The 288,358-nt window shown below is 40.0% G+C and overlaps 7 protein-coding genes across 19 annotated transcripts; 5 read left to right on the top strand and 2 right to left on the bottom strand.

Annotated features, from left to right (window-relative positions):
• The first annotated feature begins 45,183 nt into the window (after nt 1–45,183).
• On the top strand, nt 45,184–69,979 carry gdpd2 (glycerophosphodiester phosphodiesterase domain containing 2). Its single transcript, XM_072663426.1, has 15 exons — nt 45,184–45,370; nt 51,287–51,498; nt 53,996–54,099; nt 54,200–54,293; nt 55,691–55,750; nt 56,089–56,187; nt 56,316–56,409; nt 58,007–58,146; nt 58,699–58,781; nt 58,887–59,046; nt 59,151–59,351; nt 60,309–60,445; nt 60,945–61,092; nt 66,783–66,865; nt 67,218–69,979. Exons 2-15 carry the CDS (start codon nt 51,412–51,414, stop codon nt 67,285–67,287), a joined length of 1,560 nt encoding a protein of 519 aa, XP_072519527.1. The 5' UTR covers nt 45,184–45,370; nt 51,287–51,411; the 3' UTR covers nt 67,288–69,979.
• A 3,455-nt stretch (nt 69,980–73,434) lies between these two features.
• On the top strand, nt 73,435–169,519 carry dlg3 (discs, large homolog 3 (Drosophila)). Of its 7 annotated transcripts, XM_072664095.1 has the most exons (24): nt 73,435–73,781; nt 75,990–76,121; nt 83,474–83,559; nt 88,884–88,994; nt 127,874–127,927; nt 128,320–128,370; nt 129,829–129,953; nt 131,500–131,669; nt 133,108–133,244; nt 133,987–134,133; nt 136,458–136,630; nt 148,153–148,309; nt 149,720–149,822; nt 155,123–155,237; nt 159,059–159,235; nt 159,636–159,711; nt 160,318–160,417; nt 162,798–162,839; nt 163,554–163,604; nt 163,719–163,820; nt 163,925–164,097; nt 164,252–164,361; nt 165,952–166,043; nt 166,315–169,519. In XM_072664095.1, the coding sequence occupies exons 1-24, from the start codon at nt 73,766–73,768 to the stop codon at nt 166,419–166,421; spliced, it is 2,607 nt and encodes an 868-aa protein (XP_072520196.1). In that variant the 5' UTR covers nt 73,435–73,765; the 3' UTR covers nt 166,422–169,519. The 7 variants fall into 7 exon arrangements, with proteins under 7 accessions (XP_072520196.1, XP_072520201.1, XP_072520195.1 ...); XM_072664100.1 differs by lacking the exons at nt 73,435–73,781; nt 75,990–76,121; nt 83,474–83,559; nt 88,884–88,994 and adding exons at nt 97,012–98,788; nt 137,488–137,634 and having other exon boundaries at nt 133,987–134,131; nt 136,474–136,630; XM_072664094.1 differs by lacking the exons at nt 73,435–73,781; nt 75,990–76,121; nt 83,474–83,559; nt 88,884–88,994 and adding an exon at nt 97,017–98,788.
• Nucleotides 169,390–179,609, bottom strand: tex11 (testis expressed 11). 2 transcript variants are annotated; one of them, XM_072664092.1, is made up of 30 exons: nt 179,471–179,609; nt 177,917–178,933; nt 177,557–177,672; nt 176,675–176,759; nt 176,486–176,565; nt 176,250–176,330; nt 175,982–176,131; nt 175,716–175,796; nt 175,536–175,621; nt 175,229–175,286; nt 175,059–175,154; nt 174,779–174,860; nt 174,580–174,658; nt 174,321–174,472; nt 174,052–174,137; nt 173,795–173,932; nt 173,607–173,709; nt 173,400–173,524; nt 173,164–173,249; nt 172,929–172,982; nt 172,778–172,818; nt 172,532–172,618; nt 172,259–172,329; nt 171,994–172,110; nt 171,414–171,486; nt 171,134–171,283; nt 170,888–170,996; nt 170,647–170,767; nt 169,996–170,163; nt 169,390–169,719 (listed from the first exon to the last, which is right to left on the bottom strand). In XM_072664092.1, exons 2-30 carry the CDS (start codon nt 177,942–177,944, stop codon nt 169,648–169,650), a joined length of 2,775 nt encoding a protein of 924 aa, XP_072520193.1. In that variant the 5' UTR covers nt 177,945–178,933; nt 179,471–179,609; the 3' UTR covers nt 169,390–169,647. The 2 variants fall into 2 exon arrangements, with proteins under 2 accessions (XP_072520193.1, XP_072520194.1); XM_072664093.1 differs by having other exon boundaries at nt 175,982–176,101.
• A 1,879-nt stretch (nt 179,610–181,488) lies between these two features.
• Nucleotides 181,489–239,708, top strand: kdrl (kinase insert domain receptor like). The gene is made up of 30 exons (XM_072664091.1): nt 181,489–182,024; nt 193,905–193,989; nt 196,148–196,338; nt 198,962–199,083; nt 200,264–200,423; nt 201,488–201,624; nt 201,777–201,948; nt 202,288–202,408; nt 203,239–203,405; nt 204,414–204,570; nt 207,609–207,729; nt 211,862–211,967; nt 213,234–213,521; nt 213,745–213,891; nt 214,069–214,197; nt 215,161–215,267; nt 216,146–216,281; nt 217,010–217,114; nt 219,674–219,787; nt 219,884–219,972; nt 221,015–221,168; nt 222,260–222,357; nt 222,990–223,112; nt 224,062–224,173; nt 226,157–226,256; nt 231,183–231,288; nt 232,433–232,554; nt 233,845–233,923; nt 234,442–234,542; nt 237,857–239,708. Exons 1-30 carry the CDS (start codon nt 181,961–181,963, stop codon nt 238,032–238,034), a joined length of 3,891 nt encoding a protein of 1,296 aa, XP_072520192.1. The 5' UTR covers nt 181,489–181,960; the 3' UTR covers nt 238,035–239,708.
• Nucleotides 239,709–252,479: 12,771 nt separating this feature from the next.
• cdx4 (caudal type homeobox 4) lies at nt 252,480–255,325 on the top strand. The gene is made up of 3 exons (XM_072663272.1): nt 252,480–252,915; nt 254,665–254,810; nt 255,092–255,325. The coding sequence occupies exons 1-3, from the start codon at nt 252,480–252,482 to the stop codon at nt 255,323–255,325; spliced, it is 816 nt and encodes a 271-aa protein (XP_072519373.1).
• Nucleotides 255,326–257,640: 2,315 nt separating this feature from the next.
• chic1 (cysteine-rich hydrophobic domain 1) lies at nt 257,641–262,756 on the top strand. The gene is made up of 6 exons (XM_072663273.1): nt 257,641–257,783; nt 259,068–259,122; nt 260,033–260,188; nt 260,531–260,587; nt 261,007–261,066; nt 261,249–262,756. The coding sequence occupies exons 1-6, from the start codon at nt 257,641–257,643 to the stop codon at nt 261,297–261,299; spliced, it is 522 nt and encodes a 173-aa protein (XP_072519374.1). The 3' UTR covers nt 261,300–262,756.
• Nucleotides 262,757–263,581: 825 nt separating this feature from the next.
• On the bottom strand, nt 263,582–285,364 carry lnx2b (ligand of numb-protein X 2b). 6 transcript variants are annotated; one of them, XM_072663533.1, is made up of 10 exons: nt 285,136–285,364; nt 276,245–276,804; nt 273,355–273,545; nt 272,182–272,378; nt 269,348–269,749; nt 268,429–268,563; nt 267,077–267,251; nt 266,744–266,987; nt 265,523–265,681; nt 263,582–265,351 (listed from the first exon to the last, which is right to left on the bottom strand). In XM_072663533.1, the coding sequence occupies exons 2-10, from the start codon at nt 276,637–276,639 to the stop codon at nt 265,216–265,218; spliced, it is 2,034 nt and encodes a 677-aa protein (XP_072519634.1). In that variant the 5' UTR covers nt 276,640–276,804; nt 285,136–285,364; the 3' UTR covers nt 263,582–265,215. The 6 variants fall into 6 exon arrangements, with proteins under 6 accessions (XP_072519634.1, XP_072519633.1, XP_072519632.1 ...); XM_072663532.1 differs by lacking the exon at nt 285,136–285,364 and adding an exon at nt 277,962–278,220; XM_072663531.1 differs by lacking the exon at nt 285,136–285,364 and adding an exon at nt 277,962–278,220 and having other exon boundaries at nt 276,245–276,801.
• Between the last annotated feature and the right edge of the window lie 2,994 nt (nt 285,365–288,358).

Genomic DNA, 288,358 nt, shown 5'->3' with positions numbered 1-288,358 from the left:
AAAACTGTGTAGATGGATCTAAAAATGTTGCTGTGGGTGTTGCTGAGGGTTAGTCAAGTAGATTACATCGAGACCTGACTGACCATAGTGTCTACAATAAATACTGAAAACAGGACAATAACTGATCTGGGTTGATCATTCACCAGTCATCTTATCCTTAGGATGGCAACAGCTTAACCCTGAACAGTACAGTAAGCAAGCTGTGATCCTGTTGGTTAACAGGACAGTTGGCATTTGTCTCAGGGACATAAAACACCCTTGTGAGTATGCTGGCTACAGAATTTATAAATAAAAGGTTACACACATTAAATCACACCTAGTTTCACAGAGACATAGTGAACCAAGGTGGTTATCAGTAAGAAATTCATGGACAATGACTGCTTCAGGTGCTAGAGATGGTATTCAACTTCCCAAATTCGATACAGGAGCTGCTTGTATTTGGAAAACCAGAATTTGTAACAATTTGAATAAGGTTATAATTTGTCAGAATAAATGATAAAATGACTGGAATTGAGTAAATCAGGTAAATTACCCAACTGCCCACTATCCAGTTCACTTAACCTGACTGGTGCAATTTAGAAGAGCCAGTCAGTCCTGGTGTAGCACCTTCTTGATGTTCCCAGCGAGAATGACAGACCCCAGGCTTCTCTGATGTAGAGGACCAGACGTTCGTGAAAGCTCTCCCGGTTGCCTATGAAGTCAGCGCAGACGCACCTCTCCCACAGTGGAGCGTGAAGAGCTTGGTAAACTGCTCATTTGCTCGTTGTTTGGAGGGCGTGGGCAGTGAAGACGATGATCCCTCCCCCAAATGGTGTCACACATACAAGCATGCAGGAGTGTTCCTTCAGAATCAATATGCACATGTGAAAATATTTGAAGGCAACCAAAGGTGCAATTGCTCTGTCCAAGAACCCCATATACCAAAGATGCAAACATGTCCACATTAGATACCACTTATTCTGGTATGATGTAGCTTTGAAAAGGTCCTTTAGGCACACTCTGAGGCAGCCTATGGTGTGCATGCCAACTCTCCCCACCATTTACTGGTTTTCCTACCCTTAGGATGACCAGTAATGAGCCCAGGAGGGTAAACCGTAAACTCATGGAGCAGGTTATGTTTTGATCCGGATTGAAAAGGACCATCTTTGGGAGAACCTGCGGTTACTAGGACTAAAGGACACAAGCAAAGAGGAGGACTAGTGAAAAACAAAATAAATAAGAAAAGGCAGAATTGACTCAGCTTCTGATTAGGAGAGAAGCAGCAGATGAAGAAAGACAGCTTTGAAAAGGACACATTTACTCAGATTCCTCTCCCAGAAGGTGAATTGCGGATGTAGGTGGGTCTGAAATGAACAGTGTAGATGGATTTAAAAGGTACAGTGATCTGTTGCTATGGGTTACATTACAGTAACCCATTAATTACAACCATTAATGTTAGTAGGAATAACAGCGCGTGACTGCTGTTGAGTTTTGTAACAGTACTGAAAAGGAATCTTGGGTGGTTATTGCATAGAGGAGAAATGATTTGGCATTAGGTTTTTGTATTCTGCAAGAGTATGAAAACATTCAAGTCTGAGAAAATCTAAATTTGTCACCATTAATATTCGCAAAACGACTATAGAAAACAATCAATGCCTTATCAGTAGAAATCTAATTCTGATAAAAAAAAACCCCTCAAATCCACCAAGAATATCTAGGTTTAGGAAGACTATAGACTGTAACAAGCAGGAAATTGTGCTGCTTTTTCAAAACCGGAGCCTTGCCTGCCATTTTAAGACCAAGCATTTCAAAAAGCGGTTAACAGATCATCCTCTACTACTTTAACAGACTCTATGGATGGAAATGTACAAAAGGTTACAGCCATGTAATAGGAAATGGTAGAAACAGATATAGCTTTGATTTTTTTTTTTTTTTGTTACAAGATGTTACAGAACACCAAACCCAGACTAACAAGGAAATGGCAGATACTGATTTCCATGGGGAGAGGCATGTACCCCCCTCCCTTCTGCCAACAGCTAACCACGTTCATCAGACTCCAGAAAAGGTTCAGAAGTCTCATGATGGCACTCAAACACAAGGAGAAAGAGGCATGGTACAAGCACATCAGTATTTAGGTGACTGTCAAATATTGTCTGTGTTCAGTGTTCAGTGCAAGAGAATCAGTCATTGCCCAGCGAGAAGAGCATAAGGCATTGGCACCCTATACACCACATCAAAACCACATCAGTACTTGTCTGTGTGAGCAGGCAGCATGTACCGTCAGCCACCAGCAGGAGGCCCAGCCAGCAACGTATGAAAGCTGGTGGGGTTGGACCAAAGAACTCCAAGTCCCAGAATCCCCTGCAGTAATCAGGGGTGTAGGAGGGTAAACAAGATTAAAAATTGGGAATACACAACAAGGAGACACTTTCTGCAACAGCAGATGTTAAACCAAGACACACTTTGATGCAGATTACTGCACAGTAAGACCTTGAGCTGCACCACATGGACATTACAACAGCCTACTTGCATGCGCCGACGGATTGAGCGATGTGTTCTGTTTGAACAGGATCTGAGTTGTGTACAGTCTCTGGAACATACTTATGAGTGGGGCCTGCCCCACACACACACACACACACAGGCTCCTTTGGACCAGTTTTGCATTCCACCAATGTCATATCACACTTACACCCTTGATTCAGAGCTGTATTCATAAGGGTTTGCCTTGTTTAACAGTGAGCCAATGTGGTCATTAGTAAGAACTTCATGGACAACGACCGCTTTAGAGGACAGAGATCATATTTAACATCCAAAATTCAATGCAGGAGCTGCTTGTACTCAGAAAGCAGAAACAAAATGAAGCCTAATAAGGTTGTAAAAACTGATTAAAGCATGCAGGGGACAGAAAGTCACAATGCAGGGGTTGAAATGAGCTACCATGATTTTACTTAATAAAAGCAGAGAAATGACCGAATGAACAGTTGGAATCATGTAAATCACATAAGACTATCCGGTTTACTAACCTGTCTGGTGTGACTGGGAAGGGCCAGTCAGTCCTGGCGGAGCACCACCTCAATGCTCCCGGAGAGCAACGGACCCCAGGCGGCTCGGGTGAAGCTCATCTCCGTGGTAGAGAACCGGGCGCCGCTCAAATAGCAGCTGCTGGGAAACAGGAGACCGTGGCGTTATTCTTGGGGCCCAATATTAAGCGTTTTACAATACTCTAACAATGAGAACACCGCCCTGAGAAGTTGTCCGCAGTGCAGGTGCAGGTGAAGTCGAAGTGCGGAGGACCTTGAACTGGTTAGCAGAGGTGAAAACCGGGTGTTACTGGAAACCTCGACTTCCTTGAGAGACGCTGACACTCCCTGGCCCTCTCCGGTGTGGAGTAGAGGCGACGACCACCTCTGGTACTGAGACGACCATGTTGGAAGAGCCCCAGGCTTCCTCCGGCCTCGTCTACAACAGCAGCTCTGATCTGCCGGTCCAGCTGAACGAACTCCAAACAGAGAGCTCGAGCCTCTGCGGTCACCATGTTCCTCAAGAAAACAGAAAAAGATAAAACGCAAACGACCGTTAGTGAGACAAAGTACTGTACAGGAAAACAGGTCGCAGAGAGCACAAAGATTACAACACCTGGCAAAGACAAATAAGACAAAGTTAACATTAAAGACTATAATATAGGGGCGGCCGCGCGACGCCATGTGTTAAATCACGTCTCACGCTTTCGAAACAGGACGGCATCGAAACAGCGGCTCGGAGTCTCTTTTAAATGCCGTCTATCACATGATCGCAGGACGCGATGATTAGTTACGTCACTGAAAAGCAATCATGTGGCAAGGCGCGTCAGTTCCCCGGGGAATATCAATTGAAATGTGTATTTACATAAAATATATATATATGTAAAAGGTGTGAATTTGGATGACTTTCATTGACAACAAAACATGCCCATAGCTTCTGCTTTAAATATCAGTTGTTTCCAAACCGACAGAAAAGAATAAAAGTCCGTAACACCTCCATATTTGAGGGGATTTAACTGGAGACGTGAAATTATCACGTGACATTTAAGTCTATTCCCGTTTATTTCTGTGTTCAATAGATGTACAGTCTACATGCATATTCAACAGTGGAATTTTTGCACTGACTTAATAAAAGAAGACCATCACTGTATGGTGCTCTGGTTTCAGTTTGGGTAAGGTTTATAGACACACGAGTGAATCAGGCAGTGGTGGTGTAGTGTTGTATTTGTACAACAGGTGGCACAGTAGAGCTGTGAAGCCGAGAAGCTTCGGGCTACTTTGGCTTCAAATGTGATCAAAAGCCTGGCTCTGTCCATCCCTCATATAAAGACCTGACTGGGAGTAACAAGCAGCAGGAAAGCATGGTAAGACCAGTCAGGCGGAAGTGACGTGTCTGTCCAGTAGAAACAGATTTCTTCTAGTCTTCAAGTTTTCATGTCACTTCCTGTCTTTTTAATATTTAGGACTTTCAGCTGAACACTGACGTCTACACTGACCACCAGAGTGGACACAAATCCCTCAAAAAACATATTTCTGCATGAATGGGTTGATTGATGACACTCACATTTGTAAATGTAGGACAAACCCTGTTAGATATAGATTTTTATAAAGCCTCAGCTCAGCAGAGCTTAATTTTAATGAGGAATTATTATATTATCTGACAGTTACAAGCACTATGTCCAAATTTTGTGGACACCCCTTCTATTGAAACGCATCAAGTTCCACCTATTGCTGACACAGATGAACAAATGAACACACAGAGTCCTGTATGTCTAGCCTTTTTAGAGAAGTATTGCCAAAAGAATAGAGCTCTCTGGAGCAGATGAACATGAAGCTACGGGCACCATAGCTACTACTGCCAAATGTGGGTTAAAGGAGCATAAAGCTGGAATGAGGGCACTCATGGTGCCCATTACTTCTAGGCTGAGTTGGGGAAACTTTGAACTTGGGGTTGGGGATAATGCAGGACAGTTCTTCATTCATGCTGAAAGACACAACACACAACATTCTGTCCAGGTTCCAACTCCTCCTCCAGGCTCCAACGCCTCCTCCGTTCCTATACGAAATATTAATAATATAAATGTTACCGTTGTTTGGAAAAGATAAGACATAAGGACGTTGTTCTAATAAAGTCTACAGTAAGTGTAGAAATGGAGATCCCTGCTCAGCATTAATGTGTGTTAATGAGAAACTGATTCATTGATTGTGTGCTTCTCTCTGGAGAAGTTGTGATAAAAAGGAGGAAAACACTACCCCAGTTTGGATCTCAGCCTGTTCTCTTCTTACAACAGAAAACACACATGATCACACAGACAATTCTATAAAACAGTGGCCAATTGAATAGTTTATTAACAATTCAGCTAAAGGCACCGCTATTGAAGTCCTCCAATAGCAGAGCCTTGTGTGTACTTTTTGAACAGAATGCTGCAGAAGTATTGGAGCGGAATAAAAATATTGCAGCACTGATATTACAAAGTACTACGAGTATTTGAGCAGCATGAGAATAGAGCTTTCTCACTGACTGCATTCTTTAAACTGAAGTTTACATCGATGATCATTAAGAAATATCTCACATATCTTAAAGCTGAATCTCAGCCTTGCTAATCTGAAGGGAGGCCAAAGCATCTATCTCCTGGTTTCCTGAATCACTATGGGCTGTAGGAGCACATGTTGTAGCTTGATCACCAGCCAATGGAGCGGGATTTTCCCTTCAGAATCAAATCCAGTCTTGCATTGTGCCATCTTATTATTTATTTACTTGAAACAAACAAACAATGTTCAAAACATGTTCAAGTAAAATGAATACAAAAACAGTGCAAGTGTTACAGACATTACAAACTTGTATCTTTCAAATTAAATTGTAATTTAATATGAATGTACTACATTTCTATTTCATGTTATTCTCAAAGGTTTTAAGTTGTATCATTTAACTTTGTTTAAACAGCTTAACAAATTCAAGATCTATTTCACTGAAACTGTAAATTACGTGACTGCACTGGTTTTTAATAATCTTCATATTCAGCAAGGAGGTAAGTTCGCAGATGGTGAAATAAGTTCATTGTCGAGCTGTCTTTTGCAATCGTCAATTGCAACTGATTTTAGACATGGTTTGCAGAAGGCAGTCTTTTGAGAAACCTCTGTTTTCATAGCAAAGCCACCTCTAAGCTAGTGAGGACGAGCCAGGTCTAGCAACTAAATCTAATGCTGCAGACTGGCAGGGTGATGGTGCTTGTGTTTTGTCTTCTGCTAGAAATGAGTTAAACTGCGCTAGAACATTAGCTTGTGTTGTGGTGAACTTGTAGGCTATGCTAGCGTGTGTGCACATGCACAGTAGTCTATCCTATCAGGCAAACATGTGCAGTGAATAAGTGAGTGACATACTCAGTTATTTTAACGATGTGCGAACAATTATTAAGATATTATCGTAGATGATACATCACCTGGAGCTGTACTCTTGTCAACTTTGTCAGGATCTGTTGGAGGAAAATACAGAAAATATTTAATAGGATTTTATGACTTAACAGTTGGGGCTTTCACAACCCCATTTGGAGTCACATCCTCACATCTCTCCTGGCACCATGAACAAGCAGGATAACTCTGGAGATGGTGCAGAACAGATGAGGAACACACAAAACTTTGATTATTTACATATTAGTAATGAACTAATACTGTATATTACCTATTTATCCATGTTTAAAACGGGATTAAATGGGATGAGCCAAGATACAACACACAGGACAAATAAATCACTTAGTAAATCAATTCAAAAACAGTGTGGAAACAACAAATAAATAAAACATATCAGCTGGTCTTCTCCAACCGCTTAATGCTGCCCTGCTCAGCTTTAGTGCACCCCTTACAGTCTTTGTTTAAACCACCAAGCAAATTGTGCCCAAGAGAGCGTTCAACCTTAGCCAAAGATGATCCTTCATTTTTTGTTGATGAAAATACAACACAACATTTAGCAAATAAACAGATATACAACTAATAGATCTCGGGGGTGTTTTTTTATTTTTACAGAGCAGGATTCTCAGTTCATCCAGAGAAATTAAGCCCAGGCGGTCCAGCTTGTCCAATAGGAGAAGAGCTGAGGGACATTCGTATCCACAACTTTGAGCTCAACTTACTGGGTAGCAGAGAAATGCTGCTTTGGGAAACAGCCTCCCTGCAGTTCTTCCTGTGAACCTTGATTTAACAGTCACCAAACCCACAAGCATCAGCGGTTTGATCATTCTGCTTACCAAGTGCCTTATTATGAACACCACCAGCTAGCTTCCTCAGACACACAACCACACCCGCAACCCCTGGTGCCCTGTAAAGAGGAGTGCAACATGTACGTCCAAACTTATTCTTAAACTTATTAAAAAGACAATTAAAGTAAGTTTTAAGGCTATTGCATCAATGATAAAACCAAGTCACTGATTCCAGTGCAGTTTGACAACACAGGGTAAAACAAATCTAAGCTAAAATACACATTTATACAAAATAACTTTTCAGTAAAACGAAAAATGTAAAATTCAATATTAATTTAGGGAACATAAAATGCGTCAAGTTCACTTTGTAATAAAACCGACCACCTTCGTAATTCTAAGTTTTAAGACCAACACATGCAAAACCTTATGTCTGTTTTGACCATTGTTCAACTTTTGACGGTCTGAATCTGGCAGTTCTTTGAAGTTTTAAAATGAACCAATTGAAATGCTCCTGTAAAACTGGTATTTTGGATTACTGGGACATGAATTTCCAACTTTTTAATGTGACAGAAAGCAATAATTAACAAGAAAACCATATTCAGTTCATTTAGTTCTTTGCAAAGTCAAATAAGTACTTAAGAAATACAATAGGAACAATATAAAAAGATCTGGCATGTTTCAATATTAGTCATTCTTTTATTAAGTCTCCACCTGCTCTTCCAGTAGCAAGCATGAGGTGATCTATTACAATCTCTGGAAAAAATGTGGAATTCCTGCATCTAATTACTAATCAATAATTGTAATCCCACAAGGCCCTTGCATGGCCTTCAATGTGCATATACTTAAACCCTTCAAATCTAATTTATATTACATGCTTTGGACAATTCTCAGCCCAGCAGTGACGTTGAGGTGTTCAAAGACTCTAGGAGCACTGCTGTGTCTGATCCACTCCAGCGCAACACGCACAACTAAACACAACACCACCATGTCAGTGTCACTGCAATGCTGAGATTGACCCATCATCCAAACAATACCTGCTCTGTGGCAGTCCTGAACACTGAAGAACAGGATGAAAGAGGGTTACTAAAGTATGCAGAGAGAGATGGTTCTATAATTCAAGACTACAAAGTTCTTATATCTGGTTAGTGGAGCTGATGTAACGGACCATGACAGGAAAACATGTAATCTTTTCCCATCACAGGAACATTATTCAGATTTTAAAGGTTTAAGTATATGCAAATTCAACAGAGTATGCAGAGAAACAGACGGACTGCAGTCTGTAACTATAGAACTACAAAGTGCTTCTATATGGTAAGTGCAGCTGATAAAATGGACAATGAGTGTAGAAACAAGGAGGTGATGTTATGTTATGTCTGAACAGCATAACCTTACAAAACACTAGTCTCACAGGACCAGATCTGATTTTGTAATGAGAGCATCTAGGGACTACCCTAATCAATGTTGGGCTATACGTGGATGGAAAAGTACACTTATTAAGGTGGGAAATTTTAGTCAAATTTCTAAACCAAATGTAGTGACTGAAAGGCAGAGCTCAAAGTAAGAGGGTGATGACTGCCAGTCAACAATCTTGTCATTAGAATGGCTGAAAAGTCCTGCCACAAATGTTTATACATGTAGATGTATGACTTTTGCTGATTATACGGACAATGCATGTGGATACAGAATGTACTTCATTAAGCAGCCGGTTGGTATAGACTGCTGTGGACACGGTCTTCTGTGTGACACTTCCTACAGCATAGGTACAATTATGGTTAAGGTTTTGTAAACCAAATGGTTTTAGTCAGAGAGGAATACAGGCATATTAACTACATGAACCTCATACCATTAACTAAATACAGATTGGACACTCAAACGTTTTGAGGTTGATGAGCATACCTGCACAGAATCTTCCTGGTCATGAACAACATCTGTCTCCTCTTTATGAAACATTGCATGGTTTAAAAAAAATACCATGAACAATCCAGGTTATCTCCTTTTTGGTGAGCTATTACTGTACACATACCCGAACTGAAGTGGGCAGATTCTGCTTAGCTGGAGAACTTCCTGAGAAGTTAGAAACCATAGTGAAATCAATGTAATACTTACCAATGTTGCTCTGACCTTGCTACAACTTGAGTTTCTCAGGTGGGACAGGAAGAAGGTGTGTTCTTAGCTCATGGTCTACTAAAAGACCAAATTGCAGCCACAGTGCCACAAAATATTATTCATACAAAACATAAAAGTGGAAAATAACAGATTTATTCTGAAATTCTTGAGTACATCTAAGAATATAAAAATAGCATAGAATAGCATAGCATATTTATTTTATTCAAAAAGTTATACTGTCATTTCATACTCACTACATGTAAAGTGACTTACTTAAAGCCTTTTTGTGTTTTTCTTTTGATCAGTATGACTTATAGCTCATGAAAACCAAACTTCTGACTAGTATTTTCATTTATACACTCAATACTTGGGGATGCTTCATCCACTAAGTACTGTATCAGCAAGCAGAGTAATATCATGGCCAGCTATGTCTGCTGCAGGCAAAGGAAATTGGCATCTCCATAAAGCGTGTCGGCAGATGGAAACATGCTCTACAATATCCTGGTAGACTTCTGCACTGACTTGATATTAGGAATGCGGCAGTTGTCCCTCTCCTGGAGATACCAGTGTGTGGTCTATTGCCAGATGTACTGACACCAGCCTGAGCATTGTTTTTTTTTCTGGTGATTTACAGCTTCATTCTTGTTTTCATGTTCTTACAAGGTTTCCAATATCAGAACAATTGTATACTGATCACCTGATATTAGCACGAGGCTTTAAAAAAAAACAATGCAAATGAAGGCAAAACCGAGCATATCATCGCTGTCCAATGAAAATGAACTTTACAGGTGAAGGCAAAACTGTTTATAAAATTGAACTGCTACAAGGTTCAAACCATGGAGAAAACAAAAACCAGACAGAAATGGAGATTGTCAGGCTGTATATGTAAGAAATATTAAATACCAATATCTCCCTCTAGTGGATAACTGTGTAATTATGCCCTCAAAGTTCTTGAATCAACTGTAGTCATCCCTATTGCTTGTGCACCCTTTCCTACCAATTTTCCATTACTACAGGACTCTGTACAGCCAGCCTTTTCAGCAATGGCCTTCTGTGGCTTACACTTCTTGTGAAGGGTTTTGCTCATCTTCTGGACAACTATGAAATCAGAAGCCTTTCCCATGATTGTGGTTGCTTATGCTGACCTACAGTTTGAGTAGTAATTTACTCACATTTAAATGAAATATAATAATAACTGAACTTTTGAGCTATAAGCCATACTGATCAAAAGTAAAACAAAAAAAAGGCTCAATTAAAACTCAAATCAGTCTTTTGTGATTCGCTACACCACTAATGCAACATTTTAAATTACCACAGACATACAGACGTGTCTTAGTCACAACTGGATGAGGTCTCATGATTTATCATCTGAGAAAATGGGTTCTAAAATACACTAACCACACTGCTCCTGCGAAAGCTATTGTCTGAAAAGAAAAGTTCTACCTGAAGGTGTCCAGCATTAACTCTGAACTAGTCTGCAGCAAATGTTGAATTCTAGGCCATAATAAACTGTATACTGTCCTTCACATTTTATTTTGACCTCAACGGCTGAGAGAGTTGAAAGCAGAGTGTCAGGTCTATCACCACCTGCACAAGTTTTGCATCTGTGTTCAGACTACTCCTTTCAGAATAACTACAGTCTGTAGACATTTGATTGCATACTAATACTGCAGAACTTAAGGTTATGTCCGGAAAAATTAGATTCATACTGCCGTTTTCACAGTTATAGCCTCATTACTTCATTTAGAATATGGGGTGTCGGTTCAGAACTCGCTAAAGCGTTCACTTCAGCCATTCTCCATCTTTTCAGATACTGTGCACTGGATACCATTTGTGGTTCTGAAAATTACATCAGACAACAAATGAATTAAGAACCAGATTTACATGTAAAACAAAGAGTGCAAACATCTAATGTAAAGCCATATTTCACCAGAGGCAGGAGGTAACCAAATCCATGTTTCTTAACCCTGTTCCTGGAGGCAACCAGCATTTTAGTGGTTTCCCTGCTTCAGCACATCCCTCTGAAAGAACTCATTAATAACCTGATGAGTTAAATCAGGTTTGTTAGGAGAAGAGAAAGCAAAAAAAATTACAGGGCAAGGTGCCTCCAGTACCAGGGTTAAGAAACACTAATCTTAACCACCAATTTAAAGAAATAGTTAAAATATACATTACACAAATTTCCAGACGTAAGACAAATCAACATTTTCCTTCTTTAGTTTAGCACTGGAGCTACAAGTCTAACGTTGCAAGAAAACACTGAACAATATTAACCCAAAATCCTCTTTTCTGTGAATACATCCCTTAAACTACCCTCAACCTGTTCAAACCACATGCAGGTCTTCATTCAAGACCTCCAGTAGACTTGTCAGCGTAGTGCAGTACACAGTATGACTGAGCAATACAAATAAACTAAACCAATCTGCAGAAATCTTACACAACACGACTGATCCTGGGTCAGTATTCATGACGTACTTCCATAATCACGAGTCAAGAGCAGCAATCCTACTCCTAAGACAGTTTGAGAACACAGACCCAGACCAAAAAGGCTGCCCACAGCACTTAGCTCTGTAGTGATGTTCAGTCATGCTGTCCTAAACCACACTGACAAGTATACACAACCTTAATGAAGACCTAAATGCACTTTGAGTGGGTTTTAAGGAAGTTTTTACTGAAACAAGTAGGGTGAGTATTGACCTCTATCATTAGTTATTAACAGCCTCACAGTTCCACCGTTAAATTAATTAATGAGACCAGATATCTGATATGAGTTGATACATATGGGGTAAAGGGACAATTGTGTCATTATTTTCTCCCTAAATAGGTTTACAGTCATAAAATGATTAAGGAAACCTTACAACTTGGAAAACTGTTCATACATTGGAACATTAAATTAAGTTGGGGTTGCAATAATACTTACTATTTTGATATGTCTACTGTTTAAGCACTGCCAGTATGTTGTGGCACAGCAGTCTGCAGTCTGTCCCAAATCCAGTCAGCTTCTGAAACAAATACTTCTTAATAAAATGATATAGTTAGATACAGTTAATTTAAGGTATCTGCTAATGCATGTCAGTGTTTAATAAAACCCAGAAATGAATATTTACCTTAAAAAGCCAAAGCTAAAAAGACCCAAGTATGAGCAGCACTACCACATTTTGCCCCTGCCTACCAATATCTAGATAAACAGCAGCTTCTATCTAGCTAGGACCTAGTTAGGTTAGGAGGACTACTTTCAAATATTGTAGCTAAAACAATCATTACTTCGTTTCAAAGCACAAATGTAACGATAATATATCAAACTCAGCTTATTCACACTTATTCACTAAGTACTAATTAAACATAGGAGCTAAAGATTAGTTAAACATAGCTACTGCAGCTCAGCATCAGCCATCAACTCGAGCTAATATTCACACTTCAGTCAACAACATTAGCTGAAACAGCTGACGTCAGAAAGCGCGCGCTGACGGATTAATCAATAAATAAACGTTAGTCAACTTTTATCGGGGCCTTTTCCAACAACGTGCAAAATACGATCATTGTTTTAGAAACGTTAATGCTTCCTACGTTTCGAAGTTACCGCCATACATCACCAACCAACCGCCAACATCTTTAAGCACCTGTTTCCTGCGGCCAGCTAAACTGCTCTAGCACCATTTAACGTAGATAGCGCTAGCAAGTGAGTTAGCTCCTACTGCTGTACAGCTAAAATACATACACGTGCGTAACGATAATACTAATATATCAAATATTCGTTGTACGTTTATGGTCTCATATATGGTAAAATATCAGCTTAAAAGCAGCTAGCTGACATTAACTCAGCTGGTTGTATCAGGAGCGTCTGTCCTGGGCGCCTCCTTGAAGCAGACTGACAGACTGGAAGGGGCGTTTCCGGTGACAGAGCCTCGCTTTAACAGAGCTCGACTGTAGTTTCGTATTTTGAGCAAAGCTGGAACAACGATGAGGAAAGCAAATGGGGGATTAGTCCATTATTAAAATGCCCAGAGTTCATTATTAAAATAAAATATATCAAACGGACATGCTTTTCATATTTCATTTACACAAAAATGCTAAAGCAGCTCATTTAGATCATGTTTTAAATAATGTACACTCACACATACTGCTTAATCAGCAATTCATTTAGAAAGTCCAGAATATGTTGCCACGGTCTCTTCTATGCAGTTTCATCAAATGATTTATTTTTATAACAATCCACATTTAGTAAATCATACATATTTAGTAAATCATACAACATTTTATTTAGTTTTTATTTTATTAAGCCTCATCATAATCGGCTTCCTCTTTTCCTTCTTACTGTTATTGTTTGTAGTACTGGTTCTGTTCTCATTACTGTTAGTGTTAGAAATGAAGCTGTTGGACGTTAATAAAAGATCACCAATAGACTGAATTGGCTGAAACCACGTCCACCAACATTTTAAAAATGTCTGCAAAAACAATCGGACTATTTTTAGACCTATTTTTCTCACTGCTGAGGTTAATGCAGCAAAAGTGTAAGCGCACCATTTTCATCTCTACCAGCAGACCTACAGAAGGCTCTTAAATTCAGTGATGCTTCAACGTGTGTCGCGTGTAATATTACAGTTATTTATGGTAAATTGTCCTTTGATGGTGTCTTTGTAATAGGCCACCTGCATGATGAAATGGTTCTGTTGATTTGAAAGGTCAAACACACACTAAACACTGTGTCCTTGTTTCTTCCAATTTTATTTAATTGTCGTTTCCATGCATGACGTGTCCCAGCTGACAAAGTCTGGACTTTACAAAGTCCAGGAAAGGAACTGGAGCATTAAGTAATAAATATATATGAAGTAAATTGACACTGTAGAAGAAATCTGTCTCTATTGGACATACACGTCACTTCCGGCTGACAGGTCTTGCTTGCTCACCTGGGCTGCGTCCAGAAACTTCTGCTACTCGTCCTCCCCAGCCAATCACAACTGTTGCATAGAGCAGCACATATAAGACAATTCTGTCCATTTAACTGCGATAATTGAGAATTAAACTTCTGTTCTTTGCAGAGAAACAGTAAACAGTATAATCTAAATATAGCCATATATAATATAAAACAAAATAACAAAATAATAATTATTATTATTTATATAAGTTGAGTTAACTGCATAAAGAACATTTAAGCTCAGTTCCAATATATAAGCCAGGTGTAAAATAAGCAGGAGAGCATGTTAGTTTATCTAAACTCTAAATGTATTCATTTATCATTTGTTATTATTGATTTGCTGCTCATTGTCACTCTGGGTGTGCACGCAGGGATGTCACTCCAAGACTTTCTGGGTAGGACAGTCTCATGTCTCCTCTGCTGGAAGCCGCTTTAAGGGGGATTTTAAGAGTCTCCTCCTGTATTTGGACAAGCGGCAAGGTGGCTCCACAAAACCAGTTAGAAAGGATGAAGGAAGAGGAGGATCGGTAGGAAACAGCAGTAACGTTAGGGGTTTCTGGACGCAGCCCTGCTGTTTGATACTCCCAGTCAGGTCTTTATATGAGGGATGGGCAGAGCGAGGCTTTTTAACGCATTTGAAGCCAAAGTGGTTCGAAGCTTCTCCGCTTCACAGCTCTACTGCGCCACCTGTTGTACAAATACAACACTACACCACCACTGCCTGATTCACTCGTGTGTCCATAAACCTTCCCCACACTGAAACCAGAGCACCATACAGTGATGTACGACTGTGTTTCTTCGTTTAATTGAATGTAGTTTTATCTACATTTAATTAAATGTATTTAATTTCAGTATGCAATTCATTTGCTCTCCTTCTAAACAAAATGGACCACATTTGGTAATATTTGATAATGTGGAAAATTCCACTGTTTAATCTGCATGTAGACTTTATATCTTTTCAACACAGAAATAAACAGGAATATACTTAAATGTTTTATTTCAGGTAATTTCACGTCGTCTCCAGTTAGAAATCCTCAAATCCGGAGGACTTTTATTCTCTTGTGTCGGTCTGTACATTTATATTTTATTTAAATAGTTTAGTTTATACTCAGCTCGTTGCGCTCGTGTTTGCGGGACACTGACGCGCTTGAAGCGTGATTGCGTTTCAGTGACGTAATGAAGCTTCGTTTTCAGTGGTCACGTGATCGCCGGTATTTTAAGCGAGAAGCCAAACCGCTGCTCAGACCTGATTCTACGCGGATCGTCCAACAAGCCGCCGGCCTTTATAATCTTTGACATTAGTGTTGTCTGATTTATCTTAGGTAGCAGAGAGCGCAAGGATTACAACAGCTGGCTGTGTTTCTGTACAGTACTTTTTCACTCACTATTGTTTGCTTTTCTGTCTGTGTTTGAGGAACATGGCGACCGCGGAGGAGCGAGCCCTCCAGACGCTCTGCACGGAGCTTGGTAGCATTAAAGCGTGGTCGGCAAAAGTCGAGGACCTCCTCCTCCTCCTCCTCCTCCTCCTCCTCCTCCTCCTCAGCTCTTCGATTTTGCTTTAAGCTGCTCTGGCACCGAGGACAACTCCTCAGCGGGGCAATGTTGGATGTTCTGCTGTGAACCCTTAAAAATATCAGGCCCAACGAGCAACGCCGCGGTCTCCTGTTTTCCAGGTGCTCGTGCTTCCCTTGGCGCTGCGGCAGCGTGACTCCTTAAGCACCGTTTGGACAGACGCCAGGATCCTCGTCTTCGGCCCCTGTCCACCTACCGGCGAGTGAGGAGCCGTTTACCCAGCTCTTCCAGCACTTCACCGCTTGCGTCCGGTCCTCTACGACAGAGAGGCTTCATCCGAGCCCCCTGGGCTCTGTCGTTCTCTCTGGGAACATCGAGAAGGTGCAACACCAGGACTGACTGGCCCTTGTATGACTGACCGCTTGTATTAAAAAGTAATCAGTGTCCCTCCTAGTAATTCAGACCAGTCCTGCAGTATCGAGTCTGTCTGGTTTGTAACTGTAACTTCAGGAAATCATTTTTAACAACCTAATCAGAATTGAAGCAGACTGCTCGGCCTTCCGAGCACAAGCAGCTCCTGCATTGAATTTGGGCTGTTAAATATATAATCTGTAGCTCATCAAAAGTCATTGTCAGGTCCTTACTGATGACCACCTTTGTTCTATGTCTCTGTTTACAAATGGGCAGCACTGAGTGGATCTATGGCTCTGAATCAAGGTATAGGTGTTGTTGACGTTGGTAGGGGACATCAAATCAGTCCATTTTTAATGGTCTTCTGACCGCAGTGTTATAAAGCCTTTATTTAGATACTGTAGCCAGCACACTCAAGGGTGTTGGTATGTTCCTGAGACAAATACACAGCTGTGATCATGTTAACCAACTGCACCAGAGCTAGCTTGATGTACTTTGTGATTGAACATTTAAACAAGCAAACATTCACCATTGAGAACCACACTACTCCGATTATGTTGCTGCTGCTATGCTAAGGGTAGGGCAACTGGTAAATGATCCACACAGATAATCAGTATCCTCTAGGTTCTGTGTAAAGCAGTTTTCATCTAGATAATCATGCCACGTGTTCCAGACTGAGGGTATGCATTGACTTATTCATTGACTTTGATGTTTTCGTTGCCTTCGTTGCCTCTTTTAAAGCTCTGTGTTGCATTACAGAGCCTGTAACAGTCGTCAGTATTGGTCAGAGGGTGATCTTCAATATCTGACAGTCACCTAAATACTGATGTGCTTGTACCATGTCTCTTTCTCCTTGTGTTCGAATGCCATCTTGAGCATCAGTTTGAGACTTCTGAACCTTTTCTGGAGTCTGATGAACGTGGTTAGCTGTTGGCAGAAGGGATCCTGATGAAATGGGTTGAGGATCTAATCATTGCTGCCAGTAACAGACTTGCTCATTGAGGTGAAAAAGATGCCAACATTCAACATTTTCTAGGTACTGAAATGAAGTCATGGAGCAGTAAAGGAGTCAAGTACACAAAAGTACTAGAACAATTTACTATGATGGACTGTAAGCCAATAATCAGTGTAACAAGTAGAGATCATTTTGATTTGCCAAAGGGATCACAAAGCAACAGGTAGCTCTTATGTGAAGAGCCAGGGGGGAGCATTGGGTTCTAATACTCATTGCAAGTTCTTCAAATGTTTGTATAGATTTATCCAAGATGTGCATGTTTTATTCCTTGCAATGAACTTGCTCTTCATATGGACATTGGGATAAACTTGACACAGAGGCTGCAGTGGAACAAAGGCATCATTCCTGAATTTACTCACAGTAACTCAAGCCAAGGACTTCCCCGGTTTAGACTTTACTTTCACAAAGCAAGACCCAGGATTTACAACACAAGTACGAATGAACCCTCAAAAGAACTGGCAGTTTATGCCTTCAGTGGGTTTGTGGAATAGTAAACACCACAACACTTAGCGGACGGCACTCTCCTCTTTCTTTTTAAGCTCAAGACATCGTACAGAGTTGTGACTGTTACATTGTGATTGTTGGCCCATTAGTCAATTGTTGCAATACTTATTTGAGCCAAATAGACACTGGATTGCAGTGAAGCATGTAATTGGGTCCTTGAAAGGTACAACTGATTATGAATTGTGGTACAAGAGTGGTGAGAAACTGAAAGTTGAGGCACACAGTGGGGCAGATTTGGTGTTTTAGTCCAATTAATACATGGGCCTCTTACCTCCTGCTCAGTGTACATATACATTGCCATATATTCTGCTTGTATAGCTACTAAATGCCATGGACAGTGATCAATAAGCACCTGTGAAAATAGCTAAAGACAACCAAGGTGCAATTGCTCTGTCCAAGAACCCCTTTGAACCAGTTTCATGTCCCCATCAATGTCAAAAGCACACCTACACCCTTGATTCGGAGCAATGTATCCATTATTCAACTCAACCAACCACATCAAAAATGAAACAGCAGAGAGAAATGGGAAAATCCTACTGGATATAAAAAGATGCAGGCTATTAGAGAGCAATTTACTACTGTGGTGAGGAAGTAGAGTCCCCACAAACACCCCCAGGCCCTCTCCGCTGTGGTAGTGGAGACGACCCAGCCGCACCTGTAGTGCTGAAAGCCTCCAGACTCGTCAGCACATCTGCTGGTCAAGCCCGACAGTCCTTGCAAAGAGTCTGGAGAGCTCTGGTCACCATGTTTCTCGAGAGTAAACAAACAGTGACGAACGACAGAGCAGCAGATAGCACAAATCAGACATTGAGCTTTCAAATCAGGACTGCATTGAACAGCAGTTTGGAATCTCTCAAAATACCAGCCATCACCTGATGGTTCGTAATTATTGTTCAATGCCCAGCAGTTACATGGTCCTGCGGTAGACCAGAGTGCAATGTGTGTTGTACATCAAACGGTACAATAAAGCATTCGGCATATACAGAAGGGGTCCTAGAAGGTCTCCAGGCCAGTCTCTGCATGCCTCTCCCTTGACCACAAAAGGTCATTAAATACATACGCCGATAAACATGAACTCCAGCTAAAACGCAGTCCTTTAGCTAGAACTGTGGGGATTTTATCCAAAATATAAAATCCAACAGTCCATCAGTGTCTAGTCAACATATTTGGTACACAGGACAACAGATCTTGTTCCACCCTTCGAACCCCACCTCCCCAAACACCACAATTAAGGATTGGCTTTTCTGTTTCTTGTTGCAATGTGTGTTATGGTGTTGCAATGTGTGTTAAGGTGTTAATGGGCACAATTAAGGGTAAATTAAACCTAAACCTGCATACATGCGCTCAGAGTTGAAACTGCACGAGTCAAAGCAGTACATGAAGGAGTACATACTGACCGAGCTGGTACCATTAGACCCAGTGTTTAAAAGAAGGTTGTATATACACGCTGCTGTTTACTGAGGATTACTGAGGTTTTCAGGAAGTACAGACTGCAACATAAGGGTGACCCTGTAAAAGCTATGGAGAGATTCTTGGCTGATTTATCTCCATATGGAACAGTAAATTAGGATCTAATCATTGCCACCAGTGATCATGACTTACTCATGGAGGTGAAGAAGCCAACATTCAACAAGGATATAGGAAAACTGCCATTTCTAGGTACTGATTTCAAAGTCAAGGAGCAGTAAAGGAGTCAAAAGTACACAGCTAAAGCACTAGAACAATTTAGAATGTCAGACTGCAACCAAGGTCAAGTCCCTATAAGCAAAAGTCAGTGTAACAAGTAGTGATTGTGTTGATCGTGTTGATGGTTTATGTAACGGCATGTACAAGAACTGATCCAAGTTGGACCAACAGTAAATTGTCACAGTACTTCTGAGCCAAATGAACACTGGACTGCAGTCAAAAGCATGTCATGAGGTCCTTGAAGATTACAACTGATTATTAACTGAAGTACATTAAAGCTGTATGAAGTGTCCACAGCTAGAAGAGGTTCAAACTTACACTCAAGATGGCGCTCAAACAGCGGGAGACAGTACACACCATCAAGAGAGATAGGAAAGCGCCATCAATGCATAACACAGTCTGGAGAGGTGGGCAGCCATTGCTGCAGTGCCCTGGGAGCAGAGAGGGAGAAGGGCCTTGCTCAAGGGCCCAACCGTGACGCTTACCCAGCCTGGTTATCAAACCCGCATCAAAGCCCACTGCTCTGCCTGCCGAGTCACCACTGCCTCCCCCAAAAGGTGTCTTAGCAGTGATGGGCTTCAAACCCACACCACTGAAGCGACTGGAGCCTTAGTCCAGTACCTTTGACCAAATCAGCCACACCAACTAAATCAGTTTTAGGTTGCTACAATCAATCAATCAACGACGACCCTAATTTTAAACTACACATTTACCCCGACTCCTCACCCAGAAAGGAGGGGGAGGGGGGTGTTGGTGTGCTTTAACAGACTATGGATCTGAAACATACAAAGGGTTACAGCCATGTAATAGGAAATATGCAAGTAAGGGAAATATGCTCATAGTAGAAACAGATATAGCTTTGATTTTTGAAGTAAAAGTCCAGACTAACAAGGGAATGGCAGATACTGATTTCCATGGGAAGAGGTGTGTACCCCCCTCCCTTCTGCCAACAGCTAACCACGTTCATCAGACTCCACTAAATGTGGATTGTTATAAAAATAAATCATTTGATGAAACTGCATAGAAGAGACCGTGGCAGCATATTCTGGACTTTCTAAATGAATTGCTGATTAAGCAGTATGTGTGAGTGTACATTATTTAAAACATGATCTAAATGAGCTGCTTTAGCATTTTTGTGTAAATGAAATATGAAAAGCATGTCCGTTTGATATATTTTATTTTAATAATAAACTCTGGACATTTTAATAATGGACAAATGGACTAGTGGATTTTTAAGGTAAAAAATAATTTCTGGGTTTTATTGAACACTGACATGCATTAGCAGATACCTTAAATGAACTGTATCTAATTATATCATTTTATTAAGGAGTATTTGTTTCAGAAGCTGACTGGATTTGGGACAAACTGCAGACTGCTGTGCCACAACATACTGACAGTGCTTAAACAGTAGACATATCAAAATAGTAAGTATTATTGCGACCCCACTGTCACGCCCGCGCCACCGCCCCAGGGGCGGTCTCGGGCCGCGGCTCACAGGCGATCAAGAACTCCCCCTTCAAAGTCATGTCATGCTTAGTTATGCTCTGGACTTTTATGTTTAAAAGGACACCCATCGTCGCCATCTTGGTTTTAGGTGGTGTTTGTCATGTGTCTGTTCATCTTTTGGTTAATGTGTATCACCTGTGGGCTGGCGTATTTAAGTAGGGCTAGTGTCAGCTGTCGGGGCCGAGGATTACTCTTAGTGCACTGCATGTACCCAGGTTATTGAGTTCACGGTAGAGACTCACCGTTCAAGTATCGGTTACCGGTCTAGTCTGTAGAGTCCATCCTCGTACAGAGGACTCTTTCAAGCTAGCTAGCTTAGCAGGGAAAGCTAACTAGCTAGGCAGTTCTCGTCTCAGGGTCCATTAGAGAGCTACTGCAGGTCTGTGGTGATCTCTTGCCAGGCTTCTTGGGTTCAGCGAGCTTTGGTCCAGGAGCTCTGGGAGTGAGCGACTCTCCAGCTCGTTTCAGCAGGTAGCTCTCCTCACCGTTGGACCGGATCAGTCGTCTAGGTTTGGCGGCTGACTCCTCACGCCCTCTAGTCTTGTAAGTTCAACGCGCCTGACTAGCGCTACTCTATGTCTTAGTTCATAGTTTCCCCAGGCTCGGCTTGGAAGTTTGTTTTAGAGTAGCGGTATTGGCTCAACCCCGGCAGCTAGCACAGCCCTAGTGCCTCGACAGCCCCAAGTGTGTTCTTTTGTTTTGCCCAGTATTGTTTGTCACGGTTTTGTTAAGTTACTCCTTATCCCTCATAATCGTTGCTGCATTTCTGTTTTGTTTTCGGTTTATTGTTCTCAATAAACTCCTCGCTTTGGTCTATCCCCTGTGAATGTTCTCCCGTCATTGTCAGACCGAATGAATCATGACACCCAACTTAATTTAATGTTCCAATGTAAGTTGTAAGGTTTCCTTAATCATTTTATGACTGTAAACCTATTTAGGGAGAAAATAATGACACAATTGTCCCTTTACCCCATATGTATCAACTCATATCAGATATCTGGTCTCATTAATTAATTTAACGGTGGAACTGTGAGGCTGTTAATAACTAATGATAGAGGTCAATACTCACCCTACTTGTTTCAGTAAAAACTTCCTTAAAACCCACTCAAAGTGCATTTAGGTCTTAATTAAGGTTGTGTATACTTGTCAGTGTGGTTTAGGACAGCATGACTGAACATCACTACAGAGCTAAGTGCTGTGGGCAGCCCTTTTGGTCTGGGTCTGTGTTCTCAAACTGTCTTAGGAGTAGGATTGCTGCTCTTGACTCGTGATTATGGAAGTACGTCATGAATACTGACCCAGGATCAGTTGTGTTGTGTAAGATTTCTGCAGATTGGTTTAGTTTATTTGTATTGCTCAGTCATACTGTGTACTGCACTACGCTGACAAGTCTACTGGCTTGAATGAAGACCTGCATGTGGTTTGAACAGGTTGAGGGTAGTTTAAGGGATGTATTCACAGAAAAGAGGATTTTGGGTTAATATTGTTTAGTGTTTTCTTGCAACGTTAGACTTGTAGCTCCAGTGCTAAACTAAAGAAGGAAAATGTTGATTTGTCTTACGTCTGGAAATTTGTGTAATGTATATTTTAACTATTTCTTTAAATTGGTGGTTTAGATTAGTGTTTCTTAACCCTGGTACTGGAGGCACCTTGCCCTGTACATGTTTTTGCTTTCTCTTCTCCTAACAAACCTGATTTAACTTATCAGGTTATTAATGAGTTCTTTCAGAGGGATGTGCTGAAGCAGGGAAACCACTAAAATGCTGGTTGCCTCCAGGACCAGGGTTAAGAGACACGGATTTGGTTACCTCCTGCCTCTGGTGAAATATGGCTTTACATTAGATGTTGGCACTCTTTGTTTTACATGTAAATCTGGTTCTTAATTCATTTGTTGTCTAATGTAATTTTCAGAACCACAAATGGTGTCCAGTGCACAGTATCTGAAAAGATGGAGAATGGCTGAAGTGAATGCTTTAGCGAGTTCTGAACCAAGACCCCATATTCTAAATGAAGTAATGAGGCTATAACTGTGAAAACGGCAGTATGAATCTAATTTTTCCGGACATAACTAAGTTCTGCAGTATTAGTATGCAATCAAATGTCTACAGACTGTAGTTATTCTGAAAGGAGTAGTCTGAACACAGATGCAAAACTTGTGCAGGTGGTGATAGACCTGACACTCTGCTTTCAACTCTCTTAGCCGTTGAGGTCAAAATAAAATGTGAAGGACAGTATACAGTTTATTATGGCCTAGAATTCAACATTTGCTGCAGACTAGTTCAGAGTTAATGCTGGACACCTTCAGATAGAACTTTTCTTTTTAGACAATAGCTTTCGCAAGAGCAGTGTGGTTAGTGTCTTTTAGAACCCATTTTCTCAGATGATAAATCCATGAGACCTCATCCAGTTGTGACTAAGACACGTCTGTATGTCTGTGGTAATCTAAAATGTTGCATTAGTGGTGTAGCGAATCACAAAAGACTGATTTGAGTTTTAATTGAGCCTTTTTTTTGTTTTACTTTTGATCAGTATGGCTTATAGCTCAAAAGTTCAGTTATTATATTTCATTTAAATGTGAGTAAATTACTACTCAAACTGTAGGTCAGCATAAGCAACCACAATCATGGGAAAGGCTTCTGATTTCATAGTTGTCCAGAAGATGAGCAAAACCCTTCACAAGAAGTGTAAGCCACAGAAGGCCATTGCTGAAAAGGCTGGCTGTACAGAGTCCTGTAGTAATGGAAAATTGGTAGGAAAGGGTGCACAAGCAATAGGGATGACTACAGTTGATTCAAGAACTTTGAGGGCATAATTACACAGTTATCCACTAGAGGGAGATATTGGTATTTAATATTTCTTACATATACAGCCTGACAATCTCCATTTCTGTCTGGTTTTTGTTTTCTCCATGGTTTGAACCTTGTAGCAGTTCAATTTTATAAACAGTTTTGCCTTCACCTGTAAAGTTCATTTTCATTGGACAGCGATGATATGCTCGGTTTTGCCTTCATTTGCATTGTTTTTTTTTTTAAAGCCTCGTGCTAATATCAGGTGATCAGTATACAATTGTTCTGATATTGGAAACCTTGTAAGAACATGAAAACAAGAATGAAGCTGTAAATCACCAGAAAAAAAACAATGCTCAGGCTGGTGTCAGTACATCTGGCAATAGACCACACACTGGTATCTCCAGGAGAGGGACAACTGCCACATTCCTAATATCAAGTAAGTGCAGAAGTCTACCAGGATATTGTAGAGCATGTTTCCATCTGCCGACACGCTTTATGGAGATGCCAATTTCCTTTGCCTGCAGCAGACGTAGCTGGCCATGATATTACTCTGCTTGCTGATACAGTACTTAGTGGATGAAGCATCCCCAAGTATTGAGTGTATAAATGAAAATACTAGTCAGAAGTTTGGTTTTCATGAGCTATGAGTCATACTGATCAAAAGAAAAACACAAAAAGGCTTTGAGTAAGTCACTTTACATGTAGTGAATATGAAATGACAGTATAACTTTTTGAATAAAATAAATATGCTATGCTATTCTATGCTATTTTTATATTCTTAGATGTACTCAAGAATTTCAGAACAAATCTGTTATTTTCCACTTTTATGTTTTGTATGAATAATATTTTGTGGCACTGTGGCTGCAATTTGGTCTTTTAGTAGACCATGAGCTAAGAACACACCTTCTTCCTGTCCCACCTGAGAAACTCAAGTTGTAGCAAGGTCAGAGCAACATTGGTAAGTATTACATTGATTTCACTATGGTTTCTAACTTCTCAGGAAGTTCTCCAGCTAAGGAGAATCTGCCCCAAGACAGAAGTGTGTGCCCACTTCAGTTCGGGTATGTGTACAGTAATAGCTCACCAAAAAGGAGATAACCTGGATTGTTCATAGTATTTTTTTTAAACCATGCAATGTTTCATAAAGAGGAGACAGATGTTGTTCATGACCAGGAAGATTCTGTGCAGGTATGCTCATCAACCTCAAAACGTTTGAGTGTCCAATCTGTATTTAGTTAATGGTATGAGGTTCATGTAGTTAATATGCCTGTATTCCTCTCTGACTAAAACCATTTGGTTTACAAAACCTTAACCATAATTGTACCTATGCTGTAGGAAGTGTCACACAGAAGACCGTGTCCACAGCAGTCTATACCAACCGGCTACTTAATGGAGTACATTCTGTATCCACATGCATTGTCCGTATAATCAGCAAAAGCGCCCTGTGGGCAGAGTCATACATCTACATGTATAAATATTTGTGCAGGACTTTTCAGCCATTCTAATGACAAGATTGTTGACTGGCAGTCATCACCCTCTTACTTTGAGCTCTGCCTTTCAGTCACTACATTTGGTTTAGAAATTTGACTAAAATTTCCCACCTTAATAAGTGTACTTTTCCATCCACGAATAGCCCAACATTGATTAGGGTAGTCCCTAGATGCTCTCATTACAAAATCAGATCTGGTCCTGTGAGACTAGTGTTTTGTAAGGTTACGCTGTTCAGACATAGCATAACATCACCTCCTTGTTTCTACACTCATTGTCCATTTTATCAGCTGCACTTACCATATAGAAGCACTTTGTAGTTCTATAGTTACAGACTGCAGTCCGTCTGTTTCTCTGCATACCCTGTTGAATTTGCATATACTTAAACCTTGAAAATCTGAATAATGTTCCTGTGATGGGAAAAGATTACATGTTTTCCTGTCATGGTCCGTTACATCAGCTCCACTAACCAGATATAAGAACTTTGTAGTCTTGAATTATAGAACCATCTCTCTCTGCATACTTTAGTAACCCTCTTTCATCCTGTTCTTCAATGTTCAGGACTGCCACAGAGCAGGTATTATTTGGATGATGGGTCAATCTCAGCATTGCAGTGACACTGACGTGGTGGTGTTGTGTTTAGTTGTGCGTGTTGCGCTGGAGTGGATCAGACACAGCAGTGCTCCTAGAGTCTTTGAACACCTCAGCGTCACTGCTGGGATGAGAATTGTCCACCAACCAGAAATATCCAGCCAACAGTGTCCTGTGGGTGGCGTCCTATGATCACTGATAAATGACTGGAATGACCCACCACCCAAATAATACCTGCTCAATTGGGGTTGTGAGCATTTAAGAACAAGATGAAAGAGGGTTACCAATGCATGCATGAGACGCATGGTTCTATAACTGAAGACTTCAAAGTTCTTATATTTGGTTAGTGGAGCTGATATAATGGACCATGACAGGAAAGCATGTAATATAAATTAGATTTGAAGGGTTTAAGTATATGCACATTGAAGGCCATGCAAGGGCCTTGTGGGATTACAATTATTGATTAGTAATTAGATGCAGGAATTCCACATTTTTTCCAGAGATTGTAATAGATCACCTCATGCTTGCTACTGGAAGAGCAGGTGGAGACTTAATAAAAGAATGACTAATATTGAAACATGCCAGATCTTTTTATATTGTTCCTATTGTATTTCTTAAGTACTTATTTGACTTTGCAAAGAACTAAATGAACTGAATATGGTTTTCTTGTTAATTATTGCTTTCTGTCACATTAAAAAGTTGGAAATTCATGTCCCAGTAATCCAAAATACCAGTTTTACAGGAGCATTTCAATTGGTTCATTTTAAAACTTCAAAGAACTGCCAGATTCAGACTGTCAAAAGTTGAACAATGGTCAAAACAGACATAAGGTTTTGCATGTGTTTGTAATAAAACCGACCACCTTCGTAATTCTAAGTTTTAAGACCAAGTGAACTTGACGCATTTTATGTTCCCTAAATTAATATTGAATTTTACATTTTTCGTTTTACTGAAAAGTTATTTTGTATAAATGTGTATTTTAGCTTAGATTTGTTTTACCCTGTGTTGTCAAACTGCACTGGAATCAGTGACTTGGTTTCATCGTTGATGCAATAGCCTTAAAACTTACTTTAATGGTCTGTTTAAGAATAAGTTTGGACGTTGCACTCCTCTTTACAGGGTACCAGGGGTGCAGGTGTGGTTGTGTGTCTGAGGAAGCTAGCTGGTGGTGTTCATAATAAGGCACTTGGTAAGCAGAATGATCAAACCGCTGATGCTTGTGGGTTTGGTGACTGTTAAATCAAGGTTCACAGGAAGAACTGCAGGGAGGCTGTTTCCCAAAGCAGCATTTCTCTGCTACCCAGTAAGTTGAGCTCAAAGTTGTGGATACGAATGTCCCTCAGCTCTTCTCCTATTGGACAGGCTGGACCGCCTGGGCTTAATTTCTCTGGATGAACTGAGAATCCTGCTCTGTAAAAATAAAAAAACACCCCCGAGATCTATTAGTTGTATATCTGTTTATTTGCTAAATGTTGTGTTGTATTTTGATCAACAGTGAAAATGAAGGATCATCTTTGGCTAAGGTTGAACGCTCTCTTGGGCACAATTTGCTTGGTGGTTTAAACAAAGACTGTAAGGGGTGCACTAAAGCTGAGCAGGGCAGCATTAAGCGGTTGGAGAAGACCAGCTGATATGTTTTATTTATTTGTTGTTTCCACACTGTTTCTGAATTGATTTACTAAGTGATTTATTTGTCCTGTGTGTTGTATCTTGGCTCATCCCATTTAATCCCGTTTTAAACATGGATAAATAGGTAATATACAGTATTAGTTCAATACTAATATGTAAATAATCAAAGTTTTGTGTGTTCCTCATCTGTTCTGCACCATCTCCAGAGTTATCCTGCTTGTTCATGGTGCCAGGAGAGATGTGAGGATGTGACTCCAAATGGGGTTGTGAAAGCCCCAACTGTTAAGTCATAAAATCCTATTAAATATTTTCTGTATTTTCCTCCAACAGATCCTGACAAAGTTGACAAGAGTACAGCTCCAGGTGATGTATCATCTACGATAATATCTTAATAATTGTTCGCACATCGTTAAAATAACTGAGTATGTCACTCACTTATTCACTGCACATGTTTGCCTGATAGGATAGACTACTGTGCATGTGCACACACGCTAGCATAGCCTACAAGTTCACCACAACACAAGCTAATGTTCTAGCACAGTTTAACTCATTTCTAGGAGAAGACAAAACACAAGCACCAACACCCTGCCAGTCTGCAGCATTAGATTTAGTTGCTAGACCTGGCTCGTCCTCACTAGCTTAGAGGTGGCTTTGCTATGAAAACAGAGGTTTCTCAAAAGACTGCCTTCTGCAAACCATGTCTAAAATCAGTTGCAATTGACGATTGCAAAAGACAACTCGACAATGAACTTATTTCACCATCTGCGAACTTACCTCCTTGCTGAATATGAAGATTATTAAAAACCTCGGGAGTCCGCTGCTCACTACAAGCCGAAATCAGCCAAGGACCCGTTTGAGCATAATATGTTACCAGTGAATTCTGTGGCCTCAGTGGGTACTTTTGAGATTTCTACTTGTATACAGTCACACATGCTGACTGCGCTGTTTCTTTAAGAAGTATAAAGGGGTGACAATGTGCTGCTGCCAAAAAGTGTGCTGCTATAAGAAACGGTGCAGTCACGTAATTTACAGTTTCAGTGAAATAGATCTTGAATTTGTTAAGCTGTTTAAACAAAGTTAAATGATACAATTTAAAACCTTTAAAAATAACATGAAATTTTATTTTTGATCCAATACTTCTGCAGCATTCTGTTCAAAAAGTACACACAAGGCTCTGCTATTGGAGGACTTCAACAGCGGCGCCTTTAGCTGAATTGTTAATGAACTATTTAATTGGCCACTGTTTTATAGAATTGTCTGTGTGATTATGTGTGTTTTCTGTTGTAAGAAGAGAACAGGCTGAGATCCAAACTGGGGTAGTATTTTCCTCCTTTTCATCACAACTTCTCCAGAGAGAAGCACACAATCAATGAATCAGTTTCTCATTAACACACATTAATGCTGAGCAGGGATCTCCATTTCTACACTTACTTTAGACTTTATTAGAACACCTCCCTTATGTCTTATCTTTTCCAAACAACGGTAACATTTATATTATTAATATTTCGTATAGGAACGGAGGAGGAGTCGGAGCCTGGAGAGAATGTTGTGTTTTGGTCTTTCAGTATGAATAAAGAACTGTTCTGCCTAGAAGCCTACTCAGCCTAGAAGTAATGGGCACCATGAGTGCCCTCATTCCAGCTTTATGCTCCTTTAACCCACATTTGGCAGTAGTAGCTATGGTGCCTGTAGCTTCATGTTCATCTGCTCCAGAGAGCTCTATTCTTTTGGCAATACTTCTCTAAAAAAACTAGACAGGACTGTGTGTTCATTTGTTCATCTGTGTCAGCAATAGGAACTTGATGTGTTTCAATAGAAAGGATGTCCACAAACATTTGGACATAGTGCTTGTAACTGTCAGATAATATAATAATTCCTTAATAAAATTAAGCTCTGCTGAGCTGAGGCTTTATAAAAATCTATATCTAACAGGGTTTGTCCTACATTTACAAATGTGAGTGTCATCAATCAACCCATTAATGCAGAAATATGTTTTTTGAGGGATTTGTGTCCACTCTGGTGGTCAGTGTAGACGTCAGTGTTCAATTGAAAGTCCTAAATATTAAAAAGACAGGAAGTGACATGAAAACTTGAAGACTAGAAGAAATCTGTTTCTACTGGACAGACACGTCACTTCCGCCTGACTGGTCTTACCATGCTTTCCTGCTGCTTGTTACTCCCAGTCAGGTCTTTATATGAGGGATGGACAGAGCCAGGCTTTTGATCACATTTGAAGCCAAAGTAGCCCGAAGCTTCTCGGCTTCACAGCTCTACTGCGCCACCTGTTGTACAAATACAACACTACACCACCACTGCCTGATTCACTCGTGTGTCTATAAACCTTACCCACACTGAAACCAGAGCACCATACAGTGATGATGGTCTTCTTTTATTAAGTCAGTGCTTTGTTCTCATCTACAAAATAGCCAGGTTTGGTAATATTTGATATTGGTTTGCGTTTTATCTTTTTCTGTTTTCTTGAGGAACATGGTGACCGCGGAGGCTCGAGCTCTCTAGGCTCTCTGTTTGGACCTCGTTCAGCTGGACCGGCAGATCAGAGCTGCTGTTGTAGACGAGGCCGGAGGAAGCCTGGGGCGCTTCAAACATGGTCGTCTCAGTACCAGAGGGGGTCGTCGCCTCTACTCCACACCGGAGAGAGCCAGGGAGTGTCAGCGTGTCTCGAGGAAATCGAGGTTTCCACCAACACCCGGTTTTCACCTCTGCTAACCGGTTCGAGGTCTAAGCCCAACCCAAACCTTTGTGAAGCTAAATCTAGCTCAGTCTTAAAGCACTAGGCATGTCTCTGGCTTCTAAGAAGCAGCACTTTTCTGCTCCACAGTCTGTGGTCCTCCTGAGCCTGATACACTTTTCTGAAAGCTCTTTCTACTTATGTGGCATTGATTTAGTGGAATTCAGTCTTCACTTGGAAAACACTCCAGATCCTCTTAACTTGTTTTAAATCAATGTTTGATTCACTGGGGTTCACTAATGTTCTTGGGACTCACTCAGTTTTAACCCTTATTTTTTTATTTTAAAGGCAGAACTGTAAGCGTTTCTCATGCTGACTTTTCCAACTGCTTGTCTGAAGTAGTTCTTTACCATATTCTCCACTTGCCACCCTTAACTCTCATCAGCTAGTGTTCCTAAAGCTTCCAGATTTAACTCTTCCTATCTCACCTGAAGGATCTTGTGTAACAGATCTGCAGACTGGGCTATATTTTAACCATGGCAATGTTGTGAACTAACTTATTCCTGCAAATTAATTTAATTTTAAATTACTACTAACTTGTTTATCAGCAGCTGTTCAGCTTTCTCAATGTTGATGAATGCAAAATTACTAATACTGCTAAGTCTGTATGGGTTATGTTATACCCAGCATAACTGGTGCTTGGAATCTCAAGACAAATGTAAAGAACTTTTGGTTGACTGTAGTAAGTCATTCTCAACTTCTTGGATCTTGGTGTGCTGACTAAAGCAAGAAAATTTGACCATAGTCCTATTGAATCACTACACTGGTTAAGTTAAAATGCCCAGTCTGAACTCCAGTTTTGGCTCCACAGTATTTTGGAACTTAAACCCTACAACCCACAGGATGCTTGCCTACTGTCAGTTCTTCACCAAAAAAAAGCCATGGTGGTGAAGAGCTTTCTATAGACCCCTCAACTCTGGAATTGGCTTCCTGTTGCTGTTCTGAACTGTTTAAATCTAGATTGAAAACCTTTTTGCACAAGCTACAAGTTAATCAATCATTGTACTGTTCACCTTAATGTAGCTGCTTACTTAACACTGTACTGCTGATTCCATGTTTTTGTTCCTAAACTTTTAATAGCCCCTACACCAGTCTACTTTCTAAACCTTTTCTTCTCTCCCCATGTGCTGTCTGCTTGCTTTTGGTGTGAGTCCGTCCGAGTTTCAATACCGGCGCTGGTCTACCCTCTAGATCAGCAGTGTCCTCTGTAAGCCCCATGATTGTGCTGTGATCCTGCCAGCCCTGGGTTCTTTTGTTTGTTTCTGTATCTTTCCCATGTATTGATGTCCTGTCCTGGTACTGCCAGACCTGGCTCTCCACTACCCTGCTGCCCACTGTAATGCTGTGCTCTGAATCCTTACATTAATTCTCCTTTTACTTGATTGTTGTGCATGGCTGTTTACCTGGGTGGACTTTCACATTTTACTCCTTTTATGGCTTTAATGGTTGGACATTACATTAGCTGTAGGAATCACTTATTTTATTAATTTTATTGTTCTGCTATCTGGTGCTGATCAGAGAAGAATGGGTTCTATTTGGTACTTTCAAATGTACCAAGAGATTGCTGATTTCAAAGTTCTTTAAACTGCATGGCAAGAGGCATTTGGAATATTTCTGCAGGGTATGCTTTTGGTGTTCTCCACAAAGGTTTACTTTAACTAAACTTGGCACAAAATTTGTTGGGTGAATTGTCCTTGTAACAATGCTTCTTGGCAATAAGTCGTATACTGGTGGAAGGCCTGTAATTTCCCTTTTTAAATGGTGCCACATTTGTAAGGATCATGCATTTGTGGGATGAGCAGCAGAGTGGAGTATGTGCCAAACACAAATGTGCCAAACTATTTATTCTGCCTTGGACTTGTTAGGTGGACTGGATGATTGAAGTTTAAAGAAACAAGACATATTGGCAATTTAACAATTCCTTCATTTAACAGGAGCTTGTGGAATACCCATACACACCCTCAACAGTCTGGCAGCTCATGCTTCTTTTTTTTTTTTTTAAACCAGAATTCGGCCAACTTGGTTGTGTTTGTCACTCTGGTGCGAACAAGCTGATCCCAAAAGTGTTCAATGGGGTTGAGGTCCGGTCTGGCAGGCCATGCCATCCTCTTCACTCTCAAATCCTGGAGGTAGTCTCTGAAACCCCGCTCTCTGGGAGCAAATGCTGTTATATTGGAGTGTGCTGTCCTCTCCAGCAGGGTGAGGTCAGTAGGTGTCCTGAAATAATTCTCAGGTCAGAGGCAAATTTGATCTCAGTTTTGTGCAGCAGCAAAGCACTAAACGGAGCAGCAGAACTGCATTGTTTCAGTACATTTACAGTGACGTTTTGGTCACACTTGCTTATTAGTATTTTATCATTCTAGATTTTGCTTTCATCTGCCATGTGCTGTATGGATCATGTATTGGGTTAAGTGTTAGCTAATTAGTTAATTACCATTTGGCTGAATTTCTCTGAAAAGTAACTTGAATGTCTGAGCAGGGCTAAACTGAGGGAATCATGTGTCTATAATGTATGGCAATTCCCATGTATAATTAGGGGGTGGGGCTTTAAAGCTGCAAGAGGGGAGCTACACTCCTGTATTCTGTATGCTATGGTTCAACTGAAGGAGGTTTAGCATTCCATACCAGATATGTTGAATGTATTAAATGAGACATGAGCTGTGTAGCAACGTTTTGGATTTCCAATTTTAAAGGTGTGGAGGGAGGCATTGGATATTCTCCACCAATCTTTCAACTGTTTGCAATGTGGCATTTCCCCTTTAGTGGGTCTCATGGATTATGGCAATATGAATTCCTTGTGTCAGTTCTTTCATCTTAATCTTGTTGCTTAATCAGGTCCCAGCTCCCAGTGTAAGCAGGGAGGCATTTGGCTTTCTCCCCAGCTATTAACTGTATGAAAGAGGCATTTTCCCACAAGGAGGCATAGGGTTATTTAGTGTCCTCTTATGAGGACCGATTTGGCTTGCAATGATCTCAAATGCATTCTGAAAGTGTGATTGTAAAAAGTGATTTAAAGTGTGTTTGTTGGAGAGATTTATTTACTGTTATTGTACATGTTCATTATTGTATATGAATGGTGTTGTACATTGTATGAAATCTGTTGCAGAAGTGTTTTTTTGTGTTGTAAAATTACTGTTCTGTTTGAAAATGTTATGATGTAATTTTTTTTTTCTTGTATATAAATTGTTCCATGCTACAGTGTCCGTGCTACATTCTCGCTCCATTTTAATCTTGTTTGGCTTGATGCCACATTTACTTTCCCCCCTAATTCAGTTTTGTTTTATACCTGTTTTGACCTTTATCCGGTGTCAACCTGAGGAGGATGGGTTCCTCTTTTGAGCCTTGGTTCCTCTCAAGGTTTCTTCCTCTAGACCCGAGGAAGTTTTTCCTTGCCACTGTTGCTACTAGCTTGCTCAAAAGAGAGCACTATAAATTGATTGTTCTGTATGAGATGTGTTTAGAGGTTATGCTATGTGTTTGAGATGTATGCTGTGCTGTATGAACAGTGTCAAGCTACTGTAGAAAGTGAAGTTTTCCTGTATGCAAGTTATACTTTTTATTCTGTATAAATATGTCTTATGAAGTAGTGTAAAGTCATACTGTAGATGTTAGTCTACAGTGTTTTGTAGGAAAGGGTTAAATTGTATATGTTTTGTTATATGCTTATTTATGAACAAAGTCATACTATGTTTTTGTCATTATGTCTTATGCTGCTTTATTCTGTATTTAAGGGCTAAGCAATGCTGTTCCACCATTTGTTCTGTTCTGTCTTATAGTTTACATAACTATTCTGTATGAACATCATACACAACTGTAAGAGGTGTTAAGCTAATGTGTTTTGAGTTATGCTACTAAATGAAATGTACTCCACTGAGGTTCTGTAAAAAATTATGCTATAATTATATTAACAGTAAAGCTACTTCTGTATGAAAAGGGCTACTGTGTTGGAGTTATGCTGGTGTGTAGTCTGAAGGATTACACTTCTTAAAATCTGGGTAGAGTTGTAGGCTACTAATTCTACAGTAAGTTGCTCTACAGGTTTCTGTAAGTTTTCATTGCTGGATTCTGTATAAATTCTATGCTATATAATGTCTGACAGGTAAGCTTGTTCTGTAGGAGCTATTCTACTGTGTTCAAGATGTTACACTCCTGCAGTTCTGTGTTAAAAGTGTTGGAATAAATGTTACAGAAATGTTAAGGTTGGTTGGTCTGTTTTGTATAACTTGATTCCTGTACATGGACAGTTGGTATGAACAGAATCTTCCGGTCATGGTCAATAAAACATTTGTAGGTTTAAAAAGAAATAGCAAATTTTCATTTGCTATTTCTGCACATGGCCCCAACAAGTCTGCCAACTTTAAGTTCAGGTACATTTAGCTTTAACATATGTGGCTGGAGCACTTCCTGATTTAGACGGAATAATAAGGTTTTGCTATACTCATGTTACAATGTAATGCAAAAATCTGTTTAATGGTGCTGTGGTACTATTATGTACACAACATGGAAGTGGGGATCACAATCATCTATGTAAAAATAGCACTGCTGAGATGTTGCTGAAGCCCAGGTTGCTTTGACACTAGCCTTCACTTTTAGATTACTACAGACATACATCTTAGTCATAACTGGATCAGGTTAATCATCTCACAAAATACTTAATTGTTGAAACTTCTGCCAAGTTGTGAAAGTGAGCTAGTGTAAGTGATCTGAACCCAAATCTCCTCCTTCCCCCCCCCCCCTTCTTGCCCAGAGGCTCCTTTGTTTCACTGTCTAACTGGCCCGTGACAGTCAGACAGCAGGGGGCAGCTCGGCACATGAGAAAAGAAAAGGGAAAAATTAAGACGTCTTTAGGTGTGTAAGTAGACTGATGGACGACATGTAAAGGAAGTAGATTGCAGTACAGTGATGGTATGCGTAAGCTACATCAGCACAATGTCCAGTATATTGATGGATTAATATACAAAAGCTTAAGCAAAAAAGTACATTTTCAGTCTAGATTTAAACAGTGTCGGAGTCCTGAACAGCTACAGGAAGTTTATTCCAGAGTTGGAGCTTTTACGTTGAACTTTCAATGAGAAGGTTGCATGCACCAGCTTCTCACAGTCATAAGGAGAGTACATTACACTGTTTAAGGGGTGTGTGCATCAAATGATGCCCCCCTCCCCCCCCCCCCCCCAAACGTGCTTTTTGAATTCAACCATATTTGAATCAATAAGACATCAGTTTTGTCTGGATTAAGCATAAAGTTGTAGGTTTGGGTTGTAGGTTTTCTGTGCTGTGGTTGGGTCTAAATCCAGAATTGCTCTTGTTGTGGAGCTGCTGAAACACATTTTTTTTTCTAGCACCTTGCCTGTGAAATTTGATATCAACCTATAATTACCAAGCGCATGGGGGTCAAGGTTAGTTTTTGTGAGAATGGGCCTGATAGTTGCTGATAGCCAATGCTGAGGGACATGTTAAATATGGCCAGTACTGGTTCTGATCATCAACAGGATCTAATACAAATCAGGATGACTTTCGAGCGAATTCTGCTAACCAAATCCTTTTTAGTAACGAGAAGAAAATACTTCAAGTGTGCGTTAAAGCTTGTGCATCTTTCATTGACTAACTGCAATGGTTAGGGACTGAAAATGAATTTGTCACGTTGTCGAGGTTAGAGCGGAGCTCACCCAGCAGATCATCTGAACATTTTCAAAATCTATAGGATAAGATGAGCGAAAGATGGTTAAATCTGTAAGGTTGTTAATGAATACACTAACTGTTTAGTTTAAAATGGTGCGTTTGCTAATAAAACTGTCAGACATGATTAGGTAGTGTTCCTGAGAAGAGTCAGGTTGCGAAAGGGACCCTCATTTAATTTCATGGTGGCAAAGGTTTTGACACACTAGAATTCAACTGATAAACATCTGAATTCTTTGGAAAAGAGACAAGTGTTGGGGATCCAGGCATTACCTGTGACGATACACAAATGACAACTAGCTTCTGTAATCATGGCCCATGAGCCGTTCAAATACTGAACAACTTTTTCAGGCATAGTGAGAGAAGTTAATAATTTATGGTGAACTGGCATATCAATATCCTTAACCAAGAAAACCTTCTTAAATACATCCTCCCTGTGATATAGGAGAAATACTAAAATGAAACCATCCAGGAGTAACCAACAAGGAGTATGTAATGCAGACTGGAAGGGAACTGCATTAGATAAACTTCTAAATACAGTAATGTTGACAGGCACAGAACTACCATCACTTTCAATCAATAAATGGACTCTGATCCCAGATGCTCTCCACCGAGAGCTGGGAAAGAGAGAACTCGAGTTGATCACATGTAGGAAGTTAATCATATCACCTCATCAGTGCCAACATAGTATCAAATTTTCTTAACATGTTCATGTTAACAGTATTAACTGGCGAATAACCTGCACTGAACCATCCCGCTACGGTGTCCAAAAATCGCAGAGAGCCTTATCCTCTCTGTGGCAGCGAAGTCAATGGGCAGAGAGTGACTGAATACCATCGATCCGTTTACGAACATTAGTCATCATAACCTCATATAACCCAGTATTACTGCAGTGAAAATAAAACAATCCTGAAACATGAATCATAACAGGCACATACATGTACTTAACACATTTATAAGGACAGTTGGTTCTGGTTCTGAGACAATCCCATGCCAAAACATTTCACAAAGTAACCCGGAACTTCAGGGACAATATGCTGTTTTCAACCTTTTTATTTATAACAGTGTTACAACCTTCAACCTGATTAGCTCCCTAAACCCAATAGAGACCTAACCAATCCCCCTTTTTTTTCTTTAATATCATTCAAAAACAACCAACCCTCTGAAGTAATGTTGTGTGAAGCGTCAGTGCCTTCCCTACAACAGAAAGATAAATGAGTAGTAAAGAACCACTTGGGAGTGTCCCTTTGGAATTTGAAACAGGTCCAGCCTAGGTTCACAATTCACAAGGACGGACAATTAAAACCCTCTGGTGGTTTTAAGAGCAAAACACTGCACCTTTCAGCCACCCTCAGTGTGAGAGGGTTGTTTACATCCAGTGTCCGCTGATGTGAGTGGAGAGCCTGGCAGCTCGCCCAAAGCCTGGAAAACGCACATAACAAAAGAAAAGAAAAAAAACCCAAAAGGTTTATGAAAGCCGTTTAAGCAGCCTCATCATGATCAGGCCTCTCAGAGATGTCTCTGTGGGGTTTCAGTTGGTCAACATGAAACCATTTTTGCTGAGTTTTCTTTTTCCGTTCCGTGGTCAGGTTCACTTTGTACAAGTTCATCGCAGCATTCGTCCACCGTGGTGAACAGACCTCTCCAGTTTGCCGACACTGTTACACTTGATAAAGACAGCAGTACCCACAGGCGGTTGGATTGGCTTGATATTGCAATGGTTGTATGCCTGCAATCTTCCTATCAAAGTTGCTGCATGCTGAAACATGTCATGCAGTGAACGTTGCAAAGAATGGAGCCACTTCTGCCCCGTCCATCCCTGAAGCATAGGGGTGGGCATTTCCATCAGGAGATGCTAAGGCAGGCTCATGGGCATTCCTGTCATCAGCCTGTGCGATGACAGTCCTGTAGCTCTGTGTTCCACAGCCCTCATCGGCATCGCAGTTGCAGGTAGATGTTGAGCCCAGTTGGAGCCCTTTTCCAGATCCATTCAGACAGGTCATCATGGTGCAGTTCAGTCTTTCGAAGATGCCTGAAGCTTGGGGCCTGTACGCGATGTGTAACCTCTTCCACAGGTTCCCAGCATCTGTGCCAAGTCTCACATTATCTGTGCTGTGAGTCATTTTGTCTGATTCAGTGAAAAGTTGTTGGCCCATCTGCAGAATACTTGCTCCCACAATGTTCTTGCTGTAGCCTGTACCTGTATCTTTTGCTACTGGCAGTGGTCCAAAATTAATCTGAATGTTAGTCTATGGGCCCTCTGCCTGCTGCACTGGTCTTGCCAGGCCTTTTCATTTCACTCTAACAGGATTCATCTGTGCACAAACTAAACAAGCATCACAGTAGTCCTGTGTTTCCTTTTTCATGTCTGGCCAGTGGTTTTTAGAACCCAGTCTTTTCAGAACCCAGATCCTGCTGGTGTGGTGCGGTTCTTGGGGCAAGTAAGACGGGTTCTGACTTTTTTTTCATCGCAGCATGGTAGCTACTGCAGTTTTAAAAGAGAAGCAGAAGATGCTTGCAGTTCCAGAACATAAGCTAAAACAGGATGTGATAACACGCTGGAAAAGCAAGTGATTTATGGAACAGCAAGCCACAGTGTGTGCTTGACTCCTGAATAGAAAACTATGGAAAGGTGCAAATGAGGCGCGCACACTCAATGAAGACGACATCACTGCTATGGAAGAAATGTTCAGGCTACTCAGATCACTGAAAGCTGCCACCACCGTCATGTGTGAAAGAGAGCAGCCCACTCTCTCAATCATCTCACCACTTAAATTCAAATTGTTTCTTAATCTGATGATGAAGACTGCAGCAAGTCCTACGCAAAGCATCAGCCTTGGACTCCAGATTCAAAAAGCTGCCTTTTTTGGTTGAAGACGAGAGAGATGCAACTTTACAGTATCCAAGAGACATCACAGCTGAAGGAAGTAGGCATCATAAATCATAAACACATTACTGCCTCTCCATTTGCTAGAATGAGTGTGTGTATGTATGTGTCTACAGGATGACACAGTGACACAGGGTAAGGAAACACCTCCCTCATCTTGTGACCAGACTGCTAATGCACCTCAAGTTGAAACCACTGAAGAAGGTGTGTACTGTTTTTTTTATTATTATTATTATTGAAGATGCTCTTGATTTAAAATAGTTATCATCCGGGCTCAGGTTGCTGCCACGTCTATCTTTCCTTCTTTTGCTAGGTGTTACTGTGATGGCTTACAGCTGTGGGTGGAGAATTTAGAAATAGGCTTGTTAGCTTGGCTTGTTTGTGGCACTTGGATGTTATCGCTTATTACCATACCACCCTGAGAACGCCCAAGCTTATCTGATCTCGGAAGATTAACAGGGTCGGGCCTGGTCAGTGCTTGGGTAAAAGACAACCTGGGAGTTCCAGGTGCTGTAAGCTTTTCCATCCTGGCTCAGGCTGCCGCTAAGGCTTCTTTCTTTCCTTCCCCTATCAGGTGTCCTCTCAGTATTTCACAAAATCTAAACAGAAAAAAAATGGTGGTATTCTGTGGGTGGCTTACAGTCGTACCACCTTCAGAATGCTCGATCTGTTCTGGTCTCGGATGATAAGCGGAGTTAGGCCAGGTCAGTACTTGTGTGATAGACCACCTTGGAATACCAGGTTAAGGCTCAGGCTGCTGCTGAGTCTTCTTTTTTTTTTCTTTTGCTAGGTGTTTTCTCAGTATTTCACTAATTCTAAAGAGAAAGTGTAAAAAAGTGTCTGTTTTTGCTAAAGTATTTCAAATAGTCTTATTTGTAATGCTGCGACCACTTGAGGCTATACCACTCTAAGAATGTCTGGTCTCGAAAAATAAGCCAGGTCAGAGTACTTGTGTGGGAGACGACCTTGGAATACCAGGTGCTGTAAGCTTTTCTATCCTGGCTCAAGTTGCTGCTAAGTCTTATGGTAGATGTTCTCTCTGTATTTTACAAAATCTAAACAGAAATAAAAAAGATGGTACTCTGTGGGTGGAGAATTATAAATAGGCTTGTGTTGTGGCAATTTGGACCCTGAGAACGCCCAATCTTGTCCGATCTTGGAAAATAAGCAGGGACGAGTCTGGTCTGTATTTAGGAATACCAGGTGCTGTAAGCTTTTCCATCCTGGCTCACACTGCCGCTTAGTCCTTCTTTTCTTCTTTTGCTAAGTGTTCTCTCTATTTCACAACATTTTAAAAAGAAAGTGTAAATAAAGATGCTGAAGACTTAGAAATAGGCCTATTTGTAGTGCTGTGACTGCTCACAACCATGAAACCTGAAAACCTTCATTTTATCTCAGGAAATAAGCGGAATCTCACCTGGGAATACCAGGTGCTGTAAGCTTTTCCCTCCTGGCTCAGGTTGCCGTGTAACACTATGACTACTTGAGGCCATACCACTCTGGGAGCTTCTGATCTCGTCTGACCTCTACTGATAAGCAGGGTTGGGCCTCATGACCCCAGGTGGTCTCCCACCCAAGTACTGACCAGGACTGTCCCCGCTTACTTTTTAAGGTCATACGAGATGGGGCGTTTTCGGGGTGGTTTGGCCATAACTGACTGGAGTGCAACCAAAAAGTCTATTCATATTTTTCCACCAACAGCAGGCCATTTCTTTTTTCCACATTTTCCAGCGATTCATATGGAACCATTCATAAAATTCAATAAAATAATAAATAATAATACATTCAATAAAACACAGTAAAGACATGTTTTTACATGTATAAATTGACATAAAGAATATAATAAAAATGACTAATTTGTTTATAATTACTTTAAAAATGTGTTTTTCATTTGTTACTTCAGGGCAACATCATGCAGAAAGGCAACTTTTGTTGGGACAATCATGCTGAAGCAGTTGTTTTCAGCTGGGGTCCTAGATTGACCCCCTGTCCTGCATGTTTTAGATGCTCCCCTGCTTCAACACAACAACACAACAACAACTAAATCAGATGATCAGCTTGTCACCAATCATCTGCAGCAGTTAATATCCAGTTAATGATGTGAATCAGCTGTGTTTGAGCTGGGAAAGGGGTTCCCCAAGACCATGATTAAGAAACCACCGTATTAAAGTTTTGAGAACGGAGTACTGAGTAATGGGGTGTATAATTATGACAGTATTCAAATGTACTAATATTTACAGAAATGGACACAGGAATGTGATCAGGTAGTTAGGGTCATTCCTTCTGACAGTGAGGACAGTGAACTTGATGAAAGTGACAGAGAGGAAGAGTGGAGCACAGAATCAGATGCGAGAACACTGAGATCAGAGTAGCAGTTAGGAGGGCAGTTGAGTGGCAGACAGACAAATGACGTGTGTGCATGTGCGTGCATGTGTGTACCTGTTTAGGTGTTCTCTGTTTGTTTCCATGTGTGGGGGATGGGAGGATGAACAGGACAATATGACACAAATCTAATTCTTTATGGATTTGAAGGAAATGGCCTGTCTCTTAATAGTAAACATTTGTCTTTCACTGAAAATCAAGATGCTGATATGTCAGAGGATGAAGGTCCAAGCTTACCCCGCTGGAAAAACACCCCACAATTCCAACTTCACTGCTTACCCAGAAAGGGAAGGCAGCCTTCCAGGACCAAATGACATCATGTCTCCCCTCCAGTACTTTAAGCTTTTTTTATTTCTGAAGACATTCTGGATGTAGTTGTAGAGCAGTCAAATCTATATGTTATGCAATGTTACACAAACAAGTCCCTGAACCTCAACACAAAAGAACTGTTCTTAGGTACAGTCGTGTACATGTCGTTTTTGGACTACTAGACACCTGCATGCTTTGGAACAAAGCCAGAAGTGTGTCCCAAGTAGCTGACACTATCACACTGAATAGATGGGAGGTCATCTACCATCTACCACTACCCACCTCACCTCAAAGCTCCAGATGATCCCAATGGGGCAGAACCTGGCTGTAGATGAGCAAATGGTTCTATTCAAGGGAGGAAATAGACGACTGGTTCACGAGCATCCCACTTGTTCTGACACTGGCCCAACAGGGAATTCACTGCACTGTGGCAACAGACTATCTGGTGTCAACTTCATAAGCAATTCTGAACCGAAGGGAAAAGGATGTGGTTCTTTTGAACAGAAGATTGCTGTGGTTGGAGAAACCACCTTACATGCTGTAAGGTAGTATGATAAGCGCTCAGTCACCCTTCTGAGTGACTTTGTTGGAGCATCCCCAGTCACCAAGGTTGAGAGGTGGGATGGCAAATAAAAGGTGCTCACCAAAGTCCCATGTCCTACTGTGGTAAAAAACAAAAAAAACAGTAAGAACATGGGTGGGGTGGGTCTACTTGATTCTCTGATAGCACTGAACCGAAACGAAGTAAGATCAAAGAAGTGGCTCCACTTGCTGGATATGATCATTGTGACAGCATGTGATTGTGAAGCCAATGGCATGAGAAAGGAGGAGCAAATGCGGCTCTACACTTCAAAATCATACATTGCTGAAGGCCTCTGCAGAAGTGGAAAGAGTCTAAATCGCAAGAAAGGACGTCGCAGTTCCACAATTGCGGGAGAATATGAGATGAAGAAGAGAAGAGGACCTGTTGCACCCATCCCAGTGCCTGATGTGCTTCCTTAGGTTCCACGCCAAATAGTCATCAATGTGCTCTGGCAAAAACAGCAGCCCTGAGAAGGTAACAATTCCAAACAAAATCCTTCAGATATGCCTAAACCAAATACCAACACCAGCACACACACACACACACACACACACACACACACACACACAGTAATTTCGATGTTGAAAATGAATGTTTTTTATTACAACTGATTTTGTTTTCATTATTTTTTTTTCTGCCAATTCTGTTCAACACAACATGTGTAAACGATTACATGAAAATGAACTTGTTCTTTGTTAAAATAAAAGAAATGTTTTTGCATATTGTTGCCTTGAAGCATCAATCAAATTTCTGGTGTGGGGGAGTTGGGGCGACAAATTTATTGGTTGATATATCAGCAGGGACCCCTAATCTCCCAAAATATGGGGTGAAATTTTTTTTTCCCCAAACATTTTTAAATTCATGCCATAGAGGGTTAAGAAACATAAAAAGTCAATTCTGAGATTCAAACTCATGTGCAGTAAAAACCTGCCAGCAGAGGTCACTGCACTGCAATATGTCAGTGTTTATCAACACTACAAAAAGCCACAACTCACAACTCTCCACCTCCTTTCTCTATTTAACTGATCTCTAATTTAATTGGTCCCTCTGAAAAATAAACAGTTTGATTCCACCAATAAAAGGGCATAAATATCTGATGTATTTATTGTGTCATTAATTGTGTTATTAAGGTTTATAATTTTTATTTTTCATGCACAGAAGACAGTCTGCTTAATGGGAGTATGATTGTGGGAACTGAACTTTTATTAAATAAACAACCACCCCTTTGTTTTTCAAAGATCTAGTGGACATTGAAGCTTAAATATTTACTAAGCTCCTTATCAGGAATATGTGATTAGACCATAATTAGTCATCCTGTCTTTCCCTAATAAATATCTCCAGGGAAAAATAAAAATTTTGCCAGAGCACATTGATGACTATTTGGTGTGGAACCTAAGGAAGCACATCCGGCACTGGGATGGGTGCAACAGGTCCTCTTCTCTTCTTTATCTCATAGATGCATCACTCTCCGTTTCTGAAATGGACATCAAGGAAATTTGTCTTTGATAATGAATAAAAGAGGAAAAAAAGAAAACAGTTGTGAAGCTGTGGATAAATAAATAGAAAATCCTTCCACAGCATTAATATACAGCTAGTGACCATTGTAACCTTCAATACAAATAATCATTTAATAATGTACTGCAACTCACTGTTCTCCTCCATTAAGATCATATGTAATGCTACCCACATCATCACTGATGTTAAAGCCAAATGGCCCTAAAGGGGCCCTAAAAATATTTTTTTTAAGGTTCTGTTTAGAGTCTACTTGTTTATTTTCCGAGATCAGGCAAGACTCTGGCTGGCATGGCCATTAGCGTCAACAACACCACCAACAGGCAGATTTATAATTCTCCATCAACCGCAGGACGTCCTTTGACCTGCATTTCTCACTGATTCACATGGACCCAGTCCATACATGTGTGTTTCTTAAGTGAATCCAAGGAGGACAAACTCCTTCAGACCTGAAACAGAGCAATTTCCCGCTTTCACCATCGTACATCTCTTTTTAGACAGCAACAGAAGGAGCACTTTTACTAACCAATTACACTAATTAAACATTTTACACATTTCAGATATTTAGCATACGAGCTACACATCACAACGATTATCTCCACCATGTTCTCAAACTTAAGTGTCATACAAAAGAAGAAGTTGGCAGTTGACCTTTCTGTAACACTAGATCCTGCTCTCTTATCAGGCTCATATTATATAGTCATGGCTTGAGTAAATGAATAAACCATATTTGCACACTGCAAAAAATGGTTTGTCCCTTCTACCTACCTTTTCACTACTTTGCTGCTAATAAGCAGCATAACTGACTTTATAAACACTTGAATGAATCACTTGTTAATTCAGAGTATTTATACTGATATAATCTGTAATTGCTTGTTACCACATGATGTCATTTTGTAGGTTTTCTCTTGGTGGTTTGAATTGTTGAATCATCACATCAATTGGTTGAATCATTGTCCAGATTATCCAAGATGTAATGATATTTTTGCAATAACTATACTGAACTGTAAACTGGACCACACAGTGCAAACTGTTTTCCAGTGTTTGGATGTAATGCTTCTCCTCTACTGTACCTTTTCTTTGAAATGGGTCACCGTGTAAAAAGTGAAACAGGGTAAGAGTGAAAGTGAAATATTGCTGTGGTTCATCTATAGAAATATTTTGCACTGTTTCAAAGTCAAAATCAGCTTTATTGTCAACTGTACTCAACTGTAATACGTACAGGACATACACAGGATTACTACCAGATCCATGGTGCAATAAACAATAAACATCCAACATTTACGTAAACATTATGTAATGTAAGTGTAGACATAAATAGAGTCCCTGACTTTGACATCAGAAGTAAAGTGTCATAAGCAGCAATGTACATTTGCTACAGTTATAAAGTGCATGGATAAAGTATATCTATATCTATAGCTAGATATATGACATAACATTTTAAAGTGACATATGCAGCATATTAAAAATCTGGGTATGGTTAGTGCAAGTATAAACAACTGTGCAAATTGGAGTGACGTTTTATGAATTATTTAATATGAGTAAAAAAAAAAAAAACAGTTGTATGATTTGAGTGCTTGATTTATTTGTTTGTGTGTTTGTTTGTTCTGTTTGCAGCCTGCAGGACACCCCAGATCGTTCACCCCCCCCCCCCCCCCCCCCTTTTTTTTTAGAGCCTTTCTTTTTTTTTGTGGAGCTGAAGAACAGCAGAAAAGCTGCCGCGACTTTGCTCGCCCTCCCCTCCCCCGCTGTGTGAGGTGGATTCCTAACATTGACAGAATCCATTAGCATTCAAATCTCGAAATGCTCAACTGCATCGACAACGTGGGAAAGTGTGTGTGTGAGAGAGAGAGAAAGGGAGAGCGAGAGCCGCTGTGAAAGAGGAGCTCAGTTGCTTGTTATGCGCGCGTGCCTGTTGCCTTTCTAAGGTAAGTGAGAGTTCACTTTTTCACTCTTAATTACGGAAGGTGTAGCAGTGAATCGGTCCTGGATGTTCATCCAACTTCTCCGAGTAAGAATCCTGATCTGCGATTAGCTCACGAGGCTTAAATAACGCAGAAATACGCGATAAGATCAGAGATCTGCTCTCAGATCATCTTGTTATAGTCGAACTCGGAGATGCTCGATATGCTCGATGCCTGTATACAGACGAATGGACAGATCAGGTTTAGATGGCGATTAGATCACGGTTAGTTTCTCTAATTTTTTTTTTGTTGTTGTTGTTCTGTTTACTGAGGCCGGCTGTATAAAGTCAGGAGGTTGGAAAATGTTAGAGAAGTGATCTAATGTTCCTTTTATCTGTACCTGCTATACACTGCTGAGGTCTGCACGCTCCCCAGGGTCTCCTGATCTTTAATCATGTGCGATCAAGTGATTTAGAAAACAACTTGAAAAGCCAACCTGTCATTTGAATGAACCGATCACCCACTTCACTGATCTGGATCAGCTGTATACTGTCCTATAAATATATATAAAGAAGAACATCAGAACTGTTAAATCTGTCCGTAATATTAGATGGGATACTGTGTTAAATAAGGGACAGTCACGTCACATGGATGCCACTCTTGTTTTTATGCATAAAATGTTTTGAGCCAGCGGGGATAACCCCCTGCCACAGGGCTTTCTTCTTGTACATGCTTTGCTGAACTCAGGAAGAGCAGTGTAGTGTACTATGTTAAATGCAGTACAAGTGTAAACCCCAACATTGGGCTGTGGAGAAGAGATGAAGCTCCAGCCAATACTTTGGACTTTAGACTTTGGACTTTTGACATCAGTACCTGACCTGATCGCAATTTCAGTGCAGCCAAATACTCACAGCAATATTCCCACATCTGGTGGAAAGCTTTTCCAGAGCAGTAGTTCATGCCCAGTGCAGGGGCAGCAAACATCTTATTTATTACCCTCATTTTTAGAAGAAGTGTTGAACAAGCAAGAGTCTATACACTTTCGATATGTAGTGCATGAGCATAGTCATAAAGTCATGTTCTAATGTTCGGGTGGGTCTTTTGCTGGAAACTGATTTTAGATTATATGAAATGTCTTGTTTTAAGGTGACAATGGTTAAAAAGTTGATTATCCAGGAGAAAACTTTGCTGGTAAGGAAGCTGGTTGAGCAGCATTGCTCTTGACCAGCACAGCATGATTACTTTCGATTTAGGTGGTCTATCAGTGTGACCAAGGTGGTGGACCAGTTTGGTGGTGAACTGTGTGGTAAATAACTGCCTCTCAGATTGAGCTTGCTAATACTATTTGATCATACTGGCAAATTATGTTTAAGATGCTGCAATTCAATTCAGTGAGTAGATGCATTAGCTTACATGTAACAGGTTGGTGTGGCGCAACAGATAAAAAAAAAACACTAGCTGCCAGTGAGCTATTACACCATGTGGGAGACCAGGGTTCGATTCCCAGTCTGGGTGACCGTATGCTGCGCTACACCAGTAAGAGTACCTGGGCCAGACTCCTAACACTACATTGGCCCCCCTGTGTAATACAAGTCACCTTGTAAGTCGCTCTGGATAAGAACATCAGCTAAATGCCGTAAATGTAAATGTAATGTAACAATACTCATATTTAGACTTTTCAATAACCTCATAATTCAGAGGATCCAGTGAAGTACAGGACAAAATGTACACAGGACATAACATATACGGTTCTGAACATTATACCACAGAATTGTTTTTTTGCCCTTGAAAATCCAACTTGGACTCAGAGTGTCGAATATGGGCATAACGCTGACCACAAAATGACACACGACTGGTCTATACCTGTTCAACAGTAGTTTGTAGAGGGAGACTTTGAACATTAGGAAACCCTCTTCGTGTATATAACCAAAGACAAAAAACAATTACAATTCCTGCCTCTATTAAATATACTCAGTCAACAGTAGCGAAGGCATTTAATCATGTATACAAAATGTATAAGAAATAATTCAGCCACCTGTACCAATATTAACCTAAAACTGAAAAAATGTTTTTTGATACCAGCACCATGTAATTTTAATATGACAAAGCACAATTGCCCAAGATAATACGTCTGATGTTGACTCCACTTTCCTTATCCCTCCACCACCCACACCTTTGTGTCTTTTGATTATATATCTTAAACGTAGGAGGAGAATTTGAAAAACTACAGAAACTTTTTTTTTTTCACTACCTGAATAATATACAGAAAAAATCCAGAGAGCTAACTTTACTACTAGAAAGCTGAAAATCATGTGGGGTTATTAGCTCATAGAGGGTTTTGCAGTTAGGAAATGCAAGTGTTAGGCCAGAACGCCTAGTTAAACCATATAAAGGAGCCTTAATGGACTTCACTGCAGCGCAGAAACTGGAGTACTAGTAGCTTTATAGCATTATGCCAGGGGAGCTTTGGAATGTCATGTTGGTAATGTTTGTTTTGAGTGTAATGGCCAACATTTCAGATGCATTGCAGAGGCTTGACAAAACATTTGCTGAGTTTGTATTTCATCATTGCATCTGTCCGCCTGGTACATTCCCCTTTATTATTTACTTTCCTTACATGGTCTCAAGACTATTTTTGTACATTTCCTTTTATTTCTCTTCATTTAAAAAGTGACACTTTGAAGCACGGTCATTGCCATTAGTACTTCCTGCTGCTCCAGTTGCACAATCCCATTTTCTACATATGCTTCTTTACGTATTGCCCAATAAGACTGGTTTTGTGATGAGTGACATTTGTGACAACAGTGACGGTAAATCAGCCTGACAAAGGTCTGACTAATGATCTAACAAAACGGGCTTCACAGTTCTCATGAGGTCTGCTCTCATGAAGAACATTCTCATTAAGTTTTTTTACTGACCTAATGTCATATGAACTTTTTACAATACTCAACAAGTTCACAACATACCAGAGCTACAAGGACACAAAATAAATTTGTAGCCATTTTGAAATTCTGCCTCAGATAATCAAAACAGTTTAGTTCCGCATTCACATTTGAATAGATGGGTGTGTGAAGGTGTCTTTGGTGGTTTTCTTTGCAGATCCCCACATCCTTGTTAGATCTATGTTGATAAGGGTTCTGTATAGTACTGATTTTGTTTTGAAGGCAGTCACACTGTAGAGGAACCATTTTTGGTGCTCTAATCTTTAAAATGAAAAAAAAAATTAACCACCACAGAGACAAACCATTTAACTTACCATCCGTCATGTTTTTATATAGAACCATTGTCTAAAAGAACCCCCTTTCAATGTGTGATATCTGCCTGTACTGTACAAGATATGTAGAAACACTGACTTACTACAAAAGGGCCACAATATGTTGTTTATCAATGGTTATTGTAATATTGAACGCTGCAGTTTAATAGAAATACACAGGCTATGGAAATGCATCCTCTAACAAATTCCAAATTCCAAACAAATTATTTTATGTGCTGTGAGCACCCTGAGCATTTAGATGTTTTAAACAGGTCTATAGTTTTTTTGGGCTCAAACTGGATTTACAACAGATCACATTAATTATTTAAATAAAACATTTTAACACATTATTATTATTATAAACATTATTTTGGTTAAAGTAAGTCACAAGTAGTATCAGTGCAGTATGATATTTTATCCGTCTCTGTAGGCATTACACTTTTTGGTAATACTCGGGTCCATAAAGTAATCTGGTGATCTCTGGTGAACAAATTTATGATTTTACAGTAGAGGTCAGAGTCCGTTGATGTCCCTCCTTCCTTTACCTTTGGTCTCTCTTATCTTGAAAAGCTTTGTTTACTTATTATTTCATAGAATAGAGTACAGTATAAGGTGGGACACTGTTGGCATACGTGAAATATGAAACGTAGTGTGACATAAATAATGATTGCACCTCGGTTTGTTTTTATTTTTGCCATGTTTTTCAATATTTTGTCAATATTTTGTCATGTTTGACTGACGAATCAAATCTGAATGTCCTTTTACTTCAGATTATAGTTGATTGGCCAAGACATGCTGGGTGTCTTAAGGTTTCTTCTTTACTTTTGCAGTTGTGCTAAAAGGAAGACCACTGGTGTACTAAAAAGATATCACACAGATTAGCCAAGAAAAATAGCATCAGTTGATGACGGAAACCTTGTGAGAGCTGTAAAGAGAAACCTCCAAAAACAACAATCAGTGACATTACAAACAGCCTCCACAAGGCAAATGTGAAACTTCAAGATCAGTAATAAGGAATTATTGATGCTGTACTTGCAAGCAAGCAATTTGCAACCAAAAAATTTTACTTAAAAGTTACTTTATTTTCTAAATGTAATTAATTTACTTTAAGGTGCCTTCTTTTAAATTGTTTAACACATCTACATGGAAAATTCAGGAATATAGAGGTAAAATTCTGATCTTTCATGGAGTATCAAAAACATAATTTAAGATAAGGATTGGAACAGGTGTCTAAATTAAATTCTTTTTGGTTAGTACATATAACAGAACTGTGAATGTTTCATAGTCATCCATCAACCGCAGTTCAATTTTAACCTAATCTTATTGAAAACTTTAGAAGTATGCATTCCAGAAAAATTGCTGTGTGCTGAAGTGCGTAGTTTCCCCTTTGGGCACACCAAAGAACATTTTTTTTATCTTCCCGTTTTCTTAAACACGTTTCTCCAACTGTCATTTAGTGTTGTTGCTTTTTTTTGGTCTGAACTCATGAACATTTTTTTATTAACATGCTTAGACATGCTGGTCCTATCATTGGTCTCAGGTGTGCCAGAGGAAAACACTTTTGGACGCTAGGGGAGCATATCGTCCGTTTTGTGCCATGCATACTCTATCTCAAAAAGGGGAAAGTCACTTTTTTTTGCTGTTTTTTACCTTGATTTCTTGAAGCTTTCCTTTACATTGTAGAAAAAGATCACATTGACTTCCATTGAAAAGTTGTCAATATTACAATAACCACCTTTGTTGATTACTGTCATAGTATTGACCAGTTTTTAATGATCTAGAACTTGTGTAATTCATCACACTTGTGTCAGTTGATGAAACCTATGAAGGAAAAGATTAGGACTACAATAAAACAATAATAATCATTATAAAAAACAACTGTTAATTAAAATAACACTGTTGTAAAAGGTTTGCCCCTTCCTGAGTTTGTTATTGGATATATCTCATTGTGAATGCTTTTATATTTTCAAATTCAATTTGTGCTGCTTATTTATAGGAGCGCAAAACTGCAGTGAAGTAAAGTGAAATGAACTCTTCACCTGTAGGGGCAGCCCAATGGCAGAGAAAATCAATTGCTTCTTAAAGCAAATACATCCTTATCAATCACAATTTATGAATTTTCTCTATTTCACTTTTTCAGCACACAAATCACTGTGAAAATCAGGAACCTGCATTATCTTTAATAGCAATGACTACAACCAGCATTTCCTATAAACGATCAGTCTAGATGAGGAATTGGCAGGCTGCCAGCCAGATGTTCTCAGTTTGTAGATACCAGCTATCACTGCGATTCGGTGATGATCTAGAACCCAAGACATGGTTTTGTTGCCCTATCTTGACTGTATATTTTGGAAAAATTAAATAATTGTTATACTAAGTTAAAGACATGATATTTTACAGTGTTAGTGTTGCTATTTAATACATACATGTGTTTGTAGTATAATAGACAGTATATCTATCTTTTTTAAATATCAACTTGCATACCTGCATATCGTCTACTTACTTATCTTTCCATGTGTCCATTCATCTATTCATCCATCTATTCAAAACAGTCAACCAGTACTGGCTTGACAGCCCTGCAAAGAACTGCAATTTGAAACAGCAAGGGGGTGGAGGGTGGTTTAGGGGTTCAACAGGTTTAAGTCCCTCCTTCTCATACTGCATTTTTTTCAACCCTTTCTTCCCAGATCTGAAATGTAATCACACGGACACCTACAGACACACGGATATCCAGGCCTGGAGTATATGCCATAAAGCTTCCATTCATCCTTTATTTTCTGTGAATGCAAAATCTGGCTGTGAAGACAACGCAATGCGCTCAGAGGAAGGCATCTTTCGAATTTGCTTCAGAGGCATCTACAGTTGCCACTGGAAGCATCCAAGGAAAGGCAGGAGAAGAGTGAGCATCCCTCTTATCTTTCTACCTTTCACCATATAATTAATACCAGTGGCCACTAATCACATTCTAATGAATGACTTAACCTCAGTTAACCTCAGTGGTTTACTATCCTGGACTCAACATCCCACTCAACACTTGTGCCAGTTTAGATGATCTCAACACTTGAAGTTTTTGGGAGACTGGGCCCTGGTCAGTTTGATCTTCACTAGTATGAGAACACTATTGCTGTGTGGTGGGAATATAGAGAAGATTAGATCATTATTGCAACTGACACAAGTAGACCATATCCCAGGAATGTCACTGAATACTTCCTTAATGAACACTTAACCACACTTATGCAACTGCATTCTCTTCTTCGCTAAATTTGAAGCTTGTGTTTTTGGATGAATGGTTTAGTCCCTGTGAAAAGTATGTTCATTATGAAACCTGATTACTGGAGCAGAGAGAATCTTTTGTGTATACTGGGACCAATTAGGAATGTATTCAGATATCTCTGACACTTTGTCTGGGACCGACTAATTTGGCATTTTAATAGCTCATAAGGCTGGAAGTAGTTTGTAGCTTCTTTTTTTGGGGCATCATGCACCTTCTGTCTCATCACTCTGTCATTCATGATCAGGCGAAACTCAACATGAGGAGACGGTGGCATGGCTCCAACCCTGGCATAAAAGATCACTTGCATGTAAAGACACAACAGGATTGTTTTTTCTTTAACTAAGAACTCAAAACAAGAATTTGTGGTTATTTTCCATCAGAAAAGGCCCTTTAGGAGCATATGAATTAGCCCTGGGGGAGGGTGAAATGTTTTCACTTGACTGGAGCAACTTGGCTTTAAATACATATTTCACAGGTAGACGGTTAGTGGAGTTATGAAAGAGTTCAACCACTAACCAGCAAACTAGCCGACATCACTCTTGCAGTCAGGTTACTACTGGTGCGTAAACACAGTAAATTAAGATTTCTATTAGTGATTTTAAAATTCATACTGATCATTATACTTAATATAGAATACTGTTGCTTTATATAAAGGTAAAGGTGCACGTATTTGTCACTGTACAGCGAAATGTGTCCTCCGCATTTAACCCATCTGGTAGTGAACACACACTCACACACGTGTTAGGGGCAGTGAGTACACACACACACCCAGAGCGGTGGGCAGCCAACTTCAGCGCCCAGGGAGCAGAGAGGGTAAAGGGCCTTGCTCAAGGGCCCAACAGTGGCAGCTTGCCGAGCCCGGGAATCGAACCCACAACCCTGTTATCGATATCTCGGCGCTCTAACCGCTGAGCCACCACTGCCCCATATACATTATTTAATAGTTTTGACTTCTTTTATTATTATTATTAATCCTGAATACAGAAAGCTTGTGTGAGCTGAGACTGTAGTCCCATTTTATATACCACCGATTTTATGGCTGTTACTCATTACAAATGACTTTCGTGTTACTCTTTTAAAACCCATACAAATCTTAAAAACTGGAAAATAACAGGGCAAATGCAGGATCCTTGTATATTATTTACAAAGAAAAAATCATGGTAGACCTTCATTACAAAGCATGTCACTATCTCTGCCTTAACTTTAAATATACTAGCTCTGTTTATTAAGATGATAAATTACTGATGCTGTTTAAAAACCTAAGAACTAGTCAGTAGAAACAACTCGTACACTGCCACCTCACAATTAATTTAATCTGTGACTGAATACAATTCGAGAGTGGTCTGTTTAGGTGAGGTTAAGGATCTCCTTGCTTTTGCATTGGAGTTTATTCAGTTTTATATTAACATGATTAGATGCTCATGTAGTTTGCTCATATTTACAGTCAACTGTCATAAGTAGCACACATAAACACATATGTGTGCAAGAAAAAACACTGCTCTAAATACACAACACATAATTTATATTGTTTTTGAGACACGAGTAACAAATAATATTACTCATACATATGAGTAATACGTTTTATTGAATCAAGTTCAAGTTTATTTGTCACATACATAGCCATACATGGTACAAGAAGTGGTGAAATGCTTTGAAATGGTAACTGTCCGTTAACATGAAACAGTAAGATAACCAAGGAAAGAACGAAATGAAATGTAAACATGTAGTAAAAAATGTAATCATTTAAGAAATGTAATTGTAAGAAATGGTAGGATGCAAAATGTGCAAAAGAGTGAAGTGCAACAAAATGCTGTGCAAAAACTGAAATGTAATTTCATGAAATTAAACTATAATATTTTGTTACAAGAACAAGCCATTGTATCACTGTAACAAATACCTTTTGTAACAGTTTATCCTCGCACATTGCTTATCATCAGTCTAGATATTTTTTTATCAAGTGTTCTTAGCTCATTGTATTTCGCCATCATTTCAGTAACTGCCACAACAAGCTTTGCAGCATGAGATGACAGATTGACAGTTTCATTCAAATAATGATCACAAATGAAAGTAAGTGACATGTATAAACTTGCAGTCCTCTTTGCTTTCTCATTCTCCTTCGTAGTGCCCGTGTTGCTGGTTCTCCTTCATCTCATTGATGGCCATTCTGGCCTTAGGATGGATGTACGTTTGTTTTGTGGCTTATAATGACCACAGTGATTTCAATTGGTGAGGACAGATACACATAAGCGCTCCATAAAAGTGACCACATTATATGAAATCACCTTTACTGCAGCTGGCAAATGATTTTGTTGTTCCTTTTTAACAGGAAGGCTTATCAGACACTCCATCTGTGGGTGAACTGGTACATGATTGTTATCATCCTGTCTGCAGTATTGGCTATATACTGCCTTCTGCTTCTGGTGAGAGTAGAAAAAGCCCTAAAAGCTGCCCATATGTTAATTTTATGTTTCTGTTACATAATCCTATGTTAGAATTTTTCACTTTTTTAGAGCATTCAACATTATAAAAGTACAACATTTCATAACCGCACACTAGCCATGAGCTAATATGTTAGTTCTGAATGAATAAATACTGATTAATGAGGGGAGTTCTTGTTTTGAATGTATTATTCAATACATTTGTATATTGAGTTCAATAAAACAATGTATGTTGTATTGTTACTTTATTAATAGGTACTGTGTCATTCAAAAGCTTGGGCACCCCTGGTCACAATTTCTGTTATTGTGCATAACTAAGCGGGTAAAAAGGGAACTGAGTTATATAATATTAAAGAATATTTTACATTTTCAGCTTTTGCAGTTTCCAAACAACAGAAAAAGTAAAATGGCCCTAAGCAAAAGTTTGGGGTCTGCATATTTAATGCTTAGTAACACACCCTTTTGCAAGTATCACAGTTTGTAAAAGCTTTTTGTAGCCAGTTAAGATTTTCCCTCAAGATCTATCCAGATTTTCAGTAATGTTTAGATCAGGGGACCTTTAAGTTCCATGGCCCTTGAGCCATCCTCTTTTCATCTTCAGCTTTTTTATAGATGGTGTGATGCTTCCAGAATTTGCTGGTGTTTAATTAAATCCATTCTTTTTTTATTTATATATATTTTTAATGTCCCCCCATTTTCTACCCAAGTTTGAAGGCCCATTACACAATCCCTTAATCCCTTAATGTAAACTCCCCTATCACTAACAATACCCAAAAACTATAAGGGTGAAAATTAGCACGTTTCTTCCAACACATGTAAAGCCAGCCAAAGCCTATATTCAAACTGCCGCTGATGCAGCATCCCTAGAGAGGAGCTTGGAGGAAAGTAGGCTCCTCAGCTCCGATGCAACAGCTAACACACGCCTGTGCTGACCAACATCACACTAGTAGTTCCATCAACTCAACCTCAGCTTGACGTCCAGATCAAATTAAATCAAATCCAATTTATTTGTATAACGCTTTTTACAACTACTGTTGTCACTAAGCATCTTTACACAATCCGTATTTAATGAAAAGACACACACACACACACAAAAAACAATAACATTAAAAGATATAAAAAACTAAGACCCCCAGTGAGCAAGCCAATCACTGTTTTTCCTAAAAAGAATTTTTTTAAAACTGCGCAAACTAAAATGTTACACTGTCATCTTTAACTTTATTCAGTTTGGAGAACAGTTCATCTTCTACCCACTTTTGACGATTCACAGTAACAGAACTTTTGACCAGGGGTGTTTGCATGCCTGCATGTACTATTTACTCAGTGTTTCATTAAATTGGGCAAATAATTGGCCATTAATTGTAATCATTCTTTTGCAGCTTTTCTCATTGTTCCAGTTTGCCATTAAAGAACCTTTGGATCTACACTGGCTACATAAGGTATTACAATCCTAAAAGTGTCTGAATCAGGGTGGATTTAAAAAAATGTATTTAAATTTAATGTAAGTAAATATAATTACATTATTATTGATTTCTTGGGACAATTTCAGTTTGTCCATTCATCATAAAATGTTCACACATTATTCTGTTAATGCATCTTATATTTTGATCTGATAAATACCTGATTAGTGTCAGCTCACATTTTGCTTGTAACATCTGGGAGGCAGTTGGAGACAGAATATGTTGACTGTCCAGGGGAAATCCAAGTTTGGGTTGGGAAATGCTGACCACCTGTGGTTTTAGGCTTAGCTACTGAATGTACGTTTCTTCTCGTGTAGGTGTTGCTGTTTCTGGGTCTGATTATTGTTCTGCTCGGTACAGCGGCAATAAGCAGTCAATGGAAGACGGAATGGAGCACTGTTCATTTGTCACTGCAGGTGGAGAGCTAGAATAAATTTACAGATCCCCAAACCATGTATGATGATTAGTGCATGAGTAACAGTTCTGGATTTTGTATCAGTGAAAATTGGCTGAAAGATTTTATGTCCTCTCCAATAACTCCCAGGCCACGGCCCCTTTTCTGCAGCTGGGTGCGGTTGTGTCTTTGACCGTGATCAGCTGGCTTGTGTTCCAGAGTTTCAACAGTACTCAGAGAGCTGGTCAGTACTGATCCTATCGTGTTACATACAAGTGATATCTAATGGCAGCAAGCAGAGGCATGAAATGTAGGCAAGGAGGATCGATTTTCTGTGTATTTTGTCACTTCAAGTTTAAGATTAAAGATAATTTTAGCAGTCTTCAGTTTATGAGATCATTTCATCCTAGATTGATTCTTGAAGGCCCAATACAAGAGAAGAGAGGTAATTTACATGCCAGTTTTAAATGCACACTTACAGAAACAGTTCATTTGAAAGTGGCCATGTTAAAATGGAAGAACGGTGTAGGACATGAGCTCTAAGTTCAGACAAGACAAGTGCTTGTTCATCAAAATGTAATATAAAGCGTCAATTTACTGCTGGAATTTCGATTTCGTTGGGAGCTCCTGACGAGTGCGGCAAGCTTAACATTGTATTATTGCGAGATTGTCGGCTCGATCCTCAATGATGCCATAGCCATCTGTAGCCAGGAGTCTCAAAAAGCATAATTGGCCTTGCTTTCTCAGCACAATGCTAGCCAATGTGTTCATCGGTCGATACAGCTGAAGGTGTCAAAAGTATTCACATTCATCACTCAGGTAGAAGTGTAGATATTAGGGTTTAAAAAGACTTCTGTAGAAGTTGAAGTATCAACTTTTTTTTTCAGCTTTTTACTCAAGTAAAAGTTTCAGAAGTGCCTTCAAGTATAAACGTAAAAGTAATGTAAGGTAAACAAATGCCAAAAGCTTTGGCCTCGCCACAGGGGCCTATAGTGCACAACCCCCCCTCCAAAAAACAAGTCATAATGATTCTAATGTTATCTTATAATGTTAATGTTGAAACATTTTGGGATGCACTAGGCTGCCTGTTTCAGCGACATATATGCCCACTGAAAATGAATGCTTTTTAGTAATATCAAATATATATATATATATATATATATATATATATATATATATATATATATATATATATATATATATATATATATAAAAAGGAGCATCTATGTGCACTACTGAGCATTAATGTGTTTCATGGAGTGGAAAATATGATGAGTAGTTGCCTATAGGTTTTGTAATGATGCAAAAAGACAAGAGGCATGTTATCAATAAGCTTTATTGGAATGTAAATGTGCAGCTTAGTTGGGACATTTCACTCGAGTTCTCTTGAGTCTCTGCCACAGACAATTTAATATTAGGCTACATACATCTGCTATGTCCTTGCTGAAGTGTGATGTGACATGTGCAGGTGCGATGGATCGCTTATAGTCCAATGGGGGGTCAGAATGGTATATGTTTATACTTCTCATCCAACCACAATCAAATTCACACTTTCTGGGTGGCACTGTTTATCTGGTAGGCACTGGTAGGATCATATGAAAGGGGTGGTGGGTTAGTTACTAGAATTGGAAATGACTAAAAGATATTCTGTTTAGTCTCGTCTTACGCTTAATCTGGTTCTGATAAATTGGCGGGCAAAATGTTTTCTTTTCTGTCATGTCAAATATGAGAAGAGCTATTCAGACAAGCATTGATCAATAGTATCAGGTCAGTTTGTGCAGGTCAGTGTATCTGATTAATTTTGAATACAAGTTAACTTTATATACTTTATATCTTTTTAGTGTCTAAGGTCCTTATATCTGGAGCATTCGTTGCAGTCTCCACAATGATTTTCCTCAGTCCCCTTATGATTCAATCTCCGTGCCTTACTGACACACTTCCCCCGAAACCTACCCTGGTTGGACACCGCGGTGCACCTCTGGTAAGGTCAAATGTTCTAAGAGGTTATTTTGATTTGGTGTCAGGGCCTTTGTGTAGATACCGTAACCTATTATTTTACACCTGCATCCACCCTGAAACTAGATGCTTTGGATCAGCATGTTTCTATACTAATGTTTCATGCTGATTGTTAAAGCGTGACTTTTTTTTTCTCCAGTCAGTTTGACAGATAGAGCAGGATGAATCATGTGTAGTTAATTTATTTATGCAATATGGCATCACGCCCAGATTGTAAGCTGTCACTGTAAACTGTCAAAGTAATTCTAAGACCAAAATGTCAAAATGCTGTTGGAACCACAGTGATCTTAAGACTCAGTGAGCTCAGTAAGAACAGTAATACTCATTACTGAGATGCGTAATCCTCATCCAGCAATATTCTTTGTGTTGGTTGATCTTGAAATGTTGGTTTACACGTGTGAACAACAATCGCCAAAAAGAGAATATGGTGATGGATGACGATATTTAGAGAAAGGAAAAAATATAATACGTATCTGATTGTTCTAGTTTACAACCATGTTTCACATGCTCTGTTCAGCTGGCTCCAGAGAACACAATGATGTCATTCAGGAGAAGTATGGAATGCAATGTCATAGCCTTCGAGACAGACGTGCAGCTCAGGTATGTCAGATCATTTATTGACCAAGATCAGTTCTCAGACTAACATAGGATTAACAAATAGTCCATAGTCTTGGTTCTGATGCATAATAATCTCTCTATTTACAGCAAAGACTCTGTGCCTTTTCTTATGCATGACAATAAGAAAAACTTTCTGAAGAGGACAACGAATGTGGACACTGTGTTTCCAAATCGAACATACAACACAAGCAGTGACTTCACATGGGAAGAGCTGCAGAAATTAAATGCAGGCGATTGGTTTCTCAAGGTAAGGGAGTTAGGAGAAGGTTTTGGTTTTGTTGTTTTACCCTCTAGAGTTTTTCCAGAATGTTTATCAGTTTTAAGGAAGTGGATGTTCTGTTGTTTGTGTAGACAGACCCATTTTGGTCGGCCTCCTCGCTTTCAGATGAAGAGAGAGCACGTGCTCGGAACGAGGGCGTGCCACTCCTTCGTGATCTCCTAGACCTTGCCAAAAAACACAACATCGCTGTCATCTTTGACCTCAAGAATGAGGATGATGACTGTTTTCATATAATAACAACCATCCTGAATTCTAGCATCTCGCCGGATTTGGTAAGTTTGTCTACAAAAAGCATGAAATACCATTTTTATTTCAGTTTTAAGTGAAATACAAGGGGCAGTGAGCTTTACACACTCAGGAAATGTCATACCATGGTTAATTTACCATTATCCACAGTTTCTGAGGAAATAGAAATGTTGTTTTTATTTTTGCCTAATTTTCTCCTTAATTTTATCATTGCCAAGTCCCACCCACTAGCTTGGTCTCATGCACAACATAGCTGAATGTTCTTAGACAGGTGAAGCGACACTGCATATTGTCCGCCTGCCGCTAACACAGTGTTGCTGGGTAGCTTAACCAGCTTGGAGGAGAGCGCTACTGGACAATTCTGTTACATCAGCTAGCACACATCCATTCGGGCCAGCATGGGTTGTAAGGCAAAAGAGAGCCATCCTACCCATCCAGATAGAGCAAGGCTAATTTTCCTCTCTGAGACTGTCAGCTATGGATGGCCGTGATGATAAAGCCAACACTAAGATGCATCATTGCACCATTCAGGAACCCCCTAAATGGATATTCTGTAGATACTGTACCATAATGCATTTTAAAAATAAAACATGACCATATGCACTGAAGCGGCATGAACACATATTGAGCAAAACCTCTGATAAGCAGCTCAAGGATGGGCAATGTCACTAATATTTAGCTAACAAGAATATTTATTTTTTAGTTTACTTGGCATGACTTTGTTTTTCGTTTTTCTTAATTATTTTTTTATTTTCAGATTCAGTATTTAATTTTTTTAATTTAATAATTAATGCGGGCCATACATTTATTTTTTTATGGGTTCCTTAATATGGTCCCAAATTTTGTGTGTATTGATTAATGTATCAGTTAGTAGGCAGTCATGGATACATCATATTAAGAACTAACTAACTTCTTAGCTTTGAATATAAAAGCATTAATAAGTTATTATTATACTGATCCAGATTTATCCACATTTCTTTCAGATATGGTGGCTCCCTGCAGCATGTAGAGAGTACACTAAAGGGTTCCGCCAAGTGTATGGCAGTGTGACCTCGATGGAACGCAACAACGGAACCTTTTTGAATGTGAACTACAGCATGCTGAATGCTAAGAACATCAGGTGTGTGTCAAGCTTTTGCACACTCCGTCTGGCATGCAGAGACATGAATGCTGGCTCTGCAAAGGTTGGCTCCAGGAATAGTGTAGTCTTACACCCTGAGGGGAAATGAGGCTCTGATATTTAATATTAATAAATGTGAGTCTGCTCTGCTGTGAACTATGCAGGGAGGATGTATGAAACTCAAATGAGTGATTACATTGGCAAATTTCTACACCACATTTTTATGTTAAAAGCTCTGTGATGTCAGGAGCTCTGTATCCTCTTGTCTTTGAATAACGTAATATTTAAAGAAAAATTTCACACCGCCATAAATCTTTGTTTTTGTGATACAGGCCATTACATGTAGCAACGCCAGCCAGATCAGCTTGTCTGTACCTAAAACATTAAATCTCTGGGCATAGAGGTTTCGAAGAACATTAGTCTTGGTTTAGACAGGCCCAGAGCTCTGTGCATTTGGGTGATAAATGTGTTTGCACGTGCTTGTGTATGTGTGATGCAGTGTCCTGCGGAGCAAAAACGTGACCGTCAACCTCTGGGTAGTGAATGAGCGTTGGCTTTTCTCTTTGCTGTGGTGCATGGGGGCTACCTCAGTGACCACTAACACCTGCCACATCTTCAAAGACATGTCTCGGCCTGACTGGCATCTGGTGAGTTCTTTGTGTATCCCATTTTACTTTTTTTTTTTTACATCATTAAGCTTTTAGATTAACAAAGATGTATTTGTTTATTTTATTTAAAAAGGTGATCAAATCATTTTACTTTTCTCTTTTACTCTATTTTACCCCCTCCTATAAGCTAGAAATGAAATATGTCTATAGATAGAGTTTAAGGGAGGAGAAGCGGTGGAGGTGGGTTGCTAAAACTTGGAAACTTGGAAGAAGGTAACAATGGAATTTGTAGGACGGTTAATGTTGGGAGGAAGGGCTTCAGACATGTTCTTCCTCCCAAAATAAACTTCATAACTTCACTTCACAGCCAGGAAGATACCAAGTTAAAAACGCTCATCACTGTCTGAATATCAAATGTTAAGTATGCTTAAGTAAGCTACTTATTTTAAATTACATTTAGGGCTATTTTAACATGTAAGGGCCATTTTAATCCAAAGTGACTTACAACTTAATTTTGTTACAGAGGTAGAATGTAGCACATTCTGTGTAGGATTGGTATAGTGTGGTGTGCTTACAGAGCTAATTGCCTTTGTCAAACCATGTTTAAAACATAGAAAACAAATTATACCTAATGTTGATTACATGTAGGAACATACACTATATTGCCAATTGTATTCACTCACCCATCCAAATCACTGAATTCAGGTGTTCCATTTGATTCCATATACAGGTGTATAAAATCAAGCAAACCTAGGCATGCAAACTGCTTCTACAAATCTTCTTGTGAAAGAATGGATCGCTTTCAGGAGCTCAGTGAATTCCAGTGTGGTACAATGATTGGATGCCACCTGTGCAAAAAGTCCAGTCGTGAAATTTCCTCGCTACTAAATATTCCACAGTCAACTGTCAGTAGTATTATAACAAAGTGGAAGAGAGTGGGAAAGACAGCAACAAGTGGTAGGCCACATTAAATGACAGAGCAGGGTCATCGGATGCTGAGGCGCATTGTGCACAGAGGTCGCAAACTTTCTGCAGAGTCAATCGCCACAGACCCCCAAACTTCATGTGGCCTTCAGATTAGCTCAAGAACAGTGCATATAGAGCTTCAGGGAATGGGTTTCCATGGCCAAGCAGCTGCATCCAAGCCTAACATCACCAAGCGCAATGCAAAACGTTGGATGCAGTACGCCGCCGCTGGACTCTAGAGCAGTGGAGATCTGTTCTCTGGAGTGACGGATCACGCTTCTCCATCTGGCAATCCAATGGATTAGTCTGGGTTTTGCGGTTGCCAGGAGAAAGGTACTTGTCTGACTGCCAAATGTAAAGTTTGGTAGAGGGGAGATTATGGTGTGGGGTTGTTTTTCAGGAGTTGGGTTCGGCCCCTTAGTTCCAGTGAAAGGAACTCTTTTTGGTCAATTTCATGCTCCCAACTTTGCGGGTACAGTTTGAGGATGGCCCCTTCCTGTTCCAACATGACTGCGCATAACAGCACAAAGCAAGGTCCATAAAGACATGGATGAGCAGGTTTGGTGTAGAAGAACCTGACTGGCCTACACAGAGTTCTGACCTCAAACTGACAGAACACCTTTGGGATGAATTAGAGCGGAGGCCTTCTCGTCCAACATCAGTGTCTTACCTCACGAATGCGCTTCTGGAAGAATGGTCAAAAATTCCCATAAACACACTCCTAAACCTTGTGGAAAGCTTTCGCAGAAGAGTTGAAGCTGTTATAGCTGCAAATGGTGGCCTGACATCATATTAATCCCTTATGGATTTGGAATGGGATGTCACTCAAGTTCATATACATGCGAAGGCAGGCGAACAAATATTTTTGGCAATGTAGTGTAACTAAATACTGAATAAAACACTTTTTTTTTAATAAGCAAAAGTTTATCTGGTTAATGTTATCTGTGGCATAGTCAAGTGAAGTCAAGTCAAATTTATTTGTATAGCGCTTTTTACAACTGTTGTCGTCACAAAGCAGCTTTACATAATTAGTACTTAATAAAGGACAGAGACAGAGAAGAAAGAAGAAATAACATGAAGGGTCAAAGACCCCCGTGAGCAAGACAACGGCGACAGTGGCAAGGAAAAACTCCCTCAGAGCTGGAGGAAGAAACCTTGGGAGGAACCAAGACTCACAAGGGGGACCCATCCTCCTCTGGCCAGACTATTTAAACATTAATGATAAAAATTACCAAAGCAGATACAACAGAAAGTTGATAGTGGTGATATTAATAGTGTCAGACAGACACGAGTCCATCTAGGTTTCAGCACGGCCACCAAACAGGCAGCAGCGGCAGGCGGGTGAGCCATGGGTGGTGGCGGGTTGGGGGGGACCCGCTGGCCGGACTGGTAGGTGGCAGCTGGTTAGATGCAGGTAGAGGGGACCTCAGCGGGCAATCTTCCAGCAGGTCGGGCTGGGTGGCCATTTACTCGAAGAAGGTAAAGAGAGAAAAGTTAATTCTGAGAGGAATTTTATGGAGTGCAGAGAATGTTGAGAATCAGCATCTGGGTATGTCTGACCACTCCGGCAGGTCTGATTATCACAGCATAATTAAAAGGAGAGAGCCAGAAGGTAACACGGACACGGGCGCACCCTGAGAACACCAGCATCTATCTGCTCCACCGTCAACAAACCTGAGTGATCGCGTGTAAGCAGCGAGACGACAGCTCCAGCATCTCAGTGTACTACAATTCCCTGGGTCCGCGAACCCCTGGACCTGCAGCCCTTATCTAAGAAACATTAATTACCAAAAGCTAAACTAAACATATAAGTTTTCAGCTTAGATTTAACGATTGAGACTCTGTCTGAGTCCCGAACATTATCTGGAAGGTTATTCCAGAGCTGGGGGGCTTTATAAGAAAAGGCTCTTCCCCCTGCTGAGGTTTTCTGAATTTTGGGAACGAGTAAGAGGCCAGCACCCTGAGATCTAAGTAGTCTTGATGGTTCGTAATATACTATAAGATCCTGCAGGTACTCAGGAGCGAGGCCATGTAGGGCCTTATATGTTAATAGAAGAATTTTGTATTCGATACGGAATTTAACTGGGAGCCAATGAAGTGCTGATAGAACTGGACTGATATGGTCAAATTTTCTAGTTTTAGTAAGGACCCTGGCTGCAGCATTTTGCACCAGCTGAAGTTTATTGAGGTTCCTGCTGGAACAACCTGACAGTAGTGCGTTACAGTAATCTAGCCTTGAGGTAATAAAAGCGTGTACTAGCTTTTCTGCGTCTTGTAGTGATAAGGAGTTTCTTAGTTTGGAGATGTTCCTAAGCTGCATAAAGGCTGTTCTACTAATATTAGCTATATGTTGCTCAAATGATAAATCTGAGATTTTTAGCTGCTAAACCAGGAATGATGGAAGAATCAGCCAAGTCTAACATTAAGTCTGATTTCTAGAGTCTTTTGGACCTAAAAGGAGAACTTCGGTTTTGTCACTGTTGAGGAGAAGGAAGTTATGTGACATCCAGAGTTTTATATCCTTTACACAGTCCTCAATTTTCTGTAATCTAAATTTATCGTCAGGTTTGGCTGATATATAGAGCTGTGTGTCATCTGCATAGAAATGGAAATTAATGCCATGTCTGCTTATAACTGAGCCCAGTGGTAACATGTATAATGTAAATAATAGCGATCCTAAAATTGAGCCTTGCGGAACTCCATATCTTACTTCTGCGTAGTTTGAAGGTAAATCTTTTATCTTTACAAATTGAAAGCGTCCCGTTAGATATGATTGGAACCATGATAGTGCTGTCCCTGTGATTCCAACCATTTTCTCTAATCTTTCTAGTAATATAGTATGATCTATTGTATCAAAGGCTGCACTAAGGTCTAGTAGGACTAATAAAGATACGTAGCCTTGATCAGAGGCAAGAAGGAGATCATTCGTAATCTTCACTAGGGCTGTCTCTGTGCTGTGATTGGGTCTAAATCCAGACTGTAATTCCTCATACATGTAATTTTTACTCAGGTATAAGCAGAGTTGTTGGGCCACAGCTTTTTCTAATGTCTTAGATACGAATGTTAAGTTTGAGATGGGTCTATAATTAGATAATACGCTAGGAACAAGATTTGGTTTCTTGATTGAAGGTTTTATAACTGCTATTTTAAGGGTTTGGGGTACATGCCCAAGGCTAAGAGATGAATTTACAATTGTTAAAAGAGGTCTGATTATAATTGGGAGAATTTCTTTTAGCAATTTAGAGGGAATCGGGTCGAGTGTACATGTTGTACAATTAGCTGAGGATATAATTTTTTCTAGTTCAGGCTGTGGAAGTGGGTAGAAGGCTTCCAGCCTTTGTTCTACAACTAAGTTATGTTCTAAAGCAACTACATCAGGTGACGGCCATGTTTGATTTAATAAGCAGGGTTGGATTTGTTGTCTAATATTTTCTATTTTATTATTAAAATAGAAACATGACTGGTTAAAGATGTTGGGATCTGGGGTTGAGTATCTGCCTGGCTTTTAGTATGTTTAGAGATCTCATTAAAAAGAATTCTGGGATTGTTTTTGTTTTTCTCGATCAGCGAGGCCAAATACACTGAGCGAGCTTTAATGAGAGTCTTTCTATATTGACTAACGCTGTCCTTCCACGCAGAGTGGAACACCTCTAGTTTGGTCGTCCGCCATTTACGCTCTAGTTTCCGCACTGTTTGTTTTAAGGTACGAGTTTGATCACTGTACCACGCTGCGAGCCTTTTTTGCCTCATCATTTTATTTTAGAACGGTGCTACTTTGTCTAAGGTTGATCGAAGGGTATTTTCTAGATCGTTTGTTAATTTAACGAGCTCCGTTTGGTCTGATGGAGTGTAAGCTAAGGTCGATAGGCGTGGGAGATTTTTAGTAAACTGTACAGCTGTCATTGTGCGCTTTAGACATTGTTGGGGAGAAGAATTAACATTTTGCCTTAGATGTAGCTCAAAGGAGATTAGATAATGGTCTGATATTACTGAGCTTTGAGGTAGAATATTTAGCTGATCAATGCTAACACCCAGGGTCAGGACTAAATCTAGGGTATGGTTACTGTAATGTGTGGGTCCAGTTACGTTTTGTATAATGCCAACAGAATCTAAAATTGATACAAACGCCTTTGTTAATGGATCGTCTGCTTTTTCAAAGTGAATATTAAAATCTCCTACTATTATAACTTTGTTGCTGCACACTGCCAAGTCTGCAGCAAAATTACTGAATTCTTTTAAAAATTCAGAGTAGGGCCCTGGAGGCCTATAAATATTAATCAGTGAGAAAACATTTTTATTTGTGGCTGGATTTGATATATTAATGTAGATAAGCTCAAAAGAAGTGAAGGTGTTACAGTGTTTTTGAATAATCTCTAGTGTATTCTGATAGATTATACATACTCCACCTCCTCTGCCTGATAATCTAGGGCTATGTACATATAACACTGATTAAATTATTAAAACGAGCTGATCTAGATGTTCTATGTTAGCTCTTGGGAACCCTTTTAGCACACATAATTTGTTTTGGAACATAGGCTACATAAAATTTCAAACTGCGGGTGGCTATTTAAATACAGAATTTAACATAGTTAGCAGAATATTGAATTGCAGTATTAAAAAAAACTATACAACATATCAATAATTAGGATTTTCTCTTGGAATGAGTGTGATATGTACTGTATTATAATGCCAGAATTAGTTGTTTATGTTTTACAGCTGCTTGCATATGTGCATGCTTTTTAAATGCATTTTTCATTTCCCAGACGCGTCGCCAGTACCTCATTATATGGATCACTGCCGATCTGGTGTCCTTGTCATTGATGGTCATAATGTTTTTTTTGCAAAGGTAAGAACTGTTACTAGGATGTGTTGCTGAGAATAAATCAGAACAATCATAAACAAAACATTTGTCCTTTTAGTAAAAGGCACATTCTAGACAAAGATGGGAGGGAGCTGCTTTTCACTGAAAACAAATCTCTCATGATTCGAATGTAGTTGCTGATCAGAGTAGTTTTGTGAATACTGCTACATTTTCCATTGATGGAGAGGAAAAACATTTAATTAATGAATTCATGATGACATCCATTCAGCAGCATGTGTTCAAATCATTCTTCCATTAAACAGAATAAATTATCAATATGAATTTTGACCATACATTATACATGTAACTGCATTACAACCTGTTTCTTTGTGTACAGGAGAAAGAAGTCAAGGAACCAAATTTTCCGCCTGGAATCAGAAAGAATTGTGCCCCTGCTGAGCCTGTAATTAGTCTTCGAAGTTCACTAAAGCACACATTTTTTATTATATGCAATGTTTTATTGTTCACAGGGATTGGAATTTCAGGTAAAAAAAAAAAAAACAGCATGCAACATCCCACACAATGTGAAGTAACCTACATTTAAAAATGCTGCTTGACAGTAATAATCTAGACAAGAAATATCTAGATATGTTGATAACCACAGAATTGACTCAAATTAAAATGTTTTTTTTTTGTTTGTTTGTTCAGCATTGTAATACACTGAAATAAAGTATTGATGCATAATTACCATGAAACAATTACATAAAAATCTATTTTTGGCCAGAGAATTAAATAATTCAAATGGTTTGTAGGTGATGAAATGCTGTTCCTTGATTGGCATGTGACAGGTTTAGACCTGACACAATGACTGTTAACAGAGATCCTCAAAGAGGTCCAGCTTAAAGTGAAATTGTTACTTTGCGACTTGGAATATTATTGCTGTCTCATCTTGCTTGTGTCTGAAGGGCCGGTTCTCCACACCCAGGTTAATCTCTACATGTTGCAGTGATGAATCACCACTGACACTCCAGACTAGTCTGCTGAACCCATTTGTGGATTCGTTTGTGTCAAGCACTTTTGAACCGAATTACCTTTTTCCTTTTTATTTTCCTTGTTCCTTAAAGGTAGGTTTTGAATGTGACTGTTTTGGAATGTAACTGAAAAAATAACTTCATAAATAGATTTTAAACATAAAGAAACTTACAACTTAAAAGTAGTAGATTGTCCATTATTTGTTTTTGAGCTAACTGTGACTACATTTGCTGTTGTATATAACATTTATTCGTTATTGTATTTTTTGTATTTTCTTTTTGCTTATAGGTAAACTGTAAGAGCTAGGGTATATGCAATTAAGACAGATAACACAAAAATGGTAGCCACTACTGCCTCTTAATGCACCTTCTGATGTTGATTTAATAGCTTGTGTCTAGGCTTACTGTAACGCATGGACACTCCTACTAAAGTCCTTTTCCCAGATTGGGGACTAGTGATTTTAATTCTTACCCAAAAAAATAAAATCTATAGAGAAGAATTGTTATGCAAATAACCATACTTAAACCTTTATGGGGTTCTTTTAGTTGTCATGGTTCTGTGTAGACCAACCATATAATTATCGCTTGTACTAAAGAACGAATGAGCGCACTTGCATGCTTAAACACTTGGTGCTGTTGACTTTGACCAGCAGTCAAATAATTCCTTCTCTATTATTTCTTTCTGGTTTTAGTAAATTGTAAATGGAGTTAGCAAGTGACCTAAATTTGAGCCTATTCTAAGTTTTTATTATATCATCGCTGTCCCACAATAACCTTGTTACCTCCGTTTTTCTTTTTTTGACTATGATTCGAATGTGGCAGCTGGTTCAAATTGACAAAATGGTCAGCCTGGCATTTAGAAGAAAGATTGAAACTTGAGTATGCTGTTCTTGTGTGAACTGATGCTGTTTGACTGGATTGCCAAATAGTTGTTTTTGGCAAGATATCAGTTTCCCCTATTGAAGATTTCCTGTGTTCCATTTTCAAGTCCTTGATCATCAGAAAAACAAGCAAAAACCTTGAAATGATAATTCATGTTATAACAGAAACAAACATATTCTTATTGAGCAGATAAATATCCTTTGAGGTTATAGTTGTTATTGTTACAGTTATTTAATGTGCATGTATAAATGGAAATCCTTCAAGATAGAACGTTTTTATAAGATGGACACTGTGAACCTACAGTTGCAATACAAAATAGTCTTTTTAAATTAGATTTATTAGCAAAACTGATCAAGTAATGCTTTCAATTAAACCAATTAAACAAGAACAATTAAATTCAATGCCACGTTTAATGACACGTTTTTGACCACCTGCCTGCTCAGGAATCTGGTGACAGCTGATGATAGCTTCTTCTTTCTGCCACGTTCAGGTAGTGTAGCCAGTGTTCCTTTCCTTTGAACTTGTGGACTATGCTTCCGACTGAATCTCTAGGACATTCAGGCCTTTTGCTCTATTTTTGTTTTCTTTTTCTTGTTTGTGCAAGGCAGTGATCTCTTTCTTGAATGTTTCAGACAATTCTCATGACATTCCATCATGCAGTTAAAACATCACCTATCAAGTTCGAGTATTTGATGTGTGTTTTATCTCAAGCACAGTATACAAAAGCACCTAATATAGCTTTTATTTTGCTACCTGATTTGCAAATGTGTGCTCTTTTGAGGGATTTTATACGAGGGTTGAATAAATCTGAGACTGCATTTGTCATTAAAAGTGTTTTGTATTGCATTTGGAGAAAGCACTTGTTCTATTAGTTGCAACCTAATCTGCAACAGGGGTTGAGTCATTCCAATTGCAACTGGATGAGCCGTACTGAGACGAGGACTGTACTGTTTTTCTTTGTATTTGGGAATTGTGTTGTGCAATGTGTGTAAGGTTTTTAATTTTGTTTTATTTTACAAAATCTCTGAGTTGTCTCTTTGTGTGTTTAGAAATGCACAGCATCCACCAATATATTTGTATAATATAGTATGACCTGGTATTTTACTGTGATTTTGTATATTTGAATTTGAATCAGTTGTAGATCTATTTTTTTCCTGATCTATTTTTTCAGACAGCCTTTTAGTAAATAAGCCTTTGGCCATGTTTCATACATTACTGATGTGTAAATAAATGGCTAACAAATAAATGCACTACTCGCTTTTTAATATTCCTGCACAACATTCAGTACTAGAGGTGTAATGAGTTATTGTGATACAGTGGTGTCTTGATTCAATAATTTGTTTAATATGGCAAAAACAAGGAGTGCCTGATGATCTATCTGACATATACTGTATTAATATTTTCATTTTCTGTTTATCTGATTCATTCAACATTAAATGTGAAACATTAGAAAACTAAAGTTGTGCTTTATAAGAGTCCTAATCTAACATGTAAGAGAGACAGTATGGCTAGGATGGCTAATGCGTTATTCCAGACCTAATGCAAGCTTACTTGCTAATCCATACAATAAAGTATGACATAGGGATTTTTATTTATTTTAAAATAAAATAATTTAATCTAAAAGGGAAATATCACCACCTGTAAAATATTCATCCTTAAAGGTATTTAATATTTGTCTTTTGCCAGGAAGTTGTCAAAAAGTATCAATAAATTACTTCAGAGTGAAATGAAAACATCTTAGATATGAATCTTTTAGTTTCTAGCATTTAGCCTCCTGGTGAATTGATTATATTAAACAACATTAAACAAGGGTAGTCAAGACTTAGGATACACTGTGATGTAATGTGATATATTAGTATTTTGTTATCCAGTACATATAATGCTCTTTCATATAATAGCAGTACAGTACTGTCATTTTTGCACTTTGTTATATTTGCACAATGCTACTATTTGCACTTCTGGTAGATGCTAACTGCATTTCATTGTCTTGTACAGAGCGGTGACACAGTTTCTATCTATATATCCATATAAAAAGTAGATTTCACACTATAGAAAGGGTACAGATGTGTTTGATGATAAAGCTCCAGAACTGGTAGTTAGTAACATTCTGAAGAAACGTGTTTTTCTTTTTTTGCCTTTTTTTTTTTTGCTTTTTCTATACCAGCATTGCTGGTGAACATCTTGAACACTCCAGAACTGTCTTGTACTGAGGTTGCTCTAACCTCTTGTGGAATGTGAAAATATGTGTGTTGTGAAGGAACATGGCTGTGGTTAGTGATAGGTGGCTTTAATGTTTATATTGTGGTGTGGATTTTAGTCCAATAAAACTTGAGTAAATGTTTAACAAAGAGAAATAACTAAGAATGCAGTATGTGGACTAATCAGCTCGCATTCAGTTAGATCAGAATTCATTAATGATTAATTTACTGTTTGTAGCAGAGTTACTGTAATTCTGAAAGAAAGTACTTTGCATTCCAAATGTCAGTCTCTAACCATTCAAGCAGGCAATCTGGACAAAATATCAAACTGACATTTCAGATCTTTTTTTTTTTCAAGAAGATACTGAGAGAGATCTGCTAAATTTTGAAAGCCTGGTAAAAAAAATGCCTGCAGCTGAGTGACAATTCATAGAGTGGGCACACACACCAGGCAATGAAGCAACACCAGGTATACAGATTAGCCAGTGTCAAGAGTCACTGTGCAATGGTGTTCTGGGGAGGAAGCATGAAAAACAGAGAAGAGATGCAACTTGACAGGCTGGTCAGACATGCTGGGTCAGTGGTTGGTGTAGAACTGGACTCTGTGGTTAAAGTGGCAGAGAGGAGGACACTGCACAAACTGCTCTCCATCATGGACAATGATGGTCACCCACTGCACACCATCATTATGGACCAAAGGACCATCAGGATCTTAAACTCTTCCCAGTGGGGCCGGAAGAGGGAGGATGGAGAATTAGGACTGATTCTCTTATGTTTAATCATAGGTTTAATCTACGCTACACTACTGAATACTCTGTACATCTGCACTTCTGGACACTACAGATACTTTACTTAAATACCAATATATGCACATATTTATTCAGCTTTGTCATTTGTCTGCTTCACTACTTACTCTTTATAAATGCACTGCCTTTCATCTCTGGTTGGTTTCAAATGCATATTTTTTACATTATTGTTATTATTGTAATTCATGTATTGTCATACTGTATTGTGTAATTGCACCTGGCTGCTAAATTTCCTTCGGCATCAATACAGTATCTATCTATCTATCTATCTATCTATCTATCTATCTATCTATCTGTCTGTCTGTCTGTCTGTCTATCTATGTATCTATCTATCTGTCTGTCTATCTATCTATCTATGTATGTATGTATGTATGTATGTATGTATGTATGTGTCTATCTATCTATCTATCTATCTATCTATGTATGTATGTATGTATGTATGTGTCTATCTATCTATCTATCTATCTATCTGTCTGTCTGTCTGTCTGTCTGTCTTTCTATGTGTCTGTCTATCTATCTATCTATGTGTCTATCTATGTCTGTCTATCTATTAATCTTTGATAAGAGCACCACCTGCTGGACTACATTGAAATGCATGTCTCAAAAAGGCAAGTCCCTTACAAAAGCCAATATCTATTAGTTAAACAATTTTGTAGAAACCTTAATATTTCAGTGACACTTTCTTACCCTGTCCCGAGTCAATCCATATTAGCCTTAGATTCCATAATAGTTACCCATGTTCACTACTTACTTTTTGACAATATTGAAACTTTTAGTTACTCAAATGATTTGCTTAAATAAGCTAGAAGAGCTTGTAACAATAGGAGAGAGGGGGAGGGGGGGGGTAACGATGTGAATACTTTACTTTTTTGTGTTTTAGTGCAGTCAACATTTGAAGTCAATTTTCCAGACCCAGACTAAACTCTAGTCTCAGTCTAGACTAAAACAACTCCCAGTGGTGATTCACCATTGAGTGCTGCATTTTGCACTGTACATTGTGATACCACACTGGGTCCCTATCGTCAAAATGTTTTCCCCAATGGTTCCTCCTTTTAACCAGCGTTATTTTGTTCAGAAACAGCACAGACGTGTGTGTGTTTTCTAAAGTTTGGAAATCTGACTGTCCGTTACGGCTTTTCGCCAGTAGGTGGCAGGCGCGACCTTAAAATAACCTCGATCAAACAAGCCTGCGCTGCTCCTTTTGGCCAATCTTGATGGAAGGAGGATCTATTCGGTTGACCAAACCGATTCTTTCGAACGAGCGGGGTTAAAGGACAGAGGAACCGATTCAACTATTCACTGATTCACAAGTTTTTACAGCTTCAACCTACAACTCAGACGTGCTCTGCTTTGATTCAGTTTTGTTCAGTGAATCGGTTCTTCCGATTTAAGGGAAAAGAAACGGTTTAAATGAACCGAATGAACGATGAGTTACAGTCGGACCTCTCGGACTTTGCTGGTTGGCAAACACGAAGTGTCAACAGCTCAGAATGAAAGTGAACTACCGATTAACTAAAATGTCAATAAGAGTACAGCACTTCCGCCAATTTCCACCATTTCATTTCATGTTAAGGGCATTACAAGCGGGGGTCATTAGGAGACTGTTTGTGTGAATCACCCCCCCCCCCCCCCCACCCCCTCCGAGCAGGTTGGCAGTCATGCGTAGACTCTATGAGTAAAACGTCCACAAACGTCCACTGGACTACACCGCCCAACACTTGTGGCCAAAACTTTGACAGCATGAAGTCTAGGCAGACAGCGGGGACTAACAGCGGCGGATAACCTCTCTCGACCCTCTCTCCCTCTCTCTATTTCTCTTTGGGGGACTTACACGGCTATTAAGCGGCCACGGCGCATCTCGTGCCCCGTCTCGTGCCAGCGCGACTGGGACGTTGGTCAGACCTAAAAGAAGCACGAGCGACCCCAAAAACAGCGTCTGTGCGAAACAGTGCGAAAGCTCGGAGACGTGGAGCACTCGCACTGAATTCGTGGACAGTTTAGCAAACTGTCCACCTACAGTTGTTCGCCATGGTCCACAAGTACGGTAAGTTCATTTCACACAGTGAACTGGGAGTTAGGCAAACTGTGGCTGACTGTAGCTGACTGTATACTTCTGACAAGCTTAGCTAGCTATTAATTATCTAGCGCACATGAGGCGAGTTGTGTTGCTCGTCCGAACTGCTCGGGTTTCAGCTGAAGGTTGTAGTTTGGTTATTATGAAAACTTTTATCTAAACTCAGCTGAATGTTAACATGTGTGGCTTTGCATAGTCTGGAAATTCCCTCGGGAAGCAGGAAGTATTTTTCCTTGAACTGTTGACAACTTTCTCCTCAAATCATTGCGCACTTCGAGCACTCAGACCTACTGAAGGAGAGGCTTCTTGGGGATGAAGCAGTAGACCTAGGAGGAAGAAGAAGAGGAGAGCTGGGTGTTCCCCTTTCTCCTCTCGCTGTGCTGAAACCGTTACTCTCCTCGTCTTCTAGTAGAACTCAGTATTTGCTTTGTGGGTTGAGGAGAAGCTTGATCCTAATGAAAGATCCTGTGCACATTGCAGATCACAAATCAGGACATGTCGTGCTGCCAGTATGACTTTATAGATCTATAGATCTGATACTTTTGCTACTTAAAAAAAAATCCAGTTGAGTTGATCCAGTTGAGTTGTCTCTAAAACAAGTTTCTGCTAAAGGCTGCATTAGAGATCTTGAGTTTTGCTAGTATTGAGTTAGTATTGAGCTTGAGTTAGGACTTAGTAGTATCGCTGGTGTGATGTTAGGCTAAAAAGGCTTTCCATTTCTCTTTGAGGAGAAGCTCTCTAAGATACTATGAAAGATCCTGTGCACATTTGGGAAATCTAAAAGAAGGATATGTCATGTTGCTAGTATGACTTGTCAGCATGGCTTTATAGATCTACAGATCTGACCTAATTACTAGTGGAAAAACCTAGTCTCTAAAATAAGTTTCTGCTAATAAAAGCTGCTTTGGAGATCTTGAATTTGAGTTTTTACTACTAGGAGTAGGAGTAGAAGTATCGCTGGTGAGATGTTAGACTAAAATGGCTTGCCATGTGTTATGTGGTTTGAGGAGAAACTCTTTGAGATACTATGAAAGACCCTGTCAACACATTTGGAACATTTAAAATGCCCATTGGACTGAGCATTTTTAGGATCCGTTCTGGTGTCTGAGTTAAACCACAATATTTTTCCATACCACACCTAGAATTTCATATGAGGGCAGTACTAGAACCATTCTTTAGATTTCAGTATTTTCCTGAATGGTTGTTCTGGCTTCGTCAGCGCACTGTGAAAGTGATGCTATGTGATTTAATTATGCCATACTATTTTCCTTACATATTTGAGGTCATCAGTACTTCAACAACAATGAACAATGTATGGATGGATGGATCATTACAAAAAAAGCATGATTGTCCTGGTTAGATGGATTCAGATCCGTTCATTCTGTGAAACATTGGATAGAAAAACATTATATTAATAGTATTTGGTAGTATTTATTTATTTTATGTATGAAGTGTAATAGTTTTACAGTATGATGCACTTTGCCATCATGCGCCCTGTTTGTCCACCCCCTATTTCCCTCCCCCATATTAGATGAGATTAGCAGGGTCAGATCAAACACTAACATATTATCATTAGTAATAATAATAATACAATCAAATCACATTTATTGTTATATCAAATGACGCAGGTGGGAAGGTGAGTGGAAAAATGTCCCTTAATGGTAGTAAAAGAACACAGATATTTACAATGTATAAATAGAAACACTGAATATACAGTATTAGAGATAGGCAATATGACAATATTTTATCAGATTGTGATAAATCTTGGTATCATGGTACACATAACAGTGCTTTTAGTGTATCGTGGACATCGTCAGTGTTTAAAGAGTGTGGGTGGGGAGATGTTTGACTGAGCAGTGGAACAGTTCCATAAGTGCAGGGTGCAGAGTGTGTATTTTCATAGTACTTTCCCAACTACTGGTTCCTTTTTGTGTAGTATATCATGATGTGTACAGAGTGTTGTGAAAATGTCTTCAAATATTTCTGTATAGTTTTGCTGTTTCACCTTCCCCTACTGTGAACTATAATAGACACTCTAAACCTTCTAAAGTAGCCTAAGTGCAGGTTACTTAGCATATGCTGGCTACGTTTCCATAATAGCAATGGTAGAAATGCCTTCATACATAAACAGCATTTGAAGTTATACAAGCAATGCATCTTTTGTTTCTATATTTATAGATACTGAGAGAGCTGTTGGACTGCTAAAGCAGTATCAGGCTAGTCTGACCAGCCCAGAGGAGCAGGCTCTGAGGACCAGTGTGGGAAAGGTTTCTGCTATCTTTGGCAGCCAGCTGTTTAAGGCTCTCTTAGGTAAGATTTGTTTCTGTGTGAATCATGTCTCAGGACACATTTTTGTAGGGTTCATCCATTTTTTTAAGAACTGGCAATCCACTGGCACACTCCATGAAAAAAACTCTGTTTTAAACTTGTTAAATCTATTTTTAAGCTGTCATGTCCTTACAAGAATTGTTTTTACACAAACCACTGTGCACAGATAGAGGTCATGTAACGTGTATTTTTATGAATCCTAACAAAATTTATAGTTATCGAATTAGATTGAATGAAAGGCCTCTTTCAGCATTACTTCAAAATATGCTCTGTGCACAGTTCACTGCTTGTTGTAATTTCTTAACTAGAATGACTAAGAAAGGGAAGCAAGGTCATGCAGAACTATAAATATGTGGTTAATATAAGGTTAAAAGCAACATTTTGTGATTTAGCAGACATATTGGCAAAGACAGTTCAACTTGAGCAACTTGTGGTTAGGTGGCAGTGTACACTCAAAAACATAAGTCAATGTGTGAATTTAATTTCATTCTGCTACACATTTCCATTCAACAAAATATAAGAGAGTTAGGATACCTGGACTTTTGTTGTGGATATTGTGATTAAATGTTTATTTTATAGGTAATTATTTCTTCCTTCACTGTGATTTACTTTCATGCAGTCTTGTTCACGTTTATTCTTTATTACAAGTTTATTCGTATTAATTAAAAATAAGTCATTATTTAAATAAAACAACCCTGTTGATAATTTTTTAAATGTAGCTGTAAGCAGTTTTACATTTTTAAACTGTGCTTTACACTTTAATCATGCAGCAAAAGAATTGTAGCCATTCATTTGCTTTATCCCAAACCATTGTGTTACCTTACAAGTGTTTACACTGTGTCAAAAAGGCCAAAAGTCATTTTTAGCAGCACTAAATCTCCTTTTTTATTGCTGTCAAGACAAGTTTTTAAAAGTGTTGCATGCTGAGTGTTAAAAATAAAGTGCTAGAAAAGATCAGTTTGCATCGTCCTACTATTTTGCTTTTCGATCTATTTATTCATTATTTATTCTTTTATGGTGTATCTTTAAAAAAAAAGCCTTACCCTGAACTATATAGTGATAAAATATCTGTAATAAATTATATCATGTTACTATATAATTAGTTTCCGTCCTGTGTTGTTTGTAAGTCATATGGTTTTGCTTTGCAAAGAAAAAAAAAAGCTCTCTCCATCAACATTTGGCTGAGAGGTTATCTTAATTGCCAGACCCATAGTGAGGGCGGCCTGTAAGGCAGCTACCACTGCACCACTGCAGCAGAAGGATACTGTCAGGAGAGTTGTGGCCTAGGCAAGGTGCTAGTTCAGTTTGGGTTGCTATGAGCTTGTAGTGATGACAGGGACAGGATTCCCTTGTTGTAAGTCTCAGGTGTTATCTACACCTTTTGGACATAACACACAACGCTTACTTCGTACCACAGTGTTGTCAGAGAAAATTGTATTGAAGAGAAAAATGCTGAACCAGGCATAGTTACCTTGGTGCTCCTCTTATTTGACTTTTAATGCCTTAAAGCTTGTGTAATGCAGTGCAGGTACTGGAAAGACATGACCACTTGTTAATGTTTTTTTTTTTAGCTTTCCAGCGATGTGATATGTTTAACAGATGTTGCTCTATATTGTTCTATCTGTGTTTAAATCAGGGATTTCGAAACCACACACGAGATTTCCTGAGCGAAACTAGCAAAATAAGTGGATAAAGATTCCACACATTCCGGAAAGAGCCTGGATTATTAGCGGAATGCGCAAGGCTGACGTTTACTGTAGATAGACTGAAAACAAACCGTGCCTTCACACCTTAGTCCCATCTTTTCTCAGGCTGGGTATGTGTTTTTTTTTAGCATACTGTGCTGTGGAGAAGAGCATAAGCTGTCTCTCAAGTGTAGAAGAGAATGGGGTCAAGTAAGGCCCAGCTGTGAGAAACATGTGGTTTTAATCAGCGCAAACTCTGGGGTGGTGCCCAGTGTTAAGAGAACGAATGGGAACATTATATTTCCACTAGCAGTATTTCTCTTTTATTTGTTCTGGATGCACACACCATGCAGCTAGGCCTCCTGTTATACACAGCGGCGGAGTGCTACTCGTCAACGTTCATGAAGCCTATTTCCTTAATTTCGTCTTGTTTGCATCTCCAGCTGATGCTTGCGGTTTCAAAAGATGCACAGCCTGAAAGTCCTATGAATTGTTAACACGTTTTAGACTTTCACCACCATGTCTTTGGTAAGAAGGAGTAATTATTGTTGAATGTGAAATATTAGAATACTATTTTACAAATATGATTTTATTATATTCTCATTTTTTCATGCTTCTTTATTGATTATTAAGAGGGTATAGCTGCATGTTTTACTGCCTTTTTCTACAGTGACTTTGTAATTATGGTAAAGGTACGGCAGAACTTCACCAGGGCTTGTAACAAGCCGACCTCTGTGCTCTGTAAGGGGGGGAGAGTGGATAGAAAGCTTGATTGGATGTCTGCATGATTGCACAATTTTGAACAAAGGTTTCCTTAACAGCAGACTCATCCCCCTGTTCCCAAACACACAAAAACACAGGGGAACATGTAGCTCCCACAAAAGAGGTGCTGTGGCGACCTCTATCACACAATTGATGGTTAGAACAGCATTTTAGGCCGTATACCACACATACTTACATCATTTGTTTCTACAGAACATTCCTTAGCTTTAACTTAAAATATTAAGGGTGTTATATAAAAACCTTTTCATGGTTCTCTAAAAAAGGGCGACAATATTGTCACAAAAAACTTTTTTCAGTGGTATTTACTAGTATATAAGTAAAACATGATTATTTGCCTAAATGAATATATTGAACAAAAGCACAAATGTCATGGCACATTTAATATGTTATGTTGAACTTTTTAGTGTATTAAATGCAGCAATGAGGGTGAAATGAGGGTGTGCTCTAAAATTTGCAGAACATTTTAATATTCCTAAATGTGCAATAAGCCTTTCTGCATTAAGGGGTTAAAACCAACAGAACAGTATTTGGAAATGTTCTTTCTCTCTTAATGCAGATTACAATACTGTGCAAGGTTCTCTTCAATGTCATTTTAAAGAAAATATGGAATAAAACAAGTGTGTCTAGTTTGTTAGACTTGGTTTCGCATTCAGAGACAAATGTCTATTCTGCTTCAATAATGCTAATTTAAAATCCTCTGATAACATACTCTGACAACCTCTGAAAATATCTTAAGATCAAATTTAAGCAATATCAGCTGCATCTAAACACAACAAAATGTTTGGATATGCAAACAGATTTGTTCTGCAAACGTGATGGAAACTGTACAGCTTGGGGGTGTTTTTTGCTCTGTGGCCAGGACTTCATGTGGTTTTGTTCATGGATTTAGTTGACTGTGGGAACATTTTTTCCAGAACTGTTTTATTTGAGCATGATTTTTTGAGCGCTGAATTATGTGGAAATAACGTTAACACATTGCATTGAGCAGCTATGTTTTGCAAGTTTTAGGCCTGTATTCATTGAATATTTATTGCTGTTTGTAGAGAAATTGGGCCGCTTAGTATTTGAAGATTCGGCTGAAAGATTTAGTGACAGGTTTTGCGGAATGGGAGCAAGATAAAGTGAAAAAAGACAGACTAGCGCAATCACCTGCTTTGTTACTGTCTGCATTGTTGTTAATGCTGAATTTATTCTTGGTGTACAGATTCACCAATTTCCATACATCATTATTGGCTACATCCTGTGAGACAGCTTAGAGAACTTTAGTAAATGAGGAGGTGTTTCTGCCTGACACACTTAAACACTTCCATTCATTATAAGGCTGAATGTTTTATAATCATGCATCGTTTAGTGGCGGGCCCCACTTACTCAGATTGCACTTTACTTACTTTACTTACACTCTCTCTCTCTCTCGCACGCTCTCTCTCTCTTTCTCTCTCATCTGTCTCTGGCCAGTCGGGCAACATAACTGCCTCCCACACACTGTTCTCTTCCCACTCACACAGACTCACACAGACACAGCCATGATGAGTCACATCGCCCCATTCTTCTACTGTCTTTCCCACTGCACCCCAGTGGGACTCCGGAGCTGCCCCTAACACCCCCTCATGCACACACACACTGATATTTTAAAAAAGTTCCTTTCAAACGCTTTCAAACATTTGGTCATTTTAGATGCGCTTCTTTTTCTTGTAGTAGAACAAACGTACAGGAGTAGAAAAGTGAGTAGATTTCATTTAGAGCAACAAGCAATACACATTGTGTCATTAGTGCTGTGTGTGACTTGATATGTGGGTCTATGTGACATCATCAGTATTGTCTCCCCCCCATTGTTTTCAAATGGCTGCCTCTCAATCGGTTACCACAGGCCATGGACAGTTAACGACCCGAGAGGTGATGAATATAGACGAGCAAAGGGCAAGAGGGGGAAAGATACACAGCTGAAGATAAAAGGGTTGAATGTGTGATAAATGGCAAAAACACTGTACATTTGGAGATGGCAAGTCTCCAAATACAGTATTTGATATTATCATTGTTAATAAAGACAGTGTTTATAACAGTGTCAGTCCTGTCAGGTAAGGGGCAGTGGGGATTGTGGGGTAAATGTCTGAGCATGGCAAGCTGCCACTGTTGGGCCCTTGAGCATCGCCTTTAACCCTTTCTGCTCTCCAAGCACCACAGCAATGGCTGCCTGTGCTGCACTGTGTGTGTGTGTGTGTGTGTCCTGCTTGGAGGAGGCAAAATTCCATCTGTGTCCAACACAAATGGTGAATATGGTTTTCATTATTTAGGTAAGCATTAGACCAGTCTCTTGGAACCTGCCCATTTTAGCCCTCTTACACAAACTCTTGCACAGTCTTTTGGCTTTGTGTGCAAGCGGAACACCACGCTGACACTCACACAGCTCTACGGTACACAAATATATGCATGTGTGTTTGTGTGTGTGTGTGTGTGTGTGTGAAATTGGTTCAACAGTCAGAATGGAGCACTGAGACCGACCACCAGGCCTCAATCCCTGTTCTCCATTGATAACAGCAGGTGAAATGCAGAAATAGGTGCACACAATCCTTGCTGAAATGTGTACCCAGTTAGTGGAAGAGTGGACCAAATTAGACAAGAGCATGAGAGACTGGTATAATCCTTACCTGACAGGATTGACACTTCTATTAAGGCAAGGGGACAAAAATCAAGTAGTGCATGCTACATTTTTTTGTCTAGTTAGCTTACATTACAAAATACTGTTAAAAAATAAATAAGAGTTAAGAGTCAAAACATTATTATGAATGCTTGAGGAAATTATGACCAAAACAAGGTTGGTGGTCTCATGGCAACTGTGCGTGTCAAGATGGCCAATGGTTATGGCCACATGACTGCCCCACCTTGCAACTGACAGGACTTAGAGGATCTTGGTCTATCTACATATAGTCAATACAGATATTTTATTTGTCATCTAAAGATACAGTGGTATGCAAAAACCTCTGTTCTGTTGTTGTAAATATTTAAGTGAGTAGACAATAAAATAAAGTAAAATCTATAAAATCTTATAAATACTCTGACAAGGGAATCCTTCTCCCAACAATCATCAGTTGCATAGTAGTCTACTGTATAAGAAGATAGCAAAATGTTTTCAGTTATCTGTTTCCCTTAGTTCCTAATGTAATTAAAAAATGGCAGTTAACAGTAATAGTGGAGGTCAGGTTGAGGTCTGGAAAACCAAGAAAACGTGCCCCAAACAAGGTGGTGGCTATTTGTTTCAAACTGCGATTCTTGCCAATGGGGGTATTACTAAGTAATGTCTATCTAGGGTGCCCACACCTTTATTTCAGGTCATTTTTTACCTTGTGTTATTTTCAAAATGTAGAAGATGAAAAGGTCTTGCTTAAAATATTAAAGAACCTTCACAGCTTAATACTTGTTGGAAATCTGAGCTAAGCTATTTACAACAACGGAAGTTTTGACCAGGGGGGTTGCGTGCCACTGTACAATTACTTCTCATATGCCTGTCACAACATTGGAACATGTTTAAATATCCATCTCACGTCGTTGTTTTGGCCCATACGCTGAGATCCTTTTCCTTTCATTATTTTGTGGAATTCCATTTGTACTTTCTACCTATTTAGTTAAATAATAAACATTTTAGATAGAAAATGTGTCTGTTTTCAATGACAGACAGGTTGTACACTAATTTGAAGTAGATCTGGGCAATATGATGATATTTTATTGTATTGCGATACATTTTGTTATTATGATACATAATATGCATTTCTAAGCATATCGAGGATATTGTTAGTACCTAATAAAAACTGATCAACTGTGCATTTCATTACCAACAGTGTAATTAGATGAAGGGCAGCAGATGTGGAATAAAAATCACTGTACTGTATGGCAGAGTATCTGAAGAGAGTGTCTGAAGAAGTTTTTGAGAATCTGTTGCTACTGATGTATTTAGTCACATCACATGTATTGTGATAAATATTGTGGATCGTGAAAAATGTTTATAAATATTGTGGTATAGTATTTTTAGATATATCGCCCAGACCTAATGTGAAGAATGTGGGAGCATGAAAGTGCCGATAGGTGTAGTCTGAGTCAAATGTCGTTCACTGTTTGTATACTTTTACCCACAAATTGAGGCACAGTAAAAGGTCTTTGTATCCCTCACATGAAGTAGGGTAGCTTGTCTTTGAATAGTGTGTTTAGAACAGCTGTTCTCTTGTGTGAATAGACATGCAGTCTATCCAGCATTTCAACTGACATACATCAATGCATTATAGAGTTTAAGCAGATCATAGAGAAAACAAATAGGCCTAATAAGCTAGTATGTCCAGTTTAGCGAATTTAGCGAAAGTGTTGGCAGTTTTTCTCTGGATCATTAACACTGTTAGTTAGAATCACGGTGACCTGCAGTAATGACAGCAGTAATGGTTCTGCAGCTGAGGAATGTAATGTGTACTTCACGGTGCTATCAGTAGTGAGTCACATTAACAGCCTCTCTAAGTGAGTGTCACTGCTGTTGCCCTCCAAACTCAGTATGGGCAGGAAATTTGGATGGAGCTACTGGATGGTATTTATAGAGCCCTACAATGGCAGGACTGATGCTCAGGTTGAGCCAAAAGCTGACTTTGTTCTTGACCTTGTTACATTTCAGTCATGAAAGTTTTGCACCTGTGTCTTTTGCCATGGCTGGTAGGTTGTTCTTCTGCTGTTTTTAGTTTACAGGATAATTACATTTCTCATTAAGAATTAGACTGGTTTAGAAATCTGTCTTATGTTTGGATCTAAACCGTACCATTTTTTGTTTTTGTCATAAGCTATCTGAAGCTTCTCTGTTTCTCATGGTAACATTTTTCATTTCATTGTTCTCAGATATTCAAGAATGCTATGAGGTGACCCTGCAGCTAAATGCAACAGAGAATGGAATAAAAGAGAATGGCCCTAAAGAAACACTGAAGGTAAGAGTTTCACAGAAAGACAAATGCTATCAAAGAGGTGCACACAAGCACATGCATTTAGGATATAGATAGCAATGTTTTACATACTGAGGAACAGATAGCACACAACTGTCATCCATTACAGTTTTTACCAGCAAGCACCAGTTTACTTTGGCTTCAGTTACTTTGACAATGTTTGCTGTCTGTCTGTTACAAAAAATGCAGGGAAAGTGAAAATGATATGGTGGGTTCTAATGAGCAAAACAGAGGGGGAGGCGGAAGAAGCATGGAAGAAAACCAGTGCAAAGGAAAAAGAGAACAGTGAGTGTGAATGGCAGACAGAGAGAGAGAGAGAGAGAGCAGGAAAGGGAGTCATACACTATAGAGCATTAGTCATGTCTAGGAAGGACTGCAGAGATAACACTGAGGGCTCATCAGTGGGCAGCATAACGATGGCATCAGAACCTTCCATTAAAAGTGTCTAGTCACATGGCCACGTGAAATATTTATAGATAGAGGAGAAAAAATAACTTCAACTTTTATTTGGAATCTGAGAAAGGCTAGGGGGGAGGAAAATATCATGGAGCCCGGATTGTTTTTTTTTTCATTTTACCACTGCATTGAGGCACATGCAGTCTAGCCAGTCTGAGGCATGCAAGCCATCAGCTGCTTTAAATATCTCTAAGTGGGCTTCTGAGTGGTGCAGCCATCTAAGTGTTATGGCCTTATCTTTAGGAGATTGCTGGTTCGATCTCTATTGATGTCATGGCCATCCTTGACCGGGAGAGTGTCCTAGAGAGTGTGGTTGGCCTCACTTTTTCTGGGTGGGTAGACATTACAGATCTGGCAGTTAGCATTCTCCTCCAAGCGCGCTTAGCTATCCAGTAACATTACATTTGTTGCAATGCGAAAAAATATGTGGTAGTTCTACATATGATAGAAATGCAATGATACTATGGTGTTATGAGGAGTCCTAGCTAGTAGGTGAAAATGGGAAATGATTTATTTAAATGTTAAGGCATAAAATCCATAAGTAAAGCCTTATTAGCTCTTTAAAGTAGCGTGACTTTCAGTTGTTTGTCTTGTATTTACATATGGGTGGTAACATCACACTGAACACTCTCTTGATCAGTGATCTTAACTCTAAAATTAATTTGCAAATGAAAACAGGTCCTTCACATCTACAAATGGGGACCTAAAAATACTAAACTTGACATCATTTAGAATATAGTAGTAAATATATATATTTTTTTAGGTAGAACGTATGTCAAGCGCATATAAGGTATTCAGTCAAAGCTAGGTCACAAAGCTAGGTCACATTCTGTGGTAAAAATGTTACAAAGCTTATACAGTCTCTAAATCCTCTAGAAGAAAAGGCAATTGCTACATGAAAAATACAAATATTGCTACATGCAGGCTAACATTCCTGCACAGTGATAAGATATGAGACTATCAACTTCACCAAAATACCCCGTACTCGGGTAATGTGTTGATTTGTTGATGAAGAGCAGTTGTGATGTTGTGTTACACTCACTAAGCATTTTATTGTAGGAACACTATACTAATACTAGGTAGTGTGCTCTTTTGTTTGCAAAACAACCTCAGTTCTTCATGGCATGGATTCCCCCAAATGATCCATGGACATAACCTTGTATATATACACAGTACTTGTTGATATTTAAAGTATGGTAGCGGATATACTTTATTTAGTGCATTTCAAGGTGTTGATTTGTTTTTGATAAAATGTTAAGACACTGCAAAATATTTCTATTCAAAGGCTTTTACATCAGCACAATCACAGAATGTGATTTATTCCAAAATCTGTAAATTACATTTTATATACTGTTTATGTTGCCTTTCTGAAGCATGGAAATTTGTACATGGTTTAAAATGAAACATCTTTTTTCATATTTAGCACTTTTCCCTGTTGATGTATAAGTTGTGTGACTGCGGACTCACTAAGGCATTGATTCTCAAGTTGTCTGATGCGTAATGGATGAAAGATGTCATCATTTCATAAACATTATAACATTATGACAGATCAACTACTTAAGTAGTGGATTTGGGCATGTGAGTGTTTCAGGCATAATACAGGACAGCCAAAATCAAAATAGAACTCATTTATCTTAGGTCCGTCTTAAATGTGCAGTAACAGAAACAGCCAGTTTAATTCTAAGAAGTAAGGAGAGGCTGGAAAATGAATTACGAAAAAAAACCCACACAAATGTTGCAAGTGGACCTAAAAAATGTAGGATATGGACCCTTTAAATCATCAGCTGTCTTAGAGCATAACATGTTCATTTATATACCTTTATAATTTGAGGATTACAACATTTATATGTAAATTACATCATTTGACAGGACAGTTGCTGGTACTCAGCCCTCTAAAAGCAAAGTGGGGCTGTACAGGAAGAAATGGACATTTCTAATGTTTACCATACTGTTAGCAGTAATATACTAAAAGACTATGTGGTGAACCCTTGATGTAATGTGGTTGAGGATTGCTGTGTGTTATTTTGACTAAAACGTTGGATCATAATCTGTGTGGACATAGCTCACAGTGAAACAAGTGATTGATTAGAGGTTAACTTGCATATTGCACACATACACAAGTGTTGTGAAAGCTGATATTGTTACAGTGGGTAACAAAAATCCTATGATAAAGAAGGAGTGCCATAACAGCATAACAGTACAGACTTTTAAGGTTCATCACATATTTGTATGGTAAAAAAAAGAATCTACACAGCTCTAACAGTTTAACTGGCTCAGGTAGTTAGAAAGTTAAAAAAAACTTGTAAATCTTCATTTGAATGTGTGTGCAGAGCATAAGCCCTAGTAATACTAGTAGTATTACTAATATTAATACTAATTACTAAACTACTAGTAATCTCTAATCATTTCCCTAAAACGGTTACAGCAACATTGATTGTGTATGCATATCACAATTCTTGTACAGAATTTTATGTTTTTTTTAAAGAAATATGGCTAAATCACTACTCTCATTACGGGTGTACAGGTTTACAACCTAAAGCCCAGTAAATTCCTTGTGAATGGGGTTTAGAAAAGGGAAACACACTGGGTCTAAAGGATTTCTGAGCTATATCTGCTGTTGAAGTTTGACATTTATGATTGCCCAATCCACCCCTCATATATCCATCTTCACTTCAGGTGATAAAGTAATGGAACAGCCCTTAAGATGGTGTCAGGGGTTTCCCCAAGGGCGAATGGAAAGGCAAATGGAGAAGGGGACAGTTGTATTGAAATGCAGGGATAATCTCACATAGAAGCAGATCTTTTTCCCTTCAGGACCACATTTTCTTGTTTTTGGATGCATCGTTGCTGTGTGACACTAGCTTCTCTTCCGTGGATATACTGCAGGGGTCACTGACTCACTGTGTTATCTGTGGTGGCAAATGTTCCAGGCCCAGCACAGTCCATCGTGACTGTATGGAAATGCAAAGCCCATCCCTGGGGAGCTGCTGGGTGTTGAGTGAGAGGCAGCAGGCAGTAAAGGGAGGGCTGAAGCTGAGAGAATGTCCGGTGCAGTTCTCATTAGCATTCACAGTACATTGTCACCTGAGCTGAGGAGAGGAGTTAAATGAAATGAGTCTGCAAATTCACTGATTTTGTGCAGAGGCTAGAGAGAAGAAAAATACATCATCAGCATTTGTGGCTGAATAAAGCATGATCACTACAAACCAACTAATGTAATCAGTCTTGTAGGTTTTGCAATTAATGTGACTGTTTTAAGGTCATCATATTATTGCAGTAGAAGTGTGTTAAGCCCTAAAATTAAACGTTCACAGTATGCGATTACTGTGTGTTGAAGTTGTCTTTTTCCTACTGGATTAAACAGCAGTGAGTACCAGTAATGTGTCTGTGCACCTTTCTGGCTTTGACTCTATATATAAATTAATTTTAGATAGAAAGAAAAGGATGGAGAAGGAAAAGAGAAGGCGCACCATGCAAAAGTTTGGGCGCCGCAAGTGATTTCAGCTCTCAGATCACTTTTACCAATCTCATTTCTTATTTATCTTGTTCACGGTCATTGTTATTCATAAACAACTTTCAGAGAGAACCGTGCATAAGATTAAGAGAAATGCTCCATTTCACTGCCGAAATCCTTCAGAAAGATCAGGCAGACTCTTCAGTTTTGGTGCACTTCTGTACTGCGCAGCGACACCTGCACAAATATGACCATTAGAAACAGGAGAACTTTTGGCAACAATGAGTAAAGTTATTCTTGGAATTTTCATTCTTCAGCTGTTAAACGCAGGGGTGTATTGGCCATTCTTTGGGTTTGTGTTGCAGCCAGGGGCCCAGAGAACATTTCCCAGGTACAGAGGAAAATGAATTAAATGAAATGCCAGCAAATTCTGAAAACAAACATCACACCGTCTGTAAAAAGCTGAGGATATAAAGAGGAAGGCTTCAACAGCAAAATAATGAACACAACCTCAAAATCCACCATTTACTACCTTGGGAGGCATAAGTTGACGGTTTTGCCATCACGTTTCTCCAATGTTAGCATGGTCAGTTTTGCTTTGAATCGTTTTCATTTTGAAACTATAAAAAATAATCTATCTGAAAATGTTACATAAATCAGGTCATTGTCTGCTCACTTAGCTATTCACAGTACCGATGTAGAATAAACAACTAAGATCATGTCTTCTTGACTGTTTGTGATGTTGCTGTTATGTATGTGTTATTGCCAATGACAATGTCATTATTTCACCTAGTCTTTCCTGTACCTGCCCTGTAACTGTAGATTCCCTCTGATGCTTTTGTTTTCTTTTTCTTTTATTTATTTAGAGCTTGTAATGCTCAGCATTTTTCCCCCTTTTCTGTCTGTTTATATTGTGCTTGTTTTCTTTTCTCTCATAATGCTATTGCTTTGTCATGTGCTGTCAGTCTGATACACCGAAGTTTCCAGTTCGGGTTACCAGCCATGCAGTGTTTGCCTTTTCTGCAGTATTGTCTCTTTGCACAACAAATGCTTTTTTGGTGTGTGTGCTGGAATGTAGCACAGCAAGCCCATGAGTTCTGGTTCGCTCTGCTGTGGTGACTGTTTGTTCCATGGGCTAGAGAATGTAAACAACTGAAAACAGAACAAATACGAATGGCTGTGAGTGTCTATATAAATATAAATCACTATTGTGGTACTGTGGTAACTCTTGATTGTAATATCAAATTTGATCATCGTCTTATCAAATACATAACACAGAACAGCTAGTTGAAATACGTGCTGTAATGTAACACATTTGTAATGCTATGATTGATGTTGCTCATACTTAATCTCTGATTTTGATGCAGTGCAATGTTTTCTCTTTTGATGCATCTAACAGAACTCAGAGGTGGAGTGTGTGTCACGAGTGCGAGTGACCAGTAGGAGGAGCCCACAGAAGGTGGAGAGAGTGGCCGGGCTTGTGACTCTCTCCCATGTGGAGACACCCAAGGTTAGTAGGAAACTGGGAGTGACTTAGTTGAGTGGAGATGACTGTTATACTTTTCATCTGTCATAAAAAGACAAGTCAACTTTGGCTCTTTTTGCTTATTTATGAGGACCGTAACATAAAACAGTTCACCTCTGAACTAATGTCTGTGGAAGTTCTTCAGCTTCAGTTTCAGTGTCAGTAATGTTTTGGGGGTGCAATCAGTTGCTCAATGCATTGCTCAGTAAGCAACTATTAGCAAACTACTAAAAAATTGTCTCTGCTGTTTGTAAAGCTGTAAAGCATTAGGGTAAGTTTCATTCTCATTGTTTTACAAATTTGAAGCTGCAAGGGTTCATTTAACCATTTGTGAAATTAAATACATGCACTATTTATCCAAAAGAAACTCCTCTTTTAGTGAATGTAGCCTGTTTACTGAACCATGCAATTATTTCCATGTTTATAATACATATACAGCTTGTGTAGTCTTGAAAGGATTTGTTTAATAGAAATGTAGACTGTAGAGCAGCTGGACATGAGCCTAAGGTCATCATGCCAAGTGTTAGCTAGAGGTGAGTGAAGCAGTGGAAGCAGTAGAACTGCGTTGTCTGGAGTGATTGAGCACTGTTGAATACCTATGGGATAAGTGGGACTGATGTTTATGGTCCAGGACTAAACGTCCAACCTTAGTACCTGACCTCACTAATGTTGTTTGAATGTGTCTGAATGCAATCAAATGCTCACAGCAGTGTTTTGGGATCTAGCACTGTCTGCTCCTCTTCTTCCTCCCACTACAGGGGATTACCAAGCCTGCTTTGCTTTAGGTCACAGCTGCCCCTAAATGACTTGCATAATTGCCAATTACTGCACGCAGTATGAGTAACTGAGTAACGTAGTATGAGCTTCCTCCTATTGTGCCTATAACGAATGCTGTTTCTAACAGAGGAAGGTTTTAATCTATCGACCTCTGGGTTATGGGTGCAGCAAGCTTTCGCTGCACCACTCTGCTACCCCAACACCCCTGATGGGACTCAGAGGCTAGGGCCTTATCCATTACACCACTGGGAGTTCTTTTTATCATTTTTTCTAACCTTGATTTCACTGGAAACATTGCATAAGTAGATACCTACAAACCTTAGTACTCTAATACTGTCATATCTTATGGTTCTTGGCATGAATCTCGCACACGCACAATGATTGGAGGCAATGTTCAAGGCGACCACGGTACAGCTGAATCAACAAGCCCCATGCCTTGCCAAAAAAAATAAACAGCTGTGGCATTAATCGCGATGTCACAACGTTTCTTAGAGCGCTCCAAAGGCATCATGGCTCCAAAGGCATACTGAGATCCACTGTATCATGGCAGCCCTCATTTTCACATGCCTTCCCAATCACAACACGCCCAGCGGCACATGGCAGCACAATGCCTGCAGGCGCTGGCTTTTCAGCTGAGTGGAGAACTAGTGCGAGGGGTGGGGGCGTGAGGAGGAGGAGGGGGAGGAGGAATAGAGGAGGTGGGTGCTGGGGTCTCGGCTTGTGGCTTAGGAATGTAGGATCGGCGGGTTTTAAAGGCATGTCAAGTGTTGCTTCTCCGCATTAAACCATATAGCGCAGCACAAGGAAAGAACATTCTGTTGACAGCAAGGCTGGGCGACGCAGAGTCGAATGAAGCGTTGTGTCTCTCTTCACACAGAAAGAGGGAGGATGGGGGATATGAGGTGCAGGAGAAGCATAGAGAGAGGCGAGAATAAAGAGAGAGCGGCAGAGATAGAGAGAACGAGAGAAATATATATATATAGAGAGAGAGATAGAGAAAGAAACAGGGAGAGAGAGAGAGCAAGCGAGAGAGAGAATGAGAGAGTGGGGGAGGATAGAGGGAACGAGCCGGCTGAGAGGCGAGGGCCGGCGCAGTGCAACACAGTCAGAGCTGGAACGGACACCCAGAGTTCAGCCTTCTGCAGGTTGCCATGGAAACCAAATTCCTCCCTCTGCTTGCATCCCCACAGACTGGCTGCCTCGCTCGCTCTCCCTCCCTCTGTCTCTGTTTTTCCGTCTCTTTTGCATCTCTCTACCTTACAGTCTTATCGTATGTGTACGCCATTATAGCGTGGGCAGATACACGCCAGGAAAAGCGTGAGAACATGCTAGCAAATGAACGACCCAGACAGAAACCGAATTGAATGCTAGAATCTGACTTCCAGATATAAATTTATGAAAGTGCATGGATATCAGAATAGTGCAATATCAGAATAGTCCTTGTTGCTTCCCCTTTCCAAGTCCCATCTGTTCTTAAGCCCAGATTTCTAGTCATGGTCCCTCCAGCCATTGTTAGTCCAGTCATTTCTTTCCACTTACAATCATCATGCATTTACTCAGCTCCTAAATCTCTGTGCTCATCACTGGTTCCTCCTATTAGTCTCCCCATTCCCACTCTTTCTCTTTCCACAGCCCCTGCAGTTGTCTTTTTAAAGCTTCTCTTCTTCACATTAATCCCTCAACTCCCATTCACTTTCCTTGCACCTCATATACTCCTCCTCCATCTCTCTATTCCTCTCGTTTTTCTTGTAGCTCTACCCCTATCATTACACTGTCACTCAGATGTGCAGTGTTTGGTGCAGCAGCTGTTTTCTGCCACCGGCCCTATTAATAGGAAGCACATCCTTCATAGAAGCTTTTGTTTTAATGTCTCTGAGTGTGGTAATGTGGGAGCCATAAAAGTCTCTAGGCTTGTCCTCCCTGCCTTCAGCATTCCATGAAACCCTGGCGGACTGATTGAGTGTATAGTCTACTAGAGGCGGTTTAAAGCACATAGGAATTGTATTAACAACACAGAAATTGTTTAAACAACAATTCTGCCATGCTGTGATCTATCTGGCAAAAAGCATCAAGGCCTGTGACAGATCTTAATGCCGATTCAAAGAGCACACTGTGTTCTATACAACATTGCCTCTGCATTTCATTCAGAGGATGCTTAGTAACAGGGTTCCTGTCGCTTTAAGACTGACTGTGTCTCATCCTGCCGTATATGGGCATGCATCCTGTCAGGTGATTAGAGAGCAGTCGCATGGGCTGATATGAGAATGCACAGAAATTCCAGAAATTTTCTATAGATGTCTTGCTGCGCGATAGCGTATGCGAGGGGCGTGAGACAGGCTGGAGGGTTTATGTAATGGGGGAGGTTGCAGGAGCTGACAGTGAGACTGACAGATGTGAGATATTTGCCGTAAGGTGAGCTCTGCCCCCCCCCATAATTGAAACCTAGGATGGATTTTTTCCATTTATTCTTTAAATGAGGAGGCTTTGCTGATCACCTTGTGAAGAGTGTGTTAGATTCTAAATTAAAGCTTGAATGGTGTAAAACACAGTAAATATTCAAAAGGCAAATATTTAAGAAGACATGTCCTATGGTAGGATGCTGATTCAGATCCAGATCTGTATAAATGTCTGTTTCTGAAAGGTCCAGCTGTACAAATGACAACAAGAGTGTTTTTAGAATTAAGACCTGAGAGTCTACTGCATCTAATGCATCTGTCTGTTCTAGAAATTAGATAGATGTTAGAAATTAGATGATATTATAATCATAATTGTAGCAAAGATACACAGTGCCCCAGTGTTCTGATTAGATTGGCAGCCCTTCGATAACTTAACCATGTTTACCTTCTTTTCCCTTCTCTCTCTCTCTCTCTCTCTCTCTCTCTCTCTCTCTCTCTCTCTCTCTCTCTCTCTTTGATCCCCTCATGCTGTTCCTTAGTATGACAGATGCAGATAGTTCTGGCCACTGATTGGCTGTGACTGCAGAGACATACACACTTGCTTTATATTTTAATGTTATATAATCTTTGAAGGAGTAGGATTCTTTCCCTAGAGGTACTAGAAACGCCCACATGCGCTTACACACTGGAAGATACACACACAAACACATGAGATAATGCCAGTGCATGTGTACAAGCATGTTCTGCCCCTCTTCCTTCCCCTCTAATCTGCATCTCCAATCATAGAGATTTGAACAGCGCTGTGTGGAGAGTGCTGTACTGTGCACCACTATATAGGAAGCTGCTGTGGAGAGGAGGGCTGTGTGCAAAGCGAAAGGAGAGGATGGCCACAACATGTGCCCAGTCATGTGGGCTGTCGTCGACATGCTTGCATCGTCTTTTCCAGCCGCCAAGCACCGCCCGTACTTTCTGATTGGCTTCGGCAGTGTTAGTCCTCCACGGATCAGAGCCTTGACTGGCCCTAGAATGTAAAAGTTTACCTCTTTGCTTTCTGTTCAGCTTTCACAGTCCCTACAAGTTACAAGAATAGAATATCATGATAATGAAAGGAGTTACCGTTGCATATAATTATGTGTGGCTGAGCCTGCTGTGCCTCCTAGTAGAGCTCGAATGGTACAGTGCGCAGTCAGTGTAAGGACTCACTCAGTTACACAAACAAGGCAATTCATGCAGGAATTAACAAGCAAATATGCACGCACACACACACACACACACACACACACACTCCCACACACGCAAATACACATACAAGAATTCTGTGTCTGTGTTCACATCAGTTACTGCTCTCTCTGTCAGGGTTCATATGCATTCATAGGTGGCACATACTAGTTTTTGGAATTATACAGTTAAGTTATATAGAGCTGTCCTAGCTGATCCAGGTATATTAGTACATTCACAGGCTGTAGCAGTAAGGTTTCAGAGACGTTTAACTGTCTACAGTATGGAAACATTTTACAGCGGAAAATGAAAACCTGTTACCCACCTTTCATCCAGACCTGACTTTTAAAAATGTTTGCGGGTGTTACACGGCTGTTTATCTATTTTGTGCAGTTTTTGACAGGGCCACTGAAACAATATGGGAAATCAGCACCACAAAGTTTTTCACTGTTGAATAAGGACAGGTTAAAAACTAAACTACCATGAAAATACTACATACTACTACTACATGGAAATTGTACAGGAAGGAGAAGTGCACAACTTTTATATAATGTGTATGAATTCAAGTAATAATAAATCATAACATATCACAGTGTAACAAAAGAATTATTTCACATAAGTATTCTTAAAAAATGTATGCATTGAATTATACACAAAATGAAAAATTATTTTGCTGTTAGATTTAAAAATAAATAAATAATACAACTCGTTTTAAGGAAGGTTGATTGTATTCTAAGATCCTTTCATTTGTCTGCGTTGGATATTTTTTTTGCCATTTAATTAAGAAGTAGTAAACATGTTCTGGGTAATATTTTGGAAAATCCTAATGCACAGATACTTGGTCTTTTATTTTAAAAATTAAATCATCAGTGTGGTCTAAGCAAAAGAGTCTGTACTTAGAAACTTGTAAACGCTTTTTGTAGCAGTTGAAAATCTCAGTTCAGTTCTTGTAGTGGGATTTTTCTCCATTCTTCTCTGCAGAAGGCCTCTACTTTAATTTAGATTTAATTGGGTTGTCTTGCATGCTCAGCTTGTTTAAAGTTTATCCACAAATCTTCTGTAATGTTTAGGTCAGTGGCTGTGTGGGTCATTTCAAAAGCTTCAGTTTGTAAATCCTCGGGTAGTCCATGTTGGTTTTCGGGTGTGTTTTGGCTCATTATCCTGTTGCAGAAGCCGTCCTATTTTCAGCTTCAGCCTTTTCACAGATGGTTTGCATCCAGGATGTACTGGTATTTTGTGTCTACATGTTCTGTAGCATACTCAATACTTCTGTGACACAAGTATGACTCTTTCATGAAGCAGTGCTGCACAGTGGAAAAGTGTATCAACTGAACCTCCCAGCAAGATAAAAATCCTTGGCTTAGCCTTTCGCTGCCTTGTGGACATTGGTTTACTTGAACAGTTGCTTAGAGGAGCTTATGGTTGCTAAATGTTAATATTGGACTGTAATTCTCAGCATTAGTGTACCTGGTTTGGATCAGGTGGGGGAAATATTAGTTGGGACATCCATCATTGTTTAAAACTATACAATTAAGATTTTCATGGAGATTAATGTCATGGAAATATTGGGCTTTTAGTGATTTCTTCAAACTACTCTTTTTCTGGGGCAGAATGTAAATGACATACATGTTTGATAGGAAAAGTTTTCTTTTCTTTTCAGAAGAACAGTTCTAAGAACTCACTGTACACTTCTATATGTGCATTCCAGGTGTAACCGTCATATGCAGGAAAGTGAACAATGAGACAAATGTATTGATTAAATAGAGGAGAGATTAAAGAGAGACTACATTTTCGGCAACGCTACAGTCTTCCTTTGTAAATGAATAATACATTCTGAAATTAAGTACCAGTAATACATCAACAACATACCAGTGCAGTACAAGCAGTGGATCATCGTGTGGAACATGAAGATGCTCTGTTGTTATGTTATATACAATAAGAAGATTAATTGTTGACATGTTACATCAAGTAGACTTAATATGTTACTTCTGTTAAGCAAAACCTAACCTTTACCTCTACTCTAAAACCTAACCCTAAAGCTAACCTTTACCGCAAAACCTAACCCTAACCCTAATCTTAATCTCTACCCCAAAACCTAACCCGTTTCTTACCCAAAACCTAACCCTAATCTTAATCTCTATGCCAAAACCTAACCTAGCCTTAGCCAAAACCTAACCCTAATCTTAATCTCTAAGCCAAAACCTAACCTAGCCTTAGCCAAAACCTAACCCTAATCTTAATCTCTACGCCAAAATCTACCTTAGCTTTAGCCAAAACTTAACCTTATATCTAACCTTAACCTCTATCCCAAAACCTAACCCTAAACCTCAGTTTAACCTCTATCCTATAACCTAACCCAGCCTTACCCTGGCCCTAATCCTAACCTCAATTTAAAACCTAATCCTAACCCTAAAATTAATCCAACCTTTGCACCGCAAGCCCAGCCTAATCCAGGCAAGATCCAGTTCCAGACTAGTGTCAGCAGCAGGGCTGTGACAGCTGTTTGAGGATGTTGTGATGGTCTGTATTAGACCCGTTAGATGATCAGTGATTTCTCAGGTTGACATCTACAGATCTGAACTTGGGTTCACCAAGTGAAAAACAGCTGAATTCAGTAGAAGTCTTCAGTAAGTATCTTGACAGTCCTGAATACTGCAGTACTGAATGTCCAGATGCTGCTAAATCATTGATATGTTGATGATGGTACTGAAAGCCTGATGAGTGTTTGCTTAAAAAGGACCACTCCAAACAAAGTGTCACCATTTTTGTATCAGTACAGTTATGCAATAACTGAAATGTTGAAGAAATTCCATTGTGGGAAGCTAATTAATTTCCTGTTTGCCATTCTGTGTGATGATTCTTTTGCAACTCACCAGCAACTAAATCCTTCCTGCATTCTACAGTCCTACTGGCTGGTTACTCTGCAAAGCAAAACCCCTGGAATTCAAGATGGAATTCAGGTTCTCTGATGCACAATAGCTTAACTGAATACATGGTACGCACTCAAAAATGCTGTCAGTATGATATTACTGCTTCATATAGCATAGATTGAAAAATGTGCAAATGGTAAATCTCAATATTCACCATTTTCCACAACATGGAATGCCCTCTATTATAAACAGTTATTATTATTGATAGTCAGAGATATCTTCTAGGACAAGTTAATTTGCCTTCTTTCCAAGCTGTACTTAATTTATTCTCCACAGACTTTTCAGACAGCCTTTCTTTTCATTCTCACTGTCCATCCCCCTCTCACACCACCTACGCTGAGACTGAAGTGTGTAATTCTTATTCTTAAGTGGACATGCATATGAAGATGTTACAGTGTCATGATGCCCTGGGCTGATATTCTCCACGGATTCTAAAACATTCAAAAATAAATGTTTAAAAATATATGTTTAAAAATAAAATATTAAATATATTAGAATTCAATTATAGATTTGTGTTATATATTATTGTTTGTCATTTTATATTAATAATGTGTTAATAATATAATAACAATACAACAAAATATAACAATAATTTATTTTACATATTACATTATATATATATAATAAATATAGTATATTCATTTTTATACATACACAAAATAGCAAACTCTTAGCAAAGGCTTTTCTATAGAGTAATAAAAGAGTCTTCTGATTACAGAACTTGATTCTATATAGAGCTATGTTTAATGGCAATGATTCTATATATAAATGTTGCCTTTCCGTACGATTCCTTGAAGAGCCTTCTTTTTAAAAGCATTGTTTGTATTCTGGTTTCTCTGCAGTTTAGTTTTCTTTTCATTTGAAGGCCTGTTGTCCCAGCAGCAATATATGAACAAATATTACTTGTGTGCCTTCATTTAGCCTGAAATGATCAATTCACTCTTTTAGACATCACAAACTCAGCCCAGCTTTTATCCGTATGATAAGGGAGCCCTTGTGTCTTTCTTACATTAAAGAGGCATTAGATGAGCATTGGAATCTCTGGATGTCTGTGTCATTTCTGCACCCATACTGATTTTATGGTGCGCCGCTCCTTTAAGAGCAGTCACTGAAGCACCGAAGTCCTGTTGGTGCTGCTGCTGATGGCCGTGCTGCGAGTTGATTGGCTGTGGCTGTCAGAGCTGAGGTGCTGGAGGGATGCTGCTACGCATCTCCCTCTCCCCCTCTCTGCCTCTCTCTCTCTCTCAGTCTCTATCTCTCTCTCTCTCTCTCTCTCTCTTTTTGCCCATCTCGCTTGCTCACATCCCTCTGTATAATCCACATCTAGGGCAAGCGGGCTGAGAGGCAATTCAGTGCTCAGCTCCTCTCTGCAGGCTGAGAAAAGAGAGAGAGAGAAAGAAATTGCTTCCCAACGCAGGAGGAAGAAAAGGATGAAATCTTGCTGGTAAAAAGAAGAGAAATACGAAGGAAGATTTGATCACGGATATCATTTATATATATACAAATCGTTTATATATATATTTGTACACACGCGTATTGACATTTATATATACATATATATACTATATATATATATATATATATATATATAATATACTTGTACATAACCGTGTATTTGTGCTTGTCTGTTTATATTAATATTTTTATATGTATTTGTGTGTGTGTAAATATATACATATATAAACAAATGAATATATATATTTATGAATTTATATACATATCACTGTGAACCGCGAACGGCAAGAAGAAGATTCTGTCATCGGGGCTGGTCTCTGATTGCGAGATCATATACAGTATTTTCAGCATTATTTTCCCAGATCTTTTGCATCGAACAGAGGAAGGCTACAGTCCTTTTGTATTACTCGTCTCCTGCTTGCTGCCTCCTCATCTGCTTTTTTCTGGATTGGGAGGAACAAAGAGGGGGATAACAGGGCTCGCGAAAGAGGAGAGAAAGTGGTGACGTTCCTGCGTTTCGTGCGGTTTTCCCACCAGCGTTGCTGTTCCCTGAGCCGAGCAGCGCCGTTTGCTGTGTTTGATCTGAGCAGGCAGCAGCAGCGAGCGAGAGCGAGAGAGCGCCACGCCGTGTGAGCCAGCCAGCATGCACAAACACCACCACTGCTGTAAGTGCCCAGAATGCTATGAGGTGACCCGCATGGCTGCCCTGCGCAGGATGGACGCCCCGGCATACGGAGACTGGCAGCCGGAACCCTACGGATATCCGGCCGGCTATGGAGGCGGTCAGACCTTGCCGCCCCAGACCTCAGGTGGAGGAGCTGGCATGGGCGGAGGGGGCACGCTGGGGAGAAGTAAGGGGAAAATGATGTCGGCCGGGGGTCCTGGAGGCCCCAACCCCAAGAGCCAGTCCAAGGGTGGTCCCAAGGTGAACGGCAACAACTCGGGAGGGCAAGGCGGATGGTGGCCAGAATGCACCTGTTCCAATCGGGACTGGTATGACCAGGTAAACGCAATTTCCACGCTTGATGATTGCCCATGCCACTGGGGGCGTTGAGTGTGTGCAGTTGGTGTATGTGGTTGCTAGGTTGGAGCTGACACAAGTGTGAACACGTTTAGTGGAGCTGATCCTTCTGCTCGAAGCCTATGCTGCAGCTCAGCCATGATCTCTCTAAATATGGGCTTTTTGTAGCGTTGCTTTTTTTTAAACAGGATTTGACTATCCGTGCAATAATCTTGCTGTACTTTCATGAAGATTGTCTAAGGTGACTAAGCATTGCCTTATCTCCATACCTTTACTGAGCAACCATTTTATTATAGTTTGTTATAGTATATTATAGTAAAACCCTGATACAAACCAACATTATCTGACGTGGATTTGGGTGATTGTATTGTTTGACTGTATTTTTGGAAATGTAGAGCTATCGACATATAAATAGTCAAACACCTTGAGCATTAACAGTGAAGTGGGAATAGATAAATACCTGGTTATGGTGCCAATATATTTACATCTGCATCAGTGATTGAACAATTTCTTGTTTGTAAAAAAAAAAAAAAAAAAAAAAAAAAAAAGAGGATGACGAAGAAGATGGAGGGAGGGAGTGACAGAACTGAATAGCTCTCTTAAATAATCACTGCTCTTATAGAAGTGCTGGTCATTTATATACATCCTATACATCCACAGACACATTGCTAAACAGGGATGTGATGCTACCAAGGAAGCAAAAACATTATATTATATTAAAATAATACAATTCATTTAAATATGTCTGTGCACCATTTTAAACAGGCCTTTTGTGGCCTGTTTTTATTGCCTGTATTCTGGCAGAGCATGTCAGACAGAACCTAGGAACACAAACTGTAATTAAGTAAGGTGTGTGTGTGTGTGTGTGTGTGTGTGTGTGTGTGTGTGTGTGTGTGTGTGTGCGTGCCTGCGTGCATGTGTGTGTGCCTGTGTGGGTGAGCAGGGGTGGGGGAAGGGTCGCTCTCAGTGTATGAAATGGAAGATACAGCCCCTAATGTGAGCAACAGCCTCCATGTATGTGCAGCCCATACGAACCTATGCTTGCACGCCAGGCTTAGAGTGTAGGATCTGGCTGGGAGGGGGTGCTTTTATCTGTACATTCATGAGCAAAGGAGAAAGAAGGTGAGAGAACAGAGACCAGGAGCACAGCACTAAAATGGAGGGTGAACACAGGGAGAAAAGCACGAGCAGAAAGCCGACTGATTCCACCGTTCTGCTGCCTCTGTCAGGATGGCAGAGGCTTCATCTGTCAGACCCAGCACTGTAACTGCCTGTTTGTTCTGAGCTACAGAGAAATTATATGTTCATTGGTGTCTCTGTTTATTCTAGGCTGTGCGCGGCAAGCTCCACCGGTTTTACCTCATGTACGTTCTCTGCTCATTTGTCAAATTTGTCATTTTAAATGCCTCCTCCAGGAATATTAATATTTACCAGGTACTACTTATGTAATGGCATGGTAGGCGTTTTTTTGAGCGCACGCTGACGGAGGTTTCATTTGTTTAATGAAAAGAAAGGTGGTTAAATAGAGGATACAACACACTGACTGTATTATAGCGCCTGGTTCAGGTAGGTGCTGTACACATTCAGCTGGAAACCTCCACTTCGTTCATGACTCCATCTTGTCTGTCAAGATTTCAGAGGAGGCTTCAGTTATCTTTGAAGGCCACATCGATATGCTTTATTTACAAAAGCCATCCGTTGTAAAAACGAATTGCAGTAGGCATTAAAGGACAGCGTTAGAGACAACAGAAGCATTAACGACATATCTGCAGTTGGAAAGAACTGCCAATCAAACCTAGCATGTGAAAACGACTGTGAAAAAAGGTGAAAATCCTAATGTTGAGAAAGAGCGAGAAATAAGCCAATAAAGGCGAGCAGGCTGGAGAGGGGGAGGGGGTTACGTAAGAAGAGGCAGTTGGTGGAGCTGTGAGAGGAGATGCTCAGAGAGAGCAGCCATGGAGCCGTGGAGCTGTGAAGTAGCATCTGCCCCCCACTCTCTGTAGGGCAACAGTTTATTGCCTGCTAGCTCTCATTAGTGTGTGTGCTTATATGCATAGACGGGCTACTCGCCATTTTTTCTTCACTGTAAATTAATCTGCAGTAAAGCCTCATTTAATATTCAGTATTATAGTACACATTTACAAGCTGTTTCTTACACAGGCATATACATGAGAGTGCAAACTCTCCAACTGAAATCACTGGCTATATAGACAGTAAATTGTGTCTTAGCAAAATAAGATTTCTAATAAGTCGCAATCAGTGAATGCTGATAAATGCAGCCTACAAGTAATGTGAGAATGCTAGAGCCTACTTTAGACATAGATATGCGCTGACATTATTGGCAGCACTGGTAAAGATTAGAACCTGACCGACAGAGTAGTTGGCTGATGTTGACAACCTGTGACAATACAGCGGCCTGATTATTGCAGGTGTTTTTTCTACTACACCATTGCAAAGACTTAACCAATAAAATAATTTTTAGGGACATTGAGAGTTTGTCTGAATTCTTAGTATCTGTACTAGTTCACTTGGTTGGGCCATATCAGAGGTAAGGGCAAAGAACAGGGACAGGGATGAGGTCCATGGTGTAGTACATAGTTCTGCTCTGACGCCACCTAAACCTGGCAGTTAACTGACGAGAATCAAGTATTTCTGACTGACCTCTACACCCCTGCTCTACAGGGGAATGTTGTGTCGAAATTGGTTGATTTAGCATTAAAACAAAGATGACCATGCCAACAATATATATATATATATTATAGGTTAGGAAACTTGTTAGGAAGCATAAGATTGTGGATTTGTTCAGACATTTTAGAGGCCAGGCCTTTAATCTATCTTTAAGCAAGATAGTGACCCAATAACGGTCACTGTAGGATTAGGTCTTTGCAGTGGCAATTCCAATATTTCATCCATTCCTCTGCTTCTTTAAACATTATAGGAGAAACTCATTGCTGATAAGTTCCAGGCACATTGTATTACACTGTCTAATGCACAATGTCTAATTTTAATGGTGTGACCCACTGATCAGTGCTGGAACTGGAAAACTGTTTTTTGTTCCTTCAACAACTGAAGCAACCAGCAACAAATGCTATAAGATCACCCTACTGAAAGATAATGTATTTTTAGTGTTTATTGTAGGACAGGAACTGGAGGTCAAAATTAGCACAGTTTGGTGATTTACCTGCTCTAACACACCCAGTAGACCTGGCAATGAACTGGTACGTTGAATCTAGGAAGGAAACAGGAAAAGCAGGAAGGAAGCAGGAAACAGGAAAAGCACAACCCCCTACTAACTTTATTTAACAACGTCCATTTTTTTTGGAAGATGTCCTATAGTTATAGTTCCTGTAGTCTATGAAAGTAATCATTTTGAGTAACTGTTCCAGGTTTAGCTTAAACTTTTAAATAAGGTCCATGCATGGCATCTGTAGTTTGCATAGCCAGGTAGAGTTTTCTAAGCAAATCAATTATATATATATATATATATATATATATATATATATATATATATATATATATATATATGATATTAGTGTAACTGAATTCCAGTGTTTGTTAGCAACGTTAGCCTAACATCTACTGTTCTAAACTAAAGAAGCCAATTTGAGACACCAAACATATCTTGGCAGATTGACTGCATATGGGGTATGTAATAAATAATGTTCTGTTCTCTTTTTGAGAAGTTACAAAAGAGTTAATGCAACAAATTTAATAACAGTTATTTGAGGCTTATATGCTATATATATATATATATATATATATATATATATATATATATATATATATATAAATATATATATATATATATATATATATATTTTTTTTTAATCAATTTTATTGATATGTATATTGATTATATGCTTTGTTGGTTGCAGTTTTAGTTAGGTCCCGGTGTAGATTTGCACACTTTTGCACAGCTTCAGTGTTTGTAAATTTCCACAGGAGGCAAATGGCAGCAGTGAGTTGACAGAAGCCCTTAGTTGGTGCTAGTTCTATTTTCTAGGTTGGTGCTTCTGGGCCCAGAGATTAAAGCTTTAAGTGCCACTTATCTAATGAGTACATTTTTGGTGGTGTACTAGGTCTTGCACTGTTGATTTGTGTCTCATTTTCTCTGTAGCTTTTAATAATTCTTCTGCCCCAGGAAATTTTTTTTTTCTCCTGTTAATTTCATTAGATTTTCAAGTGAATTGTCTTATGTCTAATTATTTATACATTTATAACTTGTCCTTATTGGCCATTGACTGTGAGGAATTTAAATAAGGAAATGCAAAAAGGAGGAAACTATAAGGTTTAATATGCAGTTAGGCAGTAAAGCTTTGTAGTTCTGTAATTTAAGCTTTTGTCCAAATCAGTTCCTTTTACGTGAGCTCCGATCGATCTTCTTGTGCTCTTCCTCTTTGTAACACAGTCTCACAAGTATGGATATTAAATATTATAATAATATAATAATAATAATAATAATAATATATTGGCCATTACATATCACTGCCAAAGTATTACATATTTTCCTTTATATTACATAAATGTTTTGATAGGCTTTGGGTATGGCGAGAGTAAAGAGCAGCTGTGTCATTTTTGTTGTTTATTAGTGATTGTGTCTTTTTTATGGCACATTTCTTCTCACATTTTTTTCTTTATTCGATTTTATATTGAGTGTCATCTATTCCGACCCAATCCTTAAACAGAGAGCAGTGGGTGTGTTAAAGGGAAGACTTAAATAGGGACTTATCCCTTCAAATTTCTTCAGCTTTGACCCCTACTGTGGAATAGAAGACCTCCATCTGGGAGGGCTGGAGTGTCTTCATCATATCAAGAGTGATTCATCTTTTAGCTCATCTGTGTACCAGCTACAGGAACAAAAGAAGCTGCTATGAAACATTATACAGTAAAAGTGATGTCATCAAAGTTCTGGGATGTACTGATCCAGTTGTGTTGCTCTCCGATCCGATCCAAGTACCTTAACGCTGACTCTTGGCTGTTTCTTGGTAATTTCTGAGGTTCTATAAATAATACAGCCTCACAGTTTAGGTGAGATGTGCTGTTAATTAATGCAGAAGTAAAATCACCTTTATTTTTAGTAAACAGTTCATTCAGTGTGACACACTGTACTTATTTATTTAGCTCAGTAGTCTGCCGTTTTAAATAAAAATTTAATAGTGTAATATCTCATATTTCAGTAGGACTGATCTTCCTGAACGTTCAGCTTTTGCTTTTACGATCTGATTTGAAAGAATTCTTTTATAGAGTGGTGAATGTGCTATAGTTTTCTATGACGTGGGCGGATTAGCTCAGTCCTGCTCAGTGCAGGTTTAAAACCAAAGAAAAGTGAGTGGCCTGTAAGACGGAGCTTTCCCGCCATCGTTTCATTTCTATCCATCTATAATTCAGAAGTAAAGATGTGGTGGGAGTGTATTTCATCATGTGAGCACTACGAAACTAGGTTGGTTTGGCGACATGAGTTAAAACGGTAGAAAATAGACAAACGTCTGGAGGGAAAGAGCCTCAAATGCAGTCAAAGCACTAGAACCACAGATATTACATTAGGTCTCATGTTCCAATGTAAAATGGTTCCTAACTGCTCTAATGACTCTAAGCTGATTTGTTACCTTCAAAGTTATGCTATTTACTGCCGTGAGCTGTGAATATTGCTCATTATTGGTGCCTGGAGGTCACTCTGCAAGAAAAGTTAGAACAAAGGATTAAAACTGGATCGGGCTTAAAATAGCTGATACTCAATCAGGTTCCCAATCCTCATTCACTGAAGTATTTCTTATATCTTGACTGATTACAAGAGTAATTATAATTTTAAGAATTTTCTCTTTCAGTTTTAGACCAATCCTGTGGATCATTTAGATGGTCATGGTGGATGGAAGTCACCATTTGCATATACTGTTAGAATTATTTTAAAAGAAGCGGTACAGTGTCTAAGTATCACATTGACAAGTGGGTAGAAATCACATTGACAAGAAGACAAAATGTTTGGTGGTTGGCTGACATCCAAAAATGCAAAGCAATATACTCACAGACAGATAGATAGACAGATAGATAGACAGATCGGTTTGCTAGAACATGTTTTAGAACATTACACACTTACATCTCTATTGTAAAAATAACATTCTAGAGGGCGAATCGTACTTCCCAGAGCGCTAATGTAGACCATGTACAACAGACAGCTGTCTTTCTGTTATAAGAAGCGTGTATTCTAGCAGTTCGACCTTCGAATTTAAGAGCTTTCTGTTCATGTTCTGAAGTTTATACTTGAAGCCGTTCTGCCACACTCCAACAAGGTGCATATTGATGTGCATCTGTGCATTGTGCCAGTGCTCTGCATGATCCCAGCAGTGGGTCAAACCTGTGGATTGGTTACGCATATCATAACTCAATGATAGAGGGGAAGACGTGAGTCAGGCAAGCGTCTGTAGCTTAAGACATCACCACAGACAGGTTTACACCACAATTTTTAGGGAAGATTCTCAGAAGTGCTGTGCTGTTAGAAAAGTTGATGAAGAAAAACTGATTGGGGGGGGCTTGGGGGTAACTGAAGAAGGGTAAGATGGGGATGTAGTATCACATGGGGGTGTTTCTCCTATGTTCTGAAACAGGGTGGTTACCATTAGGCCGTGCTTGTGCCTCTGTGACTGTTATCTCTCCTGACACTAAAATGGTAGACATCCTAGAAAACTAGAAGTGATGTCATACCACACACAGCTGAGCACTGGTGCGGTAATAAAGAAGAAGTAATACTGCAATGGTTTGGTGTTTTATGATGACACACAGAGCAAGCTGACAGTTTACATCGTGTGGTACAAGAAACTGATACTGCAAAGTGGGAGTTTAACACAAGACCCAGAGCTCCAGTTCTCCATTATATGTGTTGTTAAAAATAAGCCCCTCCTCCTGCCTGTCCACATACTCTGCTAGGCTGTACCTGGATGCATCGTTGACAGTGATTTCCATGAAAGATGATTAATGAGAGACCCTTGGAAGAGACAGAGAGTCGGAAACAGCGGGACAGTTTAAAATTGTATTACACACTTTCGAACTGAATTTGAATTGCTGGTGTTTTTTTTCCTCTACAGGTAACATAATTAATGCCACATTTTACAGAGGCATGGAAGGCATTGAAAATTTGACTTGGTGATCCATAGGCTCCTAGTGTTACCATAGAGACAAGAGCGAGAGAAACCCTTTTATCTGATGGAGCACAGCATTTTAGTGCTGGTTTATAGACATACTTGTTTTAAGGCTACTTTTTAAAGATACTTTCAGTGAGGTTACTGTGATGTATGCCGGGACCCTCTTGGTTGGTTAAATCATGCTAAAAGCAGGCTTGAATTTTCAGATATGTTTTTATTTTGTGTTTTGACAGGTCAGGTTATATTTTGAGGTTAAATATTGCCATGATTTGTGACCTTTCATGTTGAGTAAGATCTTCTTGGTGTAGCCAGGAATGCCTAAATATATATAATAAACCAATATTGCGGCAAAAAAGTAAAATAAGTTGGAATTTGTCATTGATTGATTTAAGGCACAATCTACCAGCTAAGTCTTTATATATTAATAATGTTAGTAGCCATAAGAAACAAAATGAGTATGACAGTTAGGGAAAAAATAATAATATATGACATCTTCCTATAAAAAAAACAGAGCTAGCCTGTTTTTTTGCTCCTGTAGTAGACATCCTAGCATAACTAGCTGTCTACTAGCTTTAAAATAGAAACAGGAATCCATGATCCTGGTGGCTTTATCCTTACCATAGAAGCCAGCAAGCTACAGTTCTTATGCAGAAGTCAGGATATATTTTGAGGTTAAATATTGCCATGATCTGTAACCTTTCATATTGAGTAAGATCTCCTTAGGCAATAGGAGGGGAGCGTAGTCCATCATATTAGTCATAAATAGTCATCACGTTATTCAAATGCCTCTGAAATTGGTCTGCAGGTATTAGTTCTATTTCTTTTTAAACACTGTTTCTGTGTTGACTGTCTTAAGGCTGCAGAATGTTGAACATACTCTGTGAAGCCATCCGACCATCCTCGTACACGTATATATTTAGCCACTGGACAGACACTCTCTCATACACACACACATACACTCACGCAACCTCTCTCTGGAACCCGTTTTTAAAACAAAATGTACGGAGCCCATAAAAATCTGAGGGAGGAGAGCACAGTAAATCACTGCAAATGCACTATGAAACAGGGGGACAAGGTACACTGCAATATTTATGTCCACGTTTACAGAAATTGGCTTTTATCCACTTTGAGGAAGGCAAAAGGCTCTGTTCTTATGGAGAAAAAAGTCAGTGGAAGGTAGATTGTTTCTTTTCTGAGAGCAGGACGAGACTGCCATCATGAAAAGTTGAGAAGTTCTGGTCAGCAGTGGTGACGTGATCTTGTCTCGGTTACACGCATACTCTCGCAAAACCACCTTCATGCTACTTTTATAGCTTTGTCATGTGTTCAGTAAGTGATGCAAGATCATGTGCTTTATCTTTGTGCATCAGGACATGGACCAGAATGTGTTAGAACTGGCTTGTGTTTAATTGAATGCATGTTGAGCATATAATTAAAGGTTCAGAGGGATTGTTTCAGTCACTGCTATCTAGTTGATTAAAATATACCAGTATGAGAACAATGCATTTTTACTATACAAACAAAATAAGAATGACAGATGAAATATATGAAAAAATAATATGTGACATCATCCCTTATAAAAGCAGAGATAGCCTTTTTTTTACTGCTCCTGCAGTAGACACCCTAGCATAACTAGCTGTCTACTAGCTTTAAAATAGAAACAGGAATCCATGATACTGGTGGCGTAATCCTGCTTCTTACCATAGAAGCCAGCAAGCTACAGTTCTTATGCAGAAGTTTGGACATCTTTGGATAATAATGTAGAACACGTTTTTTAAAGAAGTAGTAACCAAAGCCTTTGTAGCTAATCAAAAACACAACGTTAGCTTTTCCGCTAATTCTAATGTACAGTTGCTCTGTCTTTAATAAGAAAATAAAATATCATAATGAGTGTACCTGTGCAAAAGATTGTGCACCTTAAGCGTTTGACAAGCTCTCAGACCTTGATTGGCAGTTAGACCCGAGGCAGGTCACTGATAGTAATTTACTTTATACATTCTCTGACACTTCAAACCTTGTACTAGTGCTACATTGGCTCCTCTGGACAGCTTTCTAAAGATCTGAAAGTAATCAATGCTCACTAGGCAGGGGATGTCTATAAGAAGATAACCAAGCATTTTTAGTTTGCGGTTTCGGCGAGCAAATCAAAACCTTACGTTATTGGTTTATGTAAGGGTGGTGCACTATTCCACTGTGCAGCATTGCTTCATGGGGAGTCAAAATAGAGCTTTTTGGCCACAATCATTAAAGATACATTTTGGGGGGATATGGGATCTGATATGGGAACAGATATGGGATCTGTCATTCTTTGGGATTGTATTGCTGGATTGAAGGGTTTTGGATAGACCTTTAAACAAGCTGCACTTGTTAGAATGACCCACAAATATGAAACTACAGCTACAAGAACTGAAAGACCTTTAGGTGCTACAAAAAGTGTTTGCAAGATGTGATTCATGCCAAAGGGGCTGTCACTTTGTTTAATAGTTGTAACAGAAATGATTCAACCCCCACTGCAGATTTACTAGCAAAAAGTACAACCTTTCGGATGTTTGCAATAAACCAAGAACAAAGATTAAATGTAATTTAAAAGCTCAACACAACTAATGGAGCAAGTGCTTTCTCCACATTTAACACAAAATACCACTTTTAATGACAACTGCAGTGTCAAGTGTCAACCCCCTGAATAGAATTCCTCACAAGAGCACACATTTGCAAATCAGGTGGCAAATCAAGGGCTTTATTTGTTGCATTAGGTGTGATTGAGATAAAACATATCAGATACCTGGACCGGGTTTGTTGACTATGACGTTTGACTGCATGTTAAAAATATGGTCAAGAGAGTTCAGTTCAGAGATCATTGCTGTGCACAAACAAGGAAAAAGATGCAAAAAAGACAGCAAAAGCCCTGAATGTTCCCAGAGATCGAGATGGATGCATAGTAGATGTTCAAGATTAAGGGAACACTGGCTACACTACCTGGACATGACTAAAAGAGAAAAGCTACCATCAGCTACCACCAGATTTCACTTGAGTGACTACAAAAGACCTGCAACAGGATTTGCTGGCAGCAGCCACTGAGGTTTTAGTTTGCACAGTAAAGCGCATACAAAATGCTGAAGGTCCCCATGCCTGTAAACCTCTACTGACCCAAAAGAGCCAAAAATTAGGCTCCAATCTACTCAAGTCCATATAAATATGCTAGAGAGGTTTTGGTGTAATAAAACGGGACCATTTTTGGCCTGTGGATCAGCAGTATGTCTGGAGGATGAAGAACAGAGCACCCTACCTACAGTGAAGGCTGTCATGCTTTGGGCCTGCTTCACTTTCTGTGGCACTGGAAACCTGCAGTGTGTGTAGAGCAAGATTAGTTTTTCAGATTAATCAAGTATCTTAAGGGGAAAACATCATGCCTTCTGTAAGGATGCTGAGTCAACCAAGACGTAGTTTCAGAAGAAGTCCTGGAAGGTTCTAGAGTGGTCGTCACAGTCACCTGACTGAAACCCCATAGAAAATCTGTGGTGGGACTTGAACAAGGCGGTAGCAGGAAGCAAACCCAAGAAGATTAGTGAACTGGAGGCCATTGCCCATGACGAATGGGCTTAGGAATGCTGCCAGAAGCTGATGTTTGGCTATACATCACATTAGCAACAGGTCATAAGCAAAAGGGTGCTCTGCTAAGCACTAAAGACGCTTGTCATGAAGGGGTTGAATAATTCTGAGACCGCTGTAGTAATTAAACATGACATTTTGTGGCATTTTGTTCTATTAGTTGTGTTAAGCTATTAATATTGTTCTTGTTTGATTGGTTCTTTATAAACAGCTGAGCGTTTGTAAATTTGGCTAATACGCCTAATTTGCACTGCAGGTTGAATGGTTTTGTTTGCTACTCAGTTGTATCAATTGCAAAACAAATGGCAAAAATGGAGCTCAAACGTTTGCCTCTGACTGTATATGATCAACTTTTCTGTCAGCTATGCTCCATGACATACTACTTCAAGAGGAATTCCATTCATTTTTTAAACTTTCTGTGTAATTTAGTTGTTAAGATGTAAACAACATCATTTAGAGTGTGTTGTTGTTAGACTGTGTATTGTAGAACAACTTACAGTCTCCGATGTCTGTCATGAAACAAGTCTCAGGCATCAGACAACAAATTATTATTGGTAATATGATAATGTTTTCATATAATTCATTTCTATAATGTAGCTTTTAGAGACATTGAGCACTTGTGTGCTTCCTTTTCCCCACCCTAAGTGTGACCAGTTCTGAATTCTTCATTTCTGTGGAATAGCGTATTAACTATGAAACCTCTCTTAATGACTTTGCTTACCTTTTAAGGCTTCAGTTATGCAGAAAGTTTCAGAAATTGGCAAAATCTATCATTTTTTCGTGTGTAGTACCCATGCACTGTATATACAGTACATGCCAGTTTTTTCCATGTCATTAATAGTCATTTCTAAGTGAGTACCAGTCATTTGGGTTTGCGTTGTGTTTTGTGTGAGTATGTGGGTGTGTCGAAAGGACTGAGTTCTCTCGCCCTGGCCTTACAGGACCTGTCAGCCATATGCTCTCAGTCAGGGGGCTTGTTGAAGCTCTGTCTCCACGCCCCGCTCCCCACCCGACCTGCTTCACATCACATGGGTGGGGGTACTGTTTGTTTGCTGCTTTGTTTTACCTCTCCTTCTTTTCTTCTTTTCTGCTGATTACAGTAGCGACTGTCCTGGAAATGGGCGCCTCTTGTGATTCACCTCTTGATGCATTCTCTATGTTGACAGGAAAAACAGGCGTGCGCACATGCCACCAAGAGCCCTGGCACGATTGCAGGCTTTTTCAGCTGTGCCATCACATCCCCCCCTCCCCCACCACCACCACCACCGCCACAACCACCCCCTACCCTATTTGAAGGGTTATCATCACAATGAAAGCCAGAGCCATGTTCAGACCGTCGATGTGCTGTGCTGCACACTTTCCTTTATGATACTTGTAGAGTCATCATCTCCGCTTGGCCTTTGTTTGCTCTCCTCGCTGTGGCAGGCCTCAAATAGCAGCGCCTCGCTTCCACAATCCGCGCTCAGCCATATCATGACGCCCACGCGTGATCGTGGAACCTGCATGCATCGCAATCAATAAACGCTCCAGCGTGTCCTATCCCCAAGCCTTCTCACTCCTCTCTTTTTCGTGGGTTTCTGTGGGTGCTTTCAGTAGTGCTTGTGCTTTGTTCAGCTGCTCATAATTTTAGACTGCGCCTTTCACTTACACTGTTTTCACGCAGTGTAGAACACTAATGTGCAGCTCTGAGTTTTTTTCTCCAAAGGCCACTATTCATTTAAAAGGATGCAGACTTTCAATTAGGGCTGAACAGTTTGATGCAAATATGTAACTGAATTTTCATCCAAATGTACAATCATTTTGTGTAAAATAATTCTATAGGATACTGCTTAATGGCAGTATTACTGGTCTACATAGTATCCAACATTTACCAGCCAACATTACAATGCCATTACCCTTGTAATGTTCTGACACATAAAGATCAGATTTAAGTTACTACAAACTAGTAACAATACATTTAATGAAATAGCTAAAAAACAATACACGTACCCAGATTAAATATAAATAGCGATTAAAATCTTGACTTTTGGAACAATAAAATTCTCTAACATAATTGGTCAGTAATGATAAAGAAGTAAGACTTCAGGGCCCAAAGAACAAATGATTAGTCTAAGTGACAAGCACAATTAAGGTGCCACATTTCGCTCATTCTCACATGAGTGGTTTTATTTCTGTGGGGACAATACTGGCAGTGAAGTGCATTTTTACCATGTGGAGGTGAACTGAGTGCCATCTCTTGCTAGTGTCTTATCTAAACAGCCCCACAGCCATTTGGTCTGGACACATTCCTAGTGATCTTCCAATTTCTTTTTATACTCTTATACTTCTTTCTCCTATGCTTTGTCCTTTGTGTCCCTAACTCAGTGTTATTAATCTCTTTGTTGTGGTGCAATGTTTAGAATGCTACGGATAGCTTTCATTTTATTTTCAAAACTGGGGCATGTTAGGCCTGTGCGCTTTACTCATTCTATACAAATTAGGGAATTGTAGCACACTCTATCTTTATACAGATTTCTGGCATTTAACACCTTTGAATGAATTTATAATATAAATGGAGGATACTGCCTCTGTAGTTTTTAGTGTCATGTCTAATTTACCTTGTTGGCGTTTACATTAAATATGCATGAGATACTGTCTCTTGATCAAATGTAATATTATATATTTGCTATAGATGCAACACATTTCAACATTTTAAACATTTGTAAAATAAAACCTGAAGAAAAGGCAAAAATAAGACTACTATCCTCATTTTGTTATGCCCAGATAATGTAAGTTAAGTAAGACTTCTCTTAAATAATTTAAACTTGTTATAAATATAATAAATATGTTTAATTTAATGTTGAAACCTATGATAAACTCTTGTTATTTTGTGGTGCATCCATTTCTGAAGTTCTCTTGAAGTTTTTCCAGTTTTGCAGTCAAACACCTTTACTAGCTTCTCTTACTTTCTGTAGTCTTTTTTGTAAATTTAATTTTAAATGTAATAATAATAATAAAAATTTATAAATAATAAAAATTATTATTGAAAATTATTTAATCATTTTTCATTTAATTTTCATCCTTAATGTAAATGGGGAGATCAAGGCCAATTATACTAAATGAGAATAAGGTAAATGCTCTTATTTTTTTGAATAGTTTCAATCATGCCTGGGTGTCAGTGTGTGTATGACTGTATTCTTCAGCCCTATCAGCATGTGCTGATAAGAAAAGAGTAGTCAAATCTTGTTTGCTTTCATTCCTTTTAAGAATGAACTAAAATATTAAGCCTGTCTATATATTTATGTAAATGTGTCTTTTTAGAGATTCATGCCAACTCGTGTATTTAGTCTCTGTAGTTAAATTTCAACCAGAGTTAAAGAATAAACCATTAAAGGATTGATTTATTGGATCTTTGTTTTTTGTTTGTTTTTAATCTTTAATGAAACCTTTGTGGGTACATTCAGATTACTCTAAGGCAGTGCAAAAAGACAACAAAAACAAATAATTTCTTTTTTTTTTTTATCTTTATAGATAGCTTTGCCTAAAATGTGCAATGTCTAAAAGGTCATAAATAAAATAATTTCTATAAGCACTCATATATACTAGTTTATGGAATTTATTCCAGAAACCTGAATAGCATGGTGTACGTTGCTTTATTAAATTATCAGTTCTATTAAACCGCTCAATGTGTGAACTTATCCATTTTCTTTAAATATTCAGATTTTCTTTTATCCGTGAGTTCATAGGCTTATCTTGATCTTGTCTTTCATCCTGCCAAAATCACTGTATAGTACTTGTGCTGAGTGTCTCACTTTTGCATGGAAATGTAGCTAATAGAGTAATGTACAGTTTCAGTTTATAGACAATAGACACCCTAGCCCTGTTCAACATGTTTTTGCTCACCCCATATCTCAAACGAGATAAGAATCGAGCTGCACATCTCTCATCTCGGCGAGCCTCAGCCCCTGGCAACAGCTACGAGAGGGTTGAGCTGAGCCTGTAAAGATTACATGCTGGATTACCATGCTGCCTTATCAAAGTTTCTCAGTGTTACACGGTCAGCAGGCAGCAGCCCAATTGTGAGCTGGTATTTGCTTCTCTGTACTTATTTGGCCTATTCTCCTATGTGTATGGGAGTGATTGTCTTATACCTATGTTCCTGATTCTCATTTTGATTCATTGATACTCTCTGATGATGTTCAAAGTGAAATTTGAACAGACCTTTCCATGATCAAGACATGCAAAGCTATCATGTATATTGCTGGCATCAGTTACTGTGTAAAATCTTACTTTCATAATTTTAGAATGTACAGGCTTTCCAATATTGAAATGTATTTGTCAGTAGTGAGCAGTCTTTACTTTAACAGTGACCAACTACATATTTCATTAAAATTAGAACATGTTTAGTGCTGGTTAATTGGACTTAATGCAGTGTAGTTTGGGTCATCTGGAATAAAGATAATTTGTTATGTTTTTCAATTAAGATGAGATATTGTGTACAGATATTGTACAAATGTTTTGTACAGTGGTCTTATATTTATACTATATCGCACAGCCCTGTTTGCATTATTTTGTGAAACAGTTATATTGAAACATACCAAAATATCTGCTAATGTAATAATCTTATAATTGTCTTATTAAAAATATTTAACTTATTGACTGCTGCATATTTTATTCAATATAGGCCAACAGCAAGGCATTTGGGAGCTAAATATTCTTAACGTGCCAAGAGACCTTTTTCTGCAGTGTGATGATAAAGTGTATTTTGTTAATTTACTGTGGTTCCTGAGTAAAACTGAGACCCAAAGAAAGCCATGGCATGCCAGCGAAGTTGCAATTTTAAAAGGCCCACAGTGGATTTTTCTGTTGTGTTCCATCCGGCATCTGGAGGGGGGAAATGGTTTATTATGTGACATTAGTCATCGTGACTTCGTGACTTTGTGGATGCTCAGGAGAACAGAAAAAAGGTGGACACCCATTAAGGCTTTGTTATGGCATGAGAGACTGGCCTTAGTGAAGCAGCTCATAAAGCACAGAGGTACCTGGATGCCTTTGAACCCTTTACAAGACACTGCAAGTGTATTTTGAATCCAATCAGTGTTTAGACACAGTGTCTGTGTCACGAAATGGACATGTGGAATATTATAAAAACTCGAACACATAACAGAAACACACAGAGACACATTTGTGCTGCATCCACTTTGGTGCTGGGTAGGAGGAGAGCTTTGCCTGAGCCACACATTGCCGGTGTTGCCATGGTGCAGGCTGAACTGAGCTCTATATAAGCCTTGCACTAGCTAACAGGAAGGGACCCACTGTGGATGCATAGACAAGGAAAAAGGTTTTAGAAAGCATATAGGCTGCCATATACTGACCATACACACGCATATGTTTCTGAATATATGTACAGTTAGCTACATTGGTACAGCAAAGGACAATCACATGTTCATTTTCACTTCATTAATAGCCACAATGATTTATCTTAGTTTAGGCTTTAACCTCAGTTCAATATTCCCTGTACCTTACTTGAGCCTCACAGTAACGTGCCACTTGTGTAACACTGTACACCGTGAATAGGCTGCTGGAATGGCTGCAGATCCTGATCAGCCAGCTTATAAAACCCAATATGGGTCCTCTGTGGATTAATATTCCCCATTAAAATTCCAATTATGTAATCAGCCAAATCCAAGCACTGCATATGCTCATCAGAATCATTGCGAGGCCAGTGACGACGCTGTCTGTGGTGGGGGAAGGGGGGATGGCCTGGACCGGCGAGAAAGAATGTGATGCAACAGAAGGCCACTCATATCATTTTTGCCATTACTGCATTGCTGCTCCCTGTTATGAGCCACAGGTTGCAGAACAGCCTCATTATTGTGCGACCCCACTTCCGATCTGATGTTGAGCAGCCAGTTTAAGGACCACCAGAGCTTCACGTATTGTCCATGATATATGGTGATAATTGCTTAACATATTTTTGATCTTTTTACAGAATTGCAGATCATTTCTAAAGTTCCTCTCACTTCTAGGTGATTACTTATCACCTACAAACACAATTTCACATCTGCTGAGTCCACTCTGTCCTTGGAGAATACGGATTAATGAGCAAGAGCCATTTATGTAATTACCTTAGGTGCTATGAGTTATTATAGTAAAAATCTAGCCCTGTCTAGTACTCTTTATCAGGGTGAGGAAACCTTACATCTTTAAACAATTCTTTGTTTTTTAGGGAAGATTATTTTTTGCTTAGATGGTGTACAGAATGTCAGCATGACATATAATATCAGTACCGATACATTGTTCATTGTATTGATTAGGGATGCACAGTAATATTATTATCAGTATCGACAGATAATTGCTTAAACAAAATAGTTTTCTTTCAAACTGTTATTTAATGAAGAGCAGAACATATTGCTGCATTCCTAACCGTCTACAAATATGTGTCATGTTACTCTGTAATTTCTTTCTGTAAATTCTAGGAATATGTAGCATTTTATAAATATTTATGTATCGGTATATGCATAGGAAATGTGAGATATTAGCTTTTGCTCACAAATTCTATATTGTTGCATCCTCAGTATCGATGTCTTATCAGTTTGTATTTAATTTCTGTAGTCACCGTTTGAAATTTCACTCTCAGCTGAATCATTTTCGTTTAGTACTTTACCACAGTTCTTCCTCTCTGATGATGATTGTGTGAAAATGGCCAGTCTGTGTGTTCTCAGATCTGCGGATGTGATATCCGCGTGCATCTCCGTGATGCGCACTCTGATCTCAGTGGAGATTGTGTGCTGTGGGCTCGTGCTCTGACGCTCTTCTCTCCGTCCTAAGGTGTGTTTGAGAGATTGCAAATCTGGCCCCTCTGTGGGAGGCAGATTGTTTTGGCAATCCCTGAAGTGATACAAACGTTTAAAACAAAGCCTTTCTTCACGGCCTTTTGGCAGTAAATACGCCAGCATATGGATAAGCCTCATGAATATATTCATAATTGTGTAGAGAAAAGTAGTGGCACAGCTCTTGTTTCTGTGCCGTCGTTGTTGTTGCTGTTGTCCTACTTACTGTAATTCTTCATCACTTTCAACACCTACACAAATTTGTCAGCCAAACGGAACGCAGGCGTGCAGAGTGAATGGGGCTGTGTGGGCATGCTGGAGTGGAGGGATGGAGACCTGATCCCTCACTCATGTCTCCAGGAGAGGAGCGAGATGGAAGGAGACAGAAAGAGGAAGGACGGAAGGCAGGAAGGGGGCTTTTTATTCTGTGCTCAGAGCAAGAGGTGACTCTTTGATCTGCGTCCTGTTTGTTTTAATAGCAGATCCTGTCAGATTGCTCTGTGTTTTGATGACCCCGAGGCTGCTCCTGCGTGCTCCCCAGCCCAGCCCACTGTCTTTTGGCCACTTTCCTCTACGCTGCCTTCACGTGGCCAGAACCATTTCACAGAAAGGCCTTTTGGAGGACTAAATGCTGGCTCTGTCATTTGACTGTCAACAGAAGTTTCACTACTAGAGAAATAACGCTCATGAGGGTCACAACAAGGACTTGTCAAAACAAGGACAGCTGAACAATACAGGCTGCTCATTTGCAGAGGAAAAGTAGAGAAATTGAATGTGACAATTGCTTGATTGTGAAACAAAACTCATATATTGATGCACATTTCTTACAACAGCGAAATAACACTAGCAGCAGAAAAAAAAATGTGTGAGATCTTCTGTTCCCTGTCACTGCTAGAACAGCACATCAGAGCAGACAGTTCTGTTATCTTAGCAACAAGGGGTAGCAACCAGCTGAAAAGCAGCAGGCACTGGTCACATAAAGCTTTTATTATTAAGGTTAAATCAGTTTACCATATTATACCTTGACCAATATTTCAGTGCGGATAATTAAGCACAGGCACATTTAAACAACTTGTTGCTTATACTGGTATGGGACCCAGAAATCGGTATCAGTCAGGTTGTCATTTTTGCCTGCTTCCTTTGTTCTCTGAACCAGGTCATTAATATAATGTGATATTATTTTATTTGCAAAATTACCTCTTCAATCCCCAGTAATTTATCATATGCCGTTGAGCAGCTGGTTTTGCTTTTGCTCCATGTGATGGTGCTGACAAGTGAAGCAGCTTGACGTTTTTCGGTAGTGGTGACAGAGGCTGTTTCCTTGCCGTAATGATGGAGATGATTACAGCGTTGCTGCTGCAGCTGCAGCGGTTCACATAACCTGGCAGCAGTGTGATCACACAGTGTTGGGTAGATTGAATTATTATCCTAGATAGTGCTGATGTGCCCTCCTCCTCCTCCTCCAAGCCAGGCAGTTTCTGGCAAAATGTCTTGCCAACAGCAAACGCTCAACGTTCGTATAGCGCAGACGTGTACTGTACTCTACGCAGGCATCATTAAGCCCACACATGCAAGAGCAGACTCATATTGTGTGCTTGTTGCTGTGGCTGATATCCTTAATGGCATTATTTCACGGTGGCTGTGCGTGTTGCGCTGAAGGTCAGACTGATGACCTCTTGGAGGCTCATTTGGAGCTGCTCACCATGACCAAACAGAAGGCTAAGCCAGTGCGCCCTTTAGTGACATTACACAGAGCAGAAGAAAAGGCTGTCGGTGGTTTAAACATCCTCTTACTTTATTACATTAAATGTTTTTTTTTTTCCATTCTTGTTTCGCATCAGCTTAGAATAAGAGAATAACGATTGGATTTGATTTTAGGTGATACAAATGTCCTGATTCCACAAAACTCTAAGCCAATTGATGAGGAGCTGCTTTAACCTGCTCTGTCTAAACCTGGCAGTGAACTAGGTCTGAATCAGGGTTGCTTGGCTAGGAATCTGGCCCTCCAAGATATTGCTCTAGTACCTAAAAACATTTTTGGACTTTTAACACGTATTTAACACATATGTAACACATTTAACCCAAGACGTGGCAAAGAATCATTTAATACCTTTACTGAAGAACGCATTTTTCAAAGAGTGGATGGATAGATTGTGTGCATCTAGATGTTTAGTCTTCATTTCTGACAGTGGTTTCTACAAAAGGCACAAAATAAGACTCTTTGAAAAAACCAAGGGGAGATGCAGTTTTGATCTGGATTTGGACATTCAGATTTTTTGAAACAGCATTAAATTTGTTATTGTTATTCCCTTACTTTAGGATACTTATTTGGAAGTATACACTTTGAGTTACATTGCTTTTATTTCTAACTAGTGCCAGACCAAACATTTATGACTAATACCAATTTTAAGTTGTGAAAAATATCAATAACCATAAATTTGAGCTTGTATCTTTAATTTTTTTTTTGATTTTAATATATATATATATATTTCTACAGTCGAACAGTTGCTGAGTCACATGGTTGTTCTGTTCAGTCATCACAATTCTCGAACTAAAATAAATGAATAATTTGAATATTGTAGCAGTGTGTAACTTAGGCAGTGTTGTAGGCTGTATGTGTAGAGGGACTTTATTGTTATTAATCCGAAGCTCATCATCCTTAAGGCAGACGGGTCAAAACACAGGCAGGCAGGTAAGTCATTCCATAGTCGAAATCTAAATAACATAACATGGGTCAAACACGACAACCAAATGTAAGGGAACATGATTCTAAACTGTAGTTGGTAGCACAGAGACTTCACAAACAAAATGTGAGGCTCAGCTAGAGTCTATTTTACTAATGTCAGGTGCGGGGTTTGACAGTCACATGTCATGGTCAAAAGTTAACACAGACGTCAGCCAGGAAGGGGATTTCATGACACTTGGATTACGTTCACACAGCAAAGTGGCCCAAATCCAATTTTCTCACCATGTCCGTTATTTTCTTAGGCTGTTCACGCTATCTTTTTATTGTAACCTGTATCTGACAATCGTCGGATCAGTTCACGCTCCTAAACTGACGTGCATGTGCGAAAAAGCAACGCTTCACACAAGGTTTCGGTGTCTGACATATGGGCTGATCACTAAGAATGCCCATTCGAGCTGCCTGTAAAAGGGGGTGGTATTCAGTGTTCTTGGTTTATTTGAACTTAAGTTTTAAGCTTTTTATTTCCTATGACACTTTTTCTATGAGCACCCTCCTGTGGCCGTGTTTGGCCATTTTTCGCATTCGGTTTGAAATAAGTGCCTTCTAGTTTTGTCTGAACGGCTGTCGTGCATTTTTCCTTCTCCTCAGCGTGCATTTACGAAGGATGTGGGATGGACAAAAAAATTGCATGGATTTCGATCTGGCAGTTCAGTCTGAGTTGTATTGCTGTGTATCCGATATGTATTGGATTTCAATATATGAAAGCATATGAAAGTCGGCCAAATTGAAACTGAAAATGTCATGTGAATTTTGCCATAGAGGCGAATCTTCCTACAATTCTCTAAGGTTTTGGGCTCTAAATTAGCTTTTATTTTCTAAATGTTTTAGCATTGTACTGTACCCACCTCAAGCTGCAGTTTGAATTTGGCCTGTATTGCTGTAGAGTCTGGTGTGTGAGCAAGACACAGTTTTTCTTTAGCCGATTCAATAGTATCGTCAACATCTTCAATATCAGCTTATATTACCGGTTAACCCATTTATTAGTGCGTTATTTACTTGTACCTCCTAACTTCATACGTGAGGCTGTATATGTGGGAACGCACATGTAACACACCTTGCACAGCCAGTCGAAAAACCTGTGAATTCTTGATTCCCGTGCAGAAACAGATTTTCACACTGTTCTCCTTAGAGGAGAAAAGCAGTGCCTTATCAGATATTCCCTTAGCCTTCCCACCGTGTACCTCTGTCTCTCTTACCGTGTGCCTCTGTCTCTCTTTCTCTCCTGGCATCCCTTCTCAGCACCCACGCCTCAGCGAAGTGAATGAGATGTTGGGTGCATGGTAATTGGGTCTCTATTGATCGGATTGCAGCGTGGCTTATATGAGAGCCCAATGAAGGCAGGCAGAAGGGACCGTCTCACAGGAGCACCTCTGACTTTCCATTTCTTTCCCTCCCCTTCTTCTCTCTCTCTCTCTGTCTCTCCTGCCCCTACTCAGCATAAAACACCCCACACAGCCTTAGCCAAAACCTCTCTCTCCCCACTAGTGCTGCCCTGGGCTGCAGCTCATGAAGCATGTGAATTACTCATGCACCAAATGGATCATTCCCCTGGCATGGCTTGTCTTAACCAGGAGGACACAAAGCACAATTCGATCATCCTCACAGTGTACAACAGCATCTCGTAAAGGCAACTACATTACGGAAACAATGCCTGTCATATTTCATGGCAAACATCAATGTGCATGTATCTGTTTTGGCTGTACTACCAACATTAGTTCTGTCTGTTGCAAAATTTAATTACTACAAATCTGATGTCAAATATGACAGGTAAATACAGAATATATGTACTGTCTATATAAATGTAAATATGAGCAGCTATACATTGAAAATAGGGTCTATAGGTATAGAAAGTGTTGTTAAAAATGTGTGTTTACCTGGCGAATGGCGCAGCAGTGACGTAATACTAGTAGTAATAATGTCTGTACTCCATATACCAAAGGAGTGTAATTCTGACCCCATTCTGTTCTGCAAACATTTTAAAAGTTGCAATTTAAAGGAAAGTTGTAATCATTTTAATGTGCATCAGAAAATCTCATTTGAAACAGTACATGGAAACTGCATTGGTAAGTCATCTTTTCAGAGCATCTCATTTATTGGCTTCCTTGGAAACCGCAGTCTGTGGTGAGCAATGGCAGATTTTTTAAAACTTGCTCGACTATTTTTCAGTAAAAAAAAAAAAAAAAAGCACTGCTGTTAAACAGACTAATTGTACACCTTGTAATGAATTAAGCATTTTCCCAGCGGTCTTACTGACTCAGTTAGACGAAATCAACAACATTGCTCAGTTTTTAAATGATCATGAATTATATCTGAATATATAGCCCAGCTCTGCTGTCCAAAACTAGGCACATGGGGATCGAAATCCCAAAAGTGTCTTAAGAAAGAAATTCTTCTTAAATGTGCTTTTTAAAATCATAATACTTAATGCTTAACATATTGTTTAAAACAGTTCCATTATTCAAATGTTTGTGGACACCCCACTTAATGAATGCATTCAACTACTACAGATGTGCAAAAAGCATTGAGCTGTGTAGCAGTGGAACTGTGTTCTCTGGAATAAAGGGGCTCCATCCAGTACTTTTATGAAGATGTGGGGGAGTCAGGAATGAGATGGGGTGGTGATCATACAACATCCTAACCTCACTAACACTCTTGTCGCAAAATGCAATCAAAACCTCACAGCAGTGCTCCGGAATCGAGTAGAAGGCCTTCCTGGGGAGTAGAGACAGTTACTCAGACACTTACAACAAATCCTTGATTTCAGAAGAAACTAAGAATGAGCATATCTCAGTACTTTTGCCTGTATATTGTATGTTCTTAACATAACAATATATATATATATATAAAATATATATAAAATTAAACTATTAGGTTGAAATAGTTTAATTAATATAATTAATGTCTACTTTAAGAAGGTAAGTGAAGTGATGGTAGTTCTTTTAACCTCTCGCTCCCTTCTTGTTCTCCAACGTTGTGCCACAGTTCTCATATTTTCAAATTTGTTGTTTTCTCCAGTCAGTTTAAGCTGTTGTTTACTGATTTTCTTTTGTCATCTGCACAGATGTACCTAAATAAATACATTTATTTTTTTTATTATAAATGTATCTTGATGCACCATCAAATTTAATGAATTTCCTAATTAAGAAAACAATTAACAGTGTTTTTTTAGAAAATGATTTCTAATTTCTTTTGTAAAAGACAATATTTGTGAACTTCTTATGTTTGGCATTTGAGGAGCTTTTTCGAAAAGCTTTTGTGAATATGGCCCATAGTTTCATCCTATCAGAGTAAAGTGGGTGTGGCTTATGCTGTGTATGCACTTACGCTCAAATCTGCATTTTAAAAATTGGGGGGGGGGGGGGGGGGGTTTATTGTGTAAGCCGGGGGTGTAGCAGGTTTCTAGTCTGTGTAGTCTAGAATTAGCTTTCTCTACAGCGATATTTCATCATTATGCTCTTTGTGCGCATGCATGTAGGCTGTGTGCATGGTGCAAAAATATTAGCTTTGACACATAAACATCAGGCACTTCATATTTTCCCTGTATGCAATTAATGCAAATGTATTGAAGACATTTTTGAATTCAGTAGTATTGTTACAGCCCTATTTTAAATGATTATTTCCTGCATCAGATCCAAGTACGTCTTTGTTTGGACGGTTATTTTCAGACAAACAATGAAGCTGGATCTGAAAATGTCGAAGCGGTTTCAATATGTCGAAAGCTACATATCTGGAAGTGAATAGTGGCAGTCACAGAGGCTGTGTAATGGACAGTTTCCCCCACCTGGACGCTGTGCCGCAGCTCTAGGGCAGGCTGGTTTAAGAGCCAAGCTGAATGTGACACAGCCAGTCTGTCCGCTGAATGGTTATGCTAACCACACACTAGGCTGCAGGCAGGAGGGGCTCGAGCCTCCATGGTCCTGTCCTGAGAGAGACAAACCCAGAGGGGGAGGGCCCTGTCCTCTCCTCGCAGCTAGCGCGGTAGCCAGGGAGGCCGTCGCCATGGGAACACATTGATTATTTAACATGAGGTGCTTGTCCCGCCACTTGCCAAGATTCGTCCAGAGCCTTTGTCAGATTGCTGTCTCTAGGGGCCGTGCCCAAGTCCAATGGGGCAGCATTGCTGGGAGCAGATATCCGTTCAACTCTTTAATGAGCAAACAGGGCCCAAGCAACATTAGCAATAGACAAACTGCCCAACCAGTGTTCTTTATATGTGTGTGTGTGTGTGTGTGTGTGTGTGTGTGCATGGCCCTGAGCTTTTGCTTTGCAGCTGGAGAGAAGTGAGCAGTGACAGCTGGCTGGAAACCGCCTTTTAATGATTAGTGTTTGAATTAAAAGGAAATTAAAGGATTTATGATAATCTAATCCAGATTTGGTTAATTCCACCCGTGGCCCTTCGTCTACCCCCTTCTGCCACATCTGGACGCCCTCCAGCCTTTAACTGGTCTCCCCCTTTTCTCTTCACCCTCTTACCTCTTGTCAGCCATCCCTACATAAGCCCACTCCCCCTCTCTCTCTCACACTCTCCCCCCAATCCGTCATGGTTTTAATCTGGGATAGTGAGTGAGTGTGGAGCAGAATGACGTGCAGCAAGGTTTGTGACCGCGTAAGCCTCTCTCCAGGACGCGGCCTCTCTGGGTCATATGTTGCTGCCACACAGTGCAGTGATGCTGCAGCGCTGCTGACGACTTGTTCACCCTAGCGTTCCTTCTCCGCCCTCTGAGGACAGCCACACTCACGCAGGGTGGCCCACGCTCAGATTACTGTCCTGTTTCATCTTGTTTGCGTGTGTAGTGTGATAAAGATGTGGGATTATAGGCAAAATCCCAGACTAGGATGATAGCTTTTACAGCCCTGAGACTGTGGGTGGTTTGTTGGTAATTGCTACAACATGTTTTCATACCTAATTAGCAGGCTGGGCAGTTGACTGTATCTTATTATGGGCTATATGTTACTTTGTTACTATGTTGCTTTTCTTTGCCTTGTCCTTTCTACAGTTTCCTGCTCATAATAGCTATGCTTAATGTCCATTTGTGAAACGCAGCAGAGGGGAAGGCTGCAGGAATTTCACAGCATACTATCAGCCATTAAATGTGGCTGTGGCTCTCCTGAAGCAAGAATGGAGATATGGCAATACGGCAAAATTTGAATATCATAATATAATGATTAAAGACATTTTCACAGTACATAATTCACGGTTATCCTTTAAGGAAACCAGAGGTTGAGATAAGTTAAACAGAAGTCAAAATACCCAGTTGCACTACATATAAAATAATGTGCTAGTAGTATAAACATAATGCTACATGTAAAATAATTAAATACAGTTATTTTTGATCCGTTGTTCACATCATTCACACAATCATCCATTTTAACAGGACAAATCATTCAATTCTGTTTGTAATGAAGTCTGCATTTGGTCAGTGTAGTTTATTGCCGCACCCGTAGTTCAAAGGACAAACACACACAGCTCTTAGACATTGTACTGACACAAGATTATGATTCTGGACCATGTGTGCTTTCAAGCATTTGAGAATATATGGATCATTTGTCATGGATCTCTTTTTCACAAGCACATTAAAATGGTGTTTGGTGGGTCTCCTGAGTGGTGCAATTATTGTCAGGGGATTGCGACTATGTTCTCCGATGATGCCACAGCCATCTGTGACCTAAAGTTTAAGAGAGCCCCCCTCCATCCAATCCAAATGGACTCCAAGCGTGTCTCCAAGTGTTATGATGCTGGCATAAAAAAAAAATAGATGCATTGGCTGCAGTGTGTTGGACGAAGCACATTCTAGCTTTCACCTTCTTAGCTTGGTAGTACTGTGTGATGGAGGTTGGAACTGGCCACAACCTAATGGGGGAAAAATAGAACAAAGATTTGAAGTAAGCTGAGATAAGGGCGACTCTTTTACCTCAGTGAAATGTTAACTGTGTTGGTGTTAAACATATTGTCCTGTGAATTTCCTCACAGTCAGTTTCACTCCCCTCTCTGTGATATAAATGTGTTTTGGTTTTTTGGAACACATGTGGTTGTATTAGACATTACCCATTCAGGGGTAACGATATCTTAGTAATTTAGTGTGAATAATTAAAGCCTTTAGAAAGAGACAGGGAAACTGTTTTAACTGATTACTAAAGATTACAAAACGGTTTTGTTTTAGTTATTTAAAAAACACAATATTTCTAAATGACCTGAAATGTACTGTAGTAGGGCTATTCGTACACATGTGTGCTAAAAGCACTGATATAGGCCTGACTGTATTTTTTACAATAGAAGAACTGTAAGGAAGAATCTGCCCATATATGATTATTTTCTTTTGAATTTGTGAATTACTACATAAGGTAATATAGTTAAAATAAAAAAAAAATATGGTTGTTGCTTTGGCTAATCTGAAGCATGAGCAGTAACTAGATAATGAGCCAGGATGTGTCTTAGTGGTTTATGATGTGCGTCATTCTGTGAAGAACAGGCTGTGTTGTACCTGTCCCGCTGTACCTGTGAGGCTCTGTCTGGAAGCAGGAAAAGTCAGGTGAAAATGGAACCTGTGACACAGGAAAAGCTTTTAGAATGCACTGTCGTACCTCATCTGGTCCTTTCAGCGGTGTGAGTGAAGCAGAGAAATAATTCAGCAGCAGTTGCTATAAAGCCACAGTGGCAGTGAAAATGGCAGAGAATCTGAAGGGTGACTGCCCATGGTCTATTAATGTGCTTTACGTAATTCTTTGTTCCACTGTGTTGCTATTTGATTCATTTGTGGTTCATTTTGCAAATAGTTCAGAAATACTGAAAACAAGGCTCATCGTGATGTGATGACTATTAGAGTAATGTGAAATTGAGAGCTGCAGATTTCAAGAAGGATAAGCAGAATAACTTTTACAGAAGATACAAAACTAATCGATACACCAAAAAGCATATGATCATATCTACAATAATGAGTCAGGGGTTCCTGTGGGTCTCCAGAGTGCTTTTAGTCTATCTTGGAATGCTGGGCAGGTTTGGAAGAGTTTATTTTGAGACTGGGCGATCCTTCAAGAAGAATAAAGAACAAAGAAACCATGTCACCCTTTATGTAGAAGGCTTGCTTGACTCAAAAGACTTAAGGAAATACTCATTTAAGCAGAAAAGAGACATTATTACATGTTATTTCCATATTTTGGATTAATTACATATTATTTCCTCTGTAATTGAATGTGTTTGGGCATCTCTGATCAAAGTTTCTCTGATTAGTCAATGAGTAGAAGATGAAGTGATTTTAAAAAGGCATAGTTAAAGATTTGTTTTTTTTTTTGTTTTGTTTGTTTTTTAAGTTGTTGTCTTGCACAAAACAGCAAAGGATCACCATTCAAAGGTTTGAGCTCTTAGATAACTTTGACCAAGGTCTTGAACCTTAAATAGCCTTTAAGGCCATTGCTTGTTCACAGTCATCATTAGGAAAGGACAAATGATGCAAATCTTGTCTAAACAACCAACAGTCATAGGCTCCTCCAAACAGCTGCCTAGCACAAAGCAGGAGAAGGCTATAAGAAGATAGCAAAGCATTTCCTGAGTTCGTTATGTAATTAAGAAATGGCAGCTGTGCCAGTAACAGGGTGAAGGTTAAGTTGAGGTCTTGAAGACCATGAAAACCATGAAGACCATGTTCTACTGTGCAGCCAGTGAATTTAATGAAAACAAAAATGTCTGTGGCCTCACCACAACATTCAGTAGCAGATGTTTTCCAAGAAATATCTGAACTAGCCTGATGCATTTAGTTAAGGATAGGGTTAAAGGTATACCATATACCATTCTGGCTGCAATGAGAAAATGGCATATTAGAAGAAAAAAAGGGTGCGAAAAAGAGGCTGGCTTCTACAGCAGGATTATGATCAAAACACACCTAAAAATCCACAACACATTCCCTCAAGAGGCACAAGCTGAAGATTTTGCCATGGCTCTCACAGTCCTCTGACCAATACATTGTCACAGATCTGTGGATAGACTTTAAAATGCAAGCCGGTTCAAGAGTCTCCCAAAAAGCTTTGACTAGAAGAATGAGTGAAAACCCCTAAACATGAGATGAAAGACTCTTAGATGGCTACTTGAGTTACTAAGTATTGCCCAAACAGGGTACTGTTTCTTTCAGACGCTTGGCTACAAGTTGGTTACTAGTGGTATAAATGTTGTGAGTATTTACAGGGCCTCCTAGAGGAGGTTGGTGGTCTCTTCACAGCACCGTCAGCATTGCCTCACCATAGATCAGTCATTGATCAATATTGAGAAATCCAGCTAAGTCTGCATGTGACAAGCCGTTAATGTCAGCTCGTGATCTGCCTGTATCTTCTCAATCACAGTCGGAAAATAAACCTCATCTATACCATCAAAAAATATCAGACACATACAGTTTCTCTGTGTCTGGCGCTTGCTATCACCTCTTAGAAAGACTTTATTAAAAAGGAAATGTGATAGAATGGAATACTGCACAGTCCAGAGGGGAATTGCTCACATCATGGCGTGCCCCTTGTGCCGCAGATGCAGTTTGCTTTAACTCTGAACCACAGGCCATTGTAATCCTACCACCTCCAGTCCTTCTTCCACTGCTCTCCCTACGGCATCTAACCACGCTGATGATGTACCACGTTCCAGTGAGGCTCACTGGCTGTTCCCATGGCATGCATTTATTTTCTCCTCGCCCATGACAGCACGTGTGTGACTGTCTGTGTGTGTGTATGTCAGCGAGTAGCCGGTCTCACACACTGAGGTAATGCGCATCTCTTTATCTTCCAGGCGAACCCTCCTCCCATCATTGTCAATGCAGACTCACTGGATGCAGGCCCTTATGTAAGTATCTGTTGTCTCTCTGAGTGCACCTCCAATAGTCCCTGCCTGCCTGCCACGTGGAATTATTCCCCTCTGTCTGACCTAACCCTTCCCTGTGTTTGAAATGAGTATGATATTTAACGAAAAAAAGACAAGGGATACACTAAATGACAGTGCGTGTGGTGTAATGTGAGATTGTGTAGCATGTTTAAAACTGTCATTAGTAATAATCTGCTTATTTAAAATCTGTATGATGTAGGCTACATTGATGTAGCTTGCAGTGTTTATCCTTTTAAGCTGTGCTGAAAGACATTATGTCATCTTTCAGATAAGATTTTTTGTTCGTGTATTAAAGCATCAAACAACCTGTGATGGTACGGGGCACAAATGAACCTTTCTTTTGTTGGTTACAGGTGAATGGGAGTGATGGCATGTACAAATACGAAGAAATCATTTTGGAAAGGGTGAATATCATTTTGTTACCACATGCACTTTTAAAAAAAAAAAATTTAATTAAGGTGATTTTTGCATTTATATGTGTGCATGCTCTGTCTGTGCTACCTGTGCAGATATGGCCACTAGATGGCAATAAATGGTGCTTTTAGGGCTGAACAGGAGGCACCACAGTGAAATGGCTTCTCAATAATGCCAATGCCTACGAACCACCACAGTCCATCTACACTCATCTACAATTCATTCAGATTTCAACACCACTTTCACTAAGTAAGACAACGCGTTCCAGAGAAGGGACTATTTTTAAGTGAGCGTTAAACAGCATGACCCGAGTGAATAAATAGCTTTCATAAGGCCAGGGCTCTCTGCATTCCTCCATCTTGTACAAAGCGAAGTCATGTAGTTTTAATCAAGCAGTATATAATGTACGCGAAGCAGCGGCCGCTGTTGGAGAAGGGTCAGTGCATTGGCAGAGCTCTGCGGGCCTCCGTCCTCCCACAGGTCTGGATGCATCTCTGGGCTTTCAGGATAATTGCAGGGCTGCTCCTCCGCTAAGTGGCATTTCTGCATGCTGAGGCCTAAATAAACTATGTAGGATCACACGTTAAAAGGTCCGTGGGTGTGTAACATTTGGCAGCGGGACCGGCGTGCTCACTCTGGCTCGGGAGCCTCTGGCTGGGACGCCTCAGCCTCCCCCCCGTCCTAATTTGCTACGACCGTTACTCATTAATTATAGAAAATAATAAAGCAAAATCTTTTCTCAGCTGTCTTGTTTTGGGGCCTGTCGCTGACATGCCTGATAGACCATCCAGTCTCAGTCCACAGCTTTAGATTTAAAAAAAAAAAAATGGATGAAAAGGGTGATGAGTGGAAAAAAGGAGAGGGAGGGATAAAGGACCAAGGAACAATAGCGTATGTGTATATATATATATATCCAGTGTATATATAAAGGGATCGCAATCCAAAGTCCATAGTCAGCCAAGATCTGTGATGCAATTGCTTATCTCTGATAAAACTCCTTATCGGATTTATGTTATTTAAATAGGCAACTGATTTTTCATTTTTCAAGATTTTAATATGCTATTCTGGCCCTTTAAAGAGCAAGCCATTATTTTATAAATATGTGACTTGATCAGTATTTGGATAATAGAATAGTACTGCAATTGTATATCATGTGTTCATTTAGGCCTTACAGCTTCAGGTTCACAAAAAATGGTAACAAAAAACGATCATCTGTTTAGTTGAAGTAGGCCCTAAAAAATCATGATCGATGTATCCATGCTGTTCATACATGCCCCATTTAGTTACATTAAGGTTTTCAGAATGCCTGCAAGGTACTTTCTCTTTAAAAGAATAAGAAAAATTGGTGCATGTCTAAACAGAAGCCATCTGCACAAATATGTGAAATACTTCTGAGGACCTATTAGTTCCATTGTTTGTGTATGCTTATGTCTGAATGCATTGAACAGGGCAACTCTGGCCTTGGCTTCAGTATTGCTGGAGGAATTGATAATCCACACATCCCTGATGACCCAGGAATCTTTATCACTAAAATCATCCCTGGAGGAGCAGCAGCCATGGACGGAAGACTAGGGTCAGTCCACACACTCACCTCTACTCTACAATCTTTCCTCTGCTTACCTTACACCACTGAGAGGGAACACTGACCTAGTAAACTACTGTCTTAGAACCACTGTCCTAATTCTTTAGTGTACTAGTGAGGTGCATCAATTTTCTAGTTGTGTATTTTTTTTTACTTTGCATATCACTGAGCTTGATAAGATGTGATAGTTTTCAGATATCATGTGCCTTCATTTCTGCCCCAGCGTGAATATCCTCTGGGCACAAGATGGCACCATTCTGTTACTGTCAAAACATGTCGAGTCTGTCTCATTTCATTTTGGGGGTAATCTGCAAATTCAAAAACTACAGATACAACCCTCACTTTCACAACGAGGCACATACCTACATGGCAAGTTTCAGATGTGGTAATGAGTCATGTTGCATAGAGGCCCCAAGTATCAGTGTTATTATCACTTGTCCTGAACTATTTCGGAGTGGTAAATTGGACCAATTGTTGAGAACAGGCATACTGTCATATTGCCCAGTTAGGAGCACACATGGCAGGTCAAAGGCTTTATTAGCTTCCTCAGACAGAAAAAAAGCATCCAGAAATAAAGAGTATAACATGACTCATCAGGCTGTTTTACTTTCTTCCAGTCCTGTAATTGCTTACAGGTTATGTGGTTCCAATTGATTTTTGAAGGCCAATCATAAATGTCAGCTTTGTAAAGCTAATAATTTACAGTTGTGGTTTAGATTGAGTATAAGTGGTTTAAATAGTCCTCCATTATACTTTTTAATTTTATTCATTACATATTTTTAGCCGCTAGTGTCTGCCTGTTTCCTGTCAGTAAATTTTGTTTTTTAGTTACATTTCTCCTTTCTAAGGAAGCTTTATCTCTCTCTGAAACCATCTGTCTCTATCCTTTAACACATTATAATGTTTGGCTGTTCCGTGAGAAAATTGTGTTTTAAAAGGTTTCTTGTAGGAGATTTATGTTTGAATAAACATGTAATTGCATCCAGAAATCTGAGAACAAAAGTGAATTGTTTATATTTTGCATTTTTTCCTTATTTTCCTGTTCCTAACTTCAGATTATATCACCATAATGTCAACTATATTCGCATAATTTGAGAAATATCAAATATTAGCAAGGATAGCACAAATGTGTGCAAAGGCCTTAGATGAGGAGATCAAATCCAGCAGAGAGCTGTCTGAATATACACTTCTGTAGAAAGCGATGCAGCTAGTGGAACAACACTTCTTCTTTATTTTACTTCTAATAACTGTTCATTGCTTTTATTTTTATAATCCTTTTATAATCCCTTGTTTGTTCTTTTGTGGGTGTCAGATTTTGGAACGTATATGTGCATGTTTATTTCATTCCTTTCATGTAATATTTCCATCATTTTGTGGAAGTGCTGCATTTATTATAGATTATATTGTACATTGTAATGAAACCTGTGCCCAGTATATATTTCACATCAAGGCTGATATGAGATTTGTTGTGTATGTACTGTGACTGATGTTCAGTTGAGAATGCAATCTGTGCTCTGTGTGTCTTTCCATGTGTCAGGGTGAATGACTGCGTGCTGCGGGTGAATGAAGTGGATGTATCGGAGGTGGTGCACAGCCGGGCTGTGGAGGCTCTGAAGGAGGCAGGACCTGTGGTTCGGTTACTGGTGCGCAGGAGACAGGCCCCACCAGAGACCATCCTAGAGGTCAACCTGCTCAAAGGGCCTAAAGGTTGGAGCAAACACGAATCCACCTGCACATATATGGGCATGCCCTCAGAATGGCATTATGCACTCTTAAACAATAATGTACTACAAGTGATAAGTTATGCCTTTGGTTCCATGAAGAACCAAGTTTGTAATAGAGATGTGTGAGTGTGAAGGATTATTTAAAAGACCTAAAGAAGCTTTACTTGATGTAAATGGCTTTCTTGTATGGCAACCATTTGTAGCACCTTTATTTTTGAGAGAGTATGCTCTTATGACTAATCCAATCTGGTCCATACGCATTAGGGCAGTGACACAAATGTTGTAATTCTGTCTCTGTCAGCCACCACAATGGATTGAAATGAAGCAGTCACAAGGTGACCAAAGTGTAGGCTTTTAGTTTTAATTCAAGAGGTTTAAAGCTCAAATATAATTGGACAAACTAGCATAATTATAAATATAAGGATAGCTTTTATTCTTGGATTCAAATTCTTTGCAGTCAATGACTGCCTGAACTCTAGAACCCATGAGCATCTCCAAATGATGAGTTTGCTCTCTTGAGATGCTTTGCCAGGCCTTTCAGCAGCTGCCTTCAGTTGCTTTTTTATGGGTCTTTCTGTCTTCTGTTTTGTCTGCAGTATGTGAAAAGCCTGCTCAGTTGGGTTGTGGTCAGGTGACTGACACAGCCATTTTAAAACGTTCCATTTCTTTTCCATAAGATGCTTCTGGGTTGCTTTTCGTCCATTATCCATCTGTTCAGCAATGTGCCATCCTATCAGTTTTGCGAAATCTGACCGAATCTGAGCAGAAAGTGGCGCTCAGTCATCAATAAACACCAGTGACCCAGCTCAATTGACTGCCATACATGCCCATGTCATGTTTAATAGATAATGTGGTATGCTTTGGATCAGAAACACTTTCTATGTTTTTCCATACTCTTAAGTAGTCTTGGGTTAATCTTAACCATCCTTGTTCCAGACCAGGCAGGCTTTTTAGATGCTGTCTATCAGTCTAATTAGACATGAAGGCGTTTCTGCATAATGATGATCTCCTTCACTTGCGTCGTCACCTCTTTGGACCGCATGTTAAAGTTCCCATGAAAAGCTATCGAATCAAATTTAGTGCTTGAAATCAACTGCAGACCTTTTATTTCCTTAATTTGTAATTAAATACTGTGGCCACATGTCACAACCTGCTACGAAACTGCTTATCATTATCACAATGGCTGTAATTCCTCAATAGTCATTGCATTATTTTTATCTATTTATTGAAATCTAAATCTTCTTTAAATCTGAAAATCTACATTTCATTCTCATCTTGATTCACTGTCCAAATACTTACAGACCTGAGTGCATATCTGTATTGTATTTTTATTACTTATGAATTTGGTCTGTCGAGAGCTGAATAATAGTTAAATTGTTGTTACAATCCTTCTTATTGGTTCATTTGACATTGTGTTCTAGGCCTGGGCTTCAGCATTGCGGGAGGTATTGGTAACCAGCACATCCCTGGAGACAACAGCATCTATATCACAAAGATTATTGAAGGCGGGGCTGCACAGAAAGATGGAAGGCTGCAGACAGGCGATCGTCTCCTGGCTGTAAGCGCCCTTTTTGTACATTAAAACAGTGTGCATAAAAAAATCTGTGTTAGAAAATGGTCAGATTCTGCCATGGTCAGACTTTGTAAAAAAGCATGCAGCTGTGTGTGCAAATGTATAACCCTCTGTATGAATGATATGGAGCTGCTCCTCTGACTGAAGCCCAGACACAGCCCATTGCTGAGATACAGAGAGCCCCCTGCCTGGTGGATGAGTGACAAGGGAGTTACAGCAGAGGCGGCTTGGTCAAGACTGTCATAAATAATGTCCCAGTCATCAGTTATGGCTGCCATCAGAGAGGCATGCATAGTGTCCATGCACTTGCCAGAAATATTGCGTCTCTGCAACAAGTTTGCCAGCTCTTCAGATCAGGATGTAAATATTATGAATTTTGTAGTTTACCTGATAACATGACTTGCAATATCATGTATTTGATACTTTTTATTCTTTGTGGATTTTCAATTTGTGCATCAGTAAAGTGACATCTACATCAAGTGTAAAATACAGAAAGGAAAAAACACACTGCCCCTTACCGGTTTCCGCTTTTCATCTCCTTCCCTTTGTGGTGGAGCAGTTGAAGGCAGGAGAATGGAAACTCCTCCCAGTTCTGAGGGCCATCCGGCCTCCTCTCCATGGCAGTTTCCTTCCCATTACCTCAAACACAGTGTCAAACTGCCTGGAGTCCCTCCAGAGACTGACCTATATGATGTGTGTGAGTGGGGCTGTTTGTTTGTGTGCCCAGGTGAATAACATCGTCCTGCAGGACGTGCGTCACGAGGAGGCTGTTGCAGCGTTGAAGAACACTTCAGACATGGTCTATTTGAAAGTGGCAAAGCCGGGGCCCGTACACCTCAACGACATGTATGCTCCTCCGGACTACTCTAGCAGTACGTACCTCCTTCTGCTGGACAACTTAAGCTTACGTCATAGCCTAGAACACTATATCTGTCTCAAAAGAATAGTTTTACCCAAGCAAACATTTTAAATATAAATATCTTAGGGTAAACGACCCTATTAAACTCAACAGAACGTATATTGAGACATTTAAGAGATCACAGCAGCATAAATGATGTTAAATTGAATATTCATATTTGTAAATTGATACATTTATATTTAACTTACCTACTTTAAATGCATTTGTAATTTAAAATAAAGATGATAGGGGTGAGTGGAGTAAGATGGCCTGTTTTTGTATAACCTATAACCAAAAGAATGTGAGACTGAAATAACATTCAGAATGTATAACATCAGCTGAAATCATAATAGTGTGACTAACACAACACAATACACAACAAATATGGGCCCATGTTAGTCTCAAGATGTGAAAACAGTTACTAACTATGTATTATCAATGTCTAAGCCTGATTCTAACTAAGTTGAGTTAACTCAACTTAGTTTAGTCATATGATCTCCTGAATATAATTTTTTTAGTTCTGCATCTCATTTTAGTGAATATTCCGTGCTCACAAGCATTAGTAAATGTGCTGCTGCTAAAATCGCAGAAATATTCTATATTCTAAGTTTTATAATCTGTGTCCCTCTCCCACAGTTTGTTTACTGTTTATTTCTGTCTGTAGGTTAGAATGTCCCCTATTATATAATGCTTACAGACTGGGAGGCTTTTGGCAATGGAGCTGGAAGTTAAATAAACCCTATATTGGCGAAAGTATTCACTCACCCATCCAAATAATTGAATTCTGTTCCAATCAATCCCATGGTCACAGGTGTATAAAACTAAGTAACTAGGCATGCAGACTGCTTCTACAAACATTTGTGCAAGAATGAGTCACTGTCAGGAGCTCAGTGAAATTCCTCGCTACTAAATATTCCACAGTCAACTGTCAATGGTATTATAACAAAGTGGAAGCAAGTGGGAACTAGAGCAACTCGTAAAATGACAGAGTGGAGTCAGCGGATGCTGAGGGGCATTCTTCACAGAGGTCGCAAACTTTCAGAGTCAATCGCTATAGACCTCCAAACTTTCTGTGGCCTTCAGATTAGCTCAAGAACATAGCTTCATGGAATGGGTTTCCATGGCCAAGCAGCTGCATCCAAGCCTAACATCATCAATTGCAATGCAAAGCGTCGGATACAGTGGTGTAAAGCACGCCGCTGCTGGACTATAGAGCAGTGGAGACCTGTTCTCTGGATTGACGAATCACGCTTCTCCATCTGTCTGGGTTTGGCGGTTGCCAGGAGAATGGTACTTGTCTTACTGCATTGTGCCAAGTGTAAAGTTTGGTGAAGGGGGGGATTATGGTGTGGAGATGTTTTTCAGGAGTTTGGTTCAGCCCCTTGGTGTAGAAGAACTATCTAGAGCTATAACTATGTAACTATGCTACATAAAACACAGATTTTGAGTAAATTTACCTGTACATAGAAATGAACATGACTTCACAGCTCTAGAGTGACATGGCTGTCTAACTGCCTGCTTTTTAAAATATCATAAGAGATTAGGAAGGCCTCCCACATGTGATAGGATGAGTAATCTGTGGCTGGGAATAAGCAGTGAACACTTTGGAGGGTGCGGACACAGACTGAAAATCCTGCAAAATATTTTAGTTGTAGTTGTTAAATTGTTGACCAAATTGAAATGTGGCTTGAGACTTAAGTTGAGTTAACTTAAAAATGTCTGTTATCAGTGACTTTATCATTTAAGTTGCCCTGCCTTTAAACTTTTTACAGAGTACTGATAAATAAAGGGGAAACTCTTAATTAGGATTTTCACCAGACTGTCCGGTGAATCTCAGGGTAGAGTAAAGATGCAAAATATAAAGTATATAAAAATAATATATAATATATATTAAGTGATAAAAGAGCTCAACATACTGCCCATATAGCATCCATACTGTTCTAAGAAGTAGAGACATTTTTTTGCCTTCGAGGCTGCTAAGCTTGTGCCGTTTTGTAACAGTGCGGATCTGTAGTGGTGGGCGCACTGCTCTGTTCTCAGACTCCCACATGCTGCAGTGCTGCCCACTGCGCTGCTCCGCACACAGCCCTCCTCTCGCTCTCCTACTGAGCGAGGAGGCGCACACGAATCTGTGTGGAGTCACACCTAAGCGCTCTGCCAAGCACCAACCGTGCTCCAACACTTGCATTCGCACTCCCTCTCTCTCTCTTTCTCTCTCTCACACACACACAGTTCACAGACACTTCCACTCAGCATTAACCACTTCAGGACTAATCATCTCTCTTTTTCCTTCTACTGGTCTCGCCCTCCCCCCAGCCTTCCCCACCATGGTGGATAACCACGTCAGCCACAACTCCAGCATGGCGTACATGGGAGGCATGGAGCCCAAGCCCGTGTACCAGCCTCCGCAGGTCACCCCCTCACGCTACTCCCCAGTGCCGCGGCACATGCTGGGGGAGGACGACTTCACTAGGTCAGTTCTCTCTGCCTTCACGAATGCACTGACTGCCACTGTGAAATAAAAGCACTCACACTGTCAACAACAGGCAAAAAAAACTTTAAAACACACGCATGCATTTCTGCATTTTAGCAAGACGAGAATTGCCATTCATTACACAATCTCCTTTAATGCATTCCTTGTTCGTTTTATTTTAGCACTTTTTTGTCACTACCTTGCTTCATATTTGCGTATTGGTTTAATATTCTTTGGTGCTATTTGACTCACAGAGTTCACCTCACGTGTTATGATGTAACTGGGCAAAGATGGAACCCAAAGAGAGCAAACATTTTCGAGTAAGAGGAGGGTGTGGGCTGAGGAACGTCTATGATGTCTCCATGTTATGCCTCTCTGTGTGGCAGTGTGTTTGTGGACATGGCCTAAATGGAAACATCTGAGCAATCAAGTAGCTTAAGGCCTGTGTGAGCGCAGCAAACACTCCCGGACAAAAGGTGATCCTACACTGGGCCAAACATACCAGTTAAAGATTTAGCATTCAATTGTTTAAAAAAATAACTCATGTTTCCTTGATGTGAGACAAGCATGGAGCTTGTGAGTCAGTCCAACCCCCCACCTCCCACCCCCCAATGCTGCCGTCCAGTCTGGGGACATGAGAACCCTCCAGCCCCCTCTGCTGAATAAGAAATGAATGCATCTTCACTGACGCATGCGCAGTGTTCGCGTGTCTCTGTCTGTGTGCATGCGTGCCTTTTTTTTTCTTTTCTTTTTTTCCTCGTAGGTACAGTACATGCCTTTGTCTCTGTCTTTATGTCTGCTGTCTCTGTGTGTCTCAGCCAGCCCCATTCACTGTGTGATTTCTGTACCCCCACTAGGGCCGAGCCCATTTACAGTGTCATCCACAAACATCTCGGGGAAACCAGCCCTCCCTCCCCACACCTGTGCAGAGGGGGGTCAGGGGACGGGGGCTGCGGCCCCGCCCCGCCTGCCCTGTGCCAAAGCCTGGTCCCGTACTCTGGCAGGTACTAACCCTACTAACCCACTGCTTCTTGCTCTGCCTGGCCTAGATAATCTTAGCCTAGCTAACCTGACAGTCACCCCCCCAAACCCTCATCTCCCCCGCACTGACGCTCTTCCACAAGCCCGCCCCACCTCTACCGCCACTGCACACAGGAGGCTGCACAGTGTGTGACGGCTGCGTACTCCTCCTGCTTGTCAGTCGTAAGGAACGGCAGATGTGCATATTACAGAAAGCAGCAGGGTGAGAAGGTTGAGGCTTAGTTTGGCATTTGTTTTGGGCTGTGAGACTTTGCACCTCATGTAGAGTCACATGATAGTGAGAGCTTTACTCCACCAATATTATCACATTGTGCCATCAGTAGAGTAATAAGTTAACAGAGTGTAAGACCCCAGATAACATGCCTATGTGGGACATGTATGGTTAGCCCACCTGGGAAAAAGAAAGTTTTGTCCATGGGTTCATGTTGGTCCCACATATGGATGCCCACCAGGGTCCCACAGGGTCAGTAATGGGACCAGGAGGGGTGAAACATGGGCCCCATCTGGGCTGTACAATGCACCTTGGGCCTAGATGGTACCCATGTGAGATTAGGGTGGGGCTCATTTATAATGCCTGACTGATTCCCAGTAACAAAACATGTACAAACCCACTCAGAGCCTGTGCCCACCTGGAACCCACCAAACCCATGTTCCACCCATGTGAGCCTCACATGAGCGTGTTTGCTGGGACACAGTTTATTCTGATAACTTATTATCAGAAGTTAACATGTGTTAAGGCAGCCTGTTTACTTTTTTTTTTTACAGTGCAGTCAAGAGTTTGGACACACCTGACAGAATGTACCTTTTATAATCTTAGACCTATAATTTTCAGCATATTGTTTCAGCATATTTGTCAGACTAAAATATAACTTTACAGCAGGGATTTGGTACAGGAGGGACATTTTCTGCACAGTTTTGTGCTTTTCCTGCACAAGTACACCTGATTGTTAATTGCCAGGTTTAGTCAGTGTGTTAGAACATTGAAATCATCCAACTGTGCTGGACTCCAGGCCTCGATTCCCAACCCCTATTTTACAGCATAAGGAAAAGCGCTCTTAACTTTGAACTTTTTGGCCGTTTCCATTGAAGAGGAGCAGCAAACATTTTTAAATCTATTGGCAAAAATAATAAAAATAGATACATGGTTTTGTCCCAACAGTGAGGATATGTGGAACGTCTTCAAACCTGTTGGAAAAGGACACAGAGTGGCTCCTCATGACACTGTCTGAAAGAATGCCAAGAGTGTGCAAACCTGTATTAAAATATCTCTAAAAACAGGAGGGATGCCTCAGTTTTCTTAATTTATGTAGGGTTATGCAGTAAACATAGTAAAAAAAAACTATTTAATGGAGTTATCCCAGTGTCATCTAATAATTTAGTATTTGTGGAGGAGAATAATTAAACAAAGTACATAAATTAAATATTGTTACACATTTTTGAATGTTTAACATTGGACCGATGCTTCAATAATCGTCTCCGAACACCAGTATGATTCTGATATAAAGGTACAATATGTTCCTTAAGTTTCAATGGTGTGCCTTAAAGGTACGCTATATTCACGTTTTAAATGGAAATATAAAATACAAAGGGTGCTGAATGTATGGAAACAATGCAGCAGTTAAACAAAACAACTACAAAGGAATATGGTCCAGTTGTATTCCCTAAATAAAGGTAGTAAGGATGTATCCTTGAGGGAGCCACCATTATGTAAACAGGGTACCATTCCAGTGACCATTCATGTAGATATAAGGTATAAAATAAAACGTGGTTTTAATATATTTTATTATTGTTCTAAAATATGTAAAATAATACAAATCACAACTCCTTTATGAGCTAATGTGTCCTAGCTCTAGACTGATCCTGTGTGTCCGATAGCTTCTCCTTTTCAGCATGTAGCAGTCTGTACATGTCTACGCCCTCAGTGTTCCCTCTTCAGCAACATACTGTACTTAAATTTAATCATGCATCCGTCAATGTCCTTTACATACCCATATACACCCTGTTGAGAATCTGTGGCCTTCTGTGGGTACTTTCTGCTCAGTCTGAGTTATGTGCTGTGACTTGCTGTCTGAGATGGGTATAATCTCAGCTGTGTGTGTGTCAGTGCTGTTCAGTCTGTTCTTCTGTACTCTGTAGTTTTGCAGTGACTGTGTGGGTTCTATACAGTGATTGCTTTTAACAAATAGTGTTCATAATGGGTAATCTAGGTGATCATTAAAAAGCTGGGCTGTCTATACCTGACTAGCACTGTTGCTGAAGAAAGTGCTTTACTTGCAAACTGACGTGCTGCCTGCAGAGCAATATGAATCGCTCTGGTACATAAGAAGAGATTAGGAGTGGGACTGCGTGAAATATAATCACCTGCATGTTAGTGCATGTGTAGAATAGGTAGAAATGTGGAGTGATGCATTTTTTCAGTACTGGTGTACTACTGTTGTTTATCAGTGTAGGTGCACTTTTTTGATCTAAGTTGTGCACATTGTCAATAGAGTAAGCTTTTTTGTACTTTTTTAAAGATGTTTGCTCTAAACAGTGAAGAAAGTGACCCAAAAGTCACATGTTGAAATTCAAAAATTTTCATTTAATTATTTTTATTTAAGAAAGTTCTAAAGTAAATAAAAAATGGGTAAGTAAAATAAGTAAAAAAAGTCTTAAAAATTCTGCACTATGCAAGGTGAATATGATATAATTAAATTATAAGGAAAAATTCTATATGATTTAAGCAAATGTGTCACCATAACCATCTTAATGCCTTTGTACAAACCCAAAAATGTAAATGTAAATAAATCAATAGAAAATTAATTAATCTAATTATATATATATATATATATATATATATATATATATATATATATATATATATATATATATATTCCTGTTATTTAATTACTTTTAATTAAATAAATTTTTATTTAATTATATTTATGTCTTTGTACAAAAAAGTTTATCTTTTTTAATGAAAGTGCACTTTCAGAAGACAGGTGGATCACATCTGATCATCACCAGCATTTGCACAAATCTGTGGAGCCCTTGCAACTTGAGTGCTTGCTTTCATTACAACAAAAGAGGGACATACTACCAAATACTTAGAATTTCTGAAATTCACTTTCAGATTTCAAAAAATCTACATTGGGATTGAAACTGTTTTGCTTATTATATATTTCAAAATGAAATGAAAGCAATGTGGAAGAGAAGCCTTTTCACTAGTGGTCTCTCTAGACTTTTACCTGCATAGCAAGTGTGTGTTTGGTTTTAATGTTAACACAGACTGTGACGGAATGATAATTATCTTGAGAGCTGCTAATAGCAGAGGTAACTGAACCTTATCAGCAGACACATACACACATGCAGTATATGTGCACACACAGACACACACACTAATGTTTCCCTGCAGCACTGGACCGTTTGGCTGCTGTTGCAGTTATGTAAACATAAACAGTAGACCCTGTTCTTCCTGTAAAGTATTGGAAAGTGAGAGGTTGCTTCTGTAGTCAGGGCACAAATGATGAGTGGGGCACATTCCTGCAGCTGTCGTGATTCATCTGCGCAGGGAGGAAAGCAGGCCACACACCCTGGTCCTCCCACACACGCACACACACACACACACACTCACACAAACACACACCGCAAGCAATGCCTTTGACACAATGATAGACTTAGACAGTCCCTCAGAATGTGCTGACATGTGGACAGTGCATCTATACAGCATATACTTGTCACAAGTGTGTATGTGACAATGTATAATAACTAAATATTACAATCTGTTTTTATATATATATATATATATATATATATATATATATATATATATATGAAAGCATGTGTATAAACATGCACTTCATCAATGCCAGTGTGCTCACAGAGCACTTTGTCAGGCTGTGTATGTATGTGTGTGTTTGTGTGACACCGACTGAGTCACAGGAGGGACTTAGATCGGCCTTCTGCCCATCTGTGCTTCCCCCATGCTAGGGCTGTCACTGACACATTTGCATGTCTATCTGATCCACCACAGCTCTTGCCAGATGCATAACATTAAGGAGATTCTGAGGAGATCTCCTGTTCACCTCCTGACTGAGGGCACCTAGTTTAAAGCCAGATGTTGCGATTCTTAAAGCCACATTCTACCTCACCATAAAGTCTCTGGACTCAAATAACTTGTGCTGCCCAATCATCAGCCAACATTTAACCTTCTGGGCACAGTTTGAACTGTTAAGCTGTTTTGCCGTTTGTAAACATCAATATTTGTAAACAAAGCAATGAGGGTTTCAAAACATGTTTCTGCAGGGATCCTGCGTATTGGTTTTTGAATCTGAATATCTGTCTGTGAACTTGAAGGGCACAGCATACCGCCATACCGCAAGCTTTATCTGTGAAGTGAATCAGGTGGTGCAATTAGTATCAAATTAAAGAGCAAAACAGTAGGGTTAGACCAGTTAGAGCTGAATTGTTCCTCTGGACTTTTGAGTCACCTGCACATAACATTTACATGTTAGGGTGGTTAGGTGGTCCTGGCATTAAACAAACTAGAAGAATCAGCAAATGCTCACCCTCAGGGTGGAAAGTGAATAGATAGGAAAAGTAAAATACTGAATGTGATAAATATTCATGTAAACATGCAAAAATATTTACTACAAAAATAAAAACCAAACATAGGCCGGCATGGCCGTGCCGCAGGTTGTTCATGTGTCGCACAGCTCCAGGGGCCTGGGCCTGGGGTTGTGGGTTTAATCCTTGCTCTGGTCACTGTCTGTTGGTGTGTCTGTTCTCCCAGTGTCTGCATAGGTTTCCTCTTGCCTCCCCAAGAAAATACACACGGTAATTGAATTGACCATGCTCAATTGCCCCTAGGTGTGAGTGTAAGCTTGTGTATGGTACCCAGCAATGGACTGGCACCCTGCCAGGCTGCACCCAATGATTCCAGGTAGGCTCCCTGACCGGGAAGAAGTGGAAAAGAAGATGAATGAATAGATCAAACCAAAAATCCTGCATGTGCTCTTCATCCTCAGGGGATGTAATATGAACTTGCTAATTCAAATTGATTATAAAATTGCCTATACTGAGGAGCCTTGGCCAGTCTGTTCTGTGTGTTTCCTGTATGTGGTTTCTATTTATTTTGTTAAATTGCGGGACCCAGCTCCAATGCTTCCCTGCCTAATTAATCAGCGATAACTTGCCTTACAGCACTGCACGTTTGCTTGATGGGTTGTCGAGATTTCGGAGGTGTGCACGTCAGCCCCTCTGTGAGCTGTGCTTACTATAAAACCCTTCTCTGTGTCTCGATGCAGCTACATGTACTTGCATTTTTGTGGACATCAGCTTTATTTCACACATACACTCACACCTACAGGCATGACTTGACAGTTTATTAAAAGATACTCATATACACCAGCATTCCATTGGTCCATCAGTGGTGCAACACCACTGTGCCACATATATTCATACCAGTACAAAGCTTGGATAAAAATGTACAATTAGACAGTTAACAGTTTGCAGACAGTCTGCAGATGTATTGCAACAAATGATCTTATCATGATACTAATTCATTTACAAAGTGGCAAGACTTTTCCCTGACATGCAAGACTCACATTTCCTTGGATAGCAATATAATTACCAGCTGGGATCAATTAATAGTTTAAATAATTTAAATAACAACATTCAGTGGCTCTCTGTGTTCGTTTGGTTGGAAACCAAAATATTGCCAATCAGACATGTTGCTACCCTTCTTCTGGTCAAGTTTTCAGTCTTCATCAGAGAGCAAATCGCATGTAGGTTCTCATGTAGTATATACATAATATACAAAAATATATATACATATTTTTCATAATACCAGCTTATTTAGTCATGTTATTGTAATGTTCAATAATATCAATGATTGGTTAACCAGTGCCGCACACACACTTACAATACCATTGCAGGGCCACTGCTGTGTTGGGAATAGTCCACTCTGGTTAAAAGCTCTGTGGTCAGAAAATGATTCGTTGTGAATGGAGTAGAATGAGCCAATGAGATTACATGGTCTACAGTCTGTAATTGCCTGCTGAGGTGGGCCTCATAAAGTAACCAGTTAATGAATGAGCCAGGTGCAGTAGGTGTTTATACTGAAGTGGAGGGTGAGTGTATATAAAACATGCTCAGAGACCCACACTGCAAGAGGACAACCTTTGACGTCACTTGACCTGGTTTGTTCTCCTCTATAATGCTTTACTGTTCTGCAGCACTGTCCATGAACGTAGAGCGACACACAAAAACCCAGACGGGATCACTATCGGCCTTGTGCATGTGTGTGAGAGAAACCTGTGTGACTGAACAGCTCTGTTTGCTCAAAGTACACAACAGAACATGCCAGATTGATCAGTAACTTTGCTCTGATGCCTTTCATGAGTCAGCAGTGACTGTAAAGGTGGTCAGTTCTTTACAGCTTACAGTCTATCAACTCCTTTTACCTCACTGTAACGCTGGTTTAAACGTCAGAAGAGCACGATTGAACATAGGGGTCATTTTGGGCCGCTTTAGGCGAGCTATTGAATGTAAACTGTTAATCATTTATCGCAAGTTTATTCTTAGCTGCTTTGGAAAGCCTGAAATGACTCGAACTGTTTTTTGGTGCGGCGCCAAATTAGAATGAAGAACCGTTTTTTTTTTTAGAGGGAGAAAGCTGCATCGGAAAGAGGAACAGAGAGAGTGGCGCATGGCAGCCATGAAAGCCACGGTCCATGATCTCGCCAAAGAGAACATGTATCTCAGAGAGAGTCGGGTCTCTGTGTGTTTGTGGAGAGACATATCTGCAGTGTCCACCATTAATCATCCAAGCACAGCCAATTACTGTGAGCAGAGAGAGAGAGATGGCGATAGAAAGATATAGAGCTGGAGTGCACTGGGGCAGCACGACCCAGGAAACCTCGAAAACCTCACAGCTCTGTCCACGGTAGAGAGGTTATGGAATTTTAGCCTGCGCCACAAAAGAGCCAAGAGGGGGCTGGGGGAGTTTGTTGGGGGGGGGGACACTTACCACAAACATTATCAGCGAGACAGAGACAACAGCAAATGCAGCAGAAAGAGGAACAGAAGGATGGAATAGAGAGGGAAAGTGGGAAAGAAATTCTCTGCGCTGTTTACATTCTTAGCACAGATGAAAAGGGAGTGGGGGAAGGGAGGCTGGTCTCATGATAGGGAGAAAAGCTTGATAGCTGTGGTCATAACCTTTGGAATTTACTCTGACTTACATTTTTTTCACCCCCACTAGCACTGCCCAAGTCATCCTCTGCCCTGATATTGGGCCTTTTCCTCAGACATGTGGTCAAAGATATGAAGCATGCGTAATGTTGCCAAACACATGACAAAACCCAATACAATGTTAGTCAGTTCTCAGATGCTCAGGCATGAGCCTTCATGCTTACAGTGCTCAGATGAACAGCGTTCTATTTACTGTGTTTACACATTCTCAAATTAGCGGACAGGCCACATGGAAACCGGTTAGCTAATCTGCCTAAGAAGGTTGAGGTGGCAGACTGGTATGCTGGCATGCTCATGGAGGCCCAGAAGAAACCACTGACTGACTACCCTGCTTTATGTGGAGCGCTTGTCTGTTGACATCTATTTTGGGTCTGATCTGATTTTTTTTTTTTATTAGTGATGTAGGCATTTATATGAAGGTCTAGAAGAATAATTGTAATGTAATGTTGTGTTAGACCACTGGAGAAAGAATCCCCTTCAGGCAGAGTTGTTCATGGGCTATACTAACTATAAATATTGTGTTAAATGCCAGCTTTGGAGATTGTTGGCTAGAAGTGGGCAACATTTTTGCCATGGTGCTGTAAATTGGTTTGTATGACAGTTTTTCAGTCATTTATGCTTCCATTTACAGTGTTATTACTAATAGTGTTCTTGTAATTGTTGATATTGCAATGATATTAATAACAGCATATATATATGTGTGTGTGTGTGTGTACCCCCCCCCAGCATACACATTCTGGTGACACCTACACATATTAAACATGTGAAGCATTATACAGACATGCATAAAACTGGGTAGAAATGAAATCAGGCTTTGTCAAACTTAGACGTAGTTTTTGTTACTATGACTTTAAGATTAATGTAAATAACCTTTGCCCTCATCGGCTGCCCTGTATTGTGTTTTAAAAACGTCAGACACAGTAGAGACACGGCAGAGACACTGTATGCAAATGTGTTGCCTTTAATGACATCACAAAAACAATTAACTCAAAATAGGCTATTGTGAGTCTTGTGTTTTAAAAATAGGAAAGTTGGCTGTTCATGGGATGGGCCATTAAGACAGCTTGATTAAGGCCTCAGTTGTACTTTGATTAATTGTGTATAATAATTTCCCCCAAGTCTGGCACCTCTGCCACGGATTGGACATTTGAAGGTTCAGAACTAGCTTGGGACATCATAGCTATTACGATCAGCCTGATCAGCCTCATTTTGCACAGCAGTCTGTGGAAGACATGAATGAGAGTGTGTAAGAGTTAAGTCTAACACGGATGAGGCGAGTATGTGACAGCCAAAGTGGAGCTGTTTCCCATCACACCCCTACAGCCAGAGATTCCATACACGGACACACACATACACACACACGTAGCACCAGCTAGAACCTGGACAGAGATATAGTCTTAGGATACTATTCTCCCGGCCTGTGTAAAGTTGCTAGTGGTAGGCACCATGTTCACCGTGAACGTCTCCTCCTCCATGCCAATGGTGAGGTTTAGTCTGGAAAGGCAGGCCGAGAAAAGCAGCTTCTTCAGGACCGAGCAGAGGCACTCCAGGTAACTGTTTGTTAGAGTTAGAAAGATTATTTTCTTTGTTTTGTTTTTTTGCAACACAATCTGGATTTCATCAGAAACAGATTGAAGGCTTTCAGACTTGCTTGCTGTCTTTTACTTGAAAATGTCATTAGACTTTTGTCACCATATTTTGTTTAACACCTCATATTTTTTCCATAGTTTAGCTTAGCCAGATATGTCTGCACATTGCGCTGTACATTAAGGTGAATATCTTGAATATCTAGAATGTCTTCTAATGCAGTGGTTCCCAACCTTGGACCTGGAGGTGCTCTTCCCCTGCCCTGCTCATTGTCGTGGTGTCCTGCTCTAACACATTACTTTCAACCCAGGAAGGGCTTGTTAATTAGCTGATTAGCCAGATCTAGCATATTGGGAGCAGCATAAACACTAAAATGTGCACTAATGGAAAACATTGTACCGCAGTGTTGTTGGTGGACAAGGCTGCACTTTATATTTGCCCATGTCAAAATAAAAGCACTGAATGTACAGACATGAGGTTTTTAGGTTAATGGGCACTGTAAAAAGAAATGTTAGCTTTGATATAGTCAGACTTCATCAAAATAGTTCTGTAAAAGCACCACTACCTAGTTTTTAAGTTAGAGTGTCCTTCATATAGTTTTGCAAACTTTCCATGTTTCTCTGCTTGTTTTGTGAGCTATGAGGTCATTTGTGGTCTTAGGATCTTCAGAAAGCAGCAAAGCAGCAGCCTGTCACAGAATGCCCTTAATGTAAAAGTGCCATGATCAGCAGCGGGAAGTGCAGCCACAGGAATTAAATGGGAATGGCTCTTGTCAACTGCAGACCGACTCAAACTACGGAGGAACAGTGCTTGGAAGTAATGGAAAACATGCATAGTGTGCTGTGGAAAGTGAAGAGTTTTGAGGTGTGTGTGGCACAGTACTGTGCGAACGTGTGTGTATGTGCCTGATTTTTTTTTGGTTTCGTCGCTATTGCCCTGTGTTAATCTTCAGTAAGTTTGGAATAGGCTTTTAGTCGTCCCTTCTCTGTGGCTCAGACTCCCCGGGATGCCAGGACTGGGCAGTCTGGAATGAATCTCTGCCTGCAGATGAGTCACAGCAGCTAAAATCGAACTGCAGTGGAGTGGTCAAGCATGAGGCAGGAATGAGCTCAGTGTGTGAGTGTTTTTTGAGTATGTGTGAGAAAAAAAAGTGTGTGTGTGCTGGAAGAACAGACTTGCTGTTAAGCTTTATAAAAAAATGAAGGCTTGCCAGTCTCATCAAGTCGTGACTGAAACCAGAGCATTGTTTAATGTGACAGTGCTATTCATCTTCATCTCTTCTCTCTATTCACTGTGTATTAAACACTGTATTTTGCATAATAAAACACAGCCCTGCTTTATTTCCGGTGGTTATATCAAAGCCTAGTATAACCTACACTTAATTTATTAAACTCTTTCCACCCCGCCAGGGATGGGAATCGCTTCCTACAGTGTGAGATGCTGGAAATACTGAGAGGAATTTTGAGAAAGTGTTCACTTTCAAGCATGTAAAGAGACCACTGCTTCACTCTGTCCAACACTCTTAGCTATACAAGGTGCACTTGTTCACCCACCTATCTCTTTTTCTGCCGTAGCAGTGTGTCTCTGCCCTGCCCTCACTCTCTGCTGTTGCCCAGGGTGGGCACTGTCCCATGGCCTGACGTTGTTGCTCTGTTTGACAGGGAGCCACGGAAGGTTCTGCTTCACAAAGGCTCCACAGGACTGGGCTTCAATATCGTGGGCGGGGAAGATGGAGAAGGAATCTTTGTCTCTTTCATCCTGGCAGGCGGGCCTGCTGACCTGAGTGGCGAGCTGAGAAGGGGAGATCGCATCCTATCGGTCAGTAAATTCTAAAACCATTCAACTAAACTATTGACGGTTTAAAACACTGAGACAAGTTGCCAAATTTGCTATTTGAAATTCAGTGGCTCCGTTGTTCATATTCAATGATGTATTTATTCATCAATGTATATATATATATATATTTTTCGCTAGAAGAATGTTGAATATCATGTTTTTCTGCATCCCTAATTTCAAAGAATTGAGAACACTGGGCTAAAGGTAAGACAGTCAGTGGTTTAATATTCTCTTAATTTGTTTAATGTCCAGGTCCCAGAATCTGACATGTTTAATAAAAAAGGAAAACCACAGTAGCCTTTTCTGTTTCAGAAAAGCTATTTTCTGTGTACTCCATAAAGCACAGTGCATAATTTTTATTTTTTTTTTGCCTTTTTAACAATCAACCATAGTTTAATGGATTGTGTATTGGCTACTTCAAGGCCTGTCCGTGTCCCATAAGTGCACTGCTGTGGTAGAGGCACCATAAATTAACAAACATCTTACGTCGCTACCACCACGTCTTTCACTCTTTGAGTCACGGCTGTTTAAAATATAAAAACTATTGCGGAAATGCTGTTTTACTGGTATTACTGTGCATATTTTCTGATTTTAATCTAGCATGGAACAGAGCATTCCTATAAGCCCAGACTGCCTTTTGAACAAGACATGACAGCACAGGGCAGCCAGTCAGAGGTCATTTACTTACAGTATTATGCCAAAGGTTGGACACATTGGGCCAGATGACACATTTTGTTGTTAAGAAGTAGTAAAAGCAGCCTCTGCAGCTAATGAAACAAAATTTTAATAAAATTCAAAATCATCAATGTGATCTGTGCCAAGGTTTGGACATCTTACAGTCAGTCACAGCTTGTACATGCTTTTTGTAGCAGCTAGAAGTCTTTCAGTTCTTGTAGTTGGATTTTCCCCCCACTCTTCTTTGCAGAAGGCTGCCAGTTCTGAGATATTCTTGCATGCCCATCTTCTTTAAGGTCTATTCACAAATTTTCAGTGATGTTTAGGCAAGAGGACTGTGAGAGTCATTCCAAAAGTTTTAGTTTGTGTCTCTTCAGATAGTCCATGGGAGATTGAAGTATGATTTAAACTATGCTGTTGTAGAAATCACCTTGTTTTGGACTCTTCACAGATGATTTGCACACAGAATTTGCTGGTATTCATTCTTCCCTGCAGTTTTGCTAATGCCACTGGTGGCAACATAACCCTAAAAAATTATAGATCCACCCCCATCCGGCACAGTTGGCACGTTTCATGAAATGCAGTTCCTGTTTTCTCTCCAAATGTACCTCTTCCTTTTTTTAAATTGTATTATTTTGTTATTGTTATTTTCGATTGTTGTTGCAAGTCTAGGTTACCCTTTTGACAGAGTGTTTTCTCTGATCTCTTTTGTATTAGGTGAATGGTGTGAATCTGCGCAACGCCACTCATGAACAGGCAGCAGCTGCACTCAAGAGGGCCGGCCAGACGGTTACCATCATTGCCCAATACAGACCAGAAGGTACAGAGAAAGTTTTGATATCTATCATATCACTTTAAGCAGTGAAAATGTATTGCAGATGAGAGTGTGATGAACAAAGAGGTGACAGTTGATGTTTTTCTGTTGAAAGAATTAACACAGAAATGTTGTACTGGTGGGGAGGTGTGCACTGATATGCATGTCTGTAAGTGACTCTGGACAAAACTGTTTTAAGATGATGCTGTTGAGAAATGTTAAACTGGCAGATGCTTCGATGACATACGTTTAGAGGCCTGAGTCTGGTGTGACAAAGCAGCCTTTTTTTTTTTCTTATGCTCGGACTTCTTGGTCTAATCAGGTTTGTCATATTTCTTGTGCTGACAGTTCTCTAAAAAAATATTTTGAGATTACCTTTGACTTTTTGTTTAATCTTGTTTGCACATCTAGCTGCAAATCAATCTACATTCCCATAGAATCCCTATGCAAATTTAAGCAATAAAATAAAAATAGGTGACGACGATTTCTACTGCCCAGCAGCTTGTGTTCATAAGACATTCTACATGCTCAAGATATTTCACCTAAATTCACATATCTGGCTAAACTATGGCACAAATACGAGGCGTCAAACAAAATTTGGTGACAAAAGTCTAATGACATTTTGCAGGCATTTAGTGATAAAGATTCATCCCAAAATGGTTTATTTTCCTGGAAAACATAAACTATTTCTATATCTAATTTCATCTGTGTCATCTTGTGTACATTTGAGTCCCATGTTTTCCCCATAATCTACTATTAAGGGTTATTATTAGTTGCATTTTTATTGATATGTTTTTTTCTGTTATTTATATATGTGTTCTATATTATATTTCCACTGTAAATCTTAAACTATGTTTAATGAAGTTAAAGCTGCGGAAATGAAGCCACTGCTGTAAGCCCTTGCAGTGTGTTCCTTTAAGGCAGGTAGGCTACAATGCCTCGCCTAGTTCATAAAAAAGGATCCTAGCCTGCAAACCAGGACACTGTTGGTGGATGCTGATTGGCTGGTTTCAGATCAGGTTAAGGGGCCCTTCTCATACTGCATTCTCAAGGGATCCAGCATGCGGGTGGAAGGATTGTGTGCAGCGCGCTGACTGGGGAGGGGGGGCTGGCAGCCTGCTGGCGGCTTTTCTTAATCAAAGGGGAGGGAGCACCGTAAAAACCCGACCTGAGTGAAAGTGGAGAGACGGAGAAGTACTGCAACTGTGAGGGAGGGGGGGGATAACAGTGGATTATAGTGTCTCTTCTACGCGTGCACAACCTTTGGGCGATTAATGGACATTTATGTGCGGGTCGTCCTGAAGCTCGTCCCGCGGTAGGCTAACAGCAGCAGAAGGAGCCTGAAAGGAAAATCCCGCGCCTTAAAGCGAGGCGACGAATGCGAGCCTGTCCGGCCGAGGTGCTCTGTTAATGGGAGGAGCATAGTAGGGAAGAGCGAAACGGCTTAGCCTCGGTTTTATCTGTATTTTCATCTTTGTTTGGCCAAGAACAAGAAACGCAGCTAGCTACTTGTCCGTCTGGACGCGAACATCTAGCTACATGTGTTAGTTTAGTGTCCTCTCCGCGGGTTTCGCTCGGGTTGTTTTCCCGGGTGGGCTGAGTGAGCCGACTCCGACAAACACGGCCAACAGGAGGGAGTTCAGCCGGGTAAGGAAACCTTTACTTGCTTCCACAGAGGGCAAAGAGTGCTTGATAAAAACACGGGCTCGGCGGTGGGTAGGCTAAGCGAACTTGCCGCCAAATCTCGAGAAAATAAAGGCGTCCAAGTGTGCGGATATTTTGGCCGAGTTCGCTAAAGGTTTCTGTTGTATCACCGTGACTTCGAGCTTTGAATGATCTGAGGTGAGCTCTCGGGTTTGCTCAGTGTAGTCGTGTGTTGTGTTTCATGAAGTTGAATTAGCCAGGTTAGCTTGTACTTGTAAAGCGGTGGTCACTTCACTTCACTTCATTAAAAAAGAAACACCCAAAAAAAAAACAAAAAAAAAAAACGAATGGATGACTAGTAGCTACCAGCTACTTCCCGGAGTTTCTTTTCCCAAACCTGGATATGAAACCTGGCTCGGCTAACTGTTAGCCAGCGGTCATTAACGCTGTTTACGCTGTTTCAGCGTCCAGGGTTTAGTGCTTGTTGGAGCTGATGGGAGAACATGTTTACCAGCGGAGTTATATCAAATGACCTCATTCAAAAACTAAATATTATAAACAAAAAAGCTCGAAAATGTGAAAAAAATTAATAATAATAATTGGCTGTTTGAAATGAGGTGCCTTGAGTCACCTGTTTGTGACTGGTCGTTTTGCGCTGGCTGTCAGACTAATGATAGCTAGCACAGCGTTAGTACTACCAGAGACACACAGCAACAGGTAGCCCTAACCGGCGTCAGAAGGCCAGCTCTGTCAGCCCAGTTCAGTGGGTTCTTCAACACAAACCTTCACACCAACCTGTGTTTTGGTGCTGCTTAACCTCTCAAAGCAATTAATGAGTTATTTCTTTGGAGCACCACCTGTCAGCTCACTATAGCTCATTTACTTGATTCGAATAAAAAGGCACGAAATCGATATCAGCACTTTTAATTACGCCCACAAACTGCTTTCAGAGTGGGTCTGTGATCTAATAGAGTAGTAAGCTGTTTGCCTGATTGGGTTTGTAGTCTAATTTCTCTCCTGTAAACTATGAGTGGAATGTGGTCGTAAGTTATCTGTCCAAGCATGCTCTCCCTCATATTGCTGATCTCTTTCAGACACTCCTGTATATAAATGGTCTGCTCCGCCCTCCCAGGGATTTGGATCTCTACACAGAAATAGAAGTGACATCCTAATTTGGGCCAAAGTCGCTTATTGAATTATGTGGGACTGTAGGATACGTTTTAGGCCGACGTGTAAAGAACAGGAACAAGAACGAGATCAGGGAGTGTTCTTTTACATGGTCATTTAATGTTTAATGAATGAATGAATGACATGTTTTTACCAGGAGTGTGTGTTCTCTGGCATATGGCAGCTGCAGAGCTGTTGTTGTTGTTGTTGTTGTTGTTGCTGTTTGTTTATTTATTTACTGACTTACACATTTGTCAGTTTTCCTTGCAGCTCTTAGTTTTAAAGGGTGCTGCACAACACCCTTTAAGTACAATACTATTTAAGTTAGTTATTAGTAATTCAGAACTAGCTGCATTGATGCTGGCCAAAAAATCCCCCCCCCCCTTGCTCCCCCTTTGTTTTGTTTTACTGTACACTTTAGCCAGTGCTGTCACCCTTTTGACCTAACCAGTCAGCATGTCCCATGCCCGGTTTCCTGTTGGACTGGCCAAGGCCTCTGGCTCAAAGAGCAGCTGGGGTAACTGGAGTTGAGATGGTGGTTCAGTAGTTGATTCCTCAGATGTCTGTCTGGGCACAGTGCCTAGTTGTTCTCTGAGGGGCTAGAGCCTGGCCATCTTACAGACGTTTCTAATTGAAGCCCAATACTGAGGACTGAGGGTTCCATCCCTCCATTCTTCCATGCTTTCATTCATTGATTTGCTTACTGGTGGTGGGCCAGTTTCTTTGAATGGGCTGCTGCTGCTGCTACTGCTGCTAGCCTGCTACTTTTTCCTCCGGTCATATTTACAGAGTAAGCAAAGTGTGGAGTCAAGACTGACCTGAGGAGCACTAGCTTGCTGGTTAATACCATACCAAGAGAAGACTTTGCATCTTAGGCCAGCCGTGTAAACGCTGCTTATTGGCACATGTGTGCATGTCTGTGATACAGCTGTATAGGTAAAGAGGCAGCTTATACTTGATCTCCAGAAATAGTCCTTGCTTATAATGAGGACAAGACGCTGAGCTGGCCCCTTTTCTTTTAAAAAGCTCTCAACCCAGTGAGCACAGCAGTGTTGTGAAAAGATGTGATTAAGACACTGTTAACTGTACGTCAAGGTGTTGACCAGTGAGTGTTTTTAATGCATATTTTGCGATTACCTCTTTGGTGGACGTCTTTGCTGGATGTTGAAGCAACTAAACTTGGGCACAAGTTGTGAAGAAGGATGACCACTAGGATACGTTGTTTGATTAACCGCCGTCTATTTAGGTAGTTTGTCTGTGGTCGTTTAAAAGGGTTTATTTAAAACTGAAACCTTACATTTGCTTTAGTGTTTTGCTTGTTGGACATTTGACATACTTGGCCTGTGCTGGTTAGTGCATTTGTCATATTGAAAGACCACAGCTGAACTGCTGTTGGCTGTAATGAGTCCCTTGGGACCGGAGCAGTTGTGTCTGACCAGTGGTGTGGTCCAGAGCTCACCCCTCCCCCTCCCAGTTCTCTCTGTGATATGATATGTTGGTCATTACAACTGCTTCATTGTCTTTTCTGTTTGCCTGAGTGTTATGCAGACCTACTGTTTCCTTCCTACCTGGGTGTCTCCCTGGTTACGTTTAAGCGGTGTCAGATTACTTTACCGTGTCATTAGAGAGCGTTGACTGCTGTGTGATGGGCAGGGCAGGTACTGCGGAGCTCACCTGTCTGCTGTCAAGTTCATTCTCAGTGTTTGTATGTGTGTTTTTGAGGATGTATAGATTCACATTCATTGTTCTCATGTATTGCATGTTTGCTTCTAACTGGAATACTAGAGAGAAACAGTATGTTCTTAATTTGATAACAAAAATACTGGAAGTGGAAAGGCAGCAATTCTTCATTATGGCTAACTAGCCTTCGATGTGTACACCCACAATAAGCTTCCTAGCTCAGCCCTAATCACACAGGAGCTTCTTTCTGTTCTCCTCTTTTCTCTTGGGCTTGTGTACTTGTGCTCTTTTTTTTGTGCTTCTTTCCCTCCCCGTTCTGCTCTCTTGCTCTTTCCCTTTCTTTGCTTCTGTGTATATTGGTTGCTAAGCTAGTGACTGCAGCCAGGCCACAGTGCCGCAGAGGTGTAGCTTACATGTTTAATCAAGAGCCTCTTGTACAGTCATGTGTCATGCTTCAGTACTGCTCTAGAAATGAATTTGTCTTGTTCCCTCAATGAAGAATGATTACATTCAGACATTTGTTGGAGGTCTTCATCCCATTAAACTGAATAGTACATGTTCTACTTAATTAATATGCATAATTAATTACCTGGCAGGAGATATTAGAGCATATCTCATGTAGATACATGATTAATATCCATCTGTTCCTGAGGTCATTAATCAGTCTACGGTAGGTTGCTGGGTTTTTGCGTTCTGCATCTGACGTGGACATTATTTTCCTTTCTGTTCTTCATTTGTAATAGCCTGTGAGGTGGTGTGCGTTGGCTGGGGGAAGCAGAGTGGTACTGACTGTACGTTCTGTGTGTTTTTTGCAGAGTATAGCCGTTTTGAGTCCAAAATCCACGACTTGAGGGAGCAGATGATGAACAGCAGCATGAGTTCTGGATCAGGCTCCTTGCGCACCAGTGAAAAGCGCTCCCTTTATGTCAGGTAACCTCAAACAAATCCTTTTACATTCAGGTGTTGGTGAATGTTTATTTGAAGCCATTTCATGCTGGTAAATTACTGAAGTGTTTTTTTTTTATTTGTATATATAACCTTTGTACTTTACTTAAAGTGAGGTGAAACTGTACCTGACAAACACCGTATTAGTTAGTCCAGGCATTTACTGCCGGACCATTTGGTGTGAATCTTTTCTCAAGGCCATTTAACAGACATGACTGTAGTGTGCTCAAAGGTAACTGATTAAAGCAAGCTACCTTGGCTGGCATCTTTGCTTTTCTATACTAACCTTTTTAATTAAAGCATGTTTCTTCTTTAGTTCCACAAACAACAACATTACTTCACCCCTACAATCCATCTGTCTTCTGTTATAGTTGGAATTCAGATAGGTGCAGACAGGGCATGATTCAAACTGAATTTGGGTTGATGGTGTGTTTGAGTGTGTGAGTTTTAAACCAAGGCACAGATTGAATCATGCCGAAGAAGCCTACTCAAAACTTGTCTAAACATTTTGTGCCAGTATTCAGTAATGTGTTTATTTATTTCAGTCCCACTGTCTTTTCAATTTAGCAGCTTTTTGTACCATGGTAGCCAAGTTGATTACATTAATGACAGCAAACACTGACTCTAGAGTTCAGCATGCGCCCACTAATTTGTGCAGCCAGCTTTAGCAAGAGGATTGTTAACAGAGTTTACTGGGAGAGCAAGTACCAGAAGAACCACTGGAAACCTTGGGATGGGGTATATTTTAATGCAAATACACATGTACAGCTGTGTGTACACAGTCTATCAGTGAATGAGAGTTGAAATAGCAGAGAGAGTGAGAATTCAAAGAGACAGTCAAAAGAATTGTGGCACTACACACATCGCATGGCATTTAAACCATGGGGCCATAATTATGACATTCAAGTTTTGGCATACTCATTGTTAATGAATGCCATGTCATTAATTTAGGTTGTTTTCATGAGACTTCATGTCACAATATTTGGTTTTCTGACATCTGATAAGATGGAATAGACGGAAAAGGACCCATGGTAGTGCATTTAAAAATGCTGTCAAAAACTATTAGTACAGTTGTACTAAGTACATTGCACTGCACTAAATCCTATTAACCAGGGCTGATCATGCTCTCTCTAATCAAATATGCAATTTGCTAGTGTTACAGTTATACTGACTGTGTATACATATAATAAAATGTCATTGATCACATCCTCTATGATATTAACGTTTAACCTCCTATAAATATGTTTGTCCACTAATGCCAGTATGTCCTCATAGGCCACCTAATCAAAGCTTATCTTGCAGAGTCACCAAAACATCCTGCTCGTTGGTTACATCGGACGGCTCAACATGCTCATGAAGCATTTTCAACACAAGCAGCAGTGCTGATATGGCTCTAGAATTAAACAAGCCTTTTTCTTTTGTGGGCTCAGGAATGATTTGATGAATAATTAGCTCTGCTCTGGTTGGTGGGTTTACAGCAAGGCCCCATGACTGCTTATGCAGAATCAACATGACATAGCATAGTCATAAACTTTGTTTTTAGCATTGTATTTTGTATTTATTCCTGCATCATTTGTTGCTATTGTAAACTGAATGGCAGTGTTGAGTTCATGTTTCGTGGTGAACTGTGGTCTGAGGCACTCCAGTTTGTTTTTAAGGAAGCAGACATTGGAAAGGAGAAGGGATGGTGAAGCTGGTTGGCTAGGATTTTTAGTCTGTTAGCCTAGCATGAATAGCTGCTGCTGATTTTGATGGCCCCTCTTCCTGCTAGTGATGTCAGGAACGGTTGCGGTCACTAAACACAAGCATCGTATTTTCAGGACACAGAGTGGCAGCTAGCGTCCTGAGCTAGAGCGTGGTCTAGTGCATATCAGTTTTGAGCCAAGAGTGTTACATAACATGTAGTTTAGTGGAATTTTGGTATTTTTAATTGCCCAGTATCATGTTAGGCTAGGCATTTAGCATTACCAATGAGTAATTGATTATCTGTTATTCATAAGCATGTTTAATTTAATAAATGTTTATTTCATTCAATCTTCATTGAGATTATTTGAAGTAAGAAGTCATCAGTGCCTTTGCATTGATCAGTAGGTTTGAATTGTCAGCTGCAAACTACCAGATACCTTGACAATCGACTATTAACCGGAGGTGGTTTGCAACTTGTCTTTGTATAGATAGAAAGAAAATTATCAAAATTGACATTTAGTATAACATTAATTTAGCTCATAGCAGTTATATTGTGGGATTGTTATTTGTGTTTTTGCTGTCCTTTGTTCAGGTAAAAAAAATTCTTTACCATTCGTTCATCATAATCCGTGTAAATGTTTAATTAATCATGATACTGGTTTGAGATCACCCAGCACTAATAGATACTGTACATATTTTCATAAGTTGTGTTTTAGGAGGGCCCTCTCCGACCTGTTTCTTGTTTAGTCATAAGAATGGGAGGTTAAGGTGGGTCGGGCTGGTTAGGCTACTGATGATGGAACTTCACAGAAATGCATGTTGGAGTTGGAACTGACTAATTCAGAGAACAATTACAGTACATTCAGGCTCCCCTGTTGAATGCATAATGCTTCTTGGGGTGTTTCTAAAATGACGTTTGTTTGTGATTAAGCTGACAGCTATGTTTGCAATGCTGCCGTTTGGCTCACATGGTTAAAGCACTATGTGTTAGATGCCTGAGTGTCAACGCTTGATGGACGTTTTTCCACATTCTTTTGTATTGGGAGTTAATATGGTTATAGGGCTAACCTAAAAAAAATATATACTGAGTGTGCATGTTTTACTATGGTCGCTAGAACTGATGTTTATAACAGATGTTTGCCTTAATAGAGTGCAAATACTAAAACAGTGCAGTGTAGAGTTTGGAACATGTAGAACTGTTTGGTTAATACTCAGTTAAGAGTAAAATTACTGAGCATATAAGCAACCTTTCAAATAAAAACAATTAGGAGCTAGAGCTAGGCAATATAAAAGTATTTTATTGTATTGTGATACATTTTGTCATTGTGGTACACAATTATGAGTGTATCGTGGATGTTGTCAGTGCTTAAAGAACACTGATTAACCGCTTAGTGAAACTGAGACTATAAACAGTGTAATCAGTCTTATTCAATAATAAGTTAATTCAGTGGAGTGAAGCATATTTAAAAGAAATCAGTGCTCAGTATGGGAGAGTATTTGGAAAGCAGGATTTTTTTTGTACTTATTTTTTATACTGATATTTTTCCCCATATTGCCCAGCTCTATTAGGAACTAAAGAAAGCTGCCAGCACTGTATTTAGCACACAGCTGGACACGGTTTGAAAGTTAAGTGGCATAAGCAGACAAAACAGGTGCAGTGATGTAGTGAATTTTTGGTGTTTTTATTTTTCTTTTCTTAAGTAAGACTGTTTCTGAACTGTTTAACTGGCAAACATTCATAAGTTCTGTACATTTTATTAAAATTGTTTACTGACAGAACTGTGTTCCCCACAACAATACTGTCCATTTTTGTCAGCAGTTCTCACAGTGGACAGACATGCAGTAATCTTCTAGTCTGTAGGGTAAGAGGAGAACCAGTGGAGCAGGTCCTCCTCCTTTCTTTTGAGTCTTACCTGTCTGACGGGGTTAACAGAGCATCTGCACTGGGTACAATGATTGACTATGCTTTAACTATAAACTTTCACCTGGAGACATCACTTTTTAAAAATGTTCAATGTTCTTTCTCGTCTCTCCTGGTTCGTAGTTGTTTATTGATGGGAAAGAAAACTTTAGTATGGTACTTTAATGTTTAAATATGTTAATGTCCTTTACTTGTACAGGGCTCTATTTGACTATGACCGGACCAGGGACAGCTGCCTGCCCAGCCAAGGCCTGAGCTTCTCTTATGGTGACATCCTGCATGTCATCAACGCCTCTGATGACGAGTGGTGGCAGGCACGGCTGGTCACACCCCATGGAGAAAGCGAGCAGATAGGGGTCATTCCCAGCAAGAAAAGGTACTGGACTATCATCCACTCATAGCTGAGTTTTAGACAGAACTAGAAAGTAAGGGGCACATTTGAAGGTGTATTTGGTGCTTCCAAAGTGAACAGGTTTTAATTTTTTATTATTATTATTATTATTATTAAATCCCAGCTTATTCTCATGCATATTAGTCTTCCTGTGCAGCCACTGACTCCATGGGATATCTAACACTGTGTACACAACATTCATGTACAAACAGTAAACACAGAAGGCTCTGCAGACAACAGAAACCGTGACAACAGATGTTACTTTAACTTAATGCTATTTAATTAAGTATACTTACTGTATGACTGCTAATACAAGTAGCTGAGAAGCAGCATGATTACTTGAAGCGTCTTTGAAATGAACACCATGGAATTTTTTGCTCTATAGGGTGGAAAAGAAGGAGCGAGCCCGGTTAAAAACTGTCAAGTTCCATGCTAGGACAGGCATGATTGAGTCCAACAGGGTGAGTGTGGTTGAGTAGCAACTCCATTCCTTCCCCTACCCCTTTCCTCCTGCCATCCAGTGTGGGCCACGTGGTAGCTGACCCACTTCCCCCTGAGTGTGGGAATAGGAGTCTTCTCATTCTTGTCAGAGAATAGGAGGCTCCTATTACAGAGACCTCTCATTTCTCACCGGGATTGTGGAGACCTCAGGTCCATAACACACAAAGGTACTCATTCATTGACCTGGTCATGCACTTGTGCCATCATACCTCAGTGACAGTGAGAGGTCTGAATGTTTCCCGTTTTTCACTCATGGCTTGTGTTGTCTTTGTGCTGTTTATGCCCTCTTTAAGAATTCACGTTTACAGTTTAAGTTACAGGGATGTAATAATAAAACATCAGAGAGAAATCATGGTGTTTTTTTAGTATTGGATATTTTTAATCTCTTTCACCTGTTTGAATTTATTGTCCCTGTTCCATTTTCATTTGTTGCTTTATTTCCTTTTTTTTGCATGCTTGTGGTTTTGTGGGTGTGCTTTCCACCACATTGAAATCCATTTTGTTCTGTTCTGTTTGTTTGTTTCATCCTTCATTTCCACTCCCTTCATCTGGTGGTCTCCGAGCAGCCAGTCAAAGTAAAGCGCAAAAAAAGCTTCAACCTCTCACGCAAGTTCCCCTTTTACAAGAGCAAGGAGAATATTGTGCAGGAGTTGGTGGAGTCTGAACGTGAGTATAAGTGTGTGAGTTGGGGGTAAGGGCTCTAATGCTGTCCTTCATGCTTCATCCTCCTCTCACTGTCACTCACTCCAGGGACGGCGTGCGGTTGGCTTTTGATACCTCTTGTCATCCCTTTTAAGTCCTCCCTTAGAGACAGCAGAGGCAGTCCGAGTGCTCTCTGGTCTCTGTGTGCTCGGAGGGAGACCTCAGGTGTCTGCTGCTCACTGGCGTAGAGGCACACTAATGCTCAAAAGCTGTGCTTGACTTAATCCCATTCATTTGCCTATAAAATCTGTGCCTTTTGTTATTCCACTCAAGTGCTTCAAGCAGTAAACCTGCACGTTTATTCTTCTGATCACATTTTTCTTATCCTTGTTAATGCACAGAAGGACCAAAATCTTTCAAGCACAGCCGTTCTTTCTTTATTTATTTTTAGTCTTCCTCCGTGCCCAGAGAGCACTGCGCCTCTCCTCTCAACCTCTCACTAACATCTTTCTTCTTCCTGTCTGCTCTGTTCTTCTCTTATTTCTTTCTGCTCCCACCTGTCGGGACACTCAGGACTTCCCAGGGTTAAGCGATGACTTTTATGGATCAAAGAGTTTGAGTAAGTGTGTGGTTATACTTGTCAAGCAGCTGCCCTTTGAGCTCAGAAATGGTTAACTGATTGGCAATAACTGTGCCACACACAACTGTCCTCTCCCTCTGTCCTTCAAACTGATGAGTCTATGTGCAGATGATGGCAACATGATGGCATCAGTATTTAGCACCTAGAGTGGGGGTGGGGAAATCCAGGCCTGAAGGGCTGTATTGCGGCAGCACTATGTTTGTGCTTTTCTTGCTTCGGAACGCTTTATTCAAATTACCAGTTAATTGCCAGGTTCAGTGGGTGTGTCAGAACAGGGAAGTCATCAGACTGCGCTGGAATCAGGCCCTTAGTTCCCCACTTCTGACTTGCTGGTGGTGTTGTTCACTCAATGTACAGTTTCAGTGATGATTTATTTTTAATCAATCATATTAATGCATAGGATATTGATTTGCAGCCATTTTTTTTTGTTTAACCAGCTGATCCTGAGAGCTGATTGGATCATATTGCCAGGTTAAGGATTACAGCAGCTTTGAGTGAGGCTCCTCTAGCACAGAATGGTGCAGTTCCTTTTTCAACCACTGGAGTGCAGGGCTGCAGAAACCCACTAAAGCCAGTGGTGTTGGAGTAGATTTGACTGTATCTGACTCTCACTTATTTATAGAATGTGTTAAACTCATGTGCCTTGTGGGAGATACAGAGTAAAGACTTGACACAACATGAGAGTACGTTACTCAACCCAGTACAGTGAGTATCAGAACACAACAGAACAAAAAAATAAAATAAAAGACCACTAACAACACCTAACCCCAACAAAGATTGCAGACCACATTTAATCATGACCAATAGTAGAACTGCAGCAATCAGAAAGCTAAGGGGATCGTGTGAAAAGTACTGGAGTTTTTAGCGCTAGTTAAGCAGCCCTTTGTTTTTTGTTTCACTTCAAGCTCCACAGTACAGTTTTGTATGGGAACTCATGAACTCATGGAATTCCACAGCATTTTAAGGTGGTTGACTCCAAAAAAAGTACCTTTTTTCTTGAGGGACAAAGCACGCAACAGTACAGAAGCCCTGCACGATTATGCAATTGCAAAATTTGCCTGGAATGGTTAATGTAGTATCCACTCTCCAAGTACTTGGCCTGTTTTCCTAAAACAGTCACCTAGCCATCTTAGATCTTCCACCTACTTGTCTTGTTACATCGGTGTTATCCATGCAAGGCATTAAATAGTCTTGGCTAGGTTACCAAAAACGGTTCTTGTGTTGTGGCCATCGTTTGTTAATTATTATCCATGGAAGATAAAGAACAGATATCTGAAATACTGAATGTGAAACACGTCATCTCATGAAGTGAAACTTTGATCAGATAAATCAAATCCCACATATCTGAATAGTCAGTGGGATTGAATTTCTGTTAAACCAGTGATTCACACCTATAGTGTTAGTGTTGGGGTGCAGTGTGTGTGTGTGTGTGTGTGTTGGGGGGGGGGGTTGGGTGCGCAATTTGATTCCTGTAAGAAACTAGAAACCGGAGTGTTTACTTTGGCATGAGTGACCATATCAGTGTCTGGTGTAGCTAGCACAGACAAGGCCATCGGAAGTCCTGACCAGGGAGTGGGTCACTCGGGACTTGTAGGAGGAAATACTTAATTTCCTATTACTGCCACGTCCTTTAAAGGAAAATGGGTGTGTGTGGGAGGGAGGGAGGGAGGGAGTGAGTGAGCGTGTCTTATTTTCCTTTTCACTATGCTTTTTATTTCCTATTCTGTTAACTTGATGTTTATAACCTTTCACTTCTTCCTGCAGAGTGCTTGACATCCAACACCAGTGACAGTGAGAGCAGCTCCAGTACGTTATTTATTCATTTATTTGTTTGTTTTTAAACTGTCTTTCCTTAAATCACCCTGAATAAATATTTATATTGATTACATTTAAATATTTCACGTTGAATGTAGAGAACTAACGTTCCGCGTTCAGTTTTGGGGTGTTTAGCTTGATTCTTTAGCATATCAAATGCTGTGATTACATGGATCTTTTCTCTAGTCCTTCTCTAGTCTAGGTAGTCCTTTTGTCCCAGCTGAGATGCATAGTGAAGCAAAAATTGTCTCCTCACCCCAAATCTTGCTAATGCGAGAGATTTGCTGTCTAAAGTTTGGTTCTTTTGATACCTTTTATTTATGCAAATATTAATTTGATATCAGTTTAATCACAGTACAATAGATTATTTAGCCATGTAAACAAGTAGATTTGAGAGAGCTCTGATTGGCTTGACATACATGAAGGTGAGATTTAGAGATTGTGTGATTTAGGCATGCAGATAATTACTGATTTAGGAATAGGTAGAAGTATTTGGTAGGCTGTTCTAAATGAACACTAGACCCACTGATTGGCTCTAAGATGGTGTGAATTTTTCAGTTGAAAAATATTCTTCCCTTTTAAAACTTGCTAGATGTCTTAAAAAAGCTGTTTAACTTGGAGAGCAAAAGATCTACCAAGTGGGGAGACCAGTGGTCTTATGGTCAATGGTGAGACTCACTTTTGACTGCTGTTTTTGTCTTACAGAAGGACAAGAAGATACAATTTTATCCTATGAGCCAGTGACTCGACAGGAGAGTAAGTATTCAGTCATGAAGGCACAACCTCCCATATTTTTCTTCACTTTAGATAAACAGCTACAACTTTAAGCAATTCTGGTCAAATTTCTTTATTGCCTCTCTTCTCTTTCAGTCCACTACACAAGGCCTGTTATCATCTTGGGCCCAATGAAGGACCGGGTAAACGATGATTTGATTTCAGAGTTTCCTCACAAGTTCGGATCCTGTGTTCCACGTAAGTACAACAGATGTGTCCAGTGGTGAATGATGTTTACCTAGCCAAAATTGTAAGTGTTTATATGAACGAAGTAAACCCCCAACCCTCCACCCCTCTTCCAGATACAACTCGTCCACGAAGAGAAAATGAAATGGACGGACAGGATTACCACTTTGTGGGCTCAAGAGAGCAGATGGAAAAAGACATTCAGGACAACAAGTTTATTGAAGCAGGCCAGTTCAATGAGAATCTATACGGGACCAGCATCCTTTCTGTCCGGGCAGTGGCTGAGCGGGTTCGTAAGCCCTTACACGTTCATGCATTTTGCAGCATTGTAGAGTGTGTCTCAGCACATTCTTTTTTTACATGCTGTTCAACTGCATCAGGGAAACAAATATATTTCATGCAGCGAATGTGTGAAAATGCCATTTTCTTTGTGTGTACTGCAGGGGAAGCATTGCATTTTGGATGTGTCTGGGAACGCCATAAAGCGACTCCAACAAGCACAACTCTATCCGATTTCCATTTTCATCAAGCCAAAATCCATTGAAGCCCTAATGTAAGTTTCATCTCAGGGAATTGTTTAGCTTCATTGTGGTACTGATTAAAGCAATATTGTGCATTTTATCTCTTCAAATAATAGCTTCAAAATCATTTTGATGGTACACTGACTTGTATCAGGGAGAATGATCAGAATGCACTATATACCCTTGGTCGAGTGAGCACTAGACCTCTTGTGAACTGTGTAGTATTTGTGTGTTCTTTTCAAATGCATGTGTCCATGAGAAGTAGCTCAAGGCATCACTTATGTGTCCAGTCTAGGTAAATTACACTCCCCAACTGTTGGGGCAGCCTCGTATTAGAAAATAGCAATTCTTGCATAATGCCGCTTTAGATATAATCTTTTTTTTTTTTTTATTTATTTCTGTTTGTCACTTGCCTGTTTGTGTTACACAATATATAATACAATAAATGGCAAGTGATGAAGAAAAAACATCATAGTATCTTAAGCCCTGTTTTAATTTTGTTTTTCAGGTAAACATGTGTAAATGAATTCACACACTTCTAGTGCTAATTATGTGGACACCAGTCAAATTTTACCACAGGGCAAGCAAATTTAGTAAATTAATGTTTGCATAAGATCAAATTCACCACAGTGGCATCCAAACAGTCAAAGATGCATTGGCATGTAATTTAGTTTGGGGTAAAGCAAAATACCAGCTACAGACAGATTCTACAGGTGTCTGGAACTGTAATGGTGGGATGGTGGATTATTATTCTATACAATATTCTATGCTGTTTTGAAAATAGGGGTAGGGAGCACAGTCTAAGACATTAGTACAAAATCTGCTGAACCCTTTGTTGTAAAGATGGAGCATTCAGGCCTGTATAGTTCTCTTGGTTTACATTAAAGGTATATGGCAGATGTCCTTATCCAGAGTGACTGAAAAGTGCTTCACTGTTTACAAGAAAAAGCTAATGGTATTTTCTGAGTATAGGCTAGGATCCAAAAGATACCTCTAAGCTTTGATGCTGCTAAATACAGTATGGAGTAAGTCAGTATGGAGACCACAATACTCACACATACACTCACTCACTAATTAAGTATATTTAAAAAAAGGAAAGTTGACTCCTCTAACCAAAGTACTTTTTCCACATCTGAAGACCACTGTATTTGTCTTTGTAATGTGGGTCTGGGGGTAATGGAAGTTATGCACTACCATTCTACTCTAACATCCCTTTATGTAGTGGATAGACATATGTTTTCATATAATCTGATTTTTACAAACAAATTCACAAAACTAATGGTCAATGAGTAAGCGATTCTGACCACAATTTTCATACTTATAAAATGTGCTTCCCAGAAATCTTACAGAAACGCAGATCAGTGTTTGGGATTAAATAAAAAAGCACTATGTTCAGTCTTTTAAAAATTAAAATATTAAAAATTAACTATACCAATCAATTACAGACTACATACCACACCCTTAAGCAATGAAACCAAAAAAAGCTGCTTAGTTGCATATGTTTAGAACAGTCAGAACTTTTGGTTCCAGTGGATAAACCAATTCACAGCAATATTAATTTCATTGTTCTTCCCCAGCAAATTAAGCACTTTGATGAAATGTGTTTTTGTATTAATTTACAGGGAAATGAATAAGAGGCAGACATATGAGCAAGCCAATAAAGTGTTTGACAAGGCAATGAAGCTTGAACAGGAATTTGGGGAGTATTTCACAGGTACATTTTTTTTATTTTATTTTTTATTATATTTTATACTATTATTCTTTTTTTAGGGGGGGGTCATTTCAATTTCATTTGAATGTTTTTCATTTCACCTGATGGGGCTTTTATTGTTATGGCTGATATGCCAAAATCTACATCTTTTTATGTATTTTAATGATTGGGAAGTTTCTTGATCTGTCAGAAGACCAACCCCCACACATAGAAGCTATAACTTTTTAATTTTTAACAAAACGACACAACCTGATTTTATTTCTTCTCTTCACAGCCATAGTCCAGGGTGACTCACTAGAAGAGATCTACAATAAAATCAAACTGATCATCGAGGAGCAGTCAGGCCCTTACATCTGGATCCCGTCCTCAGAAAAACTCTGAGCTTGCAGCCTCCACTCCTCTGCACGTGTGCGGAGTCCTATCCCAACCCCAGCCCCGCTCCATCCCAAGTCCTCTCCTTCCCTTTTTACTGATATGTTTCATATCAAGTTTTAGTGTCATCATTACGTTACTCTCAAATGAAAAGAAGTCTTATCACCATTACTGTGACTGTGCACACCCCTGCATGAGTTTCTCAGCAAATCCATTCAAGACTGGAAATGCCGTTCCAAATGAATTTTTTGTCATGTAAAACAAAAAGGGAAAATGAATGAATCCTTTGTGTGTTTGGGTGGACTTGGGAGGAGAACGCCTCAAGATGAAAGAGTGGGGTCTGGAATTTTAAGAAGTTCGTTGGACATGGAGGCTGAAAAGCTGGAACCCTGTATATGTTCCTTGTTACATTATAAAGAAATGGGAGATACTGAGCGAAGACCAAGGTTTTCTACAAGGACTAAACACAGATCAAACTTGTGGAAGGTACTGTTCATGGAGTCATTTGATCATGTTTATAGAAATTTAGTGGAAACACTTGGAAAACTGGTGATCTTCAGTAATCACAAGGCAGTTTGCTACCTGATCGACTGCCGCTGCCAGCTTGCGTGGCATAGGTGGTGGTAGAGGACGCCATAGAAGGTGGAAAAAATGGAAAATGGAGTATGAATCTATACATTTATATTACTGAAATCACATGGTAAATAAAAATCCTATGGAGCGATTTTACTACATAATATTAAATACTACGGTACACATTTTACACACTAGAATTGTCTACTTGGAGGGCTGTTAAGAGTTCATTTACTTGTCTTTGGGTTTTTTGAGTTCTCTCTGTGGTTTTTAGCTGCTCTGTACTAAATATGGGGGTAGAGGGGTGTAACTGGGCTCTCTGCAGAACACCAAACTGCCTTATAATAAAATTCTGTAGAATTTCAGTCATTTTTGGGGGGAAGCTACAAATTACTTAACTGATCAGTGCTTAATGGCAGACTCAAGCAGTTCACTGTTCTTTGAGTTTCCTGTTACTATTGGAGGCCTAACTTGTGAGTGCAATAGACATAAGTGTCTTACCTCTTTGAAATCCTTTTTTCTTCATTACTTTTGTCTTAAGTGACTGATTTCTGAATTCCAATTTTGGCAGCCAAGGCTCCCCTGACGTTGTTGAGCAGCAGACAGCCCATTTGCACTTTCTCTGCCTTCCAAGACTCTTTTCTTCAAACTGAACGGCAACATGGTACTGTCCTGTAAGCTGCCTGATTAGGCAGCCTTAAAACGGGTAGAATCAAGACAATAATTGTATTGGATGTTCTTCTAAATATTAAAGAGTCAATAGAGCCTGAACAGGCGTAATTTCCCCAGAACTCAAAGATGTTTTGATTAAATCTGTCACTTGTAATTGTTTTAAATATTTAATTTGATTTTTATTTGTGGGCTGACGTTTCTCTACTGTGCTGAACCTTGTACCAGGGCATGTGCTTGGAAAGCTCAACAATCCGACGTTTGGATATAGTCCTTGAGCAGCTGAACGGCAGTAATCACATTGCGATGGAAAACAATAACTGACCATAGGATATTCACTCAAAAGGGATATTTTTCACCAAGCACCTAGACAAGCGATCACAAATACTTAGGTATTTTGCAAGATTTCCTCTCAGTTTTGACCTACTTTGTGAGCACTACACCTGAGGTGACCCTCCTGTGTGCACATAGATTCAGCAGAAGAGGAAAGGCCAACAGTGCTGTGCAGTGCTGAGATTTACTTCTGCCGAGGCTCCATATGATGCATAAGAAGGGACCGTGCTGACTGACTGATTACTACAGGATTACTACAGCCCCCAAAACTTCCAAGATGACCCCGCCCCCCCTTTCGATCCGGAGAGGAAGAAGGTTTCAGAATGCTGGGTGTATTGGAGCCAGACCAGCGTTTTCTTCTGTGCCTACAAGAAGAGATTAAATTGCTGTGCTCTCTACCACCCAGCTCCTGTTTGTGCAGGCATTTTCTGAGCAGGTGCACCCACCTGCCAGACATCTCCACTAAACCAGCTGTCATACCTGTGTCAAAACCAGAGTTCAGGGAATAATCGAAGGGAACAGAGCCATTTATAAACTGCTTACAGACTGTTTCAAAGGGTGTGATAGCTGTAAAATGTAAATATCCCCCTCACTTGTGCTTCATGCATGTGGGAAACAACTGGGACAAATGTTTTATAGATCACAAATGTCAGGTAAGTAAACTTTGAATTATTCAGAGATAAATTTCCATACAAATGTGCCGTAATGTGGGTATTTCTCTATAGACAAAAATCTTCAGCTGCCTATCAGAACACATTTTCTAGTCAGTTGGGAAATTACTTCCCAAAACTAGGGCCTGTCTACTTGTGATCTCTTGTGGAACTTGTCTGAGTGTATAGATGAAAAAAGGATATCTATCTACATACATCAAATTTATATATATATATATATATATATATATATATATATATATATATATATATATATATATAAAACATACAGGCAGCAACCTGTAGAGAGATTAACTTAACCAGGAACATAACTACTCATTAGTGTAGAACTGGTCCTCTCTGGTGTCAAGTGGAATAAAAAAAATCAGCTGACTGTTAATGTGTCTGATGTCAGTCAGCCATGTCAGTAAAGCCCAAAGAATTTTCATTCATTGTACTCTTTCTATTGAGGTTACTGAACCATCCACAGATTCTGAATGGTTCTGTGTGTACTGATGAGGGTGACTTTTCACCAGAGAAGTAATGAAATAAACTTGTTGAAGGGTGGGGCACAAGGGTTCTGGTTTGTCTTTTTGGGTGATGATTAGTTGTTGATGTGAAAGCACATGTGCAGTAAGTGCTTGCAAGTATGAACTGATTGTACAGTGGTGTCCTCCCTGTGAATACAAATGGTAGAAATCTATCAGGACACAAGGAAAATAAGTCTTATATTCTGGTCAGGAGGGAACACAGTCCTAGATTTTTTTTTGGTTTATTCTGTTTATTACATTTTATTTATTTTATTTTTTGTTTTCATTTAATTTTTTTGGACTGGACAAGAGTTTATTTGTTTGGAAATAATAAAATCTGTGGTTCTGTTAAGATCGGAATGCGTTATTCTTTTTGCTTATCAACGAAATTATTGGAATTCTACAAAACCCAAACTGGCAAACAAACATTTTTTTTACATTGTTGTGAAAAAGTCACCTATTGAATTCAAAAACTTGTGGTTACTCCTCCATTATGGTATTCTTCTTGGCTTTGTCCAACCTGTCCAGCACTTCACTATACAGGCCAGTCATCTGGAAAAAGAATGTACTTTGCCATCATGTTTTGCTAGGAAAATGCAGTCTGCATTCAGAGCATTGGTATTTGTCATTGATAACTGAATTTCACAAGGGTCACAAATGATGTGGATACCATACCAAACTATAGCAAACCTACCATAAACTACAGAACACTTCTTCAGTAATTCTAACTACTGTAGTTAGAATACTGAAGCCTGTTTTTGTTTACAGCTTCAGAGATCTCCATCTGCCCGCTCTGTTACACACAATGAACCTATCCACTCTCAATACCTGAGTGCGATAGCTCTCCTGCAGAGAGCCCAGGTGGCACAGGAACCTCATCCCCAAGCTGCACCATTTCTCCGCTTCAGGGTACTGAGCCAGACTGTACAGCAGAATCCCTGTGTTCCACGCTCGCGTCAAGAGCCACAGGATCTCCAGTTCGGGGAAGTCTTCTGGCTAGAAAATTAGGAAAAGGCTAGAATAAGTCTGCTCATTATCAGATTAACCACCAGAAAGTACAGTGTAAATATTATAGAGTTGTCTAGAGAAACTGTTTTTACAGGACATTGCAATATAAAAATATTTGCTCAGTTTAGAAACAGTAAATCAAAGATAATCTGATTATGCCTTAATTAATTTCATCATGCTTTCTATATTTGCTATTCTGACAAAAGTAAAATACCCATTTATATTCACGACAGTTTTTAATGTTGGTTTAGAATAGTGTCACCAGTTCTGTTTCTTTTAAACCAGTCAAAAAGGCCAGGGTTACCAAGATGATTATTAATTAGAGATTCAAATGGGCAGGAAGAGTTTGATGAATAGAGCATCTGGTAAGTGAAGTGCCAAATAAAAGCCCTTTGACAGAAACAGGAGATTCTTTCAGAGATGGAGATAATTGCATGGCTAAGCTATAGAAGGTAATGCTAGCCAACTTACTGTGGCTGCAATGATGGACAGAGCTTCTTCATAATAACCCCACACTTCCTCTAACACATGAGGCTCCACTTCACACACACCACTGGGCAAAGACAGCTGGATAAGACTGTGCACACAGTTACTGTTGGGTGCACATATAAAAGAAAATATTATCAAGCTCTGATTGAGAGTTTTGTCTATAAATATGTTCATTTATATCTGTCAACAGGATAATACAAACTTAGCAGTTTATTTTCCATACCTGTAGCGTGACAAATCTACACATGGACCTTGTCTGTGTAGAGAGAGGGCGATTCTCAGGGCTTTTTTACACAGTACTGGGAAATTGGCTGGAGGTTCCATAGCTAATGCTGCACACACAAAGTAGGGTGAAAATTCTCAACGCCTGTATAACTGCTTCAAATCTGTACTGCTACATGTCAGATTATTTAAAACATATACTCAATACATTACCATTAGTAGCTACTAGAATCTGTGAACATCTCACCTGCGACTGTTTCCAGCATTTTGGTGTCAATGTTATCAAGCTCCAGAACACACTCGAGCACAGACTCCAGCTTGGAGTCATTTAGCTTGGCACGAGCCTCAAACTCATACAACAGTAATAAGGTTTCAGTTGGATCTTTAGAACAGTCACCTAAAAGTGAAATTAACAATTTTATAATATTTGAGAAGTGATTCACAGATATACCTCAAAAGGTATCTATGTACCTTATCTATGTAACTTATCCTCACAGTGTATTCACAATATATGAAGTGGAAGGTACCTGAAGCTTTTAATGCTTTCCATACCTCCCAGCAGACCTGAATGTGCTCTAATGCCTGAGTCAGGATCTCAGTCTGAAATTCAAAGTAGATTTAGCAAATGACATACTGCACCATCTACTGGATAAATCTGGTAACAAAAATGACCAAAAAGTGAGATAAGATTGGTTGATAGTATGTTTATGTAGAAAGTAAACACATATGTTTTAGTTTGTATTAATTTTAAACATGATATTTTACATTAAAACATTAATATAAAGATTTATATAAATTCAAAATCCATGTACATTTGAGCATGTGTGCACGTGTGTATTTACGTTTAGGGTAGTGGTGTCCCATCTTACCAAAAAGGGCCATTGTGGGTGCCAGCTTATATTACAGCAGGGGCACAGGTGATCAGTTAAAGACTAAGACCAAATGATTGAACAAATAGTTATCAGGTATGCTCTGGCTTCTTTGGAACTGAAATCTGCAATGACTGGCCCTTTGCAGATAAAATTAGACAACTCTGTGTTAGAATTTTAAACAAGTGCTATTACTATTCTGAATGGTTTGGTAGTGAATGTTAAATGGTTTATCTACCTGTTGTGCAGACTGTGGAGACATTCTGCAGATCTCAAGACTGGCAGCGGCAGCCATTAGCAAACACGTCTTCTGCCCCATTAACACACCTTTGTCTGGGACACAGAGTCGTGACAGCTGAAAGAGGAAAATAAGAAAGAGTGCTCTTTTTGTTCTTTTTAATTCTCTAAAGTGTCTGATGAAGGCAAATAACAAGCAACACTGCTCCAGAGTTGAGGCTAAGGCATTACTGCCTCTACAGATGAAGAAATTAATGTGCAAATACCTGGTAGGAGATGACAAAAAAATCCCTCATTCTAACAGGGCTATTCTCACACAGCAGGGCTGTGTTCCATGCTGACAAAGTAATAGAAATATCACAATAGAAACACAAGATTACAGAACTGTAAAGAGATCACATTAATGCAATAACACATTCCACCAACCATCTTCTTAATCTTAATCCTTTCTTATTTCTTAATACCCCCTCAGGGCAGGGCACCAGACCAACATTGATGCTTGTCACAGAATAGGAGAGTGATAGGAGAGTGAGAGCCACCTATCCTCCTGAACCAGTTGGCCTCTTCAGAACACTGGTCAGCTCCTTGGGCAGGCACTTGGATGAGGTGGGACACATTCTTCAGGGCTGTACAACCAAACACAAAAGAAAGAGAAGAGGGTTCTCTACCTCATACACCTATAAACACACACTTTTGGTTTCTCAGTTCACAAGAAAAGGCTTCACAGAGATAGACCTTTATCTGAAATGTACATAATGGTCATATTCCACATAGGTCACACTTACCCATCGTTAGATATGACATTAGAACATCTAAATTGGCATCCCTTTATCAAGAAATAGAACAGCAAACAGACAAAACATTTATTACAAATAATGGAATTGATATTTGTAGTAGCGACTTTTAATCACAGGCATACGGCAGTACTCCACTAACCTCTTTTCTTCCTGCTCACTTTCTATTGTTGATAACACAAGTCGAACTAAACACCTGAAAAAAACAAACAGTGAATTTAGCCATACATAGATTTCAGAAGACTTTGACATGCTCAGATTCTCTCGCTGTCAGCGCCAACACATTGCTTTTCACACTCTGACGTTAGCATATGCAAGAAACGGGTCAAGGTTAGACGTTTCAGACTTGAGATTGTTTATGTGCATGTGTGACAAACCTGAGGGCAGTGAGCACTTGTGCTACATCTTGTGAGTGTTCACACAGACTCTCCAGGGCTTTCATAGCTGTCTTCTGCTGCCCATTCTGCAGTGAACAAAGTCTGCTGAAGATACTGGAAAACACTTTTCTTAACAAATTGGTCTAATAGTACAGATGACTCGTAGTATGTAGCAGTGGTATGGTAAATGTGGATAAACAACAGCTAGAGTATTTACATGCTATGTTACTACTGACCTCTAGGGCAATCTGAGCAGCCAAGCTGAGAAGGTTGGCTGCTGCATTTTCAGTCACAAGAAGCCTGTCCTCAGTGTTCACATGCGACTGGGCCAGGACACCAATCTCTCTCACAGCCTCAGCAGCTGTGTGGCACAGTAAAACATAATCTTTAAGATGTAATTTTCCCCCCAAACATCACATATGTATTGCACTATTTGAACTAACCCTTCTCTACATTTTTCTCCAGAACAGCAATCTTATAGACACTAAATTGTGTGAAGATACTGTTTGGATCACACTTGGCAGCATCCAAAATAGCTTCCTTTGCCTGCAACAAAGATTTTCTGTGCATAAATTTTACTAAGAAGCATTAAGTTACTGTAAAGGTCTTTACTGTAAAGACCAAAAAGTACCTTATCTAGTTGCTGCAAATGAAGGAAGCATGATGCTCGGTTTCTTTGCAGTTTCGCCAAGTTCTGATCAAGCTGACCAGCCTTATAAAAACTCAGTGAGTAGTTGTACCACTGCAGAGCCTCTGAGTAGTTTTTAGCCTGAGTAGCAAAAATGTCATAATAACAACAAATAACAATAAATTATTATTATTAATAATAATAATAATATAACATTAGTACTGTTTGTGTGATTTATGAAACAATAGGGATACTAACACCTCAAAGTTTTTCGTAGCTCTATCCCACAGAAGGAGATGGAGTGAATTTAGAGTGTGTTGTGATAACTGTCTTCCTGTGTAATGGCCTGAAAAGAAATAGGATGAGAGAGCATTCAATGCACTGTGTAACAGGTATAGTTCTATCCATTCTATCATATTCTACAAATTCATCAGCAAGGTATCACAGTATTTTGTGCCACTGACGTATAATGTCCAGACCCACCAAGCTGAGGTTAGTACACAGAATCGAAGTCTTTAATTGACAGTACCTGTGATTGCATCCTCAATTTTCTGCTTGCCTAGCAGCTCTTTGCCTTTCTGCAGTAGCAGCTCAATATGCAACAGGAGTACAGAGCCCAACTCAGGAGATGATTCAAAATGCTGACACATCCTCTTCAGGAAGTCAAAGGCCAGATTTTCTCTGAGAACACATAAAAATCTTTCTAGTGCCTCACTTTGAGGTTGAAATGTAAACCAGAAAACATTTAAAAGTATAAGAAAGAAAACATTTAGTTATGAGATTTTTACCTGTCCTCTACCATCAGCAGTTTTGCTGTGCTCAGACACACATCCAGAGCAACATCAGAATCAAGTAGTTCTGATAATCCTATTATATAACGAGAGAGCAGAGCTGTTTTAATGACAAATAATTGTTAGGAGTGATACATATTTTAATTTAGACCATGAAATATTGTGTTGAAAAAAAAAAAAAAATCATTGGGCTCACCAGATTTGACCACTTCATCTGAAGCTCGACTTTTCAGAAAAATGCGGATTTTCAAATAAAGGCCTGATGGGTGAAAGGTTTCCTGAAAAAAAGAATGTAAAACTAAATGTTACCTCAGTATAGAGGATTTCTTCAAACTGCAATTATTGGAATTCAATGGAGCCTGTAATTCTAATTCTAATTTATTGGAGATCTATTCTATTTGGAGATAACCACTAATCTAATCAGTGCCTTTAAATCAACTCTAGCAAAGCACTATAGTTTTAAATGAGTATAATACCTTATTAGCCAAGTTCACAGCATGAAGAGCTTTCTCCTGATACTTCTGACAGTCTAATTCCAAATAAACTGTAGCAAGAAGTCTCAAGACTCTGGACTGAAAAAGAATATATTGCAATTATACCAGTAATAGTTTTACTGACTAAAACTAAAACTGCAAAAAGTGCTTACTTGCATTTCTGGCCCTGGGGAGTATTTTGGATTCATCTTCCCGATGTCATAGCTCTGACTAGAAATTACAACAAATTATGAGTATCACCTTTTATAAATGAGCAATTATGATCAAACTGTTTTTAAGCTTGTTGTATGGAATTAAAATTGAAGAAAGACACTATTACTATTGCCACAAATATAGTCTTATAAGGCCTAAAATACAGTCTGTTGTTTTCTAAATTGGACCCAATGGACATTGTGAAAAAACATTATTTATTTATTATGCTTACTTATTACTTTCAAAGGTATAGGTTAATTTAGTCACCTAAGCCAAAATAAGCTTTCCTCAAGCTTCTTCTGAGTATATGTATCCACTCCAAAGTTGTAGCAAATAAGAGACAGATAGCCAGTCTAAAAGAATAATATTTTTGTTATTATTGAAAAACAAATACACATACATTTGTAAATTCAAGCAAATATGCTGACATAAAGACATATTGTACACCTCCTTAGGAAGCCTAAGAAGCATCTCTTTACATCGCTGCATGCAGGAGACTGCCTCCTGGTGATTCTCTTGAGCAACTGCCTGAAAAGGCAACATATCACTTTATTCAGCAACTCCTGCCAGTTGCCTTCAAATTTCATTATATATTATATAAATAAGTGTTTTCTAGGATTATTTCACTAGGAAATTTCATACTAACTGAAACGAATATTCAATTCACTTCAGGTGTTAGCAGTACATTGCACACAAGCACAATCTTTGCTTACTGATTCAGCCTGATAAGACAGAACACGCAGAAGGTCTTTCTCTACATCTCCTTTTGGTGTGTTGGTATCAGCAACACCATCTCCATGGGATGTTAGTCTGCAGTAAAGAGTCTCCAGGCTCTGTGAAATCATATTTGGGTCACCAACACACTATCCAAACAAGACATCAAAACACAATTAAAACCAGACTGCTTAACATGCAATGTTCCTTCATCTTATTTTCATTTTCAAACTGTGGATATAAATAAATGGTAAGGTTAACACTTACACTGACTGCTAGACTCAAAAAGTCAACAGCAAGCTTAGGATTTTTACAATCGAGCCATGTTCTCCCTGTCTTACTGGCCATCTACAAACACAGATATCAAAATGTAAATCTGTAATCTTGAAAAAGGGGCAATTGCATTTTTGCATTACAAAATGAGACAATTAAATTGCAAAAGTGCTCTCATATCAAAGCAATGAGTTTCAAGAAAGAATAATAAATGCGGTGAGAAGACAAACCATAATCTGCTTGCGGATGGCATTCTCAGATGGGTTCTCAGTTTCACATAAATACAGGAGTTTGCAAGCCACATGACGCACTGGGACACACAGAATATCTCATAACATGTATTCAAAATGTCTGTAAATGTATAACACTAGAAACCACTGTCTGCACAGAAAATATATGACATTTGTATACAAAAAAACCTTTAGCTTTTTGTTGCTCGTTGATAGCTGAACCAATATTTTTGGTCACAGCCCAGTTCCACAACTGAATAGCACATTCTTCAACCTAGAAATAGAAAGCACAAAGAATTTTTTTTTTATTCTTGGTCTAGTGTTACGTCCTGATAAGTACAAGTACTGTAAAACAATATAATTATGCCCTGTCTGCAATAATACAATTTGTTTTATCATGACATCCCAGGCAACAATCAGGACACCATCTATTTTAAACTACCACTGTGTCAAGATGAAGATGAAGGACTCAAGTGCCAACAACCTAATTCACACTATACAGACTATAATGACAGTTGTGAAACAAATATGGTTACAGTGTAGAACGACTCTGTGTTTAATCTTAAAGCTTGTATCGTTCAAGGTGAAGCTCAATGGGGGTCACCAACGTGCTACGCCCCCCCCCCCCCCCCAGCTCTACGGTTCATCGACCTTGTTTTGATGGCAAAAACACAAGTTTCAGAGTTCATTGTTGTGGTACAGATGATAGGTCACTAAAACATTAGTAGCTAAACAGATTGTGTCTATACGATGAGGCTTAACTCCCAGAGAGGTATGACGGGTCACTGGATGGTTGTTGATGTGTAGGACAGTTCTTTTACAATACAATGGGAACACACTTTTGGACTGCAGTGTGGTGAACCTGAACCAGCACTGATGTTTTCACATTTTACTCATGAAGAGCTTCTGTTTTCTGAACCGATGAAACTGGTTAGCTACGTTATTTATTTTACCAATGCCTTGTCACTCTCCTCTATCGTTGTAAGTATTTAATGAACGGCAAAATCCGCCTTTAGCTAGATAGAGATAGCTAATCGTCTAAATAACAACTCGTCTTAAACAGACAGGCACCTCTGTATCTTGTATTTTAGTGGGTTCCCCAAGCGACTGAACTTCTGCAAACATCTGCTCAATCAGCCCGTTCACACTCTCATCACTCTGTATGTGGAGAAGGTTATCTGAGAGACCTAGGAGAGAAACGCACGGTTATATTACCGCTATAGATTAGAAATATAGCATAGCTAGCTAACTAGAGTAGCTCTACTTCACACGGTCCGTGAAATACTTTGTTAAATTAGACGTGGTCGGTCGTTAAGATCAGTTATAAGAAACTTACTGAAGCTTATTTGCTAGCTAGCATAGCTAACAAGCTAGCACTAGCTAACTGACGTTAGCTAGCTACTAAAGTTTACTAAAGTCTATAGGTCTTACCTTTCATGCTGTTAAGAAAGTCCTCCATGTTAGTAACTAGTTTGTGTACTTTGTTTAAATATATTGGAAACCAGACAACGTTGTATCTGTGTTCTGTTCCGGACTAAACCCGTTAAAAACACGTCTCCTCTCACGGACTCTAGCTATAGCGCTAATGCGTCGCGCGAATCTAGCTAACGTTTACATTTTCCCGCGCGATGTTTGACGTTTGCTGAGGATGATGTACAGTGCGGTGACCCGAGAGCTTCAGTGGAGGACCTGAGGCAATAGCCTATCTTGAGGGACTGTAAAGGCTGCTTTGTTCATAGGAAAACGGCTTGTTCTTCGATATATAACTACAGCTGTGTTATATGTTTTGGTGTTGACAACTAGCTGCGTGTCTTTTCAGTACAGCTTACAGGAGCCCTTAGCCTCTCTGACAGCGCCCTCATGCACGGGAAGTGCAGGCCTGCTTTATGACCACAAGATGGTGTCTTATACAAGACATATGATTAGAATAACTTTCTTGTGTTGTGAGATGGCATCTGTTGTTGTTTTGTTTATACAGTGTGAACTGAAATATGTCAATTGGTCTGTAATGATAAACGATGCATACAATAGCTAGGCCTTATCTGAACTCCAGGTATTTTGTGCTGTTTTGAAATGTGTCCTTTTTGTTTGTTTGTTTAAATAAAAACAAATGATCACATACTACTGATAATAACTACTGCTAATACTGCTAATTATGGTCTATTTTGAGCATTTAACATCTTTAACAAAAAATGATTTGTGTTGCTACAGCAGACATCTTTGTTTTAACAGGAGGGGGGGTTATTGTTGACCTGAAGGAAAGAGCTCAAGCTGCGTACATAGAACTGGTCGGACCCTCTTATTGTGTTCCGCACACTAGATTAAAAAAAGAAATGTCTTAAAAGCCCCAGTCCTTTCAGCCCTCTGCTTCCAGCAATTGTTCCCGCCCAAGTCTTATCTAGCTGCCCTCCTGGCCCATGGAGAATGTGCACCGTTCTGAAGACTTGACTGCAAAAGAAAAGAAAGAAAGAAAGAAAGAAATGTAAGAGGTGTGATGTAAAATAAAGTCCTCCGATTTCTAGAGCATGGATTAAGTTAACAAATTAAACTAAACAGCAATAAAAAAAACAGTTTTACTACTGAAGAAGCTTTGTAGTAAGGCTGTGTTTGGGAAATTGGCCTCTCAGCTTTTATCAGAATCCAAAACTATGACTAACAAAGCTGTTGACAACAGCTTGACAAAGGTGGTGATAAAAACCAGACGTCTGAGGAGTTTAATGCCTCCATAAACTACATCACTCAAATCCATTACAGGATCTCAGTTTGAGCTTTGAGAAGATTTTGATCCAAAGTATATTTTTTAAATGCATTAAAAAATCTCATATTTTTGTGCTGTTCAAACCACTCTGAAAGACTTTGGCTATATCTCAACCACTAAATGCAGAAAAACGAAGTGTTCCAGTTCTGATTACTGCTGCTGAAATGCTAGTCTAAGAGTCATTTAATACATATTATAATGTTAAAGATCTTCAAAATAACCTTTACATTTTCTGTTGTTGCTGTCGGTTTTCTGTGGAGAATATTGGTGTCCTTAACACAGGTCTGCTTCTAGGGCTCGGCTCTTGCTGCCTCCCAGGTTCCATATCTGCTTCTTCACATTGCTGTCGGAGACCAACTGCATATCTCTCTCACCCCAGTGCAAGTTAGCACATTAGTGCATCAGGGCTGTTCTGCCAGCCAAAGACAAAATATCTGTCCTAAGCCTTTAAGAGTGACAGAACAAAAACCCTGTATCTCGATGGATATGTCCCAATATGTGCCCATTTGTGTCATCAAAGTGAACTTGCCGAATGCGTCCACATCATGGACTGCTGTTCATAATTGGTTATTGTCATATTGATATAGTATAGCTGTGCGTCCTGTTTTTGGAAGTTAAATATAAAACAGAAAATGTTTGTCCTGTAGATATTTGCATTGATAGCATGGGTAAGACAATACCTGTTTTCCTTTGTACTCAGATATTTTAGGGGCGTGCAGTTATCTTTATCTGCAGGAGTTCAGTTGGAGGAAAACAAACGTGTGCAAAGTCTGTTCTACTTGAGTCTATTAGTGAGAAAAGTAATGTGTTTTGTTCTAAGTGACATTTAAGTCATTACCATTAGCTCAATTGCAGATCAGCAGAAGATGATCAGGCCGTGCTTTCCTCTTTCAGATGTACTCTGGGCCTAAAATAAACAATGAACATTAAAAGTCAGTGATGCGACCAGTCAGAAAGCAGTAGAGATACTGTCATCAGTATAATTTAGCATAATAAAATGAAATGAAAAAGTATTGAAAATACGCTGGAAAGTATCAATCCATCGCAATCTTATATTTTGAGTACATAAGTAAATAGTTATACTCAAAATCTATTACTGATTCAAAGCATTACAAAGCATAGTGATATGCAAAAGTACAATGATGTGCATGTGTGTCTGGTTTTAATCAGCAACCACATTTCACAACTATTGATTTCAGACTTAGGGGACTGCTTCAGCTTGATATCTTCATTTGTTCACTTCTATTAAGTGTGCAGAGAATTCAATCACTTTTCATATGATGATGAAATGGTCAAGATGTATAAAAAGTCATTCAGGGTGGTTTGATGTGAAATGCTCTGTTCCAGAAAACCATAAAGTCACAATTGTTGACAATGGTGGGGATAGAAACCAGACGTCTGAGGAGTTTAATACCTCCAGAAGCTACTTATATTTCTATATTTTCATATTTTTATATTTTATTTTTTAACTTAAATGTAACTTATTCTATTTTTATTTTTATTTTATTTTTCTTTTGCACTTTTGCACTTTACTTCATTAAGTTAAGGTTTAGTTAAGTTTAAATTTAGATCTTTATTGTATATTGATGGTGGCAGACTGTCAAAAAAGCATTTCACTGCAAGTTATACTGTGTATTACTATGTATGTGACAAATAAAATTAGATTAGATTTGATTTGATTTGATTACACCATTTGAAAGACATTACAATAGAAACATTTGTACCAAATTGTTAATTTAACATTTACTAGTATGCCACTTGGCTGATGTTCATATTCAGAGGGATGTATATTTGAATCATGTGACACAGGTAGGGGAATGTAGTGTTCGGTGAATGTAGAGTCTTGCCCAATGATTTAGAATTTTCTGCAGATGATTTGTTTAGGCTGCTAATTCAATTAATAAATAATAATAAGGAAATACAAAATATACTCCTACTAATTTCATATGTAACACGGATCGAAAGCCACGTGATCACAAAAAACCCCTCACTGCACATGTGAACACTTCTGTGTAATACATATTTTCGGTCTTATGTTATGTAAGGGGGTGTCTAAACTTTCCATACGATTGTATAGTATTTTATCCTATAGACATGCTATAACAGAGTATTGACACTGAGCTGCTGACTGCCTAAAAACACCCAGTGTGAGAAAGTGCCCCTGGCTCCCAGTGCACAGTGACGTTGCGTCCTTCCTTCAGTATAAAACCCTGGAGCAGGATGAGAGCAGGAGGAGAGCAGGAGGAGAGCAGGAGGAGAGCAGCTCCACTTAGTTACTACTGCAGTCTAGGCAGCTCAGTCCCTAGCTTTGAGTCGGACTCGAAGGTCTTCAAGAAGAAGAAGGAACCCCTCTCTGGGACTGTTTTGATTTTCCTACATATCGTATTTATACATTTTGAATATTCTGATTCTCCAGTAGGAGAATATATCTCCATCGCACCTGCCCAGAAGGACTGGCTCCTACCCCCACCTGGACAGGGGCAAACTAGAGCTGAGGGGCTGGCTGAACACCATGGGATATACCTTGACGGTCCTGATACCTTGAACATAGCTATCTACCAAACAAGAGCGTGTTGGTTGTAGGAGCAGCTCCACTGGTTCGTAACGCTGCGGCTCATCCAGTGAAGGAGGTTACTGCTGGTAGAGGGAGCTGAGCCGCATCGGCTACTGAGTGAGTGACTTTCCGTTGGAGTACCGTGTGGGCTACCGGGGACGGAATGACTCCCAGAGAAACAGCAGTTTTCATAGCCGTGCTCTTTTACTGCTTCACCTCCACACGCGGTGAGTCGACTTCCCGGGTATTTTTTAACTTCTCCTGTTTGGGCTCAGTTTTGTTTATTAGCATTAGCTCCTCTCTCGGGCTGTGCGTGACCGCGCGCGCTCTGATGCCCTGCTGACGGGTCAGCGCCACTCTGAAAACATCTGAATGTGATGGCTGTCACACAGCTGTCCTTAAAACACCGAAATACCAGCTTTCAGACGGGCTTCGTGAGTCGTTGTTCGTGAACAGTATTAAATATGTAAATAAATCATTTGGTCTTTCGGGCGTTAGCACCTGTGTGTCTGGAATTCCGTCTGGATGCTGTGGTGGAGTTGGTGGAGCGCTCAGGCTCTTCTCTCTGCTCAGGGTTTAGCCCCACTGAAGCACATGTATTTTTAAGCTTGGTGGATAAAACGTACCTGTTCAGAGGTTTGTTCATTCATTGAATGAATATCAATACATTTCATACTAGAGCTAAGGTACCAAAACCCCTCTAACCACCTTTTTTTAAAGTCAAATGATTAAACTTCAAGAGGAATATGGGTGCACTTAGCTACGTTGTAATGACTAGACTTTCAGGGATTTCAGCCTAAGTTTGGGTTATCAGATGTAGCAGACTATTAATATAATAGCTACTTTTTTATAGTAGAGATGGAAATAAAATGTAGGTAGTAGATATATTTGAATATTACCTTACATGCAATCAAGCCTTGAAGTCAATAAAATAATTCAAAGTAAATAAGGAAATCTGCAAATCAAGAATAAGTGTGTGAATAAATTAAGGTTTTACCATTTGCAACAAAAAAAAAAAAGAGAGAGAAAGAAATGTACCTAAGTACAAAAACGAGCTTAACTAAGAGGTCACATAGGTCTAACTAGTTACTAGACATGCTGCACGCTCCTTATTATGGGTGAATGGTCGGTCAGTGGCCAGTTAATGAATATGCTGAGTATGCTGTGTTATCCCATCCTCCAAATATTGTTTGGCATTCAGAGAAATAAAGGGCATGCAGTGTTTTCAGTTTCGGCCCAAACCAGTTTCTAGTCAATGGCTGTAGCAGTATCCAGTGTGAAAGGTTGCTCTCCATCTTGAGAGGAGAATGTCTGTTTAGAGGAGAGAGTACATTGTTGATACTTGGCTGCTTGACGGCCTGCCTGCCTCGCCTCGTAAATATTACTGAGTATAAAAGGTGGATGTCGCTGTGCATTGTGCCATAACTGTTGCGCCGCAGATACATGTCTTCCTCCGGGTGTCCAAATAAACAGCAACCTCATGCTCTGATCCAAACAGAGGAAATACACCCCCCCACACACACACACACACACACACAACACACACACATACACACCCCGCCACTGTTTTTGTGATCTTCAAGCTTTGTCTACAAGGTTTCCAAGTAGATTTCCTTCACTATCCACATGCCGAGCGTGGGAAAGACACATGGAGGAAGCGGACGGAGAGGCAGGAGGCACCCTGGAATTGTTCTGGCAGGCAGAGGTCAGGGAAACGTGACACGCTACCTGAGTAAAGATTCCTTCCCCAAGCTTCTTGTACGACCAATCGGCTTCCAGTGTGTGTCAGACTCTGCCTAATACAATGACTCGGTGTGGAAATTGCATTGTTTTTCAAGGGCCTAAATTTTACCTCCTGATTTTAATGAAGAGACTTGTGATTTGAGCTTGCAATCTTTACATTTGACATTAGAGACAGGTACTCTACAACTGAGCCACGAGAGCACTCAAGGGCCCCAAATTTATGATTAAATTAAAATAGGTAATCAGCAGAGAAACACACAAGCTTTTTGGTAAATTGAGGCAGGAAATGAGTTTCTCTGAAATCTTTTTAGCACAAAGATGGTCAAGCGAGCATCACACTAAACACACTCTCTCCAAAGGGTAAGATGATCTTAACAATAATGCTTTTGGGAAACTTGGTCCACATCATTTAAGAGTTGCATAAAGACAAGAGTGTCCAATCTTATCCATAAAGGGCCAATGTGACTACAGGTATTCATCCCAAACAAGCCAGAGTATACCTTGTTCCACTTGATTTCTTTGTAGTCTTAGTCTACTAATAGTTGATAATACGTGTTTCTGATTGGTCAGAATCGAAATCCTTTCCGGTTAGGTTTGGAAACCCTGCTTTAAGGCACGGATTTGAAGTTTAGCTTAAAAAGGATAAAGGTGCACGTATTCGTCACTGTACAGTGTGGACTGTACAGCGAAATGTGTCCTCCGCATTTAACCCATCTGGTAGTGAACACACACTCACACACACACACGTGTTAGGGGCAGTGAGTACACACACACACCCAGAGCGGTGGGCAGCCAACTCCAGCGCCCGGGGAGCAGAGAGGGTAAAGGGCCTTGCTCAAGGGCCCAACAGTGGCAGCTTGCCGAGCCCGGGAATCGAACCCACAACCCTGTTATCGATATCCCGGCGCTCTAACCGCTGAGCCACCACTGCCCCAAGTTAAGTTAACGGCAGCGGCAGATTTTTCTGAATTGCATTGTTTCTGTTGCCACCTTGGGCTAGTTTCCTTACAGTTACAGATCAGTGCACTGTGCTGAATCGAATCTTCTATTATCTGAGGGTTTTAGTGATTGGCTTTGAGAAGCAAAGAGGCCATCATTGTGCTTGCATCCTGATTATGATGCAATTATTGATTTTCTGTTGATTCATTGTTGAATATATTATCTAGTAGTGGCCTTTGGAAGGGGTTGGCTGTTCCCTTATCAAGACAGCCATGCCTTGCTTTTTTGGTTCCATTTTTGGTGGGGGGTCGCGTTCATCCAATGATTATGAGCTGTCACTTGTGTAACCTTTACTATAAACACTTTAATGTGGAATTTTCATGTGAAATTCACTCTCCACATGATTTTGTGTTTCAAGTCTGGAAGTGTTTACTTTTACAGCAGTAGCCTGCACAATTGCTGTACTCTAAAAAAGACGTTATTTGCCTGGTTAGGTAATGACTGCACAGTCACAGTTCTGTCTGAGCAATAACTTGCTATTTACTGTAGATTACACCGTGGAGGAACAGAATTCCCCATGGATGATTCATCACAACTCTCTCATTAAAAGTCAGACTTGGCCTTGAGCCTTCGTCACACCTTGAGAACTTGCTCGCTCCGAACATTTACCAATAAAACCACAGTACAATGGGGTGATAAAGCATGTCTGTGGAGATGTCTGTGTTGCGTTCATCCATGTAACAGTGTAGAAGGTGATGCTGATAATTGCCTGTTTTCAAATCATCACTTGAGATGGTTTTTCTCTATTTGTGGTCTTCGTTTCCAGTCCTGGAGGTTTGGAGTCCAGCAGAGCTTGCCGATTTTCCTGCTCAAGCACACCTCATTTAACTCCAAATTGCCAGGTTTAGTATGTGTGTTTGAGCAGAGAAATCAGCAAACTGTGCTGGATGTTGGCCCTCCAGGACCACAATGAATTGATGAACTGTGGACCTCTGCTTTACCTGATATGATCGCATCAGCTGCAGTTCACAGTTTGACCATTTCATTCAAATGTGAAATTTGGTTTCACTTTGGAGTCACATTACAGACATTGGCACACCAAGCTTGGTCAGGACAGTGCCGCCCCCCCCCCTTTTTTTTTTTAAACTGTATGGCAGTTCATAGTGGGCTGCAGGGCAGCAACATGGGAGGTTGGGAGGCATTCAGTAGGTAGGGGTCAGCCAAGTGCAAAGCACGATCATCCCTCAGCGGAGGAGTGGAGCGCGAGCACAGACTGCGCACACACACAGCCTTTCTCGCTGGGTGAGAAGCCAACAGCAGAGCCGTGCTTTCTCTTAGTGAAATATTAGCGGAGTTGTTAATGTTGGCCATTAACGTATCTCTTCAACCATCCAGTGCTTGACAGGCTGACAGCCTTTGAGATTTATAGCTGTAGACGCTAGACTAGTGAAAACATTTTCATAATTCATGCAGATGCCTTCTTGTAATTGCCCTGAGTATTAGGGATGATGCCAGCGTCATAGTCATCCTCCACCCCTGTGATATACAGGTTGGTTTACGAGCCAGCCATAATGCATTTTCATCCGCTGCCATATTGCAATTTCAAGGGGAATCTCCTTCACCAGGACTTTTGAACTGCGGCACAAATCCCCCCCCCCCCAGGATTCAGAGCATATTGTGAGAGGTTACAGGATCCTGTTGCAGGATATCAGTATTGTTTGTCATTCTCCCAAGTCTTCAGAACCTGCTTTTATAACCAGTAAAACCTAACTGAAGTAGCCACGCAATCTGGCCATATGGTTTTCTATTCCCTTATTATTGTGCGCATTCTTGCGTAAACTGAGGTTGGGGACCAGTCTACAAGCTAATAAAAACACTGTTCTCCTTTTCTGTTGTCTTAACCTTGCAGCTAGACAGAAGTATAAGTAAGAAAATGAGTACCCTCCTCAATGCGAGAAGCAGGCCTCGCACTTGGAGATGCAGTAGCTGCCTCCTGTTTTGGCAGGTGGTCCCAAGTCTTGTCGGGACTTTTTTCGAGACCTTGGAGTTGTAAATCAACCGTGAGCTCCAAAGGCATCAGGTGAATTTGTATTGCTGTCATCTAGGCTGAAGAGCTGAACCCACAGATAATTCACCATGAAATACTCAAAACAGAAAGCAAAGCTGGAGCAAGTCGTGTGTAAAGGAAAGAAAAATTCAAAAATAAATAAATAAATGTTTCATATGAGGCATATGTGGAAATAAAATGCGTGCCATCAGCTGCTAAATCTTGAGCAGTTAAGTACCCCCTCAAGGTTTTTCCTCCCTCTGAAAGACAGTAATAAAAGAGACAGGAAACAAAATATGGTTGCCTCCTCACTGCTGTTAGTTAACTACTGTTTTCTTCATTGTCTGTGGCCTCGTTCATTATTGCGAGTTTTTTTTATTTTATTGAGAAGCCTGTATCGTTTCTCTCTTATGAACTCTTTTGTTCATAATATTAGGATCACGTTGGATTTAGTTCCAAGGCTAAAGGAACCATGATTCTCCATTGTTTTGGGTTTTTTTCACCCCAAAAAAGATTCCCTCCTCTGAGACGGCTTTTACGGACAAAGTGTATCACGCCGTCAGTGGACGGGAAGCACAGGGAGTCCTGTACCAACTGTAGAAGAGGGAATTCCGCACATTATGCCTGGCACTTTCAGGGCAGTGACTGGGGATTTCCTCATCACGCACAGATAGTACATGACTAAACTTATATAGTACAAATGTTGAATTGCACTACTGCTGCCAGAAAACTGCAGATATTTTGCTCAAGAGTTTGACTTGTTGGATTGAGTCTGTCAGTTTCTGGCCTCCCTGTAGTAATGTAGCGATGCACTAGGGACCCATAATACCCACCCTAACATTGAGATAGTTGTCAGATGACCCAACTATATTGGCAAGTGGAAGTGGAGACTATTTCTGTCTCTGTGGTTCATTTAAAAATGATCTTTTGGTTTCATTTAATGCCTCATTGGGGAAGAATTCCTTAAATGCTCATATGTCCCATAGGCCGAATGTTTCCCGTCTTGTATTACTTAGATAGCTTCATGAGAAGTGAGATTTACACAAATATATCTCTGCCTCGTGTAGTTGAACAGCCAAAGATGTGTTTATGGGTTCGAATCTGGCTTCTTAGTTTTGCTCTAAGTATCTAACAAGTAATAGAATCTTAAACTTCACTCTTAGTTAGCACTGTGTCACCTCATTCATACCACAGGAATTTAAGGCCATCTTAAATAGGTCTGCTTTTGTGATTACTGATACCTTCCAAATCCAAGCTTTAAAGTGGTTGCTACTATTGTTTATATATGAATCCAAACACAATGGAAATGTTATAGCAAGCGTAGGCTTCCGTGGCCTAAAGGTTAGCAAAGCAGTATTGGGCCTGGAAGGTTGCTGATTTGGTTCCCTGGACTGGCATCCAGCTGGGTGCTGAGTTGGCTGCCCACCACTCCTGGTGTGTTCTCACTGCCACAAGTGGGCTAAATGTGGAGGTTCCATTGTACTGTGCAATGGCAGTAAAGTGTGCTTAATCTTACCTAATATTTTGCAAGTTACAGAAAGCTAACGTTAATCCTATCAGTCACATATCAATACAAAAACAGTTGACTCTGACTAGGTTTCACTTTTTAGGAAGTAGTAAAATATTTTCTTACTAAGTCCTGGCAGCCATGACTTTGTGCTTCTGCCCGATGAAAGGCCAATTCTCCCTGGTTCTGACTCTGTTCTAATTGGCTTCTTCATGTACTGTTGATGCATTCTGAAAATGGACCTATTGGCAGAATTGTTACTGTGACACAGTCAGTAACCACGTGGTTGGACTAGACAGAAACGAATGGCAATCTATCTAGCACTATGTGAATGTACTTACTGTACCATCACCTTAAGAGGGGCAGCACGTGGGATTAGAGTGGCTCCACACACACTGAGGAGTCATGAATGAGTACCTGAGCCAGCCTCCGTTCACATCACTGCAGTTTAACAGCTGGCACTGGAGCCCGACCAAGCTTGCTAAATACAGCAACCCATGCAGCACCAGCACCACACGTCCCATATCTTCATGCCTGTCCTGAGGCTTTAATGGGCTTTAATGGAAACCACATCCTAGGCCCCTTGAAGCACCACAGCGAGCTCAATTTCTGGCATTTTTCAGGCGCTGCGCTGGAGGAATGCAGCACACAGCTGTCGGAGAGGGGGCGAATCGGCTTGAGGAGGTCAGCGCTGGGCAGGAGTCAGGGGCAGGTGGGGGTGTAAGAGAGACAGAGACGATGGGCTTTTATGAGAAAGAACTCTTTTTAAGTTTTGCTGGGGGCCCTGCCAAACAGGCCAGCTGTGATGATAGAGGGGAGAGTTTGCTCCTCACAAGTGTATGTGTGGAGGTCCACATCTGTGAGGAAGGACTCAAGGCAGAGGGAACGTGTGTGTGGCTGCGTGCGTATGGGCGCCTGTGAGAGCACATGTGCAAAACTACCAATTGACGGCAATCCTAAAGCTATTACGTGTGCTGAAGCTACTGAATGACATAGGCACATCTCAGGTGCCAAGATTAATTAGCCTCGGTCTGGGTGCTGGGACTTTGCTTGCAGTAACATTAGAGTTCAGGCGGTTTCTACTCTGAATTTAAAGAGGATGTTTCTCATAAGGTTTTAATATAAAGACATGCCACAGGCAATCTCTGGTTGACAAATGACTTGCAGAACATATGGAACACATCATAAATATGAGCTCCAGAGCTTTATTTTTCTGCGAACCGAAGGAGATGCAGTATGTCACTATTTTAACTCAATGTTTTGTCAGAAACATGAAAGGTTTTTGCATGTTCTTAAACATAATTGCTGCATGAAGTTCACACTGCATTGCCAAAACAACAGTTATGTAATTTAATTAGAATTTAATTAAATTTTCAATTGAAAAAATCTCTTTTGGGACGAGAAGTAGAATCTAACGTCTTATAAATTCCATCCCTACCTGTCCACATATTAACTACGAAGTTTTCACAACCCACCACCACCCTGTCTCCTCCCTTAACCTCTGCAGTATCTCTCATTCCTAGCTCCACTTATCAGAGGTGGGGGTCCTGCCTTCTACCATAAAGCAGAAGCCGCATGAACTTCAACCCAACGTTCTCAACCCGAGTTCTCCTCCCTCTTTTACAAACTCCTCCCATATTATCAAGTGGAATCCATGGACGCCCCACCTCCCAACTTACAAGACTTGCAACTGCTGCTAACGTCTTGGTGCCAGATACCATAGATCACTTTCAAAGGTCTTGAGGAGTCCATAGCTCAGTGGTTCAGAGCTTTTTCGCTGGCACAAAGAGAACATTGCACAATATTAGGCATTCAGCTTTAATGCTACAGCTGAGTGTATTTCTCATATAGTTAGATATGGGGCAAGTCACATCGATTGGAACAGCCATTCAAAGTTTGCATCTAGAAATTGCAAGTTCATTTCACTGATGCTGTGGACAAAAATGATCAGCTCATCATCCCCAATATTTTCAGAGATACCAATAAAACCTCCATAGTTTGTCAATAGCATCCATCCTCCATTGTATTAGATGGTGACAAGACTAATACAACTGCAGTCAAGTGAGCAGTTCTGGGCAAAAAGGCAGTGTCCAGCTGAGAGAGGTGTGGACTTTGTGTGAAAAAGTGGAGAAACATCCGTTCCTCTTATCTAACCTTGGACTCTAAAACAACAATGATGTTATAGCATACTGTGAGGAAGTTCATTTTAAGTAGCAACATCAGCGAGGCGAGTTCATTCAGCTGTGCTTTTATACGTTTCCATATTTTCCCGTTACACAGACGAGATTTATTTTGCTTTGGGTGTGTGTGAGTGTGTTTGTAGGTGTTCTTGTGTGCGAGACTGAGGATGGGTGGAGAGGCTGAAAGTTGAGGAAATGACTGGGTCAGTTTCATTTTGATGGAAAATGAAATGTCTGCATGATCATAAGGAAAAGGGAAAACTGAAGTTTAAGGTGTTTGAGTATATGTGTGTGTCAGAGTGTAAGAGTTTACGCAAGACAGCCAAAAAGTGAGAGTGAGTAGTGGTGAATGTTAAAAAATATATATTTTTAAACAAAATAGTTTAATTTTGTATGTAAACACAGTTTACGCAGTTAATGCATGTACTGTGTATATATATATATATATATACACCAGTCAGCCATAACATTAAAACCACTGACAGGTCTGACAGCCTAAGCAAGCGTAAGGATCTGAGCCACAAGGGCCAAATTGTGATGGCTAGAGCACTGGGTCATATTCTCTCCAAAAGAGTAGGTCTTGTGGGGTGTTCCTAGTTAGCAGTGGTTAAAGGTAAAGGTGCAAGTATTTGTCCCTATAATATGTACTGCGAAATGTGTCCTCTGCATTTGACCCATCCATGGTGTCTATAGTGAACTGGGGGCAGAAAAGGTGAAGGGCTTTGCTCATGGACCCAAAAGTGGCAGCTTGCTGAGCCCAGGTATCGAACCCATAACCCTTATAACCGCTGAGCCAACACTGCCCAACATTGACATGATCCATGAAGGCCCCATCACACAACTTACACAGTCCATGCCTTGACAGGTAAAAGAACGCGGGGGACTACACAGTATTAGGGACATGGTTGGAAAGGAAAAGGAGCATATGGAAGCTAAACTTACTGTATAGTTCAGTTATAGTATATTTCAGACCAGACTGCTCTCTGAATGAGGCTCGAGAGAGGTCATTTAAATATATCAGTCACAAAGCATGCTTTACAAAAACTGCCATTTTTACAAAAAGCGGTTGGAAAATAGTCTTGTAAAAATGAATTCTATGTGATTTTGGTACATCAAACCCCACAAATGATGCAAGTGAACTTCAGGAAAAATAAGAATGGCTCTTTAGAATGGCACATTAAAATAGGTGCCTTTTTGCCTAGCTGCATGAGCTACCAACACACACAGTAAACAAGAGCCGTTTGGGGAGTAGAATCAAAAGAAGGAAATCACTTATGATATGACTGTCAGCCGCCCTGGGCAGCAGGGAGACCGCCAGGGCTTCCTATGCTGAGCGCTACTCCCTCTGCCCATCAGCAGTTTGAACTGGCCTCACACCAAGCGTGATTCTCCAGTCCAACAATGTTTCAGCTCCACACAAGTAATAATAGCGTGCAGCAGAGACCACACAAGGTCAGCGCTCAATGAAAAGCTCCATTGGAGAAAAGAAAAAAAAAAGGTGGGGGTGGCATTATGTAAGGGACAGAAAAAGAAGGTAGTCGGAGCTGAATTGACTGAGTGATCTGAAGGAAGTGCTTGAGGACACTGCTCAGGCTCATCTGGGTCTGCCTGGTTCTCTCCGGTTTTGACCACACATGTGCTGACAGAGGTGACCTCTCTGTAGTGGGGGCACAGCTGCACCCCTGGTCTTCCTCCCTACCTCTTCAGCGTGTCCTCACGCACACACACACGCGTATGCCGGGCCTGATTTAGTAAACATGAAATATGAGTAGGTTGAGCATGAAAATCATCCAGAAATCTCAAGTGGGTTCAACAAACCTGTGAACCACAGATTTGAATGCCAAATGGGCCCATCTGGTGATACATTTCACCTGAGTGTGAACTGAAGCACCAAGGCCAGTCACAAAGTGATGAATCGCCCCACACACACACACACTCTACTATCAAAATCTGATCCTGCACAAGCTTGTTAAATGAGGCTCATTGCTTCCACTGTACTGCCAGCGTAAAGCTGTCCTGAGCAGACTGGACAGGACTCTACTGAACCGGATCCTAGCGCTCCACATGGGAGCGGAAGTGTACTTGCGTAACAGTGAATCAGAGCATAAAACAGTCATGCTTTGGTGAGCTTGATGTGAGACCCACTCAACTTGCGGTGATTTCCAGAAGAGCAGTGTCTCTTAACAACTCTAAATTCCAGTTTTACTCATGTGGAATGAGAAGTGTAGTTTTCAGAACTAGGGGTGTAAGAAAATATCGATATATATATATATCAAAGTATCACGATATTATGTTTCGCAATACTGTATCGATTTTCAAAAAGATTGGCCTCAGACAGTGGTTTATTTTGTGTAGTGTTTAAACCTCAACCTCTAGATAGCAGTCTTTAGATCCAACTGTTCTGATTGGATAAAATATAAAAAAAATACAGTTTTCTTACAGTTAAAAAAAAAAAACATTGCTTACAGTTTTGCAATATATTGCCTCTGTAACCTCTGTAATATGATACATATCGTATGGTCAGGTTCTTTCCAATTCACAGCCCTACTCAGAACATAATGCATGGTCCTGTACTTAAATCTGTAGTACTGTTAGTAAATAATGCTACTAGAGGGTATTGTGTTTTTTTTTATACAAACAGATACAGGCAGAGTAGTCTAAACCCAGACTCAAGTAAAACTATTGCTGCTTATGTGAAAAAATGATTTGCGTGACGGTACACCTCTACAAAACAAGTAGAAGCACTCAGAGCTCCAAAAACATGAGCTCAAAAAACACTTGCATTGGAACCTCTTAGAATGTCCTGCATCAATCAGTTTAGGAAGTAAAGATTGTTAGGAGTCAGAGATTTGACTAATGATGATGACAGACAACGACAGAGCGGTCAGATACTTTCTAATCATAAGATAATTTAATCTTTTTGTACAGATTGCCTCCCAAAGCACAAACATCTACACTAACAAATGCATCCAATCCTTGCAATCCTTAATGGTGGTGCACTAGTTTTGCATCCTGTTTACTCAGGTAGTGTGGGGCCTGGGATGCAGCATTTGTGTTTGTTGTAGGGGCACATGATGAAAATCTGCCACATGAATAATATTACATATTCTTATGTATATTATTATAATATGAATATTACTTATTAATCATGAGATAATATTACTTATTATCATAAGTGAGTAATGCTACCATAATTCAATACTGTTATTATGCATAACCCAACTGCTGGAAAATATGCTATGATCAAATGTTCCAGTATTCAGTGCATAATTTATTTTGAAATTAGAATTTAATTGAATTAATAAAAGAATGCAACAAACATTTCCTCAGCCACATTTTGAAGTTTGGTAAGAGTAGACAATAGTTTTCAAGTAGCATCATGGCTACTCCATTAATTGCACAGGACATTGAACATTTTTAATAGCTAACATTAATATAGAACTGAACTGATGTGTGTGTTTTACTTTAAGAATTAGTTAATAAAGTAAAACAGAGCATATCTGCATATGTATGTATATATATATATATATATATATATATATATATATATATATATGATAGCAGATATGCTCTGTTTTACTTGTGGGCACACTCACTCATCCTTATTATATGTATAGCTGTGCCAGTAATGAGGGGTGGTAGTACTGGCATTCTGTTTCTGAAGCCCTGTGTTCTGTTGTATTTCCTGCAGGCCTGCTGGAGGGAGATCCACAGCTGCTTCCTGGTGGAGACACACACCTGCAGCATGTTGGCAATTCACTCACACTCATGTGCAGGTACTGTATTCTCATCTCCTACACACATCCTGCAAAACTACAAACACTACTTCCACTGCACTCACTACTACAACACACACACAATGAGGCCGGGAATTGTGCCGCAGAGGCCCGTAGTCATTTCCAAAGAATTTTCAGCCTTCAAACACCAAAACAGGAGCTTTTTCCCTTATATTGTTCCCTTTTATTATAGGGACTTTTCCTTTTTTTTTTTTGATCGTATGATGTGTATGATGCCGGCAATTATTTATTATTCTCTGGTCTGTACTGTGTTGTGTTGTCTGTCCGCACTTGTTTGTTTGTGTTGCACTTGTGTCTTGTATGCACTGTCTATGTTGCACCATGGTCCTGGAGGAACGTTGTTTCGTTTCACTGTGTACTCTGTATGTAGTTGAAATGACAATAAAACCCACTTGACTTGACTTGACTTGACATAGCTCTTGAAATCAGCCTGTATCTTGTATCATTGCAGGATGCATGCCAGCACATTAGTATCGTGTATTGTATAATTACAGAAGAGGCTTCAAAAGAGGCAGAATAACTAGTGTGAATACCCGTTTTTCTCAGGTGTCTCTTACAATACATACAGTGTCATTGCATTGCAATGCATTTATTGCATAATTTAACTTTTGTCGTATGAAAAATACTACAGAATATTAGTTTTTCATTTATACTTATAAAAGAGATATAAGCTCTGCTTTTATTGGCAGGTTTATGGCACCACTAAGGCTCACAGGAGCATAGTCTAGCATTTTTTTAGCATTGTTACAAGAAACTTAATTTATGTATTTTTTATTATTCATGAGTCTTATTCATTCAGTTAGTGTTTCTGTCCTCTGGTGTGGTGAGATATCAGCTAGGGTTTAGCTTTTAGCATTTCTCCATAGTGGTTTTCTCTCCTTGACTGTTGCCCCTGCGAGCTAAGGACAGCTTTTACCTTAGAGTTGACTTCTCTGGCTTTATCTTTCTGGCTCGCCACTTCCATGCACTGAACTCTCATTGTTCTATGGCAAGGACAATACAGTTTTTCACTTGATGCCACCAAAATCTCAAATATCAAAACAGCAAAATAAATGTAAAAATGATTACATTTATTCTTAGAACTGCACGTTCTTAGAATTAGCACAGATGTGAATGGACCCTAGGGAGTGCGGTCAGTGTTACAGAAAACAATCAGTTAGATTCCATTTTATTTAGACCAGACTGCCAGAAATATACACATTTGTTTAATATTGAGGAGACTTGCATCACATTGCAGCCACGCCAGGAATGCTAACCCCTGTGGATCTGTTTTAATGCGACACTTCCCTACAAGGCCATGTGTAATAAATGCCTCTCTGGATATGGCCTCTTTATCTGGCCCATGATGAGGGGCTGAAGTTGCTTGACCCCTTAGTCCAGAGGCAAAGCCACTGGTATGTCAGACATGTTTGATACTCCTCTGGGATCATTTTAAATGGGACCTTTTTCGAAATGAATGTTGTTGGAAATATGCATTATTTGAACACATCATCCAAGAAATCCATGTTCCCATGTGAAAGTTGGACTTATCAGATGACATGAGATTAACAGAGCAACTGTCAAACACTTTAAAATAAATATAAGGAAATATCCTGGGAATATGGATGGGAAATCATTGGCATGCCATGCCAGCAAGATAAATGGTATGGCACTTTAAAACAAATTAACAGACTGAGCAGAACCATTTTCCCATTTACCATTTGCCATTAAATAATAGATGCGTGGTTGCTGAAAAGTGTGTAAAATGTTTAAAATATTGTTTAAAATGTTAAAATTATCACATGGAAATAATTGATCAAATTTCCAATCTGAAAATGACAATAAACAGATAATTGCAGTATACTTTTTCAACTTCTTTAACTATTACATTCATTGTAGAAGTTATTAGCTGCAAACAATACCAAAAAAAAAACAAAATACAACTAAAATAAGATTCTTGAGATTCTTTTGAGATTCCTTGCTCTTATTCCAGTGTTCTTCTTTGTATTTTAAGGGTAAAGCCTTTTTCCACGAGTTCAGGAAATAACCTATTTTTCTTCTGATCACGATTATTGGGATGCTACACTAATCGTACAGTGACTTGGTGCAACTGTGACACCTATGATTCTTAATAGTCATCTTTCATCATCTTTATTAGAGGGTCCACCCGTCTGCAGTGGAGCCTGGCTAGCAGGAATCTGACCTCTGAAGACGTGCAGGTTGAGCGTTGTGGGAAGCACTGCAGCAAGCTCATAATACACAACCTGAGGCACAACGACACAGGCTTCTACACATGCAGTCATCGCAACTCCAGAGAGCATGAGAGCTCTACTTATGTGTTTGTTAAAGGTAAGTCATCAGATGCAGACGTGTTGGTCAGATGGGTAATTTCATTTTATTTAATACATAGTATTAACGTAGTATTATTTCACTTTCGCACACACCCCTCAATATCATATAGTGGACCGGAACCAGTTAGACAAGACACGGCAACCATATGCACCATTTGTGTTGGACACTAACTGCTATGCCACCACTGCCCCATAGAAGTTTGGTTATAATTACTGATAAAAAATCTTTACACACACACACACACACACTCAATTTGTTTTTTTCATTTTAACTTTATGCACTTACTTAACGCAGGGCATAAAAGATTTCATCACAAAAATCCTCCCTACACAGGGCATTAATTAAATCACATTAAGTAACAGTGAGTCTTTTATACACAAAAAACCTAAGACTGCATATAGTGCATTATTCAAGATGTAGAATTTGCCGTGCTCTACATAGGCTATATGGAGCCATTTCAGTTTTCCCATGAGCCAGTATAGCACGTAAGCTTTCAAACATTTTAATGTGATGGGAGACCACAAGACTGTCTTATATGAGAGATACAACATACGCCTACCTTTATCTTGTGGACACATTTCTGTGTTTATTTATTTATTATTACTTAAGCCTATTTGGAAACCCGAGACTCTTTAGGCTGATATCAGAAATAACTAGTAAAAAATAACCCAGTCAGTTTTTTGTGACACTTTAATTCAATTCACATGTATTTCTATAGCGCTTTTCACAATGAATGTTGTCACAAAGCAGCTTTACAGAGATCCGGCTTCGAGCCTCTTTTGAGCAAGCTAGTGGCAACAGTGGCAAGGGAAAACTCCCTCGGAGTGAGAGAAAGAAACCTTGAGTGGAATCCATCCTCCTCTGAACAAAAAAGCAAGGCAGGAATAAAAACAACAATAAAACTATACTGAATTATAGAATATATATAGAATATAACTTAATATATTAACTTATATTAACTTATTAAGCCATAAAAGATGAAAACATGAGTGAGATGATAAAGTCCATGCAAATAAACAGTCACAAGCAGAGTCATGCAGTGCAGTAACACCAGTTGATCAGTGTACTGGAGGTACTTGTGATAGGTAATTTATCACATCAAAAATAACACACTGTCATATTGCCCATGCAGGATTAGTGTAAAGTAGGACTAAGCAGGTAGTATTTTCATTTCTCTGGGAGTGTGAACAATCATTGTTCACACTCTCAGGTGTTTTCCTTTTATTGCTGCTTACTATCAGCACCATTACATTCGGGCCGTGAGAAACAGTGAACGTGATAAGAGTTTTCTCTAGATAAAACCAGTCATTGTTTCTGTTTACTAAGGCTGCCATGTGTATACAACTGTTTTTCTTTTTCATGCTGTTTCTCCTTTGCTACTTGGACCAGCACAACTTGTCTGGTAGCACACACACAAAAATTTCAGCACACACAATGGGCCAAAAAACACTAACACCGCTTTAGCTCCTGTTAATTGCCAGGGCAGAGACACGGTCAGTGAGAAATCTGATGTCCCTCTGCGTGATACAGGACCTGGAAGAGCTCCAGGCCTTTGGAAAGCCATGAGACGAAAAAAGAGAGAGACTTAATGAGTGGCTCCATAGCGCACCTCACTGAGGCTCCAACAAAGCCATAAATCAGCCGACCTGGCAATGGGGCCAGTTAGTAATTACACATCTATGATTACATGCAGAGAAGGGATTTAATATACCAGGTCAGACAGACGGAACTCAGCTGTCCAGGGACAGAGAGACAAAGAGGCAGAGAAAGGAAGGCATTCATGCAGGGCTGTACTTCTTCTAGGAGACGGAAGCAGAGTGTGATTGCGTCGGAAGCCTTGTTCAGTGGCTATTATTTCCTGCTTGGCCTTCTGTTTTTCCAATTTCTCTGGAAGCCTCAATGAAGCACGAAACGTGTGACTGGATGTGCGACCAAGACCTCCCAAAATGGCCCACAGAAATGTTATGCCCAGTGATCTTTACCGGGAGTGCGTGACCGTTTTTCAATAGTCATACTTAGTGCCTTACCAATCAGTTTCTCAGTTTCCCTTACTGTTATCTTACAGAGGACTTTTAAATCTTTAAAAAAAACAATCTTGTAGGATCTTGTATGCTTGTGCTTATCAACACATACTATTGTGCTTCTTTACCACACCATTCTCACAGCATGATTATACCATACAGGATTTACTTTACTTGAATGATGTGGTTTTAATGGCCTAATCAGTGGCCTGTTTCTTGACTCAGCTCTCTGTGAGACTTAATGTGCTGTTTGGAGAAGAAACCAATCTCACTTAGTCAGGGACACTATATCACCCCTCTGTGTAGAAAGCCCATTTGTTGCCTTGAATCCTTGTTGGATTTCTGGTTTAAAGAAAACATATTAGTATTGCAGACAGTTGAACAAATGAAGCCTGATGCTAAGTCATTAGCATCAAAGAAAGAATATGCTTGACTTGGAACTGAAAAAAAAATCCATATACCACACATTTGAATGCCATTGACAATCGTGTGTTTGGGAACTTTGCTTGGTTTTACATAATAATAATAATAATAATAATGTCTGGTGCCAATCTGCTTCAGTGAGCATTTTTACATAAATGTGTTTACTCTGTCCACAGATAATCAAAATCCATTTGTGGAGATCTTCAATACAAAAGTCCTGTTTGCGTATAGAGACGATGAAACGCTGTTGGTCCCCTGCAGAACAACATCTCCTGGCCAAAATGTCACATTGGAAACTGTGAGTATTTCACGCATTATGATGATGTTCCGGGCCATTTGTTTGTATTGTTGCTATTTTATTTAATTCTATTCTTCAATTTCTGTTTGTTTTATGTCTTGAGACGTCTGAGTGGTACAGCCTTGTAAGTGTTGGCCCTATCATCGATGCCACAGCAATCTGTGGCCAGAGTCTAAGAAACCATAATTGGCCTCACGTTCTCTGGGTGGGTAGGAGGTCCCTGCCCCTCTCCCGTCACTCAGCATGACGCTAACCAATGTGGGCAAATGTTAGCTGACATAACAGAATTGTACAGCTAGCATTTTCCTCCTTGTGTGTTATGCTGCCCTGTGAAGCTGCATTAGCATTTGAAAATGCGGAGGCACTTCCAGCTAGTTACTGGAATTGGACAAGACTAAATTGGGGAAGGTTTATTTTATTGGGAAGAAGGCTTATACTGGACTTGGGATTTCTTGATTTGCAGTATTTGTTCACATCGTGCACATTGTTGACATTGACATTGGTTACCCTTTAAGAGAAGTTTAGGATGTGCTTGATGAGTACATGGGACCATGGGTGTCTCTAAGGTTCTCACACCCTTCAAACCCTCCCTGAAGCATGCGGATGTGTACAGGGACAGTGGCAGAGGCACAGGGAAGCTCAGGGTGGGCCGAGGAGTCATCCTGTCTGCATCCTGTAAGAACAGGAAAGTGGTCGTAGACTTTTTTTTTTTCCCCTGACCAGGAATAGAAGCTCCTAGCTATAAATACGAGCCCTGTTTTATACATAGGAAATACAGGTAGGAAAAAACAGTTGGCTAAAGAGGTCAGGGAGGTTGATTAAATCTTAATGCATTCTCCAATGAAGGTATTCAGGAAGAGCGGATGGGTGCTATTGGCATTCCTTGTGTTAAATATGCCAGTGAGCTCTGTAGCTGTACCCCACAATGCCTTGCCATGGACACGTCCCAGACAGGTGGTGCAGATAGTTGCGTTACTTTCCGGCTACTGGAACATCTGCTGCATTCATATTAGCTGCTTCTTTCCTTCCCTCCATCCTTTTCTAGCATCATGGTCATGGGAGCGTCCCTAGTTGTCTGTGAAATGCACATGCACTCATAGCAACAGAACTACTACCTTAATGAGAAAAAGTCATAAAAGATTTTTTTAACTGTCTTTCTTACTTACTTTCTTTCTTTCAGAGACCCACCATGGTCCCCAAAATACGGCAAGGTGTTAAGTGGGACCCAAAAGTGGGTTTCCAGATTCCACTAAGACCATATGACAGCTACACCATGATTTTGTGTTCCACCAATGTTGACGGCAAGAAATTCACATCAAACTTCATCCAGCTGCGCCGCAGTGAGTGCTTTATTAATGGTGTCATTCTGCAACATGCAGTGCTCTGGTGTAGTTGTTCATAAACTGACCTTTCTGTTTGTTATTTGCTGAATTTGCTGAATAATGTAAAGAAAGGCTGCATAATGTATTGTCTTCACCCTCATGGAAACATCAGTCTTAGCAATACTGAAATTGCAGAAGTGTGTATTAAATACCAAACATGCTAATGATATTTACTGAATGCCTTATTGTGTATTATGAGTAAACTGGCCAATCACAGGTCTTTTACATTCATTGGAAACATAAATACATATGTTTTCAATTAAAAAACATATGTTTTCATAGGTAATGCATCCACATAATCTAAATGTGAACGTCCTGACTGGATACACTCTGTTATGAGTATGCCCCGCTGGTGACATCCCACATGAAAATAAGTTGTGGCCTTGTTCCCACACCTTAATAAGTCGTGGCCACAACTTAATAATCTTGTTCCCATGTCTTTCTAAGTTGTGGCCACAACTTTTATTTATAGAGGTTTTATTTATGTGGGATGTCACCAGCGGGGCTCTGTTTGGAGAAACAATCACTAAGAGCAAATATGATGCTTATGATAATTAACAAAGTAACATTACTTTTCATACTTTTTGTCATTTGTTTTGTAATCTACATTTACAACTGTACAATCTACAAAATGGTACAATAACAATTTGCGTGTCCAAATGCTTATGAGCCTGACTGTATGTACAGTGTAATGCACTCTAAACAGATATATTTTGTTTACTGTAGGGTACCTTTGTGAAATAACTTATTCTGTAGTTTTGTGAATGTGCTAACTTAATTTTTCCCAGTCATTTTTTTTTCAACACAGTTCAGTGGTGGTCTAAAACCTGACAATCTGTAATGTTTTGGTGGTATTGCCATCTGTAAATCAAAGCGTTTTTGTGATAGTTCTGTTTTTAATCAGCCATAATTCAACAGTATAATGACAATATTAATCACTAAAACAGCAAATAATGTAATGAGCATTTTGCTAATTGCATTCAGCCCTATTGTTCATTAACACAACTCTGTTCTGTATCTAGCTCTTATTCTGAAGAATGTTTTTGCAACTGCACTGCCTCAAAAAGTCTTGGTTGGAGACACTGCGATCCTCAATTGCTCTGGAGAGACCACATTTAACGGCCGGATTGAATTTGATTGGCAATTCCAGAATAACCCTGTGAGTTCTAAGCACCTCTCTAAAGCATACACACCAAGAAATATGAAATCACACCATCACCCTAAATATTGCATTTAGTATTGGTAGAATGTAAAGCTTCAAGAGTGGCAGTGTCCAGAGGGATAAACATAAAACATTTTTCTATCCTCCAGATCAGTCGTCTTCATAAAACACAGAAGACAAGGGAGGAACCTGGCGAAAGCACTGTAATGACTAAGGCAATAATCATACCTAATATTACTATGGAAGACAAGGGCACCTACAAATGCACAGCGATGCTTGAAAAACGTGTGATGCATGATACTGTAAAGCTTACTGTCTATGGTGAGTATGTTAAAGACAATGCTGTGGTATCACTCATTCCATACACTCTGACAAATAAAGATGCTACAATGGTTTGTAAAGAAATGCCATAGAAGAACCATTTTTTGGAACCATGTTTGTAAAAGTGTGTGTATGTGAATGTGAAGATAATAAATTGGCAAATAAACCTTTAATCAGTCAAGGTTCTTTACATGCACACATCTCTATTACAGACATGGTTCTTTATGTAACCAAAAGCGGTTCTTCTACGGCATCACTTAACGAACCACTTTACTTCTTTTGAGATTGGACAGCAGGACATGTCATTACAAATGCAATTTTCTTCACGACTCTTTGCAGAGCATCCATTCCTCAATGTGAGCAGAGGTCAACGTAAGGAGGTTATCAGCATTATAGAAGGCAGAAAATTGGAGCTTGTGCCCCATGTCCATGCCCTACCTCCACCAGACAAAATAGTTTGGTAAGGTCATACAAATATACACACCAGTAACAACTGTTTTGCAGGCTGTAAATACGTTTCTCCATCTGTTTACACATGCAATTGTTAAAATAATGGTACAAACAATTGGATGTGACTGATATTTCAAACCAAAATTCAATACCAAAGGTTTTACATTTATTGAAAAAGTAGAAGTGACTGGGCTACTGTACTAAAATGTCAGCACCTGATACAAGCATTGTATTCCTCTGCATTGTAAATTAGTAAAAGGACTAAGATCAGCATCAACAGATACAAGCCTGAAAATATTCTGATATTGGGATCAGTCCACAATTCGCACATCAGTGTATCCATCCATAAAACTGTACTGCAAAGAAAAAATGGAGATTAGAATAGTGAAGTGGGTAGCAGCACTGTCCTCCCCTTGCCAGACTAGAGTTTCATTTCCTGTCTTGCCAAAAGCACCATCCTATCCTTGGGCTTCACTGTCAAAAATATACATTTAGTTCTAAATCTAAATCTGTACTTTATTCATTTGTGGGCCATACCCTCTGTCTTGTCTCCAATCTTTGTATTATCAGTATCTATTAGAAAAAAAAAGACTTGAAAAGGTCCAAATATGCATTATTCCCCTGGAAAAGTGTGGTGTACCTTTTAAAAATTGGACACAATACTGCAGTACCTTTGAGGTTATATTCACCTGTAGTATCTGTACAGTATTTATTTTTCTCTGACAATGTACACTCTCCTGTCTCTGTAACATGGGCTTAAATGCTCAGGATAAGAGCACCTGCCAAATATCTACAGTGTAAACACAAATTCCTTGTTTTGTCCTGTGCTCACTTTTATAGGTACAAGGATGGCAACCCCATCACAGACTCCTTATGCTATGAGACAACAGGTTTTAATCTCCTTATCAAGGAGGTGAAGCAGAAGGATGCTGGGGTCTTCACGATAGTGATCGCAAACAAGGAGAAGGGGCTTCAGAGGAACCTCAGCTACACTCTTCTAGTCAATGGTATGCATGATTAAGATGCCAAAGCAGACTACAAGGAAGTTGTTGACACGTTTGTCAAGTTGTCAAGTTTTTTCAGCAGCCTTTTCTGTCCTGCCCTCTGGGCTTGACTGCAGGTAGCTGCTAAGAGTGGAATTTCTGGCTTGCTGTTGCACAGGCTGGGTTGACCTAGTGAGCACAGCTGGAGTTAATTAGTGGCCTTTGAAGGTGCTTTGGGGATGTGTGGGTCTCGATCGCTGTACACTGAATTCAGCCACAGTCTCCACTGGACTTACCCTAGCGATTACTGGCTTATTGGATACACTGACCATATTACAGCATGCAAACAGAGTTTTAGAGCCTTAAGATTTGGTCTGGTAGGTTACTTTCAGCAGGTCACTCCATACACCAAGACTCATATGCATATGCACACCTAATAATAATGAGAAATTCTCATGATACATAATGTTGAAGCCTACCCATGTTCAAATCAGTACGCTGGCATGTTCCATGAAGTCTGAGAGAAGAAAAATGTGTCCTCAGTCTTTCCGTCCTCTCATACTTTCTAGGAATTCTCTGATCACAGCATACGAGAATAAGAACCTCTCTTTTGTTGCATATAAAAGAATTTGTACAGCAGTGGAACATTGTCCAGCTTGGCACACATCATTAGAGTTCCCAAACAACCTGCAATCACAAACAATGGAAGCCGAATTCAGAGATTCCTGGTAACAATTAGGAGTTACATCAAACAGCTTTAAACAACAATCCTCAAAGTATCTCAAACAAGGACACTGTGAGAGAAACTGTTCTCCCTTTTTCTCTCTCTCTCGCGCGCTGCTTCTTTTTTCCACTCATCTGTTTTGTGTAAATGAAGTCACGATTGTTCGTCTGTTATTGTCAACAGTGTCTTTCTACTGACCTTTTCACCTCCACTCTAACCCTAGTCTAATAATAGCAGTATTAGCAATAAGCACTTTCATAGAGCAGTATGGAAGGTGACATTTTTCCAACGTCTCTGTGTGTTCACAGTCAAGCCGAGGATCTCTGAGGAAGAAGTGGCTCCTGTAGGCCCTCAGACCTACAGACATGGCCAGAAGCACCACCTCACCTGTACTGTCTATGGAAACCCAATGCCCAACATCACCTGGCTGTGGCAGCCGTGCGAATCTAACCCCCAGCTCACAGAGTGAGTCAGCATTGCAGCTTAAGATGCAATTAGCCATTGCCTTTTCAAAAAACAAGCATTGCAGAGTTGTCGTCTACACTTTCTCAGAACCAGAAGATCCCCTTGTAGAAATTGACTAGGGCTTTTAGGGACTGGAGGTTTGTTTTGATTTCGCTAAACACAAAGTAGGGGTTGTTTGGGGTGTCTCATGTCTGACTGGGCAGAGTGCTTTGTGTTTGTTGTGAAGAGTGTTTACTAAGTCTCTTCATTTCTTTGGAAAATAAAATAAATGACATCAGGAATCTGACCAGGGGTCGAATAGTTAACTGCCTGCTGTGCCTAAGTAAGCCATTATTATTTCACTTCTCATATTTCATGTTTTCTCTCTTTGTACTAAAGGACCAGGCTACTTTAGGACATGTTTTTTTATTTACTTACTTTTATTTCTTTTAAATATTTATTTCAGGTTTTTAGTGTTATTGTGAATATTTTGCCATGCTGAATTAGCTGAAAACATGCAGCTCAAGGATGTGACCATTACTACCAGGCTTTAACATGGAATCTACTTCTAGACTATCCTTCTACACTGAAAACACAAAAATAAGCCTTATTTATTTCGCTAATAATAATAACCCTGAATGACCCACTGCTACTCTCTTGATCAGAATAACTCACAGCTTCTCTTCCAGTGAACCGAGTCTATCCTTTTGACACCCACACAAAATAAAGCAAGACTATAACTACACAACTTCCTTCAAGTCTAAAGCCATTAGCTTTGTGGAGCCAGAGAGGATAAATGAGTTGCGCTGTCCCTGAGCTAGTGCTGTGCTGCTATCTGCTGTGAATATCAGCCTGCAACCTTCAAAAACCAGATGAATTCTCCCAGTGCACCCGACTGTCGAGAGCCATAGATTTGCAAGATCAGTCAAACAATAGACAATTACCCCTTGGGTTATTGAAGCAGTAAATTGTAATGAAAGCAATTTCTGGAAAGCACACAAGACCCAAATTATTTTGCACCTCAGGCAGTGTGCTTTGACAAGTACTCTTGTTAATTACAAGTAATTATTGGTTAAGGGACACATTTGCCAAAATTGTGACAGAAATAATATTTAGGGTCAGCTATGCCAAGGGCCCTCTTTTCTGCAGAATAAAAGAAAATCAGTTATGGCAGTGGAAACAATAGCACATAAATGTAGCTGTTGGAGAGGCCTGCTTTTCAGCAGCTAATGAGGAGGGGGGCACATCTGTCAGATTAATTGCTGTAGTTGAAGAGAAAAAACATTCCTCTACATTGCAGTATAAATGCTTTGTCTCAGCAAAAACGACTAATGTCTGCAGCTTTTAAATCAAATCCATCATATTTAAGTGATGCTGAAGTCATGACTGTTTGGTTTTAGGGTTGTAGTGTTAATGATTATGGAGGATCAGGGGTATGGAGGTGACTGTACTAGCGCTGATGGGAGAACGTCCCAGGGTCTCTTACAATCAAGCGGGTGAGAAGTTATCAGCCGTGCCTTGTTGACCAGAAGAGTCTGGGGATCAGCCTTATCTCAGGCAGCCAGAAAGCGGGGGTATTTCCTCTGTTGGTGACGCATGACTCAACCCTTCCTGTCATGCTGTCGCTTCCTCTCTGGCCTCTGCTCTCATTAATCCAATTGTTGCTCTCCTCAGAAGGATGCCGAGTAGCCTTTTGTTGTCCTTCAGACCCCAAGGACTGAGGCAGGCAGCTCGACACGCTACACTTAAACACAGTGAGGCAGAACAAAAACAACAAAAAAGCAGATATTTCTCAGTGCCCATTAAAGCTTGGGGTCAATGGCGAAAGGCAAACAATCTTGAGTGGCATCAGTTAAAAGAGCTGATTTTTCCCATCACTTTCATACCAGATGTTTATGAAGGAAACTCGTTTTCTAACTGTTCATCAATAGAAAGACAGGGAAAATGCCCTCTGTGCAACTCTGTGGCTTCATGCTCTGGTATTTCCTTGTGTGCGTTTCGCTATGTTCAAAGGCAAGAACATCCTCTTTGCAACTCCTTTTCTTAGAGGTTGCTGATTTCTGCAGCCAAGCCAGAGACCAGGAGACTAGGCGTGTCTGAATATTTCAGATTTGTCCACACCCTTCAGATTTCAAAGTAATTTTAGCACATTATTTACCAGGGACTCAGCATGCTTATGACTTGTAGATCAGGTTTTGCTGGACCAGGCCAGATTCAGACACAGCTAGGTTGTTGCACTTCTAGGAACAAAAATCTAGATTCCGTGTATTGTAAAAAAAATTGCAGCATTACAGGAGAACAAAAAAACATTTAAAAGTCATAAGCCATTTTAGACTTGAAATTATTTTGGTCTATTTATCATAACATTTTGGAATGGGGAAAAACTGAAATGAGAGGTGTCCTTTTTTAAATTCTGGGGGGAAAATGAGGAAAAAAATATAATTTTTGGTCATGAGATCACATTTGGATTCCACTTTACTGCACAAAAAGCCATGTTTGAACACACCCCGCTCACATTGTGATTAGATTAGGATCAGATCACTCAAAACACATTTAGGGGTGGTCAGAGATGGTTCTTAGTCATGTGTAACCAAGTGTAAATGGAAATCATTTTCTTTGTCTTCTCTAACACACAAAGTAAACCTGACAATCAACAAATTCATCAGGTGTATTTGAGCAGGAGAATCACCAAACTGTGCAGTAATATGGCCCTCCAGGAACAGAGGCCCCCACCACTGCCGCAGAAAGGGTTAAAATGAGAATATTATGAAACATTATTTGGACGTTCTTCAAATTTTAAAAGTATTTGTTTCACATCTCATGCAAAATGGTAAGAACAGTCAATGGAAAGGTTCTTTAAGGAAGTGAGACTTGACATTGCACACAATTTAAGAGAAACAATGTATGGTTGATGCACAGGAAAGTAAAGTCTTCTGCTGGTGGACACAATTCAGTAAAAAGTGCAAATGGAACCAATGAAACATGTATGCTGTATAAACAAACTATATTTTAACCTTGTTTTGGCAATTACATCCTGTTTCCTCTACCTTACCTTATAGGTGCAGACTTTATACAGCTCCAATCACTGTTCAGGACAGCATGGACTCAAACTCCATCTATCCATTAAACTTCATTAATGAAGTTTCCACCAGGTCTGATGTGTTAAAAGGCAAAAACAAGGTGAGCGTGTGTTATGACTTATTTTTACTATCAAAAAACATGATGACTCTACGGAAAGGCAAGTCAAACTAACCTTTTCTTTTGTGAGTGGAAACAGTACATTTACATAATCATCATACTGGCAGGAATGGCTTGTTATTTGGACTAAAAATGATCCAGTCAATCTGCTTTAATTTAGCTGAAAGTAACTGCGACTGATTTTGACCTTGAAGTGTGTCTTTGTAGAGAGGAACTGAATTCAGAGCCAAAGAGGGGAGCAAATCTGAATCACATGTACCATATTGCAAAATCATATGGAACGCTTAAGGACAACAGAAGGTCTCCTGAAATACAGCAAAAAAAAATCATACCAAAACTTCAGTTGAACAGCAATTGTAGTGTATTTTGAAGCACCACTTCTGATTCTGATTAATTATTTGAAATACCACTTTGCTCTTGGACTGTATCACAGTTTGGCTCCTGACCACAGTTTATTAGGTAACGTAGAAATGTCAGAGCATGTGTGTGTGTGTGTGTGCTTCAGTACACTTCGATCTAATAGCCACAGTTTCTTTCACTCTACTGCATAAAAGCTGTCAATCACCCTTTAATGGAAAACAGAGGCACGTAATGGGGCAGCTGTGGTAGAAGACAGCCTGTTTTGAAGACATATTAGTCCATCATATGAACTTTCACAGGCCAGTGGAATCCTCATTAAACAGGACAATGGTCCAAGCCAAAGTAGCTAAGCACTGTCCGTGTCCTTTAGTTTTTCAAGTTTCCTTGAATTTGAGAACATTTTTATTAGTCTAGGTGATCCACTACAGAAACCTTTCCCTTTCTCAAAAACATGCCACACAATACTATGGGAAAACCATCAAAGGCCTTTGCAAACTACATAGCCGCACCACATCAGAGCATATTCAACTGCATTATAGTTTAGTTAATGGGGTGCTAAGTCTGCCACTTTTTTCCACTATGCCTTGATTGCTCCCTTGATTGTATTGCCAAGACACTTCTTTATACAGTAGAGGCAGAAATATCCCTGGGGACCTTGTTACCAAAAGTGTTCTCCCTAGACTTAATGAAGTGCATGCTTTCATATGTAGCATTCGGGCATACTGTATTTAGTACTGTGCACTCAGTACTTTGGCCACTTGAAATTCTGTTTAAAGCAATAGTGTCTATATATAAGAAAAAGTCAAGAAAAAGTATGTGAACCCTTTGGAATTTTATGGTGTTCTGCATTAATTTATAAAAATCAAATTTTCATAAAATGCAATTTGATCCTCATCCAAGTCAAGTGTATTAACAAATATAATGTGCCTGAAATAATAACACAAAAAATATATGATCTTGCAGGTCTTTATTGAACACACTCATTCAACATTCAAAGTGGTAGTTGAAAAAGTAAGTGTACTTTTGGAATGAATAGCTGGTTAATAGACCCCCCCACTTGCTGTAGCTGTGGATCAGGCCTGCACATCATTCAGGAAGAATTGTAGCCTATTTTTCCTGGCAGAACTGCTTTAGTTCTGTCATGTTCCTCGGATGCCTCTCCTGTGTACGGCTCTTCAAGTCAGTCCATAGCATTTCTGTAGGGTTGAGATCTGGACTCTGGCTTGGCCACTCCAAAAGGCAGATTTTGGTTTTCATAAGACATCATGTTGTGTTTTGGTCAAAGTTTTACGGACTGTACACATAAAGCTCTAAAAAGCTCTTTTTGGTGAGGCATGGCTTTTTTGTCAGTCAAAGTAGTTCTAGCCCACAGCTCCTCCTAACTAATTTTCTTAAGAAGACTCCAGTTATACTAACACCTGACTCCAGCTTTTTTTAAATCATTATCTCAAGGGTTTACATACTCTATCCACTAGCACTATGAGTTTGTGTTATTATTTTAGGCACATTATTTGTCAATACGCTTGACTTGGATGAGGTTAAGTAGGGTTAAGCAGAGGATAACAGCAGGGTTAAGGTTAAGAAACACAAATAAACATTAATATCGTGTCATTTTATGTGTTTCAATATGTCAATTCACAATTGCTACATCTGCTTGTCTCTTATCAATACATCTATTTTAAGTTATACAATCAGGTGTGCTTGTGGTGGAATTGAACCAGAAAATATTTGTACTGTGTATTTTTCTTTTTTCTTTGTATTTATTCTAATGCTGTATATTATTCATACATACATTTGCTGTCTAAATATGTAGGTTTTGTATCTGGGTTTGTTTAAGTTTCACATATATGGCTGCATTCCACTACAGTGGATCTATAGTTGACTCTGTACCCACTCAACTCATTGACTCAAACAAGAGCCTAATAAAACCCAAAAGCAGCCCATCAAATAAAACCTCAGTGACTTACAAGTGAACCAAACTCATTGCCAAAACACACAACCCTTCTAATTGTGATAAAGATTTAAGATTATTTTCCTCCGTTCTGCTGGTCTGATAGAATCTCGCAGCATAAACGCCACGCCTACTTTTCCTGAGTGAGTGTTTTAGTCTCTAATGCACATAAATTTAGATGGAAGCCATATTTACTACATAGCTCCTGTGGCTCAGCCATTGATTCTTTATGGGAGTAAGACCCTGAGGTCAATGATAACAATGGCCAGTTTAAAAAGGTTGGGATTTGTTGAGAGTGAATTCCTTTCTGTCACCTCATATAAATTCCCCTGCCCTCATCAACAGGCTGGTAAGAGTCTGCTTCAAACCATGGCCCAGAGCCACAGATGGAATGAGAGAGAGAGAGAGAGAGAGGGAGAGGGGACTTGGCAGGTCACAGTGACCAGTAGGAAAAAGGGAAAGTCGAGGTCACTCAAAATGCCTAGCCAGGTTGTCGCCCAGCGACTGATTTCTTTTAGGTATAGTTAGTGATAGTTGGGTGTGCATGCAGCTCAAGAAGCAATGGAGTGTTCTTGCAACCTGATACCATAACATTACCATATGCTATTATTTATATCTGCTAACATCCTAATTTCTATAATGAACCTGAAAATGTGGAGGAAGGGACAAGCGTTTGTTTCCAAAAGGACTCTAAAACATGTCTACTGAATACAGATTACCATAAGCCTTCTTGGATCTTTTTCTGGTCCTCTGGAGCAGAACCAATGCAGAAGAAATCCTCAGTGCTCAGAGCTGAAATCTAACCGTTCCATTGCTTGCACTTGATGAGCTGACTGACAAAAATGATAAAATACTAAGTGTATCACTCGCTTCTATCCAGAGTCATTTTTTCTCTGAGTGTCAGCTATAACAGGTCTCAAACACAATAGCTGAGCGATGTCAGGAAGTTTACATTGAAAAACAGAGTGTAACGCCTTACCTTTGATGTGATGGCTGCTCACATCTGGTCCCTTGCCAAAAAAATATTATTATTTTGTCTACTTCACCATTTAAATGGGTTCCATTGAATAGTTACAGGATCTACAAGTGCAGCATTGTCAAAGTGCATCAGGAAATGACATGGAACCCAGGCACTCATTCTCAGCTGTGCTCTCAGTAGTGCAATTGGCCTTAAAAGCTCCAGATGTATCCATCTATTAATATGAAGGCTGAAGAGTGGAAAAAAGCCAGGTTCCGATTAGACAAATGGCCCACCTGTTAATGGCAAATTTAGCAGTAGGTTGATGGAGTTTTCTCTCAGAACTAACACACAGGGAAGCCTACTGAGGCTTGCAAGCTGGACTGTGTCAGGTTGCCTTTAGAAATACCGCAGCCATCTAAGCACTGGCCCTGAAGGATTGGAAGTCCTATCCCTGATAAAGCTCTCTGGGTGGATAGGAAGGTCCTCGGTTTCACATCCACCAGATAGCGCAATGCTAGCCAGTGTGGGCGTCTGTCAGGTGATGCAACAGAATTGGCCTTTAGCATTCTCTTACCATGCATGATGAGCTGTACAATGATGCTGCATTAGCCACAGTTTAAAAATATGCGTTGACTGGCTTCATTGACTATCATTCCCCCTCCATGCTTGGTAGCATTAAGTGATGATCTCGCTATCAGATGGTTATTCTCAGTGTCTAAATTGGACAGAAATTTGGGTAACCTACACCCATCCAAAAAAAATGCTGTGCAGATATTTATTGAGGTATTGTTTATTGCAATGCTTATGCTTCTTCAGCATATCTTCTTTATCTATTCTCACAGACCATAAGCACCTTGGTTGTGACAGCTAACGTGTCAGGAGTCTATTCTTGCAAAGCCAGCAACGTGGTGGGGGAACGGACCATAAAGACCTATTTCTTTGTGGATGGTAAGTGAGTTAGCCATGTATAATGAGGGGTTCTAAGACCAATAATTACTTCTTTCCAACAGGCACAGGTGACATTTCAATGAGATTTGCTCTGTTGGGTTTCATGTTTATGGCAAAATGTACTGTAACAAGTGGTCATGTGGTTTATATTGACCTACACATATGTAATGAGTTGCTTAACACACCCAAGAATGCCCACATTGGATTGTGCAATATGGAGAGCAGTAGGGGGCATTAATTGAAACCATGTCACTACGCTGCAACTGTTGGCAAGGCAGCTTGTTTCTCTTCTCCCAGTGGCCCTGCTTCAATGCGATTAGCTTTTATATGCAGCTGACCAGGTTCAAGTGTTCCTGAACCCAAAAAAGAAAAAAGAAAACATTTAGCTGGGGAATTATGTAATCGAGAGTATGTCAGCTGCCTCTGCACCCTAGGTTGGAAATATTAGGAAAAATAAAACCACTAATGTTCCTTGGCCTGTCAGCAACTCCAGACTTCCATTACTTACTCCAAGAACTTAACAATAACTCTTTTTTAATTTAACAATGCATATTTTTTATGTTTTCCATGAAGTTGCTGAATGATAATCCTTGGAATATGGACAAACAAAGACACTAATCTTGATAACTGTGAATGAAACAGGTACAGGCAGCAAGTAGTACCAATGTGCCAATGTTACCATGCTACTCTGTAGAATAGCTCATGTCAGCATCAGGCTGACAAAGAGAGGGAACTGAGCCAATAATAGGGGGGGTTATGTGGTAGAAAGCATAGAGGTGGTAAAACTACAGATGACAGGTTGCAGGGGGCCTGAGAAGAGAATACAGTGGCTCTGAGAATAATGTGCGCTATTGCTGAGGTGGGGATGACTCTGAGCAGAGGAATGCTGGTGAGCAAGACTGAATTATAATAACAGCTGTCTTCTCTTACGGAACGCGAGGCACTCTCCAGCGCTGCGAATAAACAAGTGTGTTCCAGCTCCCCTGAGGCCCGGCCTCAGCCTGGTTCCTATTGTAGCCGCCTCAGGTTGGCCGTCACCGCCGCCATCCACTAGCAACGTGCTTCCAATTAGTAATGATGAAACAGGAAATAACTGCAAATTTGACATTCCTGGCTCAGTGATGTGCAACTTTTTTTTTGTTTATAGCGATTTAAGTTTATAAAATGTTATTAGGCATTTAGATCTTCCATCAAAAATGTTTTTGTAATTACAATAATTTTACAATTATAACACTTTGAACTGTGTAAACTCTTTTCGTCTCCTAGATCAACAGCATTCTTTTGAAGTAGAACCCTTGAAAGCCATTGAGGGAGATGACGTCACCCTAACTTGCCGGGGCACTCGGTTTCTCTATGATCGTCTGGGTTGGTATGATTCTCAGAATCGCCTGGTCCACCATGGCAGCTTCACTCAGCAGGTCGGTCTTTATTCCGTCTCTCTGTCACTTCAACTGAAGAATGTCTCCAAAAGCAACACAGCAGGCTATCAGTGCAAGGCAGTCTACCTCAACTCCAACAAACGGGTCAACACAAATTCTACATTAGAAATTGAAGGTGAGTTCCTTTAACAAACAGGTTCTTTATCTTTCTCCATGTCACATCTGTCTTCATTCATTCAGCCTACTCAGCATTTCCATTTTCTAGTATGAGATCCGTTCTCTTTTAAAACATCTGGATCATTGACTGTTTTGAATTTGGCACGCTTGCTGCTATCAATGAATCGATCTCGGTTACAGATGAGTGTGCTTATTTTGTAACCCGGCTTTGATTTGAGCAGAGAGGAGCATTCCCAAGCTCGAGCAGAACCTGACCAATCAGGATGTCAACAGCAGCAGCACTCTGACACTGGCCTGCCTGGCTCACGGTGTTCCACCTCCGTTCATCACGTGGTACAAAGACAAGGTTCCTGTCACCAAAGGACCAGGTAAATAATCATTCCCAGTCATCTTTAGGTTCCTTATAGCATTGAATATAGAGATTTCTAATGTGAGGAACCAGTTCCTTTGAAGATTGCACACATTTAGGAACTTATTGGTTAATAAATGCTGTTACAGCAAGTCACACAGGTGAATGACTCATAATTATTCTTATCAAAACTCAGGAATTACCCTGAGAGATGATGGGGTCCTGATCATCCAGAGGGTGAAGAAAGAGGATGAGGGAATGTATGAGTGTAAGGCCAGTAATGCGGAAGGAGTGGCAACCTCTAGTGCAGTCATTACTGTATTGGGTGAGTAACAGATCAGCTGACCTTTACCTTCTTCCCGTTTCTTGTAACAAAGCTCTGTAAATTAGTACAGCTGTGGCACGGGCTACTGTAATTCAGGTTAGACAGTAGCAAGCCACAAAAAAACTTTCAGCGAGACATTGTGATGCATGACAAATTGAGAAGTCCCAAAAGAGCTTTTCTCCAGACTCCCATGTGTTCAATAGGGCAAGTAGTTTTAGTCAAACTTTACTATTTAAGATATCCCATGAGATGGAGGCTGAAGTTCCTGGGAATGACATGCAGATTCCAGGGCAGTTTTTATGATGCGGGGTTCAGAGAGGGTCTCCTCACATGGGAGCTGACCTCTGCGCTGTCTGCAAGAAGCTTTGCTAATGACTGGCAGGGCGACTTCTTAAAAGGAGCACAGGGCTTGAAACTTGAAACACACCGAAGGAGAGACAAATGACCAGTTATAGTACTCAATCAGGCCCGTTACCACCACTTCCTCTGCCATTCCATCCCTTCAAGTTCTCTCTCTCCCATAGATGATCTCTGACATTCCCCTCCATTTTCAAAGTGGCAAAAGCTGGCTTGCGAAATTGACTGAATGAATTTGGGAAATATTTGCATGTGTCTGCATGAAGCTCAGCCAACATCTCCCATTCAAGCAGAGAAGGGAGTGTTTTGATTGCTTTATCCATTTGTTTCTCCTCTCCTTTTGGAAAATCGAAATTCCTAATGGCTTAGGCAGTTTGCTGACTGTTGGAATTTTTGCAATGGATCACTGAGTGCTGAGTATGCGATAAATAATGTGCTGTTCATAGCCTAAATAAACACTGCACAAACAATGCCATGTGTCCTCACGTCCAACACGTATACAAAACGTTGGTAAAACAGAAATGCCAGTAAAGTCAACAGACATGTCAGTGAACTGTTTGTCTTAAAAATGCCTTTTTGCATGTATGCGTGTTTGCATAACTTTAGGTGATGAGGGCAAGACAAATATTGAGGTGATCATCCTGGTGTGCACTGGAGCGGCCGCCACCTTCCTTTGGATCATGCTTATCCTTTTCATCCGCAAACTGAGAACGGTAAAGACTACTTCATTTCTGGTCAGCACTGCTACTATTTCTGCAAAGCACTAGTGTGGGCAAATTCTTCAAATGTCAGCTGACATATGCTAGAAAGTACTCAAATTTCTGTGTTACTGGTATTAGGCAATAGACTAAATGCTTATTGCTTAATCATGCAGTTTTAGATTAGGTCAGATTTCCAATCTGTGTTCCACTTGACTAGAATTAATAGTGTTCATACAAAACATATGGTATCTTGTTGCTCCTCCGTGAGCCACTGAAACTGTTCACTCTGAAGGTGCCCTATGGTATCTGGTACCAAGATATTGAAGGGAGACAAGACATCGAAGACAACCATATTCACCATTTGTGTTGGACACATATGGAATTTGTCCTTTTTGGGGCCTTTGAGCCACCACTGCCCCATTGATTTGACAGCAGAAGTTCTGTAAGTTGCAAGGTGCAGACCACTGTGAATCAGTTTTGGTGTTCTAGCAAATCCTACATGTAAACAACCTTAGCAAACCAGGCGACTTTCTTCCATTGCTCCATGTCCTGCATGTCTATTGTAGGAGCTGTCAGTGGTGAACAAGGGTTAGCTTCAGCACTCAGACCAATATGTGGCTAAATAGCCGCTCACCAAATTCATTTACATCTTCACGGCTGCTCATTTCTACTACATCCAACATGTTAAATATGAGAACCCCATCTCAGACCTTGACATGTGGCATTTTTGCAAAATGATCAACGTTATTCACTCATCAGAGGTAAAATATGTTTTGACTCACCTGAGTATAAGGCAATTTAACACTAGAGCAAAACTTATAATGGAAACTATGGGAAGCTATGAAACTACAATGAACACTTATCACTTATCACTCTCTGCTTTAATCTAGCCAAGTTCTGCAGATTTAAAGACAGGCTATCTGTCCATTATCATGGATCCAGAGCAGATGCCCCTTGATGAGCAGTGTGACCGTCTGCCTTATGACAGCAGCAAGTGGGAGTTCCCTAGAGATCGTCTCAGACTGGGTGAGCTCTATGCTTTTACATTATTCATTCACATTATCAGTTGTTGAAAAACCAACATCTGCAAAACTAAGAGTATAAATACATTGGAAGGAAAAAAATGAGTATTTTGCCCTTCTCTGACTTTGATGATTGCCTCACTCCGCTTTACCAGATTTTTGATAAAGGATCTAAATGACCAGTTTGCTACACATTCTTTACTGCTGTCCACAGACCTCCTATAGTGGTTGAGATTTTCCTCGTCACACATTTCTCAACATACTCCCACACGTTATCAGCAGTATTTAAATCGGACAAATCTGTTTTGTCCATGACCATCACCTAGATGGATCCCTTCAGAAACATCGTAAACATCTGCTAAACATCACAGTATGGCATATGCGCATCTGCTAAATTCCCTTTGACTGCCAGTGTATTACTATATCCTGTCTGAAATGATCCAGAAAACATTTACTGGGTTCACGTGCCTGAATGGCCGGCATCAGGTATCTCTGTCTTTTTGGGATGACAATATTGTGCCATTATTTATCAGCGACCTGACGCTGTCGTCCAGTCTTAACTACCCCATAAATTCCCTGTGGAGGGCCAACCAAGTGGTCCCAAGCTCAGCAGGTTGTTTTAATTACAGGCCCATATCTCTCTAGACAGGGCAACCAGCCTGATTTATGAGCTTAAAGGCACACTGGCAAACTCATGGCTCTCTTCTCCTCTGTATTTTCATCTTGAAATAGGTAAAACTCTGGGCCATGGTGCTTTTGGGAAGGTTGTGGAGGCTTCTGCCTTTGGCATAGACAAGCTCTCCACGTGCAAAACAGTTGCTGTTAAAATGCTAAAAGGTAAGTTCAATCATTTTTTTGTATTTGTGACAAATCTTTCCTTTTGCCCTGTTTCTGCGCTGTAAAACCAGATGAGTTAAGTGAACACACAATGTTTGAGAGAACGGATTGCCTTAAACCTTTGAAATTTGCCTGAACAGAGTACAAATAATGCAAATAAGTGAATTGTAACTCCATTTAAGCTGACATTCCTCAAATTCACTAGTTGCATATCACTTAAGACAGTGAAATACTGCCAGGACTTTAACTAACTGACATATTAACAAATGTGAGGTAGAAATGGACTCTACATGCAACTATTCATGTACACATTAACTTATTAACAAATGCCAACTTCACAAATGCAGATGACCTAATTCTGCATTAGTTCTCAGCATGTAGCATTCAGCCAACACATAGCCACACTCAGCAGCAGAGAAAGTGGTAACTTGCTCTCTCACAGCCTTCAACATTGAGACCAGTCAACTACAATACAATATGTGCGCAATAAGTGAACATATGGGGTAGGTAGCTTGGGGGAACACACAATGATGGTAAGTTGGGGGGTGGGCGGGGGGGGGGTGTACTTGCCTAGTATACAAGTAAATGATGCCAGGATCCATTTAACTTAATTATTAAATGAAGTAGAGCAGTTAGGTTGTATGTCAGTCTATATGAGCTTGCAGCATGAGATCAGACCCATGAGCTCTTGAATCTGTCCAACATAAAGCGAACAACAATGACACTGTTTTGAGGTAAAACAATCATAAATCGTTCTCACTCTTGCATGAACATTATCAAATGATGCAGGCAAAATTAACAGTTGTGCTTGAGCCATTGCACACAGAGGTTACAGCTGAGGACCCAAATGTCCTAAGAATTATGATCATCTGAGGATATTACATTTTAAATAAATGTCCAGGATCACCTAAGGTTCACAAATGTGAGGTAGAAATGGACTCTATGTGCAACTTTTCATGTACACATTAACCTATTAGGGAGATGTTTCAGAGATGATATGATTGTGTGAACCTAATCCTACAAAGTTACATCTCCACTTTTTGGATTTATGATTATATATATTTTTGCAGCATTCCAAAACTCAAGTAGTGCTTAAGGCAAAATGTGGAAAGTTCTATGAATTCCACGTGCCCCATAAAAAAATACATGCCCAGATATGCACATGTAACTGCATTGCAGAGATTGCTTAATGGGTCGAAGTCAAACAAATGTTTTTAGGCTTAGTGGGACATTATCTGCCTGAGGTTGTCCTGGTCAAAATAACTCGCCCCCACTCTCTTACTGAGTAGCCAGCAGCTTGTGGAGAGCAATCAGCTGCTGGGAAGAGCTATGAGCGCTGCCCCAGTGGTAGTGCTGTGTGATGATGATAAATCAGAGCACTCTAGATACGTAATTCCATTGGTGTCACATTATCAATCCTCCCTTAGCATTAATCATCGAGAGAGAGAGAGAGAGAGAGAGAAAGAGAGGGAGAGACTTGCCTGATGAGGCTTGCCTTGTACACCCTGGGTCAGCTCCTAATGAAAAGCAGTGCACTTCTCTAAAATTCCTGTGTGTTATGGGACTGCACTGTCTGCACCGCTGTTCCACAACATGATGGGAACTCTCTGATCAGCAGGGGGCCTGTAGTTCATTTTTGGGCAAATAAAATAACATAAAGACATACATATTATCCCAACAAAACTATAAAAACCAGTAAAGTGAAAGGCAGTGTCCTCACCTTCATCAACTCATCGACAATATGAACAATGCTTAGATTCCTCTCAATGGGAGTCCTGGGAAGAGGCACCAGTTGTGTTTAATTTACTACTGAGGGTTGAACATAGCTCTTGTGTGTCACTTTGATGGAGTTAAGCTGTAGGAAGCCTTACGTGTTAAGACAAACAGCCTCCCTCCATGACTCCCTGACCTCTTAGGGTCACCGGGACGGCACGCTTTGACCTACGTCTCTGATTCTCCCAATATGTGCAGCTCTGAGAATAAAATTCTTCCTTTTTTCATTATAGAAGTCTTTCTTGCATGTATTGCCTCCAGATGTTGATTTCAATACTTATAACATAATGTGTAGCATGTGCTGTACTGTCTGTTTAAAACACATTGCATGACAGATGTAACACAGCCTTAACCATAGTATCTTATCTGATGTATTGATGATCTCTGTTTACAGCCTTTTAAACTATCAAAAAGCACTCAAAGGGTTTTGTTTTCATGTTATAGTATAGTAGACAAACTGATGGCCTAAAGGCAAAGCCCAGTTACCCTGTGTGTTTACATAGACTCAGGAATCTCAGTTTATTTCCATGGATGAAACTCTTTTGGAGCTACTCCATATCTATAGAAAATAAGACTGGAATAACACAGATAACGGCAATTTAAAGGCAGCTTATGGTATCTTTGGGAGTTAAACAGAGCTCTGTGTTTGTTTTAAGTACATACATGTGTTTGTTTTAAGTAGAGGCTCAAGTTCAGGCCTAACCGCCAGCAATGCATCCCTCATTGGAATCGTTTCAGCTGTTAAAGATGTTCCCCCCTTCTGTATCCTCTCTCCTTGTGCAACAGGCGGTGCTACAAATAATGAATGGAGAGCACTTATGTCTGAGCTGAAAATCCTGATCCATATTGGCCACCATCTCAATGTTGTCAATCTGCTGGGAGCCTGCACAAAGCAAGGAGGTGAGAATAATACGACTGCTCCTCGCAACTTGGTCTGAACCGTTTGTCAGAGCAAGCTTAAGACATGAGCTCCTGTTATTTATGTCCTCGTTTCAGGCCCACTGATGATAATAGTGGAGTACTGCAAGTATGGAAACCTTTCCAACTACTTGAGGAGCAAGCGGGGAGACTTTGTTGTGTACAAGGTATGTAGAACAAAGCTCCTGATCGATTAAACAATAACGTTTTACAGAATCAGTGTCGCGTAGAGGAGCAGCATGGCATAAGCAAATAATATACAATGCATAAAGCAGAGAACAAACAAGAGAGAACAACAGCACTGCATACTGTAAATGAATGTGCCAAAAAGGGTGCCACAGAACACCCACTGGTGGTTCCCTTAGGAACACTTCAATGGACAGTCCTTTAGAGAAACACATCTGTAAAGAAGGTGTGAATAAATAACTGTTTTAAGCTGAAAGGACCTCCACATCATATAAAGGTTAGAATACACTTAGAAAGAACTCCCAAACATTATGTGGGAGGTATTTAAACCCTCTCCTCACACTCACTGACACTTCTTTTTCAAACATGATTCTTTTAAGGAGCCAAACCTTATTATTTTTTTTTAAGCGTGCAATTCATTTATACACTTGATTCAACTCTTCTGCTAATGAGCAAAGGGGGAATGATGATCTGTGTAGATTTAACACATTTATAACAATAAATTATGTTCAATTTTTGGCAAATAAAAAAAGTATGTGCAGGTCATTAAAAACTACAGTTGCCTTTAATAAGTTAAAATCAGTAATTAGTTTTGAATTGAACTGAAACCCAAATTTGTGAGGTCTTAAATTTTAAAAAAGAAACAAGAACAGAAATCCTTTAAAGTCTCATACACTTTACATAATATGGGGACGCTTGTGTAGCACAGGGATGTGCATTAAACTAGCATTACCTGCACTGTAAACTGTAATCATTGATTTTACTTTTTTAAAAGGTTCAGAGACTCATTTCGTCACATTAATCTACATATTTATTTTAAGTAATAGGGACCAGTTTGCTAGAGTAATGTTTGAAGTAAGTAGTGTTTACTAGTAATTTGCAGTTTAGTTACATTTGTGTGAAATGTCAGTTTGGTCAAAAATAAATTTGAAATGACACAAAAAAGTCTTAATACCTGTTCAATTGAACTTGCTATTTGGTGACTGTGTTAAGTTCCCATCCTGACATGTCTTTCTCCGTCAGTCACAGGACGGCAAGGCGGTGCGCTCGAGCTCGGGCTGTGATCTGAGTGAGCTGATCAAGCGCCGGTTGGAAAGCGTGGCCAGCACTGGAAGTTCAGCCAGTTCAGGCTTCATCGAAGATAAGAGCTACTGCGACTCGGAGGAAGAGGAAGAAGGTAGCGGCTGAGTGTCTTCCTTCCTCTCCGTTCACCCTCTCCCCCACTCCCCTCACCTCCGCCCCACCCTCCTTTCTCTGCCTGTTTTTCACCTTCTCAATCTGATAGGAGGCTTCCTCTGACATTCATACATACAATCAATATTTAGTGCGTGCCACTGTCACCCATGGTGCCTGCAGCTTGTTATTTTTTTATTTCCTGTCCAGCAGTCCTGGTACACTGGGTCATGCTGTCCTTTGACTGTTATTTCTGGTTTGACAAACTGTTTACTCAGGTGGGACTCTGAAAGGGTCCCACCCGCACCCCCTCCTCCTCCTCCTCCTTCTAACCCCCCTTGACCCAGGATCATATACAAACTGCACGTTTCAGGCAGCGTCTAAAAATAAGGGGAGCATCTGAGGAAAACAAGACAATTGCAAATACAAACATGGAAGCACAGTAGGAAATGTTTCTCTTCTGCATGTCACTGATGGATAGGAAGAGCTTTGTGAAGAGCAGGTTCCTTAAGGTTCTGCAGTGACTGAATTGTGACTTGATTGTGCACAGTCAATTTCTTAAAGTAAAAGCCTTAATTACATTTACATTTCATTATAAATTCTAAACTGGTGGTCTTAGATATTAGGATACAGAGAAATTGTAGAGTACAGAACAGAGTACAGAGTACAAGTCACACACACTTTACATATAAGGTCAATGTAGGTATGTGCATTAAATTAACACTACCTGCACTGTAAACTGTAATACTTTACTTTAAAAATGCTCTAAAAATGCCTCATGTTAAGTTAATGAATAATTTCTTCATATTGAGGTGAACTTCATAAGCGGCTTATTCTAAATAACATAGTGGATAAATTCTGAAGTTCAGAATCAACAGTTAATATTTATAAGAAAAATAAAGAAATTTCACTGAAAACTATAATTTAAAAAAAAATTAAGAGGAACATCTGAGGAAAACCCCTGCGAAGACAAATGTGGAAGCTTGGTAGGAAGAGCAGGTTTCATAAGGTTCTGTAGTGACTAAAGTGTAACTGTAGTGCCTAGTTTTTCCATTTATAGCTGACTGTGTTTTACTTTTCTACCTTTTCATCCAGAGCAAGAAGACCTGTATAAGAGAGTGCTCACCCTTGAGGACTTAATCTGCTACAGTTTTCAAGTGGCCAAAGGCATGGAGTTCTTGGCTTCGCGAAAAGTAAGACCTTGGACAAATTACTGCAATTGCTATACAAGCAGTTTCGGTTTCAAATTGCACTCGTCCAACAGCTTTCTGTTTAGCTTTTACATTCTTAATGCGGCACATCCTACTTAGCTAAATCCAGAGTGGTAAATTAACACTGAGCATTCAGTTATTTGTGACCAGTTACTCAACTGCTGTAGGTGATGATTTTTCTGCTTATTTGACCTTACCTGACTCTGTAATTATGTTTAAAGGCACTACCAGACATTCCCAATCTATCTTGCACTCTCAGTACACCCCCACACTCACAATAACACGCACACGTGGATGGGACTCATTAGCACAGGTGTAGATGTACAGGTAGTATGCAGACTGGAGTGTGTGGTTGAGTGGGGTGTGAAGTGCCTTACGTCACTACACCTGTGATGACAGTTCCACACAGTCGCATCAGCTGCTCCACATTATCACACCTTTCCTCCATGTGTTTCCAATGGCTATACACCACATGGTTCATATAAAGCCAAGAAATATGTGCTTCTATAAGACAGAATGTTCCTTCTCTTCACTTTTTGAAATGTATTATTGATGGAGCGTTTAGTCTGATTCCTTTCTTTCCATCACCCCCGCAACCCCTACCCCCCCTCTAGTGCATTCACCGGGATCTGGCAGCGAGGAACATTCTCTTGTCTGAAAACAACGTTGTGAAGATATGTGATTTTGGACTTGCCAGAGACGTGTACAAGGACCCAGACTACGTCCGTAAAGGAGATGTAAGTGTACCGTGTTACTGCAAACTTGCCAAAATACTGTGTTATAGGATAATATTGCTGCATGTTGTGATTGTGAGATCCCTCACAATACATGCAACAACACACCAGCCCATATTTGATAGAGAATTGTAAAAACAAATTGGCCAGGATAATGTTTATTGGTCAAAGAACTGTTTAGATTCTCATCTTAACTCCTAAAGAACATCTGTGATTGGTCAGTATGCTCACAATTTACACTAAACATTATGGGATGGTTTCTGAGCAACAGATTAAGGTTATTCCTAGACTACCATTGGCAGTGCAGTTTAGTCCACATCGGATATTAGCATCATAGTGAGCAGTTAAAGGCACATATACACACAAACGTTTTTGTATTGGGAATGCAGATGTTGCAATAATGATAAACACAATATTAAACACTATACTGTACCACATGCAGTAGATGTTTCTATTGTCAGTGTGGGGTCGCAATGTGGAGAGATACACATAATCATATAAATAGTTATTAAATCACTTAATTGAGAGGTTTAATAACAGCCTCAACCTGATACCAGGTCAGCGATTTTGCTAATGCCAAGAGTCTCTGGCATGCACTCAGTCATTTTTCAACAGTTCACAATATTGACAATGTTGTCCTATTCATAGGATGTTTGCTTGTGGTCAAGTGTGGTCAGGGGCATCATGGTGAATTCATAATCAAGTTTACAGTATTTCACAGGCTGTGTGTGCTGGATGGGAACTGGTGTAGGGAGTGGTTCTCACACACACACTGGAAATAAAAGTGATACATTTGATCATTTTCACACATATATGAGAACAATTAAAAAAACAGTAGTGTAGATGCATTTTTATGCATTTGAAAATCATGTGCACATTTGAATCAGATACATTCAACCCATCATTCTGTTAAGCCTCATCTAAGGTTATCTTTCCACATTTCTTTCCACAGGCCAGACTTCCTCTAAAGTGGATGGCGCCAGAGGCCATATTTGACAAGATATACACTACACAGAGTGATGTGTGGTCCTTCGGTGTGCTAATGTGGGAGATTTTCTCACTGGGTAAATATCAGTGCTGTCTTCAAGAGCCTAACCCTTACCATTACAGTCACCCTTACCATGACCGGCTCAATGTACACACGCCTCCATACACCAGGGTTTATGTACTTCTAGTAGTGCTAATTCGCTGAATGTTTTATGACAGAATATTTTGAGTTAATATTTTAAGTCAACTGGATTATGCAGCAATGAAACCCTTTCACATTGTCCTAAAGTTCTCAGAACTATGTTCACTACAGTGTTAAGTCCTTAAACAACTTAGAAAATAATTACATTATTGGTTTCTTTTAATGCTTCTTTGAATGTTATGCCAGTGAAACAGCTCCCACAGTATTTCTTTTTCCAAGCAGATTTGTACATTCAAACAGGAAAGCATTTTACCATCCGCCAAATCTAGATGGAAAGAATCACATCTTAGAGTGTCTTTATTGCAAGACATTTAGTAGAAATGCCCTGAGTTATCCCTCACATTTAGATCTGTCGTTAAACTATTACTTATGTTGTCAGCTTGAGAAAACAAGTTTTTTGCATTAGCACTGGATCTTCAGAAGAGAGATCTGTCTGTAGGTAATAAAAATAAATTAAACAGACTCTTTCTTCCCAACTGGAAATACCAACCATGTTACCATGTAGCGTTCAGTGTTAATGTTTGCACCAACTGTGAAACCACTGCAACCTTTAAGAGTACAATGCGTTATATGAGGGTCTACATCTGCCAAGGCCAATGGAAAAAAGCCTAACATGCACATCTGTAGACTTCCATCTGTAGGGATTCTCACACATTTTTCCAAATGTCTGCATAATTCAGTTATTCAGATGTAAACAAAGTAATTCAGAGTGGTTTGGAGTGAAATGATGCATTGTAGAGAAACTTTTACTTTTAGAAACTAGTGCTAATGGGACACATTTATACTGTTTTTCTCAAAAGTATCATTAAACAATTTCTCAGGCATCTGGTAGTGTATGCATAACCATTTATTTCTTTATTTATTATTATTGTAAGAACCTTCTGAGACATAGCATTTAGCAGTAATAAATAATTTCTTAGTGTAAACAATTAAGTAAAAACAAAGCATCTTATACCTTATTATGTACCTAATTATCTAAATTGCTATAACCATTTAATAATGAAGAATCCAAAAAGTAAGGTGGAATTCCTCTTGAACAGTCTTAACAACAACTTAACAATTTGTTGCATATACTGAAAGGGGTGGGCACTAAGCCATGCTTTGGAAGTAACAACATGTGTTTTGCTTCGACTCTGTCGATCTCAACTAGATAGACTAAAGCATTAAGAGTGTCTAACAAACAGCTGTGCAACTTGCTAAAATAATTCTGAAAGGTCAAAAGTTTCTATCAGGTCCAAAGAACACTCTCATGTACATTATTAGATATCCTGGTTTTGTGTTGTGTTTTGGATTTCTCGTCCTTGTTTTTGTGGGCAGTAGAACTCTTATTGCACTCTGTTCCCAATATTGCAGGAGACTAAAGGTACTGTCAGTATGTTTGTTTTTAATGACTGTTTACTCAGTGCTTGAGGAAATTAAATCATTTTATCATCCAAAATTAATCTTTTGAGGATTTTGTGTTATGATATACGTATTTGAGTGTAATTGAATATATTGCAAGTTTCTTTAAGCAGGAACAGAAAAATATTGTTTTATAAGGCAGGACATTTCAAGTGGGCAACAAAGTAACAGTACTAACGTCCAGTGGCTGCTAATTCATGCATATTTTGACTAAAGGTGTTTATACTAGAAGACCGCAAAAGTATATATTTATAGATGAAATACGAGTTTTGTCTATTTTGCTCATGAGTACATAAAAAAGTCCACATCTCTGGTCCAGCTCTCTCCACCAGCCTGTCTCAGCTCCAAACCCACTCCGTAATTTAGTGAGCTTCTCGTCAGGCCTCTTTGAAGTGGCCAGTGCTCTGCGTCTGGGAGATGTCTTGATAACCCTCTCCATGCTCTTTCTTCTCTCCAGGTGCCTCTCCTTACCCTGGCGTACAAATTGATGAGGAATTCTGTTGCCGGTTGAAGGAGGGCACTAGGATGAGAGCGCCAGAGTATGCTTCATCTGAAATGTAAGAAATAGTCTTCATTAATTCTTTTTTCTAATGCAGCTGCAGCACATTTGTTCTCTATTCTTCCTTTAATATATATTCAGGTCCATAAGTATTTGGACAGGGACACATTGTTTTGTAAATTTGCTTCTGTACATCATCACAATGCATTTGAAATGTATCTATCAAAATGTGATTGAAACTCAAAAGTAGCTGGACAGTTGACAGTTTCGGTGGTCTGTTAAAGCAACTCAGCATTTGGTGATGTCCATGGGTTCCAGATCTCAGTCTGTACTCACTAAATTAATTGATGCAGAATTTTGATGGATTCTTTTTTTTTATTATTCATTATTCATCATGTACAGAGTCACTGTCCAAATATTTATGAACCTGGCTGTATATTGTCATCCCTTTCCTGAAGAGCTTTGAATTGACATGAGCTCAAAAAACGTCTGGTTTGACTCACCTGCCAGGGTGCAATATGTGTGTGCAATCTTTAATGTACCTTTAAGATACAAATGGTTCTTTGGGGGATCCTATTGCCACAGTGCTGCTGAACAGTCTCTAGGAGTTTTATGAGTACTTGGATTGAGTACAAAGGGAGTTCCCCCTCTCTCTTTCCCCTAGCCCCAGAACAACAACTGCTCAGGGTCGTTAGCAGAGACCTGTGCTCTCAAGCAAAGAAAGGCTCCTCGTATCAATACATTTGAAAAGAACATAAGCATCTGATTTCACTGCAGGGAAATCAAAGACTCCAGATGTAGATGGGAATAGGGCAATTACCCACAGAATGCAAGAAGTAGAGTGGAGCTTTTGATTGACAGGCGGTTCAGAAAATAGTGGCTGCTTGCCAGGGATCCAGTTCTGCCCCACCTGGGTAGCATTGGGTGGCTAGGCACAGTGACTGGACCCTGGGGCATCAGAGTGGGTAAGATACTCCCACTGTGGGTACAAAGTTAAATGTATAGCGTGCGTGTCTGATGTAACAATATATGAAAGGTTATCTGTTCTAACTCTGGAGAGGAAGTGGATTCGACAACTTTTTTGTCATTTGGTGGTGCTTTTAAGAGGCATTTTAGGGGGGGTGCTTTTGCATCCAGACTGAATGGCCTTACTCATGGACTTCAGGCTACAGCTCAATCAGAGGAGAGCATTTGCTGCCTGTTCCTAATCAAAGCCCTGCTGCCATCCCCATGAGGACTGCACTCAATCTACGTTTCTGAAACACGAGCTCATGCAAGCTGCTCACTCTCTAGTTGTTATGCAACTGAACTATGCCCAATTTCACCGTCTTATTCGCTTGGAAAGGCTAAACTCAGTGTTTTATGCACTATAACCTATAATGTTAAGAGGTCGCACGTTTGCAGCCATGCTTGCCAGGTGAAGGCAAATGAACATACAAAGAGGCCATTGCCTGGAGATGATGATTGGACATGACTTGCAAAATGTGGTCCAGACGTCAGGCTTTAGAGGTGAGGCGTCCGGCTGAATGCTGTGACCTGGTTACTCTGTCACACACCAAAAAGCAAAGTCTTTCCATTCAGCTGCAGATAAGGGTTAACCCCTTAAATGACAAGGGTCTATATGTAGGTACATGCTTTAATTCTATAGTTAATTTCAATCCTGCCTTCAATTATTGTGACAGTCGTTGTCACAACATAGCTTTCTAAAACTCTGCGTGCAAAATCCTTTTGATCTAATTCACCACAGAGACACTAACGTTAAGGACATCAATGTTATGTATTTGCTTTAATTTTTATATTTACTTAAAAATAAAAAAGAATTTGACTTTTTTTTTTAGAATATTTCTTCATTTTACTTGTGAGAACCAGTGGTTGTTTTTATTTTTTCAGAATTCTACAATTTGCTGTTGCTTTCAGGAAAGATTTTCAAGGTGGTCTTAGACTGCTGTAAAGAATAGTCAATCTTAAGATTAATAACTAAATAAATCTATAGTTTCAGGGATTAATATCATATGCATCATCATCTGTGACATCTTTGTTAGTGTAGTACTCTAGCCTCAAGAAAATGTGAGATATTGATCTGATGGGTAGGCCGCCACCCCAGTAAACTGCTATGACCCTGACCCTGACCCTGCTCTAACCCTCCTCATTATGTGTGTAATAAAAGGGATAAGTGATCCTGGGCGGTAAATCAGGTTGGACCGTGCAGAGTCATCCACTCAGTCTGATTCACTCTATCAAGAGTGCAGAGGCCAGTCTACCAGTCAAAGGTGAAAAAAACTGGAAGAAGAAAAGAGCGCAGACCTCCCAAGGCTCTCTGGATTCAGTGCAAATGAGCCACGACCAGCAGAAAACCACAGGTTCAGCTGAGACCATCTGAGGCTAAAGTCCATTAAAGGATTTTCAGTTTGTCTTCATTATAAGCTATGGGGGAAGTGAGAGCACATACCATGAATGTCCTGATATCTTGTTGATTTGAGCGGAACCACCAGTCACCATTTCCCAGACTTCCTGTTAGTCAGGAATTTCACTACCTGGTCGAGTAGAAGTACTTCCTCCAGCTAATCAGCTCTGCAGACCAGGAGAAGAATGTGTTCATTCATGCATTCTTTCTAAGCATAAACACACATGGGCAAAGTAAGGGAAGCTGGAGTAAGTTGTGAGACATATACTTGTACAATAATTTCCTCAAAAATCTGATTGGTCCACTCTGGTACTGATCAAAAGGCAGCGAAAAAGTCTAATCTGAAATCCAAATTGACCTTATTTTCTTGTTAGTTTATAACCATATGGTCAAATGAAGCAGAGCTGATCAGATCATGTAAGGGAATGTTATATATGCTATGCTTTTGTGTTAATGTTAAATTTCATTGGGAAGAGTAGAAGTGTGACCATATGTCTCAACTATCCACCACTATTATTATTATCACCACCATTAACCATCATTACTCTCATTATTCTTACCATCACTACTATGGTTATATTAGTTATTCTATATCATGATTATTATATTATGATATTATGATTATTTTGCACACTTGAGCAGTAGAACAGTCTTATGTGGTGGTTCGGTGACTTGTATCAATAATTTATAAACAGTTCTGGCCAGAGGAGGATGGGTCCCCTTTGTGAGTCTTGGTTCCTCTCAAGGTTTCTTCCTCCAGCTCTGAGGGAGTGTTTCCTTTGTGTCGCCTTTGGCTTGCTCACTGGGGGTCTTAGGTTTTCATGTCATCATGTTTTCATGTTGTTGATTTCTTTCTGATTATTGATTCTGTAAAGCTGCTTTTTGACAATGCCAGTTTACCCATCTTTAAACATCTACTACTTAGTTTTATTAAACTGTTAATCTAAAAAGGCTGTTACATCAAAAGATTGCTCTTATAGCTTGTAATTTGTTAAAGAGGCAGATCAGTTTTTCTGGCACACTTTGTCCATCCCAACAGTTTCCACAAACCTAAGAAAAACTAAATATTATGATACATATCGCATATGTTGAAAATGTCTCAAGGTAACGTGATATATTTCCACCATCTTGCCCTCCCTTAACGGAGAGCGGACTGTATTTGTACCTCCTAGTGCAACACCACCCATAAAACAGGATGGAGCTCAATCATCTCCCGCTCTCATTTACCAACATACTGGGCTTCCTCTTCAACTACAGCCTCCTTGTCAGAGTTCCAGCACCATTACAGACCTCAACAAATGAAAATTCTAATAACTGGCCCGTGAAATCCCACATGGAACAAGATGATGACAGCTCGTCAAAAGCAAGGAAGGCACCGCTCAGCACTAATGCTTACGCTGGGACCAGCAGAACGAACACAACCGGGTCGCTCAGGGAACCCACAAAAAATTATTAATGACTGGCCATAATTGGATAAAGCCAAATGAGCTGCAGAAACGTAAAGGTCAGGTCAGATCGCCGGTAGAGTCAGGGAGGTGGTAACTCAAGACGAGTTTGAGCGGCTGTTGCGGGGAGGAGATTTATCACCACAGTGCACACAACACTGTGTGAGTGCGTTTATGGTGGGCTTCTCTGGACTAACATGTTGAGAAACTGATGGATAGCTGTGTCAGGCCTTGTTGAATTCCAGTTCAGTCTGACACTTTACATTCATAGCTCACCATTGTTACGTGGGAAAACACCTCAGAAATGTACACAGAATTGACTCGTTATATTTAATTGGGTGCATCTTTTCCACACAATAATAATACACTACTAATTTTGTATTTTGGTTTGCTTACTTTTGACAGTAATTGTGTTGATGAATTGTACGCTAGTAGTGTAATGTTTGGGCACATATAACTGAAGGATTTCTCGTGATCACAATATCTTGTGATCTCCTAATCACCTGCGAAAAAATTTAACTAATTGTTTTGAATGCTGGTCTGCTGGCCAAACAACAACAGACCAGATTACACCAGCATAACATTGCTGTAATGCAAAATCTTCTTATTTTTTATGTCAGCTGAATCTGCCAGTTTAGCTTTACATGTGTAAGATTAGTTTTACGGACCAACAAAAATGCTCCGAAGAGAATTGGAGTAAAAACCTTTCACATTGAATTGTATATAAAGTTAGGAAATAATAGGTGTTTGCCTGACAGCAATGATATGCAAGTCAGCCAACACAACACCAGCACCACAAACCGGCATAAACCAGTTTAGATCAGCATAGAATTTTTGCTTGTCTAAACTTTTTTTCCTCCACCAAGTGTTTTCAGGTAGTCAGCAAGTGCTCAGCATTTGTAGCATATTTAGCCTGGGGAACTTGTTGGAAAGCATCCCAGGAGGCTCCTTATTAATCTGATGAGAGAACGCCTCAAAGCACAAGAGAAGCTACTTTGAAGAATCTAAAACAAAAGATACTTTGGATTTCTTTAACTGTATTTGGTCATATGTGTTAGTTTATATTGCAGTGTATGAATTGCATTAACAGACACTATCGCTGAACTCCTGTTATGTGTATGTGTGTTTTCTGTAGTTATCAGACCATGCTGGACTGCTGGCATGGAGAGCCACTGCAGAGGCCCACTTTTACAGAGCTGGTCGAGAGGCTAGGTGACCTGCTCCAGGCTAGTGTTCAACAGGTGAGTAAATCACACCACACCTGATTGACCATTAATCAGTTCATTCATTTATTCATTCATTCATTTATTCCTTTTTTCACCCACTCATTTGGTTATTTCTTTACTTTCATTCAGAGGAGTTCAGTTTTACAACCTAATGTCTCTGTGGTCAGATCTATAGCCAAAAGCAGGACCATTTATTAGGAGGAGGAAATCCAGCCCCATCCAGAATTTCTTTAGAGAAAAAAAAATTTAACAATGAGATTAGTCACTGGTCCGGTGAATGAGTCACTGTGCTCGGTACGCTCTCAGGAAGCGGCAGCTTTGATTGGACCTAGGTGCTCTAAGGACACGATGAGGAGCCTTGCCCAAGAGAGTGCTTTAGAGTAACTGAGAAGGGAAATTGCAATCAACAAGCTCATTCGCTTCCCTTTGGCAAAAGAAAGAAGAGAAGAAGTGCCCCAGTACAAGATAAATAAAAGTGTTCAAAACGTCCACATTGGTGCTGAAAACATTAAGTCAAGTCTGTGTTCTTATCGTAGCGTGGCCAAAGATTACACCCAAGAAATCTGCCCTTGAAGCCCAGACTAAACGACTGCACCTAGCTCTGGGCTTCTATTATCTTAAACCCAAAAATGTAAGTGTTAATCCTCCATTTACTGCCACAGGATTAATGAAGCACTTACTTCAGACTAATTTCAGTTAGAACCTGATGAAAGAGATGTGGGTTTTGGCACATCATTAGTCAGGGCCACTTCAAAGGGAGGAGTGTGAAATGAACAAAGCCTCCACTGTTAAGTGTTGATAAAGGAACAGGGGCAGTTGTCTTATATTAAAGTAGAAACCAGTGCAGAGGCAAAACAAGCTGGAACTGTACACATTGGATCCCATCCAGGACCTCACAGTCCATCTAAGGTAGGCCGGCCTAAGCTGGATATATAGGAGTCAACACTTCAGTATGAAGAGGATTTATTTAGTTTGATATTTGTCTTTTGTCTGCTGAAGTTCCTCTGTCTTGTTCGTACGGGATGTCTCCACAGGTCATATCCAGAGGGTCCGATTTCCCCCAACTCCTGATTACACCATACTACAATAGCATACGCATGGTGATGTCATTGTTGTTAAGGGGGCCTATATGAACAGTTTCACTCTGTGTTTCTATCAGGAGGGAAAGCATTACATTCCTATCAACACAGCCCTGCTGACCAAAGTGGATCCCTCAAACCCACACCCCATCGAAGAGACCTCCACGGGAACTGTCTCTCTCAGAGACTCAGGCAGCTCATGGTAAGTATACTGTTATATAGTTTATAATGTATAAATAAATAAATGGTCATTTGAACCAATATTTCACATAATTTATTTTTGTATGGCTGTTGAAACATGTAAAACAACATCTTCTGTTCTTTTTGTTCAAAGCGCATCGAGTGTCATAAATTTACTAACATTTCAATAGTATTCTTGGATATTTCCCCAATTCTTAACCTATTGTTGTTTATTTTCTAATTTTTAAATGGAAACAGATATGTAGTCTATGCTTTTGGATCCCTCTGCTTATCTAATTTGTATTTCATATATAGTTCATATTTATTAGGCAAAATACCACAGGAATCATGCCCTATATTTCTCTGCTCTCTTTAACCATTAATAACTATTTAAATTTAAGGATCGCTTGTGAAGAGAGCACCTTCAGCCTCTTCAGCCAACTCTGCAAAAAACACAACAAAACAAAATTCTAGTCTAGAAGTCTAGAAATTATCGACAGCAAAGCAGTTTTTTCCTAATTTTAATGCAAACTTCAGAAGATATGAAACTAATGAAGCTTGCACTATGCCTCTCACCACCACTCCATTGCAGGGTTTCCCTGAGTTCGTTAGGATATGGCTGTAGACAAAGAGAGCCCTGATTGGCTCCTGATAAGACATGTATACCAGTAGACCCACGTTGAATGTGCTGGTTACTCTATGGGCCCCTTAAGGAATTTCCTTCCCAGCCACAAACGCTGCCTCAGGATTTATGTCTGCTTAAGATAATATTTGTTCAACTCTTGTATTTTCACAGGTCCTCTAAGTGTATTTATTGAGGACGGTGTTGAAATGCAGCAATGACAGTTAACGCTAACGCTGAATTAAGCTGCTATCTGATAACTTTGACACTTAGGAAAAAAAGTGGAGCAAAATGGTCTTATTTTTATAGGCCTTCCACTGACAGCATAAACACCAAATTAGTTCTCAGTGTTTCTCCTTTTTTATTTTATTTACATTTTAGAAAATTGTTCATATATAGTGATTGAATTTGTTTTGTGTGTGAAATGTATTCATTATATCTCTGTCACACTAGTTATGTAAATATTATTCTTACAGAAATGATATCTATTCATGGCCTTTGAACTTTGCCAGTGTGCCAGACCAATGAACTTTTGCAAAATATAAATTCAAAAGAAATCACATTGCACCATTTATTTATGGTGCAGCATTACCCTAAATATTTTGAGGGGCCATATACATTTTAAACAGAGACTATAACGTTTTAATTCATAAACACTGTTGTGGTAATCTGATCATTTGATTTCCTCAGGAACATCAAGATTCGTCCAGACAGCGTTAAGACTTTCGATGAGGTAACCTTGGAGAATGGAACAAATGACATCCATGAGGTGAGAAGCTTGTTCTCACAGTCCCCTCACACACAAAACCCCACACGACCCTCATAAAAGTGGCCTCCAACAATTATACAAAGCACCTCGTGCTGTCAATGCAGTGCTATACAGAGAGCAACAGCAGTGTTTGTGCTGGCCTCCAAACTTTATTTTGTAAAAATGTACATTGAACCTCCACTACAGACCAACATTAAGTAAGAAATCATTAATTTAGAAAGATTTTAGCAACCAAAACATCAAAAAAAATATTTTTTTATGTTAAATGTAACATTGACCTTTTTATTTATATAAAATGTCAAATTATGAGCTAAATGTTACAATATGTAAATGTGGGATCCAAGAGTTTATATTCTTATCAAATTGAATAATAATATTGGTATAATATTTCCATGGTTATGTTTATTAAAATTAGCGTTGCTTCCAAACATTTGTCCTGCAGTATATTTCGATAGCTTGGTAAATATATTAACCAATTGCTTATTTTTGACTGTGTTTTCTCATGTGTCCATTTTCAGGGAGGTCAGACAGACAGTGGCATGGGTTTTTCCTCAGATGATTTGAAGACTCTAAAGCATTTGGAGTCCCTGACTCGACCCTTAAGCATCATGGCCCTGGCGTAAGTGCAAAATCTGTAATTCTACTAAGCCCCGTCACTCGCAGCATCTAGAGCCACAGGAAGAGGCCTGGCCACTGGCCCATCCCTGGCAACCCCCCCACTGGGATGGAATGTAGATGCCATAATTGTCATACAGTTTTTTGTCCCCCTCCAATGCAGCCCCCCTCTACCCCGACTCCAGTGACTGCCTCTTGCTTTTTAAGAGGTGGCTGGGCGAGAGAGTCTCGGAGACAATGGCACAGTGGAGGGATATTGCCCAAGGTGACAAACCCAGCAGCTAGAAAACAAAAGCGAGCCTGGAAGTGTGGCTCGTTAAAGCCAGCTACAAGGACTGCTGACTAACGTCTTTGTCTGCACCGCCTAGAAGGCACTGGCTTCTCACTTACTAAACTTAAAACATGCATTCATACCAGAACGCTTCGAATCAATGAGGAACACTAGAACGTCGCCTGCTTAAATCCCCTGCCAGGAGCCTGTCCACGTTTGCTGCAGTCTGGCAAGTTTTACTCATTACTCTGCAAGCAGCACTTGGAAGATCATAGAAAAGTCCTGGAGTTCGGCTTGCACAAATCACACTATAGTGAGTGTGCCTAATGGATGTTATCAAGTCCACATAGGCTTTTTGCCTCAAAAAAATTCATTGAAAAAGATTCATTGTATTGACTCAATTCAAAATACACACATCACTTGCACAAGAAATAAAATACATGACATCAGCACAATTACTGTCAAAAGCAAGAACACTGAAATACAAGCTTGTGTTGATGTCATTATCCATGTATACACATCTGAATCAGTTCAGTGCATCACTTTTTTAGTGTGGGCTCTGAAATTGAGAAAGCTCTGTTAGTTGGTGAAAAGGTCTTGGTTTACATTATTTATAGATTCACTCTGCCTTTGCTGGACTGATGAAAGATAGAGAGACTCCTACAAGAGACTGCACAATTTGTCACACACAGTAACCAGAAATAAGCAGGCAGTAGCTTTAAATGCTCTCATAATAAAGGCCTAAGGTTTAAGAGGTTTAATGAAATCTAATTTAAGCAAATATTCTACTGCTGTTCAGTAATACACTCTTAGACTATTAAAAAAAAGGTATCCTCGAACATAAGTGGACCATAATCTTACCCAATTCTGCTGCAGTTATTGTTGTAAGTTGCATTGATGCGACAATAAATAGTAAATAACTGGAAATGTTGTGTAGCTTCATTTAAGACACATTTGAAATGTGTTGTTCCTTATGAGGGTATGTTTACATGGTTTGTTCTAAAAGGAGACATGGCAGTTCCCTTTTTCAGACATTTCTAGTGTATCAGTGTAGTGTATTTCTAGTTGTAGTGTATCAGACCTAGTTTCATTTATTATGCCCACAAGAGTCGGAATGTAAGAATGAGAGATATAATTACGTCTTCAGTAAAACTCTGCAGGAAATTCAGAATTAAGAGTTACTTAATTAGTGGACATTTAATGTGTTAATAAACATTACTATCAGATGTCTCTTGAGAAAAAAATACAATTTCCTTGTTTATTTATACAAGATTAGTCCCAGCTTTTTGGCTAGGTGCATAGTTACAAGCATTTAAATTCAGTTTAGAAAAGTTTCTAGTTCAATTTTTTCAATTTCTATTTTTCTACAAGGCTATTTCAGCTCTACGTTTTTAGTCAGATGTGTGTGTTCATTCCACCGCTGTAGTTGTCTTGACTCGTGAAAAAAATGTAATTAATCTCAAAACAGGCACTCCTGAAATTTGATATGAGCTTACGGCCTTTGTTGTCTTCCATGTGATAAATGAGGCAGGGAGGGAATACTTCATTAAAAACACTTAGCCTCCCCGCAGCCATCGTCTCTCCGGCCCTCGCATTATTCCATCTACAGTGCTCCCCCTTCCACCTCACGCCTGACATACAGAAGCTGGTTGAAGCCCGCAATCAGTTGGCAATATCTTGCCCATGTTGCCAAAGCCTCCCCTGTGGGGTAAAAAGAGCCTCACAGAATGATGTATATATTGTAAGAAGGTGGCCCCTGCTGAGAGACCACTCGATCACTGCCACCTTTGACCTTCTAAAGCTTTACTGGCCCGTCTCAGCTCCCCTGTAACGCGCCCTCTGCATTGTGTGGGTGAATTCCACCTGGTGCTCCTCCATTCAGTAGGCGCATGTGCTTCGACAGCAAATGTATCAAGGCATTATATGTGCTCTTAGAAAGGCCTAGAATGCATACACCTCCAAAAACATGCCAGTCCATGTATTGACTAATCACACTGCATACTTGACCATTTACTCCTGTGCCCTTTTGGGGGCAGGGGACAACTGTTTCAGAAACCCATAGCAACAAAGAGACAGCTCAATTTCAGTGACTCCTTAACTGTCATGAAGTGCGCATGGGAGTTTACACATTGTAACGTCCACAAAAAACATATAACTCAAACGTTGTGCGATTGGCATACACTAGATTCAGCTGTGTATTGATAAGGACCTGGCGAGATGATATGTACCACAATACAGAGGTTCAATATATTCAGTATACTGTAAGCTGACACTATATTGTGATTTATAAAAAAAACTCATTTTAGAGTATAAAAAACACAACCAGATGGAAAGGAAAAGTTACATTTTCCTACAGTCAGAACAACAAGATCCGAAGACAAAATGAGCCACTGTCTGCCACCAATCTTTTACTCTAAGTAAAACTGTGTTTCTAAGAACCAATACTTCAGTATATTTACTTACACCTCTAAACCTTTGTCCATAAGTTTCTGGACTCTTAATCAGTATTTCGTCTGAAGTAGTTTGGGTACTGATGTCGGACGATCAGTTCTGGATCACAAACGCCACTCCAACTCTAATTCTAAATGTACTGTATGGAGCTCAATTACTCCAGAGATCTCCTCTGATCCACAGTCCAGGGCCTGTGAACTTTATACCCCTCTTGCTGAGGCTTGTCATTGGGCAGGTTGACCCTACAAACACTGCAGGAATTAGGAATGCTTTATTATTGAGATTGTACAAGCTGTGCGTGTGCAGTCGAATGCTTAAAGTAGCTGACTTAATTAATTTGTCATTAAGTAGAAATACATGCATTTGGACATAAAATGTAGCTTCACAGGATAAGGAAAAACTTCTTCGCATCTGTTAATGTAAGAAAAAATTTAATGCCATTGATCCATTTATCATAAAAAAAGAGCAGATGACTTTATTGGATTTAAAATGGTAAAATGGTAGATGGTACAAATATAGTAAATGCAAGCTTTTCACATGACAGTGTTGATAAACAAGGTACTTAAATTGTGCTGTATGTTTTCCCCCTGCTTCAGGATGAAGAGCAAGAGTAAGGAGTCTGTTCTGTTAGAGGGGGAGAAAGAAAAGTACCCACTTCCTGTCCCTTCGCTGGACTTCAGTCTGGAAGACTCTTCTCTAGATCCAGAGCTGGAGTGCCACAGCCCACCACCTGACTACAACTATGTTGTTCGCTACTCCACCCCACCCGTCTGAGTTTGCCTCAACCCGAAGGCCACCAGGACTCGGCAATCCCTTACCGAACCCAGGCAAACCCCGCTGACTGACCCTTAGACATTATTGGTTCTTTTTAATCCATTTTCTTTCTTTTTTTTTAACTAGGCCAGGAAAAAGATGGCATGTCATTTGCTCAGTAAGATAGCTGATGAAAAAGGCCTTAGTACTGCTACCTAACATGTATCTTGGCACTTTTTCTGAAAGAGATCCACCGGTGTACAGTAATAAGAGCGTGTACTGCCTCCTAAAAGCTGCTGAACCATGTCGCCCTGCACCACTGTGATAGCCACAGATACAGCTATAGACCACCTCAGGTATTTCTGTTATCTACTGTGAACACGAGAAGCACAACATGTTTCAGCTATAGCATACATTTCTTCAGTCAGATCTCATCGTCTTACAGACTGGTGGCTGGTGTTTTAGATGACTCGCGCAGTCAGGATGGAAAAAATAAGAAATTCCTTATTGCTTTACTAATCTGATTATTTTAATGTTAAGAAACTGGAAAGTTATTTGATATTTTATTTTACTTTTATTTAGATTTTTTATTTTTCGATGTGTACTTAAGCTCTTGAATGTTTGTTTTTTTTATCATTGGATACAAAAACAACCCTGACTCGCTAAAATTGTACACGTTTTTCTGTTCAGGCTTCAGCATTTTATATTTGCATTATTTTTTATGATGGCAATTCATATAGTAGCCTCTAGATTCTAATTCGAATCTGTCAAAATTAACACTGTGCTTTAACTGACTGGGGCAAAAAACAAGAGTTTGCAGGTGGATAAAACCTGATCTGAGGGTCGAATGTTTGTCCTGTGTCCTTGATGCTCCTAATATGAAGGATTTTTAGCAGACATTTAGTGTGTCTAGCTGTACCTGACAGCTTCTGCCCAAACTGTTAACAAAATCTTCAATAGTAGAGCAGAGTAGTGATAGAGTAACTAATCCATGCACCTTTAATGTGAAACATTCTGAAAGATTAAACGCAGAGTCATCACACTAAAAGATTTTGTCTGTCCTGCCTTTCATTGATACACGGTCACATTTCACTGTCTAATACCAGGCTTGTAGGCTGTTTACACTGTATACATGATAACTGCGGGAAATGGTAATATTCCACTTATTAACCAGTTTATCGAGAACCTTTAATGGGAACACAATTGATCCATGTTTGTGTTATAATCCTACTAGGGCTTGCAGGGCAGGCTAAAGGAATACTAAATGCATATAATATCAACAGGCTGGTCACTACATATTAATGGTCATCATAAATTATAGCAGAAGCGTGTGCACACTTGTAGGTAATGCCAGTATTAACTATGTCGTAACGATTGTACAGAACTAAAGAGATGTGTGGCCTTGCATTAGTCAAGCCAGGACTGTAGCCATCTAGCCAAAGGAGAGAGCTGTTACTCCATGTTTGTTACTTGTATCATTTTATGTATTTGCCAGTATTGCATTCAGTGGTTGATCAGACCACCTTCCAAACCAAATGTACTGCCAAATAATATTTGTATTATTGATGACTGATTTGTGTCCATTGAAAAAAAGTCAAATGTATGCACTGAGATTTTCTATGTATTTTGTTTTGCATTATAAATGTATTTTAATATTAACCAAGCATAAATAAAGATCTATATATTTATATATAACAGCATATTGTAGCCTAATGATTTACTTAAAAATGCTCACTCACACACAGGCAGCAGCACATCATTGTTGGTCTGTATGAAGACCTGTATCTCCATTTTTGCTGTTTTATACTTTTTCCTACATTTAAATCTGTGAAAATTTCACAAACAGACCAATACAAATGCTCAGAAATGACTTGGAAATGACTTTTGGTTGTTTTTTACATTTTTTGATAAAATCACAGAAAACTGAATTTGGAATTTGTTCATTTTTGTCATGAAATATTAATGCATAAACACAGCTTCTGTTCTTTAAAGGGGTCTCTCATTTTTCAGAGAAATCTGCAGGGAGATTGTTCCACACCTCCAAAGTCCAGCCTTAGAAGTTTGAGCATTTTCTGCTTCTCACCATCCAAGGGATCCTGAACACATTTACTAATGTTAAAGTCCAGACTCAGACTCACATTGTTGATTGTCTTTTAACAGTGGGAGGATAAACAGAAACACCTGTGGATGTTTTCTTGATTTTCTCCTCTCTCTTAAAGGTGAACATATTTAAGTTGTAGAAGTGTTTGTGATCCACCGAGACTTGCAAGGTTGTTAGAATTACGTTTTCTGTATAATTGTAACACTTTATTGAACCTCTTTCACTTATTTCTGTTCCTCTTCCTTGTGCAAATTGAGTATCTAATCCTCTCAGAAGAATCTCCTATAAAATGAATGACCTGTTTGACTGGAAATTAGATGAATGAAGACTGGTGTCTGACTTACAGTACTGCTAATCAGTCTTAAAAGCCCAGTATCAAAGCACAGCCGGTTTAATCCTAAGCAATAAAGAGAAATTTTAGACCTCAGGGGTAAAATTAAAGAAAAGAACAATGTAAATCATAACTGGAACATCCTAAAGCTCACAGTAGCTCCATTGCCATTTTGCGCAGCACGGGTTTTGGGCCGGTGAGACTCATGTTCGATCAGTCTGAATATGTTAAAGCTTTGGTGTATTTTTGCTTTGGTTCTGAAAAATCTGAAGCAAATGAATCTTCATGCATAATAGCTACAGTTTCTGCATCTCATTACTGTACAGCTTTCCACTGGATCGTGTTGAGGACTTTATGCCCCTCTTGCTGAGTATTGTCATTGGGCAAGTTGACCCTACAAACACGGTGCAGGAATTAGAGATGCTTTATTTTTGAGATAATAATCTTCCCGTATAATAGCTACAGTTTCTGCATCTCATTACTGTACAGCTTTCCACTGAATCGTGTTCAGTGTTTTTTTTAGACTGGAAGGTGGTCAGGCCGTGTGTCACCAGTGTGGGCCCTTCCTCCAGCTCCTTGGCCAAGGAGACACACTTCCTGAGTGGGGCGAGGTGTCGGCAGTCTGTCTGTCACCAGGACAATACCTCTTCCAGTGGGAAAGGAAGGCTCTCTTAATCATTACCGTCCCAACACAAGGTTTCCTTTGGGACAACAGTGCCCACCAGCAATGATACTGGGCGTGTCCAAAAAGATCTAGTGTATTTACTAGAAATGTGGCATCATTATTAAACAGAAAATAGAAGACCGACTTAGATGAGCGGTGTAAGTTACACCCAACTGCAGAGGATGCATAAGATGTAAACTGATTTAGGAAAGTGAATTGCAAACAAAAAGGGGAAGGATGTTGGGAAGCTTCAGAAATCTCTATCTGGATATTAACATACACCTACTGTTTTCCCATACAAACACATCTTATCTGCAAAATAGAAGAGACGTGTCATTCATCATTTATGGCATTTAGCTGACACTCTTATCCAGAGCGACTTTTAAGGTTACTTGTATTACAAAGGTGGGCCAATGTAGTGTTAGGAGTCTTTCCCAAGGACTCTTATTGGTGTAGCACTGCATAGCCACCCAGACTGGGAATCAAACCCCAGTCTCCCATGTGGTGAGGTAGCTAACAGATAATAGATAATAGTGGTATTATCTGTTGCGCCACACCAACCACTCAGTCATCAGTCTGTATAGGGCACCTCTACAGCATTTACTGTGATCTGCCTATAAACATTATTGTGCAAACACAATAGACCAGTTTCTAGGTCCAGATTAATCATTTTGCTGGAAATATTTCTGAAGAGATGAGATAAAAGATTATCCACAACAGATACAGATAAATATGGGATTTTTAATTAGATTGAACTGCTCCCATCAGATAAACAGGACTTAAATCTGTCATCTTTGGGAGAGAGGAGAAAACATCTACAGCTGTTTCTGTCCCTTTATCCATTATCAGAAGATGAGTCAGTGATCATGAAGCTCCTACAGAGTAAAGCAAAGAGAAAAATAAGAAACTTTTGGAAACTGCTTAAGCTGCTGCTGTTTCCAAACAGCAGACTGACCACTCCAAGTCTAGGGCTTGGATTGTAACAAGCAGATAATGCTCTAACTCTATCTACAACTAAACTTTAGAGGTGTGGACAAATCTCCCTGCAGGTTTCTCTGTAGAACTGAACGTGATCATGCCTTCTGTAGAGAATGGAAGCTGTAGTGAAGGTAAAGAGCGGAAACACAAATACTGGAAAATCTCATATTATATTTAGTTGCTGAGGCATCTCTGTAAATGTTCTGTTAGACATGTTTCACCTAGGTACCTAGAGACCTAACTAGGTCTCTGAGTACAGTATATTATCAGCTGCACCATCAGCCCAGATTGATTTCTTTCAATGTGCAACTGTGCAACTGGGGGCATTTCCCAATAAAAAAGAGCACAAAAAACTGTGTTTACGTGTTCCTGGAAAGAACCCTTTTGCCAAGTTACTTTCCAAGAATGAGCTTCCAAGACCATGAGAACAGAGAACACACCTAGAAGAGTTTAACTGTTGAGTTTAAATGTGAATGCCAGCCTCTTCCTTGCCTGAGATTTCAATACAGATTTCATCACTTTGTCAAAATCTGAGGTTGAAAATACTTGAACAATTGTAAGTTACTGTACATTTAAAACATTATCACATAAAACTAACTACAGACATTTGCTGTTTATACTCATGCTTGTACAGACTTTTTAATGCCAGTCAGTTGACTTCTACTTCATTTAAATATAATTTTTTTTTAAATAAAAAAATCCAACTAAATTGATATCTGCATAAAATGAAACTGCTCACAAGTTTGCACATTTACCTAGTACTGCTGATTAGTTGTCACACTACCAAAAAACTTCCAATTTATGGTAAAAATGTTCAAACACAATGTTCTACCCACAAGCCATCAGGTTCCTGAACAAGCTGTGAACCTTTCACCAACACTACTGCACTCGGACACTTTATTATTAATACTCTATATATCACTGCTGTGGACAACATCACTAAGTCACTTTATACAACAGGAATAGACATAAACATACATATTTATATTTAGCTCCACTCTCTCTCAGACTATACCTGTCTCATTAATGTACATATCAGAGAATTTCTACAGATCCCTCCTGTCTTTGTATATTCTGTATTTTGTGTATATGTTGTGTGTATTTTGTATTTCTTTATTATAATTTTTTATATACCTTTATTTTAATATGTTTAGTATGTATATCGTTTTGTCCTCCTGTAGAGCATCAACCTGAGCTTCACCACAAGCATTTCAATGCATAAATGTCCTGACGTGCAAATGACAAATAAACCTGAAACTTGAAACTTGAAATGTTTCTCTTTTATGTACTTTAATTTGCTAAGATGTGGATCCTTTTCATTTTCACCCAAGTATATTTCTGCTACATCCACTTTGAACTGGGAAAGGAAAAAGAATGCTTAAGGATCTAACTCTCCTCCTCTCGCCTTTGCAACACTGTTACAATGAATTACAAAACTTTCAGATCACTCATGTTGGCAAATTACCAACTGATGCATCATCAGTATTTGGGCCAAACCAAGAATGTTTCCGGCAATTTTAACTGTTCCCAGTACTCTGTCCTTTAGTACTGGAATTGTCCTTGAATGGTGGACAATGACGTCAAGCAAGTCTACAAGATCGCTAGAAATACCAGGACTGCAGACTGAGAGACACCTACAGTGCTAGACATACAGATAGCTACTATATACTGTATGAATACCTCTCCTGTTCTCCCTTCATACATTGACTGACCAATGCAACGCTATGGTTTAGTAGAGAGCTTTTTACAAATTAACAAAAAATAGGCCATCCAAACCTTTCCTGCATAATCATTACATTATATCTAGCCATCCAATTATCTTCTTACATGCTTTTCCCCTGGTCAAGGCCTCTGTGGGTACGGAGCCTACCCGGAATTATGGTGTACAAGGCACTAACATCCCCTAGACAGGGTGCTAGTCTATCACAGGGTTACACACATTCACACAACCACCCTTAGCCTTTTTACCTACCATGTGTTTTTGGGGGGTGGGGAGGAAACTGCAGTACCCAGAGGAAACCCACACGGACATTGGGAGAACACATCAAAAATCTTCACAAACAGTAACCAGGGAGAAGGTCAAACTCACAATCCCAGGCCACACCACCTGCTCGGGTACACCAGTGTGCCATCCTAACATTACAATAGATACTAATAACAGATACTAATGAGCATAAATACAATAAAAATAAGAATAGAAATCAATTAAGTAAAGTTAATGACTTACTGATTAGAAAAACACAGTAAAGAGCAGTCGCTGTGTCCAGTCACTTTATTCATTCAGTTTTTATTCAGGATTTATTCAGTTCCAACCTCAGCTCACCTGAATCAAGACTGATTAAATGAACTAGGTATTGGATGATCACTGTGTTACTATTGAGGAGTCTCCTACCTTGAGGAGAGCTCTATTATTCTCTAGAAAACCTAGAAGCTACCCATATCATTTTCACATATGACATATTTCTGTACATTTCTGCATATCATAAATGGAGGCAGAAATAGTGCATTTCAGTGCAGATCTCACAGGTTATATTATGTACTTCTCACAACACATGCCGATCTTATGCCGAGAAGTAGAGTAGCGGTTCTGAATTAATGGAATGACTTACAAATAGAACTAAATGGGGCAAAGAGCTGGGTTTTCTACACTGTAAAAAAACACAATGACATTGTTCTGATGGTGATCTGCCACTCGTCCCCCAACTTTATAACACAATGGAGTCTGTAAAAGTAATCCGCAAGAAAAACATCCCGTGTGCATCTAATTAAAGTATCTCACCTATTGGGATATGTTATTGTTTCTCTGCAGCAACAATTGAATGTATGCAAATCCCTATGTTGCCACTTCCACTGGCCTTCCCAAGGAAAACACAGCCACCAGTGGCAGGATGCTCCATTAATCACAAAACCAGAGGGGGTACACCAGAGGATCTGACTCCCTGCCAAACATCGTGAGCCAAATTAAAGGCAAAATTCCTTGAAGCTAAAAATTCAACTGTACTCTCTGTAACTATAATTCCCCCCAACAAACACCATCACTATAACGGCTATTAATGGCATTGTATTCCTGTCATTCCCCAGTCCTCAATCCAGACCACTCCTGAGACTGTGTGTTGAGTAAGTCTGCACGTCCCCTCACCCAGAGCTAGAACAATAGGACGGATGTAGTCATAGAGGTCGACGTTATTTACCCCACCTTTACCCAGCAAGGAAGCATCAGACACAAAAAATATGTCCGGAAAGGCTCCTCCTACTCCAAGGAGCTAGAATAGAGCTCCTTGACCAGATTTCACATGATGTATCTCAAGTCCACACAGCTCAGATTTATAACAGTCCATTTTGTTCCCATACAATTCCGCTAACCCTGACAGTCTGTCAAACAGAACTGAAATAGCTGTGACTCTATGGTGTTGCCACAGAGCTGCTCTAATAGAAATATTTGTCAATGAAATAACAGAAAAGCGACCCAGACAAGCAGGAGACATTTCCCAAACAGCAGAGACTGTTTGGGAAACGTTTGGGGCACATCATCTGAACTAAGTTATCCAGGCCTCTTTTTGCACTTGACAAAAAGTCGACGGACTCCAGATTTATACTGCCACTAAAAACAAAAAAAGGACAACCATTCACTCAGGAATTATGTATGGTAGTAAGAGACAACCGCAGATGTTGGCCAAGCTCAGTCTGAGTCGTTGTTTACAAGTAAAGCTGATGGGGGGGCCTATGGTCACGGACAACAGGAAGCACTGCAGCTTCACCATGTTTCTGGACCCACACTACCCTACAATGACAAAGAACAGCAACTACTTCCATCAAATTCCACCACAATCTTTAGAACGATATTACACCTTTATGTTCAATATAGCAAAGTTGACCCATTTCAGTCACAAGTCATTGCATTCTCTGGAGCGATGTAGTAGGACAGGATTCTTGCGTTCTGGATGTCTAGCATTTTAGGGACTTTCCTGCTTAAATACACTTATTACACCTGATAATTAAGAGATGGTGTGTTTGAGCACGGATATAAGCACAACTCAATGAACCACCTTTCATTCCTTATAAAAATAACGTTCAGGTGATGTTTTCTTAAATGAATCATTTTTAAAGATCCTCAACATACTTAAAAAGAGGTTCTCCAAGAGCCTTTAGTAAAGGCAGTTCTATACACCCATTTAAAAAAAATCATATGAGACGTTTAAATGGTTATTCACTATTATGGAGAACCATATATCCATTTCTACTGCTGTAACTAAAGAACCTTTGAAAAATTCCTTTTTTAAGAGAGCAGAGGTTCTTTAAACATTTTCTTTAAATCTTCCACTAAAAAGTGCTGCATTGAACCTTTTTGCTACAAGTGTACATAAACTTTATATACCCATTAAAGAGAACCGTTTGCCCATCCAAGATTCGTCCAAGATTTGTCACTGCAGACAAAAAGAAAGGGTTGCTGGAGAAGGAATAATCTAAAAACTATAAAAACTAATAGAAGGCCACAGCACCACAGGATGGGATCTGAGGGATCTGGGGTGGGCTTGACACTACAGCCCACCACAACCATGTGTTTGTGCTCATAAACAACTCCATCCAATTCAGAATTCTTCACAAGCAAGTCATCTCTGATTTTGTTTCCCATGGCCCACTTAGGTTCTCAGCATTGCTCTGTAAAAATAGGCTATTCCACTGAAATGGGAAGACGTGGAGATGTATGCACAGGCTTCCAGACACATGGCAGACATGCCATCCCTTGGGTGTTCAAGTTCTATGAAACTATTATCGTGGTGGATGAGAGGGGCGTCACTTGGACAGTTTTGGGAGGACTTTAACCCCCTGAATGTTCCTCATCACTCTAAATATGTTCATTATTGATAATTGTTCATTATTTTAAATACATTTTCGAATTACTCAGCAGTGCCACCTAGATTCAATATTTACATGTGGAGACAGCAGGGGGTAGACCTGCATGAGGTGGATATTTGAGATGTGAGATATTTGAGATTATGAGATGTGATGTGAGCATTTTCTTTTTTTTCATTCCTGTCACTGGATGAACCAATACAGTCCTGATCTGACCAGAACCCACCACTTTCTTCTGGCCCACTCGCTACAGGGAATGAAGGCTTGTACAGACTGCTGCTTGCTTCCGCCATGTTGCTTTTTCTCTCAAGGCGAGCCAGCGCTAACCCAGAGGATCATGGGATGCAAAAGTCAGCGAAGGATACATATCTGCTGCCTTTATTAATTGCCAAGATGAAGGTTCCTTAGCAAATTACAAATATGTTCATTAAAGAATCATAGGAAAACATCCATAGTGCACAGAGAGCGATATTCAGCCAGTTAAACTTATGAACAATTTAATGGGCACTTCCACCCACTGCAAACTGTGTTTTGAACTGATATAGTTTAAATAGCCTACAGAAGAAATTGGGACATCTCATTAAGACATTTGTATTTTTAGCAGATTTAAACATCAATATTGGGAGATGGGGGTAAAATAATTTCATATCTTTGTTCAGTAATTCCAAAACAAAACCACACCAGTTAGCAGTCATTCACTGTGGTTTCGTGAGTTATGGGCACATAATCTGGTGCTGCTTTGTTTACCCTGACACTGAAATCCTGCAGTGTGTGGAGGGCAGGAGGGCAAGAGGAATTCAATCAAGTATCAGGAAATCCTAGGAGACAACATCAGGCTTTCCTGATGCTGAAGCTTGGGCATCATTTGACCCTCCAATTGGACAATTATCACAAGGTGGTGTCTGGCTATGCATCACGCTTGCAGCAAGGCATAACAGCAAAAGGGTGCTCAGCTCAGCAAGTACTGGGGACACTTGTCATAAAGGGGTTTCTGAGACTGCAGTGGTCATTAAAAGTGGTATTTTGTTTTGAATGTGGTAAAAGCACTGGTTCTATTAGTTGCATTCAGCTATTTTTAATTGCTCTTGTTTGATTGGTTAATTAAACATTTCTAGTGTAGTGCTTATATTCTGAGGATGCTGTGCTTTTCCTTTTAACACCCTTAACCCTCTGCTTCATTACTTTAATTACACCCTAATTAATAATCGGGAACAACACGTAAAGCAACACAATCAGAGTTTTCATAGGTTATAACAGTAATAAAAAAAACCCAGGAACCACCAGCAATCCAGAGGACTTTAAGAGGTTAATAAAGCAGTTCACTTCCATTTTCCAAGCTTACAACTTAATAACAGCTCAATCGTTTGGCATTTTAATCTGTTTGCCACTTTGTTGCAGTTGCTGAATAATGTTTCTTGTGATTTGGACAGCATGGAAAAGTCATGTTCTGAATTAAAATGTGCAGAGTGTGTGCGATGACTAGCATATGTCTCAGCATTTTTGTGTAACTAAATTCTGTCTTAGAGGCTTTTCAGCAAAAAATCCCATGAAAACATCAGCAAAACATCATGTAATGAATGTCCTACTAAAGAGTGAAATGTGGTGATTAACAGATTGGATCCTCTTGCATCTGTGCAACCATGTGATGATCTTTAACTTTATATTACATCATACTATGATTATTCTAATGGAACAATTGTCTGTAAATTGCAATCCATGCCCTGCTAAGAGTTTTTTATGCATATATATATATATATATATATATACAAATATAGATTCACCTGTCATTTTAGATAGTATGTAAAACTGACATCAGGGTCAACAGGTCTCTCCACAAGGACCCATTTCACATCAAACACTCCTGATTAAATTATAGAGAGTTTTTGAGAGATCACAGAAATCTAAGTGAGTTGCAAATGAGCTTAATACACAAAAGCTGGTTAAGGTTAATGGGGAAAAGTAATACAATGATATAAAAAGGCACATTTTAATAAGATTACTTATAACGCATGCAGGCTCTACCGAGGCCTCCCAGCCTATTGGGTGCGTTGATGGCGCTGCATTATAAGGACTGAATCGCCCTCTTTCGGCTGTTGGTCATTACTACAGGTCTGGCGTGTTTGAAACGTCTCTGGGAGTCTCCTTTCTGATCCTTTCAAACCTTTTACCAAACTGAAGAGGTCTTATTTTAACTCGAACAGAACTAGAGAGCTTAATGAGCTTAAAGAAAAGTGAAAATGAAAGAGAAATAAAATCAATCTGAAAATAACTACATGGAATAATATGCGTTAATTAGTCACTTACTAGGCAACTGGTCATTCAGTCACACTTCTGGCCACTAGGGGTCCTCCTTGGTGTGTTTTTTGTTAAAGAAACCAACCTCTGCTGCTGTGGCACATCTGGTACACAAGCACAGAGGGCATTGCTTAGAGGCAGTTATGGACGTTGCATTTCAGCCAGTAGAAGGGTTATAGGCAGAGAGAGAGAAAGAGAGAGAGAGAAAGAAAGAGAGAGAGAGAGAGAGGAGAGAGAGAGAGAGAGAGAGAGAGAGAGAGAGAGAGAGAGAGAGAGCCTCATACAGATCTCACATACAGTGTAATAAGTAGACAAAGGCAGAAGTTGATTAATGAAAACAATAATAGCAGTATTTCCTTAATCTGTTCATCTGTTCAGGTTTGCATTGCATTGGTTGGGTCCTGCATTTCTTCATGATACATTTAACTGGTTAAATAGCTTTTTGTTGGGACCGTATCCAGTACAGTATTTGGATTCCTTTGCTCAAACACACCTGATTCAAGTCACTGGTTCAAATTCAGGTTTGGTAAGAGTGCTTGAGAAGGGAAATCACCAGACTGTGCTGAACACTGACCGTCCAAGACTGGAGTTAGACAGAACCACTGCTGGAGATCTAGAAAAACAGAATGAATCACCAGCATATCATATCATATCCAAATCAGGCTTGATTTCTGATTTTGCAAAATCAGAACGCACAATTAGGTCCATGTGTTTAAATGGTGCTTAAAACAAGCCTGAATGGCGTTATGTTTCATTTTCTTTACACAGAACAAAGGGTAAAGTGTGATCTCCTAAACGATTCAACTGGTGGGCTCTATGTTTGAGGGGTAGACGCCTTCAAACTATGATTGTGAAAATCAAAGGTAAGTGAAATGACAGAGCGCTAAGAGGTAAAGTGGCACAGGGTGTTGGAGGGTAAACTGGGACAGTCTGAGAAAGTGGTGGCTTATTAGAGGCCGCTGTATTGGTTTAATTTTTTACATCGATACTAATGATTAGTTATCAGTGGTAACTTGTGAACGCCAGAAGGTTTGGACTTCCTCTTGAAAACCACAAAGCAAGCTGGAAACAGATACCAACACATTTACCAACATAATAAATAATTACAAATATGTTAAATAATAAATATGTTAAAGAAACATTAAAGAATTTGCCAGTGCCCATGTTTTAAGATAATAAAAACATAGTGTGCCACTTTCATAGCATCATAGGAAAACATCCAGGGTTCAAGAACAGAGATGATGGTAAATATGACAGCAATATGCAGCCTGTTAAACTTATGAACAATTTAGTGGACACCTCTACCCACTGGAAAATGTGTTTGGTACTAGTATAGTTTAAATAGCCTGTAGACAGACAGACAGACAGACAGACAGACAGACAGATGAATCAGGTACAGCACATCAGCTGCAAATGATCAGAACAGGGTCAGAAAGAATCTTCTTCTTTAAACATTCAGACATTTAGTCTGGTTTGCTCTTGACTGTTGAAGTGGTCTCACCATGGCCAGACCCAAAGAGCTAAGACAGTCTCCTCCAAAATCCTCCCCAACACTGTTCTAATCATTTGCACCAGTTTCATGTGTTAGTTATTTTTGCCTCCATCTCTAAATATTGTTCAAATGAAGATGAAACGCCCATGTGCTTCAATATGTTAAACTTATTCACTAGGCTGTAGACATACAGACACACTTCCAGCCAGGCGGGCAGATTTGTAGCTTATTGTTTTAACTGGGGTTTAGCATTTATTCATGCGCAACCGTTTAACACATTTGAGCCTGGTTCACGTGTTTGAGTGTAAATGTGAGGAACGTGATCCAGCGCGCTGCTCTGAGCTGTGAAGTGTGGTCTCCTCAGAACCAGGGGGAGCTCAGTGATGAGCTTCACTCATGAATATGGGTTGAGTGAAGCAGAGGGTCGCAGGGGAGCAGCGTGCAGTCTAACCCGCGCAGCTAAAAGAGTTAACAACTCGTTAAAGAGCCTGAATCAGGGCACGGCCCGCGCGCCCCTCTGAACAAGCGACTGATCGACGACCAGTCCTCAAACCGGAATTAGCTGTGAAGTGTGACCTGTCCGAGTGTGGAGTGACCTGTCCGAGTGTGGAGGTGTGAACAGAGATAGAGAAAGAGAGAGAGAGAGAGAGAGAGAGAGAGGGAGAGAGAGCTTAACACGCTTCACACCTCTTTCAGTCGAACAGCGCCAACAAACCCGCGCCACTGAGGGCGACAGAGCGGCATGGGGACTACACACACACAGCTTTCCCATCCCAACAGGTTTCACTACAGTATCGCCACACACACACACACACACTTTACACCTCCCAGTTTTATAGAGTGAAACAAGCCTATATAATAATAATAATAATAATAATAATAATAATAATAATAATAATAACAAATAAATAAATTAATAAACAACATTAATTACAATATTATAAAAAATACTATATAACTATTAATAATAGTAATAATAATTAACTTTAGCATTAAAATAAATAAAATTAATTTTTATGAAAAGAAGAAACGAAATCCCAACGTAATACTATTATTCATGCCAACAAACACAATAATGAAAGAAATATATGAATAAAATGTTATATTTTCATTGCATTTTATTTAAAATAATAATAATAATAATAAGTATTGTTGTTGTTGTTGTGTTCTTAGTGGATGTGCTTTCACTTTTTAGGTCTGTCTATTTACAGCTGAAATGTCATTCTTTTTTCTCAACTAAATGCATGCGTGTGTACTGAATCTCTACCAGTTTCTTTTTCGATATGTGTGCGTGTGTTGTGTACTAAAGTCCAATCTACAGTTTCTTCCTCATGTAGTGTTCCTAATGTGAGTGTGTGTGTGTGTGCGTGTGTGTGTGTGTGGTAAAAGAGAGCTGGGTTGGCGGCCTTATTGGCCTCGTCATTTGAATGCAAATCTGCAGGGTTTGAAGTCTCGGCTGACGTCAGAAAGGCCCTGTTATACCTACACCAGCAGCACCTTGTCAACACTCTCATATCATGTTTGATTGAAGCACGTCACGGACTTACACCACATCACCGAGCTGGAGACCTTCTCTGGACTACCACCTTTCACCACATCTGACCACAGAACAGAAGCCTTCCAGGGCCTGCTCGGGTTGCTGTTGTTTTTTCGGGCTTATTTCGGGCAGTATCCAGCAGTATGGTGCATGGCTAGTATGTCGTCTTAAAGACGGTCTTTTGGGGTGATTTTCTCTTTCCTTTCTACGCATCATGTATGTTGGATACCTGTTGGATAAAGAGGGCAGCATGTATCACCAAGGACCTGTACGACGATCCGGCATCAACCTTCCGCCTCAGAACTTCGTGTCCACCCCGCAGTACTCTGATTTTAGCGGATACCACCATGTGTCCGGCGTTGACCCTCACGCGCAGGCCGCGGGGCCCTGGGCCGCTCCTTACGGAGCCCCGAGAGAGGACTGGGGGGCCTACAGCCTCGGGCCCCCGAACACCATCTCCGCGCCCATGAGCAACTCTTCTCCCGGACAGGTTTCTTACTGTTCGCCCGAGTATCCGTCCATGCACAACCCGGCCTCCGCCGTGCTCCCACCGCCGCAAGACAACATCTCGGTACCCCCTCTTTCCCCGGACAGAGAGCGACGCAACTCCTATCAGTGGATGAGCAAAACCGTACAGTCCTCCTCCACCGGTACGTTCACTCACTGCACACTGCTCTGCTGGGTCATGAAGGCTTATTTCATGATACTTAATATGGTGTAAATTAGTAATGCGTAGCGGTTCCGAATGGAAAGCTTGGGTTATCGATTTACTGTAAAAAAAAAAAAAACAAACAAAAATATATATATATATATATTATTAGTATTATATTAACGCATTCTTTACTTTTCGTTTCGCTCGATTTTAAATTCGACTCGAAAAGCCAATTTTGAAATAATCTTTATTCAAATGAATCGAATTTTATTTTAAAATACAACGAATTTAAGCAACAAGTGTGAACACTTTCCAGTGCAGTGTATGTATTCAGTTGTAGATTTAAAAGGTCAGGCTCCTACCTCTACACTCTTTAGACCTAATATTCAGCATTAGGGATTAAAATATCATTTCTAATCGATTTAAAACTCGGGCTTATCTTAACTGCTGTGAGGAGGTCATATAAATTCGGATCAAACTGAGGCCCTCATTTGTACACTCCATACGAGCCAACGTTGTTTAGAGAGGGGCTCACTGGGAGCTCCGCTGTATTACTGCAGTGAAGTTATTTCTGTGTTTTTCGGGTAACTGGAGCAAATGTAACTCGGTGGGGGCAAATGTGAGCAGAGGCAGGTGGAGGTGTTGGGAAGTGGCGCCAGGGCGGCTTGTTATGCTAATGCGCGCGCGTAAAGGAGATGGGAGCTCCTCGTTTTTTCCTGTTACATTGTCTCTCTCTCTTTCTCTCTCTCTTTTCGGGGTTATCTGTCATATTCAGGCGGCGACTCCTTTCAACACCTTTCTCCACTTTGATATGCAGCGGCGTGTCTTCCCCTCGCCCTCTTTTTTTCGAGGCAGGAGTGAGAGAATTCACAGCAAATAAATAAAAGGGCGCAGGTTAAAACAACACAGCAGCTGAACTAGAACAGGGGCTGTACTGCAATACAGTGCACACAGCGTTCAAAGCTGCATTTATTCATCAGAATGTAACCTGGACATTTTAAACATTTGTAAACTCGTGTGATTGAGAGAATGTCAGGCAGAGAGACTACATTAACTTTTACAGAGAAATCCCACTAAACTTACATTTGCACGTTTTATAGGATTGTCAATTACGTCTAACGTTTTACCGATCATTCAAATGAATTAGCGTAAATGACCACTTGTTTATTAGTCATATATGAATTGTGTAACAGCACTTCTGTGTTCAAACTCGTAATGGTTACTAATGTGTGGTTCAGAAGTGGAACAGGAGCAGCCTGCTCTCGAAGAAAGCCTCCTCGATGGGATTCTCCTTGTAAAAGCCTTTTAACTCTTGTATTGGCTCTTAACACTTGAATGGCGTTTAGCTAAGATCTCTGCAGCTCTTTGTTCTGCAGTTTGTAGAAAAAAGTGCCGTAAAAGAAGATCAGAGACGCAATTTACATGTCTTGATCCAGACAGATAAAAAATCCTCCTCAGGGCCACTGACTGGGTGCTCTCACCACACTGGTCTCACTCCTTCAGACCAGTTTAGGAACCAGATCGTTTTTATTTCCCCCAAGAGTTAAAGTGGTTCTAAATTTGCTTTCAGCTCGTGTGAACAGCATAAATAAACTGGGTCAAATTGTACAATTTTGCTGGGGTTGGATCTAATAATCGTATTCAGTCTTTAAATACGTTCATTGCTTATTTTATTATTTTCTTTAGGTCATTAATAGTTTCTTATTTGTTGCCCTCAAGCTAAGTCATCTTTTTATTTTTTTTATAGGTAAAACGAGAACAAAGGAGAAGTACAGAGTGGTCTACACAGACCACCAGAGGCTGGAGCTGGAGAAGGAATTTCACTTTAATCGTTACATCACCATCAGAAGAAAATCCGAGCTGGCGGTCAATCTCGGCCTTTCAGAGAGACAGGTAAGACTGCAGGCCCGAAGCCTCTGCTGGAGACACCGATCTTCACAGCATGGAGGCAACTTTGACAATTCTGTTGTTTAAAGATGGACAACCGTTGCATGTTTCTTCTGCAGTCAGTATTTATAAATCAGTACTACTGATGTTATTACTGCAGTCATTTCTGAACTGATTTATTCTATTAGTCGAGTGAGTGGAAGCCCCCCAGTATAGAGAGAAGCCCCTAACTGCAACGTTATGGACCTGTTCTGACATCCTTCTTTCCTCTTTCCTCTTTATTTCAGGTGAAGATCTGGTTCCAGAACCGCCGAGCCAAAGAGCGGAAGTTAATAAAGAAGAAAATGGGTCAGTCTGACGGCAGCGGCGGCTCAGTGCACAGTGACCCCGGCTCGGTCAGTCCGCTCCCCGTGCCCGGCTCTCTGAGCCCCTCAGAAATACACAACTCCCTCTACCCCCCACCCGGCATGAACACCTTACCGTCCATGAGGAACATACAGCAGGTTACTGTCACTCAGTGAACTCGAACTTGGTGAAGGTCCACCTTTAAAACGGAGCACTCCAACACGCTGAGAGGACACCAGAGCCGCACACAGCGGTCAGACTTTATTAATAATATTAAAAATAATAATAATAATAATAATAAAAAAAAAACAAAGTTAAAGCCCCGGATGAGGCGTCCTGAGGGTGTTGTGGATCACAGCAGAGAGGACTCTCGGGTTTTAACTGCGACGGAAATGCTGGAGGCTCTTCACATATTGTTTTAAATAGAATAGTTTTTAAAATTAAAGTAAAAAAAGAAACGTACAAAAAACACATTGTTCGTCTGGTCCAGAAGCTAAATATTCTAATGGTTTGTTTGTGTTTTTGATCTTTTAAGATATAAATATCTTTTTCTGTATGTGGTGAGTGTATGCGTTTTTGTAAATAAAATGACTCAGGCCTTACAATGTTTCTCCAAAGATATGATGATGCTTACCTTGAAAATGAAAATGCTTTTATGTGGAAAAAGTTCATTCTGCTTTGTTTTAGCAGCTCTATATAAGAAAAAGCACATTTTATACATGGATGATTTGGGGGGAAACGTGTGAATACAACGTCGTGTAAATAAAATTGTTGTTTTTTGGAAAATAAGATATCACGGGATCATGTCATTATGTCCACAAAACAAGTACATTCGTATTTATTTGTGCAAACGCAAAGAAAAGTCCTATTCGGATATTGCCAACAAACAAAACAAAAAATGCTAACTTGCTAAAAGGCATTCGCATATTTCCTACCAGCTAAAAACAACGAAAAGCTATTAGGAAAATCTATAAATCTAATTTATATATACGCTTAAAGAATCAAACGTCAGGTACCAAATGTGTCTTGACTGAATGGGTACGTTTGTGGTTATTGTGGAATTGACAAATTTCGTTTTTCAGTGAAATATTAATATTAATAGGACCGTCTGACAGAAACAGGCACGATTTTTACATGGACGCTACAACTCTGAAACCAAGTCATAATTTTAGCCAGCCTTTAAGACAATAGCCAGACGTGGCGTTCAGCTGAGAGGACTGATACAGTCATGTCGGGCCTCGGCCTACAATTAGCTGTCATATCCAGTAGCCTTCAAGTGCACTTACTATGGGCTGCTTTAGGTCATTTGTAGGAAGCCCTTAGACCATAAACTTTCACTGTTTACATATCCCTTTCTAAAAGTATATTACTGTAAGGCTACTGGGTTAAAAAAAAGCTCATCAGCTGTGATACAACTTTGACCTGGACAGAGTTGTCTCCCAGCTAAATTGTTGGATATATTGTTTTTCTTCGTTCCCTCTTTGCTGAAGGAATCGTTTCATAGACTTGTGGAATCGTTTCATAGACTTGTGGAATCGTTCCATAGACTTGTGGAATCGTTCCATAGACTCGTGGAATCGTTTCATAGACTTGTGGAATCGTTTCATAGACTCGTGGAATCGTTTCATAGACTCGTGGAATCGTTTCATAGACTTGTGGAATCGTTCCATAGACTCGTGGAATCGTTTCATAGACTTGTGGAATCGTTCCATAGACTCGTGGAATCGTTTCATAGACTTGTGGAATCGTTCCATAGACTCGTGGAATCGTTTCATAGACTTGTGGAATCGTTCCATAGACTCGTGGAATCGTTTCATAGACTTGTGGAATCGTTTCATAGACTTGTGGAATCGTTCCATAGACTCGTGGAATCGTTTCATAGACTTGTGGAATCGTTTCATAGACTCGTGGAATCGTTTCATAGACTCGTGGAATCGTTTAATAGACTCGTGGAATCGTTTCATAGACTCGTGGAAATGTCATTTTTTATTTTTTTTTTATTCTTCTTCCCTGGATTGTTTTATGAATTATTATTAGGCTATAATAGCAAATCAACTGCGATATAACCTTCAATTTAATTTCTTTCCTCATGTATGGCTGATTTGAAGGACTCGTATCATAATATCCTATTTATCATGTATTTATTATTCTGAAGGGATATGTAGCTATAGGGTAGTACTAGACTACAGTGGTGATTTCACTGGGACACAACATTAGCTACCTGTCTCAATAAGGCTCTATCTCCTCTCCTCTTTCTGAGATATTTCTTTAAGTAGAAATGCTCATTCCTTAAACGTCCTCCCTACACTTCGGGATTCTATGTTTTCCCCTCATTTTCCCATCTCTAAACACCTCAGCACGACATTGCTACCTGTGGCGTCGTCCTCTCTGCGTTAGCACGGAAAGCCTCGAGCTCGTTTTCCCGCCTCGATTTCTGCCTTCTCTGTGCACGCGCTCGCTCTGACGTCACTCACGCAGAGCCAGAAACGTCATGAGCGTCTTACTGCCCAACATGGCGGACTTTGATACCATTTATGAGTTAGAAGAGGAAGACGAGCGGATAGTGAGCGAAGAGCACCTCGCCAGATACTGCCCCGAACCTGTGGTCATGCGAGGGGCTGGGCACATTACCGTGTAAGCGTCCCAGCGCTGTAGCGCTTTCGCTACATGCCGCTTTCTCCTTTCTGCCGAGGTAGCCTCCATGCTAGCGCTGTGTGTGTGTGTGTGTGTGTGTGTGTGTGTGTGTGTGTGTGTTTTCGCTCGCTGGTGGGATCAGAATACATGTAGGCCAAACCTCTCACAGCGCTGGCTTTGCTTGTTTACAGGCAGTGGTTTTGGACAGGCAGGAAGGCTTGTGCCTGTACGCTGCGTTGAGAGAGGAGCCGTGTTATCGGGTGTAATGTCTGGGGTCTGTGTCGTCCCGTCCTGTTTAGGCTCGTTCGGACGTTCATCCAGTATGAAGTTTGCTCGCAGTGGAGCTACAGAGACACTAGCCAGAAGTATCACGTGCATAAAAATGCTATTCAGCTCTACAAGCGGTCTTTAAACCCGTTTCTCTGACATGTAGAAAAAAGAGTCATGGCAGGTTTGGGTTAAGCAAAATAAGCCCGATGATCCTGACTTCATTTCAAAACATCATATCTGTATTATCAGTATTTTATATCCTTACAGTCTGTGGAGACCCATTTTTTCCAGTCATGGTTACAGTAGGAGCCAAATGTACCATCAGTTTGTTCACTAGGCCACCTCACGTGTTCACTCTCCCCTTCCCTTAGCTTTATCTGTTATTGTATTGTAATATGGACTGTGGCCTTTACCCTCATTTAGCCCATTATGCCCCCCAATCATATTCATAATGTATGAAATAATATTGTTACAATTCTGGTCTTTGGTGGATTTATTATGCAATTGGGGTTCATGGATTCTTTAAACACTCCTCTGCCCGGTCATGTGAAATGTTGTTGGGTCCTGTTGCAGTTCTGTGTGGTTAAGATTTAGGTTAAGGTTGGCATCATACAGGAACCCACTAAAATAAATAAAAGGATTCAATTAAATATAAAAAGTGAAATGAGTGAAGAACCTTTCCTAGCAGGTCACTGCTGTCACACTGTGATGCCATATAGTTGCATTGTTCCTTCAGAAAAGTAGATGATCAGTACAGTTGTTTTTCAGTATCAACTCTAGCTAAAGCTGGGAAAGCTATTATTTAAATTCAGCTTTATTTATTTTTAGCTTTGCTGTGTTTCATATTTAATGCTGCAACAAAAATGGAAGGCTTCTAGTAAAGGGGTTTAGGGGTTTTGTCTGTTTTTATTAATTGAACACTATATAGAAGCTTTCGTTTCATAAGTTACAGTTTCCTCCCTTTAAAACTTATATAAGAGAACCCGATTGACCATGTTATTTTTGTATTTATAGGTTTGGACTCAGCAACAAATTTGACACGGAATTCCCCTCTGTTCTTACAGGAAAGGTAATAAAAACTACATGATGATTCCTTTTTGTTTTGTTTCATGAACTGTAAAGATTTAACTTGCAGAAGTGTTTTTGATCATCTGCAGAAGTCTTTTCGAGACCAAGAGCGGTGCATTTCAGTTAGTGCAGCATAGTGCATCTAATGTGGGCTGAATGTCCTGAAGTAAGTGCGCGTCAATGAGTAAGCCGTGTAAGGCCTTGCTGGCAGGACCCTGGTGCTGGGAGGACACCGCTCCAGGTGACACAATAATGAAATAAAGACTTTGCCATGCACAAGAAAGGAAAGCTTCCTGGGTCGGACGCAGAAACACAAAAAGGCTTGCAGGGGGAAGAGCAGGCTGAGGGAAGTGCGGGGCAATAAAATGTATCTCCAGTATTGTGACCCAGGGTGACATGTGATGGATGAGGTCAGGATTATGATGACAGAAGGGTGCAGATCAGGCCTGCTGGGCTTTACTCCGAGCTCTTTCACTGTTTGCAAAGAGACCTTTGCATCCTGTCATAAAAGATTACGACCCTGGTTTTATGGTGTACATACCCAGAGAGGAATGAGCAACCATTCATGTTGTTTGGATGGCATAGCCACAGGCCACAGGCTTATCTTTCTTTTTTGTCCTATCTTTACCCTGAAAGTCCTGGAGCTTGGTTGGCAAGTTAGAAGCGTGCAATTAAGAGATCTCGTCTGATTAGTAGGGAGCATCTGCAAAGATTGGCCTTGGACAGGATTCCTTTTTCTTTCAGTTTGTGGATGTCTGTTAGTAGTTTTTCTCCCTAAATGCTAGTGGATTTACTCTTTTTAATAACTTTGTGTCCAGTCAGTGCAAAGCTAAAGGAATATAACTCCTTTTAACTCTTTTCTGGCAGACGTTGGCCACTCTCATATGTGCTACCTTTTTGCTTTCCTACAGGTTGCTCCAGAGGAGTTTAAGACCAGTATCAGCCGGGTGAACGCTTGCCTGAAGAAGAACCTGCCTATCAATGTGAAATGGTTGCTCTGTGGCTGCCTGTGCTGTTGCTGTACTGTGGGCTGCAGTCTATGGCCTGTCATATGCCTCAACAAGCGGGTGAGACCTTCTGTAAATCAACCTTGTCTGTTGTTTACTAGCCTTAAACACACCATTAATATGGCCTCCAATAACAGGGTGTCTAATTAGTGATGGTGTGAAATTGATTCATTAAATCAGCTTGTTTGAAAGATAATTTGTGGAAAGTTTGAGATTCCATGCCAGGTTATTGGCTGTAACGTGCAACTTACGAGCTGCCTAAATAAGGGCTTCAGTCTGTAAATGTCTCTGAAGCTTTAATGCCGGGTGTTTTATTGGCATTAGCTAAGCACCTGTTTGAAGGTTTTGATAGGGTGATTATTGGCACCTTTAAACTCATTGTGTGTTTCTCTTTTCTGACAGACACGAAGATCCATTCAGAAGTTGTTAGAATGGGAAAACAACCGACTATATCACAAGGTGAGCCTAACAGATCATCAGTCACACTTAAGACTGATGAAGAAAATGGGCAGTCATTTTCAAAGCTGTAGTAAAGGAAGAGTTTAGGTTTCACTGTGTGCTAAGTAATGGTTGTAAACATAGCTGCTAAACTGTGAAGACATGTTTCCCCTACAGTCCTTTTTTGGGATGATTTGCTGATAAAGTGCTGAAGTTGACCAGACTGTGCAGAGGTCAGCAGTAAAAAAAAAAAAAAAAAAAAATCTCAGACAGTAGCTGCACAGACTTTGCAACCAGCACTCAAAGGAATCTGCTTAAAGCACTCGCTACAGTTTGACCCCAGTGAACCCCTGTGTAAAGCCTGTCTGCATGTCTGAAGTGTTTGTGCGTGTGAGGAACCTCTGGCACGCTTAATAATGCCCAGTTTTTGTTTTCACCAGCTGGGACTGCACTGGAAACTCAGCAAAAGAAAATGTGAGAGTAATAACATGATGGAATATGTGAGTTCTTTGTACTACGTCTTTATCAGCCATAATGATGAATTTTAACCCATTATTCTTCTCACATAAAACAAACTAATCACTAAATAAAAGAAACAAGGGAGAATCTTGCAGAGATTATTAGAAACATGTTCTGTGTGCTTCCTAATGTTAACCTCCTTTTTCCTCCTCTTCTCCCGCAGGTGATTCTTATAGAATTCTTACCCAAATACCCTATATTCAGACCTGACTGAGAGGACTGTTGGGGGGATGCAGGTGAATGGCTTCTCATTCCTCTCCTTAGTGCCTTGTATATATGTTGGATTGAGGGTCTTCACAGGTGTCTCAGTGAGTCCCTTCTGCTCCCAGTACCTTGTACAGTAGAATTCGCAACACTGTCACTTTGCTTTAGAGCAGATTTTGCACATTTCCTGATGTAGTAGAAAAGCTCCTGTGAAACGCACTCGGATGTTTTTGTTACATAAAAAAAAAAAAAAAAACCAAAAACATAAAAAAAGAAACAATGATACTGTTTAAAAGTGCATTTACCCCAAAGAGCCACCTGTCCTCCCACCTTCCACATGGTGATATTGTTGGTAAAAACAAGGCACCTTAGAGTGTGCATTTGCCTTATGTTAAAAAGTAAACTTTATTTTTATTTTTTTTTTTTTTGAAAAATCCGAGGTTTTTGGAGGTGCACGTGCGGGGTACAGAAATGCATAGAACGTTTTGTAGTTTTACCTTTTTGCAGCTAATGGAAAGGGTAGGATGTTTAAAGTAGCTGAAATATTTGCCAGCATGGATTTTCTTTTTTTGTTGTTTTTTTTTTTGTTTGTTTTATTTTTGTTTTTATTTGCTCCCTCCCTGAACTTAAGTGGCGCTTGTCCTCTATACAGGGGAAGGTTACAAAATCTGACTGGTAAATATCAGTTTTGGACAAGATGTACAGTGTGGTATGCCATGTTTACATAATGTAATTTAGCCGGTGGTTAGTTTACGCCAATATATTATTGTAACATAGTTTGTTTATAAACTACGTCTCTGTAACTTTCCAGTTTATATGGACCCGTTTACCTAGTAAGCCATAAAAACGTATGTACTACATGCCAGTCAAATTAGGGCTGAAAATTGCACTTGAGCACATGTGGACATCAGGCTTTCGGTTGATTGTCCCTGAGGTTGGTTGGTTTGTTTTTTCTTTTTTGTTTGTACTGTTGTGTGCACTAAAGGAATAAATTGGTGTGTTAAAGATTATTTGCCAATTCCGATTTGTCAAGAACATTGTCATTTGTTTCTATGTGAAATTCATCAATTGTATTTCTATTGGAAACATTATTTCGAACCCTGTCCCACCTCCTTTCCTTTTGCTTTGTAACTTTTTACAATGTAGCTTTATTGTCAGATTACTGTTTTTAGCTGAGGTCGACTTCACATGTTTGTCTTCTGCCTGTGCGTCCTGGTCTCCCCTTTTGGTGCACATAGTTTTTGTTTTTTTCCCCCTCCCCTAACTTGTAGTCAGCCTGCTGCATTAGAGTGCCTCTGGAACTGTGGATAATGTTTGGAGAGAGCTGTGCTTGAGAATGTGTATACTTTGCCTAATCATATGGGAAGAGGAAAATCTTCTCTTGTTATTGGTCCTACTACAGAGTACCTGTAAATGTTTGTCTTTACCTAATTCTATGGAAAGCATAAATAAATTCTTGATTATTGATTTCATTTTCTATAGTTGTCCTCTTTGCAAAGTGTGGTTTTACTTAGTCACTGTCTGCACATGAATTTCTTGATCGAATTGAAATTCAACTCTAATGCAAAATCTAGGTTACTGAAATTTGTAGATTTGGTTAAATACAAAGTTTTATCACTTACTTATTGTTGTACACTGATCTACTTGGATTTCTGAGGTCAGATTAACTAACTGAGGTGATCAGAAATGATCTGAATCTGTTAAATATTTTTGTTAATGTAGTGACCCATAGATTTGAATCAACCATTCATTTCCAGTGTAAGGGTCATTAGAGCTGGGTGAGTATGTTAGATGTGTTAGGAGAAAGCTCCACTCAGCATATAAAAATAGCAACTCTTATTTAACTGCATTGCAGCGTGGCCGCCTATAATGCCTTATGCTACTTTTCCGTCCATTATGTGAAAGGGAATTGGATTTCTAATGGAAAAACTGTAGCTAAATAAAAAAACCTTTCTCTGTCAGCCTGAAGGTGGCAGGCTAGCTTACAATCAGGATTAGGCTTGTAGGGCAAAGTGTTCAACAATTTATCAGGAGTAATAAATTCAAAAATGCAGGTAGGTAAAGCAGCTACAGGCAAGACGTGTCCCAAAGACATTTGTTACTTTTGCGTTTGCATTTTATGATTTATGATTTACACTGCGAAGAATATGTGGTGTTCCTGCTTCCTGTAACCATTCCATCAGCTTAAGGGGCAGCTTAATGTAGAGCTCAATCCCTACATAATATTCAAGACTATTTAGCCCTTAGATTCTGGGGAAAGTTCCTGTCAAGAAAACAGATTTCAAAACACACTATGTTTTATTATATAGAACTTTAATCACAGATCTCACAAAAATATCTTACCATTAGTCAAGCGAGAGCGGTGTACATGTATATTCATACAGTATATAAATATATTCAGAATATCTACAGGAATAAAAAAAAAAAAAAAAAAAAAACAGAGAAAAAAAGAGAACAATGGAGATAGAGACTCCCACCTCAAAGGCCCATTAGGTGTGAGCATATAAAAGAGCCTGAATTACTACGTATCCACAACACCAGCATACAATTCCACTGCTGTGGGAGTTATAATATTGCAAAGAAATATGACTCAAATAAGAACAAGCATAGATCTGAATAAACAGTGGTAAGCAAAAGTTTGGGCATCCCTGTTTAAATGATGTGAAAGTGAAAAGTACAAATCCTCAAAAGAACAATACTGCAGAATTGTTGTTTATTGTCTTAATTGAAAAAAATAAAGTTTACGACACATTTTACATTTTACCGATATGGATAAAATTGTGCTCTAAAATTAGCAAGGAAATGTAACTTGTTTCAACTTCATCAACAAAGTCATTTAAACAAGAGGGGTCCACACTTATGCATACAGCTGTATATCTTTAAACAGAGGTGGTAATATGGTGGCAATTAAGGCAGTCGTGTACTGATCTAGTTCGTATACATATGCAAGGCACCCGAAAAATCAAGACACTCTTTACTATGTATCAAACAGGGCCCAGTTTCCCAATCTTAGTGTGAATGTCACTGTGTTCAGTGTAATGCTTCCGTTACTGTTTAGGAATCATCGTTGTGCCAAGGCGCTTTCAGGAGACACGGCCCAGAATCGCAGGATGGACTCTTTACTATTCATCAAACAGGGCCCAGTTTCCCAATCTGAGTGTGAACATCACCTTAACACACTACTCGAGAGATGCTCAAGCTACTGTTTAAGAATCATTGTTGAGCCAAGGCGCTTTCCGGAAACGCGGCCCAGAATAGTAGGCAGTTCTAACAACAGTCATTGCCAACACCCAGCAGCTATGAAGGCAGGGGGTACACATAAAATCCTAAAAGAGAAAATAAAAGCAGAAAATAAATGTACAATCAGAGAGGCCAAGTACACAAGACTTTGGTATGGTCCCATCCCATGTAGTGTCAGAACTGTAAATTATAAGCATCCACAACTTGTCAAGCTATCAAAATGGTCATTATGTAGGTCAGTCCTGATCACGACACAAGGATAACAAATCAAAAAATCCTCCAAAAATACCCATGACCAATGCTTAATGGTAATCTTGAATAAAAACTGAAGATGTCTTCGGAATAGTGTCCATGTGCTTAGAAGCAGCTTCAGTGAAACAGTCCAACAGGGTTTTTCCAACACCACCAGGTGATTACAACATCGTCCTCCAGACAATAGAGGACAATGCCAAATTGAATGCAATCTCATTTCGGTTCAATTTAAACATGGACAGTGATTGTCATACTTTCCTGATTTGCCCCTTGTGCCTTTTGCATGTGCAGTTCACTCGTTGTGAAGAACACAGAAGAAAACAAAAAAACGTTCAAATAGTCTGTGATCATATGTGTGCCATCATTAAGCAGTCGAGGGAGATCACAGTCATTTCAATCAGTGTTGATTTGTGTTGTGCTGTGTGCACTAGACCCTATACCAGGCTGCCAGGCCAGGACACCACAGTGAGCGTGACTTTGTTTTTCTGCAGCTTCAGCATGGGTATCAGCGAAGAGTTGTTCATTCCCACTGTTGTGGCTCCGTTCACAGCCACGATTTCATCACCGCACCTGCAGGGAGGCAGAAAAGATCCTCAGGAAGTGTAGCATTTCCTCAAAGAAGAGAAGCTACAAGTGAAACCCAGTATCTCTGTTCAACATTTCTTTGGATTCTTTGGAAAACTAAAAGAATATGAGCATTTTTATTAACTATCCTCAAATAATTTAAGACAGATGGCTTACTTGAGACGCCCATCAAAGTGGGCAGGAGTTCCAGGCACTATGGTTTTGATGAAGAAAGGCTGCTGGCCACGGCTCTCTTCATATCCCCCAACTATACTGAAGCCCCAACTCTCATTGTTGGTCTTCAACAGCACAATGTCACGACACCAGTGCATGTGGCTTGTAAATAAGAAAATATATATGTATTTAGGTTAGGTTGCGGTCAAAAGAAGAACTCATCATTTATAAACGGTCACTTATAAAGAGAAGGAAAGAAAGGGTCACAAGGTGTTATTCAGAGTAATTCCATCAATCATGAAATGTTCACACATCGTAAAGGGCAGCATTTTTGACCATCAGGGACCCAAGCCTTGATTTTGTGATATTTCAGAAAGACACTGACCTTAACAAGTCAATATATGCTTTATATATTTAGTTTTGAGGTTGGATTCGGGAAAGGGCTGCATTCCTTTTAGTCTAGAATACACATTATACACATAAATTATACACTGACACCTTATTATAATATACTATATGAATAGTAAAGTAATACAAAACAGTTTAGCATGAATTTATATGCTAAACGTATTATAAGGAAGCTTGCAAAAGCCCTGGAGTTTCATCGCATTCCCTACCCAAAAAGGGCCTGATATTTATCTGGCTAGCTAGATCACAAAAACTAAAGTTGCACACAAATGAAGATGAAGATGTTCACAAATCTACAAATTCAAATGCTCTAAAACACAGAAAGGTGGAATGTTTAACTTGTAAACTGTAAAATACTATTGTTAACACAGTGATGCTAAGATACAGATTTGTGTACAGTGTGAGGATTTGGAAAATGTTTTATGTTTTAGTGACATTTATTTAGAAGTAGGCAGAAATGGAGCACTTTCAACACCTGCTACAATTTAGCAATTTTGAGTATTTATGGAAGTTGAAAATGACGATGGTCATTTTTCCGAAGTGCCGCAGAAGCAACATCACCGGTCAACCAATGCACCTGGAGGGAAGCGCAGCGTACCCGGCTTCAACGCACCAGCCTGTTGACGCCAGTGACAGCCAGCACTGCAACGAAGCGGTGTGGGGGGAGAGCGCCATCTACCCACCTTAGAGAGAGCAAAGCCAATTGTGCGCTCTCTGGGCCTTGTGACGATGATAATAAGCGTTTAAAGACTCAAAAACAACCAGGAGGGAAGATCACAGTACATGATACTGTGGTGTAAAATTCCATCCCCTCACCTGGGCAGACCCAACCAGCGGGTCCACAGCGGGGACCAGTTAATGTCGTCCTCTCTGGGGTTCTCTAGTGTGTCCATCTCCTCTTTGTTGGCGGCATCTCCATCGTCCTCTTCCTCTTCAGTGATAGTCCGGATGACACGCAGCGCCACTGTGTTCTGAGCTGTCTGGGTCTTCAGTGCAGACACTGCCTCATTATAGGTCAGCTGGGTCAGGTCAACACCATTGATGCTTAGCAACACATCACCTAAGACAACATACACATCCGTTACCATGGCTGCTGATATATACAAAGTGGACCAAGAGCCAAATAGACAGAGACTCAGGATGTTGAACCTGGTTTGATGGTGCCATCTCTGTGGAGGCAGCCCACAGGCTGCACGCTGGTGATGTACACAGGCAAGCGACTGCGGCAGTCCCTCCCTCCTGCAATTGTGATGCCCAGCGAGTGACGTGGCTCTTTCTTCAGACTCACAGTTTTCTCCTGGCTGGAGAATCCACCAGGAGGATCCTAAACACAGGCAACATATGCATCATATATTTTCATTTATCCTTTACTTCGACAAAAAAAAACAAAGACGTCACTGATTATGGATTGCCGGGACAATATCAGTGCCACAAATCAGTGTCACCGTTAGGCTGACAGCTCTCAGCCACTCAAAAATATCCAACCAAGTGCAGCTCTGTAGTCAACAGCTGCCCACTGGTGAAGGGCTAGGTAGGGACAGGGGTTTCTGATAAAGTGGCCATTAAGCGCATGTTAAAACAAAAAGTGAAAAGTGAAAGCTACAGAAATGTGTCTGACTCCTGTGGTGAAAACATTTGTAAAAACAAACGCTCCCTGTTCCAGATCCTGCTGCAAACGGAGCGCAGTGATAATGTGAAGACCCTGACACTCTGCCATCATAACTCATGGCTAGTGGCAAAAGCCACAGCTTCCACTATCTTCTCCCACTGCCCCTAGAGGGGGGTGGGGAGGGCTCTTCCTCCCCAGCAGGGGGGCGTTCCCTCCCAACAAGACTAAAGGCTTCAACTCCCCAGGCGAAAGCTAACTGTCACCAGCTTTGATCCTTGGCCACAAACAAACACTGCATCAGCAGAGGTAAAGAGAGAGAGGCAGAGAGAGAAAGACAGAGAGAAAGCAGCACCCTGGGCCTTTTGATCAAGAGAGAGGTCCAGAGATAGAGACAGCCTGCTTTAATCTCACCGTGACCAGCCTGCATCTGCTGCCTCAGGCTTTCACCTCGCAGAACCAGTGAGGAAGTGACACGGAAGCAGGGTGTGATGGATGGCAGTGTGAAGAGTGGTTTCACGGACACAGAGGTAACACACGCGCTGCCACATGGCAACAGTGGAGCTTAAAGAAATATTTCTGTTTTTTTTTGTTTTGTTTTTGTATACAACCTTTAACTGCTGCTTCTGTACCGCCCTGTTTATTATCACGGACAATAACGTCAATACATTTCCCTGTACTGAAAAAAGTACTTAAAAGCTGACTTCAAACTGACTTAGCAAAAAAAGGGCTAGGATGAGACACTGGCACTTGAGACCTTGAGACCTTGTGAAAGAGACGCGGCAGACCAAAAAAAAAGCCTGGAAATATCAGAACATTCCTTCAATAATAAAACTGACAGACGATCAGAGCTTGGGTTCATGGCCTTAAGCTGGAGCCACTGCTTGTTCTTTACCTTCATGAATGTGGAGCGCCGTCTGAAGTACTGAGCATCATGGACTCTTCTGGCCCCTCTGCTCTGCACATCACCTCCCTCATCATCCGAGTCCAGCTGTCTCATCACCACAAAGTTCACACGTACTTCACTCGCCTGCTCATACACAACAAAATTCAATCAATGCCTACAACTACAAATGCAGTCTACTGAAAAGAAAAAAAGATCTTGCAAAAACAAGATGCACCAGTCCAGGCCAGTAATTAAAAACAATTTTATTTCATTTAATTTATATATATTTATATTTTTTTAAATTATGAATTAACATTTTTTTATGGCCCACGCCAGCATCAAGATCTTACACTTTCACTTTTTCTACAAACCATATAAAGGATAAACAAAATTTTATGTCCAAATGTTTGTGGACACTCCTTCTAAGGAATACATTGCACCTATTGCTGAGACAGATGTGCAAATGAACACACAGCTTGTAGAGAAGTACTGACAATAGAATAGGACTCAGCAGATGAACATTAACCTTTTGGCACCATTCTTAATGCCTTATATGCCAGGTGTGGGCTACAGGGGTTTAAGGCTCCCCAGCTGTGCAGCATTGGAAATGTGTTCCATCTAGAACTTATGGAATGAGTTGGGCAGTTGAGGATGAGGTGCAGTGGTGATCATCCAATCCAATGGTGAATGCAATCAAATCCTTAAAGCAATTCCCCAAAATTTAGTAGGCCTTTCCTGGACAGTAGAGACATTTACTCTAACAAAAGCAGAACCCCCCCCTTTTTTAATATCCTTGATTTTGAAAATATAAAAAAAACAAAACAATGAATAAGCATGTGGAATGTGGAATTTCTGTTTACTTTTCATAACTTGTCACTTTCACAAACCATTTTATGCAATAGCTCTTGCTGCTTCCCGCTTCCAGTACCTGTATGATCTGAGCAGCGCTCTCCGGCGTGCCGTGTCTCAGGTCGTGGCCATTGATGGCCAGCACTTTGTCATTGTTGCGCAGTTTGCCGTCCTTGGCTGCCAGCCCTCCTGCTAGCAGGTCCAAGATGAAGACTCCGGGCTCTTCGGATTTGCGGATGAGTTTGATCCCCAGAGGCTCGGAGCGATCGCGTTTCACCAGAGTCACCTGGATGACCGTGCCCGGGTTGTGGAGGTTGTGAGCTGGGTGAGCTGGAGGAGAGGTGGAAGGGTGCGGGTGGTGTTCGGGCCGTGGTTTGAAACCCTTCTCCTGCATGACCGTGAGCCTGAGTACGCTACACGGCCGTCGCAGCACAGCAATGGCGTGAGTGTGGGGGACAGAAGACAGGCTGACATCATTCACCTGCGAAGACAAGTCAATTTTATATGATCAGTTTAAACCTGCCTCATACATTAGGCAGTCCTTTTGCCAATGATAACATAGTCCAAGGTCTTCCTTTGTCACGTTGATTTATTGGTTTAGGGCAGTCTAATAGCATGGCTTTTTTTTCCTTAAGTCTGCGTAATGCTGTAGTATTAACTCTGCATTACTTTGCCAGTAATGTAACTGGCAGGCAGAAACCTGTCACAAGTGGAGTCAGTGTTGCGTTATGATCTACCACTGTGGAAATTGCTACCTACAGTATGTCCATTATCTCCATTCTCTCCCTGGGAAGAGAACAGTATCTGGACATCTTAAAACAATTTGTGCTCATGTACTGCAAAGCAAGCATTCCTGGGCAAGGCTTAGAAAAGCCCTATACTGAAAATCAATCCACTGACGAAGTAGCCGGGGGTGGGGGAGACAGCGTTTCAAGAAATGAGAAATCTAATCTTCACTACCTCCAATAGATCTCCTTACTGACTCTCACAATAGTCAAAGAGCTCCACTTGGGTTACAGCTCATCCTCAGGCAGCCTGTTGGACAAACGAGAGCTAAAGGCCTTCATTCATTCACGCTGCCTGGGATTCCTGAGCTGAATGTGGAGCCAGTCGTGTTAGTTCAGTTTTCTCTGGCACTGCATTCCAGGACTAACAGGGGCAGAAATCCTAGGAGAGCTCTGGATTGTGGGAAGGAGAGGACAACATTGCAGAGCAAAAATAAACTTCACAGAAATGAAAGTTTAACCCGATTTCCCAAGAAAAGCAAGTACAAACACAGCCTTCATAATTAATGATTGATCTATGTCCAGTACATTACACAGGCCAGTACTGAGCGGTTAAGTAAGGATGGAGACCAAAGGTGAAACGTGGTGTCCCACAGCACAGGGACACACTTTCTCCTGAGTCTAAAATAAGAAAACCTTCACAGAATTTCTTCCACTGACATTTTGTCTCAGTTTACATAACCAAAGCTGATCAATACAGCACACAATGAGGAATAACCTAGCAATGTCAAGACAGTACCAAACCACAGAAAGCCAATACGGCTTGACATTCAGCATGAGTCACTGTATAACTACATTTGCAATGGGTCACCTGGAATAGCAAAGTCCTACATGTTATGAAGGCTTTCAAAGAAATGTGGAAAATATTTGCCCAAAGGAAAATCTGAATGGAGTCGTTCACCACTACACTGAACAGCACAATAGGACTCTAGACCAGAATGTAATTTCCAGTGTGGAAAAAGCCAAGATGAGAACAGTTAAAGTCATGCTAAATACAAAATTCATTTTTTGACCTCGTAGGTTTACGTTAATCATATGATCCATCATTCATGAGTCCCCTGACCGTAGGGACAGCACTGCTCTTCTGCTGACTGAGCTGTGCTGAATTACACTGTACAGATCAATGTAAACAGAATCTTGAAATGCACTGTGCTGTATTTCTTCTAAGGTTATCACACGTTTACTGTTGTGAGACTCTCACTTTCATTACATACTGTACACGTACAATACTGCTGCTCCTCTCACCAATAATAACGGAGATTACACACCCTCCTACTATTCAGTGCAATATATGTACATATCTACCCATTCTGCCCTGTTCTATTGGGGTACTGTGTCTGTTTATGTGCAGTTTTATGCATTGCTACTGTTACACTGCAGTTTCCCTCTGTATCAGTAAAGTACTTCTCTTCACTATAAAGCACAGGTCTTCATAGAATATCATTTAAAATATACAAGTCTTGTTCTCAAAATGCAATGACTTTTGCCTGCCTCTAAAGTGTGTCCTGTTTTATTTGGCTACATCACCAAGCAGCAGTAGGTGGGAGAAATTGATATTAACCAACAATATCACATTTAAGCTCCCTTTCCCTCCACCCAACATATCACTGTGGAAACACCCATCTTACACAAAGAACCTCCTGAATACTGCCAATATGAAAGGAGCTATCTTCAGATTTCAGAACTTTAAACATATAGTTCTCGCTCGCACATGCACACGCACACACACACACGCGCACACACACACACACACACACACACACACACACATGGATGGAAAAGGGGCAGTGGGCTACTGAATGAACCAAACTATTTTTTTTTCTTTTCAGATTCACTGTCTCGTCAGTCATTGCTGAAGCCAGTCTCCTGTTTGCATGGCAAACCCAATGCCAACCAGGGGAGGTTTCACAACATGCAGTAAAGGCATGCCCTTTGTCCTGGGTCATGGCTGGAATTCAAACACACCAACATTTGGGTGTGTACACTCACAACAGATGATGAGGTAGAAGAGAGAGAGATGCTATTGGTATGGTTTGCAGAGAACACACAGTGATAAAATCTGCAGTGAACTGAGCTTAATGTCTTCTAAACAGACACTGATTATATGATGAGCTTTAATGCGTCTCACCTCTAGAATGTGGTCTCCTGGGGCCAGCTTGGCGTCGCGGGCGGCAACGGAGTCACGCACGATCTCCTGGATGACGATGCTCCCAAGGGGCGTGTCCTTCCCCCCCACTATGCGCAAACCCAAATCTTCCTCTGGCTCCTCTCGGAACAGCTCCACAACGTTCGCCTCGGCCACAAGACTGGACCTGAGGGGGGCTTCTGGGAAAGAGGAGAGCATACATTATTTTTGCTATTTCTGCTAAAAACAGACAAATTAAGCCTCAAGCAGAGCTAATAAGCTGCCATTAAATGATGAGTCAGTTTTTTTATTACGGTTTCCAAGCAGTCGCTCAACAACAGACAACTATGATGTCATAATTGCTAACATCATGAGGCGGTTGCCAGACAATTCTGTGATGAATAATTGTGTGGCCATGAATACAGATGGCAGATATCACAAGGTTTGTGACTACTAGCAGACACAATTTTAATCCAGTCAATGTAAAGGTGTAGACATGTCCACAGGGAGCAGACGGTGGAAATGTGATGACTGTTGCCTATAATTGCACAGCCTACAGCAGTATGATATCACGGAGATTTCCCTCCATCACTTAAGGAATGGCCTCATCAAAAGGCACCAACTTTTGTTTTGTTTTCCAGCCAAGAGTAAACACAGCTGCAAATCCATTTCCTCTGCTTTTCACCGACGACTTTTGTAAACTCTTCACACCTTTTCCTCTAAACTGACACAGAGCAGCAAGCCGTGCGACATTCTTCCAAAACACACTGCTTCCCAAACCACCAATGACCCCCTTAATGTATTTTCTGTAAACAAAGGAAAATCCCCTACAATACACATGTTTAAGACGTTTAAAGGTGGCCGATATCAGTGTATTTGACTTATTTAGTGTGATAACTTACAGCACAATATGCTTTCCTGAGCATCTTGTGGATATTGTTACCATTAGTAACATTGAACAGCTGCATGTTTCAGAGAGTAATTAATCTGGTTTTAATAGATTCAGTGCCACGCTAGAAGTAAGTGTTTTTGCTAGTGTATTGTGAAAACACATTTTTGCCATATCGCCCACACCTAAGAAGACGTCTTAAATTATGCCAAAACTCCCCAAGAAAGACTATGGAATTCAGCCAACCTAAACGTAGTTTGGGAAAACACCGAATGAGACATGTTTACCATCCTCTCCCTCCTCGAAGGCGGGGTTGACCAGGCCGGGCTCCGGAGGCCCACGGGGATTGAATGCGCGTGTGAGTGCTGGATTGGATTTTGTGTCTGACTCTCCCTCCGTCTTAATTCCCTTTAGCTCATTCCAGCAGGGCCTCTTCCTCTTCTCTGCCTCCTCTCTGAGACGCCTGAACGCAGGGCATCTGGGAAGGAGGGAGTGATAGAGAAACAACAAAGAGAAGACACAAACAAGAAGGGTGGGGAGTGAGTGTGAGAAAAACAGACATAGTGGAGAGAGAGAGTGTGTGTGAGGGAGAGAGAAAGAGAGATTGAATGTCAGAAAAACAGAAAGAGAGAATAGACAGAGAGAGGGAGAGGGGGGAGAGAGAGTTAACAGAGAGCAGAGAGCCAGGAAGAGGGGAACTGGAGCGGAGGGAAGCAGTTAGCAGGCACGCTTCATTACTCAGTGGTCTGCTGTTAATTAACCTACAAGACATTCATTACAGGATGGCAGCACAAGTAACTAAAAATAACCTACAATAAATCTGCCTGGTGCTTTAGATGCTTCGTATCCAGGAGTCAGAGAAAAAAAAAATATATATATAAAAAAAATCAATGCTCAATTTCAGCTGGAAGGAGCTACATGCTAACGTGCTAGCACATGTCAGCATTTGTTTTAACAGGCCTTGCCTCTCTGGAGGGTGAGGTGTGAGGAAGGCTTGCTAGGGCTTAACAGGCATACAGTGAGAAAGAGAGAGGGAGAGAAGGGTGAGGGGATGAGGAGAGAGGAGCTATGCAGATGAGGACGGCTCTTCTGCTGCATTGCAGAGAGGCTGAGGGGACAGGTCAGTCCAGAGCAGAATCAGGTCTGACCGAGTCAACGCCCTCCTCCTCCTCCCCCACTCTGAACACTCCCTACTTCGCGGTGTTTACACTGAGCCTCTCTAGCCCACGTGAATTACCAGCCAAACAACCTTTAGACCTCAGCATTACATCACAGCTGACAGCTCAGATGATAAGCAGAAAGTCAACCTGTGTGAGGGAGATGAACGCTGGGGCACTAGAAGGTGGTTCTATCTACCTCCAGTGATAATCCACATGCAGCACACGTGATTCCACAAAGAGGATACGGCGAGTTTAGATCCAATGTTTGCTACACAGAGCCTTATGCATTGAAATTTTCCGAATGGTTGAATAATATGACCTCCTCTACACTGAATTTACATAGAAGGCATTCTATGCCCAATGACTCTTATTTGTAATGCACAATGAGATTGACTGAAAGGGGACTTAAACCCCAGTCTGCTGTGTGGAGAGCAGTAACGGTACCCGCTACATGCCCAAAAATCACTTTCCTTACATACCCCTATGTTAAGCATAATCTGCAATATAAGACATGTCACAGTGCTCAGTCATATGACTGCTAATTTACTCCATGACTCGAAAAGGCACATAGTTCTTACCAAAGTCAAGCCCTCACATTTGTGAGCTGCTCTATTCACTGTTCATTAATCCAACTAAGCTTAGTCAAATCTCTCTGCTCCCACCAGGCACGGATAAACCTCATTCCACACATGCCTGAGCAGCATATTCCCAATCAATGTTTCCCTATTAAAAAAATGAATTTACTGTGTTTAGTTTCTTTTCTGTTTCTTTGTACACTGCCAAAACAGGGGTAAGTGTAATTAGATTTTCTCAATTTGAATTCAAGCAGTACCCCATTAGCAGCATACTCTCATCATGCCCTGGGTGAGCTAAAATTGTTTACATCAATTTCTATGCCTTCAACCTGTATGACTGCAAACTCCTGCACTTGTTCTTGGATCTGCACACTTAACAATAAAACTTTATGATTAAACCTAATGAAAAGCTTACATTTCCATATAGAAGTATCAAGTGACTTCTGCATGTAGACTAACACTCAGGAAAATGCACCAGTTTTATATGTAAGCCAATAATACTTGCATATTGCCCATACTGTATACTCTACAGCTGGTGTGGTTATGTAACCAGTAATACCACATATGATATATGTAATCAATGTAATCTCACTTATGATACATAGAATTCCTAGAACCCGGTGCACCGTTTGTATTCTCATGATATAATATGCACGTTTTCTTTGTTTCTATGTGGGTTACTAGTAAATTGAATGTTTGTGGGATCAAAGGAAGGCCATAGATCAGCAACTCCTCACACTCTGAGTCTAGGTCTTATCTTCTTTTTTTCTTCCAAAGCCTAGCTAGCTGATAGAAGCTACAGTGAATCATTGTTCAGGTTGCCTTGAGATTGCGGGCTAGCTCATCTCAAAGAGACCAGGTGTGAGAAGGCTCTCTTGGCCAAATATGGGTTTCCTGCCCGGTCATTAATTACGCTTATATGTTAACACTCTTGTTTATTAATATCACGGCTATGTTTAACCAATGAATTGTAAGTTCTCTGTTCACTGTTAACCAATGAAATTTAATGTAATGCATGTAAACACCCCATCTGGGACTTCAGAGATCTCTGGGTACTTTCTAAGAGCGTCTTCCTGGCTGAGAATTTATCAATAAATAAAAAAGATTTTGAGTAAACCTGAGTCCTAGTGCTCAGAGTGTGTGATAGTCAGAGTGTGTGACAGTGAATAGTTATATAATAGTTATATCTGGAGTTACTCAAATATATCCAATGTTGGGATCAGGTCATTATCCCCATATTGGTGCATTGAAGCAATTCCCATATTATTGCATCCCTAGTATTAGTTTGCCACCCACATCCTCTGTTCCTCCCTTAGTAGTCAATACCAGCTGCACTGACTTTGAGTACTTTAATAACTTTAGGTACTTAAGAATGAACACATTCAACATTAAATACTAAAGAAACCCAGTGTGGTGCACTCGTGTTTGACCAATGCACCGACCTGTTGTGCAGGTGAGGCTGCAGCTCGCAGCGCTGCATGCTCTGCTGGCATTCGCTGTGGAAGGGACAGAACACGGTCAGCTTGTCCAGGAGGTTACGGACCAGCAAGCTGGAGGCACGGCACTGCTGCAGCTGAAGCCGCTGCCGATCCACAGGGCAGAAGTCCTGGTCTCGCAGGAAGCTGCTGAGGCACTGGTAGCAGTACGTGTGGCCGCACGGCGTGTCCATGGGCTGCAGCAGGGGCTGCAGGCAGATGTGGCACACCAGCTCATCGTCCACATCGTCTTGATACTCATATAAATGGCTATCCTGGCCCTCGTGGCCCTGGCCGCAGTCCTTACACACCCGTGCCCATGTCAGGCCGGCCGCTGGCGCCAGCGTCTTCTGCTCCATCATGTTTGTCGACTTGCTGCGTGCTGGAGATGTCTGCGTTTGTCCTCTGCTCGACCCCCACTGCTTATCCAGCCGTCATTAGACGTAAACGTTTTGTCAAGAAGAGCTATTTCAGTCCAGTGAAGAAAGAGACATCCGTTCCCTTGGTCTTCTCATCTCGCATTTCTGCTGGAAAAGAGAACAAAGAAGAAAAAAATATGAGTGTAAAAAAATAGTACTGGTGGGGGTTCATTCTTTTTTTGGCTTGTGCTGGGCTGGCTATACAGGAAATGACACAAATCCACTTCACAGCAACAAAGCAACAATATGCTGGGGGGAGAGAGAGCAGCAGCTGTATCCTGCGCACAAGTTTCCTCTGTAGCCCGGTTCCTGGCTTGGACGAGTGTCGCTGCTCACTTCATTAAAGAGGTTAAGCTCTATGAAATGATTTGTGAGCAACAGTCAAAACTCACCTAACGAGAGGGAACAAAGGCACAGCTTTAGGTGAAAACGAGAACCCGGGAGTGAACTGTGCCAAAAAATTCCAGCCATCTCGCTAATGAGCCCCTCGTGGCCAATCAACAGTAGGCTCCTTCCCTCTGCGAAGGTCCTAATCGCTACTAATTCCACCTACAATAAAAAGATTATGCAGCAAAACTCCCCTAAACAGTCACTCTTATCGCACATCCAGTGAGCTTAAGAATGTGGAGTAAATAAAAACTTGAGACAAAATGTTACCAGAGGTCTAAATCAAAGCATACACTCAAAGAAAAAAGGCCTCTACATGGTACTGAAAAGGGGCACTTTGACTTGTAATGACTGCAAACCCTTCTTGCTGCCATACTGAACTACTTTTAAAATGTCCTACATAGTACCACCTACAGAATGCTTCCCACTGATCCAAAAACCCAGTAAAGCATCAAAATGTTTTTTTTGAGATCCGATGGTTCTACATAGAATCACTGTCTCGAAGAACCTTCTAGTAAGAATGTACTAGAAGGTTGTAAAAATTAGTAAATGAATAGTCAATCAATTCATCCATCTTCCCATCTGCTTCTTCCTGGTTAGTGTTGCGGTCGGTCCGGAGCCTACCCGGAGTCACTGGGTGCAAGGCAGGAATACCCCCTGGACAGGGCACCAGTCCATCGCACACACACCAAGTACATCTTGCATTTACTGCTTATAAATCAAAGATATGAACTTACAAAACTCAAGCCTAACTACTCAGGAACCTCCATTCACAACAACCTGACAAACCACATGACAAACCACCGCTCCTTCAACTTTAAACAAAAACTGCATGCCCGGTAAACAAATCCCATTTGCCGTTCATTTCTGCCACCCACCTCAGATGCTGACAGCAGAGACGGTAGACTCCCAGCAGCCTCTGCATGCAAAAGAGAAATTCAAACTCAACAGCTGTGCTGGCTGCCTCCAGCCTGACTGAAACTATACTCCTTCATCTCCACTGGCGTGTGTGTACAAGTGTGTGTGTGTGTGTGTATACGTATGCACACACAAGGACACACACAGCCAGAGAGAACCGTGTGACTAAGCTAGGAGAGAGATCAGTGAAGTGAAGAGAGGTGTTCAGTGTCTGGCCATACGGGCTCAGGAGGAGGAGTTGAAGCAGCAGTTTGTGTGTATATATATATGTGTGTGTGTGTGTGTGTGTGTGTGTGCGCGCACAAGAGGAAGGGAGAAGGGGGAGTTTATGTGCTGATGGCGCACAAGTGCAGGCAGCGCATTCCAAGAGGCCGTCACCACCACTGACCAATAACACCGCTCTCTGGGAGCGTGCTGGTGTGTCAGAGACAGAGATATGTAAATACGCTGTCGGAGGTCAAGCAGGACAGTCTTTTTTGTCTGTGTCCCTTGTTTTTTTTTTCCGACACTTTGAACATTGCAACGGACAAGGTCAGGAGACATTCCTGAAAACAAATTGTAACCATACAAAATTCTGGAAAAATAGACAGATATATTTACAACCCATTCAAGTTTCGGAAAAGTCAAATCACACATACGTTTCACAGCAGATCCCCTGAATAAGGTTATGTAAGAGATATGCTATGGACTATGTCTTTACTACTAAGTTTCTACAAACACACTATGCTTGGACACCCTAGACCACAAATTTACAGCAGCAAAATTATTGCAAAAAACAATATTATTACTAAGTATTCAAATTCAGTTATTAAGTACCACTTTGCATACAGCCTGGTCTTAAAAATAGATTAATACAAACTCAGATGAACAAAAACACACAACAAATTCAACACCGTCACTATTTATTTAAGAATAGTTAAGTACACCCCATGAATCAATAGCTTGTAAAACCACCTTTAGCAGCTATAACTTGACTTTACCTGTCTCTTACATTGTTCTGGAGGAATTTTGGCTCACTGTTCTTTACAACATATCTTGAGGTTTGTATGCATTTGTTTATGCATAGCTCTCTTAAGGTCCTGCCACAGCATTTCAACTGATTCATTTAAGGTTTGGACTTTGATTGGCCCATTGATAGATTGTTCTCTATTCTGTTTGTGTGCTTGGGATCATTGTCCTGTTGCATGGCCCAATTTCAGCCAAGCTTTAGCTGTTGGATAGATGATCTCACATTTTACTATAGAATACTTTGCTATACAGAGAAGTTCATGGTTAACTTAATGACAGCAAAGTGCCCAGGTCTTCGTCTGTCCAAAGGACATTGTTCCAGAGGTCCTGTGGTTTGTTCAGATGCAACCTTTCAAACTTAAGACGTGCTGCCATGTTCTTTTTATAAAGAAGAGACTTTATCATGGCAATTCTTCCAAACAACCCATACATGTTCTTGGTCTTTTTTCTAATTGTACTGTCATGAATTTAAACATTTAACATGCTAACAGAGTCCTGTGGATTCAGAGATGTTGCTTTTGGGCTTTTTTCAGTATCTCTTAGCACTGCATGGTCTGACCTTGGACTAAATTTGCTGGGACGTCCACACCTGAAAAGATTGGCAACCATGTTAAATGTTTTCCACTTAATTGTAAATAATATTTCTTACTTTAGAATGATGCTTTTAGATTGTTTAGAAATGGCCTTATAACTGTTCCTAGATTGATGGACATCTTGCTTCCCTAAGATCATTGCTTATGTCCTTCCTCCCTGGCATTGTTTAAACACATACCTGAATGCTCCAGACCAGCAAACTACCCAAACTTCTGCTTTTATAGAGGTTTTTATAGAGGTATAGCTGATGATCAGCTAATCAATGGCATTTGATTAGCAACACCCGGCTGCTATTTACCCTTTTAATTCCAAAGGTTTTTTCTTACTACAGACTATATGTGCCAATATAAAAATAGAATGTGCAGTATATTCCAAATCTAATATAATTACCATATACTTACCAAATGGGCTAGCTTTTAATATTACTTAATTTATTAAGATAAACAAAACCTTCTAACCTGGTATGTTGACAGTCTTCTTCTGGACAAGCTTGTCCATTTTAAACTCTGGCAGAGAGTTCCTCATGTACAGCTGTTTCATTTCCATGAACTCCAGAGTTCATCATTAGACTGAAAATCTGTGTTATCTTTTCAGGTTGTGTTCAATATTTTATATATATGTTTCATATTTTGAACAAAACACAATAGGCAGTTTGTAGACTGCTGCATATTCATATGTTTTTGTCTGAAATCAAGCATGTTAAAACAGTGTTGGTCCCCCACTTTCTGTGGCAGCAGCCTTTACTGTTCTCAGAAAGCTTTACACTAAATACTGGAATATTGCTCAGATAATTTAATTCTACTTAACCACAAGAGCATTACTGAGGACAGGTACTGATGCTGTATGATCAGTTCTGGAATGACAACCTCCATTACTCATCCTACAGGTACTCAATCACTCTAAGGGATGCAATTCCACTGTTCCTCATCCCAAAGCTGGGGGCTTTATACCCTCTAGGCGATGTTTGACATTGTTCACGGTGACCTTGTGCTCACATACGACTGCTCCAGAGTATTCCATTATAATGGTAATGCTTTTCTATGAGGAAGACATGTGTCAGCAGTGGGTGCATATGAAAGTAGCATATCATGCAGAACACTTTTTTCTTCCTTCTACTCTAAAGCTTCTACTTCCACATCTCAACTATAAAGGCCTATACCCTATGTACTGGATGTACAGTGTGTACCGCTGGTGCCTCTGCTTATAAGAGGTGGTAGCAGTGACCCTGGTTAAGATGGATGGGACTGCTCTTGGGAACAGCTAATAAAGAGGAGAGGGTGTTTAGAGCTGCACCAGTGGCCCTTCTTGACTAATGCAGCATTTTATGATACAGTGGCTCTCAAGGATACACTCCGGTCAAGCCTTGCACTCACCAAATGCTGATCAATAAGGACAAAAAATAATGTTGGTACTTCAATACTGTTAATGTAAGGGATTCTGACCATTTCCTCAAGGTACACTGTTATTTGAGTACATTTGCGTATAGATTACTATAGAAATGTTATTACTTTGCATCCATTATCACTAATTCTGAACAAATGAAATAAACCACTGCGACCTGGAACAATGGAACATATTAAGTGTATAAAATGACTTTAAGAATGTATCATTCAAAAGCAAGTAAGCTGTCTTCAAGAAAACACAACGATATAGATAATGGGACAAAATGGTATTACTCTGTAGCTTTACAAGCATGATCCACAGCACAACCCATTCATTTAGGCTGAAGGGACATTTTTGTAGATCAAAATGTGAGGGAAAACTACCAGGAAACTAAAACTTGAATACAAATTTTGATACCAGCGCATCTTTAGCAATCAATCCACCTCATTATATATACACACAACTTTCCATGTACACAATGGCCTCTTTATTTTTCTGTATTCAGGCCTGGTGAGATCAATGGACACGGTCTATTCTCTAAACCAACAGTCAATACAGACTAGCTTTCCAATTTGAAGGGGAGGTGGTGTAAGCTAATAATTCAACAACACTGCTGTCCACCACCTATAGAGTAAATAGTAAATCAACGTAAATGAGAGTACCCAGTTTGAAACGCTCTCCCCAGTCTGACTGCCCTGAAGACCATGAATCACTCTCCCCACCACACCCTTATACAATGAATACGTGGGCAGCGCTACAGCAGCTGTGGCTGCGTTTGGTTCAAACGTGCGCCGCTGAGTTCACCTAGAACAAGTGCGCCATGGCTACCTTTCATGATTGTGAAAGAAGGGCAGGAAGACTATAAACTATGGGTGGCAAAATTAACACACCATGATGCTTGAAGATATTCTGAGAATACATGATCTGCATGTGTCGCAAAAAAAGGCTATAAACAACAGCACACCAGGCTAGCATCCAGTCTATCTTATCAATAACTATACACTGGCTGTTGTTTACGGACTCATTAGAACCTAGTCCATTACACAGTCCAAATATAAAAATGTCTTTCATTATAAGCCTACACTCTTAAAAATAAGGGTGCCACAAATGGTTCTTTGATGCCATAAAAGAATCATGTTTGGGCAGAAGTGAAGGTACTTTAAGCCTTTAAAAGGTTCTTCACACTCACACATCTCTATTACAAACATGGTTCTTAATGGATCCAAAAGTAGGTAATAAAGACAAATGTAAAAATGTAAAACAATTGTATTTTATTCCAAATACAATACCTAGAGCGTTAATTTTTTGGAAGTACTGACCATACTTAAAATGTACGAAAAGCATACTGTAGCATTATTTATAATAATAAGACATTTCATCATGCTGCCCATCCCTATACTGTAAGTATTCTTCAAGGGTTCTTTAGTAAAGGCAATGTTTCTAATTAGAACCATGACAACTCAAAGAACGATGATAAAAGTACTAAATAGAGACCTATGCTGCCTATTTTTAAAACCCTAGAGTGTGTGTGAGTGAAATGAGATTCAGGGACTAAAATATAGCAAACATCAACTTGCCTAGTTTGTACGGTATTTTTAATCTAGACAAACCTATTATCACCTGCAGACTTATTATTATTATTATTACTACTATTATTATTATTATTATTGTACTCTTTTTGGTTTGGGAGTGAACACAGAATCGGTCACTCTCTTTCATAACATAACAAAAAACTTAACTTTCAGCTAAATAAAAATTTTAAAGCTTTAAAATCTGCAAACCTTGCAATACATGTTCATCAAACATGGGCTTATCTCAGTCTCAGAAACAAAAAACTGAAAAAAGTAACTGAGGTTCACAAAGCAGGGGAAGGCTACCAAAAGACAGCCAAGCTTTTTCAAGCGTTGCTCTACAGAAAGCGAAATGTTAATAAGAAACTAGCTTTCAGGGAAATTGTGGAGGTCAAGATGAGATCTGACCAAGAAGACTGAGAAGACTAAGAAAACTTCGGAGTGAACTGCTCATGTGCTTGGAAGACAGGAAAATCAAAACTCTGATATTACTGGCAAGAACTTGCAGGAAGGAAATGGTGGTGCACCATTTCATTATGCAGTGCTGCTTGCACATATAATCGAGGAATAGTCATAAGAAGTGAAACTTACCTGCAACTTCATCACAAAATGTAATGTCTGAAGCATGTTACAAACCAGATGGGTTTTGGTAGCAAGTGCTGTGAACAGATTTAGTAAAAAATATATATTTAATAATAACAATTAATAAATAAAATCTGGCCATAATCAGCAAAGATCCATTAAGAGAGAAAAGAAAGTTTTAAACCATCTCTTAAAAGGCTGAAACTGTGAAGATGATAAGCTTCTACAACAGTACAGTGATCCAAAACATACCTCAAAATCGACCTGAAGAGACACAAATTGAAGCTTCTGGAATGGCCCTCACAGGCTACAAGAAATTTAAGACTTTTAGCTGTTCCGAAGTGCAAGCTGAGATTTCTGCCAAAGGGGGTGTTACTAGGCAGTGTCTCTGTAAGGTGTACAAACCTCTGCACAGCCTATATTAATGACTAAAACTTATGTTATGAAAAAATAGCTCTGCATATATTCTGATTTGCAAAAATATTATATTTTATGTTTAATCAGCTACAGAGGCTGTTTACTATTAAAAGAAAAGACCAAAAGTGTACTGTGGCAGAGTCGCTCGCTGTCTTCAAACGCTGACTGAAAGACCCATCTCTTTCAAGAGTACTGAAAGACAGCGAGCGACTCTGCCACATTGTGGTATCCATACTGGCTTTTGTAGTTTGTTGCACATAAGCTTAGAGGTTTCTTTTGGATCCTAGTCTAAACAAACTAGCTGACTAACAGCGAACTAGCTGAGAAAACAGCGAAGCACTCTGGATAAGAGCGTCTGCTAAATCCCTTAAATGCAAATGTGGCCAACTGCCCCTTTTTCGCATACAACTGTACATTCTGCACAGACAGCATTTTACACTGTTAACACTGAAGGGCTGTTCATGTTTGGTTGATTGTAATCTAGAAATCTAATGACTGTATGTATGTAGTGAATTAGCTGGTAATGTTTGTAATGGCCTGTAATGTTTGTTTCACGCATTTTGTAATTACCTTAGATTAGAAAAATTGTGCAAATGGAAAAGTAAGCTAAAGTAAATGGAGTGGTGAAGTAAAAATATTGTGTGGTAAGTAAAAGATTGCAGTTTTTTTAAATGATCACAATATTTGATTGTCAGTTAGCAGCCAGAGGCTAAATGAAGTGACCACAAGCAGTGATCTACAATAAAGTTCCTGTGAACAGCAATTTTTAGACCATCCCAGACCAACAACCTAATACAGACAGCTGAGGAGCACAATTTAAACACAGGGTCATATCTGGGGGAAAAATGGTTTCAGTTACAGCGGCTGTGACCAAAAAAAATAATAATTTAAAATTCCACCCCGTAAGCAGGAAAATTAGCAGTTAAAAACATTGAACTGCAGGTGGAACAAGATCAACCCCTATAATACGCAACACATAACAACGAGCTAGACACAGAAAGTAAAACAAAAAAACAAAACAAAACAAAAAAAAACAGCAGCAAAGTGGTGCCTGAAAATGATATTTCACTAAATATGTACAGTATAATATTATCAATGCTTAAGCACTTGCTAAATACAACAGGTTGGAGATTATTGACAGATGGCATGTATTAGAAGTGACGTGGGCCCCTACTCTCCATGTCATTGACCTGACACTTGAGTGTGGGGTTATAAATGATTTATTAGTGTCAGCCTACAGAAGCTGCTAGAGTCCCAACATAGTAAAACTGTTTCTCCAAAACTCTTTAACAGAGTTATTTTATTCGGGCAGCGTCTCATTTTCGTCAATTAGCGCCATATTAGTCCGACCAACACAAAGACCTCAGACACCTGAATTCAGCACGCTGTGTACCTGCCCACCGTCCACAAACGCCCCCCTCGGTGGCTCTAAACCTGACCAAAGTCTTTTCTGACCAAACTGAAGGACTATCCTGAGTCTTCTCTCTGAATTTATATCATCTATATTAAAAGGATTTGGTGGGTTTTGGTGAGTAGCGAGAGCCACCGCTCAACCAGCAAACACCGAAACCAGCCTTACCTGCGAGGGCTTTCCGGAAGTGGCTAATAGCCTTCAACAAAGCGCAGGAGAGGTGAAGTGAAAAAAGGTCTTCTAATAAGTTAGGAGTAACTTAAATCCGAAAACAACGACATATTAAGATGCTACAGCTCAATCTGACACCTGTGTACGTTTTTTCCTCAGTGTGTTCTTTTTAACGCGCGAAATATTATCAGTTTCGGTGAGCGAAGCCCACGGGCGCTGACGTCGTGGAGGAAACGTGTGCAGGTAGGGACTAGTGATGAAAAGTTCGAATCAGCTCAGAACCGACTCTTTTGAACGGCCATTTTCAACGAACAAAACGATTCTGTGATTCAAATGGATTTTTGTTCTCATCCATGCAGGCCACAGTATAATTAATCTGAATGGAGGCTCGGACTGCACAAGCACAAAGCAGACAGAGGGGATGAGGTACATTGTACAGAGGGAGATTTTTATAATCTATCTGTCTATCTGTCTGTCTGTCTGTCTATCTTTCCGTCTGTCTGTCCGTCTACCTATTTATCTCAGTCTGTCTGTCTGTCCGTCTATCGATTTATCTCAGTCTGTCTGTCGGTCTGTCTGTTTGTCTATCTATCTATCTATCTATCTATCTATCTATCTATCTATCTGTCTATCTATCTATCTATCAGTCTGTCTGTCTATCTGTCTGTCTGTCTGTCTGTCTGTATATATATATCTGCCCATCTGTCAATATGGAATCTGTGTATGAGCATAGTACTGTACAGGATTTCATAATTTATTGGATGTAATATTTCATAAAGAAACAGGCCTGACTTCTACATAGACTGAGGCACACATGCATGTTCTGAGCTGTGTTTTTCTACTTTTGATTATTTGCATTTGCAAACAGTGTTGTATGTATCAGGCGACTATTGACAAAAATGCAAAAATGAAATTATTGTTTACATTTCGAGTTGCAGTGTTCTGACCTAAGGTGAGGTTGAGGAGAATTTCCGAATACATACACACCCACACACACACGGGTTCAATGGTCTTTTCTCCTGGTTTGTGAGTCTAATGCTTTATATGTGATTGTAATTTAATTAGCAACAGAACATTGCCTTTAACTGCCCGCTATTTGCAGCTTGCTTCTCTTCTTTGCTAACGATAGGATACAAACATGAATGATACTGGTACTTGTTCAGAATGGTACTGGTACTGGATTCTGGTACTTGTTCACCATGGTATTTGATAACTTGATGGCCGGATAGGGCTGGTTAAGGCATTCGAAAGGAAAGTAACAATGTTTTCCCAGAACTGGTTGACTGGTGTGCAGTGCCACTTGGCGTGGATATGGTTATCTACAGTGTTTGTGGTGCAGTATGTACATATTACTATGAATCCCATTATAAACATCTTGTATGTGGTGTAATGTGCTCTATGGATGCGTTTTAGGTTAGTACTGCTGGGTATGTGGTGATTATTCTTACATAACTCAGTCCATAAATCTGTGTTAGGTTAAGTCTTCTGCCCATTGTCTGGTTGGAAGAGTAATTCTGAGTCATCTGATACAGCTTATTTTATTTTTGAATAATAGTTTTAGTGGTTGATATGGTTGATCATTTTTCATTTTACATGATTGTATTTACCAACATTTCATTTGCATCTAAATATATAAACTTAATCTTATTTTTTATCAAAGCTTTATTGTTTTCAGCATTATCTGTGTGCCTATCTTTACATATGATGTATTAATTAAAAATAAAAATGTTTTGTATATTGTTGTAATTGTAATTTAAATGTAAATATTTTATGATATGCGTGTGTCCCTTAATTTGACACCCCGTCACACCAACTTGTTTTGTCTATAAATATTCTCCCTTCAAGTCATGTCGTATTTATGAGATAAGTGCACATGAACGCCACCACAAACTCGTATTTAAGAGTAAGAAACTCTTTCAGAGTTGGGAGCATGTCAATAGAAAAACTGTATACACTGGTTATGTGCTGTTTACCAGCACTGCAGTCTGTTTGCAATGGTTAACTCTTATCCACACGTGAAAAAAACAAACAAGTACATGCCACTGATACTTTTTACTACATACAAATATCGCTCACAAGATGGACTTGAAGGCAGCAATATAGTACTGCTGCTTTAAATGACATCACAAAGAGGAAGTGACATCATTTGAGCCTTTGGAGCAGCAGTGATAAACACTGGACATTCTTTTACTTTGTTTATTTGTTTCTTTGTTATGTTAGACAGGCTCTGGCAAGCTCAACCTAACAACCCAGTCATGCAAAATACATAAAGCTAAAAGAAAATCAAAATTATATTTTGAATTGATTTGCATGTGTGCCATAAAGAACGTTGACTCCCATATGGCTCCCATGTCTAAATAAAACTAATAAAATTAAAAAGTAGTTTTTGCTTGAGATGGGAAATGTTTTTGGGAGGATGGGAAGTCTTGCATGAGATAATCATCTCCAAAGTATCCAGACCAAAATACAAAAAAAAGTCAGTCTTCATAATTACTTTTTTTGTGCATAGTCAAACAAAGTACACCTCATGCAGGTTTTTTCAACCAATAATGAGTTAAATCAACAGATTTACAATAAAGGTTTAGGCTGTGAACAACAACTGCATGACAAGATCCATCACAAAATACAGACCCTTACTCTGTGGAAGTTACTTCAAACACACACACAGACACATACAAACTCACGCAACACACAATTAGAGTAATAAGCAAGTTCAATGGTCAAGTGTCTTAACTGTCTTTTCTCTGCGAGTTTGTGTGTGTAATTGTTTTATGAGTCAATCATTTAATTGCCAAATTAATTGCAATGAGCTTTACTGCATCTTCTTCATCGTGTCTCTTATAATGGGAAACAATCCTAACTTGACCGTGTCCTTAAACAGAACATCAAATAATAAATCTTTCAGATGTTTCGATGAATACTTCTCTGTAATTCCCGTTCTTTCTTTGAAGTGAGTGTAAGAAAGCTCTCTAAATGATGCCCAATAAAGTAATAAGACATTGCTTGGGTCTCTGCCAGTTGAAAGGCCTTTGACACTCAAGCAGTGTCAGCTTCCAACCCCCTGCAGGATGCAAGGGAAGTCCCCCCAGCACCCAGCCTCATAAAACCACTCTGTTCAGGCTTGTTCCATTGTGATTTATACTCCTGTGGCCAAGCACAGAAGATGACATTTGCTGATTAAATAAATCATGTTCAAGTTTTTTTTTTTCCTCTTTTAGTT

The sequence above is a fragment of the Salminus brasiliensis genome, chromosome 19 (genome assembly GCF_030463535.1).
Source record: "Salminus brasiliensis chromosome 19, fSalBra1.hap2, whole genome shotgun sequence".
Taxonomy (NCBI): Eukaryota; Metazoa; Chordata; class Actinopteri; order Characiformes; family Bryconidae; genus Salminus; species Salminus brasiliensis.
This window is presented reverse-complemented; position numbering and strand designations above follow the sequence as displayed.

Excerpts from the sequence above, each read along its gene's own strand:
- kdrl (XM_072664091.1), top strand. The coding sequence starts at position 181,961 with ATGACTCCCAGAGAAACAGCAGTTTTCATAGCCGTGCTCTTTTACTGC. Across the intron at positions 182,025-193,904 it reads CTGCTTCACCTCCACACGCG|GCCTGCTGGAGGGAGATCCA; the intron begins GTGAGTCGACTT and ends TATTTCCTGCAG. Across the intron at positions 203,406-204,413 it reads CTACACTCTTCTAGTCAATG|TCAAGCCGAGGATCTCTGAG; the intron begins GTATGCATGATT and ends GTGTGTTCACAG.
- cdx4 (XM_072663272.1), top strand. The coding sequence starts at position 252,480 with ATGTATGTTGGATACCTGTTGGATAAAGAGGGCAGCATGTATCACCAA. Across the intron at positions 252,916-254,664 it reads CGTACAGTCCTCCTCCACCG|GTAAAACGAGAACAAAGGAG; the intron begins GTACGTTCACTC and ends TTTTTTTTATAG. Across the intron at positions 254,811-255,091 it reads TCGGCCTTTCAGAGAGACAG|GTGAAGATCTGGTTCCAGAA; the intron begins GTAAGACTGCAG and ends TCTTTATTTCAG.
- lnx2b (XM_072663533.1), bottom strand. The coding sequence starts at position 276,639 with ATGATGGAGCAGAAGACGCTGGCGCCAGCGGCCGGCCTGACATGGGCA. Across the intron at positions 269,750-272,181 it reads CAGGAGACCACATTCTAGAG|GTGAATGATGTCAGCCTGTC; the intron begins GTGAGACGCATT and ends TTGTCTTCGCAG. Across the intron at positions 267,252-268,428 it reads GGCGCTCCACATTCATGAAG|GATCCTCCTGGTGGATTCTC; the intron begins GTAAAGAACAAG and ends GCCTGTGTTTAG.
- dlg3 (XM_072664100.1), top strand. The coding sequence starts at position 98,429 with ATGCACAAACACCACCACTGCTGTAAGTGCCCAGAATGCTATGAGGTG. Across the intron at positions 163,605-163,718 it reads GCCAGTGACTCGACAGGAGA|TCCACTACACAAGGCCTGTT; the intron begins GTAAGTATTCAG and ends CTTCTCTTTCAG. Across the intron at positions 163,821-163,924 it reads GTTCGGATCCTGTGTTCCAC|ATACAACTCGTCCACGAAGA; the intron begins GTAAGTACAACA and ends CCCCTCTTCCAG.
- chic1 (XM_072663273.1), top strand. The coding sequence starts at position 257,641 with ATGAGCGTCTTACTGCCCAACATGGCGGACTTTGATACCATTTATGAG. Across the intron at positions 257,784-259,067 it reads GGGGCTGGGCACATTACCGT|GTTTGGACTCAGCAACAAAT; the intron begins GTAAGCGTCCCA and ends TTGTATTTATAG. Across the intron at positions 259,123-260,032 it reads CCTCTGTTCTTACAGGAAAG|GTTGCTCCAGAGGAGTTTAA; the intron begins GTAATAAAAACT and ends GCTTTCCTACAG.
- tex11 (XM_072664092.1), bottom strand. The coding sequence starts at position 177,944 with ATGGAGGACTTTCTTAACAGCATGAAAG. Across the intron at positions 174,659-174,778 it reads AGATGAAGTGGTCAAATCTG|GATTATCAGAACTACTTGAT; the intron begins GTGAGCCCAATG and ends GTTATATAATAG. Across the intron at positions 173,250-173,399 it reads CTGCTCAGATTGCCCTAGAG|AATGGGCAGCAGAAGACAGC; the intron begins GTCAGTAGTAAC and ends TGTTCACTGCAG.
- gdpd2 (XM_072663426.1), top strand. The coding sequence starts at position 51,412 with ATGCGCTCAGAGGAAGGCATCTTTCGAATTTGCTTCAGAGGCATCTAC. Across the intron at positions 54,100-54,199 it reads GACCACAGTGATTTCAATTG|GAAGGCTTATCAGACACTCC; the intron begins GTGAGGACAGAT and ends CCTTTTTAACAG. Across the intron at positions 61,093-66,782 it reads CTCGGCCTGACTGGCATCTG|ACGCGTCGCCAGTACCTCAT; the intron begins GTGAGTTCTTTG and ends TTCATTTCCCAG.